General features: G+C 41.3%; 13 protein-coding genes across 24 annotated transcripts; 8 read left to right on the top strand and 5 right to left on the bottom strand.

Annotated features, from left to right (window-relative positions):
• Window positions 1-1,153: 1,153 nt before the first annotated feature.
• ddr1 (discoidin domain receptor tyrosine kinase 1) lies at window positions 1,154-40,697 on the top strand. 5 transcript variants are annotated; one of them, XM_056380191.1, is made up of 20 exons: window positions 1,154-1,553; window positions 14,455-14,612; window positions 17,773-17,875; window positions 20,739-20,814; window positions 21,027-21,179; window positions 21,921-22,068; window positions 23,264-23,366; window positions 24,297-24,483; window positions 27,282-27,531; window positions 28,996-29,148; window positions 29,791-29,847; window positions 31,002-31,168; window positions 31,811-32,018; window positions 32,990-33,109; window positions 35,016-35,317; window positions 35,410-35,537; window positions 36,604-36,801; window positions 36,908-37,175; window positions 37,679-37,828; window positions 38,416-40,697. In XM_056380191.1, exons 2-20 carry the CDS (start codon window positions 14,513-14,515, stop codon window positions 38,554-38,556), a joined length of 3,012 nt encoding a protein of 1,003 aa, XP_056236166.1. In that variant the 5' UTR covers window positions 1,154-1,553; window positions 14,455-14,512; the 3' UTR covers window positions 38,557-40,697. The 5 variants fall into 5 exon arrangements, with proteins under 5 accessions (XP_056236166.1, XP_056236164.1, XP_056236163.1 ...); XM_056380189.1 differs by lacking the exon at window positions 1,154-1,553 and adding an exon at window positions 3,100-3,232 and having other exon boundaries at window positions 33,032-33,109; XM_056380188.1 differs by lacking the exon at window positions 1,154-1,553 and adding an exon at window positions 3,101-3,232.
• Window positions 40,698-43,673: 2,976 nt separating this feature from the next.
• On the bottom strand, window positions 43,674-52,333 carry flot1b (flotillin 1b). Its single transcript, XM_056380302.1, has 13 exons — window positions 52,185-52,333; window positions 51,406-51,456; window positions 50,872-50,947; window positions 50,595-50,685; window positions 49,709-49,852; window positions 48,189-48,308; window positions 47,234-47,329; window positions 46,933-47,085; window positions 46,522-46,703; window positions 46,358-46,403; window positions 45,985-46,122; window positions 45,285-45,449; window positions 43,674-45,182 (listed from the first exon to the last, which is right to left on the bottom strand). Exons 2-13 carry the CDS (start codon window positions 51,446-51,448, stop codon window positions 45,153-45,155), a joined length of 1,284 nt encoding a protein of 427 aa, XP_056236277.1. The 5' UTR covers window positions 51,449-51,456; window positions 52,185-52,333; the 3' UTR covers window positions 43,674-45,152.
• Window positions 52,334-55,762: 3,429 nt separating this feature from the next.
• tubb5 (tubulin, beta 5) lies at window positions 55,763-60,422 on the top strand. The gene is made up of 5 exons (XM_056380297.1): window positions 55,763-55,923; window positions 58,498-58,606; window positions 58,854-58,964; window positions 59,066-59,310; window positions 59,434-60,422. The coding sequence occupies exons 1-5, from the start codon at window positions 55,867-55,869 to the stop codon at window positions 60,244-60,246; spliced, it is 1,335 nt and encodes a 444-aa protein (XP_056236272.1). The 5' UTR covers window positions 55,763-55,866; the 3' UTR covers window positions 60,247-60,422.
• A 1,559-nt stretch (window positions 60,423-61,981) lies between these two features.
• Window positions 61,982-72,897, top strand: mdc1 (mediator of DNA damage checkpoint 1). Its single transcript, XM_056380507.1, has 12 exons — window positions 61,982-62,044; window positions 62,720-62,876; window positions 62,963-63,544; window positions 63,633-63,711; window positions 63,829-65,084; window positions 65,168-65,218; window positions 65,321-68,829; window positions 69,345-69,482; window positions 70,206-70,388; window positions 70,489-70,614; window positions 71,220-71,330; window positions 71,468-72,897. The coding sequence occupies exons 2-12, from the start codon at window positions 62,744-62,746 to the stop codon at window positions 71,669-71,671; spliced, it is 6,372 nt and encodes a 2,123-aa protein (XP_056236482.1). The 5' UTR covers window positions 61,982-62,044; window positions 62,720-62,743; the 3' UTR covers window positions 71,672-72,897.
• A 916-nt stretch (window positions 72,898-73,813) lies between these two features.
• si:dkeyp-77h1.4 (uncharacterized) lies at window positions 73,814-88,955 on the top strand. Of its 2 annotated transcripts, none has more exons than XM_056380233.1 (11): window positions 73,814-74,076; window positions 78,900-78,956; window positions 79,322-79,342; window positions 79,472-79,747; window positions 81,457-81,577; window positions 81,723-81,898; window positions 82,166-82,314; window positions 82,833-82,980; window positions 83,238-83,419; window positions 83,522-83,614; window positions 84,413-88,955. In XM_056380233.1, exons 2-11 carry the CDS (start codon window positions 78,911-78,913, stop codon window positions 85,100-85,102), a joined length of 1,902 nt encoding a protein of 633 aa, XP_056236208.1. In that variant the 5' UTR covers window positions 73,814-74,076; window positions 78,900-78,910; the 3' UTR covers window positions 85,103-88,955. The 2 variants fall into 2 exon arrangements, with proteins under 2 accessions (XP_056236208.1, XP_056236209.1); XM_056380234.1 differs by having other exon boundaries at window positions 73,814-74,080.
• Window positions 88,956-90,194: 1,239 nt separating this feature from the next.
• si:ch73-54f23.4 (zinc-binding protein A33) lies at window positions 90,195-92,367 on the bottom strand. The gene is made up of 6 exons (XM_056380362.1): window positions 92,170-92,367; window positions 91,827-91,922; window positions 91,393-91,626; window positions 90,814-90,836; window positions 90,478-90,593; window positions 90,195-90,333 (listed from the first exon to the last, which is right to left on the bottom strand). Exons 1-6 carry the CDS (start codon window positions 92,233-92,235, stop codon window positions 90,311-90,313), a joined length of 558 nt encoding a protein of 185 aa, XP_056236337.1. The 5' UTR covers window positions 92,236-92,367; the 3' UTR covers window positions 90,195-90,310.
• A 1,346-nt stretch (window positions 92,368-93,713) lies between these two features.
• ino80e (INO80 complex subunit E) lies at window positions 93,714-97,286 on the top strand. 3 transcript variants are annotated; one of them, XM_056380343.1, is made up of 8 exons: window positions 93,714-93,766; window positions 94,090-94,172; window positions 94,265-94,335; window positions 94,426-94,478; window positions 94,590-94,671; window positions 95,281-95,398; window positions 95,721-95,819; window positions 96,285-97,286. In XM_056380343.1, the coding sequence occupies exons 1-8, from the start codon at window positions 93,739-93,741 to the stop codon at window positions 96,489-96,491; spliced, it is 741 nt and encodes a 246-aa protein (XP_056236318.1). In that variant the 5' UTR covers window positions 93,714-93,738; the 3' UTR covers window positions 96,492-97,286. The 3 variants fall into 3 exon arrangements, with proteins under 3 accessions (XP_056236318.1, XP_056236320.1, XP_056236319.1); XM_056380344.1 differs by having other exon boundaries at window positions 93,718-93,759; XM_056380345.1 differs by lacking the exon at window positions 95,721-95,819.
• Window positions 97,287-97,617: 331 nt separating this feature from the next.
• LOC130171922 (uncharacterized) lies at window positions 97,618-102,274 on the top strand. Its single transcript, XM_056380242.1, has 3 exons — window positions 97,618-98,649; window positions 99,705-100,655; window positions 101,385-102,274. Exons 1-3 carry the CDS (start codon window positions 98,347-98,349, stop codon window positions 101,898-101,900), a joined length of 1,770 nt encoding a protein of 589 aa, XP_056236217.1. The 5' UTR covers window positions 97,618-98,346; the 3' UTR covers window positions 101,901-102,274.
• Window positions 102,275-128,673: 26,399 nt separating this feature from the next.
• Window positions 128,674-138,478, bottom strand: LOC130171924 (nectin-2-like). Of its 3 annotated transcripts, none has more exons than XM_056380250.1 (10): window positions 138,271-138,478; window positions 134,326-134,432; window positions 133,668-133,917; window positions 132,722-133,015; window positions 132,426-132,543; window positions 131,632-131,780; window positions 130,812-130,918; window positions 129,920-130,169; window positions 129,534-129,640; window positions 128,674-129,117 (listed from the first exon to the last, which is right to left on the bottom strand). In XM_056380250.1, the coding sequence occupies exons 1-10, from the start codon at window positions 138,356-138,358 to the stop codon at window positions 128,851-128,853; spliced, it is 1,737 nt and encodes a 578-aa protein (XP_056236225.1). In that variant the 5' UTR covers window positions 138,359-138,478; the 3' UTR covers window positions 128,674-128,850. The 3 variants fall into 3 exon arrangements, with proteins under 3 accessions (XP_056236225.1, XP_056236224.1, XP_056236227.1); XM_056380249.1 differs by having other exon boundaries at window positions 130,812-130,921; window positions 138,271-138,472; XM_056380252.1 differs by lacking the exon at window positions 138,271-138,478 and having other exon boundaries at window positions 130,812-130,921; window positions 134,300-134,434.
• A 1,045-nt stretch (window positions 138,479-139,523) lies between these two features.
• Window positions 139,524-150,203, top strand: vars1 (valyl-tRNA synthetase 1). Its single transcript, XM_056380182.1, has 29 exons — window positions 139,524-139,618; window positions 140,147-140,502; window positions 140,598-140,741; window positions 140,836-141,043; window positions 141,129-141,244; window positions 141,408-141,483; window positions 142,067-142,167; window positions 142,259-142,386; window positions 142,495-142,659; window positions 142,746-142,827; window positions 142,915-143,034; window positions 143,811-143,919; window positions 144,016-144,195; window positions 144,360-144,484; window positions 144,627-144,730; window positions 144,841-144,999; window positions 145,554-145,644; window positions 145,779-145,884; window positions 146,040-146,110; window positions 146,342-146,467; window positions 146,570-146,674; window positions 147,092-147,239; window positions 147,450-147,577; window positions 147,856-148,011; window positions 148,134-148,358; window positions 148,529-148,640; window positions 149,237-149,412; window positions 149,780-149,929; window positions 150,008-150,203. The coding sequence occupies exons 2-29, from the start codon at window positions 140,149-140,151 to the stop codon at window positions 150,074-150,076; spliced, it is 3,834 nt and encodes a 1,277-aa protein (XP_056236157.1). The 5' UTR covers window positions 139,524-139,618; window positions 140,147-140,148; the 3' UTR covers window positions 150,077-150,203.
• A 96-nt stretch (window positions 150,204-150,299) lies between these two features.
• abhd16a (abhydrolase domain containing 16A, phospholipase) lies at window positions 150,300-158,332 on the bottom strand. The gene is made up of 20 exons (XM_056380266.1): window positions 158,219-158,332; window positions 157,064-157,120; window positions 156,915-156,981; window positions 155,668-155,754; window positions 155,338-155,423; window positions 155,086-155,159; window positions 154,813-154,920; window positions 154,492-154,606; window positions 154,268-154,369; window positions 154,088-154,151; window positions 153,905-153,954; window positions 153,506-153,629; window positions 153,274-153,378; window positions 153,109-153,172; window positions 152,915-152,971; window positions 152,191-152,253; window positions 152,012-152,088; window positions 151,750-151,848; window positions 151,583-151,629; window positions 150,300-150,953 (listed from the first exon to the last, which is right to left on the bottom strand). Exons 1-20 carry the CDS (start codon window positions 158,318-158,320, stop codon window positions 150,870-150,872), a joined length of 1,632 nt encoding a protein of 543 aa, XP_056236241.1. The 5' UTR covers window positions 158,321-158,332; the 3' UTR covers window positions 150,300-150,869.
• A 145-nt stretch (window positions 158,333-158,477) lies between these two features.
• g6fl (g6f-like) lies at window positions 158,478-169,311 on the bottom strand. Its single transcript, XM_056380279.1, has 11 exons — window positions 169,204-169,311; window positions 168,105-168,434; window positions 167,675-167,944; window positions 167,322-167,357; window positions 166,640-166,969; window positions 164,251-164,505; window positions 161,112-161,234; window positions 160,836-160,909; window positions 160,525-160,551; window positions 160,106-160,152; window positions 158,478-159,773 (listed from the first exon to the last, which is right to left on the bottom strand). Exons 1-11 carry the CDS (start codon window positions 169,274-169,276, stop codon window positions 159,752-159,754), a joined length of 1,587 nt encoding a protein of 528 aa, XP_056236254.1. The 5' UTR covers window positions 169,277-169,311; the 3' UTR covers window positions 158,478-159,751.
• A 2,596-nt stretch (window positions 169,312-171,907) lies between these two features.
• LOC130171930 (nectin-2-like) lies at window positions 171,908-249,313 on the top strand. Of its 3 annotated transcripts, none has more exons than XM_056380269.1 (10): window positions 171,941-172,433; window positions 202,250-202,359; window positions 203,215-203,464; window positions 204,374-204,667; window positions 204,847-204,964; window positions 205,610-205,758; window positions 246,054-246,189; window positions 246,378-246,435; window positions 246,583-246,672; window positions 247,523-249,313. In XM_056380269.1, exons 1-10 carry the CDS (start codon window positions 172,346-172,348, stop codon window positions 247,712-247,714), a joined length of 1,485 nt encoding a protein of 494 aa, XP_056236244.1. In that variant the 5' UTR covers window positions 171,941-172,345; the 3' UTR covers window positions 247,715-249,313. The 3 variants fall into 3 exon arrangements, with proteins under 3 accessions (XP_056236242.1, XP_056236244.1, XP_056236243.1); XM_056380268.1 differs by having other exon boundaries at window positions 246,580-246,672; XM_056380267.1 differs by lacking the exons at window positions 246,054-246,189; window positions 246,378-246,435; window positions 246,583-246,672; window positions 247,523-249,313 and adding an exon at window positions 213,685-218,914 and having other exon boundaries at window positions 171,908-172,433.
• The last annotated feature ends 6,780 nt before the right edge of the window (window positions 249,314-256,093 follow it).

Here is a 256,093-nt window from a genome sequence, read left to right as displayed (position 1 = left end):
AGCTCTGAATTGAAAAGTGGTGAGAGAGTGATAATGATATGCAGAGCAAATGAGTCCAGCTAAAGTCTTTATAAACACAAAGAATCTTGGAGGGAGGGAGGCAGAAGGGGTGAGGATGGCGGAGTGGGGCAGGGGTATGTTGGGGTGAAGTTGGCCTGAATAAAGCAGAAACAGAGAGAAAGCTTCCTAGAATCTCTCACATTATTTCAGTCAAAAAGTTTTGACCTTCCGGATTCATGAGACGTATGTGCAAACGCTCACACGAGCACTCAAGCGCAAACAGACAAAGTAAAAGTAAAACCTTGGGCAACCGTCGTGTCCTCTTCCCTGTTTATCCAAGGTGGAGCTCAGAGTGTGTTAAATGACCTTTATTGTCCCTCGCTGCTGAATGAGCACCAGCTAAAGTTTCCCTCCTCTCTGTCAATCACGCGGGCAGGAACCAACACATACAGTAACCGTTGCTCCGCCTGTTTGTTTCAGTCACTCTCTGTCTGACTTGTTCAACTCTTGATGTAATTCAGCATAAACACAGGACATGTGGCTGTTTTAAAACATGAATTCCCATCTCACTGCTGCCTTTCCTCACGGTCCCATATCAACAGCCTCCTGTTTTACTGCAAAACCTTTCAACCTGAGTCATTATAGCCCAGGGCCAGTAATGGTATACAGTTACACCCCCACTGCTCTGTAATAAAGTTTTCTTCAGGGATAAATACCAAGGCAGAGTAATGTGGGTCTACATGAAATGGCCCAATCCAGGCGCTGAGAAGCAGCACAGATAATTCAAGAAGTTTACAAGTTTATATTATAAAAGAATGTGTTTTACATTAAACAACTTTAAAACAATCTCTTACATGCAAAGGGTTAAGAAGGTGAAACCACCTCTCTGTGTGCTGCTGTATCAAATGTCATATTCCCCAAATCTCACTGTTGCTGTAACAAAGAAACTCTCCACTCCCCCCCTCCACCTTCACATTGAATTTCATTCTACAGTGTTGTTAAGGTCACAGGTCCCGCCCACCGGATGCTCTGATTGGATGTTGTCCCTCTTGGGATATTCAATCAGACACCTTGCTCGGAGCTGTGATTGGACACAGCCGGTGCAGTTATGCAAATGAGCACCTGGTGGCGCCTGCTGGACGGGCTGCAGAGCTTTGGACTGAGGTTGGAGCAACACAGCCAAGGCTTAGATTCAGTATAGGGGCCGAGGCGCAGGGACCTTGGACGATCTCTAGCTCGTATTTTATATTTTCCCTCTTTGTCGACAAGTTTTGAAAAACTATTCCTCCCAAGAGCGTCAAGTGAGTCTGGCTGCGGGTGTGCTATCGACCGGGGCGTTCAGCAAGTGCGGAGTATTTTGTTGTTCTCTGAGTTTTTGACAGAAGTCGTTCACTGAGCGCAACAGCAGTGCTCCGGGGCTCAGTTTGGATTATTCAGTGAGCGCGTGTTGTTCAGGGCAAAAAAAAAAAAAAATCACAGCTTCACCTTGTTTCACACAGACTTCATCTGAAAGTCTGGATCGCTGTCAAAGAGCTCTTCTGCGTGTCTTTTAGGTAAGTACTGACAAACTCTTTTAAATCCTCCGCGCGTTTCTTTCTCGCGCACTCTATACTCCATAATAAGCCGCTGTAATAATATTGCAGTGGATATTTCCAGCTGTCTGTCTGTGTGTCTGTCTGCCTCTCACTCTGTGGTTTGGCGTCTGTGAGTCTCGGTGTGAGGCTGGCACGGCAGCCCTGGACTCTGGCCACGGGCTGTTGGGAAGCGCATATGAGGTGTAACGTTGCGCCCCGGGGCTCTGCACGTTTGTGTGTGGCAGATACATTGCGGCGTTTACGTAGCTGAAATATTCCGACAGTGTATATCATAGTCGAGTCTTATTCCAAACTGTGCAGCTCGACATCTTGATAAATGTGTGTCCTTGGCAGCAGAGAAAGCATTATGCACAGCCCTCATTTGTGCTATGACTATTGCTTTCACATTGTTTATATTCACTTTGTGTTTTCTAAATGGACTTTTATTTCTTCCACCCTGGAAGTTGTCACCAGTCACAGCCTCCTCCACAACCTGTTTAACTCATTCTTCGGCAGCTTTACCTCGCACCTCATTCGCAAAAACCTCACAAGTTAAACAAAAGTAATTCTACTTGGCATGTCCCCAGCTTTAAAACTGCGGCAGCCCTGATGGATGGCTCAGTAAAATGTGTAATGTTTCAAATGACCCCCACACATCCAGGTGGTGGTCATCACACCGATCATTAACCCTGAGACCTCACAGCAGCACAGGTGACCTCCAGTGAGACCATCAGCTCCGGTTTCGTTCACCTCTGGCCCTCAACATGAGGTGATGGTTGTTCTGGGAGTGAGCGAGTCACCAGAACCAAACCTAATCAGTAAAGGCCTGGCACCAGAAGGGGAGAATGTTTCACTCTCCGGGGGATGAGCTTGCCAGAGGGTTTGGACTTTGAACAGGATATAGATGTTTTGTTTTCGTGAGCCAGAAGGAAGAGGTGGTGAGAATGACTCAAATCATGTGGTATAAAAAAAAAAATGGCTTCTCATCTTTTCCAAGAGCAGGAAAGTTATGCTCAAAAACTGCACATTTCAGCCTCCTGCCTGTTTATTTGTGTGTGGCAGAGAGAGAGACAGCAGGAGAAAGGTGACAATGTGGGTGTGATTGCAGGTGTTTCTGTCGCCTGCTTGTTCCTGTGTGTTTGTGCATGCATTCTGTGCTTGCAGGGAGGTGGAGGTGGCCTGATGTAGGAGTGAACAATGGGCTTCAGTGGGTGTGCAGTGCAGCGGGCAGTCACCTTTCCCACCACATGAAAACGGTACGTGTGGGTGGTTTGAGCGCTGGGGGACTGAGCAGGCGGACTGGAGGAGGCGTAGCTCTGGTCGACCGTTGGGAGGAGGAGGTTGAAGGTTGGTGTGGCTCAGTGTGCTATTTGCCAGAAAATAGAGAGGCAATAAAATGCAAATTTCTTTTTTTTTTTTCTCGCTGTACCTCCCTCTTAGTAGCAAAGGCATAAAGAGAGGAGGAGCAGTCAGTGTTGGTATACAGTCCCTCACTCACGGCAAGCACTGCTCTGCTGGATCCCTGTCTAATGGGCATCTGGCTAATTCTCCCAGAGCGTCCCTCGAGAGCCATTGGCCTTGCATAGTTGCTTTTTATCAGCTGTACAGTCCAGCAGAGGAGACGCAGAATATATTAAATGGTTGGATAGACCAGTTATGTGAGTATAACTGTGAATGCACACACTTGGGGAAACAGGTTTTTTTTTTTTTTTGTGATTTGTCTTTATCATGACAGGTTAAGGAGAAAATGGCGCTAATTGCATAATATGATTTGTGGAGAAATATGCACAGAGCAAAGTCATTTGTCTGATAGTGTCAGTGAAATGGCTGCTGTACTTTGTTTTGTTTCCGTCTTTAGAGATTTTAAGAATCAGCAACGAGACTGTTGGAAAGCTGCTTTTAATGCACCAAACAAGATAAAACATGAACTGAGGTTTTGTTGTTTATAACTGTTGTGTTATGATTGAAAACACAGAGATGCCTGCCTGCGTGCAAGCTCACACACACACACACACACACACACACACACACACACACACACACACACACACACACACACACAAACACACACAGAAGTAGGGTTTGGTGTCCAACAGTGGGAGCACTGGTTTGTGCAGGCTGGTTGATCATTGACCTCAGTCTGTTGTCCTTTATCTGCCTCATTGTTTTGGTGGGAGCCAGTGCTTTTTGACTTTGTCCTTGTGTTTCTGGTTGTTGACCATTCTGAAAAGACTTTTAGCAGGTGGATACGAATTCAAACTCCAAAGGCAAATCCTGCACAATGGCCGGACTGCATGTTTTGCACAGTTGCCTGGTTTTAATAGCAGTGTGGCTAATGTGGCTAGTTAACCACATGAGAAAACACAATGATGATACTGGGGGTTTTCAATCCAAAGAAACGGTCTTTCATGTGACTTCTCTCACAGCAATCGTGTTAGGCAGCAACTCCTCTAAATTCTGTGTTTGGTCGTAATTGGCTCCCGACAGACTGAGCGGGAACCTCAAGGCCACAGGAAGAATTCATTTAAGTCCAAAGACATGGCACGGTTACTTGCCTCCCTTCTACACCGTTCCCTTCTAATCGGAAATGAAACCAATTGAAGGCAGGACTCCACTGTCCACCCTGTTTTCCTAAACCAATTTCCCCTAAAGTCTAGACAGCTGGACTTTTCAATTGCATTTGCCGTATGTGTGGTCACGTGCAGAGCGAGTCTGACGTGACCGTCGGAGAAACAAATTCATCCTGTAATGGGCGGTGACACTTCAAAGCGGAATCCAGTGCTTTCTTGGGCTCTAGTTGTCAGTGGGCTCTCGAATCTCTTATTTGATTTCCTCTCCATGAATCTCCAAAGTCCCACCTTCTTTCAGATCAGCCATCCCCACCCCTCCAGCCGGCCTTCATCCCCCTTCTCAGCATCCCACCCTGACATCCACCCTACCTTTTGATCCCCTAATTGATCATTCTGGCAATCTGTCTCTCTCTCTCTACATCTAACATGGAGCACAGATTCTCCTTCTTCATCTTCTATCTTCCCATTCCCTTTGAAGCAGCACGAGATGTTCCATTTATTCTGCTCCCTCCTTCCTCTGCTCGTCCATCTCATCCTCAGCCTCCCTTCTCCTACCGTCCCTGTGAGCGACCTCATTCATCTGTTTGCTCTTGCCAGTCATGGTTGCCCTGCTTAGATAGCAATGTTGCTGTGTAGATGTAAGCAAACTTGGCTGCTTCAAAGACTTTGCCACAGTCTCTTATCAAGGTATCTCAGACCATGGCTTCATGCTTCATTTTACCCAGGGAACCAAAATAAATGTTTCTGCATACGTCAAAATTAAAGGCGGCTTTTTTTTGAGGTGATAATACGTATATGATATAATTTATCAACTACCAGCATGTGGCAAAGTGTTTTTTTGTTGTTGTTTTTTTTTACAGGAAAAAAGTACAAAAATATGGAGGTTTGCAAGTAATCCTCTCTAATCTATAATTTCTCAACTGCAATAAATATTTTTTGACTCAGAAATACTAAAATACTTTAATTAAAAGACGACTGATGGACTTGATGGAGCATTTATAGAAAGTGATCAACATTCAAGCGTCAGAACCAGAGATATCGTTTTTCTTTATTCCATGCATTCTTACTTTTTGTCTAAACCTGCTGCCCACATTACCCACAATGCAACTTGTCCGCCAACATTTTAGTTGGAGATTCTGCATGTTATGCTAGTAGTTGCTAATGCAGCCTGGAGCCGGTTGCCTCAAGCAAAGATGAGGAGCGGGCTACGGAGGTTGGTGAGCTCACTTCTTTGTAACTCCACACCCCCACAGGTTTTTTTTTTTTTCTTTTTTCATTTTCAAATTTGTGGTCTTCAACCAGCATTGCCTCCAGTGACATCACTTGAGGCATTTATCAGAGTTTGTGCAGCTCCCTCTGGAGCCGCAAAAGACTTCACACAACTGTTTCCACATGTGCAGCAGTGCTCCTCCGGACCAGTAAACAGACTTTACTATAAAATCGGTGAAACTCCCCTTTTTAAAATCTTATGATGTTAATGGTAATGATCAAATTAGAAAAAAGACAATGCTTCAGTGCTAAATGCTGAAGCCTGTGAGCCGAAACCAACCGTGAATCATGTCATGTTCCTTCACATGTCTCTCCAGCAACTGGCAGTCGGAGTTATCGCTTCTGGAAAAAGAAGACAACCCCTATGAAAGATGGAAACTCACAAACCTAAAAGCCAGTGTGCGCTCTGTTCTCTCCCTCTTTTTCTTTATCTTCAGTTTTTTTTTTCATCTCCGTTCAATTCCTCACACTGTGGTGGTGTTTTCGGCGAAGTTGCCAGCACACGCCGTGACTCTTGTGGCTCAGTATACCCACTAATAATTACTAATAGCTCCTGGCAAAGTAAGTGCTTTTGAAACCTCGGAACATGGAAGAAAACTGTGTTCAACATCAAATGTTACTTTCTTCTTCATTATGTCTTCTCTTCTCGTATGATGAATTTGAGTTGTAACGACATCCACAGTGAGTGGGGCGGACCTGTCTGTCTTTCTCTCAAAGGGGTTTAGAGGGGCACATTAGCATCAGGAAACAGTTGCGTGATGTGTAATTTAGCTGTTTTCAGGAGGCTTTTTTTCTGCTGAGAGGGAGGGGGAGGACTGCAAATGTGATAAAGGTATCAGCCTGTGCCCGAGGCTTTTAGCAGGGACGAATTGTGTGTGTATGTGTGTGTGTGTGTGTTTATATGTGTGACTGGGGTTTTAGCAAATCCCAGACTTTATATTAGTCAGGTTGCCACAAATTTTGGATCCTAATTAGCTTTTTCTTGTGAGTGTATTCTTTTGTTTGCCTGCTGCAGTAGCTCAACCTCAAACAGCTCAAAGACGTCTGAAAAGATTTTCTCTGTGCTCAGCTGTCATTCATTAGGAATGAGAAAAAGACATCTGTTGGAGGGTTGTGTTAGGCCAGACTTTTTTCTCACTTTGACTCAAAATGCTGAGTCTCGCTGAACTCATTCCCGTTTGACCTGATCTCTCTGGTTTTTCTTTCTGCTGTGTTCTGTTTCTCTTCAGGCCATCCCTCCTTCCCTCCATCCCTCTTTCCCCCTCTCTGTTTCAATAGCTGCTCACTGGATGAATAATTCTCACCCTCCTGCGGGCAAAGAGTTGCCTTTGTCCCACGCTTGCTCTGTCATTCTGAGTCTCTCCGTTCAAATACCAGAGGGAATTTTCCTCCACCATGGCATTCTTCTGTCTGTCTGCGGCCGTTTTCTCTCTGCCCATTGTGAGAGTAGCACCGTGCCGTCACATGCCTCTCCTTTCTCCTTTCACCTCATCCTCCCCTCTGCCTCTCACTTGTTCTCTGACAGGTGGCAGTGAGACTGTGCAAATTGAATTCGGGGAATTGGCTGCCATCACACTGCAGCCCTAAAACAGCCTCGGTGTCAAACTAGAACCAGAGATCCACATAGTGCACTCTGCTGCCATGCTGTCATATTAACATGCTAATGCTACCACATACCCACTAGATTCTCATTATGATTTTTACACCCACGCTCCAACTAAGGTCAAACTCAGAATTAATCTTCACTCACTGCAGCGCTGAAGCAGATAACTTGAGTATAGGAGAGAAAGGTCTCTCAAAACTTGTTTTCACTAGAAAGTGAAATGACACTCCTCTCATTCCAGTTGAATTATATACAGAGAGAGGAGGGAAAAAAAAGCCGAGGACAGTCTCACGACGTGTCCTGACATGTATGAAGTTTCAAGCCCCGAGAACCAAAAAGTGTTCCAGTTTCAGTCAGTCAAAACCAGTTCCCCAAAAGAAATTATAACACACACTGTTCTGGTGTTTTTCCCTTTGCGTGTGTTGCACAGAGAGAGGACTCAGTTGATTCGCATGGCAGCCGACTCTGTTTAGATCATGTTGACTGGCAGAGGTGCCAACAAGGCCTTCACTTTTTGGTGTTTTTGTCATGCTCTCCGTTCTTTGTCATATTTCAGCTTTCACAGAACGTCTCTTCTTTTGTTTTATTTTAGTACACTCTTAGTTGTTCTGCATATGCGAAAGGCAATGCACCTCCTTCTGGGTCATGTGTTGTTGCTGTTATGTGCCTCTTCAGGCTTATTTCCTTTTGATTGCTTTTACAGATGCCATAATATTGTAGCAGAATGATGCAGGCGTAATTAAAAAACAGTCCAGACTAAATATTGTTTGTACTGCAGGCTTGTAGCTACATGAACAAAATCTGGGCAAACCTGGTTGCTTTGTGTTTTTAATTTGCAGCTCACTAATTCTTGTGATGATTGATAGAACCTTTTTTTTTTGCGAAAAATCAACAAACTTTTAATTGGAAGAAAGGTTGGACATATGAGCTGTCAAACATTCAATTTATCAGGAAAAATAACAGTGACATTGCTCTCAGAGGACGGAGACATTGTGGCGCAGGCTGCAGAAAAGGCTCGGGGTAAACGTGTTCCCCAGAAAACCAATTAGACAACTAGACCTATATAGTTTGTGAAGGCAAAACCCTGATGTATGCATTTATTATTGTGGATCATTTGTTAGATTCAGTCTGTTGAAACCTGTTAATGAGGATGGACCAGGAAATGGAGCCTGACCATTACTAGATGTTTTGAGGCTGATACAAATATCACATATGTGAGAGATGAAAGAACCTTATAAAGATACGTGGGCTGATATTCGTTTCTCATGAGAATTTCTTAAATAGGTTTATTAAAGTTATGTGACCAGAATACGTACTAAGCAGGTCATTTTACAGCTGAAAAATAAACTTTCCGTACTTGCTGATGAGCTACACAACGGAGACATTCATTCTAAGTTGCCAAAAACCTTTTTTGCATTGATGCGCTGCAATTTCTTGTCATAATTGGCCATAAGTATACAGTATATACTGATGCTGATATGTCTGTGATGCTGATCCTAAACTCTACCAGGAACCACTGAACAAATGTGCACAATATGATCAATATGGCCTCCTCCCACTCTGGCACACAAAACTGCCCACCTCCATCGGACTCTTAAATAAATGGCTTTTGAAGTAGTTTTTGGTTTGGTGCTACCTTGTGCTTTTGAAGGCACTGTGGTCTTGGATACATTGATATTCTGTGTATTATACACATTTAATGTGTGATTTAATCTAGTTTAGATGTGTGTCTTTTTTGGCTGTAATGTAATGTAATGTAAAACCACCTCAACAAATCAAGCTCCTACCACAAGAGTAAAAATCTTTGAATTTTGGCAATGTTTCCTGATCAGCCCACCACTCCAACACCCAACAAAACAACAAACAAGAAACCAAAAGAAATTGTGTGTCTGGCTACAAGCATAATCCTTTGTCCCTACACTTACAAATAGGCTTGTGTGGCTGCTGTTGATGAGGGCATTCTTCACTTGCCAGACCAACCTGTGGTAATCAGTCACCATTTGTCTCTGTCCGCCATGCAGATATGCTGAGCAATGCTGCAACTGGTACGGACTGAGGGGACGAGTGGACCTGCTCCCAAGTATAAAGTAGGCAGCGAAAGGGGAAAAGATGGAAGTTTCAATCCTTAGTTATGATTGATTTCAATTTTTATAGCTGCATGCTAATGAACCCAACTTCGTTACATTCGTTTTTTTTTTTACCAGTTTTTCTTTCATTCTTTCTTTCTTTTTTTGGTCTATCATCGAGCCACGGCTATGGTCCCTCTGCTATCACCACTGTTATAGCTTGTGAATTAGATTTGTTATGAGCTATATTGTTGCACAGCACTGCTTTATTACACTGCTCTGATGTGTCTGCCACCAGGAAATTGTGTTTTGAATTGGGTATTTTTGTGGAAGCTGAGCTGTCATAATGAGTCATTCGATGTTAAGCGCAAGCAAAGTATTCCAGGAAACATGTTCTTATTTTACAATCCCCTTACCATGCTTTCTTTATCATGATTCACCACCTCCTGGAGTCATACGTCAGTCAGATGCTGCACTTTCTCCTTTTCTCGTTGCTGCTGTTTAATTTGTTTTTCTGACTCGGCCGCTGTCGCTGTCTCCTCCGTCAACTCTCATTACCTTGTTTAAGTGACTCATCCATCCTTCCCTCCTGCTTCCTCAACCTGCGGTACAAATTCAACAAAATCAGATTCCACAGTCGTGACTAGCACTTCCTCGTATGGATGAATACTGTGACACACGGATGTATAATTTGATGACCAGTCTATGACCAACACTTGCAGCTAACAGAGGGGCACAACGTCTTCACTTCACCCTCCGTTACTGTAGGTATTTTTAGAATTGGTCTGTATTTTCAGTTTCAAGTGCAAATGTCTTCAGCCTGTCTCAAACCTCTTAGTTTACATCCTCCCTAGCTGAGGGGCAGTTGCTGCTGCTGTTGTTTCCCTGCTTAGAGTAAAGAGAATATTACACTGAGTGATATTTTAATATTTAACCAAAGTAAGCTGTAGGCAGTAATTTCAAGATGAGAATAGAAGAAACCCCCTCAACAGATTTGCGCAGGCAGGAAACTTATGCCTTCCCCTGGAGTGGGTCTTCAGTAGAAACAAGGAAACAGTGGCCCCGCAGGGATCAGCATTTCACTCACACCATCTCTGAGTCACACAGAACCAAGCTTGTTTGTTCAAAAGCCATCCCAGGACCTTGTTTCTCACACTTCAAAGTGCTGTGAAGATTGAAGATTAATTCGCACTTCCTTCTTTCTAGGACACATAGGGTAGCGGTGTGTACGACCTGGCCAACTTCCTCACACACTAATGGAAATCCAAAACAAAGAGCTCACTACTCCCCGTCTCCCCAGTGGCCATTAGTCACGTCTAACTGAGGCAGTGTGTTACTCTATCCGGCCATGATTGGAGACTTCACACGTGGTCTGTGTATGGAACAAGAACAACGTAAAAGAATCAAGGCTGAGAGGTGTTGTGTATGTTGTAAATCACGTTTATTACATTATTGCTGACGTTTTCCAAAAGCAAACTACACATTTTTATATAAGTTATCAACACATGGTAATGCAAATGAGAGCAAGGGATGTTTTTAGCTATGGAAGCAGTGTGGCTCAAGGTCCAGACTGAAATACCTCGACTACTACTGGATGGATTGCCATGAAATTTCAAACAGATGTTCCTGCTCCCCAGAGGATGAACTGTAGTGAATCTGGTGATCCCCTGACTTTTCCTGTAGTGCCACCATGAACTTCACGTGTGGTTTTGAGAGAAATATCTCAAAAGCTGTTGAATGGATCACCATGAAGTGTGGTACAGACATTCTTGTTGCCTTCACGGTAACATTGACAAAATCTTAATTAATCCAGTATTTTAGTTTTTTGACCAAATACTTGCAACACTAATGACATTCCCAACATCCTCAGCTATGTTAGCATGCTAACACTCTAATCTACGTTGGTGAACATGCCAAACATCAGCATGTAATCACTGGGAGCAAGTTAGCATGATGACGTTAGCATTTAGCTCATAGTACTGCTACACCTAAATACAGCCTCCATATAGATGCTAACATGGCTGTAAACTCAATTATTTTACTTTTAACCAACAGTTGTTCTCCATACATTGTCTAGCAATGCAGTTAATATGAAATTGCAGATATAAAACATACTCATGACAGCTGTCCATCACAGTAAACATGATTAGAAGATATCAATGTACAAGAAGATGAGAGAAGGGGCTGGTTTCTCACACAGCAACTCTCATTCAACAGCACTTCATTTGTAAATTGGCTGCTGAGAATTTCTGGATTCAGATGGTTTGTTTTGCAAAGGTAAAACTGGGATAATAAGCAAACACAGCCACTGTAAAATGCAGAAATGTGAATTTTTCATCATTCCTTAGAATGCTGCTCAGGAGCTCTGTTAAGTCTCAGATTTTGATAATGTGACTGTGACAGGGGAAAAAAGTGGACTTCATATCGACTGTGATTGATTACCTCTCTTAGGTCCCGAGCCTCTGTGAGCTGATTTTCATATTGCACTGACACATTGAAACTAATGTCTTTCGGGAAGGGAGGAAATCCCAAAAAAGCCTCTAAGTTAAGATATGCTTTGGAAATTGCTCAGCAGTGATGTAAAGCATGCACACTTTCAGTAAACGAGACAGAAACTGCAAAACTACCTGAGCAATCCTTTAGGTCACTGTACTGACATTTGGACTGGCTCTATTATACAACTGGAAAGAACAACGAATGCTAACATATGGTTCCAACACGAGGGCCTCTCTAGAAAAGACGCTAACCAGTGCCAAGGCAGTCTTACCATTTTTTTTTTTTTTTTACTGAAGCAATCTAATTATAGAGACTCTGGCAAGCTATCTCTAATGATGCAATGGCTGCTAACTAAAAAAGTTATCCTGTGTGTCTCTCTGCTCTCGACTCTGTCTCTCTTGTCAGTTGTGTTTCGTTCTGTGGGACAGAAACAGCAGCTGCTCATAAGTATTCATTAGTCCTGCTCATGGATTAGCTGAGACAAAATGTGAGAGAGTAGTTTGAGCTCCACACTGCGCTGCCTCCTCCAGAACACAGCGGGCCCTTCTCCCTCTCTATGAGCACTAACCACAGCTGTTCAACAACACTTGACTTTTCCAACAACAATGTTCTCGGATGGCGGCGGGTTAGGGTTAGAGTTTGTTCCTGCTCGCCGAAAACATTTGTCTGCTTTTCTTCCGGGTTTGTCATGTCTTTCTGTGGTGAGTTAGATTAAAGTTTGTTTCCCTTTCCCCCCCCCTCACTGACAAACAGCGATGAAACGCTGTCGAGGATAGTGTTTGTTGACATCGTGGTGGTTGTTATGGTGATTGTCTTGGAATTGTGGCCCCAGTCATCCGCTTCTCAGCTCTGATTTTGCACACGCAGCTTAGTCCCGTAAGCTCCATATTTCACCATTTTGTCATCTGGCATATGTACACACGTACTTACTCATTTGGAGGACTTGGGTGTTTTTCTGCAAAGAAAAAAAAAAAAAAAGGTGTCAGCCTCTCTTTCTCTCTCTGTTTCTCTGCCCTCTTGGAACACATGCACCATGGATCGGTTGTGTTGCGTCTCCCATTCAGGACAGCTGCACAGGCTGGCTATTCCTAAGATCTCCTCTATGCCCACATTCGCACCCCATGTGCCCATGCATACACACACTGTGAGGCCATAAGTCACCCTCTCTGCACCGCCTCCCTCCTCCCAAAGACACACACACACACATGTACCCGTGTCATCGCTGCTCTTGTTCCACCGTCTCCGCCATGTTGTGCTGCCTGAACTAACTATTATATTCACTCTGTTTCCATACATTCTCCCTCCCCGGTTGACCTCCCCCCCATCCTCCGATCTTCTGTCACTACAGCTGTGTGTCAGCTGTCGGCCTGTCGCAGTCTAGTCAGAGATGAATCTGAAACACAGAGGGTCTACAGGGAAGACAGCCTGGCCCCTCTGTCTCCCCCAGCTGTCACTCCCACTTCAGACTTCCACTTATCATGAAGTTTCTTTCCATCGTCTTGCTCACCACTGGAAGTCTTCCCCAGATACGTTCAAAAGTAAAATATGCACAAGGGACAGAGCTATGAAATGTGCAGATTTTTTTTCCTTTATAATTCACATATTCATTTGGTGAAATTAAGCTGGTGTTGTCAGACAAAAAGCACAGAAGATTTTTTGGAAGAAAGCTTCGAGTATTATGTCATTTTGAAACTCTGTTGCCAGTTTATTATGTACCAGCTATGAGATAATGAGATCTTCAGCAGACTTGCAGTAAATTCAAGCTTCATTAAGGTCGTAATGTTCAGGTTTTAGAGTTAATGATTCACTTGTATGATCAATTTGGAGGCTGTAATTCCACATATTTTGTCTACCCCTTTTGTATTGATGAGGGTTAACTAAATATTACACCTCTCAACACCTCTCTGTACAGCACAACACAATTCAACCGCATCACAAACCACAGCCCTCCAAAATGATCGTAAAGTTGAATAAACAACAAAAACTGAAGCCTTGTAGGATTTACTGCTTTTACTGTTATATTAGACTGCATTAGTTTTAGCAGATGTACAGAATAAACTCACAACTGACTGTAGGTGTTTTGGCAAAGCTCGAATCTTTCAAGGATCTTAAGTCACTTAACAACACATACAAAACGTCTGCGATGCGGTGTTAAAAGCAAGTCATTTACTTTGTGCTACACTAGCACAAACCGTGTTTGCATCCCCTTTAACTCAAAAATACTTTGACATCTGTCCTTCTCTTCTCTGGCACTCATTGGTTTTCATCTCTCCAATCTTACTGCTTCATCTGTTTGTTATTTATTCCAAAGAAGTATCTCTAACTGGGTGCTCCAAATATGCTTCGCCCTATTAGGGAAAAGTAGGTTTGAAATCAGTAATTTGGAGAAATGATTGGTATTTCAAATACAGAAGGAATAAAATTATCTGGGAGTAAATGGGGCCGGCTAATTATACCATCTTCAATTACCAAGCTGTTTGTACCCTTTCTAAAGGCAGCAAAGTATTATTGTATCACGGCATTCGCCTGCCAGAGACGAAAACAAATTAGCTTGTGAACGTGGCCTTTGTTTTGTGGCTTTGTGCTCGCTCCTCTGGGGTCCGGCCTGAGCTGGGCATGCATAACGTTGAGAAACAAATGACTGAGACATGCTACGTGCCTTGGACTAAGAGGATTTGATACAGAGAGTTGAGTTATTGATAGAGATGTTGAGTTTGTGAGCTCAGCGGGCTCAGGCTACAGCTGCATGAGTAAATGTTTCATGTGTGAAAATGAAATTAATTGTGTTTTTATGGTGGTCGGTTCAGTTTCAACAGCCACAGACAAGAATCCTAAAGTGGATCCAGACCTAAAATATCTCTCTCTTTCTGTGACAGGTATGCCTGTGGTCGTCAGCGTGTCTCCGGACAGGTAACCAGGTGTGTTGCTGCTGTCATGGCCTCGCCTTCCCTGCGGCTGTTTCCTGTCACTGTGCTCACAGTCCTGGTGGCACTGGTGTCGTCTTCAGAGGAACATGAGTGGCACTTTAACCCAGGTAGGATGTCAAGTCAAGAGAACATCTAAATTGTGATAGATAAATTGTGCGTTTTTTCTTCTTTTTTTTTTTTCTGTTTTTGTTGTTTTTTTCGCCCACCCCCCAAAAAAAACTGCCTTGTCTGAAACAGCTTGTCACATTTCAAAGTTGTTTTTTTACTGCCACAAACTCAGACATGATTGCATTTTCAAACCCCTCACTCCCTTCCTCCTGTCCACGGGCGCAGCGATCGTCTGTCCTGTGGCTCTGACATTCCCCTCACATTCTCAGATCCGTAAGGCTCATTCTCCGTCCGCTATCAACAGGCTATCCTGTGTCCTCTCCCTGTCTGCCAGCCGGTCGTGTGTAATAGGAGAACGAGATAGCTGGGCAGCCCCCCCCCCCCCCCCCCCCCCCCCTCTCCTCCTACCCTGGCTCGTCAAGATTGCTAATGCACAGGCAGCTCGTGAAAGTGTCAGTCAAAATGTCGGGGAAAGGGAACGCATGAGGGGTCAGTTAATGTGAGCCAACCAGGTATAACCAGAAGAGACTGTGTGCAGCGTGGTCAACCCTCTGCTGCAGCAGCCAGACTGTGAAAGAGAGCAAGGATGTTTTTGTGACTATTGTTTTAATTATATGCTGATTCTGTAGTCTATGAATGATTCCTGAGAGCCCAAAGTTACATCTTGAAATGGCTTCTTTTTTTTTTTTTTTTTAATCCATTAAACTGTTCAAAACCCAAATATATTCAGTTTTTGATGTTATGATACTCAGCAGAAAAAAAGCAGATCCTCACATTTGGGAAACTGGAATTAGTGAATGTTCAGCGTTTTTGCTTGACGAATGACTTAAATGACTGAATTAAAGCGGAAACCGCTGATCAACTAATTGACCAGTTGACTGACAAAAAAAGTGTATTGGCAATGCTGTCATGCTATCTGTCGGTTTGTTGATCTGAAAGATCTCAATAAGTATTGGATGGATAGATGGGAGATGTGGTGAGTTTGATGATGGTAATAACACAGCTGATCCTTTAACATTTTGTCTAGTGCCGACATCAGGTCAAAATTTCAGTTTGTCCAAATATCTGTGAAAGTGACAGCATGCTCATCAAGCCCAGTTGTACTTTGTGTTTAGTGCTAATTACCAAATTCCAGCTTGCTAATACACTTAATTACAATGATGAACATGGCAAATGCTCTACCAACTGAACTTCAGCATGTTAGCATTGTCATTGTGAGCTTGTTAGCATTCTGAGATTAGCATTTAGATAGATAGATACTTTATTTATCCCCTATGGGAAAGCTCATTGTTGATAATAATAATAACAGTTAATAATAAATAAATGAACTCAGCTCAAAGTGCTGCTGTGCACAGCCTCACAGAGCCAATAGCATGGCTGGTTTTTGCTGCTTCTCCTTATCTAATGTGATTGTAAACTGAATATTTTAGGTTTTTGGGCTGTTGAACAAGTGATTTGAAGACGTCACCTTGGGCTCAAGGAGTTTGAGATTGTGACTAATTATGAGCAAGTGCTTATTCAAAAAATAACTGCCAGATTAACAACAAATAATAGACATAGTTGTTAGTTATAGCCCTAACAGAAATTCTTGTGGAGTAATTGTCTGCTGAGTGATCTGCAGATTTATGGACCGTGCGTGTCTGCACTAAATGAAACTGGGATTTGTAGCTGGATCGATTGAAAAACAAACAGTTGGAGATAGATGGACGGACTTTTCCACACACACACATACAAACACAGACACCCACACATTTTATCTTGTAGAAAGAACTGAATCAAGTTTGATAGTTTGAGTAGAAATGTTTTGATACGTGGGCTAAAGTTTCATGAAAAATGAAAAACAAAAAACAGGAGGTGAAAGCAGAGGACACACCGAGAGAGAGAGAGAGAGAGAGAGAGAGAGAGAGAGAGAGAGAGAGAGAGAGAGAGAGAGAGAGAGAGAGAGAGAGAGAGAGAGAGAGAGAGAGAGAGAGAGAGAGAGAGAGAGAGAGAGAGAGAGAGAGAGAGAGAGAGAGAGAGAGAGAGAGAGAGAGAGAGAGAGAGAGAGAGAGAGAGAGAGAGAGAGAGAGAGAGGCAAAGATTGCGGGGTGTTGACTGGCAATGTGTGTTGATGATGATGGTGTAATGAAATGGGCACCTGTCCGCAGGGTACGGATGAACTGTGTATATATGTGTGTCTGCTGCACCCGTCGGGGTTTTTAGGGTTTGTCATCCAGCCCAACATTCCTGTCCGCTGACTCAATGACAGAAACTGAGTTAGACGCTCACCCCCACCCCTGCCTCTTTCTGTCACCCTCAGCTTCCCGTCCATATCACTGTCAGTACCCCTTTCCACTTTATCACTACCCAACCCCTCCCTCAGCCTCTCACCTCCCCCTCCACCACCTCCTCCTCATGACTGGCTTCAGAGTGGATGGCTGGGTCGTTGGGTAATCCCTTCCTGGGACCATGCTATCTGGATCATTTGATAATGCTGCCGCTGGAGCCCAGTCAGCACAGATATTCGAGACCTGTCTGTGTTCTTGAGTTCGCCCTTCGTTTCTTTCTCTCTTTTGTTCTCTTCCTGTAAATCCCCAAGCAGTGGTAACTGGAACAGGGTCTGTGCAGGTTCGCTGGAGTCCCGAGGAGGTGGCTTTGTGTGGGATGGAAAGCTAGATGGAAGGACAAATGGACAAAAAAAAACAGGACTGGTATAACCTCAGAGGAGGAAGGTCATCGGGTCTCACAGGGCCACTTTATGGAATATGAGCATGCCAATTAAGATGCATATAATTATTAATGACTGTCTTTGATGTTGTCAGTTTTGAGAGGACAAAGGGGAATTAGTGGAATAAGTGATGCAAAACACTGCTATTTAGTTTCACATGACAGATGGACCCTGAGAGATTCTGTCCCAAATTTCAGCAAAGTGGAACAAATGATTGTAGAGTTTGGTATTTTTCTCCCTCTACTGTGTCTGTGTGGGTTATGAAGCATGAAGTCCGGAAGTTTTCACAGAGATGACATAACAACATTATGCTCCGTGACCAATGATGGCTGCTGACACTCTAATGGAAATATTAAATTTCTCCTGGACATGTGCTCCATACAAATGAGAGTGTTACTCATGTCTTTATCCGGCCTCTGTCCCTCTCTCTTTCCCTCAATCCTCCCCTACAGCTCAGTGTCGTTACGCCCTGGGGATGGAGGATGGCACCATCCCAGACTCTGACATCACTGCCTCCAGCGCCTGGTCAGACTCCACTGAGGCCAAACATGGAAGGTAGGAAAGTGTGTTTGTGTGTGTGTGTGTGTGTGTGTGTGTGTGTGCGCGCCCAGGCTGGAAAGTATCCAATTATGTAACTTTCATTACTGTAATCAAACAGCTTTCCTGTACACACACATACCTACATTAAAGACTAACTTAACACAAAGCTGTAGAACAGTGTTTCACTGTTCACACCCAGCAATACTGATCACTCAGTTGCACCTGTAACCACACCCACTAGTGATGTCATAGTGTACTGACACACCCTGGAGTACACTTCTACATCACTGCAGCGAGGTGAAAAAGTGAAACCACTGTAGTTAAACCAAAACTGAAGATTATCAGCTGGTGATAAGTTGCCGTATTAAAGATTTGCAGAGCCTACAGCTTTGTGATGATATTGATGATATTTCATGCACTAGACAGAAGCAGCATTTTGTAGATGGATAGATTTCACAAATTATTTCTTGTATAACATATTTTATCCTGGCAGTCATTGGTTTGTTGTCGTGAGATAAACCAGTGCAGGCTGCACACACGACCATGTAAAGACATTTTTTTTTAAAACAACAAATTTCTAAAACAGCAAAATGATCAGCTTCAATGGAAAATGTATATTATTGGATGTTAATGGGTTAAAACCTGCACCACAACAGGTGTAGCCTTTTCAATCTGGTTTGTCCTACTTTTTTTTTTTAAGTCATTGTTACAAAGAAAACATAATCACCAGTTTGAGTGGCTGCACTGAATGGGATGATTGGTTGCTGCTTGATAGGGCAAATTTAATTACCTGGCCCCAGACATCTGAATCACCGCCTGCATCTCAGATTTGTTCAGCAGTTTCATATAATGAATAAGGCGTCATTTGGTCTGATTAATCGGGCTGTATTATCAGTCTTTGCATTAAAACCGTGAGGGTCACAATGTCACATTGGCCATTGCACTTGACTAGTAATTATGTAACTGTTTAGTTAGAGTGACCTTTTTAAAAGAGCTACTGTTGTGTCAGCTGACTGTAACAGTAAGTAACAGCACTGTTACAGGAATAAGATATTCTCGTGCTCATCCACATGTCACTGTGGACTGATGTGTTTGTCTGCATGCCTTTTTTTTCCCAGCGTGTTGGCACCATGCTAAAGTAATTCGTCAGAGGTCTATTAGATTATGACAGAAGATGATAGTGTGTGTCTTTCTAAAACCCACTGGGTAATTATATTACCACCTTGTCTGTCTGGCAGCAAGGTCAGAGTCATGAGAGGCAAAACATGCTACAGCCATGTGTACGGGCCTTCGCAGGATCACGTGTGTGTGTGTGTGTGTGTGTGTGTTCATTTGTCTCCATTGGTCTGTTTGGCTGGCTCTCTTGGCTGAGTGTCTATCCATGTGGAAATGATTATTAGCCCTAGCTCTTTTTAAGATACACCGGGGAGACACTGAGACAGAAAGAGAGAAAACAGAGAAAGCAGCTGACAGTGAGAAAAAAGAAAACAAGTGAGAGGTGGATCGCAGCTATGGTGTGGTGACAGTCGGAGAGGAATTAATTTGAAAACAGGGATTGAAGGAGGGTGTTGTGTTAAGGGAGGGAGTGAGGGATACAGATCTAGTAGGTATTATTTTTTTTCATGGCTGTTCTTACTCGGTGGGCAGTGATATATCAGCACGTTGGTGTGAGGGAGTGGCGCAAAGATGGAGGGAACTGAAAACAAGGAGAGAGGAATGAATCATTGGCTGGTATTTTAGTTAGGAAGCAAAAGAGGGACAGAGAGAAATAGGAGAAAGAGTGAGGCACTTGGCAGAGCAGTTTGCCGTAATGTTAATCCCGCTGGCTGGTGCACGTCGGACTGAACTCTGCCCAGCCACATTCCTCCTTTCTCCCTCCTCATCCCTCCGTCTCCCGCCGCCTCCCTCCATCACAGGACACTCTGAGGAGCTCTGATGTGTTGATATCATCTCGCGGTTTCCGGCTGCATGATCTCACCCATCAAGTGGAGAACAGGATGGATTGAAATATTAGCTCCACTGTCAGCGTGACCGAGTTGATATAGTGATTTGTTTTGGCGGTCTGAGCAGCAGCTTTCATTTTGGGAGAAGCCCCGCAGCGGTCAGAGCATGGTTGTGGCCTGGCGTCTGTTGCAAAGCTCCTCGAAACGAGTCACACACACACACACACACACACACACACACACACATAGACACACAGCCAACTTTGTGGTCTTCATGTGGCCAATATGTGGTGGTAGTATGTACTTTTCTTCTCAGACTGGATTGAAGAAGGTCACATCGAGTGAAAATCTTTTAGTGGTGCATGTGTGTGGTCGTAGCGGGCCTGAGGAGCTGCGAGTAAAGATCCTGACGTTACACACCAGACCTTGTTGTGAGGTTTGAAGAATGTGAAAGAGCTAGTCATTTCCACTCCTGCTCCTTTCTTCTCTCTTTCTCTTCTTGTTCACGAGCCTAATGCGTTCCCTGCATTTTCCATGTGCCTGCAGTCTCTCTCTCTCTCGCTCTCCCTCTCTCTATTACCTACGGCGTGTCTTTAGCCAGGTTTCTGTATCGCTGCATTTCTCGGTTTCAGACAACATTGCCTCATTTATGTGAATTTTTGGCTGCCATGGAATCCAATATGTATGTTGGTGGAGGAGAGTCGGACTGTTTGTATTGAATTCTCACTTGTACCTCTGCATGCTGCCAGCACTGTGGGTTTTGATGTAGTCAGTGTTGTTGCGGGTGTGTTTGTGAATGTTTGGGTATGGACCTGGGATTTAGTGAGCTTTCTCTGTTGGGTTTTTATTTTAAAAATGTCGTTGTTAGTTTTTCTCAATTTGTTATTTCACAGTATCAACCACCTTCTCTCTCTCTGCTTGTTTGTTTCTCTCAGGTTGAGTACTGGAGAGGGGGATGGAGCGTGGTGTCCTGCAGGAGCCGTTTTCCCCAGTGGATCAGAATACCTTCAGGTCGGATACTCAGTTTACTCCGCTCTGATTTGTTGTCATAATAATTATCATAATCAAAATTATGTACCTACGACCACAACTGACGCTTACTAACTAACATGATACATCTTGTTTGTTTAATCTGTGCGGAAAGTGTTTTGTGCGCCACCTTTTGACAGAGCAAGGCGAGCTGTTTCCCTGTGTTTTGATAATGTATTATCTGTCTCTCGTAGATTGACCTGCACAAACTCCACTTCCTGGCTCTGGTTGGTACCCAGGGTCGTCACGCCGACGGGCACGGCCAGGAGTTTGCTCGCAGCTATCGGCTCCGCTACTCTCGAGACGGAGTGAAATGGATCACCTGGAGGGACCGCTGGAGCCAGGAAGTAAGAAAGAGTTATTTACAACAGAGCTGGAGCCCGCTGTCTCGTCTCGTGTGCACACAAATGAAGGGAAGTGATAGTTTGAATGTTATTCAATGAGCTTGGAACCTTGGAACTTAACCTAAGGAAAATGAGGTATCCGTTACTGATAGGAAACAGCTCATTATCCTGTGGCTGCTGAGTATAAACGTTGTGTTATTATTCATCTGCATTTGATCCATTATTTATTTAGAAGTGGAGCAGTGTCTGTTCAGGCTACAGAAGCAGCCTTCACTGCTGGATTTTTTCAACACCATCTGATGAAAACCTTAACCCTGTTCAGATAGAAGCACCTCCTGTTGTGCTTCAGTTCTGCACTGTATTTTGTACCACTACTACATGAAATGATGGAAATACAGACCGCAGACGACCAGTGTTTTTAGAGAAGTAGATATGATTTCAGGAGACTGCTACACAACAAACATTCAGATATTGCAAGCCCATGTAAATCTTTTAGATAAAAGCTGCTCCTACAAAAAACTGTTCCTGAAGCTCTCACTCGAAAAGTCTGTCAATCTTGACACCTTTGTGTATTAAAGAAGAAGTTCAGTCAGTTCATTTGTGCTCTTCTTAGATTAACAGATTTTGAAGACACACTCTGAATAAAAAGTCAGAGCCTTCAGGCGAGATTATTCAACCTTGCAGATAAGGTGGGAGACGGGCGATGTAAATGTGTGATTGAATATTTGTATCTCTCTCCCCTAGGTGGTGTCCGGTAATGAGAACACCTATGATATCGTGCTGAAAGACCTGGGCCCCCCCATCGTCGCCCGCATGGTGCGCTTCTACCCCCTGGCTGACCGGGTAATGAGTGTTTGCCTTCGGGTGGAACTCTACGGTTGCGTATGGGACGGTAAGCGTGTGTTGCCGTTGCTGCTTTTTTTTGCCTACTTAGGTATTCATTTTGTCTGTGTATTCTGAGGCATGCCCTCCAGAGCTTGATAAATCAGATCACATTTCATATGGTAAAGGTAAATGAGTTCGCTATCATCCTAGATTTACTTCTGTATCAGATAGGAAACGGGGGGGATTTGTTCGATGATAATTATTATGAGTGTGCGTGCGTGTTTTCGCCATACATCCCTTGCATCGATTTGAGGTATTGCATCAAATTTACATCCTCAGTGGGATTTGCCTGGATAAAATAAGTCACACAGTAATAAATGGTGTTGGTCTCCATGTTTCCTGAAGCACAACACTGACTAACTGAGTATTTATGACTGGCTCAACTTCTCTCCTGCCCCATCCACCTCCCTCAGACAGGCTGCACTGGGCTGCCTGTAAATCAGAGCTGTCGCCAAGTCAAGCCCCCCTTCCACGGTCTGTGTCTTCAGTGAAGACCACCTCTAAAAAATATGCTCTCATTTTGATTCTGAGGCAGTGCAGCTCCACAAGCCAGACATTATCGAGTATCTACAGAATGTCAAGTTTTACATAGTCAGTCTCTGATCTCACCTCGTATCAGATCATGTGGCGGCACGGCGTCTTCCCTGTGTTTATTGTTCTACATTTGAGATGGACCTTCATGACCCTCACACACCCCCACGCAGGTGCATGAGATGCACATCTGAGTGGATAACCACATCCTGAGACACTCATTGGTGTGAAAAACAGAGCATACTGCACAAATACTGTAAATCCTATGTGAAGTATTGTTTATTATGGGTAGCAGAGCGGCGGGGCTGTAGTCTGTGTTGCTGACGTCACCTCAGTTCTCTGGGACTGGGCTGATTAGCTGTGTATTGGCGGGTAGAGGCTTAAGTTTCGCTGCTAATGGTGGCTTGGACAGCACAGGTTTGAGCAGTGGACCTCTACGTTTGTTTTACTACTTAGAAAGCAGCTGTAGCCATTTCCCCCGCGGCAGTGATTACTGTTGAATCTTGGCTCAGTCAACATGTAGTTGCGCATGATTAAAATTAAAAGCTTTACAAATTAAAGATGCCTCACATGCAGCTGGTGCACGTGTGTATCTTTTAACAGAAAACTACAAAAAGCATGTTTTAGTCCAACACTCAGATGGTTAATGTTGAATATTTTCTGTCACTCAGACGGGTTGAAGGCTTACACAGCTCCAGTGGGTCACGTCATGCAGCTGCCTGGCATGTCTGTCTACCTAAACGACTCCACCTATGATGGGAGCACTGAGCAAGGGTAAGATTTTCAGCCGCACTAAGGCTTCTTTACTATTTTTCATTTTTATGTATGAGTAAGCATCTAATTTCCATAGATTCCCATAAACTGCCCTTTTTGGATTTCGTTTTCATGGAAATGTACAGACACCACAGCCTCGGCAAAACGATTACGATAAAGATTCACAAGTGTTACAACACTGTGGAGTGAAATGTGCCTCGATCAATGGAATTCCAAAAGCTTCTCCCCAGCTCTCATCACATGTTACCACTGAGGAGGGGTCTCAGCCAAATCCTTTCTTGACTTAGTTTATTCTGGGGTCCGCCTAATCGAAAGGGAATGACATTCATTTTTTTTTTTCTTTTAGTTGCTCAGGGATTTGAGGCGTGTTTCCTGGCTGTAATGTTTTGGCAGCGAGCAAAGTGGGGTGAACTAGGAATTTGTGGGGAGGGTGGGTGGGGGGGTTTATGGGGGCTGTGGTTAATGGGGCTGAAATGTTTTGCTAGCAGGTGAGCTAACAATTTTGATGTAATCCAGATGTATTTGTAGCAGATGTGTGTGTGTGTGTGTGTGTGTGTGTGTGTGTGTGTGTGTGTGTGTAAGGGAGAAACTCAAAGGGCTGGGAGCAAGGGGATCTATTAGGGGATCCTGTTGTGTTGCTTTACTTGTACTGAGGTCTGTGTGTGTGTGTGTGTGTGTGTGTGTGTGTGTGTGTGTCTGTGGTGCGTGCGCCAGCTTGCTTGAATGTGCATCTATGTATATATGCTTATTTATGCATCTTTGCATGCTGGCTCATGAATGTCTTTAGAAATAGAAAGTGACAAGCAGTCTGCAGCAGTGTCCAGCATTATTTCTGCACAGAGCTAAATGTTAACCTGTACAGTGCTGTGTGTGTGTGTGTGTGTGTGTGTGTGTGTGTGTGTGTGTGTGTGTGTGTGTGTGTGTGTGCAGGATGCAGTTTGGAGGTCTGGGTCAGCTGTGTGACGGTGTCCTTGGTGGAGATGACTTCATACAAACTAAGGAGCTGAGGGTGTGGCCTGGGTACGACTACCTGGGCTGGAGCCGGGAAGCCCTTGGGCAAGGCAGCGTGGACATTGAGTTCCACTTTGAGAAACCACGTGTCTTCCACAACATGCAGGTAGGCGGTGAACGTTGGTGTTTGAGTCTGATGGTGCATGTGTTGCTGAACGTGAGAGGGTTATGCAGGACGTTGTTATTCCTCTGGCATTGCGCTGCCTGTAAATCAGAGATGTCATCGTGGCTAAAAGCCCCGGTTCATGGTCTGGGTCTTGGTCTTCAGGGAGACCATCTTTCTAAAATCTGGATTTTTAGGCAGGAGATGATACTGAATCTACAGAGCGCACAAGTTTTATGCACATTCTCTTTTATCCCATCCTACATCAGATCTTTTTTGTGTCTTTCCTGTGTTGCTGTGTGTAAATGAATGTGAGAGAGAACATCCTTCTCCCATTGGACTCTCTCTTTTCAGCACAGTAACTCAGGAACCGTACAAAGGGCCTCCTCATAGCCTTTGTATGTAAGACACATACTCCACATTATAACTGCAAGGTTCCACATTCAATTTCAGCTGGGGGCTTTAGCTGCATGTCATACATTGTATCCTAAATCACCATGTTTCCTGTCTGTATCTTAACAGTTAAAAAAGTCACAAAAACGCCAAAAACTAATTTAAAAAAAACAGAGCAGTAATGGAAACTTTCCTCGCTTGTTCCCGCTTTAGTGTAACTGATCTGATTAGATTTTGGAGCACCTTGATGCATAAATCTGCATAGTAATACTGATTTTATGCAACTTTACTCCTTATGAAAAGACAATGAAGATGACAAAGAACACTTTGTTCATTAATACATTGATTTGGTTAATTAATTATCTCATTAGCACAAGACAAGCATGTCATTGTGTTTATGGCAGGACATTAAGCTGATTGTTTCTTTTTGCATGAAATTCCTGTGGCTCCAACCAGTGTGTAAACTTTTAAAATGAACCTCCAATTGCACGGTTACGTTTGTTTATCCCTTTTCTTTCCTGTTATCTGGAATAACTTTTTTAATCTGCCATCTCACCAGAATGTAGCTTTGCAGCCATTTAATTAGTTTTAATGTGCCATTGTTTATCATGGGATAGTGCATCTGTGCCCAGATCTCTGGGTGCCACCGAGTTGCATCACAGTCTGTTTGTGCATCTGCGTAGCTTTTGGGGTTAGTATGTGGAGCAGCGGAGGGGATGATAATATGAAGCAACCCAGTTTGAGTTATAACTGTGTTGTCTCGTTGGACGTGGTTTGGTATGTCGGTTTGGGTGTGACTCACTCTAAACATGTGTATACGGAACAGCACGAATCCCCAGTGTTATAAAATGACATGTTTTAGAAGCCTGGTTTTGACTGAGATCCAAAATTTCTGTTTGTTCTCTCTCTCTCTCTCTCTCTCTCTCTCTCTCTCTCTCTGTTTTTTTTCTTCACATATTCGTTATTATTATTCCAGCGTTTCTCAGTTACCTTTTTAAAATCTTTCCCAGCGGTATTCCAAGTGTTTTTCCTAGGCTTATCCTGTTTTTCTTGCCTTTTCCCCAGTGGTTTTCCCACACTAACCTCAGCTGACATGCATTGTTATTCTGGCTTGGCACGGCGGATATGTCAGACACACAGGTCAAATAAATAAAGAATGGGAACCTGAACCTCATTCTAGCCCGACTTGTCTCTGCAGGTCAGAGTTCCTTAACCTGTGTCTAATCACTTCCAAGGGGAAATCTGCTCTTTGACCCTTTGTCGGTCATAGCCGCCACTTCCTACAAGACTTGTAACAGACAGACTGGGGACTCACTCTGATCGTTTTTTGTAAAGATCCAGTTCTGTCCTTTGGGAATTTATGCAGAACTTTACTTTGTAAGCGCATGTGAAAGATGAGGCAACTAAACAAAAAGATCAGAGGGAATTCATAATGTAGGTTAGATTTATGATGAAACAAGCGAAACATAATGAATGCAATGTTACGCTCCCAAATTAAGCTTAGTGCAGGTCACTGGAGCTGTATTCCCTGAAGGAGTAGTGAATTACCTGGGTTCTGTTGACTTATTAGACCCCCACCACCAACAAAAACACACCCCATTTTGTCCCTTTCCAGATAGAATCAGTTACATGTCGACTCAGCATCTGGTGCAGCTTTTCTTCCTGCATCTAGTGTGTGTGTGTGTGTGTGTGTGTGTGTGTGTGTGTTCACGCGCATGCATTAACATGTGGATGAGGTTAGAGTGGCTGTCCCTGCAATAAGTGCTAAGTTAATAGCTAGCCTGTCAGAGCACCCTTTGCACCACCTCAGGGGGAAAAAAAAAAGATCTCCCACCATCTCCTCCTTTAATTTTCTATCTTTCAGATCTATAGATTTGACCTCTCACTCGCTCTTTTAAACACTCTCCATCTTCCTCCATCTCCTCTCCTCAAGCTCCTCTTCCTTCTTCCAGCCACAATGACGCCTCATATATTAGTTCAGCTTTTATGGATTCGTCTTCCTTTCCCGGCCTGTAAAAACAGCAGAGATATATCCCCTGCTCTCCTCCGTTGCTCTTCTCTTCCGTCATACACTTTCAGTTTTTTCCATCCCTTCTCTTCCCTGCTGTATTCTTATTTTCTTAATTTGCAGTCCCGCTCAGCTAAGCTCAAGTTGTGCCAAAGCAATTACGGCAGAACAGGATGAGAATGTGTCATTAATTCTGCGTGTTAATTGAATCTCTTCCATTTTCACAAATACGGAATGAATAAGGGGCCAATGTTTCCCAGAGTTTTCAAGATGTTTGTACGGAGGTCGAGCTAATTCAGATGTGTAGATAGTTTTCTAATTGATTACACCCTCTCCCCTCCTTCATCTGCCCTCTTTCTTTTCTCTTATCTGCACTCGCACACTCATCTCCTTCCTCTAGGTGCACAGTAACAACCGCCACACCCAGGGCGTCCGAGTCTTCAGCAAGGTAGAGTGCCTTTTTAAGCCTGGCATCCTCCAGCCCTGGTCCTCTCCCGCCCTCACCCTGCCCGTCCCCCTTGACGATCTGAAGGACCCCTCCTCACGACCCATCTCCCTCCCACTGGGTGGCCGACCGGCACAGATCCTCCGCTGCAAATTCTACTTTGCTGACCGTTGGCTGCTCATCAGCGAGATATCCTTCCTCTCTGGTAGGAAGCTGAATTGAAGTAATTGAAGTTGAAGTTGATTGAAGTTTTTCTTTTGTCGAAGCTTTGCACTTATATATCCTTGCAACTATGTCTGGCACCGCCTCGGAGGTCCAGTGGAAATGAGACTTTTCCCAAACAATAACTAAATATCGACGGCAGCAACAGAAAAAGAGAGATACCTGAGAGATTGTTGTACTAAAGGTGTAAGACCAATCAGCATTCTTTAAATACTTGAAGTAAAAGTTAAGTCAGGTGAAGTGAACCCTCATCTGATGAGCTACATTTTATTTCCAGACGGTATCAGTATTTTTGGCACTCAAGCATCTCGTGTAGTCGCTGGCGGCGATTCAACAGAATCGTAATGCTGTGTTTTATTGAACTTTTTTTGGGAAAAGATCAAAGCAAATTTTTACCCAAATAAGTTGAAAGGTGTAAATAAATAGGCCAACCAGAAACATAGACATTGTGTCAGTATTTCTTTCTATTCTCCTAATTTATTTTAAAGTTTATCAAAGTCAGAATCAGAAAGGGTTTACTGGAAAAAAGCCCGTTACTCCTCTGTCTGCTGTCTTGTCTTCACTATCTTCCTGTTTACAGGCTGAAACACACCACTGCAGGCAAACAGAGATGGGGATTCGATATCTCCTGTGAAGATAGGATTTATGCCTATCTGATTGGAAGTCAGAGAGAGGACTCCTCTGTTGCTCTCCAGCGGAGATTGCTGTGACTAATTAAACTGTCCTCTGTACTCAAAAACACTGTCAGTGGTTGCGTGATAAGAATCAGCAAAGTGCTCAGTAATCCCACTGTTCTCAGGTAGCTGAAATGACTTGACCCAACCGTGGTCTGGTGGCTGGACACGGTCCAGACTAGTGATAAATGTTGCACCAGTTCACCGGTCCGGTTCATGGTCTGTACTCCACCAACAATGACTAAATCATGCGAGTGTGCGGCCTCATATTGGCCAGAGCTGACTCACATTTAGTCATTAATCAAACATAAATTTTGGATGTTTTTAATATGGGTGCAGGTTCATTAAATGTTGTGTATCACAGGCTCTGCTCAGGGACACCACAGCATCACATGAGCAGAGCCACACCGCCAAACTGAAATACTTGTTGCTGCAATAAATGGCTACGGCTTTATATAAGTATAGAAGTTTAAAACAATACAGCAATGGTTAGCTGGCCACTTAACTTTGGTTAGCCAGCTAACTCAATCATTCACATTAGTTAACAAGGAACGGATCTGTTCCCAGTCAAAAACAACATGATCAAGTCTCTAGAAATGAAATGAATGAAATCCCTTTGTCTGGAGACACAACCAGCTGTGACTACAACCACTGTTTCCCAACAGCTGAGGACCACTAGACAGTGTGTTGTGCCATATGAAAGCCCCCTAAACATATACAACATGATTCATTTTCACTGTCTCTGTGATTCTTTCTCTTTCCTCCTTATCCAGAGCCGTTTGAGGAGGATGTCAAAGAGCCTGATTCATTTCCTCCTAATCCTCCCGAGATTCCTTCCATCAGTTCGTCTGCTCCTCCTGTAAATCACACCTCCTCCTCTCCCACATCGAGCCACAGCTCCTCCAACGCCACTGCCGACCCTTCAGGTGAGCTCCTGCTCCTCCCCTCTTCCTCTCCACCCCCACATCTTCTAGCTTTACCATCCATCCGACCATTCTCTCCACTGTCCGACTTTCATCACCCACCTCGCTGCTTCATCAACCCCTCCGTACTGCTCTCTCCTGCCTCTCTAATTCCCCAGATTTCTTTCTCATCTCCTCTTGTCTCTGTGCCCGTCTCCTTCTCTGCAGTTGTGATGAGTGTGAGCATGTCGGCAGTGTTTCCGAGCCATGCATCTAATGCAGAGCCAAAGGCCGGCTGTGCCAAAGGAGGCCCATGTCTGACTAGCTTCTCTCTTTATCATGAGCGCTGAAATCCTTTGGCTGCGAGCCAACATTCGCTGAAACTAAGTCAATGCCGGATGCTTATCTTTCAGATTTCATTATACTTAAAGGGCAGGAGAGATGTGGCTTAAAATTAAAGGTCAAATAATTGAACTTATATTTCTTAAGTTTTTTTTCATTATCTTGGTCTGACTTTTAAAAAGTCGGTTTAGAATTTTCATAGTAATGGATGAGAAGTCAAATAAGCCCGAATCCTGCTCTCCACCATTTCCTCTCCTCATCACTTCCGTCTTCACCGCCTCTCTTCTCACACATTCCTCCTTTGTCCATCCCTCGCTCCTCCAGAACCCCCCACCACCACCAACTTCATGACGGACACCACTGGTAACTGGACGCTGTCAGGTGAGAGTGAGCAAAACAAATGGACAGATAGGATGAGCTGAGGGAGGGGAGCTCGCTCCATCCAGTCTGACCCTCCTTCAGCTTCTAAAACTGTCCAACTGCTCAGTAGAGAGTATGAAGTATAATGGAGGAGGGATTACAGGGGCAGGCTTCGGCACTGGGTTCTGTCCCCTGGGCTTGGAGATATACAGCTGTAGGAACAACACTAACACAGCTATAGTACATTATATTTATGTACAATAACAACTTGGCTTCCTGTGGTCTCACAAACAGCATGTTTTCTTTTCAGGGAACTGGCTCTGTTCTACACAGCTAAACATTAACAGGCTTTTTTTTTATCAAAGCTGGAAATGTTTTTTTGTGGCGTGTATGCTGCTTTGTCCTTGTTATTGGCTGTGGTTGAATGGCTTTGTTTGGGTTTATTTATTACCTACACGCATGGTGTTGAACTGACAGAGAGAGAGAGAAAGGGGATGGGTTGTCTTCTGTTGGAACAATGTGGTATGGAAATCTTTCTCTGGCAAAGGAATGTTTGAGTGTGTGCTTGCAGGTGTGTATTCATGTATGTGTTGTGTGCATACATGGACATAAAAGCCCCATGTGTAGCATGTGTGCCTGATTTTTGGTCTTTTTAACCGAACCATTTTTTTCCCACCACTTACCACTAAAAGTGGTTTGAAGAGTTGAGGAAAGTATTTCATCCCGCATTTAAATAACATTTCACGTGTCACTTGACCTTCAGGGGAGAAAAAATAACCGGATGATTCTGACGAATAGTTGACTACAAAGCTGTTGAGAAGAAAAGCAATGTTCATATTCTGTTCTCATGCAGCAGGCTCTGAGAATCCCTTTGGTATGAGCGCACAGACTGGATGCATACTCGCACAGACAATCCCCATCAGATCTTTAGTAAGCCTGATGAAACTATGCTGATGTGTTTGACCCCAGTGACTGCACTGAAAGAGCTAATGCTCAGACTGAACAGTGCATTAGCCCAATCCAAGGTCTTGTCATACCCACAGATAGAGACAGCATTGCACATTGCTCTACACACATTACACAGGACTGATAATTACCTGCAGGTTTAAGGTAATCAAGCACATTGACGTGTAAACGCCTGACTTTTCCTGTATTCCTGTATTTTTCTCCTCTAGGGCCTGAATTTGACGCTGTGACTCCCAGAGCGGGCCTTCCTGTAGCCAAGGATGACAGCAGTAATACGGCTATTCTGATTGGCTGCCTGGTGGGCATCATCCTTCTGCTGCTGGCTGTGATAGCTGTCATTCTGTGGAGACAGTACTGGAAAAAGATACTGGGCAAGGTGAGATGACATGCGGTTGGTAATTCGGCTGTAACTGTTCTTTAACTGCAGGTTTCTCATGTCCATGTTTAGGGGTCTTGACTTCACCCACATATTTTCTTATTTACCCCAAGTGGTATCTAGCCATGCTGTCATGGTTTTACTAGCCAAACGTTTGGAGCCTCTGCAGGTATCTCGGAGAGTTCTGTTACCACCCTAGTACAATGGAGATTATTCAAATATTGTTTGTGTTGATCAAAGCTTTGAAAATATACAATTGAAAAAGACAACATCACCCTACTTTTCCAGACTCCATGATCCCAGTTACTCCATAGATCCTGCTGCTAAAAGCCTCAGTTTCATTAACTACCTTCTAAAGAATAAAGAGTCCTTAGTGAGAAATTAGTTTTTTTGTGTGATTAGGCTGAGCTGCCACTTTTATCTGAGTTTAAATGACTGATAGCAAGCTGAGATCACAACTGCCAGTCTTTTGGCAGAGTGCCACTGTAACTCCATCTGGATGTGTTGCGGGAATCTTTTCACATTTACTTCCAATTGTTCAAAGATTAGAGGCAGTTTCCACAGTTTGATCGCCACCCGCTTTAGGGATTTAAATGGTGCATTTATATTACCTGTGTTCAAGCGAATCCTCTGCCATTCCAGGCCCAGGGAAGCCTGTCGAGTGATGAGCTGCGGGTCCACCTGTCAGTCCCTTCCGACAATGTGGTCATCAACAACACACACAGCTACTCGAGCCGCTACCAGCGCATCCACACCTTCCCCGACGACCGTGACCATGACAGAGAGGGAGAAGGAGAGTACCAGGAACCCAGCGCTCTGCTCCGGCCGAGGGATCACAGAGACAGCACGGGTAAGTTATAAACACACTCATATGACAGCACAGTTATGGTTTGCATTTATAGATTTGTTTGACAACTATAGGGTCTGATGTTCTTGTTGTAGCTTAGTAGTGTGACAGAGAACATGCTGAGATACAGTAAAACATACCACATGCTAAATACATGGTAACAGATATTGATCAACAGTCAACCGCACACAATCGGTATGGAGTCAGTGGAAACCATGAGACAATGCAAACTGCTCATGTGTTCAGAATTTTAATTTCTACAAACATGTATGTGGTTTGTACAGATTGCCTCATTTGCGTGCCTGTGTTCATGCTTTTGCAACCTCTGCTGATCATATCAGTACGCAAACTCATTTGAGAAGGGGAAACAGAACAAAAAAATGCTGCATGCATATGAGGAAAACACTGGTATTACAGTGTATTTCACCACACCAAACAAAAGTAAATCAAACCAAACACCCCGCGAGGAAGAGTGCTTCCAAGATGCACAGAGCAGAGGGGGCACAGAAGAGCTATTGTTCTGAGTAAAGGGAAGAAAAATAAAAGAGGGAAGAGAAAAAGAAGAGTAAAGAAAGAAAAGACATTCCTTCACTTGCATTGCACCACAGGAGGTCTGCATGCCGTCTTTACTTGCGCGCCTGTGTGAGTTTGAAATAACATGAGTAACAGAAACATTATTTCATCCACTGGTTCTTGTTATGTTTGGTTGTGGCCTGTGTTACGTTACCTCTGCCTGCTCTTGCACTGCTCTCCTTTTCTGTTCTCCATGTGTCAATGCAACCCCACCTCCTCCTTATATAATAATGGATATGCTAACAATGTCACGCTAATGGTTGTTATTGTGTTTTGTGTTGTGTGTGTGTGTTTTGTGTCACGTGCCACTTTGTATTGTGTATGATCCATATCATGGTACCCGCGTGTACCCCACCTCGTGCTGTGTGTTTGTGTGTGTGTGTGTGTGTGTGCCCTCCCAGCCTTGCTGTTAAACAACCCAGCATATCACCTGTTCCTGTCAGATCACAGAAAAGGCTCAAGACCCCTAGTCGTCCCCAGCACCACTCAGGCTCAGGAAAAGAGCCTCAATGTGCCCCAGGGTAAGACACCTTGGACTAGGCCAACACAGTCCGGAGGGGCCCCTACCTCACTACCTATGTACTTTTAACTCTCCGGGGCTGGGGCATTAGAAGTGCTCTTACAGTCAACTCTAGAGAGAAATGCGTCCCATTTTGCATGTGTCTGACATTCATCATTCATCCTGTTACTCACATAATTATTCACCCTCATTCACTCACCACTCAGAATGACTCATGCTTTGTTTTCAAGGGATAGTTTGGTATTTGGGGAATTGTACAAATTTTCAAACATACGCAGAGTCTGAAAAACTCATAGATGACTTTGTTTAACCGTGTTTGTGTCGAGGCTCTGCTGATGACAGTGCGTGTCTGTCGGCCCACCGATGTGTGGTCGACTGAAATATCTCAACACCTGTTGGATGGCTGGATTGTACAGACATTTGTGAGCACTGCCAGCAGGTCAAATCTTTCATTTATTCAGTGAAATAGTTCAGCATCTACTTAATTGATTGCGGCGAAATTTGGTACAGACATTCATGTTTCTCAGAGCATGAATCCTAATGATTTTGGTGATCTCCTGACTTTTGCACTAGCACGGCCATCAGGTCAAAATTCAAATGTGTTGAATACTTTGCTTGATGACCAAATACCTGCAGAGCCAACGACATTCTCATCTTCCCCAGATGTTAGCATGTTGGCATGTTAACACACTAAACCAAGGTGGTGAACGTGGGGAAATGTTGCACTCGCTAAACAAAAGCATGTAAACATTGTCGTGAGGATGTTAGCATGCTGATGTTAGTGTTTAGCTCAGTGCAGGCTAACAGGCGCCGCTTGCATGACTGTAGACTCAAAGTTTTGTTATCACTAACAAGGTGAACTTAGCTTAGCTCAAGATGCAATATTTTAATGAAAACAGCATAAATCATAGGTTACATTAAAATACAGAATTCCAATTCATGGGCTGTGGTCGTGTGCGCATTGAAGTGGACTGAAAAGATTCCTATCACCTCCATTCTCATTTTAACAAAGGTGGCCTATAACTAGCTTAGTATTCAAACACCATACTCCCACCACTCCAGCTCTTTGACTTATGTGTGTTGTCAGAACCTCATGGGAGGTGTTCGTGTTGAATATTAAGTTGTAATACCTTTTTGTTAAATTAAAACTGGTGTTTAAATTTCATCAAAAATTACAGCGGCAGTATCTGATTTAGTTTTAAAATAAATAGAATAGACGGAGACGTTGTCCCAGAAGATTTAATTCTAGAGGCTGTAGCCATCACCACAAAAAGTGTATTATTATTTATCACTGATTTTGAGAGGAGCTGCTGCTTGATGTCACAGACATGAAATTAATCTAAACTAAGCTAAGACCACTGTTGAATAACTGTACCGTCAGACCGTGCATTAAAAGCGTTCAGGAATGAGTCTGACTCTTGTATCAGCGAACTGGTAAAAAGGCAGATCATTTTACTGTACCACAGACAAATTCAGTGTATGAATAGTCATCAAGCCAAGGTCTTTTAACATCTCCCACCATTACACTGAAAACTAAATGATTCAATGTACGAGGTCAGAGTGACTCAATCTGCAGATAAATCTCTTTCAGTTTTAAAAGTTGAATTTTTCAGACTATTGCTCTGTTGTCAGTCTCTGTAGCTCAGACACTTTTTATCATCCTGGTTTTTTTTTGCAGTTGGTTTATTTTGTTAAAGCTTTTTTTTTTAAATTTAAGTTAGTTATGTAAAATAAAATTGCCCCAGTCCAAACTATCCCTTTTAACTTGTCTGAATTTGTAATATCATCAGATTCTCACAGACCATCTTAAAGCAAAACAAAGCTGTTTTTTAATCTCACAGTTTCTCTTCTCTTAAAGTAATCTCTTCATTTCATCCACCCTGTCTGTCTCTTACTCCTCCCTCCAGCCTGTGGTTTGGATATGGACATGGAGAAGGGTTTCCCACCAACACAGGAGGAGCCTCCTCCCTACCCCGGCTCCCCTCCTTACCCATCCCTTTCTCCCCCTGTATCTCCCCCGCTACCTCCCAGCGTCCCCCACTATGCTGAAGCAGACATTGTGAGCCTGCAGGGTGTCAGCGGTAACAACACCTACGCTGTGCCCGCCTTGGCCTCTTCAAGCCCCGGGGCCGATGCCGCCCCCCTGCCAGAGCTGCCGCGCCAGTGTCTCATTTTCAAGGAGAAACTGGGAGAGGGACAGTTTGGGGAGGTGAGACTTGATCTGAAAAAATGAGTAGGTGGGTGGAAGGGTGATTGGGCTTTAACAATGTCTTTTTTTTTTGTTGTCGTTGCTGTTGAAAGGTGCACCTGTGTGAAATCGAGAACCCTCAGGATCTTCCCAACTTGGAGTTCCCCTTCAATGTGAGAAAAGGTCGCCCTCTTCTGGTAGCAGTGAAGATACTACGACCAGACGCTTCCAAGAATGCCAGGTCTGTAACATCACACACAGCTGAGCCTGCTCTCTTTTCTTTCTGCTCCTACTGCTTATCTCCTCTCTTTCTCATGTGTTCACTGAACTGCGGCTTTCCCACTGATCATAGTATTTTTGAGGGACAGTTTTAGGTGATGGACAGAAAAATCAACTAATCACTTTGGGCTCTGTGAAGTTGGGACTGGCATTTTTTTCACTATTTTCATAGACCAGACAATAAATCCAAAACATAATCAGCAGCTTCCTCGATAATGAAATGATGTCATCACGTAATATCGGGGAATTCTTACTAATACTGTAGGTGATTCTGTAGGAAAGTACCAGAATATAAATTGCAGCATTCTTCTGCTGAATACTTCAAGCTGTGATTTTGAGGTTGTATGTGACCTTTAGAGGGCAGCAAGTAGACTCCAAAAAAAACACAGCAATGAGCCTTCACATACTATACGGCTACTGTGTTATTAATCAGTTACCTGATACAGCTTATCCATAACATATCCAGCCGAAGCAGAGCAGAATTGTTTTTTCACCTTTTAAATACAATCCAATATTTTCTCATACTTAACTCCTGGTTTGATCCCTCAGAACTTTAGAAAAATATTTGGGTCTTTGAGGTTTTCTAGATGTTTGACTCCCTGCACCGGCTGCTTGTTTACTTTGGCCGTCCACATATTATGCACTTGGCAGGTAAAAATCTACGCGTGTTAGTTTATGTGCTAGGAGTGGCTCCTCCGCAGGTTTTATATGGAAGGGTAGTTAAAACTGCAGCAGCCAGCAAGACGAATCAGTGAGGTGGAAGGCCGTGGAGAGCTGCAGACTGGGGTGTTGATTCTTAGCTGAACCGGGTATCCTCTCACTTCACTCAGTGGTAACAGCGAGAAAGTGTTGCTTCATTATGCTTTTGTATTCAAGTGATTTATTTCTACCTTAGGCTGAAGAAGGAACCCAGATTCTGTGTCGTTCGCACTTTATTCCTGATTTGCTTTATCGCCTCCAAATTCAGAGCTTCTTTTATATCCCTCCATTTACCCAATGTATCTCACTTTTCCCTTGCGCCTTGGTAGGAATGACTTCCTGAAAGAGGTGAAGATCCTGTCTCGCTTGAAGGACCCGAACATCATCCGGCTGCTGGGAGTGTGTGTGAGCAGCGACCCCCTCTGTATGGTCACTGAGTACATGGAATGTGGAGACTTGAACCAGTATCTGTCCCACCGAGTGCTTCTGGATAAGACGGGGCCTTCGCACAACACCCCGACCATCAGGTAACACATAAGCGTGCACACACACACACTCGCTCGTATACACAGATATAAATGCACACACAGTCATAGTTTTGATTTATTTATTGTCCCCTCTATCTGTCATCAGTTACCCGGCCCTCATCTCCATGGCCAGCCAGATTGCGTCAGGAATGAAGTTCCTCTCCTCCCTCAACTTTGTGCACCGGGATCTGGCCACACGTAACTGTCTGGTCGGAGGCGAGAAGGGTGAGAGCGGGGAGGAGCGGGGCGGCGAGCGTCACATCAAGATAGCCGACTTTGGCATGAGCAGGAATCTGTACGCAGGAGACTACTACAGGATACAGGGCAGAGCTGTGCTGCCAATACGCTGGATGGCCTGGGAGTGTATACTCATGGTGAGAGGACAGGAATGTGTGTGTTTGTGCATCTGATGGTGTGTGACCTTTGATGTTTGGTTTGATAAATTATTGATCAGCACTCAACTTATATTGATAATGACTATTTTTTCATTTTTGTTTTTTATTTAAAACAAAAAATCTAGGAATTTATGCTTAAGCACTAAAGAAACAAGGGAAATTTTGATTTAAAAAAAAAAAAATCAAATTTCATTATAAAAAATACCAACTAGTCTGTAGTTCTGAGTGAAGTTATAAAAGCTTAGCTTCTTGTGTTTTTGTATAGTAAAGAGTCTCTGCAGAATCAGCAGCTCACCTCAGTTTCTTCCTAATGTTTGACTCCTTTTAAATTACTGAAAGATTTTATGAGTTAAACATGCAACAACAGGAACTCTAAACTGTCTTAATAGTAACTGTTAATATGAGGAAGTGATATGTTGATGATAGTTTTGATACTGATGGAGAGCATGACGTTGAAGTTGAGTGTGGTTGTGTGTTCTCAGGGTAAGTTCACTACGGCCAGCGACGTGTGGGCATTCGGCGTCACCCTGTGGGAGATGCTGAGCGTTTGTCAGGAGCAGCCGTACTCCAACCTCACGGATGAACAAGTCATCGACAACGCTGGGGAGTTCTTCAGAGACCAGGGCAGACAGGTACGTCACACAGAAACACGCACACACACCACAGGTTCAGGGATACACCAGTATTTACTCATATTTTAGCTCTAAGGAAGTTGAGTTTTGTCATTCATACATAGTGTGCTCTAGATGAATATTCATCCGATATTCTGTGTGTCAAAATTCACTGAAGCTCAACTTGTGAATGGACAGTAAGCAGTGCCTTACATGATGTGGATGCTCTGCTCTCTACATCACTGATTTGTTGAGGATGTGAACTGGTCTTCCTCAGTATCAGTTCCTTACTTTCTAGAAAGGTTCTCACACTGGGCTTTTGTTGTTTCACTATATGATAGATGCAACTGAAAGCTGCATCCAAAGTTCAGAGTGGCTGCTCTATTCAGCTGTTGGAGTGATTACGAGTTAGAAGTGACATATTTATCCTCACAAATAGATATTTACTTTTGTTTGTTATTCGTAATAATTAAATATGATAAAATAAGTTTTTGTTCAGCTTTCTTATATTTACATCCAGTATTTGGTCTTGGTGGCTATCAGGGCATAAAAAGATGCAAGAATATGATGTATTTCCATACATCTCTCTCCCTCTCTCTCCCCTCCAGGTGTATCTGAGCAGGCCAGCTGTGTGTCCTCAGGGTCTCTATGAGCTCATGCTGAGCTGCTGGAACAGAGACTGCAAGCTCCGCCCATCCTTCGCCTACATCCACTCCTTCCTCACTGAGGACGCCATGAACATGGTTTAAAGAGTGAATCAGAGAAACTTAAGAAGAATGGCAACGCTGAAGAGGGGAAATGGCTCGTGCTTTTATGCATCCTTGCTACAGTGGGAAGGTGTCTGAATCAGTGTGGTGGAGGTGTCGCACAGCAGAGGCAGATAAGAGGTTAAAGTGGGTTGCTCGCTTTTATATTTTGTACTTGGGTGGGTGGATGGGGCTGAGACACCGCTGGTTCGGTTTATTTCCACTTCAGACCCCAACCCCAAAGGCAAAACTAACCCCAGCTTTAGATAGGTAACAGTCCGGGCTACATTTCAGTGGTTGGTGGTGGGTGCAGTCTGCATAGGAACTTTCTCTCGGGTTTAGGTGACTGGTGATTAAGTGCTGTAGAGTTCAAAATACAGGAAGCTGCAGAGGCTAAACAGCAGAAAATACTCCATGCTATGGCCATAGCAAGCTAGGAAATGATCAGTTATTAAGTTTCATGACTTTTCTTTACTCAACATCTCAAACGCTTAATGCAGGGTAACTGGTGAAGGCGCACATGCACTGTGAACACAAAGTTCTCTGAACACAGCACCTGTTGTTCAGAGATGAAACTGCACACACAGGGACTGTCATAGTATTTATAGTATGTATAGCCAACTCTACACATTTAAATCAGTTTAATTCAGTAAGACAAACATGTCTAAGAAAAGATCTTAATACTTAGACACGGCTGATGGCTAACTTGGCTGTGTAGAACCTGGATGATAGGAGAACTTACCGTGTACCATGTACTTACCTTGACCCTTAATCAATCCTCTATCTCAGCCCCAAAACCTTATATAATGACCCACATCCACAGCTGTAACTCTTAAGTTACTGTGGACTAATGTGAAATGATGTGGACCAGACAACAGCAACCCCCTTTCTGCAGTGTGATCATGTCAAGTTTGCCCTCAACCACCGACACCCCATTGTAGTCAAAAAGTGAAAGTATTTGAACCCCATCTTTAAGCCACAGAAAAAGAAAAAATGTATCCCTGGTGCCAAATAGACTACTCAAACCTGAGGGAAAAGGCACAGAAGAAGTGAGTCTGCTGCTGCCAATGAGATGTGACCCAGAAACTGGAACGGTTTTCCAAGCAGAGAGACAATGCTGCCAGCAGGGGCAGTGGACGGGACATCTTCAGATGTGCCTGCTCAGATGTTTTGGAGATTTTTTTGTATCTGGCTTTGACCCAGACACAAAGGATAGATGTAAAATTCCACAACCAGCTGCACTTTAAATCCTACGTGCATATCCCCCCCAACCACGATGAAACTTTTCTCTGTGAGGGGCCTGATATGATATGATTCCTGTTGACGTGGATTCTGACGCATTTTACCTGCAGTGATTTTAAGATATTTGCCAGGGGAGATCAAAATGCATCACAGATGCATTTTAAAAGGACATCCTCTCCAACAAGGTATTGCCAAACCATTCGATGTAAAATATTATTTAAAAAATGGAATGGCACCATCAGTTCATCTCATTTTAAATGTACGAAAACCTTTTGTTCTGAAACTTTCAGTGTGTTGAGATGTGTTAACTCATCACATAATCTGTCTACGCTCATCCAAATGCATTACTGTATTTTAAAAACACAGTTATAGCATTGTTCAAACAGGGAACGCTGGGAGTACTGATTTTAGTGTGAAAGTCAACATCAACCTCTGCATTGTCCCATGTTTAGTACATTAAGCTGACCACAGTAGAATCAATGCATCTACCTTACTGATTGTATAGCACTGTAAATCAGTCCAGAGATGATCAAGATTATCAAGTACTACATGTTTACTGATTGTGAATGGTCGTGCCATTTGAGTCATTTTTGATACACTGTAGTTCAACTAAACCCATATTTTTATATATACTGTATGTACTTAGACACTCCTTGATGTCTGATTTCACCCTTTTGTGTCTTTGAAGTTGAACATTATAGTATGTACATATTTTAAGGACAGAATTGTAATTTCCTTTACTAATATATATAGAGAATTCTTACATTTGGGTCTTCTGTATCTCTGTAGAACGCTTGCTACCTTGATGCCATTGTAATTCATTGTGTTGTCTATTTTTGTAGATGTTTTCATAAAGTTAACCTTTTCAAATAAATCAAGATGTGCTCTAGGGCTGCAACTAACCATTATTTTCATTTTTGATTAATCTGCCAACTGTTTTATAGATTCATTGTTTAGTCAATAAAACATTAGGTGGTCTTAATGACATCAGTCACCTCAATAAAGTAATTGGATGGTGAAACTCGAATTACCGCCTTGCGGTTGTATGCCTCCACCAACCGTTCAAGTTGCAGTTTACATCCATGTCTGACCAGACTCTCTATATGTCTTTATTAAACTCGAAGATCATTAAGGGTAAAGCCTCATTTACAATGATGTCAACTAGATAAAAAAGGAACATCAAGTCAATTAAAACAGGTACAAACAGAAGTTAAAAGGTCAGAGATTAAAAATCTAAAATGACCAAGAGGCAACGAACAAATTCATTTTTAAAGTGCTTTGTTGTGAGTTCCAGGTGGATGGTGCAAAAAAGCCAAAAGCTCAGTGTGAACTCGAGGGACATGGAGTGTGAGCCAGTCATTAGTCCTGACATCATGTGGTCCAGTCGACAAAAGCAACATGGAAGTAAGATATGACAGCAGTTTTTCAAGAAGGGTTTTGTAAGTAAATAAATAAATAAATATGCAATTCACACCTCAGGGAAAGAGCTGACCATCCAACCTTTTCATACAAGATACAATGATGAGTATTATAGGCATCACCAACAATGAACCTAAGAGCAGAGTGGTAGACAGCATCAAAGGGTTTTAGAGTTCCAGCTGAACCATGTCTGTAAAAGATGTCCCCATAATATAAAACTGATTTTTTTTTTTAAAAAGTTGCCTATGTAAGAGTTTTTCTACAGTATAATGGAAAGCAGGATTTATTCCTGTGGAAAAAGCCAACCTCAATTTTCTCACACGATATGATTTTTGAAGGATAACTTTTCATCAATCCAGATCCCAAGGTATTTGTAAAGTATAACTCTTTCAGTACTGGTGCCACTTTTAGTGGCGATGATGAAATTATCAAGATCAATATTTCTGGCTCTGGACAAAAGGATAAATTGAAGTTTGTCTGCATTTAAAACTAATTTATGGTTATTGAGAGCAACCTCTAAATCAGTAAAAGAGCTGGAGAGTTTCCATAGCAGACTTCAGTATTCACAATGCAATACAAAATAGTATCATCAGCATAAAGATGGATATTACAACCAGTTGCAGAAGAAACAATATAATTTATGTAAAGAAAACAATGCGTAAACCGTCATGAGTAAGTTCAATGTTCAAAGACAAACGAAGAGGTCTGATCTCTTGTAGGTGGTGAAATTGTCCACAATGGGGATCCCTCTGTTACAGCAGTAGTCCTTCAGATGTGCAGTTGCCATAAGAGAACTTCACAACACCTAAACGGGGAGAGGGAAGTGAATCTGAGATAATGCACCGTCTATTAGAGTTCAGAATACTGTCGATCGGGCAGAAGAAATCTTTTCTGACTGCTGTAGCTTAAAATCATTTTAGCCTACATGCACCGCAACTACGGAGACAGTCGAGTGGTGACGTAGCAGTTGTGGGACGGCGTTGTTAATGTCCTCAACAAGACCACCTGGGTAGGAAGAAGTGAGGCACCTGTTGATATGCACGTGTGGGACCATGGATGATCCAACAAGGAGGACTGGAGAGCAGCCGGCATGTTCATCCTCGACAGCTGCCTCGGTAGACCACTTGGAGTGCGCACCAGCACATCGACCATGGACTCCAGAGCTTGAAATTTATTCTCAAAATGGATGTTCTGGGGCATAACACGGGGCGTAGAGTTTTTGTTTTGCCGACCTCCGCTCTTCACCTGTGACCAGGCCTCGGGAAGCATCTTCCTTCACAGCTGGTGGGGCAACGGATGGACCAGACTCACTGACTGCAAGGATTGATCCGGACCAAGGCAGGGTGGTGTCGGAATCTGCGGGGACCAAGGCTTGAGGGTACAGAGCATGAGATCATCCTTCTTCCTCATCTCCTCAAGTAACCGGTGAGTATCATCGGATAACGGTGAGTAGGCGGACAGACAACAAATAGCCATAATCTGTCAAGTGCACGCTCAAGTTACCGCACTAAGGATAGTCTGTAGCCAAGATGGCTTTCACATTGTCAGGTGTGCGTCAAACAAACGCTTAAAATCCACAGTAAAGTAAAGTTGAATATTGTTTAAAGTCCCACAGAAGAGGATTCGTCCTTTTTAAAATCCGCAGTGAAGGAATCGGTGTAGACGGCCAGTTACAGGCTAAAAACAAATTAAGTTAAATAAATTGGCTGGCATACAATACAAAACGCCACTCCAATGTTGTGAAGAATTTAAGGTAAAATATTGAGGTATTGTGTTAAATCTTTAGATTAAATTCACTGAATGAAGTTAGATTAATTAAATTCAATTTACTGATTTAAATCCAATTTAAATGCATTTAACTTTATTCAAATTATTAAAGTTAAATTAATTAAATTGAGTTTGATTAAATAAAATGAATAAAATTGAGTTAAATATATACATTAAATTCACTCAGAAATTACTCAAAGTTTTACCACTGGGTAATCATTTATCATTAAATTAACTCAAATATTAATTATAAATTAAAATATATTAAATCAAATATTAAAATTTATGTTAAATGTAATTTACTCAGTCAAATTAAATTGAGTAAAAATAGTTCAAATTTACTCGAATAGACTAAATACATTTTTACTCAATTAAGCAATTAAATATTCTAAATTAAATTAGATTTACTTAAATGAATTAAATAAAAATAAAATTGAATTAATTACATTGAATTAAATATATATTAAATTGATAATTACTGAAATCAAACTGAGTTATTTTTGATTATTTTACTAGTTTACATACATATCTGTCCAGGCTCATTTGTAGTGAAGACTTTTAAGTCTTTAAAAAATTAATAAAAATTATGAAGTGTATTTTATCATGGGACAGGCAGAGGAACGAACCAAGACCATAATTCCTACAGCCACAGCTGTCTCCAGAATGGAGGCACATAAATAGACAGCAACAGGTTTCAGTGATTAAGCTATATTTTATTGTCTATAATATCTTAGAACATTTCACTACATATAAATCTTTAATATTGGCCACCAGTATACAACTTTCACACTATGTAACAGCTACTTCCTATGTCAGTTTAAAAGACAGACATGCAACAACAGCGAGAAATTGGTCGCAAGAACATACAAAAGGAGCAGAGACTGATTTGGCTTTCATCTACAGCTGTCAATAATGACGGCTAATGGCTTATGATTAGATATAAGAAATTATTCCCTGACAGAAGTCAATTTGACTTGGCTGTTGAGGAGTCTTGACCAGGCACTTGGCGGTCACAAAATGCATAAGGCTTAGTAGATGGAAAACGTTTGGAAATTTTGTGAAGAAATCAGCCCCCAAACTCCAAGTCAGAGGTACTGGGTTGTCATTCAGAACCTCCTAAAAGTACAAGACCTACAATCAGCCAAAATCTGTAATACCCAACATCACATTGTGATGGAAAATCAGTTCAACAAATAAAAAAGGAAAATCATCTATCTCCCGTATATCAGTTTAAATTCCAGGCAGCAAGCACATCAAAGCAACAGGCTGGTTAGTTGGTTAGTCAGTGATGGTCCTTTACTCTTGCCATACAAAATAAGACACCAGAAGACACTGCAGCAAAGACAAAAAATATTTTTTTTCCCCTACCATAACATACTTTCTGGTTGCTTTTCACAGGAAACCCCAAAACCTTGTTTCCATTAACCACTTCCTTTACCCTCATTCTGAAGCACAGAGAAAATTCTTCCACTTGCAGCACAACCGATATGATTTTGGGCCCAGTAATGTAGTCAGTTACAAGAACGAGATATGTGGCGTTAACTAGAACCACCCTAGCTTTGTGTGTCTTTTATAATAAACATAAAAACCTAGGTTATGTGAAGTAAATAGTATAAAAGTACGATGAGAGAAGCAACACGCCCACTAACTAAAGTATGAGGTAATGCTGTGATAAAGAGTTCAGCAGCATTTAGTGAATTGAAAGGCACCAAACAAGAATTTTTTTCCACAATAAAATGTTAATAAAAACTTGCATACTGAGGGTCAAGTGTAAAAAGACAAAGACTGGATTTTCTACTTGGACTACCACTGGCAGAAGTGGGTTGAGTCTTTTGTCTCCTCCAGGCAGACAAAGTAACTTCATCAATGATAGAATCCCTTGCAGTTGCTTTTGCTGTCAACCACAGCAGAAAACCCAACAGCTCAGATCAGAGGTATGACAAGAAACAACATAAAGCCCCTCCTCCATGCAAAAGGCACGGGGTGTTGGATGGAGGAAGAACCAGCAAAAGAGATGCACAAGTGAAACACATGCATGCACACAGATAATCAGACAGGACTACGGTATTGGTGGAGTCGATACAGTGATTAATCGGCACAATGAGAAGATGTGGATCTCCTAGTAGGGATATTGGTGACACCTCTCCTGATTATTTCTACTGTCTGTGTTCTTAATGGGCACGTGCGCTCTGTCCTCCAACCTGTGAAGTCAATGAGAGAAACATTGAGATAATTAGCACATACGCCAGCCTTCCAGCCTCATACATTATCCATCAGTCTCTGACACACATACTCCAACGTACCAGGGAAATATCAACTCCAGTTAGTTTCTCCACTGCCAGTGGCAGCCTGGTCATGATATCCAACACCTCTCCGGCCAGTTTGGCTGCTCCCACCTCTGAGCCACCACTGGACACCATAGTGACCTTCTGGGCCTCCGACAGAGGCTTGCTGATCTCCTCTGCCATCTGCAGGACAAACAGAAACACTGAAGTCAGTACACTGAAGAAGATATTCATCGCTCAGTGTAAAAAAGGAAAGGTTAATTTAGCAAGTGCTTTGAATTTTGTATTAATAATAATTGAGAGGAAATTGCTAAAAATGGGACTTTCAAAATAAACTCCACTTTTGCTGAACTAAAGAAAATGTATCAAGATACAGGGAGTCAAATTACTTCATTACAGTAGGAGAATATTTGCTGTTGTCTAAATATCAAATTAAGCCGTACACGAAGTTTAAAAACACACAAAGAATTAAAATACTAAAGCCGAATGAGCGTACTTCTGATTAAAGACCATAAACTAATTCAAAATAAAATCAATATAATACAGAGGGTGCCATATTATAGGCCATGCTATGATAACAAGTCTACTAAGTAATAAAAAACCCACAAGCAACATTCGACTAAGCAAAACGGTCCCAATAATAACATAATATTTCATCATACGCTTCTAACATCATCTATTCTTCATCCCTTCATACAGCCATGATAGTCAGACTGACCAGTGGCAGTTTCTCCAGCAGCATATCCACCATGGCTCCATCTTTGTACTGCTTGAAGGCCTCGGCCTTCTTGGCCATCTGCTCGGCCTCGGCACGACCCTTAGCCTCCACGGCAAAAGCCTCTGCCTCGCCCTTCATCTAAACACACACACACACACACACACACACACACACACACACACACACACACACACACACACACACACACACACACACATAAATTAAGGTTAAGTTTACAATAGAAGGGCACAAGGCTGCCAGTCCTGACTGTGGTGATGTTTGATGTTTTGTTTTGAGGGAGTAAATAGTTGCAATATGATGAGTTGTCTATCAGACAAGAAAAGAAGAAAAAGAGAAACATGGCAGTACTCACTCTGATGGACTCAGCCTCAGCCTCAGCCTCCATGATGAGCTGCAGGCTGCAGAAGAGAAGAGAGACTGAGCTGAGTTGTACATATGCACACTTTTTAGTGACTGCAAATTGTTGAGCTCTCTTCAGAATCATACAAGTCAACAGTATTACGCTCTAGTACTCACCGTTGTGCCTCAGCCAGCCTCTCCAGCCGGTATTTCTCTGCCTCTGCAGGCTTCTTGACTTTGGCCTCCAGCTCCTTCTCCTTGCGCATGATTTCCTGGTCCTGCAGAGTAATCTGCTGTGTCCTCTCCACCACCTGCACTTGCATCTTCTCCTCCTCAATGCGCTGCTTTGTCTTGGCCACCTGATGAGGGAAGCAGAAGAAAAGTTCAGATGTTATCTACGATATAGATTTGTCTTACTAATACAAACTCGACAAGACAGCATAATAAAATTTTTTTTAAAACCTGTGGACAAGATGTATACAAGCTGAAAGAAACTGAACAGACCAAAAATTAAACAAAAACAACATAACTTGAAACGTTTCAAAGGAAATGGCCATAGAAGATCAGATTATGAACAGATGACTGTACCTGAAGCTGATAGGCCATTTCTGACTCTGCCTTCTTGGTGTTGACCTCAATATCGTAGGCTGCCTTCTTCAGCTCGTAGTCTCTCTGGGCTTTTGCCATCTCAATTTCATTCTTGTACTGAGCAGACACCTTCTCTTGCATCGCGTGGGCCTCCTGTAAATCAACAGTAGCAGGACAGTAATAGAGAAAATTTTAGTATTTTTCTTTTCAAATGATGGTTCATTCTCATTTTCAGTGTATCCATATGAGCAAAGAGACAGAATGACAGGACTGAAAAAAAGAACAAAAGGGGGTAATTTACCCTCATGACGGAATCCCTTTTGTACTGAGCCTCTCCAATCCTGGCATCCTTCTGCACCTGGGCTGTTCTGGCTTTACCAAGAGAATGAAGGTAGTCCTGCAAGAGACAGACAGATGGGGAAATAGTGACAGTTAATTATGGAACAACAAAGTTTGAGCAATAACTAGAATTACCACCATGCATTTGCCAAGCTGCAAGAAATATGGTCACATTTTTCCTGTTCCCGTTACTGAGTCACAGCATTGAATAATGGCCAGGAGGTGTTTTTTGCTGAACATTTTGCAGATGTCACAGTGAAGTCTGACCGTTGACCATTGGGACATAAAATGTCAGCACTTCATTTTGTCCTATTAGACATTTGTGTTAAATTGTGTCATAATTAGCATTGGAATTTGATAGTTATGTCCAAAAATGTGTTTGGTGAGGTCACCGTGACCTTGACCTTTGACCACCAAAATCTAATCAGTTGATCTTTGAGTACAGGTGACTGTTTGTGCCACATCTGAAGAAAGTCCCTCAAGGCCTTACTGAGATATTGTGTTCATGAGCATGGGACGTACAGACAGATGGCTGTATGGACAAGTCAAACACATTGCCTGCAGGCCTTGGCTGTCGCCAGCGCAGAGGCATAAAAAGGAAGGTAGTGCATTAGACGGATATATAAAAAAAAAAAAAGATGGTGTGGTAAAGTACTTAGGCCTAATTTATCACTAATGCACAGAAGAGCTGGGGGTCAGTTGAGTCAGAAACAGTGAGTCAATATCAATTACCTAAGTGCTTTACTGTAACAGAGGAATCATCCCAGACTAAAAGCTTTCATATGAATAAGATGTGGGATAACAGTGACACTACAGATTCCTGCTGCTCCAGTAATTAATGTTTGGTGTGGTGTTTTGATCATCAGATCTTTGTCAATAATGTCAAGAGAAAACAAACCCAAACAGACAAAAAATACCTGATCATCGTGAACATCTTTGAGCGTGTAGCTGACAACACCAATTCCCATATTGACCAAGTCAGATGAGGCCACCTTAAAGACCTGCTCAGAGAACTTCTTACGGTCCTGGTAGATCTCCTGCAAACAGAGATGGGTCATTACAGGCATTACATAAAGTATATACAGCGTATTTGGAAAGTATTAAGAACCCTTTAGTTTTTTCATATTTTGTTGTGTTGAAGCCTTATGCTAAAATGGATGGATGGAGGAACACCACCTTCAACTAAACCTCTCTAACACTGAACTCACAGTCATCCTGGCCATTCACTCTCCATCATGATATCAATTTCAGTCTCTTCATCACTTACCTCAAACAGGGTCAGGAGAAACCTGGGCGTCCTGTTTGTGTGACCTGTTAGCGGTGGGCCATCTGAAGATCTTATATCGTGGACGATCTCAATTTGACATATGATCTACTTTTCTGATGAATCGTACAGATTATGTCATTAAAAGACACTATATTTAGATATTTAATTTCAAGTTCAAGTGCTGCCGACCAGCCCATTGTCAACTGTTAAACACTAGCCCACTAACTGCATTTGGCGATAGTCCTTCTCTTCTGCAGCCTTGGGAAGCTGGGCGTAGCACCACATGCAAAGGTTGTTCACCTGAGCAGAACAAGAACTAGTATCACCAGCTGCAGTCCAAGACAATAGAATTGCAGTTCCTCTGCGAAACGAGTGATCTGCCAGCAGGCAGGGAAACTGAAGGCGGGAAGAGGCGGGAAGAGGCGGGAAGAGGCGCCTGAACTTTCAACTAAAATACTTATATAGCACCTCATAGATCAATAACAGCACAGTCTAAATGAATACTCCATATAAAACTAAGCAAATAGTGTGACTGGTTGTGACACAGTTTGTAAACAGAAGACGGCAATGTGGGTGGAGAATAGTGGCGAACAGACAAAGCAATTTAAGCAGAGTAAAGATATTAATTACAACTTCCAGTCAGGACTTTCACAATAAAACCTGAGCAGAAACAGGATGCAGATCGTGATTCAGATCGTGGATTGCAATTCTACCCAAAAAAAACCTCTTAACCCTAAAATGTCTAACTAGCACTTACTATGCACTTGCGGTGCACTGCTATACCTGATCTCCTTGCACTTATTGAATAGATGTAGTACTTGGTACCTACACCAAGGTTTCCTACTGCACTTAAGCTTTAGTGTTGTCCCTCACTTGTAAGTCACTTTGAATAAAAGTTTCTGATGAGTTCCTGTTGTCAATCTGCACTCAATACTTCATAATGACAAAGATAAAAAACGGAATATCAAATATATTGAAATATCAATATCTTAGCATAAGGCTGCACCATAACAAAATGTTAAAAAAGCAAAGGGGTCTGAATACTTTCTGAATGAACTGTAAGTTTCACTGAGTGGCTAAGTTGGTGATTAATCATAAACATAATGTCTCTGAATCTTTTATGGGTGGAACATGCCAAGCCAGTCTATTTGATAATGTCATTACACCAACCTCCACAGTCAAATGGGCAATAATGGCTCTCTGATGTCCCTCCAGTGTTTCTAGTGCAATCTGGGCGATCTCAGGCTCAGACTTGCCCATAAACATTTGGCAGGCAGTAGCCAACATCTCCTTGTTCTGGCCCTGGATCTTCACCTGTATAAGGACAGAACATGTGAAACACCAGCAGCTTTTAACAAGTGGTAGTGGCAAGGTTGGAATCTGATTGAACATAAAATACATGGATCTCAACAGGAACACAAATCTGGTTTCCTATCTATCTGACTTTCAGTTTATAATTTAATAAGCTAAGTCGGCAGAGCAACCTTTTAAAGATGCCACGGCCAGATGTTTTTTCTCTCTATTCTCTTCTGTCAAAAATATGCAACTACCATTAACAAATAAACAATGTCTCATTTTAATACTTTCCCAGTGGTGGTGTCCCATTGACCCTATCCAATCCAGCCTGGGACCCTTTTTAAGTGTCATCTTCCTTTCCCTTCTTTACTAACAGACAAGCTTCAGACTGAACTGAATATGAATGCTGTTGTACATTGTATTGATGAGACTTTTGCAACAAACAAATTTACTTTACTTTACTTTAATTTGCTGCTGTTTCTGTATTTTGTATTTCTACCTTAATCACACAGTAGTTACTTGTTCCTATTCATTAATGTCAGTCAGCCCCAGTGAGCCCCAGGCCTGTATGAGCAAAAGCCTATTTCCGTAGATGTGTGTTGATTTTAAATAGCTGCTGACCTCCTTCTCTGCCTTTTGGAGTCCATGCAAAATACTTTCAATATATTGTAATAACTTTTGTGGAAATTCACACATCTTTTTGACTCAGTTTAGTTAAAAGCCTTGTAGTTATTTCAGTCATCCACTTGTCAAAGCGTACCTGTGCAATGCCAGTGACAGAGATAGGGACACCATGGCGGGTGTAGACTTTGTCACTCTTCACATTCAGAGTCAGGGTGTTGAGCGTGATTCTGAGGGGAAATGGCATAAAATACAAGGAAGGGCAGAATGCATGAGATACAATACAGAGAGCAAGAATGAAAAGGCAGACAGAGGAAATTGGTAACTGTCTGTTACATCAACATTTATTTTCCCGATTCTACTTAAAATAGAATAAAATAAAATAGAAAAGGGAAAGAGACTGAAAAGACAATCACCTCTGGATCTGCTGAATACATGGGAATACAAACACTCTTCCTCCAGCAATCATTAGAGGAGGAGAACGGCCAAAGCCTGGATCAGGGGAGAACGCATATAAACATTACACTACCATTCAGTAAAACACAGTTAGTTATACAGAGTACAGAGTTCAGCTTACAACCCCTATATTACTACATATTGAGTAATGCTTTACATTCACCTACACTTTACAGCAAGCTGGAAAATTCCTAGCTTACTTCAAACTGACTAGGTGTTACTCAATCACATCTCACAAGACATGTGATGAATAAATTGTTCACATGACAAAGGTATACAAGTTCCCTGTCCACAAAACGTCTCTTTTTATTGCATGGTTATAATGACATTTTAGCCGTAGTCTGTAACAACGATACAGAATTGTGAAGGCTGGAGTGTTTTACTACCCAACAAGGACTATTCTTTTTGTTTGTTTTTTAAATATCCTGTGTTGTTGTGAGAAATAACTGTGCAACCATGAGATAAAGGGAAGAGAAATCAAGCAAATATCTCACCAGACACCACCATAGCTTCATTGGGTCCACATGTGTAGAACATCTTGATTCCTAATTTGAAGGGAGGGGAAATTATTGCATGACCTTGTCAAAGTATGATCATTACAGTTAGTAGAGAAAAAAACATCATGCGTATTCGTAGATTTCATTAGGATGTATTTAAAAATACATTGGAAAAGCAATGTAATGGATATATTAAACTAGGACACCAAAGAAAATGTTTTTTTCTTCTTTGCAGTGAACATGCATCTTAAACCGATGGCGCCACCATAACTGCCATTAACATGCACACAATTGTTCATATTTAAGCATCATAAGCTCAAGTTTGTTATTGTATCGAAGGATTGTTGATGGGTGTTAATGTAGTCAAGTGTATGTTAATAACTCACATCCTGCAATTAACATGTGTCGTTGTCAATCATTTACCGAAAGCCTCACATATATTTACATCGTAAACCTAAACGCCCTCCCCCGCAAACAATCACAACACAGAGAAATCTGTCGTTACGCAAAGGCAGAAACCTAACAGGCAATATGTTGTCGAATAGTAAGAGTTGCAAAACACTTCGAGGCTCCAAAAATAACATAAAACCGAATAACGGTCTGCAAAGAAAGCTAGCTCGCATAGTAGCGTTAGCTAACTAGTCGTTAAAAGGCAGAACAATCGGGTCTGGGTCGATAATACGCCTGTGGGAACAGCCAGTCCCGTGTTGACACAACAGCCGTTAAGCACAACTAAACCATGGGACAAATGCAACAGATCGTTCCGTTTAACTTACCGATAATAATCCAGGCAATATGTAAAAGGCCTTATTAGAATAAATCCAGATAATTTCCCTGTCGCAACGGTCATACAGGGTGCTGTTACGAGGAATGGCAAAAATGTCGGTTTGGAGAGGGAAGTGCCCGCAGACCACACCCATCTTTCATTACAACTAAGACTTCGGTCTAACGCTCTCTAGTGGTCAGTAGTGACAACTGCACCTCCTGCTGCAGTCATGTAATCAAGTATCTACTGTACCTATCCATCTATCCATCCATCCATCTATCTCCTTGTAATTTTAAGCCAAATAGGAATAAATGGCAAACATATTTTTTAAAGTAGTTCTTCACTGTGGTTAATGAAAGTCATGATGTTAGACTTTTAATATTAAATGTGATGTTTTCCTCTGTTGTGTGCTGTAGGGAGTTTTCCCCTGACAGCTGGACGTCTCATGATTCCAGTGGTCCCGACCATCGTGAGTGGCAGTGTTCTCCAATTTTGGCAATGCCCTTGTACTGATGTTTGCAACATACTACTACCTCAATCACTGAGTAGAGTGTGATTCAGCTGAATAATGGTACATTCTATGTTAATTTCACTTTAAAATTCCAATATATAAAGTTGTTTGTACAAAAAAAAAGGATTATTATTCTTATTATATAAAAACTTGAGTAAATGTACTTGCCACTGACCATAGATATATGGTAACTATTGAATTAATATTGAGGACTGAAGCATCATGTTTGAGCTATTGGAAGTGGTATGATGATTTCCATTGACCTTGGTCTCTTTGAATTGCCCAGGGCATCAGTTGGCAGCTGCCTCAGCAAAGTCTGTACCCTGTCTGACCCTATGTTCTTACATAATAAGTTCTACTGCTTATTTGTGCATTGGATGTATGATTTAAAATGGAGGATAAACAGCATGTAGCAGACAGAAAACACAACATACAACATTTATGTGATAACAAGTCTGTTATAGTCATTTTTAAGTTTGGTTTTCTAACCAAATTTTATAGTGATATCTCTTCTTCATGATTATTGAATGCATGAATGAATAAATGAAAAAGTAATAATGTGCACAATAGAAATTGAGTCTTGCATTACTGTTAGACTAAATGGTACAACTTTAGTAATAAAGGTGCAGCACATAAATGAAAAATATCTTCACTATAACGGTAGTAAGAAGAACACAGATTTAAACATGCTGTCTTTTTATGTCAGGCTTTTCCTAATGACCAACTCTATTAGTAAAGAAAACTCAGTAAAATATATATTGAATTGAAGTCATTCTAGCAAAAGGTAATGTCAAGAATTTAAAGATATGACGACTATTTCATAAAACTAAAAATCCTCCAGCGGAAGAGGTTAGTTCATAATCTATAATCTGCTTGCTGTACTCTAATCTGATCGTTTTACAGACATGGTTGGCTCTGCATGTGCTCCTGTTTTTCCTCACAGTCTGCTGGGAGCTGGGAACAGGGGCCTGGCCCACCCATGCTGTCCACTCTGAACAAGCATCAACCATCGACCCCAGGCTCTTAACAACACGTGTGGGGGGTTCCTGGAGACGAGAACATTTTTCCTTCTCCTTTTGTCCAGGTCATTGAGTCAAGGATGGGTGAGGTTGTTTCTTCAGCCTGTTCCATCCTTTTAGATGGCCTCGATAGCTGATGTCTGACAGATATCAGCTGATTGTATCCTGATCTTATTACCTTCTTGACACACTGCACATAACACTGCTGTTCAGAGTTATAGCTAATTGTCATTTCTAGGTAATATCCAACTCTTACAGTATGCCATTTTTCTAGGAGGCCTGGAACATTAAAGCCTTATGCTGCATAATAAATACATACACACATGTAACAACCTTAGTATAAGGCTGTTCCAGCTCACTTTATCTGAGAATATTATGTACTGCTGTCTCCAAGGTCAAGAGCTTGTCAGCTTTTTAAGAAACATGGACAAGAAGTCCTTGGAATTCCCATTAAAAATAAAACTAATTTTGTACATCAATATTTCCATGTCAATATTTCCATGACAACTATTCAAATGTCATGAGCAGATGAAGATTTGATTTGATTTCACTTAATCTTGTCACATGATGCACACTGTTTCACATGACAAAACACAACAATTAGCCAGAGAACAAAACAAACACTATCAACAAAGCTGGATCACCAACTACTACTTTGTATTATTCTCATTTTCTCACAGAAAACCAAGAGTAAAATGTTATTTTTCTAGCATAGGAGTTTTATTTTTATTATCTATTTATTAGTCTGAAAGTGCATTTACAATTGATCAATTATCTATGTACAAAATTGTAAAAAAAAAAAAAAAAAAAAAATGCCTATCACTATTCTGCAAAGTGCAAATGTCTTGTTTTGTCAGACCAACAGTCCCAAACCCAAAGAGATAGATAGATAGATAGATAGATAGATAGATAGATGCGTTATTTATCCCCTGGGGGAAATTCATGTGTCCATTAGCTCATTGTTGATAATAATAATAATAATAATAATAACAGTTGATAATAAATGAACAATAATAATTAGATTAGTCCACTTCCTTTGGCTGAGTTGTTGTATAGTCTGATGGCAGTGGGAACAAAGGATCAGTTTACTATCATAAATATGCACAAATATTCACATTGGAGAAGCGAGAAATTGTGAATAAAACTTTTGCTTAAAAAAAGACTTAAATGATCAATCAATAATCAAAACTGCCAGTCAGTTATTTCAGCTTTAGAGCACTGAGTGGATTCTGTGTGCTTAAGGAAATAATGAAACTGCCATATACTGTATAATGGGGGGCAATTGGAGCCCAACAACAATTGTTTGCCCCAGGGCCAGTCAAGTTGTCAATACGGCCCTGACAACAAACATATACAGTAATCATGTCCGGCATTATGACTAAGCAGCTGCAGTGCAAACAGTTTCATCCCTTTCTTTCACATGCAGTGCTTAGGTAACACAGCTACACAAGTTGTTCTAGAAAAAAGGCTCATCAGCTGGATGCAATGCACCAGAACCCAGAGTAATGTGAGTCCTGGCCCACTGATTTAACAGCTTGACAGACTGAGGAACATCAAGGAATCACAAAGTTAATCTAAATATGATTGATATATGATTTTTTTTTTTAAAAGCTCCAGAATGGAAATGACCTTGTGATTAGACTGCTTGCTCAACAAAACCCCCAGGTATTTCCAAACAATACCCAAGGACCCTGAGGAATGAGGCTTGAGTTGAATGACCCCATCTCGTGTCAGACTTGAAACTGAAATTTCTGCCATCTGTCCTCTCTGCAGGGGTGGTTACAGTAAGGGGAGTGGGGTATTAGTGCAGATTTATCACTGTCCTCTCATTTCTGAAACAAAAAAAACTAATATATCTTTCTGGGTGTTTCTGGGCACCAGCTGGTAAAATTCTGGTCAGTCTTCCTATCTCATTTCCACTCCCTGATCTGCAGCATTGCCCCTCCTCCTCCCGGCTCTGGGTCAGTCCTCTTAGCCAATCCCCGTTTGCAGCAGCTGGGTCTTGGTCTGGCCACGCCCGCTCCCCGGCCCCAGCCTCGTTCTGGAAACGCTCCAACATTATAAATCCATTGTCCGGCACGTTCACACTAGTCTGCGGTGGGCTCCTCGCGTCCAAGAAGTGAAACGTCTCTCCTCGTCGTTGTAAAACTTTAGCAATCAGAATGAGGGAAATCGTGCACATCCAAGCCGGCCAATGCGGTAACCAGATTGGTGCCAAGGTAAGAAAATAAAATTATTGAGAAATTATTTATTCCTTTACAAAATAAGGTTTTCATGTCACTGTCACGCCCCAGACTCATTATGCAGGACATAGACTACTCATTAGACTTATTGAAATAAATCTTAATGTAGCTGATTTTTGATATGTATGAAGACAAAGGAGTCCTTTTGTCTCTTTGTGCATGAATAACGAATATTCCTTTCATACATTATGCCTATTGTCATTTAAATACATTATAAATATGGAAATTTCAATTTAAAATAGTAAAAAAAACTACTGTTGGAGTCTCTTTTTTTGTTCCTTTCTGTCTGAATCTTGTGCACTGCGGTAAGTGGGTGTGGAGCAGCGGACCGTGCAGGCTCGCATCGGAATAACGGTATAACGGGGCTCTTGTGTCTCGACGGGTTTTGTTCACACAACACCGGGCGTGTCTGCGTCTCAACACTGTGGATTCAGCTGACCTCAAGACATTGTCTGTGGGAAAAGAAAGGAGAGAAAAAAAAATCATTCTATTCTCCCCTTGTCAGAGCCCCCTTCAGTCAGTGTAGACCGCACTCCTCTGGTTTCTTTGTCTTGCACAGGCAGATATGACTGGTATTCCAGACAATGAGTGGGAGCTGGGATGGGAGGCCTAGTTAATTTTTTTCCTAAATGGCTGATGGATCAATAGCCCATATTGATTATATTTTATTTCTGCGGGCTGTAGTTGCAGACTGCTGTTTCAGCTGGTGAGAAAGCAGGGGAGCTGTGGAAAGGGTGTGGCATGTATAATTTGTAAAGACAGAATTTCTCCCTATAAAAAGAACATTTATTGAGACATCATCAATGCTATGGAGATTTAAATGCATCACTGGCATTTTTGTTCAATTTATATCTAATTTTAATGCGTAAGAAACTATATTTTACCCAATAAGACCCCACTGTCTTGCCTCCCATCAATTCATCACCCACCCAGTCTTACAGTAACAATTGCAGTCTGCTACAATATGTGTCTTCGTGGTCCATTATTATCCCTGTCTTATTATCTCCTTCTGTTTTACAACTGATCATTTGCTACAGACAGCATATGTTTAAACAGAATTACTCAAATGCATGCAGGAATCTTGTTATTCTTATATAGTTTGGAGACCACATGAACAATGGCCCATATTTTACAGGATACATCATTATTGTGGTGATGCTCTGCTGACAGAGATTTTAATGTCCTGTAAAGCGGGGCCTGTCTTTGTAATCGATGTCTTTCTTTTCCTAACCAAATTAGGGGTAGGGTGGGGGAGGAATGGAGGAAACAGCTGATGCACAGTGGGTGAAGTCACTGGGTTCTCAATTGACTTAATGTGCAACTGCTGTCAATGTCTTGGCAGAAAAGCTAAAGGAAATAAACACAACATATAGCCTAACAATTATACATATATTTTTTTAATGGAATTTCTTAAGCAGCTGCACCACAGAAAGCCAACTGCAGTAAATGATGTATATGTACATCATTTTGTGGAATTGGAATTAATGCAGTACATTTCTATCCACCACCTTTTATAGATTATGGAATATCATTTGTGTTTGTCCCAATGGCAGCCTTGCACTGAGGATCCACATTTGTTTCCATTCCCCCAGGACTCATTGATTCAGATGTCCAGTGGATATGATTGACAGAGTTGCTGAAGGGCTACATTGTGGTGAATTAGGTCAGGGTGTGGCATTACTTTCCTGCTTATTGTCCTCATTCTTTCACTATGATTCTTTTCAGTCTTTACTGATAGCTATCTGTCGCGTCACTGTCAAATGTTCATAATTTTCTCAGCCTCTTATAGCTGTTCCTTTTCGACTCTTTGTTCCTCTTTGTCCTGCTGCGCTGTGATCTCCATCATATTAAGGTCACTTGGTCATTTTTGTTTTACATGGTCTTATTTAAATGTCATGATACTTAGTCCACAGCTGACTCCCAATCTCTTAAGCACTGAGCTGCAATACAGTCTGCTTATCCAGATTACTCTAAATCCTCCTATTGCTGCTGTTAGCAGAAAATCACAGGGTGTATGACCAAAAAAAAATCTGAGTTGGAAGATAGAAAAATATCTGCATGCAAATGGCTTCCTGCATATGCAACAGTCACACCCACTTATGGGATTTAATGCATACACGCTCTTAAAGGGCCGACTGTGGTCTTTAAAGAGTGAACAAGACATGAATACAGATCTGGAAACAATCAGCGTCTTCAGTGTTCTGTGACTGCCTGCAAATAGAGTTTATTTTCAGTTTTGCCTGTGGAGTGATCTGTAGCCCCTTTGTGCTCTCTCCTTTGCATTTTACATCTGAAAGAACTGCATTCTGCTAAGTCATCAGTTGGCGACTATGGAAACATTAACAGCTGCATTGTATAAAATGGGTTCAGATATGGCTTGGTGAAAGGGGAAAAAATCCTGTCATTTTCATCAGACTCCAAAAATGCAAACCCACTGCTGTTTTTCTCGTTTAAAGTCCCCTACCGCATTGCTAATGGATAGATGTGTACTTTTTTTTTTTTTTTTTTGCAAGTAACTGCCATGTGATACCTTCCATTTTCTGTCTGCAGTTCTGGGAAGTGATCAGCGATGAGCACGGCATTGATCCCACAGGGACTTACCATGGAGACAGTGACCTGCAGCTTGACAGGATCAGTGTTTACTATAATGAGGCCACAGGTTAGCTGTCTTCCTATCAAGTGATTCATACATAAAGAGTACATTGAATGTACATATTTTCAGGTTTAGCATTTAATTCTGAAGTATAACATTAGACATGCTATTACTTCCTCGTGTCTTCTGTCATGCTTGGATTTTCTCACATTAAATCTGCAATGTAACATCAAGGACTGTGGTTTCCTGCTTTATTGAGCTGGTATGTTTTCTCTCTTATCCCTTTTTCTCTTTCTCCCTCTTTCTTGCGGAGGAGGTAAATATGTTCCTCGAGCCATTCTGGTGGACTTGGAGCCTGGCACCATGGACTCCGTGAGGTCTGGACCCTTTGGGCAGATCTTCAGACCTGACAATTTTGTTTTTGGTGGGTGGAATAAAGACATTTCTTATGTTACTGAATGACTAAAGCCTTTTATGAACTGGGGAAAAGAATCGCTCACCTGCATGTCACTGCTTCCCCTCCAGGTCAGAGTGGTGCTGGAAACAACTGGGCCAAGGGTCACTACACAGAGGGAGCTGAGTTGGTGGACTCAGTCCTTGATGTGGTCCGCAAAGAGTCAGAAAGCTGTGACTGCCTGCAGGGCTTCCAGCTCACCCACTCTCTCGGTGGTGGAACGGGATCCGGTATGGGAACCCTGCTCATCAGCAAAATCCGTGAGGAGTACCCAGACCGTATCATGAATACCTTCAGTGTGGTGCCTTCCCCCAAGGTAACGTACCCTTGTGATATAGCATGACATTTTTTTTATTTTTTTATTTCAGTTTCTTGTGCCTTAGGTTTCCTCTAAAATCATGAGACTGAAGAAAGGTTCTGTGTGTTTTTCTGTCCTCAGGTGTCCGACACAGTGGTTGAGCCTTACAATGCCACTCTGTCAGTCCACCAGCTTGTAGAGAACACAGATGAAACCTACTGCATTGACAATGAAGCACTGTACGACATCTGCTTCCGCACTCTCAAACTGACCACACCCACCTATGGAGACCTTAACCACCTGGTGTCCGCTACCATGAGTGGGGTCACCACTTGCCTGCGCTTCCCTGGTCAGCTCAATGCCGATCTCCGCAAACTGGCTGTCAACATGGTGCCTTTCCCTCGTTTACACTTCTTCATGCCTGGCTTTGCTCCATTGACCAGCAGGGGCAGCCAGCAGTACCGTGCCCTCACAGTTCCCGAGCTCACCCAGCAGGTGTTTGATGCCAAGAATATGATGGCCGCATGCGACCCACGTCATGGTCGCTATCTGACCGTCGCCGCCGTGTTCCGTGGCCGCATGTCCATGAAGGAGGTTGACGAGCAGATGCTCAACGTGCAGAACAAGAACAGCAGTTACTTCGTCGAATGGATCCCCAACAATGTCAAGACCGCTGTCTGTGACATTCCACCCCGTGGCCTCAAGATGGCTGTCACTTTCATTGGCAACAGCACAGCCATCCAGGAGCTGTTCAAGCGCATCTCTGAGCAGTTCACAGCCATGTTCCGTCGTAAGGCCTTCTTGCACTGGTACACAGGTGAAGGTATGGATGAAATGGAGTTCACCGAAGCAGAGAGCAACATGAATGATCTGGTATCTGAGTACCAGCAGTACCAGGACGCCACTGCTGAGGAAGAGGGCGAATTTGATGAAGAGGCTGAAGAGGATGCTTGAAGATGTGAAGGTCAAGACATCGATGCCAAAAAAAAAAAAAAAAAAAAATTCAAAAAGGATTGACCACAACAGTAACAGAGGAACCAACATAGTGTTAAGAGCATTGCTAGAATCAAACTTTAGCGTACATTAGATATACCTTTTCATTCACCACAAATAAAGTTGTAAAATGAAAACCTGTTTTCCTTTCATTAATGCTTGCTTATAAATTATTCTCAGTTGTCTGATAAAACATTAACCACAATTCAGCCATTACATTTCACTCACATTTCAGAACAGTGTAAATATAAAGGATTTGATATCAAAGGGGATTTCCACAGATGAATGAGTGTTAATTCAGCAGTTTCTGTAATAGAGAGTTCTGATACATTAATTTGCTCTTTCCTGCAGCTATGAAAAATACCTGCATACTTCATTTTTGTTATGCATAGATAAATAAATTTCTGTTCCATGAGAATAAATCTACCAGTTAAATAAACTCAACAAATTCTTAGTGCAGATAGGTACGCATGAACATTCAAGAGGTCAGATGTGGGTACCAGATACTGTTGGAATAACTACTAAGGTGTAATATCTAGAGGAGCGCATTCTCCACTGCTATGAAGGCATTATGATGGTTAAGGGCATATGACCAGTTGCAACATGGTAGTCAGTTTTCTTCTTCTATCCCAGTGCTGGGCATGAATCAGTCTAAGAACATACGCTCACTGCACCTTGGCAGCATTCAGATAATCTAAATATAGGCCTAGCAGGGCATTTGTTGGTTGAGCAAAATACCATTCCACATATTTCGACCAACAGTATTTTCTCTACTTAATTTTGAATGCTTAAAAAGTTTGGAGACTCGACAAGTGAAATTATGTTACTTGTATAGTTACTTGTAAATGGTTTTGTGTTAAAATTCCTGTGGAGAATTCTAGCTCAGATTTAAAAAAAAAAAAAAAAAAAAAAAAAAAACTTCCCATGTTATTTTCCCTAAAGGATATCATGACAAACAATCTTATATAATTTTCCATAACAGTATGCAATGAGAGTCCTTTGTGATGGGAGTTATGACCCAATGTCAACTACTGATAAATGAGTAACTTTGCAATTGGGCCTGAAGGCAAAAAAGCAGCTGCTGTGCCCCCTACCCCTCCTCCTCCTCCACACAGGTCCCAATAAGGTTGTTGTGTGGTAAACTGATTACACACATAGTGATGCCACATATAAACACAAAACTGAAACAATGACGACTTTGAACTACCGTTTGACATTAGACTCAAGGTAGTATAATAATAAAGGCTAAGACCTACCTTAAAGCCCTCATTGTGTTAGTGATGTACCTGACAGTAAACTTATAAGGGGCCTTGGCAAGAAAAACAGATACTTGCAATGCCACTTTATGACATGATATGTTAATATTGGCCTTTATTGTTATTCTTTTATTGAACTATCTACAATTATAACACAAACCTGTACAAGTTATAGAGACAGCTGGATCAGTTTAGTCAATGGCTTAGACAAATGTGAACTGGTTCCACTCAATCCACCATCGTCTCTTTGAGGTAAGAGGGTTGGGTACGGCGCGAAAATAAATGGATGAACAATGACGCGTCTCACATTTTTGGTCCAATCAGAGACGTCTTAAATAACACTGTGGTCTAAACATCCAATGGCAACAGATGTCAGTCTGAGTGACAGTTATACTATCCAATCGCTCGCGGTTGAAACGCCTCTTGTGGGCGTTGTAAAGGTTTTCCAGGATATGCATGTACAATTTTGTTTATCTCCAGTGCGTATTTCCAGGCGTGTGAAGGTGGGTATCAGAGTACAACCTTTTCCTTAATAGACGATTTCATAAGTGGACAAAATGTAATGCACCCACGCTGCAAATGAGAACACGAGCTCATTTGAACCATTTTGCCATGTTGCTTGGTGAATTACGGTCAAGCTGCTCGTTCAATCGCGTTAACTTCCTCCATAGTTTTCATGTTAGTTTATTAGGGCTGTTATTTTTTGAAACTAACCAAATATTGTTTAAATTTGGTGAATTTTTCTCAATCACAATAAAGCCCTAATTATACAAAGAGTAGTTAGGTTTGTCATGACATTTTAATGACGTTTAAAGTATCCAAACTAACTTTTCCGTTGTTTTGTTTTTATACTGGCCGGAAGTCAGATTGTCGTGAATTGATGTGAATTACAGAGAAATGTTCAAGCATGTTGATAAAAGTTATATCATTTTAACACTGTTTGCATCACTGCTACAAACTGGATGTTAGCAAGAAAAGAACAGAGAAGTATCACTGAACAGTTCAGGATGTTAAGACCATAGCTATGTTAGAGATCATCATTAGTTAGCTTCTCGGCTAACGTTAGCTTCGTGGAGTTGCCTAGTGATAGCTATTGGTAAACCTGCTAACGTTTCTAACGTTCACGTTTGCATTGGTGGAATTACATGTTAACGTTACAGACATTTATCTGTGCACAGCAGTCATCCTGTCCTGCGTGAGGGATGGATGCTACTCAGTTAATCAGTGACTCAATCTTGGAGACAGATGAAGAAAATGAAGAGGAGGAGGAAAATAAGAGGGAGCGACCATTAGCTAAACTGTGCATCTTAAAAAATGCACACATCCCTGAGGCAGGTGAGTGGCTTACTGCTGTTCTTATAACAACTTCGGTTTGGTAATTTATCAACTGTTGCTTACAATGGATGTTCTCTGTTACCCAGATTTGCCCCTGTTTTTGGGAGCCAATGTGCTGGGCCGTGACCCCAACACCTGCACCCTGCCCTTGTTAGCACCTTCAGTATCCAAGCAGCATGCCACCATCTGCATCTCTGTCTACCATAGAAGAGGTTGTCACAGTGAAGTGGATATAGAGGCTTTGGTTTGGGACCTTGGAAGCATGAATGGAACCCGCAAAGGCCGCTTAAAGCTGACTCCTAACGTGCGCTACGCCCTCAGTGATGGTGACAGTTTGGTGGTGGCGGACATCCCATGTCAGTATGTCAGCTGTGCTGTAGACTCTTCGCAACTGGGCCCGAGGACTCCTGTGAGCAGAAATTCAGGAGTAAAATCCAGGTTGCCAGATGCCTTGGGTGGGAAGGGAGGTGACAAAAGTACAGACAGCAGGAAATGTGTCAACAGCGGCACAAAAGCTGGGGTGTCATCACTGAAGACTCCTGTCAGAGCCAGTTGCCTGTCCTTTGAAAAAACTCCAACCCAGCCACAGGGCACCCTAGTCCCAGAATCTGATTCAGACTCAGATGGAGAAAGAGGGGGAGGAGGAGACAGAAGGCGCAATGCTCTAGGTATACAAATTAAGTAAATATGTATCGAAATGAATCTCTGTTTTTTGTATCTGATATTTTACACGCCCATCTTTATTGTCTTTTACAGTGTCTGATTCTGAGTCTCATAAATCTAGTCCCACTTTCTCCACATTCTTGAGTCCCACAAACAAAATCGTCCCTGAAAGGTAAATTAGCAACAGCTTTTTTTTATGTATACTCATAAATATATGCTTCTATACAATTTATCCCTTTGTCATTTCTGAATTATAATGCTTGTCATCTTGTTTTCCTCTGTTTTACAGTGAGGATGAAAGTCCCATCACACCATCCTCCTCCACTAAAAATAGACCTCACAGACATGTCAGCTTTAGCAAGGAGGAGACAGAAGTAGATGTGGGGGGACAGCTGCTGGAAGAAAAAAAGGCACTTGCAATTGTGCATGACAGTGAAGAGGAGGGAGGAAGGGAGGAAGAAAGAGCAGCACCAGAAGGAAAGTCTGAGAAAAGTGGACCACACCTGCCAGTGAAACAGGAAAGCAGTGCAAGTCTCATGGGGGAAGATGAATTGCCTGTGTCTACAGCAGCAGTCTCCACAGATTCCATCCCTGCATTTAACATGGACAGTGACACTGATATGGAGGGAGAGGAGGAAGGGGTGGCATCTGTGGGTTCTGTAACCTTGAACACAAATCAAGTCAATCAGCCACCAAACACAGTCCAGTTTCACATGGACAGTGATACAGATGTTGACGAGGATGAAGATATCATAGACAAAGCTCCTAAAACTGTGCCCTCCTCTGATGACAAAACCAAACCTCCTCATGTTAATTCATTTATTCAGCCTGAGGGAGTCACTGTGGACAGTGACACTGATGTGGATGACGATGCTGCTGTGTCAGATGCTGCCACAGAAGCAAAACCCATGTCATTTCAGAGAGCACACACAGCTGACACTGCTTCTTTAATGCAGCCGAAAGATATTAACTTAGACAGTGACACAGATGTTGATGAGGAAGAAGACAGGGAAAATGGAACGAATAAACCAACCTCTAAGATGGAAGAAACTCCCACTAGATTAGATATAAAGCCAACAGGGCCTGAATCTTCCCCCGCTGCTCCTCATAGCCTACATCTAGACAGTGACACAGATGAAGAGGCAATCCCTGTCCTTGCCCTCAGTGAACCCGTGGTGGTGTCTGCTGCAACAGAATCATGCACCACTGCAGATGGAGGCGCTGATATTCTGTCTGACAGTGACACAGATGTGGATGACAATTCACCTCTAGTTATACCTGTTGTAATCACAACCTTGTCAGTCACTCCCGGGACCACATCAGAAGCCTTTGAGTCAGATTCTAATGCAAACACAGATGTGGTTGGATCCAGCACGCCCCCTGCTGGGGATACGGCCAATCCACAGGACCTTAGAGTGGACAGTGATACAGATGTGGAGGACCAGGAGGCAGACGGGGGCCAGATCCCCAGCCTATGCAGAGAGAAAACACCTGGGTTGCTGGTTCCTCTTCTGCAGAATTGCTCTACCCCTGTACGCTTATCAGGTAATTAATCTATCAATTTTCAAATGAGTACTGAGTGGAATGAATTTATGCTGCAACTAATGATTATTTTCATCACTGATTAATCTGTGATGAAACTCAGGCTTTCCTGAGTCCCTCTTCAGTTCCATTTAGAGGTCAGTAAATTACTTTTAATATATTTGAATAGCACATGACTTTGACAAACATTGAGTATATTACTGGCTTGTATATTTATATTTTGTCATCTGGTCTCCCAGGTGCAGTAGCCCCTGTTGTAGGACCTGTAGGATTGTCCTCCTGCTCGGACAGCCAGGAAGATGAAGACTTTCTTGTGGCCGAGACGCAGTCCTTCATTCTTCAGACCCGAGATTGCCAGAGCAACCCTCCAGAAGACCATACCATGGACCCCACCCAAGCTTTTGGCCTTGAACCTTCTTATGAAAATGATGAACAATCCAGCAGAGAAGGGTCTTTTCAGCTGGGGTTGTCTGACAGCAGCCACCTGCAGTGTCAGGCCCAAGCTTTGGCCATGGAGAGCACCCAGGCTTTTGTCTCTGTGGATCGGAATGTGAATATGGAAGACACCCAAGCATATGCAGCCATCTCCACTGCAGACAGAACCTCTGCAGAGAATGATCTAAATCTGGAGGCCACACAGCCCTATGGAAAGAATGAGGAGCCTGCCAGATGTTCAGTAATGTCTGACAAAGAAGGTCAGGTTGATTTGGCTCTAGAAGCAACACAGGTATATACCTCAGAATGCCACAGTGATTCAGAGAGTGAAACAGATGACGATGAGAGAAAAAACATAACTGCTACCGCTGAGACTCAGCCTTTCGGATTTCCCACCTCCTGTACACCTCCTGTACCTCATGAGGAGGCGGCTCAACCTCAGCAGAGACCCCGTGGTGAACTTTTATGTACAGCAGAAACTCAGCCGATGAGTGCATGTGACGATGAGGGTAGTGATGATGAAGACTCAATTCAAAGTCCAGGAACAAGAACAGCAAAGCCACTGCAGCTGGAAGAGCAGACACAGCCCCTCATTAGTTCTGATTTATCAATTGTTGAAACCCAGCCCATGCACATTGGTTTTGCTGAAACTCAGCCCATGGCTACAAGTGAAAATGAGGACACTGATGATGGGGACTCAATTCCAATTTTTCGAGGAAGAAGAGCAAAGCCACTGCAGCTTGAAGAGGAGGCACAGCCCCTCTCTAGTTCTGAAGTCTCTGTTACCGAAACCCAGCCCATGCACATTGGTGTTGCTGAGACTCAGCCCATGGGTGCATGTGAAGGTGAGCAAAGTGACGAAGAGGACTCAATTCTAGTGCCACGAAAAAGAAAAGCAAAGGCGCTGCAACTTGAAGAAGAGCAGACACAACCGCTCACAATTTCTGAGGTCTCTACTGTTGAAACCCAGCCCTTGGAAACACAAACTAGTGTACAACCTGAGAGACGAAGGGGGAGACAATCTGAAGTTGGAACCAGTGGAGTCAATGTTAGAAATAAAAGGGGGACAATGGCAGGATTAAGAGAGGAGGAGGAGCAGGCAGTGTGTTCTGAACCTCCAAAGAGACGGACAAGAGGGAAGAATAAAGCTTTGACAACTACTAGAGGAAGGAGAGGAAAATCCAACCCTGATGAGGACGAGAGTGAGGAAGAGGAGGAGGGAGAGCAGGCTAGGAGGGCTCGAGGGAAAAAATCCATGAGGCAGCAGAAACATTATGAGGAAGAGGGAGAACAGTGTGAAACGGAAGGAAGTGAACGTGCTAAAAATAGCAGCCCAATAAAGGAGAAACAAGAAGAGGGATCGGGAGAAGAGGGAGATGTTGCAAACCTCACACATCACAAGAGTGAAAAAATGGAAAGAAAGGAAAAGGAAGAACAAGATAGATTGCTGGCTGAAAATACAGCAAGGATAAGACTTGAACAGGAGAGAGCAGAGAAAGAGAGAAAGGAACAAGAAGAAAAGGAAAGCTATGATCGGTTACAGAAAGAAAAAGACAAAAAACTGGAGAAGGAAAGAAAGGAGCGTGAAGAAATGGAGAGATTGGAACATGAAAAGGCAGAAAGAGAAGAGAAGGAGAAATTGGACAGAGAGGAGAAAGAGAGAATAGAAAAGGAAAGAAAGGAACAGGAAGAAAAGGAAAGACTGGAGAAAGTAAAGAAGGAACTAGAAGAGAGACTTGAGAGGGAGAGGAAGGAACAAGAACGCCAAGCAACACTGGAGAGGGAAGCAAAAGAAAAGGAAGAAAGAGAGAGACTGGAGAGGGAAGCAAAAGAAAGGAAAGAAAGAGAAAGGCTAGAGAAAGTAAAGAAGGAACTAGAAGAGAGACTTGAGAGGGAGAGGAAGGAACAAGAACACCAAGCAAGACTGGAGAGGGAAGCAAAAGAAAAGGAAGAAAGAGAAAGAATGGAGAGGGAAGCAAAAGAAAAGGAAGAAAGAGAAAGAATGGAGAGGGAAGCAAAAGAAAAGGAAGAAAGAGAAAGGCTGGAGAAAGAAAAAGAGACTAAAGAAAAACAATTAAAAGAGCAACAAGGAAACATGGACGAAGTAAACAGGAGAGTGCCCACAAGAGGCCGGAGAGCAGCTACAAGAACAATGGCTGCCCCTACAACAGAGCCAGAACAAGACTCAACCATATTAACCAATGATGATGTCCCAGCAAGGAGAACCAGATCTCGCTCCAACTCTTCCAACTCGGTCAGCTCCGAGAGATCTGCTGCGAGTGTAAACACCCAGGAGGGCAGGGGGAGAGGTCGAGGCAGAGGGAAAAAAAGGACCAGTGAACCACCCCAGGTAACCATCGCCAGAGGTAGCAGTAGGAGGAGGACAGTGGCTGCAGGGACAACAGAGCAGGGCAATAATGATGCTTTTCCTCAGGGAGTCCTTTCAAGGTCTAACTCCACCAATTCTCTCAACTCTGATATTTCTAGCTACTGTGTGACCTCTCAAAACAGAGGGAGAGGAAGCAGGCAGCGAGAAAGACAGAGGAAAACAGAGCCTGAGCCCGAGCCCGACTCCATCCCTCCTGTCAATAGTCAGAGTGATCAGAATTCAGCTCCCAAACCTGCAGCCAGAGGCAGGAAGAGCAGGAAAACTGAGGGATCCTCTAATGTGGCTCCTCAGGAAGATGATCAAGAGAAGGCAGACTCTCAGCAGGCCAGTACCACAAGGGGGCAGCGCCGAGCCAATGCAAATGTCTCTGATTCCACTGCTGCAGATGAGGAAGATCAGCCAAATCAGAGGGAAGGTGTTGGCAGTGAGGAATCACCTCTGCCTAAAAGGAATGCCAGGGGCAGAGGCCAAAAAGCAGTAAAGAGTGAAACTGCAGAGGCACCAGTTGCTCCTGCAGTCAGTAATGTGGGAGAGACTAAAGACAAAAGAAAAGGAAGGAAAAGAGAGTTGCAGGAAAATACAGAGGGGGATTCTGGCAGTAGCTCCAAAATCTCAAAAGGGAAGGAGAAATACCAGACAACAGAGGCAACAGAAGAAGAAGGGAAAGATGAATCAAAAGAAGAAAACCCTGTCCAAGCCAAGAGGAGAGGAAGAGCATCCACTGCTCAAGCCAAGAAGAATGCAAAAGAATCTCCTCTTGGAGTGGAGGTGAAAGAAGAGAGTGAGGAAATGGAGAAGGATATTGTTGAGAAGAGAGGCAGAGGTCGACCATCTGCAGCCCAGAAAAAAAAGAAAGAGGAGCATGAAGAAAGTGGAACATCTGTCAGTTCCATGACACGGGATGCAAAAGTGGAGGCGCCAGAGGTGACTTAATTTCTTCACTTTTAAACATGCTTGTGAAATTTTAAGGTCTTAGAAGTTGTTGTTTTGACTGAAATACTTCAAGGCTGAAACATAAATCACACAAAATGGAAAGCTGAGTAGTGTATAATTAGTGTCCAGGAACATCTGTCCTTGAAAAGGAAAGCTTTTACCTTGACCAGAGGCCCTGGTGCATTTCTCTCTCTGAGTCAGCCTTTCCAGCCAACATAATGTACTGCAGTCAACATCAGGGACTGTCTAGGTCTCTCCCACTCTATTAGCAACAGGAGTAGTTTGAACTGCTTCGCCATTAATACACTAATGAATTAAGTGGCTTAGTGGTCACAGTCATTTCCTACGCTTATGTTTTATCATGTTTGCTTTCTTTACTCCTCCTCTCCTCATCTTTCTCCTTGTGTATTTCATGCTTTACCCTGTCTGTCTTCCTTCTTGCACTATTTTGGTACTCCCCCAAAACACACAACCTCCCCCACCCCTCTTCCTCTCTCATTTAACAGCCCCAGACTCCAACCACCAGTGCATCCCGGAAGCGACAGGCTCCTGCGAACTCCTCTCCTGTGGCAAAGACTCCTCGCTCCTCCACTGCTTCCCCTGCAGCTAGTGGTCGACAGCAAGCTGCGAGCCAGGCCTACAAGGTCTTGTTTGTTTATCTGTGTGTGTGTTTTTGTAAACCTGTGGGCATTTTTGTCATACAAATTATGCACAAGAGGAATATTTGACCATAATGATAAATAGTGTGAAAGAATAAAATTAAATAAGAAGATTGATACCACTCTCATATCTGTATGTATCTAGCTAGAGCCAGGCTACAATCAGCCTAGCTTAGCATAGATATTGGAGGCAGGAGGAAGCAGCGAACCTGGCTCTCTTGTGACAAAAATTCTAAGGATTGTTTCCCCTCCTGGGGTTTATGCTAGGTGAGGCTAATCGCCTCCTGGCTCTAGCTTCATATGTAATGGACCAACATGGGATTGGTATTAATCTGCTCAACTAGTAGTGTTTTTCCCAAAGTATCACATTCACACAGAGGATGTATAGAGCAGTTTATCTCTTTTTAGTTTGTTTGTGCAAGCAAGAATGGTTGTTTTGAACCAAGTAACTGCTCAGTTTTCCTCCAAGCAATCTGTCTTGTTATTTGTGAGGAGTGATAATATAATTTGAATCAGGTACAGCGAATGACACAGTGATACATGGTGAAATGCACGGCAAAGATGTGCTTTGCTAAAGTTACAGGGACTAGAATCAGATTTGTTTCAGTGGCCCCATCTCCAAAATCTCTTATTTTGTTCTGTCAATCTGACAAATAAGGTGAGATGATTTACAACAACCCGAGGTGTCTGGGTCTGTCATTCTCTCAGGTGCTGTTCACAGGCGTGGTGGATGAAACCGGGGAGAGAGTGCTTGCTCGTTTACGAGGCAGCATTGCTAAAGGTGTAGCAGACATGAACTGCCTGGTGACTGATAAAGTGCGCAGGACTGTCAAGTTCCTGTGTGCGGTGGCCAAAGGAATCCCCATTGTCACCACACACTGGCTGGAAAAGGTTAAAAGCACTTTGATGTTGAAGTAAACTGTATACACAAATAGTACACACACTTATGGAGACATACTCAAGCAGACGCTCTCCTCTCCTGGTGTTTCAGAGTGGCAAAGCTGGGAGCTTCCTGTCTCCTAATGCTTATGTTGTGAAGGATCCAGAGCAAGAGAAGAAGTTCGGTTTCCGCCTGCAGGAGTCTCTTAGGATTGCCAGCAGTCAGCCTCTCTTGCAGGTACTCTAACTCACTCATCCTATTCATTTCTTTGCTTATATATTGAGAGTGAGAGGTTGACAGTGTGTCAGCGTGGTATTTCGCATGGCGGAAGGCACAAGGGTGGTGGGTAATATTGGAATACTTAGCAATATTGAGTCATGGTGGGAATGCAGAAATGTTATTGTGAGAATCCTCCTCCGCCTGTAACAGATCAGAAGACCTTCATCCTTTATCTACAAGATTAGCTTTTAGCTCAGTGTCTTTTGTTGTTGAAAGCTCTCACGTCTTCACAAGAGCACAGTGTGGATTGTTTACCATTATGCTGTGGCTTTGTGGGAAGTAATTTGACATTTACTGTTAATGTACTGGTTATATTTTATGGGCACTTGACATAAGTAAGCAGACAGTAATGTTACCATTTCTGTTACAAAGTCTTGCTACCCTGCACTATTTCATCAAAGCTGCCAAATTGATATCATAAATTATGCTGATACCGGCTACAATTAGGGAACAGTATACATATGTTATATCAAAATCTATTCTCAAGAGTCTTGTATTGATTTCCTGAGGTGTTCTTGCAGAGATTAAATAAAAATGGAGAGAAATCATATCTCCTCTCTTAGGGATATGAGATCCATGTTACGAAGTCAGTGAAACCAGAGCCAGTTCAAATGAAAGACATAATCTCCTGCAGTGGAGCTACCTTTCTACCTAAGATGCCCTCTTCTCCCAAGGTACCAGTTTCTCCATTCTCAGTGTTTCACGTGAAGTAAATTAACATTTAATCATTATTCGTCTCATTATTCCACCTTAAATCTAAATCTGAAACGTAATCACCTCTTATTTTCCGTCACCTCGCTGTCTCTTTCAGCCTCAGACTGTAGTGATTTCCTGCGAGGAGGACTGGTCGCTGTGTGGCCCCGCTGTCGCTGCATCTCTCCCAGTCGTCACTGCTGAGTTCATTCTCACAGGAATCCTTCAGCAGAAAGTTGACTTTCAAAGCCACACTCTCCCTGCCCCTGTAACTAATCTACAGCTCACAGGAGGCAAAGGGAGGGGCAGGAAGAGGACATAGCATCAACAGGGTATACTTTAAATATACACGCAGTGATGAAGTTACAGGAAATATGCACTAGTGTGTACACATTTATAATTTGTAGGATCAAATCAGAGACTGATAGACTTACTAGTGAGTCAGCTGTTTGTTTGTATAAAAGACTTGAAGAATGTATTTGCCAAATGCAGCAAAAGTTGCATATTCAATTAAATGTAGAGACATTTTGTACATGTATTGTCAGCATTGAAGCATGCGTTAGCGTCAAATGTTCAAAGAAACTTATTTTGTACGTACAACTTCCTGATTTGCAAGAGACTAATGTAAGAAACAAAATTTAGGAAGCTTACCAAAGGGAGACATGTCTCTAATTTTTATGTTTCAAAAATCGACTCTTTTCTTACAGTCTTACCTTTTGCCTTGTACATGTGGGAAAGATGTAGTTTTTAGAATTACGAAAGCTAAAGACGATGTGGCTGCTACGCAGGGTGTTTAAATAATTACCCATTAACTGTCCTTGTCACTCTCCCCTCTCCTCCTCCTGTGTGCTCCACCCCTCCCTTTACACAACAACAACCAGAGAAGGAATTAACACTGCTAAACTGCTGCCTCTCTGTTTGTTAAGTGCTTAAACTCAATCAGCCTTTTTGGCAGCTAACCAACCATGAAGAGGGAGTTTTGTAAATCATGTTTGGTCGGTGGAACCTTGGAACCCACAGGGTCTGTTTAGAAATCCATCATGTACGCTGGCCAGTAGATGGAGAAAAAAGCTTGTTTCCTTTCCTGATAAGAAGTGCTTAGTGCCTTTTTATACCACGGTAATCATGAACCTACCAGTGTATCTGTTGTTTCTCTGTCTCCATTAACCACCACCACCTACTCCATTAAGGCTTCATCCAATCCTATTACGTTCAGGGATGAGACACAATACAGGCACCTGAATGCTGATGCTGCTACTACATCAATATCTTATGATGTTTCTCCTTGCCTCCTTCTTAGCATACAGCCTTGAAGGTATGTTGTTATTGTATGGTTTAAAAAAAAAAAAAAAAAAAACAAGATACAGAACTGACATTTGAGTTTTCTTCATGCTGCATCAGTGGTGTTTTAAAGACAGACTCATTAGCTTGTAATTTGTAGAACTGTTAACTAGTTAATATCTTAACATCAAGTTTGTATTTGCACCAAATCATGAAATCTGTCAATGTCTGTCAATGAAAACATTAAATATTTTCTATTACCTTTAACCACGTGTATTTCCTTTTGTGGATATTTTTGTATATTTTATTATATTTATATATGCATCATTATTAAAGGAAAAAAATCACAACACAAGATCCACTTATATCAGTTTTCCCTTATCTTTCAGCCAAATCTTGCCCTTTTTTTCGCTGATGAAGTTGCTCAGTTGAGGAAGGCCACAAGATTTGACTGAGAACACTGGAAAACATCAAGTAAGGAGACCTTGTGTTGAGTTTTATTTAAATCGCAAACCACTGTTTCCGAGGTAAAGAATGAAGCTTTAAGCTCAAAACAGAAAACATTACTTCACTGAGTGGAAACTCAGGACTTTGGTGTCACAGTCTGTGTCTCTTGAGACCTGACAGGTCAAAAATAAAACTGCTGAAAACCCACCTGTTCACCGAGGCCTATGGCCTCCAGCTGCCTCATCTCCTATTTTGTTTTTCTTTCCCTGTAAAGCGGCCTTGGGTACCTTGAAAGGCTCCATAAAAATCCAAGTTATTATTATTATTATTATTATTATTATTATTATAAGCTACCATCCACTTGAATGGGAAAATGGTAATCAGAGACTTTTCAACACATCTCAACTAATTGTATTTTTAGATTGAAGAGTGAAAAAGCAGGATGTTGGGTTTGTTCCCCCTGATAATGGAAGAGAAAACTGGATTTTCTATTTCTGGCATCTAGTTGGCTAAATCATTTTTTCCGCAAGCGAAACGACCAATAAAACGCTTTTATTTTATGGAAAATAATGGAGAAAATGTATCAAGGCATCCATGTCGTTTGAAAAAAATAGTTCTGAACACAATTTCATCCACTTTAAATAACGTCTGAACTTAATTCGTTTATGGATGAACGCCTTTGTGCTGCATCAGCATCATCTGTTTAATAAACTCCCTCCTCGCTGTCAGATGACCATAGGTGTCTTTCGTGGGGCGAAGGGCGGCCGGTGTTTCCCGACATGAGTCGAGTGGCTCCGAGTGTGAGCAGAGCCCGACATATTCTGAAGATCTTCTAAATGTTGAGCCCGAGTCGTGAAGTGCTGCTCTTGAGGGGGGCGAGGTTGAACGGGAGGGAGACGACGAGGGAGCAAACAGGCGACGTTCGCACAGATTTTCACCTCTGAAAGAATCCCCACATCTCCGCAGACTGCACCGCAGCTCCGACCGGCGAACGAAAAGGTAGGTGAGATGCTCAACGGTGCATTTTCTTTTCCTAACATGCATGTGCGGATGAGCGTCCTAATTTTGACTGGTGCGTGACGGGTTAAATTCTGCAGTTTTTTGGTTGATGCGCTTACCGGCTATCCCGGCCCGGAGGTGACTGATAAGACTTAAGAGCTGTGAGATTCATCACCAGCTGGACATCATACTGCCCGCGAAGAAAGGTGTGAAAATATGTCCATCCCGTTTACTGTCTGGGATGCAGCCAGCCGCGCCTTTATTGAATATTTTAGCTTAGTTTCACTTATTCCCCAGCCTCTTGGTGGGATTCAAGTGGTCAGAAATATCATGCAGATTTATTTTGCAGGATGCAAGATGATGCCATTTGTTCATTAGAGCCTAATGTGTATGTAGACAGCTTTAATAAAGACAGGTAAGCTGGTCATTAAATCAAAATGTGAAAAAATGAAGTATTATAATTACTAATCACCATAGAAAAATTACATATATAACTACCATATCTCATTTTATCATCACCAAAGGCTGCGTAAAGGAAGTTGATGTTGTCCAATAGTTTGTATGTTCTTAACACTTAACACTTAAAAGCTTAATAGCTTCCATTATCTAGGAGGATGCTCCAGCCTAAAGCCTTTCTGGCTGTGTCGCCTCTGCCTGCAGTGTGCTGCTCATAGACTGTGACCGGAGCTGCGGGAAGGCCCTACACACATGAGAGCAATGGTGCTCTCATCAGCACATCCAGTCTTGTCTGCATAATTATCTTTACCATAAACCAAATCCGTTTCCTCTGTGCTCTCATCACCTCTTCTTGTGTGTTTGTCAATACTGCACGTAGCTCCTCTACCCCCTCCCCACTCCTCCCTCATGTACACTGATTTTCACGAATCTGACAGGTGCAAGCAATATGGTGGAAGCCTGTCTTATCCATTAGTTCAGTGCAGGCCAGCCTGCTGGAGGCTTCTTCTCTAGGACAAACTTTACAAATTATACATTTGGATTTTGTCTAGACAAGATTTTCCGCTTGTTTGAGCCTTTTCCCTGCATCATCTCTCTCTGCTGTGCTGATCTGAGACATGAGATGAGTTGTAGTGATGCAGAGGCCAGTATCGTTGGGATCATCAGGGTCGAAAATGTGAAGTTTTTGAATTTTGAATGCCCCCCTTTTTAGCTAAGGGAGACCCCCATACTTGCTTGAAGATAGTGGTGCACCTTAAGTAAACATCCAGCCACTTTCATGTGTGTGTCTCTTGGTGCAGCAGCAGTTTTTTCCTTTTTGATGCCTCATAATTTATAAATGTCGAGAAGAGAGTACAGTATGTGCATGTGTGTGTGTGTGTGAATAAGCGTCTTAGCTCACGTCTGGCAAGCCTCAACATCATGAGGGCGACTTTCCCTCATGTAGACTCATTTCTCCTCATCACTTGTCCAAAGAAAAGAGAAGGAGAAATGATGAGGCCACAGTGGTAGCTTTGTAGGGTCCCCACATCTGCAGTCATTGAAGGCATTTCCGCCTCTTTAAAGCCCGCGGACAAAGACCAGTCTGTCCTTCCAGTAAGCAGGAGTTTGAAGGAACACAGACACAGGCTTTGATTTCAGAGTGGGATGCACAGGCTTGGATTATATAAGATAAGGAGGAGGAGAGGATGAAAGAGACGTGATGAAGAGAGAGAGAGAGAGCTTGATTCAGAGAGAAATGCAAAGAAAAAGGGGAAGAGATATGAGAGATGCCCAGAGATACAGAGCGATGTGGGGGGTTCGGGTTGAGAGGAGTCATACTGAGAAGACAAAATGTAGGGGGAAAGAAAATGAGAGATGATGCGGAGCTGTCAAACAGAAGCATAGAAAGTTGAGGAAGGCAGCAGAAGTGGACAAGGATGTGACGATGGTAGAAAGTAACACTGGAAGATGTGAGAATGTTGACAGGAGAAGTGAGAGAATGGGAGAAAAAGCAAAGAGGGAAGAGAGGTCGAAATTAAGACTGAAAGAAGCTAAGTGAAGGGAGAGCAAGTCAGGGGAAGGTAGCAGATGGCATATTTTCCTGTGACCATGGTTTACAGCCCAAAGGACAAGTGCATGAATAAGCTAATGATTCAGCTTATTGCATGTGTTTTCATGTGCCTGCATGTTTGTGCTCACTGGGGCAGACCTTGTAGTGTTCATTTTGGCCTCAAATACTCAAAATCAAACAGAAACAAAGGAGAAGACTTTGGATTTTTAGAAGTCCAAAGTCACCATAGAAACACCAGATTGGCCTTGGTGACTCCTGTGAGGGCTACTGCTGGCACAAACAGATGGACGTGGTTCACTTCTCTCTTTCACTAGAGCCAACCAATGTCACGTGTGCAATTGCTGTATTAATTAAATGCTGACAGCTGCTGGGGGTCAAGTCTTTTTCTTTTTTTTTTGCTGGAAGTTATGATGCTGCAGCCTCAAAGAAAGGTTCAAACCCTGACAAGAATTCCCGAAACAAAGATGGGGGCTACAGAAATAAAATTACAGTGTAATTTGAGTCATACAGATGACTGTAGCAAAGGACACTAAGGATTTGTTTGCCAAGAGACACTGTTCTGTGTGACGCAGTTTTGTTCCATATTTTGTTTCAGATACAATAAAATCAGTGGGCTTTTAGGCTTTTTGCCCAGAGTGTGGTGTGAGGATGTGGCAGACACAGTGCAGAGGGCTGTATGAGGCCTTCTGTGAAAGAGCAGCTCTGATTGTCAGATAACGCCACAGTGAAATGTTAATTACCCTAATTCAACAATAAAGAACAACACAAACACAAAGACAGACAAGTGGCAGACATGTAGAACGCCAGCACATAATTTATACACAGCGTGAAGATGTCTTAATGCTGCATCATTTGCGGCAGCAATTTGGATGTGTTATGATGTCTGCTGTGTTACCATGAGACACTTTAATCTTTACTGCGTGTTTATTAGGTCCTGCAAAGTGTGACTGTGTGCACTGCAGGTGTTCCCTCCCAGTCCCTTCCTGGGCTTTGTAAATGAAAACCGCAGCAAAACCTCTTTTGCACAAACTCTTGATGTGTTACCTCAGATGCCTCAGTGTAGCAGAGAGAAGTTCAGATCATCGTAATCCCCTCTGTGTTGCTTTTAATCGTGATCCCTCTCTGAAACCGTCACAAGGTCTGGAGGAAAAGATGTTCTCGTACAGGACATTTCCTGTTGGAAACTCAGCAGCCAGGTCATTACTCAGTAATCACCACGATTTGAATGATCCTGTCAGTCAAGAATTATTCTGTGTTTAAATTCAGGCACATAATCAATAGACAATCCTTGACAGTGATCCAAAGCCAGGTGGCCCCCGGTGAACATGCACATACACTTAAAAAGAGAAGGGCCTCTTTAAGACATAAATAGCTGTTGGTATGGCCTTTAAACAACGCTAACTTTGACCCATAAATCTACTCGTGGCCCTCATTTTAAATTGAGCTCAGGTATGCTATTAAGTTATAATGGCACTGTCACTGGCTTTCTCAACAAAGGTTGTGCCACAGGCTGTTTTTTTATGTCCGAAGTCCAATAATAACCTCTAGGTAATGGCTGATAGATTGAATTTACAGGGACAGCAAGATTGTCTGCAGATAGTCTCTGTAGGGAGATTTTTTTCTTTAAATTTTTAGTGTGATTAAATAGCCTGACTGCATTCTCAGTACACCTTAAAGGATAAAAATGAAAGAAAGACAGAGAGAAAAGCCAACGCTGACCTCAAAGACGCTGTTAAAAGACACTGCTTAAATAATGAAACATTCATACAATTATTATGAGGTGGATGTGCATACTCTCACTTTGTAAGGATCCCTTTCTGGCGTATAGGTAACCTTGGCTGCATGCCACATAGATGTCGTTCTGTCTGCTCTGAGCACTGCAGGTGTTTCCTTCTGATCCCCTCCTGGGCTTTTAAAATGAAAACCACGGGAAGGTGTCTTTTGCTCCAAGCCCTTGATGTGTTGCCTCTGATGTCTCAGCACAGAGGAAAGCCGTTCACATCATCAATATCTCCTCAGAGCTGCAATTAGTCAGGATCCTTCACGGGAACCTTCACGGGTTTTTGTGGAAATAACGTTTGCCCTGTTTCTTTTCCCACTCTGGAAGTTTCCTGTTTGAAGCTCACCGGAGCAATGACTTTTTTCTTTTCAAGCAACAGCGTATTTTTTACGGCTGAGAAGATCCATAATAGACATGGATCATATCAGCATACTCGCTGTTCTCTTCATAGGATTCTATAGTGATTTTAGCGACAGAGAAAGGATGTTAAAGAGATTCATGTACTTCTTGAATCTTTGCAGCAGGAGGTTTATACTGTGAGGGACATTTTACACCTTAGATCATTGACTGTGACATTACTGAAGGAGAATATTGAGAATAATGTGTCAATTTATTGTCTATCTAATGGCGTGTGTGTGTGTGTGTGTGCGTGTGTGTGTGTGTTTGTGTGTGTGCGTGCGTGTTTGTGTGTGTCAGCTGGACATCTCCCAAATAATGAGCAGGGTTTCATTAGATTTGGTGCATGAATCAGTCTTGTCTCAAGGGACAATTTATTTGGTTTTGGAGGGGTGATATGAATCTAGAATTGGGCCCAAAACATTGTTATTGCATTTCAGCTAGTGTTCCAGCTAATAGCAGTAGTCACTTCATTTCAGATCTTAATGGGTTTGCATGGTGTCCAAGCCATTTCTAGAGCTAAACTGTCTAAATATGAATACAGGCCTACAACTACCATAGCAAAATATTAATTTTGCCTGCTATGTTGATTGTCTACGAACACATACAGCTTTATTTTTTTCTCTCCAAAAACAATAGAATCAGGCAGGATGGGGACCATCAGTGTGATCACACTCAGCTTCCTGGTCACCGTAGGTATGTCAAAAAAAAAAGTTCCCTCTTATAGAGATTGGGAAATATGGAAATTGTGTCTTATTCCACCAGCGTCAGTGCTTACTGTTTTTACCTTGTTATGCTAAACCTGTATTATTTATTAGGTAGCATTATTTTCTTTAATAGTTTAAGATCATTTTGATGGCGCTGGGACACTCCATTTGTCTAATAAACAGTATATTTAGTATCCAGAAGAAAGTGTGAGAAAAATCACTGTAGATTGAAAAACAGCAACAAAGATTTATTTTAATGGAGAAGAAAAGGACTCAGACACTGTACTTCAGTTTAGCTGCTAAATCTTACTGATATCACTTTTCATTTGTATTTTCTTTCATCTTCGTCCACAGCTCTTTCTGCCCCTGTGAAAGGTAAGACTTTTGTGCAGTTCTTCACATATAACTCTGAGTTAATCACTCATCAGCGGTACTATAAGCTTTTCTCTTCCTCTTATGTGTTTGTCAATGCTTCCTCCTTCCTTTGTCCATCGTATAATCCAGTCGATGACGACTCCATGACCTTGTTCCATGGGGAGGACTTTCACATCCTGCTGCCCTCGCTCATGTTGGAGGTCACGTTTCGCAACAGGTCTGCTCCGAGGGCGCCTGATGTGGTCCTGATGCAGGGCGGTCTCGTGGTCAACAATCGGACCAAACTCAACCGCCACCTCAGCCACCTCATTGTAGACGCTGTGGGTGAGGGAGACGAGGGCGTGTACATGGTGAAGAATCCAGAGAAGCCAGAGGACGTCAGACGCATCACCCTTATAGTCCGAGGTACTGGAAGACACCTTAGGAATGATAATGAAGTGCCTCAACTGACTTATTACACTCTCACAGGTAGAAGCGGAACTACAATAGACTCAAAGTCATAAGATTCAGATTCATATAAGTGCCAGTTCCTTTTGGATTACCTCATCTGTGATACTAAATGGATAATTTACAACCCTGAATTTACAACCCCATAATAAACTATGAATCTAATAGTGACATAATCCAATGATACAACTATAAATTGCACTTTCAATACGATACAGACCAGAAAAAACATTTTAGATCCAAAATATTTGTAAAGGCCTTTTTTTATTTTATATATTCTAAATTATTACATCAAAGTAATCTAAAACTTCCGCCAAGACAATCAGTGATAGGGCTACTTTCATCATTGAATAATATACCTACTATTTTCATGATTAATTGACTAATTGTTTAGTTTATAGAACATGAATAATTTTGAAAATCCCCATCACAATTTTGAGAGCTGACATCTTCACATTTCTTGCTTTGTATCCGAGCAGAAGTCCAAAACCCAAAGGTCTGTAAAAAACTGTACCCATAATCTGTGAATTTTGGGCATTTTTGTTTGAAAAATGAATGAATAAACAATTATTTAATCATCACAATTGTTATTGTCCATCACCTAATTGTTTAATTGCCTAAAGGTCATTAATCCAGTGATAAATTGAATTCTGTAAGACTGGAGAGGCCAATTTTCTGTGCTGAATACTACAAACATTACATTACATGAATACATTTTTGTACTTGCACTAATAAAGAAATACTTTACATGCTTGTAATGGAATATTTACTTTTTCCTAAGTAAAGGATCTGAATAGTTCCTCCACCACTGGATGACATTGTAGCTACAACTCCAGGATGAAGAATAGGCCTCTTATATCTGATCTGGAATCAGAGTCAGTGCAGTGTCATTTCTTCTGCTTAAATCATGGAGTCAGCAGCCAAATAAACATCACAGTTACACATCCTGCTCGTCCTGAGAGTGTTACAAGTTGTAGCAGTGTTGACTCTGTACTCTGACTAGCGATAAGATTAGACACACACATGCACACACAAACACAAACACAAATGTGAAAGGAGGAGGGAATGACTCAAACCCTGCCCAGTTTGTGGGCTCAAACCCAGCGTGGATAAAGGTGACTGTAGTGTAGCAATATGTGGAAGATGTGCCATATGGAAGGAGTAATGTGTTATGGGGTGATGGAGATCTGTGTGTGTGTGTGTGTGTGTGTGTGTGTGTGTGTGTGTGTGTGTGTGTCTGTTCTCAGGGTGTGAGAGCATGCCAGAACTGCCAGGCAGTAATTAAGCAGCTCTTTAACCACCAACCCACTCCCCTCTCCACGCCCCCCCACGCCCCCCCACCCCCCCTGCTGCTTTCCTGCCTTTATCTAGTCTTTACTGTCTTTCCCTCTGTTTGGTTTGTACCCCTACCCTTTCATTGCAGCTAGCCTGATATTTTTGGATCAGTGCTCCTTTGTTTCCCTGCAATCTGTCCCCATTTCGCCACATCTTTGAAGCCATTCCCTGTTCCCTCGTCCTTCTGCTATCTTTTCTTCCTTCACCTGAAGCGAATAAACTCTCTCTTTTCACCCCTTACATGTCAGGCTATTTCCTGTCTACTGTAATTAATATTGTGGCTTCTTTTTACTCAAGAGCAAAATGTTTACCACCCCCCTTTCACCTTCTAGATTGTTCCAATGAACAGATCATTAAATATGGAGACAACTACCATATTCCGCTGTTGGGGGTGACTCCTCCCATCACCCTGGAGTACAGGCCCAGTGCTGTGGAGGCCAACCAGACATCTAGGTAACAAAATTACTCTGATATTTTAATCCAGGAGAATCTGTAATGACATTTTCCCACCATGATGTACATGCACTGAGACAGCCTGTCTCAGAATTACCAGGAAAGGTTGAAAAAAGTTCATCCTCTTTGACTTTCTCTCCTGCAGACCAGCTCTGGTGCTGCTGACCAGTACAGGGTTGTCCAGGGAGGGCTACCTGGGTCGTATCAGCGTCAACGAGCGCCACGTCACCCTCAGTGCTGTCATGGGTGCAGATGAGGGTAGCTACACTGTCAGGGATGCCGAAGGTGTTATCCAAAGGAAAGAGTGTCTCAACGTCAAGGGTGAGAGGACAAATGAAGACGGATGATATACTTTCTTCTCTCATGCTTGACCTGTTTTAAATGACCAGCAACTCCCATCAGGGTCTTGTTGTTGTTGTAGTTCTGGTTATCATGCTCTTCTTGTTTGCAATAATGGCTTTTTAAAGACCCAAATGTTAATGGGCTCTAGCAGGCTAATGCATTTTAGATGATCTAATGGTGCTGTAAACAGAGCTGTGATATATTTATTCTCCATCCTCCCTTCCCCTCCGTCTTTCTGTGTCTCAGAGCACCAAAACTTTGTGACCCTGCCGTACGGTAAAAGACTCAAGATCAACCTGATACTCAACAGCTCCTTGGTCCAACTCTACTACACCCCTGATTATGCCCCTGACACCCCACCCCGTCTGCTGCTGGACAAGGGAGAATTTACAAGTGTAACTGCAGCCTCTCGTTTATCTTTAGTCCCACCCCTGTTGTGATTAGTTGTTTCCTGTATTTTAGAGATAGTAAAAATGATTTATTTTTTTTAAACAATAAATCACCAATACAACAAAGGTGGGTGATATTACTGTAGGTTGCATGTCATTTATATCGGTAGTCCTCTTTGCTCTGTTTGCCTGTCATTTCTATTGTTGGTTATTTATAACCCCTGATTCCAAGAAAATATATGTATATAAAAAATTCATACTGCATATATATTATAAAATATACAATTATGTGCTTTTGTATAAGAACATATAGTTAATATTAACACACAAGCTGCCATTTATTAAATGAGAATGTTTAAGACGATTAAGTACATTTGCTGTTTTATAGCTGACAAAAGCAGCTAATGGAAATTGAACTCAGTATCACTTCAAGTCATATTAGTACCAGTCAAAGCCTTTTAACAATTGTTACGGGTGGTGTTTATGCTCTTTTCTCTTTGCACACGTCTGTCTTTACATTCTAGGCTCAAGAGGATCTGCGTCTCGAGGGCCGTCTGTCTCTGGAGGGTTCATTTGTTTTTCTAGATCAGGTCAAGGGTGCAGATGCAGGCCAGTTCAAAATTACTGACATGCTGGGATTCACTGTGTCCAGCGTCCACCTGGGAGTACAACGTAAGGAGGGGAGGAATGGTTGAAAAATGGGATAAAAGGCGGTTTTATATTTCTGTGATAGCTGATAAAAGCTGCTGTCAAGAAATAGTAGAGCCAAAATGATTGATTAAAATGCTAAATTTAAAGATGATTCCCTTTCTTTTGTCATCTGTATTCTTGTATCGGAATTTCAACACGTCAATGAAAGGTCAGCTGAATTATTTCCTCTCCCACTCTTCTTCTTCTTTTCTCCCCTTTCCCGCTATGCATCCATGCAGCCTACAAGCTGGAGTCACTGTATGTGGCCATCATTGCCCTGTTGGGCCTGCTGGTTTTCCTTCTGCTGGTTTGCCTGCTGTCCTGTCTGATCAAAGTGAAGAAGAGGGCCAAGAGGGCTGCTGCCCTGGAGAAGATTGCCCAGAACGCTGGTAAAGAGGACGAGGGAGAGGCCTTCAGACAGGTTGGAGAGACAAATATACAACTGACAATGTGCTGCTGCTTCTGCTGCTGCTGATGTGTATCCTGATATAGTGAATGACTGTTTCTTTGTGCGTCTTCACAGGTGGTGAAGAACATCACCAAACTGAGTGAGGAATCCAAGCATTCCCAGGCTGACAATACAGAGAAATCTCAGAGCACTGAGGTGGACATTAAAGTAAGGATATGTGATATATCTCTCTTAAAACTGCATCTTTGAGAGGTTTTAATAATGTCTCCCTGTGTATGCTGTGTTCTGCGTTCAGACAGCTGCAGCTTATTCAGAATGCTGCTGCTAGAGTCCTCTCTAAGAACAAGAAAGAGGATCACATCAGTCCAGGTCTCAGATCTTTGCAGTGGCTTCCTGTATGACAAACAGTTGATTTTATAGTATTACTATTGGCTTATAAAGCATTAAATGCTTTAGGGCCAAAATACATCCCTGATCTGTTGCTATGTTACGAACCGTGCAGACATCTCAGATCTTCTGGGACAGCTCCGCTTACTGTCCGCAAAGTCAAAACTAAACACAGAGAAGCAGCATTCAGTCATTATGCACCTGGGGCTAGAGTGCTGTGGAGATGGGTCTGACTATGTGAGACTAATCTGGAGCAAACTCCCAGAAAACCTGAGGTCTGCTCCAACTCTCAGTTCTTTTAATTTAGGGCTGAAAACTTTTCTGTTTGCCGCTGCCTTTTATTAAATTATATTTGGGTCAATTCCTTCATATCTTGCACTGTTCTGTAGCTGTGCTGTGACCTTTATTCCCCCGTTTTATCCAATTTTAGCTTATTATGATCTTATATTTTTTCATCTTTTTAAAATCCTGTTGATATGTTCCTTTTATATTGCCTTGTATATCTCTTATATCTTGTCTATCTGTTGTATGTCTTCTGTAAAGCACTTTGGATTGCCTTGTTCTACATAGCTGCTATACAAATGACTGGAATTTGCCTTGTTCTCTGTCTGAACTCAGGGTCTGGAGGTTTCCTCTAAAGAGGTTGGAATTGGTAACCTAGAGACCAGTGACTCTGGTGTTGGCTTTAACACCGCCCTCCCACTGGACACTGACACAGATGCCCCTGATCAAATCCCCGACTCCGAGGCTGTAAGCATCTCTGTTGCTCCTGAAATCAAACCAAGTCCACCATCTGCTGCTGAGGCCAAGCCAAGCACTCCACCAGCTATGGAAATTAAGCCCAGTCCAGTCACTGAAACGAAAGCCAGCCCAACACCTGAGACCAAGAAAACCCCTGATCAGCCCGTGGAAGTAAAGTTGGATGTGCCCAAACCAGAAGAAATTAAGCTTAGCCTGGCCCCAAGCCCTGAGCCCAAGGCTCGTCTGAGTCCAGCTGATCCAAAGCCTGCACCCAGCCCAAGCCCAGAGCCGAAACGAGCTTCTCCTAAAGCCCCCACACCTGAAAGTAAGAGCGCCCTAACTCCTACACCTGAGCCCCCGAAAGCGACCACACCAGAGCCTATCACCAACGGTACACCTGATCCAGGCCCGGATTCCAAACCAAGCCCAGATCACGCTGATGTTATCGGAGGCACGGGTCCCAAAGCAGCCCCACCTAAAACCCCTGAGGTGGAGCTGAAATCTGGTGATGCCGTATTAGAGGCCAGCAAAGATGGCACTGTGGCTGAGGATTCAACCACCACCTGAGAACTGCCCCTGCAAAAACACAAGGGAAGCCCCACAGATCTTCTCCATCTCCCACCACTGTAGACAATCGAACACCCCCTACCAAATGTTGAAGAAACCACTGAAACTGGGGCGAGGGCTTTGGTTTAACATGTCTAATGCCTGAACACAGTATTACTTTGATAATGGTATCTCACTTGTCTATCACTAACATAACCTTTCAGACTTTCTGATTCAGAAAAACTTCACATAACAAATGCGGCTCGTTGATTGTTAAACATTTTAGCTGTACACACCGTGCTGGTGTTTTTTTATTTCATTGGGTAACTCCACAGTAAAACTGCCAGACTTCGAATGAAATCCTCTGCAGAGTTTACAACATAACTGTTAACCCCATATATAAGGTCTTTTCTAACATAATGAGGTACCCAGAAAGGTTTACAAGATTTTATTAATACAAATACAAACTAGAATTCCTTTTTACTTTCCTTTTTCCTTTCCTTTTATTTTACTTCAACTAACCACCCTTTCCCATAATGATGCTTGTTCTTCTATCAGCATGTGAATAAAACAAAATGCATGCACTTTTCAGCCACTGTCGTCTCAAACCTACTAAAATATGTGATGACATTCTTTTGATTGGACATAATCAAAACAGAAATCAAAGCCCTTTTGATTACACAAACCACAACCTGTTGTTTGGCATTTTGTACATAGCTGAAATGTGGATGTTATATGCTTGTGCCAGTCGTGTGGCCTCAGAAACATCTGCAATACGCCATCACATATAGCAAAAAGATGAATTTTGCATAGTTTTATCCACACATGAAAATATACTAATAATACTAACCCAACTATTTATAGTCTGTAAGATTGAGATTCAGACCCCTAGTGGATATCTCAGATGATTAAAATGCATTTTGCAGATGGATCCCTCAAGTCCGGATCAACCATTTTACTGTCTTTGATCTGGATTTTTTCCAGTGGCTCTACAAAATTCCATTACTCTTCAATTATAATAGGAAGCTCATGCCGGCAGAAACTCCAGGCACTTAACGGGACCACCATGTTCCCACTGTACGTTGGGCTTTCCAAAGGTGAAATACTGAATGAAAGTGTTTGGTAAGTTCAAATAGTTAGAAAGTGTTTACTCGTTTCTCTGTTTTCTTTTTCTTTCATTATCCTTTCTTGCTCCCTTCCTTGTCTTTGTCAAGTTTTTTTTTGTCTATCATTCCTTCCATGAACCTTTTCCATTCTTTCCTTACCTTGCTCTCTGGGCATCATTTTAAACTACTTGCTTGTTCACTTAGTTCAAAATAGATATTAAGTCCAGAATATGTGGTTTTGCTAACAATGACAGAGAGTAGTTCCTGTGTTTTTTGGCCTGTTAATATTTGGAAAAAGTAGAAACATTTATGCCAAGCATCTTTAATGTCTCCAAAATAGTCCTACGAGGCCTTTATCATTACCACAACATTGTCTGTCCAGAGCTGGTCTATGTGAGTTTGCAGGTTTGCGGATGTTCAGTGAACACAAATGAAACTTAGTTTAAACTTGTGTGGTAAAGAGGAGGTGTGCAGATACAGTTTTCATGTGACAAAATGCATGTCTCTACCTCATGTTTTAACTGACCACTGAAAAAAAAACAGTGACAGTCCAGGTTTGATGCACTGAAATCAACAAGAAGCATTTTGGACTTTTGAGAAAAGCACAATAAGACAGCCATGATAGTTCAATCAATCAGTGAGATGTTGAAAAATTGTAAGTAGATTGATCAACAACCAACTGGCCTTTTCTTGGTAGCTTTCCTGACTAATACATTTTTCTTATAAGTAAATTGATATCGGAGATATGTCAAGCCATAAGATTTGATACTGAAACCAATATAATAAATAAAGTAAAACTACAAAAAAATTAGTAATAATAATAAAAATCAAGGTGCCTCGATGATAGATGGACAAACAGCATCAGACTTTCAGGTCACATGTATTGAAATTGAACAAAGGTAATCTAAGGCTTAGATAATGAAACACAGTGGATATGCCTAATTTCCAGCCTGGACCTGCGAAGGAACCACACACCTATTTTGGCAATACTGAAAATGGTCTTTATGCAGACATACAGAACATCACACACAGATAAACAAACCAGACACACACACTCCAGCCTTGTAAATATTGCATGTGTACGCCAGTTTAACCCCGTTAAGACTGAATGTTTTTAGTGTATAGTACGGTTGTTGTATTATACTTAATAATAAAAAAAGAAAACTAATTTAAATTTCTCACCAACCTTAAATCCAGAATATAGAATATATACACATACTATATACTATTTACACTAATTTTCACTAACGTGTTGAACTAATTTAAGAACAAAATATTGTAAAAATCCATCAAGACTATACTAGATCTTTTTAGATCAATTATCTGCTATTGTTGCCATTCCAACCTGATGATACTCACATCTTACAGTATCTCTCACAGTACTTACATGTTGTATTAAAATGTTTAACCTATGCCACTTAAAGCATTGACTGCAGCATGCCCACGACATGTTCTGAACAACAAGCTTTTATTGTCCTACAGTTGTTTCTGTGTGTGTGTGTGTGTGTGTGTGTGTGTGTGTGTGTGTGTGTGTGTGTGTGACCAGAGGAGTGATGTTTTAATGTTGCCATCATTGTGCGCTGGGGATCTATGTGTTTTAAGTGTGTGTGCCCATGATGCACGTGTGTATGAGTGTGATTGATTTAAGACTAAGTGTGTGTGTGTGTGCACCGTTTGTACAGAATGCAACCACTGTTCCTTCATGTGAGCTTTTCCATCCGTTGTGAGTAAGGTATCCATGTGCCTGCTTAAATCGTGTTGCAATGTGAACAAAACAAGTGCTGTGTTGAAGTCATGAGTGTGAATGTGTTTAAAACCACAAAAAATATTGTAAACAATATTGTAACTTTGAGATATTTGAATGATTCTCGTCTTTGTTTTAGTGCCTAAAATGTGTATTGGATAGTCGGTCTGTACTCTGTCATTAGCCGACACTTCTAATGGCACCTTTTTCTTAATAAGTAGGGTATTCACAGATGTAGAAGCTGTTAGCACACCTGACTGAACAAAGCGATGATATGATAATGTGTAGGAGATGTATGACGTATTGTATGAGAACGTTAAAAGTGACAGGGAAAGTCTGACTTTGAGGTTTCCCGGGTGATTATGTGTAGCATAAAGAATGCTGAGTGTGCTTCATTTGTGAGCGAGGGTGTTTTCCATTGCATCAATCAAGTCTGTAGCGCAGTTCAGAGTATGTGAGGGAATTCTTGATGGCAGCAGATGAATGACAAAGCTTTGTGTGAGTAGCCCTGAGGGTTGTGTTGTGATAAGCACCTGATGAGAGACTGCCAAAACAGCATTTCCTTGTACCACCACTACTGAATATTGTCAGTGATTGTAATACCAAGCCACTCACACAGTGAGTAGGGAAGTGAGAGAGGCGGAGAGTGCATTAGTGGGTAGGGCGAGCCTTTGGTTTACACATTATGAGTATCTCAGAGAAGGCTCATTCTAGTGGAATTGCAGTTATTATATCTAACAGGTACCAGAGGGATTCTGGTTTCATGTCCACCTCTGATAACCCACTAATAGAAACCACTACTGTTAATACCACTGGCACTACTTGCACTATGTGAGTTCTCTCTGCCCCGATCCTCTCTGTTTACTTCTGCTGTGCTGGCCTGGGTGTGGTGTGACGTTCCTCATGTTCTCTCTGTACTCCCTTTTTGCACAACACTTCACACAGATGTTTTGTAAAGAAAATGATTTTTTTTTCTTTATTTCATGTCTAAAGGAATACTAAGAATAAACAAAAGATTATGACATTTGTTGTGCTGTTGTGTTTGTTTTCCTACTCTGAGGAACAAACTCACAGAAGGACTGTGTAGTCTCAGCTGTCGCCATCTCAGTCACTTATCTCCCTCAGTGTCAGCCATCACTTGTTCACTTGAGTGTCACGCACCACTTTCTCACCCCAGGTCACACTAATTCCATAACCTCGCCAGGACATGTCATAGCAGAGCAGGCACAGCAAAGATATTTATAAACAGGCCAAAGGTAACGTCGTAACGCTAACACCTGCTATAGACCCTGAAGCTCCAGACTGGCTACAAGTTCCTCCATGCTTTGTTTTCTTCTCTCTTTTACAGGTGTTCAAGATTTATTTGAAGCATCCCTTTCAACCACATTTATTATGCTGAATCTAAATAAGTATTCAAGTAATATCGGAAAAAATTAGAAGATATAAATGAAAAATACACAGAAAATCATTTGTAGGTAAAGTGACAACCACATTTTATGTGTTTTCATGAGAGTATTTAATGTGGTGATTGTCTATTTACAATGCATACAACAAGTTGTAAGTACATAATGTAATTAGGACTGCAATTAGTGATTATTTTCATTAACAACAATTCTGTCAATTTTTTTCTCATTAATCAATTAAACATTTTGTCTATAAAATGTCAGAAAATCGTGAAAAACGTCCAACACAAATTTCCAAAATCTGTGGTGATGCCTTCAAATGGTTTGTTTTGTTGAAAAGTTACTCAAACGATTAACTGATCTAAAAATAGTTCCCAATTGATTTTCTTTTGATTGACGAGCTGATTAATTAACTCGTCATTCATCTCTAAATCTGCTCTAAATGTTTATGTTAATAATTAGTATTGGACCATCATTGCTCAAACTGGTGCTAATCGTTCCTTATTACAGTGAAGGGTTAAACATCTTAAGTGGCACTGTGTTCTTTCCATCATCTGTGTCACATGGGTTATAGAAGGGGAACAGAGGAGCCAAGACCGTTCCCATGGTGAAGGTGTAGATTGGCGCCATGGTAACAGCATTATAGAAAGACACCTCTTCCTTATCACAGTCTAAGAACACGCCGATGCGGACGAGGTGGACAGACACTTTGACTTTGGTGGGTTTTGGGTCGGTGCAAGCCAGGACGGTTCCGCCCTTCAGGGCCAGGGTCCAGAGGCCACTGGAAGTGCCTGTCGCAGCCATCTCCCCTCTCGGGACATCTTCTCGTGCCACACCCAACCTCCATGCTGTCTTATGACCCACCTCCACCTCCCAGTAGTGTCGCCCTGAGGTGAAGCGCTGATGACTCAACACACAGTAATAGTAGTGGAACCGTCGTGGGTTGGCCTCGATGTCCTGGGTGTCTTTGTCTTCCTCAAACCATACGGAGGTGCAAGACTGAGACAGAGACAGATTAGGGTGGGCTGTCTCAGGGTCAAAGGTCAATGATGTAATATCTGTAGGCAACAGAGATTAAGTAAGATAAATTCTGTTGCTGTTTTGCATGTGTTGTGTCAAATCAGATAACATATATACACATACTTGGGTAGAGGCAGCTTTTCATATGCTTCCATATCCTGTACTGGATGGGCCCCACAAACTGGCCAGAGCGCACCTCAGTGTCCACCTCCGGTGGAAGAACAAAGCTGACCTGAGACCTGCTTGGACAAAATGGAAAAAAGGGAGGACTGAATGATGGATGATGGAACATCAGTCCTGGTAGACACACCACGGAGAGGATTAAAGAGATGGATTGATCTGCACGAGTAAGTGGAAATGCCAAGCACACATACACATAAGATTAATGTGTTAGTGGGAAACAGTGGAAATGGTAAAAGAAAAAATTGTTTTGTAAAAACATGCTTTGAGGAAACCTGCCTTTTTATAAGATCTTGAATTTCCTGAAATGAGATAAACAGTTTAGGAAAAATGGGTTGTAAACATTTATGCAGCATTTTACCACCTTATGCTGTCCATTCCTATTTGCTGACTCATGCATTGACTGCCTTTTGTCCTTTCACTTAAATGAGAAATTGATTTTGACTTGCAAAACCAGGCAAGTCAACTGTTCAGCCAATCAATGTCTATAAGTGACCAAATAAGTACCAATGGACAGCTGCAGAACGGCTAACAGGGTTACTCCGCAGCCCTCGGATTGGTGTTTGTGACTTATTTTCACAAGTTTTGTCCCAGTTCCAGGGAAATGCCAAAAGTGACGGTATAAACCCACGTGTTCCTGCTCTACTGTTGTGCTAAGACTTTTCCAGAATGTTTTATTGAGTCCAAATCATTCTCCACCTCCTCCTCTCTCCCCCCCCACACCTACGTCCAAATTTGTATCAACACACCCCACCTTTGTATAATTACAGTATATTCAAGTCACAAATGAGACAAAATCTATTTATAATCAGATGTGATCTCTGGATTTCTTCTTTTTCAGTGAAAATGCTTCCTCACTTTGAGCAGCTTAGGACTGTCGTCCTCGGCCAGTTTGCTGTTGAGCACTGTGATTGCTCTCTCCAGGCCTCTCCCTTGTTCTGCTATTTTCTTCTCTCTCTCCTTCAGCTGCTTCAGTTGTCTCTGTCTCTCCCTCCTCAGTCGCTCCAGGTCCTTACACTCCTCCTCATCCAAGAAACGATGGAGGTTCTGAAACTCAGCTCTGATTTCTCGTTCCAGGCCATCAAAACTGGTCTGAAAGGTGAAAAAAATGGACAGTAATTAAATCAGCCAGGGTGTGACAAAAAAACTGGATATGACTATTTTTATATTTAGTTTTATGTTAAAGTAGAATTACATATAACATAATATATAAATGTATATATATGTGTTATATGTTTGTATGTGTGTGTATGTATATATATATATAATGATTTATAATGCAGCAACAATACCTCCACTTCCACTGACTCTATGAACGTCTCTCTTTCTGCTTCTCTGCTTTCATCTACCTCATGCTTGATTCTTTTAATAGCCTGGACAAGCTTTTGCTGTAACACACACACACACACACACACACACACACACACACACACACACACACACACACACAGGAGAAAGCGGATTGGAGAAAAAAATACACATGGAAAAGAAATGTTACTGATTTGATATTCTGCGTATTGAGTTTCTTTGTCTATCAAATATGACCTTTAATATAAATACAGCCACAGAAAATGTATCTCATGTCAGCTGTACTTCACACAGCAGCAGGTGAAAACGATAAAACACGAAGCTTACCTTGTTATCACAGAGAAGACTTTTATTGCAGTTGTTGTTGGTGTCTTTGGTGTGGTTTTGGTACATTCCAGTTGTCTGCAAAAAGGACAAAACAGAAATCGAGAAGACTCTTGAGAAAGTGCCATAAAGGTGATTGAGGGAGTTAAAAGGGAGGGACAAAGCGAAGGACAGGAAAGCGTAACAATACACAGAGGGAGAGGGAGAAAGAGAGAGTGGCTGAGAGGGAAAAAGCACATGCCAGCGCAAAGAAAACAACAGCAAGACTACGGTCAGATTAATAGAGCAACAAGGACATACATCCAAGCAGAAAATTAACGAGAGAAAATGTATTGACAAGCACAGATCAGTAGCCACGGCCTGACTTGTGAATATATGGATCCATTAAAAGTAGAGGAGAGATAGGGAGGGGGCTGGAAAGAAGGCAAATGACTGTAGCTGCCAGGGGGGGCTTGCTGGCTGGCTGGCAGCAGCGATTTATGGCAGCAGGCACATAGGAGTCTATTTCTGTCTGCCAGTGTCTTTGGAAAGAAGAATCTGGTGGTGGAGAGAGGCAGCCAGTCAGTCAGATATTGTGTTTCATATCAGCAGTTGTTTTGCCTGGAAGGGAGACAATGCATGTTTATTTTTGCAAGGTCACTCTAATGTCTGTGGGCATGAGAGGATCCAGTGCAGCAACTATAAGCTATTAAAATGCTCGCTGCAATAGTTGCATTGAAGGATGCTGTTTAGGTAACCGTACCCTGCTGGGGCCACTGTCTCTAAATGGACAGTCAGCATTTCTGCTCTCTTTTCTCCCAGGAGTAGATCTGCACCCCACTGCCCAGCCACAAGCCTCTTCCCATTTTATTTTAAAAAACAGCCTATCTAAACTTTTTATATCTTTACCTCTTTCTTTGTTTCCGCCTGTCTCTTCCTCTCAAACAGAGACACACACGGGGGTCTGGTTGTGGGTATGTGCACTGAAGCAGCATTACTCATCTCTGCAAATGTTCCTCATCTATAATTCATTGTGCTGGGTCCTGGCAAGTGACTGTGCTGAGCTAAGGTTGAGCTGTAAACTCAGTGCACTACAGTATGCGGCAGGTGGTGGGGACACTGACAGGATGATTCAATAAAACACAGAGGCCAGCTGCATGAAGTCATGGAAGTATGCACAGCAAATTCTGCAGCTGCGAACCAGCATTAACAATTAAATCTTAACTATATGAATTGTCTTTTTGTTTAATTTGGACTTGAAATTATGGGACTCGTTTTTTGCTATCTTACAATATTAACACCTAATAATGTTCACAGCATGGGAAATTGGCCATTTATATTGGCATGTAGAAATACAAGACAGTCACAATAGCAGCACAAAAAATATTAAAACAATTGATTTGATTGTCAGTCAGACTTTATGTTATTATCAAATTACACAAAGGAAATAAACAAAATACTTCTACACTTAAATAGTTTTGCTTTTGTAGCTCTGTCTGCAATTAAATATTTATATATAGAAATAAATAAATAAATCAATATGATCCGCCCATCGCGACGCATGAAACTGACGTCACGACAGTAAACAAGAGCATGTCGCACAGACAGACTCAAGTAAGAGGTATCAGTGGTTTTTCATGGATAAAAGTGTCTTTATAATTAATCGAAATCATGTTTTCACATTTGAGATGAATCTCGGTGTATATTTCCAGAGCTCCGTGAGACCGGCAGCTGTGTATCTTTAGCGAGTTAGCTGTGTAAACTAACGTTTACCTTTAGCTTAGCCTAGATTAGCATACAGCCCACCATCCTGTTCATTACACACTGCAGTAGTGTTGTGTTTTCACTAACAAACAGACCGTAGTATGTAAATTACCTTTAGTATGAATATATACAATGACTGTTAGCTAGCTCATGTTTGGTCGTTTGTGTGTCGTGTTGCAGAAATGAACGGTCAAGCGGATGTCGAAGTTGACTACAAGCGGAAATACAAAAATTTGAAGAGAAAGTTAAAGTTTCTTGTTTATGTGAGTATATTCATCAGTTACATTCAGTCGACACTTTACAAAAACATACAGCTTCTGTGTCTTTATCTGGACTGTTTGGTTTTCTTTTGCAGGAACAGGAATGTTTTCAGGAAGAGCTGAGGAGAGCACAGAGAAAGCTTCTCAAAGTTTCCAGGGACAAAAGGTGACTTTACATTGTGTGTACTTAAAAATGAATGGATATTGAGCGATGTTACGTGCGTGAAGTAAACAATGATCTCAATCTCATCTCTAGTTTCCTTCTGGACAGACTGCTACAGTATGAGAGGCTAGATGAAGACTCCTCAGGTAGGTGTATACCTCATTTCATTATGAGTAAACAGTTTTTCTGTTGCTTTCTTTTAATGCATGTTGTATCCGCTGTGCCGCTGGATCAAGTTATCTTGTCTTATGTTGTAGATTCAGATGCAACAGTGTCTTCAGAAAACAGTGAAGGAGAAGGTCCCAGGGAGAGGGAAAGAGAACGTGACGGAGCAAAGAAGTAAGTTGGGCATTTTACATAGGATTCAGGGTAACTCTTGAGTAGCACTATGTAGAACATTCATGAATCGCTATTACCATGAAACATTACATGAATATGATTGTGCAATATACGTATTGATATATTAGACTCTAGACTTAAACTTAAACACACTGTAATAAACATAGTCCTAGTACAATGAACGACAGATTATCCAAATGAAACCTTGAAAATATGGTTTCTTGAGGGGACTGGGTAAAAAGTTATAAGGCCTTCAACAGCAATCCATTATTTGTATTTAAGTCTTGAATGAGTATGTGAAAGGATGATACAATTATCTGGAATTATAACCAGCACTGATATTTGAGTCATTACACGTAATTTATAGATACTTGTAATTGTAAACAAAATAGTCTACTTGTTTGATGCCAGTTTAATTTTCCCAGGGTCCACTTTGTGTCTGTTTCTGACCATCACTAACACTTTCCAGGACCACACTGAAACAGGTTTAGAAAACTACTGGATTAGTGTGGACAGGAGGCCAAAACATAGAGAACGATACGCTCTGAATTCTCTTGCTGTTAGACCCCACTCATTAGTTTCTCTTAATTTCTCACGTACTCTTTTCAGGCGAAGAAGTAGTCCAGGGGCGTGTCTTCCTTCATCATCCTCTCCTCATCTCTCCTTGCTGTCCCGTCCTGGTGTTAATCCCCTGCAGTCATCAGGCTCTGGACCCTACCTCAACACTGTGAGTTTCCATCTCCCTCTCTGATATCTTAGTAACATTGCTGCCATTGTCATCTCCTCATCAGCAAACATAGTCCTTGTTTTAATTTGACATTATTTATATGATTTGATTTTTTTTGTCATTTTATTCATAAGTCTGTTTTATCTCTTCTTTGTTTTTTGTTTGACATCTATAATGGCTTCACTGTCCTTGCATTGTTCATTCTTCTGTGTATGTTTTTTTGTGTTTTTGTGTGTGTCTTTCTTGTAAATTGCCTATGCCTGTGTGCATGTGTGTTCGTGTGGTCATTTGGCAAATTGGGGGCTGCGTGCGTGTTGGGCAGATGCCCTTCCCACCAGAGTATTTGGCTCCCCCAGCTGAACGAATGAAGAAAGAGAGAAAAACAAAGACGCCAAAAAACAAGAAAGAGACTACGGGGAAGGTGAGAGAGGAAAACAGAAAATGGGATACTTAGAGATGATGATGATAATAATAATAATAATAATACATAATAATTATTATTATTATTATTAATAATAATAATAATAATAATAATATATATATATAAACAAGTACAAGGAAGTGAAAAGTGTTTGTGTGTTCTCCTAGAGTCCAAAAACTCAATATTGGTTCATTTTATTTTGTTGCACAGTTACTTGATGTAACTCGATGTAACCTGTAATAATGACATTTCAGAACACTGATGATGAAGGAAATTCAGTCCCCCAAGTATTTTTAAGTTTGGCACTTTGCTGAAATGACCCTCTGGACAGTTTTTTTCATACGTTCAAATACATACTACGTGCTGATGCTGATTTACAGCCATCCATCCAGACCCCTCCTTCCTACATCATAATCTTTGTCCCTCTCTGTCATTCCTAACACTTTTGTTTCATTCTGACCTCAGGTTGTTGCCCCAATGGCAGCTAATTACCCATCAGCCCCCGCAGCCCCTCCAACAGCCAGTGGCCCCTTCAGCTGGGTTCCCAGACAGATGCTAAGTGGAGATGCAGCTGAGGAGGAGGGGGAGAGCGATGGAGACAGTGACAGAGGAGATGAAGACAGAGGGGAGGGAGACGAGGCTGAACTAGTTATTGACATCCCTAACGAGTGAAACTGAGCATGTTTAGATGTATTTAAAAGCAGGGAATGGACGGGATGTACATGTGTGTGCAAGAGAATGTGACAGTCTGTGCAGTTTCTGTGCTCAGCAGACCATTCTATATTTTCAAAAGGGAGCCAAGCGCCCCCTGGTGGACTTCTACTTAACAGCAGTATTGCTGTCAAAAGTATCTCCCACAGAAATGTGGTTTTCATATATTATGTTAAGAATCTGATCTGTGACAGAAGTGCAGTTTGTAAGTTTTTAAGAAAAACCTACTGCCACTGTGATGACTGGATATATTACCTTGTACTTAGCTGCCCGCTGATCATTTTGTCTAAACAGTCTTGCAATGCGCAACTGTGTGCACAATTATTTGTCCTCCATTGTCCAACCACCATGAAAGCTGAGTTAGTATGATAGAAATGTTTAAAACCTTGTGTCTTGTTTGCTTGTTACAGGCAGTTTTGACACGTCATTTGAATTTATGCTATTAGATGATATGTTCCAATCAAAGAGGTTCTTGTTAATGGAAACATATTATTTTACACATATCAAAGTGTGTGTGTCAGAGAATAAAATGTTAAATATTTCTCATTTTGTCATTGTAGATATGTAAAAAAAACTGTGTAAGTGTTATTGACATTTTATAGAAAGGCTGGATGCCCCACCCAAGGCTTCACACCCTAAAACTGTCATTCCAGAGCTATAGTCACTCAGGTATGCTGCAATCTGTGTGAACTGTATGCTGGACATGCGCACTGAAAACATTCATTCATACGAATAAAGAAAGCCAATATAAATTTGTTTCATGTTAGTTATTGCACATTATTTTCTTTGCTTGCTTGAGGTCTCTGCAAAGAAATCTTTATACCAGTCTTGACACAAGCCCAGGGGTACATTTGGCTCATGTTCGCCACAACTCTTAAGCAACATGAACGCAGTGTGGCTGGATTCCACCTCTTGTGGATCTCAAAGGGAGTGCTGGATATTTTTCTTTTCACTCTTGCACATGCACAGGACTAGCTTATGGGATTGCATACCAATTGCTGTTTTGTGTTACATGATGATTTAGTGAAGAAGAGTCAGCCAACATCATGTCCCAACAGGCATGTTTTTGGTATTAAGGAAGGCGAGCTGCAATGAAAGACAGTGTGTTGTGTCTGGGAAGTGAGATTTCAAGAATAGCTGCACTCTGGGTGAGACAATGACCCGTGACTGTGACACTGTCAGGATTAAGCTTTAATGAGGACATTGTTCATTTTAAACCTCAGATGCTCACTTCTTACCTGGAGTTTCAAGCGAGACGTTCTGCTTGAGTCAGCACTTTCAGGTATGTGCTTTACCAATAGTAATAGACAACAGGAGTGTGTTAATCAAGTTACCTTGCAAAGAGATTATTGTTTGGGAATGCAGACCTACAGGTAATTGACAGCTTTTAGTAGGTGTGGGCTTGGTTTGTGTACCTAACAGCAAAGGGAGTTAAAGGTGTAACCATAGAGAGTATAAGAGGGAGGGGTGAAGTGGAGGTACAGCCGGAGGGATAGTCAAAGAGGGTGGAACTGACAGAGGGGGCGAGGTTTTCAGGGAAAGGGAAATGAAGTAGTAAGCAAGATTGTGCCTGCAACACAGACTCACTCTGTCAGAGTACAGCTGAAATTAAAAGAAGACAGTCATGGCTGGAGACAAACAAGAGGAAAGACCAAGGAGTGTGTGAGAAAAACAACAAGAGGTTAGCAGCCAGCCTTGGCCACCTTATCTTCTCCATCTATATACGGAAACCTCTGGATAATTTATAAGCCTCTCCCTCTCACTCTAAGTGAGTGCGTATGAGAGAGAGGGGGGATTTGCTGAGCTCACCACCACCATGCTGTGTCCTGCTACTGTCAGTGCAGCTGCTGCTGCGGCTGTCTGGCTGCTGGCAGTGCTGGGCCCAGGCCTGTCTCTTCCAGCTGAGGACAACTCCGAGTCAGACTTCACCCTCTGCAGTCACTGCTTCTACAGGCAGACACCTCCTCAGGGAGCCTCTGCAGGGCTGCGCCTACTCTGCCACAGATTGCCCAGGGGACAGGCGTTTGCCACTCTGACCAGACCAACCTGTGACACAGCTGTCTACTCCGCGTTCCATCTCAGCCATGGATGGACAGAGAAAGAGGGGGAAGAGCTTGTGGTAAGAACACATCTCTCATGTTATTTAAAGTGGTACAATCTGTTTTCGAATAAAGGAATTAGACATGTGAAGTACAGTATAAAATCACAGCTTGTTTTAAATCAGTGGTGTAAAGCAAAGCACATTTAATCAAGTACTGGACTTAAGTCTAAATTTGAGGTACTTGTACTTGACTATTTCCATTTTTAACTTCATACTTATACTCCACTACATTTCAGTGAAATATATTGTATTAAGGTTCTGCATTAAAAAACATATGATAAGCTAATAATTAAAATGTTTTGTTAAAGATTAAACTAGTGGTTCCCAGCCTGTTTGGATTGTGACCCCTTACAAAAATGCAGTGTCTGGTTAGGGCCTGTGATGACTAAGTGGTTATCAGGTCCATCAATGAGCCATTTCCCCTCTAAATCTCTCAGATTGATTTTGCTAACTGTTCAAGGCTCCTCTTTTCACAAAAAAAGCAAAAATGTTTGAAAAATCCCCAAATAAATAGAAAGTTGTGGAAGAGAACTGTTTTTTTCTTCTTCTTACACCATTAATTATCTCATGACACCCCAACTTTATCTTGTGACCCTTATGGCTCCCTGCCCAATTCCTAATTGGGAACCACAGAACTAAACTACCTAAATGTGTATAAAATTAGCTCCTCCTCAACCAACTGTAACGGATATCTCCATTTTTTTAAACAGTGAGCTTTGGTAATTTCCTGCAAGATAAGAGCAATTGTGGTCAACATACCACCGAAAAAGCTCTAGTTTTGTTCAGGAAATGACGTTTGTCAAACTTAAACCATTCAAATTGTTGCATAATTATCTATAATCAGTCAGCTGTTGGTATACATTGACAGTAAAACAGGAATAATACATTTTTTTCACATATCCTATTTTTCATGTTATAGACACTCAGTTAACAACCAAAAATCCCTGGTCAATTAAATAAAACGTTTGAAAATACTAGCTTATGTATCTGTAAGGTAATACAGGGGATTATAACAAGTGTACACTTAATGCACCCACACCTTAACAATTGGTTGTGATTATTTTTTCTCTCAGACAGAGGAAGAAGACAACATTGAAGTGGCAGTACCAGCTCTCCTCAGAAGAGGCGGGGATCCATCTCATCCTGTGTTGCCCACAGACTCCCCTCTTCAACACTGGGACTCAACAGTCACAACACTGGTTCAGTCAAGCATCAGTCCCCAGTGTAGCACTTTAGGGGGCGACCTCTACATCCTGACTGGGGCAGGAGGTCTCGGGGCTGCTGAGGATGGAGACGAAGAGTGTCAGATGAAGCCGCTGTGGTCTGCAGTGTGCTGCTCTGTCCCAGGGGCGAAGGATGGCTTCAGCATGGGGTTAATCAGCGAGACAGAAGGAGGGGAGAGGCAAGTTAGCATGACAGAGCTGGAGGAGATGCTTGGAGTGCGAGACATGTTCTCTGAAGGCTGTGGAGGAGCAGATGTGGAAACTGCTGGAGTTGGAGTAGGTCTTCACAGTGAGGGGAACCAAGGAAATATAGAAAAGATGGATTCAGACGCTTCTAGTGAAGAAACGGATGATAAAGATGTGGATTCAGATGCTCCTAACGAAGAGACGGATGATAAAGATGTGGATTCAGATGCTCCTAACGAAGAGACGGATGATAAAGATGTGGATTCAGATGCTCCTAGAGAAGAGGCGGATGATAAAGATGTGGATTCAGACACTGCTGGTCAAGACAGTGAAGGGAAAACTACTCTTGATGCCCAGCCAGAGGAAGCTGATGAAGTAACACAGGAAACTTCAGAAGATGCGGTGAAATCAGCGAGCAGCAGTGAAGAGCAGGCTGATGTGAGGCGTTCAGGAGCTGCCAGGTCAGAATCTCCTGAGTCTTCAGCTGAATATGAGTCTGTGGATGGAGAACAAAATTCCACCAGCACTCTGGTCTACATCCTCTCCACCACCATGTCCATTATTAAAGCTCCACTACGCCCTGTGGTCTCCAAGGTCACACAGTTACCTGGACAGGTGATACAATTTACTGAACCTTTTTGACATATGTTATATTTAAACTTGAGGGGGCACTCCAGTAATTTACTATTACATTTCTATAAGATTGGAATTCACAGGAAAAAGATTTAAAAAAAAAAAAAGAGAAGAGTAGTAAAAATTGGTCAAGATGTCTCTGCTATACCCCAGTCTGTAACAGAGTGTCAGTTATAAAATTGTAGTCTCCACATCCAAGCCAAGGTAACCCCTTTTTAATTTCACCTGCAACAGGCAAAATACTTGGTAATTACAAATACTTTATGAATAATAATATAATAATATGAGTAACAATAACAGTGGGGAAAAGTTAAATGAGTTTGCAAAAAGCAAGAGGAAACGCAGTTCAATCAGGAATGCAACAACAATAGGATTTAGCTGCAAAAATGTTACAGATCATTTCTTGTTTCTTCCTTTGAGTCTTTTTTAGGGAATATCTTCCCAAGAGTCCATGACAGAAAATATTGAGATGTTAGTTTAGTGTTGTCAGTTTGAAGAGAAACAATTACATTTCAACATTTTAAACCCATTTGTGTTTAAGAGTCTCCTCATTCCAGTCTATGGGAGTAGCAGACTGGATTGAGGTGTAGTCAGTAAGAGGTGTTAATGCAAAATTCATTACATTCACTTAGGTCTTTCTGTCATTTCATTATTCACAACTTTTTTATCTCGCTTAAAAAATGACACTTTTTTTTTTATATCTTGATTCAGGTGACCTATGTTCTTCAGGAAGACCTTGGAGTTCTCTCTGCCTTGCCTGGAGATACCTACTACCTGCTCCACCTCTTGACCTCTGACCTCTTGTCCTGGATGGGCTCAGCTGCAGAACTGGTGCTGGGTGTCGGGGAAGCCTGCTTTTTCAGTGTTTACTACTGCACGTCATCCATCCTGGGAGCCCTGATGAGCAGCTGCCACACTGGGGTCTCTGGCATGGGGACCCTGGCCGGTGACACAGTGGGGGTATTTGGTGGTGTGCTAAATAGTACTTGGTGGGTGACCAAGTTCTTTGGAGAGCGGCTGTGGGAGCAAAGCGAGGGTTATGCAGAAACGATGATGTCAGAGATGGGGGGTCAGGCCAAAGCTGTAGGTGGAGGGTTGGGTAAGCTGGCATGGAGAAGTGGAAATTGCGTGGGTAATTTGTTTAGGCTGGGATGGGGGTTAATTACTGGGATGGTGGATATGCTCACTGGTGCGATGAGAGAGGGATATGGGCGGGAGTCAGAGTGAAGAAGGAAAGGACCATACCCCAGATGAGGCCATCAGTAACAAACTTTTTCAAATGTTTTTCTCCAGTTTTGGTTTGTAAATTTGGAGGTGTGAAAAAAGGAAAAACTATTTGAAGCTGATCTCATTTGATATGCCTTAGTTGTTATAGAAGGATAGCCACAATCAAATTTCGTATTATGCAGGTCTTACACTTCACTGTGGAAAGCTGGCTGTCCAAATAATCTGCTGTACTTGAGAGCTTCCCCAACAGTGATTTAAAAAACACTGTCCACACTGTGCTTTTGGATGTAATTGTTCAAGACTACTCTTGTATGATACTTTGGTTTGTGTGTAAGTTTGAATAAAAGAGACTGCTGGCTTGCCATTGTAACATGCACCATTTCCTTCTTTGTCTATTCTTGTCATTGATCTCTTTCTCTGATCCAGTAGTAGAATGTAACTACTGTTTTACACAATTACTCTACGTTAGTGTAATTTTAAGGCACTTTTACTTTAAGTCAGTGCATCCACAGTATGTTACTTCATACTTCTACGCCGCAACATTTCAGAGGGATATACTGATTTTTTCCCTCTTCATATATTTCATGCCCATTGTTACTAGTTACCTTTACACCAGTAGTTTATAAAATATAACACAATGTTACACATTAGACCACCCAAAAGTCATTACAAATATATTTACTTTGATTGATATGTGTTCGCTGGTAGGAACTTTTACTTGTAGTAAAGTATTTCTACACAGTTGCAGTTTACAATCTATAATATACTACAATCATTTCAGGCTCCAGGTAATTTTTTTTTTCTTCAATTTGATATTCCATACTCCACACTTACTCAGTTTGTGCTCTTCACCATTACTTTTCTAGATGGAATGCACTTTTTACTTTTTAGGTGGTTGAATTAAATTGAACATGATGTTAGTCTCTTTTGGAAGACTTCTTTTGTATAATAAACTGTCTTCATTTGGAGTAACTACTGACTTTGAAGTCAACACTTCCTTCTCATGGATTTTGACTGACTAAGAGTAATTGTGAAGTGTTGTGATGTGTAGCATACACATTTCTATAGTGGAGCATCAATTACAAAATAAAGCTATTTACTATATATTACAGTAGATGGTGCTATTATAACATTTTGCAAACTCATTGCAAACACCCTCTATGCACCAAGATGTGCGCTGTGAGAGAATCAACAGTGTCTGCTGGAACAGGTAAGCTAAAGTTTTTATTAAAGCTTTTATCAAAACTTAAAGTCATGTTTTCTTTGCTGATGATCGATCAATAGACTGGAACATGGATGTATTATGGTCTAGAACAAAAGAAGTCTTCTTCCTGTATTTCCTTCCCTGCTCCCTCCCCAGGCACATCTGACCAATCAGCAGGGTGGACATTCTCACATGGTTTGTAGTGATGCATTTTGGTTACTTCTTTCTTTGTGTGTGTGTGTGTGTGTGCGTGTGCGTGTGCGTGTGCGTGTGCGTGTGTGTGTGTATTATTTGGCACCTTTTCGGTAACACTTGGATACACTGGAATGAAGAACAGATATATAGGACTATTGCTGACAGACACACAGCACAAGATGTAAAAGATATAAATAGAGAACAATCATATGCTACAAGATTCTTAACAAAGCTTAAGGCATATACTATGACGTTTTTATGACTTTTTATGCATTACTATACTATGATGTTTTACACCGTTTTTAGGCCTTACTTTACTTTTATGTTTCCTGACATTTGTATGCCTTACTATAATATGACGTTTTTTTGACATTTTATGCCTTACCACACTATGACGTCTTATGTAATTTTTATTTCTTACTATACTGTGACGTTTTTTTGAGGTTTTCATGCTTTGCTATACTATGAGATTTTATGAGGTTTTATGCCTTACTATTATATGATGTTTTTGTGACATTTTCATGCCTAACTATGCTATGACATTTCATGATATATTCATGCTTTACTAAACTATGACGTTTTATGCCATTTTTATGCTTTACTATACTATGATATTTTGCAATGTTTTTAGGCCTTATTATAGCATGACGTTTTATGCCATTTTTATTTCTGACTATACTGTGACCTTTTTTGAGGTTTTCAAACCTTACTATACTATGATGTTTTATGCCATTTTTATGCCTTACTATACTATGATGTTTTTTCGATGTTTTTAGGCCTTACTTTACTTTTATGTTTTGTGACATTTGTATACCTTACTATAATATGACGTTTTTTTGACATTTTATACCACACTATGACGTCTTATGTAATTTTTATTTCTTACTATACTGTGATGTTTTTTGAGGTTTTCATGCTTTGCTATACTATGAGATTTTATGAGGTTTTATGCCTTACTATTATATGATGTTTTTGTGACATTTTCATGCCTAGCTATGCTATGACATTTCATGATATATTCATGCCTTACTGTACTACAACGTTTTTATGCCATTTTTATGCTTTACTATACTATGATATTTTGCAATGTTTTTAGGCCTTATTATAGCATGACGTTTTATGCCATTTTTATTTCTGACTATACTGTGACCTTTTTTGAGGTTTTCAAACCTTACTATACTATGATGTTTTATGCCATTTTTATGCCTTACTATACTATGATGTTTTTTCGATGTTTTTAGGCCTTACTTTACTTTTATGTTTTGTGACATTTGTATACCTTACTATAATATGACGTTTTTTTGACATTTTATACCACACTATGACGTCTTATGTAATTTTTATTTCTTACTATACTGTGATGTTTTTTGAGGTTTTCATGCTTTGCTATACTATGAGATTTTATGAGGTTTTATGCCTTACTATTATATGATGTTTTTGTGACATTTTCATGCCTAACTATGCTATGACATTTCATGATATATTCATGCTTTACTAAACTATGACGTTTTATGCCATTTTTATGCTTTACTATACTATGATATTTTGCAATGTTTTTAGGCCTTATTATAGCATGACGTTTTATGCCATTTTTATTTCTGACTATACTGTGACCTTTTTTGAGGTTTTCAAACCTTACTATACTATGATGTTTTATGCCATTTTTATGCCTTACTATACTATGATGTTTTTTCGATGTTTTTAGGCCTTACTTTACTTTTATGTTTTGTGACATTTGTATACCTTACTATAATATGACGTTTTTTTGACATTTTATGCCACACTATGACGTCTTATGTAATTTTTATTTCTTACTATACTGTGATGTTTTTTGAGGTTTTCATGCTTTGCTATACTATGAGATTTTATGAGGTTTTATGCCTTTCTATTATATGATGTTTTTGTGACATTTTCATGCCTAGCTATGCTATGACATTTCATGATATATTCATGCCTTACTGTACTACAACGTTTTTATGCCTTATTATAAAATTATGTTTTTATGATATGTTATGTACTATGTTATGTTATATTATGTTATGTTATGTTATTTTGAATTATGTTATGTTATGTTATGTTATTGTCTCAATGAAAATATTTCTAAATTAAAGAATAGTCATTCCACAATCTACACTTTGATTGAAAGCTTTATTAATATTGAGTGATTTTGCATTATCTGACCTGTAACATGTATGAGAGCAAAAAAATATAATTGCAACACTTATCGATAAGCTACCTTACTATACTATGACGTTTTTATACCATAATATTTTATGACATTTGTATGCGTTATCATGCAATGAAGTTTTGTGACATTCTTATATCTTACTTTACTCTGATGTTTTTATGATATTTTTATGCCTTACTGTACTTTGACGTTTTTCAACGTTTTTATACCTTACTATACTATGATGTTTTAATGACATTTTATGCGTTACTATACTATGACGTTTTTATGAAATTTTGTGCCTTAGTATACTATGACATTTTTCAACATATTAAGGCAGCACTACATTATTATGTTTTGTGCCATTTTTAAGCCCTACCTTACTGTGACGTTTTTATGATATTTTATGCCTTTCTATGCTATGACGTTTTTTGACGTTATTGTACCTTACTATACTATGACGTTTTTGGACATTTCATACATTACTATACTATGACTTTTTTACACCATTTTAATGCCTTACTATACTATGTCGTTTTTTGACATTTTTATGCCTTACTATAATATGATGTTTTTGGACATTTCATGCCTTACTATACTATGATGTTTTTTGACATTTTATATCTTCCTATACTATGGCATGTTTATGACAGTTTATGCCTTACTATACTATGACCCTTTTTAGACATTATATGCCTTACTATACTATGACGTTTTTTGACGTTTTTATGCCTTATTATACTATGATGTTTTTTGACGTTTTTATGCCTTACTATACTATGACTTTTTTATGACATTTTATGCCTTACTATACTATGACGTTTTTTGACATTTTATGCCTTACTATACTATGACCTTTTTATAAAATTTTTATGGGTAACTATACTATGACATTTTTTTGCCTTACTATACTATGCTGTTTTTTGACATTTCATGCCTTATTATACTATGACCATTTTATAACATTTTATGCCTTACTATACTATGAAATTTTTATAAAATTTTTATGGGTAATTATACTATGACATTTTTTTTGCCTTACTATACTATGCCGTTTTTTGACATTTCATGCCTTACTATACGTAACCCTTTTATGATATTTTATGCCTTACTATACTATGAGGTTTTTTGACGTTTTTATGCCTTACTATACTATGACCTTTTTATGGCATTTTATGCCTTACTATACTATGACCTTTTTATAACATTTTAATGCCTTATTATATTATGACTTTTTTTGACGTTTTTATACCTTACTATACTATGATGTGTTTTGACATTTTATGCCTTACTATAATATGACCTTTTTATGACGTTTTTATGCCTTACTATACTATGACGTTTTTTTGACATTTTATGCCTTACTATACAATGACCTTTTTATGAGATTTTATGCCTTATTACACTATGAGTTTTTATGACACTTTATGCCTTGCTATACTATGAGGTTTTTTGACATTTTTATGCCTTACTATACTATGACCTTTTTATGGCATTTTATGCCTTACTATACTATGACCTTTTTATGACATTTTAGGCCTTACTATACTATGGCCTTTTTATGACATATTAGGCCTTATTGTACTATGACGTTTTTATGCCTTACTATACTATGATGTTTTATTGACGTTTTTATGCCTTACTATACTATGACGTTTTTTGACGTTTTTAAGCCTTACTATACTATGATGTTTTTTGATGTTTTTATGCCTTACTATACTATGACCTTTTTATGATAATTTATGCCTTACTCTACTATGCCGTTTTTTGACATTTCATGCCTTACTATACTATGACCCATTTATGACATTTTATGCCTCACTATACTATGACTTTTTAAAAATTTTATGCCTTACCATACTATGACCTTTTTATGACATTTTATGCCTTACTATACTATGATGTTTTTTGACATTTCATGCCTTATTATACTATGACCATTTTATAACATTTTATGCCTTACTCTACTATGCCGTTTTTTGACATTTCATGCCTTACTATACTATGACCCATTTATGACATTTTATGCCTCACTATACTATGACTTTTTAAAAATTTTATGCCTTACCATACTATGACCTTTTTATGACATTTTATGCCTTACTATACTATGATGTTTTTTGACATTTCATGCCTTATTATACTATGACCATTTTATAACATTTTATGCCTTACTATACCATGACGTTTTTTGACGTTTTTATGCCTTATTATACTATGATGTTTTTTGACGTTTTTATGCCTTACTATACTATGACCTTTTTATGATATTTTATGCCTTACTATACCATGACGTTTTTTGACATTTTATGCCTTATTATACTATGACCATTTTATAACATTTTATGCTTTACTATACCATGACGTTTTTTGACGTTTTTATGCCTTACTATACTATGACCTTTTTATGACATTTTATGCCTTCCTATACTATGGCATTTTTATGACATTTTATGCCTTACTATACTATGACCCTTTTTAGACATTATATGCCTTACTATACTATGACGTTTTTTGACGTTTTTATGCCTTACTATACTATGACCTTTTTATGATATTTTATGCCTTACTATACTATGACGTTTTTTGACATTTTATGCCTTATTATACTATGACCATTTTATAACATTTTATGCCTTACTATACTATGACCTTTTTATAACATTTTAATGCCTTATTATATTATGAGGTTTTTTGACTTTTTTATGCCTTAATATACTATGACGTTTTTTGACGTTTTTATGCCTTACTATACTATGACGTTTTTTGACGTTTTTATGCTTTACTATACTATGCCGTTTTTTGACATTTCATGCCATACTATACTATGACCCATTTATGACATTTTATGCCTCACTATACTATGACTTTTTAAAAATTTTATGCCTTACCATACTATTACCTTTTTATGACATTTTATGCCTTACCATACTATGATGTTTTTTGACGTTTTTATGCCTTACTATACTATGACGTTTTTTTATGTTTTTATGCCTTACTATACTATGACGTTTTTTGACATTTTATGCCTTACTATACTATGACTTTTTTATGACATTTTATGCCTTCCTTTACTATGACGTTTTTTGACATTTTATGCCTTACTATACTATGACTTTTTTATGACATTTTATGCCTTACTATACTATGACGTTTTTTGACATTTTATGCCTTACTATACTATGACCTTTTTATAAAATTTTTATGGGTAACTATACTATGACATTTTTTTGCCTTACTATACTATGCTGTTTTTTGACATTTCATGCCTTATTATACTATGACCATTTTATAACATTTTATGCCTTACTATACCATGGCGTTTTTTGACGTTTTTATGCCTTACTATACTATGACCTTTTTATGACATTTTATGCCTTCCTATACTATGGCATTTTTATGACATTTTATGCCTTACTATACTATGACCCTTTTTAGACATTATATGCCTTACTATACTATGACGTTTTTTGACGTTTTTATGCCTTACTATACTATGACCTTTTTATGATATTTTATGCCTTACTATACTATGACGTTTTTTGACATTTTATGCCTTATTATACTATGACTTTTTTATGACATTTTATGCCTTCCTTTACTATGACGTTTTTTGACATTTTATGCCTTACTATACTATGACTTTTTTATGACATTTTATGCCTTACTATACTATGACGCTTTTTGACATTTTATGCCTTACTATACTATGACCTTTTTATAAAATTTTTATGGATAACTATACTATGACATTTTTTTGCCTTACTATACTATGCTGTTTTTTGACATTTCATGCCTTATTATACTATGACCATTTTATAACATTTTATGCCTTACTATACCATGGCGTTTTTTGACGTTTTTATGCCTTACTATACTATGACCTTTTTATGACATTTTATGCCTTCCTATACTATGGCATTTTTATGACATTTTATGCCTTACTATACTATGACCCTTTTTTGACATTATATGCTTTACTATACCATGACGTTTTTTGACGTTTTTATGCCTTACTATACTATGACCTTTTTATGACATTTTATGCCTTCCTATACTATGGCATTTTTATGACATTTTATGCCTTACTATACTATGACCCTTTTTAGACATTATATGCCTTACTATACTATGACGTTTTTTGACGTTTTTATGCCTTATTATACTATGATGTTTTTTGACGTTTTTATGCCTTACTATACTATGACCTTTTTATGATATTTTATGCCTTACTATACTATGACGTTTTTTGACATTTTATGCCTTGTTATACTATGACCATTTTATAAAATTTTATGCCTTACTATACTATGACCTTTTTATAACATTTTAATGCCTTATCATATTATGAGGTTTTTTGACTTTTTTATGCCTTAATATACTATGACGTTTTTTGACGTTTTTATGCCTTACTATACTATGACGTTTTTTGACGTTTTTATGCTTTACTATACTATGCCGTTTTTTGACATTTCATGCCTTACTATACTATGACCCATTTATGACATTTTATGCCTCACTATACTATGACTTTTTAAAAATTTTATGCCTTACCATACTATGATCTTTTTATGACATTTTATGCCTTACTATACTATGATGTTTTTTGACATTTCATGCGTTATTATACTATGACCATTTTATAACATTTTATGCCTTACTATACCATGACGTTTTTTGACGTTTTTATGCCTTACTATACTATGACTTTTTTTTGACATTTCATGCCTTATTATACTATGACCATTTTATAACATTTTATGCCTTACTATACCATGGCGTTTTTTGAAGTTTTTATGCCTTACTATACTATGACCTTTTTATGACATTTTATGCCTTCCTATACTATGGCATTTTTATGACATTTTATGCCTTACTATACTATGACCCTTTTTTGACATTATATGCCTAACTATACTATGACGTTATTTGACGTTTTTATGCCTTATCATACTATGATGTTTTTTGACGTTTTTATGCCTTACTATACTATGACCTTTTTATGATATTTTATGCCTTACTATACTATGACGTTTTTTGACATTTTATGCCTTATTATACTATGACCATTTTATAACATTTTATGCCTTACTATACCATGACGTTTTTTGACGTTTTTATGCCTTACTATACTATGACCTTTTTATGACATTTTATGCCTTCCTATACTATGGCATTTTTATGACATTTTTATGCCTTACTATACTATGACGTTTTTTGACGTTTTTATGCCTTATTATACTATGATGTTTTTTGACGTTTTTATGCCTTACTATACTATGACCTTTTTATGATATTTTATGCCTTACTATACTATGACGTTTTTTGACATTTTATGCCTTATTATACTATGACCATTTTATAACATTTTATGCCTTACTATACCATGACGTTTTTTGACGTTTTTATGCCTTACTATACTATGACCTTTTTATGACATTTTATGCCTTCCTATACTATGGCATTTTTATGACATTTTATGCCTTACTATGCTATGACCCTTTTTAGACATTATATGCCTTACTATACTATGACGTTTTTTGACGTTTTTATGCCTTATTATACTATGATGTTTTTTGACGTTTTTATGCCTTACTATACTATGACCTTTTTATGATATTTTATGCCTTACTATACTATGACAATTTTATAACATTTTATGCCCTACTATGCTATGACCTTTTTATGAGATTTCATACCTTACTATACTATGACCCTTTTATGACATTTTATGCCTTACTATACTATGATGTTTTCTGACATTTTTATGCCTTACTATACTATGATGTTTTTTGACATCTTTATGCCTTACTATACTATGACGTTTTTTGACGTTTTTATGCCTTACTATACTATGACCTTTTTATAACATTTTTATGGGTAATTATACTATGACATTTTATGCCTTACTATACTATGCTGTTTTTTGACATTTCATGCCTTACTATATGTAACCCTATTATGACATTTTATGCCTTACTATACTATGCCGTTTTTATGACATTTTAGGCCTTACTATACTATGACCTTTTTTGACATTTTTATGCTTTACTATACTATGCCGTTTTTTGACATTTCATGCCTTACTATACTATGACCCATTTATGACATTTTATGCCTCACTATACTATGACTTTTTAAAAATTTTATGCCTTACTATACTATGACCTTTTTATGATATTTTATGCCTTACTATACTATGACAATTTTATAACATTTTATGCCCCACTATGCTATGACCTTTTTATGAGATTTCATACCTTACTATACTATGACCCTTTTATGACATTTTATGCCTTACTATACTATGATGTTTTTTGACGTCTTTATGCCTTACTATACTATGACGTTTTTTGACGTTTTTATGCCTTACTATACTATGACCTTTTTATAACATTTTCATGGGTAATTATACTATGACATTTTATGCCTTAGTATACTATGCTGTTTTTTGACATTTCATGCCTTACTATATGTAACCCTATTATGACATTTTATGCCTTACTATACTATGCCGTTTTTATGACATTTTAGGCCTTACTATACTATGACCTTTTTTGACATTTTTATGCTTTACTATACTATGCCGTTTTTTGACATTTCATGCCTTACTATACTATGACCCATTTATGACATTTTTATGCCTCACTATACTATGATGTTTTTTTACATTTCATGCCTTATTATACTATGACCATTTTATAACATTTTATGCCTTACTATACTATGACCTTTTTATGACATTTTATGCCTTACTATACTATGCCGTTTTTTGACATTTCATGCCTTACTATACGTAACCCTATTATGACATTTTATGCCTTACTATATTATGCAGTTTTTATGACATTTTGTGCCTTACTATACTATGACCTTTTTTGACGTTTTTATGCCTTACTATAATATGACCTTTTTATGACATTTTATGCCTTACTATACTATGACGTTTTTTTGACATTTTATGCCTTACTATACTATGACCTTTTTATGACATTTTATGCCTCACTATACTATGACTTTTTTTTTTAAATTTCATGCTTTACTATACTATGATGTTTTTTGACATCTTTATGCCTTACTATACTATGACGTTTTTTGACATTTCATGCCTTACTATACTATGATCTTTTTATGACATTTTATGCCTTCCTATACTATGGCATTTTTATGACATTTTATGCCTTACTATGCTATGACCCTTTTTAGACATTATATGCCTTACTATACTATGACGTTTTTTGACGTTTTTATGCCTTATTATACTATGATGTTTTTTGACGTTTTTATGCCTTACTATACTATGACCTTTTTATGATATTTTATGCCTTACTATACTATGACAATTTTATAACATTTTATGCCCTACTATTCTATGACCTTTTTATGAGATTTCATACCTTACTATACTATGACCTTTTTATGACATTTTATGCCTTACTATACTATGATGTTTTCTGACATTTTATGCCTTACTATACTATGATGTTTTTTGACATCTTTATGCCTTACTATACTATGACGTTTTTTGACGTTTTTATGCCTTACTATACTATGACCTTTTTATAACATTTTTATGGGTAATTATACTATGACATTTTATGCCTTACTATACTATGCTGTTTTTTGACATTTCATGCCTTACTATATGTAACCCTATTATGACATTTTATGCCTTACTATACTATGCCGTTTTTATGACATTTTAGGCCTTACTATACTATGACCTTTTTTGACATTTTTATGCTTTACTATACTATGCCGTTTTTTGACATTTCATGCCTTACTATACTATGACCCATTTATGACATTTTATGCCTCACTATACTATGACTTTTTAAAAATTTTATGCCTTACTATACTATGACCTTTTTATGATATTTTATGCCTTACTATACTATGACAATTTTATGACATTTTATGCCTTACTATTGAGGAAGAAAATACACATCCTGTAATGTAAACTGGCTGGCACCTAGAAATTGAGGAAGAAAATACACATCCTGTAATGTAAACTGGCTGGCACCTAGAAATAACCCTATACCTTCTGTCTACCTCTTCCCTCTTACATCACCAACGCTTCATTGTCTTAACAACATCTTACCTGTCCATATGTTGATTCAGTCTAGGGGCCCTGTCTGCCCTATCCATACATATGCTGATCTAGTCTAAGGGCCCTTCCTGGCTCAACTATGGATATGCTGATACAACCCCCTCCTACCCCCTGATAACTTGAACCTAGGTGCTACACTACAAGACCTCTGATAAACATTACCTTTTGTTATAACTTCCTTTCCTGTCTGACCAAATGTCTGTAACCCCAGGTATATGCAAATACAGTTGTCCATCCTTTGTCTTTCACTGTATAACTGTCCCCCTGCCCTACACTCGGGGTCAGTCTACTGCCTCAGACCCGCTCTGTATCAGCTGGCTCACCGTATCCTGGGGTACCATTAAACTTACTTCTCTACAGCAAACTTCAAACTAAGGACTTGAGTGAATTTTCTTCAACAAATGGTGCCGAGACCCGGATGGCAACAAACTTCCACGGACACTCCTTCTTCCAGACCAAGGACACATCAGCAATTAAATCCAAATTGCATTAAGAGGTAAGGGATCCTTTTGAAAACCCAATTAAAGTTGCTGTATGTTGTTCGAGGATCTGTGAAGTCAGAGTCCCAAAGAAGTTGACGCCATCCTCATTTTACGTAAGTCTGCTGTATGGTTGTGACTAGGGGTATTGCAATGTTTTATGATTATGAGTCCATGCTACGCTGTTGAATGTCTAGGGATGCTCGAATTTCATTACCCAAAACTCGGTTTTGAGGTTGCCTGCTTCTGCCTAGCCTTAGAATCTGACTCGCTCTTCTGAAGGTTAAAACATTCCAGGGAAAGGAATACTCGGGAATGCATGCTAAATTATGGCCAAGGAATTAGTCCCGCCATTGGAATAGGAAAGACCAGGTATATATGATGCTTGTGTTTCTGATCAGAAAAGATCAGGTATAAAGCCCTGTGACTTTGGTCAGAACCACCAGATAGTTGATTCTCTGTGATTCTGTTCGTAATAGAAAAGACCAGGTATATATGATGATCCTTGGTATTCTGCTCAGAAAAGATCAGGTATAAAGTCCTGTGATTCTGGTCAGAAGGGCAAGAGAAGTTGAGTCTCTGTGATTCTATTTTTTGAGATAGAAAAGACCAGGTATACATGATGATCCTAGATATTTGGCTCAGAAAAGATCAGGTATCAAGCCCTGTGATTCTGGTCTGAAGGACTAGAGAAGTTGATTCACTGTGATTCTATCCGAGGAAGGACCAGGAAAAAGTCCTGTGATCCTGTGAAATAGCTATTTAAGAAAAGACCAGGTAGTTGATTCTCTGTGATTCTAATCAGAAAAGATCAGGTATAAAGTCCTGTGATTCTTGACAGAAAAGACCAGGTATATATGAGTCCTGTGATTCTTAAAAGACCGGTCCAGTGGCTGGAACACTGAAAGAAAAGGCCTGAGTTTGTCCTGTGTTATATGGATATTTGTTGCGTCTGCCCTGTCTTGTCCCGCTATTTTGTTTGTCTTGCTGTTTTGCTATTGTCTGGATGTTTTGCTGTTGAAAAACAAGGCTTGCGTCTGCCCTGTTTTTCCTTGTTTTGTCTTGCTGTTTGGCCATTTTATTTTGTTTTATTTTATTTTGTTCTTTTGATTTTGTTTTATTCTCTTTAATTTTCTCTCCCTTTTATTTTATTTTTGCATCTATTAGTAGATCCCCTTGTACATATTTCCTTTGTCTAGTTAGACTTGTATTTTGATAAATGACAAGGTAGAAGGATTAGAAAGTGGTTTGAAGGAAAAGTAAGAGTAAATGGAAGTTACTCTAATTTTATGTTGGGAGTGATCTTGCATAAAGACAACAGTAAGTTGATTTAGTGGAAGGTAAGAGAGAAGGAGTTGAAGTTGACCTGCTTATTGAAAGGATTAAGAAAGTGATTGGTGGAAAAGTAAGTGAGAGGTTGGGAGTTGAATTTAATTTTGAATTCAACTTAATCAAGTTGAATTTAATTTTGAAATTTAACTTATTGGAGGGATCTTTGTAGAAAGAGAATGGGAAGGTATCTCAGCAGAGGGCGAGAGAAGGAGTCGAGCGGTCTTGTAAATAATCCTGTAAATTAATCCATGTACGATCGCTGGTACCAAGAAAAAAAAAAATAAATAAATAAATAAAAATCTACAGAAAATAAATGTTGAAGAGACAACATTTATAGCAAAATAAAGTGTTGAAACTATGAAGAAATTAGCTATGTGTAAAACCCTACTTTAAACCTTTAAGCCTAGTTAACTGCACAAACAAACAAACAAAAAAAAACACAACGCAGAGTTAAAGTAGTGCACCAAACTAGGACTGACTAAAACAACATAGAGTTAAAGTAGTACACCAAACTAGGATGACTAAAACAACGCAGAGTTAAAGTAGTGCAACAAATTACGACTAATTAAAAGGTTAAACTAGTGCAACAAAGCAGAGTTAAAATAGTGCACCAAACTAGGATTAACCAAAAGGTTAAACTAGTGCAACAAAGCAGAGTTAAAACAGTGCAACAAATTAGGACTAACTAAAAAGTTAAACTAGTGCGACAAAATATAACTCACTAAAACAATGTGAAGGTTTCAACAAAGAACGAAAAAAAAAAAAAAAAAAAAAAAAAAAAAAAAAAAAAAAAAAAAAAAAAAAAAAAAAGAATAATAAAAGAAATAAATTAGGACGAAGAATTGTATTGGGATAAGTCTTCCGGAAGCACCAAAAACAAACCTAAATCAAAGATCAAACTTTGACTTGTGTTGATGTTTGTTATTTGAGGTTTATTGTGATCGATCTTTTCATGTGTGTCTTTGTTATATTTGTGGAATCTGTCATTTGTGTTGTCTTTTGCTTTTAAGTTTAACATGAAGAAAGAGGCGTTCTGAGCAGAAAGACAAAGCCTCCAATGATCCATATGTTAATAGTTCTGTTTCAAGTGTCTCTCTAAACAGGCGGAGCAAAGACAATGGCAGAGGAGTCCTATGGAACTTCACACCTTGAAAAAAAACCACCCTCCTGGGATAAAGGTTTTGGAAATTCCTTCCATTGTGGTGAGAAATGGCTGATTTGCAGCTACCAAAATTGGAAAGGTAAATCGAACCCACCCTGTCTCTGGCACCTCCATGCAAGATTCAGTTTAAGATGGAAACATTAAACTAGGTATCAGTTAAAGGTATTTTAAACAACCCATAGACTATAAAACACAGTACAATACGAATTGAACAGAGACAATCACAGAAACTAAACATCAGCGAAGCACAAACAGTTATATAGACACTATAACAAGGACCTAAACAGAGTAGTGAGGTAGGGAGTGAGATCAGTAATCACAGGTACGTCCTTGGCCTTAGAGTTTGTACATCTGTCTGAGATTTGCAATAGAGCTTGTTTCTCTAATGTGATATTGGATCTTGTTTAACAGATTAGTACTGTAACTGGTGCAAATAAAATTGAATGATTGATTGATTCCCACATACTGCTACTTGAAAAAGAGCAAAAAGTGTTAAATTAAATTAAGAATTTAATGGTTAGATTAAGAATTATATCATGTAGTTATGTTTCACAGTATGGGTAGGGCTGTTTGATTTAAATATGATATACAAAATTATGGTAAAATTTCTTTACTAGATTATCCGTGTGATTTGCAAATACTCAATATCTGTGATGGTTAGAATTTAATTTGCTGAAAATTAACCTCATTCACTAATGGCTCCAACTTGATTAGGACTTATGAGCCAACACAGATATTACCAAAGTAATGCATCATTTCCAAAAGACTACACGGTATCCCTTTCAAGAAGGGAGAAGATTCAACTTGCCCTGTAAGTAACTCTACAGAGCACATTTTCAGTTTAGTTGTATATCTGCTACATTTACCTATAATAACTTCTCTTTAGCCTCTCCCTTTGACTCTGTGACACAGGCACAGTGATAGGTTACAGATGAAAACTTTTCAGGGATTATAAATTGTTTTAGGAAATGGTCAATGGAATTCACCTGCAACAGTTGTGTAAAAACCCTCAACGTGCTCTCACCCCAATCCTGACTATAACCAACCTTTCATGGAAAATCGACATACTATGTTCACACCCATGGATTCAACCAACTCATTTTACAAACCTGTCACTTATATTTAGTAGAAACCCAACTTCTGCCTTGTAAGATAATTGGAATCACACTTGCAACTTTCCAATCTGATGACCTAAGCTCCCCTACTCAGAGTCATGGTCCCACTTCGTGGTGGACAGTAACAGAGTGCATGTATTTCAACACTGTACTTGAGTATATTTTCCAGTATCTTTGCTTTGTTTTAACATTGTTGTTTAACAATACAACAGTATGTTGACGTAAAGTAGAATATACATTTGAACACTTAAGTGTGTCAAAGGCAAATACTCTGTAAGTTCACTCAAAGAAAACTTGGCAAAGAAATTTAATTAATTAAGTCTTCCTTTCGACCTCTAGTACCTACACTGATAACTTAGAGACAATGGAGTGCCATAGACAGGGTATGTAATTTGTGCTAATTGTGCTAATTATTGAAAGTGTCGCCCTGCCATCCTCAAGCTCCGCCCAAGTAGCTGAGTCATTCATACTGATGAAGGCTTGTCACCTAGCCTAAGGTATGTAATACAAATTACATAGATTAAAGACGATTTTGAATGTTTACATGTTACATGTTTACAGGATGGCACTGTGGGCAAAAGGTGTTTGGCCGACCATGCGGCCAAAGCTCCTGTCAAAGTTCTATTTCTCCCACACCCGCTAACAACCTGGCTTCCCTAATAATGTGGTTCTTTTTACAAGAAGACTGCTGATGTGAAGAATCATAGGTTTTGGCTTTCTCATGGATGTAAATATGTAAACCTGTGGATCCACAATGACGGCCGCATTGTGGCTCCCACACTTTTCCCTATGACTAACATGACTAACTTACATGTCTCATGACTTGTCCACGCATCAACAATTGTCGAAAAAAAAAAAAAAAAAACTACAATGCATCGAGACATACACCATCTGCAAGATAATTTTGCTGTTGCCTAACTGCTGTTGCTGAGTACGTCCACAGACAAGTGAAAGCTGTCCAGTCTCCTAGCGACGAACCTTGCAACAACATCCAACCAGGGGACTGGGTCTACATCAGAGAGTTCCAGAGGAAGACCGCCCTGAAACCCTACTGATCCAAGCCACAACACGTCGTGCTCACCACCAACACCGCTGTGAAGTGTGAGGGCCGTTCCACCTGGATTCACGCCTCCCATTGCAAGGAGAGACCTGCTTCACCATGCACCAGAAGCCAACAAGAACCCTACTCACCTTATAGACCTCCTCCCCATCACCATTAGGATTACAAAAGGACCCCGGACACCGGAGCCCACAAATGGATATACATCTCCAGCCACATAGAACACAACCAAGCGGATTGAACAGTGGAATCTACAGACTTCAGAGAACAGAAAACCAACTATCTCCCAGATGACACAATCCCTGACAAACATATCAGGGATTGTGTATCCTACGACACCCACCACATCTTGCACTATAATTCCACCAATGAACACCAACCTTCCCCAAACCAGACAGTTATCCTGCAACCAACTTAACCCCAACTGTTATTCCCGCAACACTCCTAACCCCCTCACCCTGGGAACCCTCATTCCAAACTACGGAGTTATGACATCACTCGACCAAATAAGAGACCTCTCTCATACTGTCGAAGATCTTGCAAACTCTACTGCAAGGGGCATGTCCCAACTCACAAAAAGAAGGGACTCCCATACAAAGGAAGACTTTTCAAAGTCGTGCCGCACCGTACACCTCCTTGCCTCACAAGGGGGAACCTGTGCCATCACCAGGACTGAATGTTATACGTTCATACCAAATAACAAAACTACCATACAAGAAATAACTAACCACATACACGATATCGCCAAACTATTACACGAGCCAGTCACCACTAGCTTGTTTGACTGGTTCAAACTAAACTTGGAACATTATACTATTTGTACTGCTTGGTTTTAAATTTTGTTTTCATTAGTCTCCTGATCAACGGTTTTAAGTCCATCATCAGATCACTCATAAAAATAACTTCTAAAATGATGTAGTCCATCACAACTCACCTTGCCCTTTCAAACAAAGAGGGCAGTTGAGATTTTATTCAAAATTGAATTGATTGTTGACTTAATTACGCTTAGATCCTTCGTTTTTTTTTTTTATCCCATACCTTCATTTGATTTAGCTTTGTTCGACAATTAATTTTTCAGATTGACCTTTGTTTTGCTTGCTTTACTTGCTCATTTGATTTGCTTTGTTTGACAATTGAATTTGTTGTATTTAGCAACTGACTTTTGTTTTACTTGATCATTTCCTTTTGTTTTATTTTTTGACTTTTTGGTCATTCCATTTCATTTTGCTTTGTTTAACAATTGATTTGCTTCAGTTTTCTATTTACTTTTTGATAATTTCATTGCACATTTTTTCGGGCACATGACTTATGTTGCTTATCGATTGATTTTATGTTTTCATTTCAATTTGTTTTGTTTCACATTTGATTTTGCTTTGCTTGACAATTGACTTTAATTTGTGTACTTGATTTTCTTTACTACATTTTCTCAAACTTAATCGTTTAATTTTACGTCACTCGATCGAATTTTGTTTTATTACATTCTATGTAATATTGATTACCATTTGTACTTCTTTGTTTTGTTTTGTTTTGTTTTGTTTTGTTTTGTTTTGTTTTGTTTCATTTTGTTTCATTTTGTTTTGTTTTGTTCCACTTGATTTACTTGTGTGTTACTTTATTTAATTTCATGCTCTCTCATTTTGCTTCTTAAATTGAATTTTCCGTTACTGACATGGTCTAGATAATGACAATTATCCTAAATCTTCACCCAGTTTGGTATTACTCAAAAAAAAAAAAAAAAAAAAAAAAAAAAAAAAAAAAAGGGTGGATTGAGGAAGAAAATACACATCCTGTAATGTAAACTGGCTGGCACCTAGAAATAACCCTATACCTTCTGTCTACCTCTTCCCTCTTACATCACCAACGCTTCATTGTCTTAACAACATCTTACCTGTCCATATGTTGATTCAGTCTAGGGGCCCTGTCTGCCCTATCCATACATATGCTGATCTAGTCTAAGGGCCCTTCCTGGCTCAACTATGGATATGCTGATACAACCCCCTCCTACCCCCTGATAACTTGAACCTAGGTGCTACACTACAAGACCTCTGATAAACATTACCTTTTGTTATAACTTCCTTTCCTGTCTGACCAAATGTCTGTAACCCCAGGTATATGCAAATACAGTTGTCCATCCTTTGTCTTTCACTGTATAACTGTCCCCCTGCCCTACACTCGGGGTCAGTCTACTGCCTCAGACCCGCTCTGTATCAGCTGGCTCACCGTATCCTGGGGTACCATTAAACTTACTTCTCTACAGCAAACTTCAAACTAAGGACTTGAGTGAATTTTCTTCAACACTATACTATGATGTTTTTTGACGTCTTTATGCCTTACTATACTATGACGTTTTTTGACGTTTTTATGCCTTACTATACTATGACCTTTTTATAACATTTTCATGGGTAATTATACTATGACATTTTATGCCTTAGTATACTATGCTGTTTTTTGACATTTCATTCCTTACTATATGTAACCCTATTATGACATTTTATGCCTTACTATACTATGCCGTTTTTATGACATTTTAGGCCTTACTATACTATGACCTTTTTTGACATTTTTATGCTTTACTATACTATGCCGTTTTTTGACATTTCATGCCTTACTATACTATGACCCATTTATGACATTTTATGCCTCACTATACTATGATGTTTTTTTACATTTCATGCCTTATTGTACTATGACCATTTTATAACATTTTATGCCTTACTATACTATGACCTTTTTATGACATTTTATGCCTTACTATACTATGCCGTTTTTTGACATTTCATGCCTTACTATACGTAACCCTATTATGACATTTTATGCCTTACTATATTATGCAGTTTTTATGACATTTTATGCCTTACTATACTATGCCGTTTTTTGACATTTCATGCCTTACTATACTATGACGTTTTTTGACGTTTTTATGCCTTGCTATACTATGACTTTTTTATGACATTTTATGCCTCACTATACTATGACTTTTTAAAAAAATTTCATGCTTTATTATACTATGACAATTTTATAACATTTTATGCCTTACTATACTATGACCTTTTTATGACATTTTATGCCTTACTATACTATGACGTTTTTTTGACATTTTATGCCTTACTATACTATGACCTTTTTTGACGTTTTTATGCCTCACTATACTATGACTTTTTTTTTTAAATTTCATGCTTTACTATACTATGATGTTTTTTGACATCTTTATGCCTTACTATACTATGACGTTTTTTGACATTTCATGCCTTACTATACTATGGCCTTTTTATGACATTTTATGCCTTACTATACTATGACGTTTTTTGACATTTTATGCCTTACTATACTATGACATTTTTAAGATATTGCATACCTTACTATACTATGACGTTTTATGCCATTTTTTTGCCATACTATACTATGCCATTTTTTGACATTTCATGCCTTACTATACTATGACCCATTTATGACATTTTATGCCTCACTATACTATGCCGTTTTTTGACATTTCATGCCTTACTATACGTAACCCTATTATGACATTTTATGCCTTACTATACAATGCAGTTTTTATGACATTTTATGCCTTACTATAATATCATAAAAATGCCATAGTACAGGAAGATATAAAATGTCAAAAAACATCATAGTATAGTAAGGTATAAAAACGTCAAACATGTCATAGTATAGTAAGGCATATAATGTCAAAAAACGTCGTAGTATAGTAAGGCATAAAAACATCAAAAAACGTCATAATATAATAAGGCATTAAAATGTTATGAAAAGGTCATAGTATAGTAAGGCATAAAATGTCAAAAAATGATATTTTATGCCTTAGTATACTATGACCCTTTTTTTGACATTATATGCCTTACTATATTATGACGTTTTTTGACGTTTTTATGCCTTACTATACTATGACCTTGTTATGACATTTTATGCCTCACTGTACTATGACTTTTTTTTTTAAATTTCATGCTTTATTATACTATGACAATTTTATAACATTTTATGCATTACTATACTATGACCTTTTTATAACATTTTTATGGGTAATTATACTATGACATTTTTTTGCCTTACTATACTATGCCGTTTTTTGACATTTCATGCCTTAATATACTATGACCCATTTATGACATTTTATGCCTCACTATACTATGACATTTTTATTACATTTTATGCCTTACTATACTATGATGTTTTTTGACATTTCATGCGTTATTATACTATGACCATTTTATAACATTTTATGCCTTACTATACTATGACGTTTTTTGACATTTTTATGCCTTACTATACTATGACGTTTTTTGACATTTTTATGCCTTACTATACTATGACCTTTTTATAAAATTTTTATGGGTAATTATACTATGACATTTTTTTTGCCTTACTATACTATGCCGTTTTTTGACATTTCATGCCTTACTATACGTAACCCTTTTATGACATTTTATGCCTTATTATATTATGACGTTTCTTGACGTTTTTATACCTTACTATACTATGATGTGTTTTGACATTTTATGCCTTACTATAATATGACCTTTTTATGACGTTTTTATGCCTTACTATACTATGACGTTTTTTTGACATTTTATGCCTTACTATACTATGACCTTTTTATGAGATTTTATGCCTTATTACACTATGAGTTTTTATGACACTTTATGCCTTGCTATACTATGAGGTTTTTTGACATTTTTATGCCTTACTATACTATGACCTTTTTATGGCATTTTATGCCTTACTATACTATGACCTTTTTATGACATTTTAGGCCTTACTATACTATGGCCTTTTTATGACATATTAGGCCTTATTGTACTATGACGTTTTTTTGACGTTTTTATGCCTTACTATACTATGACCTTTTTATAAAATTGTTATGGGTAATTATACTATGACATTTTTTTTGCCTTACTAAACTATACCTTTTTATGGCATTTTATGCCTTACTATACTATGACCTTTTTATAACATTTTAATGCCTTATTATATTATCACGTTTCTTGACGTTTTTATACCTTACTATACTATGATGTGTTTTGACATTTTATGCCTTACTATAATATGACCTTTTTATGACGTTTTTATGCCTTACTATACTATGACGTTTTTTTGACATTTTATGCCTTACTATACTATGACCTTTTTATGAGATTTTATGCCTTATTACACTATGAGTTTTTATGACACTTTATGCCTTGCTATACTATGAGGTTTTTTGACATTTTTATGCCTTACTATACTATGACCTTTTTATGGCATTTTATGCCTTACTATACTATGACCTTTTTATGACATTTTAGGCCTTACTATACTATGGCCTTTTTATGACATATTAGGCCTTATTGTACTATGACGTTTTTTGACGTTTTTATGCCTTACTATACTATGATGTTTTATTGACGTTTTTATGCCTTACTATACTATGACGTTTTTTGACATTTTATGCCTTACTATACTATGATGTTTTTTGACATTTCATGCCTTATTATACTATGACCATTTTATAACATTTTATGCCTTACTATACCATGACGTTTTTTGACGTTTTTATGCGTTACTATACTATGACCTTTTTATGACATTTTATGCCTTCCTATACTATGGCATTTTTATGACATTTTATGCCTTACTATACTATGACCCTTTTTTGACATTATATGCCTTACTATACTATGACGTTTTTTGACGTTTTTATGCCTTACTATACTATGATGTTTTATTGACGTTTTTATGCCTTACTATACTATGACCTTTTTATGATATTTTATGCCTTACTATACCATGACGTTTTTTGACATTTTATGCCTTATTATACTATGACCATTTTATAACATTTTATGCTTTACTATACCATGACGTTTTTTGACGTTTTTATGCCTTACTATACTATGACCTTTTTATGACATTTTATGCCTTCCTATACTATGGCATTTTTATGACATTTTATGCCTTACTATACTATGACCCTTTTTAGACATTATATGCCTTACTATACTATGACGTTTTTTGACGTTTTTATGCCTTATTATACTATGACCATTTTATAACATTTTATGCCTTACTATACTATGACCTTTTTATAACATTTTAATGCCTTATTATATTATGAGGTTTTTTGACTTTTTTATGCCTTAATATACTATGACGTTTTTTGACGTTTTTATGCCTTACTATACTATGACGTTTTTTGACGTTTTTATGCTTTACTATACTATGCCGTTTTTTGACATTTCATGCCTTACTATACTATGACCCATTTATGACATTTTATGCCTCACTATACTATGACTTTTTAAAAATTTTATGCCTTACCATACTATGACCTTTTTATGACATTTTATGCCTTACCATACTATGATGTTTTTTGACGTTTTTATGCCTTACTATACTATGACGTTTTTTTATGTTTTTATGCCTTACTATACTATGACAATTTTATAACATTTTATGCATTACTATACTATGACCTTTTTATAACATTTTTATGGGTAATTATACTATGACATTTTTTTGCCTTACTATACTATGCCGTTTTTTGACATTTCATGCCTTACTATACTATGACCCATTTATGACATTTTATGCCTCACTATACTATGACCTTTTTATTACATTTTATGCCTTACTATACTATGAGTTTTTATGACACTTTATGCCTTGCTATACTATGAGGTTTTTTGACATTTTTATGCCTTACTATACTATGACCTTTTTATGGCATTTTATGCCTTACTATACTATGACCTTTTTATGACATTTTAGGCCTTACTATACTATGGCCTTTTTATGACATATTAGGCCTTATTGTACTATGACGTTTTTTGACGTTTTTATGCCTTACTATACTATGACCTTTTTATAAAATTGTTATGGGTAATTATACTATGACATTTTTTTTGCCTTACTAAACTATACCTTTTTATGGCATTTTATGCCTTACTATACTATGACCTTTTTATAACATTTTAATGCCTTATTATATTATCACGTTTCTTGACGTTTTTATACCTTACTATACTATGATGTGTTTTGACATTTTATGCCTTACTATAATATGACCTTTTTATGACGTTTTTATGCCTTACTATACTATGACGTTTTTTTGACATTTTATGCCTTACTATACTATGACCTTTTTATGAGATTTTATGCCTTATTACACTATGAGTTTTTATGACACTTTATGCCTTGCTATACTATGAGGTTTTTTGACATTTTTATGCCTTACTATACTATGACCTTTTTATGGCATTTTATGCCTTACTATACTATGACCTTTTTATGACATTTTAGGCCTTACTATACTATGGCCTTTTTATGACATATTAGGCCTTATTGTACTATGACGTTTTTTGAAATTTTATACCTTACTATACTATGACATTTTTATGACATTGCATACCTTACTATACTATGACGTTTTATGCCATTTTTCTGCCTTACTATACTATGACGTTTTTTGAAATTTTTATGCGTTACCATACTATGACCTTTTTATGAAATTTTATGCCTTACTATACTATGATGTTTTTTGACATTTCATGCCTTATTATACTATGACCTTTTTATAAAATTTTTATGGGTAATTATACTATGACATTTTTTTTGCCTTACTATACTATGCCGTTTTTTGACATTTCATGCCTTACTATACGTAACCCTTTTATGACATTTTATGCCTTACTATACTATGAGGTTTTTTGACGTTTTTATGCCTTACTATACTATGATGTTTTTTGACATTTTATGCCTTACTATAATATGACCTTTTTATGACGTTTTTATGCCTTACTATACTATGACGTTTTTTTGACATTTTATGCCTTACTATACTATGACCTTTTTATGAGATTTTATGCCTTATTACACTATGAGTTTTTATGACACTTTATGCCTTGCTATACTATGAGGTTTTTTGACATTTTTATGCCTTACTATACTATGACCTTTTTATGACATTTTAGGCCTTACTATACTATGGCCTTTTTATGACATATTAGGCCTTACTGTACTATGACGTTTTTTGACGTTTTTATGCCTTACTATACTATGAGGTTTTTTGAAGTTTTTATGCCTTACTATACTATGACCTTTTTATGGCATTTTATGCCTTACTATACTATGACCTTTTTATGACATTTTAGGCCTTACTATACTATGGCCTTTTTATTACATTTTATGCCTTCCTATACTATGACCTTTTTATGCCTTACTATACTATGACCCTTTTTTGACGCTTTCATGCCTTACTTTACTATGACGTTCTTTGACATTTTTATGCCTTATTATACTATGACGTTTTTTTACGTTTTTATGCTTTTCTATAATATGGCATTTTTTGACGTTTTTATACCTTACTATAATATGACTTTTTTTGCCCTTTTTTTGCCTTATTATACTATGATGTTTTTCGACGTTTTATGCCTTACTATACTATGACCTTTTTTGACATTTTTATTCCTTATTATACTATGACGTTTTTAGACATTTTAGGCATTACTATACTATGACACTTTTATGACATTTTATGATTTACTATACTATGACGTTTTTTGACATTGTATGCCTTAATATAATATCACCTTTTTATGACATTTTATGCCTTATTATACCATGACGTTTTTTGACATTTCATGCCTTACTATGCTATGACCCTTTTTTGACGCTTTTATGCCTTATTATACTATGATGTTTTTTGACATTTTTATGCCTTATTATACTATGACGTTTTTTTACGTTTTTATGCCTTACTATACCATGATTCTTTATGACATTTTATGCCTTACTATACTATGACGTATTTTGACATTTTTAAGCCTTACTATACCATGAGTCTTTATGACATTTTATGCCTTACTATACTATGATGTTTTTTGACATTTTATGCCTTATTATACTGTGACGTTTTTTGACATTTCATGCTTTATTATACTATGACCATTTTATAACATTTTATTCCTTACTATACTATGACGTTTTTTGACATTTTATGCCTTACTATACTATGATGTTATTTGACATTTTTATGCCTTCATATACTATGATGTTTTTTGACGTTTTTATGCATTACTATACTATGACGCTTTTTGATGTTTTCATGCCTTAATATACTATGGCTTTTTTTTTGACATTTCATGCCTTATTATACTATCACCTTTTTATGACATTTTATGCCTTACTATAGTATGACCTTTTTATAACATTTTTATGCATTATTATACTATGACGTTTTTTTGCCTCACTATAATATTACTTTTTTTTGCCATTTTATGCCTTTCTATACTATGAAGTTTTTAAGACATTTTATGCCTTACTATACTATGAAATTGTTTGCATTTTCATGACTTAATATCCTACGTTTTTATTACATATTATGTGTTACCATACCATGACATTTCATGCCATTTTTATGCCATAATATATTATGATATATTTTCCTGACTGTCGTATCATGTTTTTTGTATTTGTATGCCTCATTATACTGTGATGTTTTTTGACGTTTCATGCCTATAGTATGACGTTTTTCACCGTTTTTAGACTTAACTATACTATATTTTCTGATGTTTTTATGCCTTAGTATATTATGACGTTTTTTGACATTTTTTGCCTAAGTATACTATTACGTCTTTATCTTCTTTTATCTTACTACACAATTACGTTTTTATGATATTGTATGACTTACTGTAATACTTTTTTTGTGTGTGAGCTTTAAACTGACCTGAGGCACACAAGTCACCTTGGTACCTTTCAGTGACTTGATACAAAACTTTGTGTGGGATAATGAGGCAATGTTCAATTTCATCACTTTTATCAACTCAAAGATAAGGTGGCTGAGCTCAAGGCTAGCATGTGTGCCTCCCTATGATATGATTTAATTATAAATACGAAACTGTAACTGTACTCCATTGTCAGACCTCACCAAAGATAATCTGGTAAAAATACAAAAGACAACTGTTTGTTGTATCATCATTTATTAGTTCATTTCTGCTTAAGGAAAAACATAATTTCCATGACACAAAAAACTGTTAATTACAGCTCAAGAAATATAATTGTTTTCGTCATGAATATATGCATATGAGCAGATACCAGGGGTAACCAACCCAATGATGATAGGGACACAGTATGTTCATTATTTCAATGCCCTTTCCAGCATGACCAGAGAGGTGACACCCTGCTCATTGCCAACTGGGTAGGTAGCAAATTCACAGATGTACTTCCCCTCATCAGTCATCTTAACATCACTAATCTGAATGGAAGGGCTAGCCAGGTTTGGTGGGCTCGGTGAGAAGTTGACCCTGCCCTTCACAGGTGAGTCGGGGTAGATGGGCTCAAACTTGGGGTGAAACATCGCGATGTTGATCCTTTTTCCTTCCTTTGGCTCATAGATCCACACGACCTGTGGTGGAGCAGACACAGGGTCAGTGGTTAGGATGTTTAGAGTGACTGAGAATAACAACAGGCAACATTCATTATGGCATTGATAAACAACACTGGAGAACATTTTGAGACATCCACATTTTGCTGTAAGCTCCACAGGGCAGCATACACAGCATTATAATCAAATAAGTGGAGCAGGTATGAATATGTATGTGAGGATTTTTTCAGATGCTCTTTGTGTATCCAAGCAGAGTTGAACACTCGTGTTCATTATCACATTCAATCCCCCTATTTCCGGACGGAACAGATATTTCCATTAGAATTTCACGTTACAAAATCAGTTCAGAGTTGGTATGAGAGTGGTGGTATAAAGAAGTAATCAAATACTAACTGAAAAAATCAACAACAACTGCATCATGTCTGTGTGTATCTGACCTGTGTGAGATGAATCCCAGTGGCATCAGTGAAGGCACAGCGTAGGTTGACTGTCTGGCCGGGATACGACTCCACCAGTGGCTCCACCTTAACTTGCTGACCAGTTGCTACGAGGGGAAACAAAGAATCTTGGTAGTTGGAATCAAAGATTGGGCAAAACATATTGTGAAACAAACAATTATGAGAAGCAGTGCAAACACACTCAAACCCTAAATTGTCCCCTAAAATTCACTCTCCTTCCATTTCTTTAACTACTCCCTCTCTATTCCTATCATCCACTATTTATAACCTATTTCTCCTGACTGAGAGAAGAAGGCGTAAGTAAGTATGGACAAGCTCACTATAGACAGAATACACACAGTATGTTGATTATGTTAGTGACCTACCCAGCATGACCAGAGAGGTGACACCCTGCTTGATGCCAGCTGGAAAGGTAGCATATTCACAGATGTACTTCCCCTCATCAGTCATCCTAACATCACTAATCTGGATGGAAGGGCTGTCCAGGTTTGGGGGACTGGGTGTGAAGTTGACCCTGCCCTTCACAGGTGAGTCAGGGTAGTTGGGATCAAAATTTGGGTGAAACATAGCGATGTAGATCCTTTCCCCTTCCTTCGACTCGTAGGTCCACATAACCTGTGGTGGAGGAGGCACAGGGTCAGTGTTTAGGATGATAAGTGACACTGGAGAGTGTTTTGAGACATCCAAATTTTTGCTGTAAACTCTACAGGGCAGCGTACACGCATTATAATCAAATAAGTGGCACAGGTATGAATATTGATGTGAGTTTTTCCAGGAGCAGTACACTCACTCTCTCGCTCTCTCGCTCTCTCATGATGTGATAAAAACTATTACTAGCCTCAGGATTATTTCTGTGAGCTATGATTTGTTAGATTAAGTTTCCAAATGAACAGGACACATGGACCTGTATTATCATTTTAGGTTCATTTTGATTGAAATGAATTGCTCTTATCTGGCTGTTCCACACACACTGCAGACCATCCAGAACAACACTGCAGAAACAGGTTGATGCATAATTAACAAATACTTTATTTGACAGGAAATTACCCATTTCTTTAGTCACATATTAAATTTCTATTCACTTAATAGCCAATGTCTGTTCACTTCAATCGTGAGAGCAAATTTTGCAATTTACATCGTGTCACATTTTCATTAGAATTTCATATCACAAACCCAGTTTAGAGTTGATATGAATGTGGTGGTATAAAGAAGTAATCAAATCCTAACTGAAAAAAACCACCTGCATCTGTATCTGACCTGTGTGAGATGAATCCCAGTGGCATCATTGAAGGAACAGCGTAGGTTCACTGTCTGGCCGGGATATGACAACACCACTGGCTCCACCTCCACTTGCTGACATTTTGCTTCTTGAAGAAACAAAGAAATAGGTAAGTTGGAATCAAAGATGGATGAAATTAATTTAAAAATGTCATATCTATGCCCTGTCTTATAATTGACCAAACAGCAACTTTGCAATAGCTATACAGCGCCAGGGAATTGAATGTTACACACAAGATGTACGAAGACTCGCACTCATATTCCATGATAGTTCCCAAACACAGATATGTGTGTGTGTTCATGTGACGTGAGGCAGATCCAGGTCTGTCTTTGACTAGCAACAAGGAACAAGGTACCTTCTTCCTGTATTTACTTTCTTGCTTCCACTTCAGACACATCTGACCAATAAGCGTAGTGAACATTCTCATGTGGTTTGTAGTGATGCATTATCATTGGCTTGGATTTGTGACCCAAGGGGAAAATGCGCCTAGTTTACAGAGTCAACAGTTGATTTGGAGCAAAACAAACAAACTATAAGTGTGAAAACGCCCTTAGTCTTGGTTTTAATTCATTTATGATGACAGCAACGATTTGAATACTATTGTTCCTAACAGAGAAGTAAAGAAAAAGGACACATCTTTTACAAACTGTTTTTGTGACAAAAACCACACATTGTACTTTTTTTAAATTTATTCATTATTTCTAAATGTTATCTGACCTACATCTTGAGTACCATTTGTTTATTTACCTTTTTGTATCCATGTTTTGTGGTGTGCTTTTTTTGTGCTCCTCAACTAACCTCTGACGAAGACTGTGACCTGATCCCTGCTGGTCCCGATGCGGTTCTTGACCTCGCAGACAAAAGTGGTGTTGACAGCCTCGTCCACCTTCAGCACCTTCAGCTCGTTGTTTCTGATCTGCACTGTGTCTGGCATCTCTCCTGACATACTGCAGGGACATGAGAATATTCACCGTGAGCAAGACGAAAAGGGAGAAGCAAAAAGGAAAATAAAATAAGAATAGGATTGTGGTTTGACTTTGAGCGCAGTAAGAGCATTTAGACAGATGTACGGAAATATGCTGTATTGCGCAATGTCATCAAAATCCACTAATCTTGTGCAATCAGTGCAAAACCAATCAGTTTCTCCTCTTCAAAAGGCAATCCATTATCACACAGTGGAGGAGAATACGGTGGGGACAGGAGGAAAATCAAAACTGCTGGATCCGAGCCCAAAATCTCATCTCTCCCATTTTAAAGTTCCAGACTTTCTTCAAATTTTGTCACAGATATGTTAATAGCTGATAATGCAGGAAAAAGGGAGAAAGGGACTCATATTGCGTCTATCATTATGCGAGGGTTAAATCTCAAGTCACAGAGTCCATTATGAGAAATTATACGGCTATCTCCATAATCAGAGCACAGGGCTGTAGTGGCAATAATAAAAGCGCTGATTACAGCTCTGAAGACTCTGGACCCAGAAATGAAGGGAAAAAACAGAAAATGAAACGAAAGAGAAACAAGAGAAGTATGGAAAAAGAGACAGAGCAAGAGAAGACATGACAACAGAGATTCCAGGATGTGCTGATACTCACGTCTTCCACTGGACTGAGAGCGGTACGGGGTTTCCGGTTGCTTGGCAGGTGAGCACCACATTTGTACGACCCACGTACCAATTATTGTCATAACCCACAATTGTCACCTGAGGGGCGTCTGAAGGAAGGACAGATGAACGGTGGAAGGGAGGAGAAAAAAAAAATAGCAAAGAGTTCAATTAGTCACTCCAAGGTTTGAAATCATGTTAGAGTATGAACAGCAAATGAATTAATTAGGTTGTGTGTGTGTGTGTGTGTGTGTGTGTGTGTGTGTGTGTGTGTGTGTCTCGTCTTACATTGAACTGCTAGCTTCAATGGGAAGCTCTCTGGTTTGGTCTGAGTCCTGTGTGCCACCACACAGCTGATGTCTTTCCCGTTATCTGCTGCTGTGGGAACCATGCGGTACTCGCTGGTCACTGTCACTGTGTTGTCGACGCCCGGCTTAGACATTGTTGTCCCATTGCCATTGGCTGTGGTCACCCAGGAGATCTGGGCAGCGGGACGGCCATCTACAGACTCACAGCGCGCCACAACGACTGGCTTAGTGCCTGCGTCCACTGTTACGATGGAGGCCGAGTTCTGAGGCTTAGCTGATGGATGGATGGACAGATTGATGCAAGGATGGAGGGTGGATGGAGAGAGGAAGGGACACAGAGTGGCAAAGAGAAGATTAAAGGATGTAGAGATTGATAAAATGGAAATAAGACAGCAGAGGGAAAAGATAATGTGCACCATTGTTGATAAACAACTCCTCATACCTCCTCAATTGCTCTCTGTGATACTAGTGTGGGATCAGAGGAGAGCGGGCAGGACAGAAGCTGACAGCAGGCATGACAAGCAGCCAGATCAATATAGAGCCTGAGGGGAGGCGGGGAGGCATGATGCGTTGGAGAGAGAAGAGAGTGGAGAAGAGGCACTGGTGCTGGGCCAAGGTTAGACCAATGGTTCCATTGCATTAACAAGAACACAATTGATCTGACAATACCACTTAAAAAAGCAATTAAACCTAGCTGGACAAGCTTTTAACCTGCATACTACCTTCAGGGGAGGGAGAGAGTTAGAGAGCCAGAGAGAGCCAGAGAGAGAGAAGGTGCGTATAATGCTTTGCATTTAAATACACACACACAAATATATGAGAGAGGGCGAGAGAGAGAGAAAAAGAGAAAGAAAGGCAAAAGTAAGTATGCACACCCTCACTATAGACAGTATGAACACAGTATGTAGATTATGTTAGTGACCTACCCAGCATGACCAAATAGGTGACACCCTGATCGTTGCCAATTGGGTAGGTTGCATATTCACAGATGTACTTCCCCTCATCAGTCATCCTAACATCACTAATCTGGATGGAAGGGCTGTCCAGGTTTGGGGGCCTGGGTGAGAAGCTGACCCTGCCCTTCACAGGTGAGTCGGGGTAGTTGGGATCAAATTTGGGATGAAACACAGCGATGTTGATCCTTTCCCCTTCCTTCGGCTCGTAGAGCCATGTGACCTACGGTGGAGGAGGCACAGAGTTAGGATGTGACTGAGAAAAACAACAGGCCTCACTCATCATTGCAAAAATTACTGACACTGGAGAGTGTTTGAGACATTCACATTTTGCTGTAATTGACAAATACTTTTAGAGGAGAATACCCATTTGTTTAGTCAAGTATTAAGTTGTATATTCACTTAATGGCCAATGTCTGTTCACTTCAATTGTGAAAGCAAATTGTCGTCCCAAGCAATTTCAACAATTTATATTTTGTCACGTCAGCAAGAAGAGCTGCAATTTCAGGATGTAACAGACATTTTCATTAGAATTTCATGTCACAAACCCAGTTCAGAGTTGGTGAGAGTGTGGTGGTATAAAGAAGTAAAAAGAAAAAAAACACCTGCATCATGTCTGTGTGTATCTGACCATTGTGAGTTGAATCCCAGTGGCATCAGTGATTGAACAGCGTAGGTTCACTGTCTGGCCAGGATACGACTCCACTACTGGCTCCACCTCAACTTGCCAACCAGTTGCTACGAGAAACAAAGAATTAGGGAAGTTGGAATCAAAGAAGGAGCAAAACATAGCAATGATGATGTTGTCTCCATCCTTTGGCTCATAGATCCACATGACCTGTGGTGGAGCAGGCACAGAATCAGTTGTTAGGATGTGTACAGTGACTGAGGCCCTGTTCAGACCTGTGTCTTCGGTGATCCGATCACAAGTGGAAAGCTCTAAGCACGTCAGTTCACACCTGGCATTAGAATGCATCTCCACATGCGTCTCGAGTGAACATTTATGATCGGATCTCACTTCCTGCGTGGGTGGCTAGCTGAGAAGTGGATTTACTTAACCCTTGGTGATTACAGCTAAAGATGGCCAAGTTATTAATGTAATTAAATTTGTACAAATCCCCCTTTGCTCCCCTTTTGCATTAGTTCTCAATGGCAAAGCACAGTAGGGGATATCCATGCTGCATTTAATACGACACAAATAAGAGCAATTCTTTGGTGCGTGACGGAGCACTGTCTAATTACACGGAGACTACGATATTGAAGGGCCCGTCTGTCCTTGAAGCTGGCCACTGGAGCATGGCAGGGCCATCTCTGTCTGTTCATACCCCCCTCTATCTATCCCTCACTTCCCAATCCTCTGTGTGTCACTCTGTGTGTGTGTGTGTGTGTGTGTGTGTGTGTGTGTGTGTGTGTGTTTGTTTTCATATCTTGGTGGGGAATTCAACCTGAATACACACTAACCCGCAGGGACTTGTGTCACAGTGGGGACAAACATTTAGTTCCCAATGGGTAGAGACTGCTTTTTGAGGATATTGAAAAAACTTTGTGTATTCATGTGTGTGTGTGTGTGTGTGTGTGTGTGTGTGTGTGTGTGTGTGTGTGTGTGTGTGTGTGTGTGTGTGTGTGTGTGTGTGTGTGTGTGTGTGCTGGTGTATGATACTGTGTCTCTGAGGCCACCTGCAGTGTCTCCAAAAGGAAGGGAAAAATCTGCCGGTGTGTACATCTTTGTGTGTCTGTTTTTGAGTCTTTGTGTGTCTGCCCGAGTGTGTTTGGTGCACCTCAGCCAAATCGCGGCACAGGCAGGCAGCCTTTTCAACAGAGAGGGAGAGGAGTGAAGCAGATCAAACACAAGCCAACTAATCACAGACGCCGACTAATTCGCGCGGTCCTCAAAGGGGAACCAGGAATGAGTGATGATTCCCCCTTATGAATTTCCCAGTGACGCTGTGCCGTATGTCTCCATGAATACTCACTGGTCACAGAGAGGAGAGAACAGAGAGGGTAAAGTGCAAAGAGCCACCGGTGATCTGGCCGTGTTGTGATCTTATCACCTGAGAGCACAGGGGCAAAGTGGCGCCCAATATCTCTTATTAGTGTTTCAGTCATGTGCACTGGACACACACAAACACCATCATTGTCACAACCTCACACACACTCACAACAAAGTTTTATCTCAACATCCTCAAATTAGACTGCACCTAACGTTTCCCATTAAGCGATTTCTGGAGCGATTAAATCCAGAGCGCGGTGATATTCCAGCCTTCAGAGCGAAGCACAGGTTGGCGTTCCTGTGCACGCGCCCTGAGTGCTGATTAGCAGGCGGATCTGCCACACTGATCCCAGATTTCCACAAGATCAGAGGCCGAGCTGTGAGCATTCAGCATACAAATGTGGCGTCCACGCTTGCGCACACACCCACGCCTGCAGTCTGCCACACAGATGCAGCCACACGCCTGTCCAGCAACCGATTTCTCCAGGCTGAAGTCATCAAAGTGACGTGAACCCACCCCCTCCTTCTCCAACTCCTCTCCCTTTTCTCTTCTAATCTCAGACGAGAGGGCACCTGTCAGAGGATGCTCAGTTTACCAACCAACCCTCGCAGAGATGCAAGCAGAGAGACAGAGAGCAGATGAACACAGAGACAGCCAATAAAGATTCTAATAAGTCTATCTGAAGAAGCTCAGGCCACTGATGGGAGTTAGCCTAAATAAAACTCACTTCTTCTAAAGAGTCACTTAAATGAGCAGGGAGTGACAAAAAAAAGGGTGTGCTCAGATCTGATTTCTGCGGAAGATAACAGGGTTGCCGATGAGGACGATACACACCACTACCTGAAGGAAACAGCAACAAATACATGCACTGTCATCCAACAAAGCGACGGCTCCTCCCTGTTATTGGAACGCCATCTGACTTCCGGTGCAGTCTCAGGTCACTTCGCTGATTCAACACCAGTTGTATGCGTATGTGTGTGTGGCTGTGTGTACTCAGTTGTGTTTGTTCATTGTGTAATAATATTTGCCAAGTCAATAAACCTGATGGATACTTTGTGTTTCTGGTCATTGGTAATAAAAAGCAAAATCATTTCACTGAAACTCATTTATCAAAATATCAGTAGAAAACTTGTAAGATGTTGCCGATGTTAAGGATCAATATTATTTTCATCAATATCAAAGCTTTTTAAAAAGGAAAAGTGTCTCCTCCTGAAATGTTTTCAATACATGTATTAAAAAGCTTTTTATCCAATGCTACTTAATTGCTGGATAAGTGGTACTTCATTTCTAGGTGGCCATTAAACACTGCCTCTGAGCTGAAATCACTTTTTTCTCTTGCCTACCTGGTGAAATAACAAGTATGGAAAGCTGTCCATAGGCCTACTTGTCTTAAATGATGGATCTGACCGCACTATGCTGCTCTCAGCTGCAGCTCAGCAGCTGGAAGTAACAAGCAACCCCGAAGACCTTTCTCTGAGAACAATCTGACAGGACATCCAAACGCTGCATGGTGCCTCCGTTTCTTTCCAAGCCTCCCCCATAATGCAACCACTAATCTCCGACCAGATGGTCACCGCCTTCTCTGCAAAGCGCCTTGGGCTACCTGCACATTCGTATCAAGTGCCCAGCCTTAAGAAAAAAATACAAGCACCTCAAAGACTTTTTTTTGTCAAGATTACTCTTTACTTTTATGGTTTTATTGATTTTTACAGCTCGCCCTCTTGCTGGTGACACTGCCTTTGGTTTATCTTCACTATAATACTAAGACACTTTAATTGCATTTCTGATTTGCTTGTTTCTGTTGCCTTACATGACTTGCATGTTTTATTTTATTCTGCTCCTTGGTGTAAAGCACTTTGTAACCTGGGTTTCGAAAAGTGCTCTATAAATAAAGATTATTATCATTGTTATTATTGCTAAAGACTTGCCTCTATAGGCCTTCAGCCGAGTTTCACGAGTGCGCTCAGGATTGCTAGGAGGGCCAGGTGCAGTCCAAACAAAGGAGCAGCTGGCCCTCCTGCATCTTTTAGGTGGTTGTATCTTTTCTTGAGGCCAGACACTGGATATGAATGTTCAACTAGCCCAAGATGCTGAGCAGTGAAGGCGTTGACCTTCTGGTAAGGTTTCTGTGGTTGCATTATGTGGAAGACTTGGAAAGAAACTGAGAAACTGTGCAGCTTTTTGATGTCCTGTAAGCCTGCAGGTCGTAGAACTGTTCTGTTGTCTTAACATACAAGTTGTAAAGAAGAGTTAATTGAATCTGAGTGTCCTGCGTGCCCTGACTGACAGTCCAAGGTGAACATCACTATTATCTACTATCACATATAATCCACAGTCCTAAGTAATCACAGATCCAACACTACTTTGATGTCTGAATCAGCTGAATCAATAATGGTTGCTTCAATCTTACATATAAACACACACACACACACACACACACACACACACACACACACACACACAGACACACACAGACACACACAGACACAGACACACACCATGGTTTAAATGATTAAAAAATGTATTTAGTCAAAAAGCCAAACAAACATGCCAATTAAAAAATAATAATAATAATAATTTCTTACCTTGTTCTGTAAGTATCGATGCGACCAAGCAGAGCAGTCCCATCATTTTTGTGCAGTCATGCCAATTTCTGGCATCATGTTTCGCCATGGTTGATCAGGAACCAGGCTCAGTCTCTCCGACATAAATGCTAAAGATGAGCAGTCCGACTGTGTGTGAATGACTGAGTGATGTCATCAGTATGAGAGGCGTCACAGCCCAACTTTCCAAAAGGTAACTGGGACCAGCTACAGTGGGAGGAGCCTCTGGGAACAAGTGGTTCAAAGAATTTAGCCTTGGTTAAAAAGGCTGGTATAATGCTGGACCATCGTGTAGGCCTATAACTCAATCAACAAGTAAAAACATGACGTAAAGTTTGACTTACAGCTGTTTTACAAAATTAGCTTACCTGCTCCAGCCGACATCATGATTTCTCCTCTGAACGCAGGTCTACTGCCACCACATTGCAAGAGTCACACGTGGGTTTGCTTGATTGACAGGGGGTGGGGAGAGGGTGGGGGTGACGAGGGGTGTCTGCGAGGAGTTTCCATAATGTTACAATAGCACCATCTATTGTGATAGGCCGGCACATCATAACTCCACAAATCCCTCTATGAAATCAGAGATAATAAAGATTTTAATTTAAAAGTCACTGCTAGTGACTCCAAATGAAATAGTTTATTATACCAAAGATATCTATAGATCGAAGAATATGTTCTGTTATGTTTAATTTAATTCGACCCACAAAAGGTATCTCAACACCATGAATATAGTTTGGTTAAACTGCTCTATTGTGACAATATTCAAATACAATTAACAAACAGCGACGTTTACATGTCACTGGACTTTAACTTTTCTGTTTTTTCTGTTTGCTTATAAGGACTTTTAGTTGTAATTAGAGTATTTCTCCACCGTTGCATTGCCTCTTTACTTACTCTTTTACTGTACTGTAGCCCACCTTTTACTGTAAGCTACTTACAAGTACTATACTTAAGTTCAATTTTCACATACTGCTTATATGTTAATGCAATATAAATAATAATCCAACAATATGATTAATATTATTATATGAAACATTGAAATATGTCACTCTACATAATTAATATTTTTACCTTTTTGAAATATTTGCTTATATTTTGATGATGACAGAAAATAAATGGCACGTTTACTTTTTCCATCACGTTGTTGTTGCTATTGTTTTTATTATAGTTCATAAAATAAATGGACTTCCGTTTGGTGGCGGAAGCAGCGGTTGAAACCCGGAACACGTTTCTAGCTTCATTGCATCAGACACAGAGAGGCGGAGAGGACTCATGTGGCTCTGCTGTGTATGCTAACTTAAGCTGACGTCTCTTTCTGTTTCATTCAAAGGTAGCGAGAACCTTTCATACGCGTTTGCAGTAAAAAGCGGTAGATTTTCTTGTAATACTAAATTTAGAACCAGTTTAAAACGGTTACTATGTGTGTGGATACGCGTAAAGCTCACTGTGTAGTTGCAAAACTCGAGTTTTAGTTTGTATAATTAGCTAAAGCTAACTAGCCTGCTTGGCATGAGTTTTCGTCAGCCTTTGACAGGTGGCACAGATCAGCTTTGCAGAAAGTGAAACAGATAGCCAGTTAGCTAACGTAGCAATCGTCTGACACTTTGAAACGATGATGTAGGCCAGTATAAGACACTTAATAGTTCTGTTAAATCAGTTTGTTTACAAATCTTGCAGCCTTCATTAATGTTACCTTAAATGCCATGAAGTTTGGAGTGTTTACCTAACAACCAGCAAACACACCCATTTAACCAGTCTTAAAGAGCAATCCAGAAAAACTTGTTTTGCCTCGCTGATAGCAAAGTGAAAATGAATTGTCAGAATCAGTTTACAATGTACATTTCTGTTTCTCCACCAGAGATGGCCACTCTCTACGTGTCCCCTCACCCAGATGACTTCAGGAGCCTTCTGGCTCTCATAGCTGCAGAGTTTTGTCCGTCCTCTCGCCCTCGGACCACCACAGAGGACCCTCCTGTGTCTCTTAATGCCCGGTCCAGACCAACCCTGGTGCTGGGCACTGGGGAAGATGACTCCGTCCTGAGTGGGGCCAATGCGGTGTCCTGGTACCTGGCCTTTAAGGGGAAGAGGGCTGGAGTAGATGCTAAACAACAGAGCCAGGTGTGGCAGTGGCTGAGCTTCGCAGACAATGAGCTCATTCCGGCGTCCTGTGCTGTGGTCTTCCCACTGATGGGCGTGATGGGTGTGGATAAGAAAGTGAGAGAAATACCCAAATGCTTGCTGAGACATTTGAGTGTTTTTTTTTTTCTTTTCCTTATGAGACGACTGTTTGACTTGTTCTGTGTTCTCAGCTCCAGCAGAGCTCTCGTGCAGAGATGTTGCGTGTACTAAAGGTTCTCAATCAGGCGCTGGAACCAAGAACCTTCCTGGTGGGAGAGAGTATCACCCTGGCTGATATGGCTGTAGCTACAGCTGTTCTTCTACCTTTTAAATATGTAAGTATATTGTTCAACACTTTGTTGTGTTACAGGTTTTTCCACATAGTTGTGGATTGTCTCTCAACCTGATTTCCTGATTCTTTCTTATTAGGCACTGGAGCCATCAGACAGGAAGGTCTTGACCAACGTTACTAGGTGGTTCACAACTTGCATTAATCAGCCACAGCTTCTGAAGGTGCTGGGAAAGATCACTCTGTGTGAGAAAATGGTGCCAGTTACACCGAAGACAACTGCTGCTACAGATGCTAAAGCTGCTAATGGCAGTCCTGTTGCTGACTCTGCTGGCGCTACAGCTAATGGTACGGAAGATCTGTTCTACAGTTCATGAATATTTCTTTTTTGTGTAAACAGTATTCTGATATTCTGAGATGTTTTTCATTTCAGGTCCTCCTAAGACAGAGGCCCAGCTGAAGAAGGAAGCTAAGAAGAGAGAAAAGCTGGAAAAGTTCCAACAGAAGAAGGAAATGGAGGCAAAGAAAAAGACGCAGCCACCGACAGAGGTATAGATAAAAACGATTTGCAAAAAAAAGTTCTCGTTAGACGTTAATGCAGGCTTGAAAAACATAAATATTGACAGATATCAACCAAACAGATTGTCACATAGGTTGCTTGGTAGCACTTCAACTATGATCTGTTCTGTTTGTTTTTTTCCTGTTCTCTCAGAAAAAGGTGAAACCTGAGAAGAAGGAGTTGGGAGTAATCTCATACAACGTACCTACTCCTGCCGGGGAGAAAAAAGGTGATTAATCACAATGGTAGGGTGGGAGTATATGCAATAGAGGGTAAGATTTTTACATCACTGTGCAGGGAAGCTGCTATGGTCACTTTATCCTGACTGGAAAACACAAACATTAAACCTCTGCCATCGGTGCATTCACAGCTAGAAAAGAAACCACTCAATGCTAACCACAGCAGCAGCTGTCAGCTTTCTATTTGTTAGATTTCTTACAGACTAAAAGCTAATGAAGTGTGACGCATTGTTCTCAGGGGCTGCGTAAAGTTAACTAAGCACACAGTTTTCTGAATTAAGTATACAGTAAATAGTTTCATGGATTGTTCAGTAATTCAGTCATTACTTCATACACATATATATGCCAGAAAACTTGTGTGGACTAATGTCACTTTTGGTGAAGTGTACTTTTTAACTATCTAGTGAGTTTAGTAGTTTACTAGTTGGTTTGTTTCGCCACTCGCTGTTGTCTTTATGTGAAAAAGTGACATCAGAGCACATCCTCTATAATACGAATATATTTATTATATTTTATCACGATCAGCTTCAAGTCCATATATCAAACCTTTCTGTCTTTCTCTGGTGGTGTCAGATGTCGTTAGTCCCCTTCCTGACTCCTACAGTCCTCAGTATGTGGAGGCTGCCTGGTATCCATGGTGGGAGAAGCAGGGATTCTTCAAGCCTGAGTATGGGGTAAGAAAGTCCCCCTCCTCACACTCTATCAACACAGTGTCACATTTTGAATAGATGATAACATGTTTCTCTCTCTCACTACATTCCACAGAGGAAGAGTATTAGTGAGCAGAACCCGCGTGGCGTCTTCATGATGTGCATCCCTCCACCTAATGTGACTGGATCACTTCACCTGGGTCACGCCCTCACCAACGCCATTCAGGACTGTCTGACCAGATGGTAACCACAGATAGACTTTTCACAATGTAACATGATATGAAGAAACCTGTGTTCATGCTTGCTGTGGCCGAGAAGCTATGTGTTTTAAATTGGTGTACTTTCCTCTAGGCACAGGATGCGAGGCGAGACGACCCTGTGGAACCCGGGCTGTGACCACGCTGGCATTGCCACCCAGGTGGTGGTGGAAAAGAAGCTGATGAGAGAGAGGGGTATGAGCCGCCATGACCTGGGCAGGGATAACTTTATCAAGGAAGTCTGGAAGTGGAAGAATGAGTGAGTTGAGGAAGATCAAATCCAAAAGTGTGGGGAAATACTGGACTAAAAACGCAATAAAAACTCGGCTATTTTGCCTTTTTTAGGAAGGGAGATCGTATCTACCACCAGCTGAAGAAACTCGGCTCCTCTCTGGACTGGGACAGAGCCTGCTTCACCATGGACGATGTGAGATTTCTGAAATCCCTGAGTTCATTTGAATAGAATTTTGAAGAACTATTCCTCATTATCATGTCGGTACTGTTTTCTCTCCAGAAACTTTCCTATGCTGTACAAGAGGCCTTTATCCGCATGCATGAAGAGGGAGTGATCTACAGGAGCAAGAGGCTGGTCAACTGGTCCTGCACATTAAACTCTGCCATCTCTGACATAGAGGTAAGTTAGTATTTATTTAAGCATTTTGGGTTAATATCAAGCGTGTGTCTTAATAGAGTAAAATGATTACCATAATCATCTCTGCGCTTTTTTCTCTACAATAAAAACACTCAAAGGTTTGACGGTGTTGGGGGTAATTTTGGTCTATGAGAGTCCATGCCTTGGCATTGGGTGTTTGCTGTTTTGGCAGGACACAGAAGACCAACAGCATATTAGGCAGAGTTGGTCAAAATGTTTTGGCTCATTTGTTTATGTATATAAATATGTAGCCCACTGATTACTAGTGTTGGGTTTCAAACACCAAAACCCTGAATGCCTGCAGAATTGGGTCTGTTCCAGTGAATATTGAAAACTGTCCTATACAGAAAATTTTCATATTTAATCCATCTAAATCCTAATTTTGTTAATTGAATACTATATTTTATCCAGGCAATTTTTTGTGGCTGTTTTAAGACAAAATTAAACACAGATGCTTTTTTAGAAAACTGTCCCATTTTTCTTACTTAACAAACTCGATGTCATCATCCCCCTGTATCTCCCAAATTTGACTTGATGGACTGAAGTCGTATATTTTTGTTGAATAAATCATAATAATCTGAAAATGAAGGTGCAAAAAAAAGTATAATTTTGGTATTCACAGCAAATGATATCAAATGTACAGAACAGTCTGCAGTCCTGCTTCGTTAACCCTGTCTTTAGGCTGTAACAGATTCAAACAGTCTTGCAAATCCTGTCTATGTTGTACTCTCTGATTAAATCCTCTGTTTGGTTTGCAGGTGGATAAGAAGGAGCTCACTGGCAGGACTCTGTTGCCTGTACCTGGTTACAGAGATAAAGTGGAGTTTGGGGTCTTGGTGTCTTTCGCCTACAAGATCGATGGATCAGGTGCGTGAGCTCGTAGTGGAAAAAAATGTTATGAACAAAGACACCTTGTACCGCTAAAGTAATACTGTTACATTTCTTTCTCCTCCTGTTCTTCAGATGAGGAGGTGATTGTGGCCACGACTCGTATTGAGACTATGCTGGGAGACACTGCTGTCGCTGTCCACCCTGCTGACCCCAGATATCAGCATCTGAAGGGAAAAATGGTGCTACATCCCTTCTGTGACCGCAAGATGCCGATCGTCTTTGACGACTTCGTGGACATGAGCTTTGGAACAGGTAGGCATTGGCACAGGAAAACACAAGCTGCCTTTTGGTCTGCAGTGTGCTGTGAATAAGTAATTGTAACAAGATGTTATGCCAAGCCGCTTTTCCTCATTATGGCTGTTGTCTTTTTTCCTCCTCTCTACCCCTCGTATCCCTTTGCACCATTTTCTGTTCAGGCGCTGTCAAAATCACCCCAGCCCACGACCATAATGACTACGAGGTTGGAGAGAGACACAATCTGGCCTTCATCAACATCTTGGATGAGAATGGCCTGCTCATTAACGTGCCTCCTCCCTTCCTGGTATAGTGTCTCATTATCGTCCTTCCCCCTGCAGTGTGTGCATTTCCAACGTGACACTAAAAGTCAGCCCTCCTCATAGTTTGCTTGGTGTAGCAATTTTATTTCTTAATTTTTCATTTTAACTCTTCTTTCTGTCCCCCAGGGCATGAAGCGCTTTGAGGCCAGGAAGGCAGTGCTGCAGGCTCTCAAGGACAGAGGCCAGTTTAAGGAGATCAAAGACAACCCTATGGTGGTTCCAATCTGCAGGTAGAGTTGTGTGAATGTGTGCATAACCGCAACACAAGTTATTTGTGTTGTAGGATATTCATCCTGTTCAGGATCATCTTTTAAGCAGGATTGTGTATCTACCCCATCAGTCGCTCCAAGGACATTGTGGAGCCGCTGCTGAAGCCGCAGTGGTATGTGAAGTGCGCAGAGATGGGGAAGCAGGCCGCCGACGCCGTCAGAGAGGGACGACTCAAAATCATCCCTGATCACCACCTTAAGACGTGGTTCAACTGGATGGACAACATCAGGTAATCATCGGTAGTTCATTTCAAATGCATTTCTTCTGTTTAATGCTTATTCCTAAAGTAAATGGCATATTGCACTGAAATGTTGACAGAAGTACAGCTGAACTTGAAATGAAAACTGAAAACTAAATTGAATGTTGAATTATAGATAATACTTTAATGTTCTGTTTTTAGAATCTCACAACAATAGGGCTGCAGCTAAAGTTTGTTGCCAGTATTGATTAACGGGCAGGTTGGTTTCTTGATTATTTGATTAATGTCTTACATTATAAAATGAGGAAATGGTGAAAAATATCCATCACAATTTCTTAGAATATAAGGACATGAGAAGACAACATGACAAAGAAAAGGGGCAAATACTCAAAGAATGTTTGACATTTTAGCTACAAAAATGACAAATTACTTAAATGATTATCAAAATTGTTGCTGATTAATTTTTCTGTTGATCGACTCATCAAATTAATCAATAGTTTTAGCACTGGACAACAGATTATTATGATTAATAAAGGGTTCAGTGAGTTCCTTACTAAGATCTTATCCATCCATCTCCCCCTCAGGGACTGGTGTATCTCTCGGCAGCTGTGGTGGGGTCATCGTATCCCTGCTTACTTCATCACTGTCAATGATCCCTCTGTGAAACGGGGAGAGGTAAGATGACGCCTGTAGCTATTGTCAAGGTCTGACGGTTTTCAGATGACAGATAAAAGCTATTTGTGTTATGCTGCATTTTTTTGTTTGTTTCCTTCATTTATTTCCTCTCTTTCTGTTTTTTTTCCATACAGGACATGGATGGTCATTACTGGGTGAGTGGGAGATCGGAGGAAGAGGCCAGAGAAAAGGCAGCAAAACGCTTCAGTGTGTCTGCTGACAAAATTACCCTCAGACAGGGTAAGATGGAACAGTTTTTAATATAGCAATCTCATTACAATCATTGTAAAGGTTATCTAATCGCTTCATGTTTTGCTAGTGCAAAGGTTCACGTAATTTAATGAATTCTACTCCATATTCACACAGATTAGATAACTTTTGTTCCTGTGTTTCAGACGAGGATGTTCTGGACACTTGGTTCTCATCTGGCATTTTCCCCTTCTCTATCTTCGGATGGCCAAATGAGGTAAAAATACTGAGGTCAACCAACTTTCTATTGACACAAATGGCACTTATCTGCAGTAGATATTATGGATATCTTGTGCAGTAGAGACACTGCCATAAAACTGCAAGTTATGTAATAAAGATGTCACTGAACCTCTCAAAGTGTTAATATAAGTTATGACTTTTAGACAGTGTTCCTCAAAGGGTTTCTGTATTACCGTCATAAATCCTGGTGTTCACGGTCTTCCTTTAGACACAGGACCTGAACGTGTTCTACCCTGGCACCTTGCTGGAGACGGGCCACGACATCCTGTTCTTCTGGGTCGCTCGTATGGTGATGATGGGCCTCAAACTGACCGGCAAGCTGCCATTCAAAGAGGTGAGACCAATCATAACTGGCAAAGCCGCAGTATAGCACAACAGGATATTATAATAGTGTTATTAACCAGACATGACTCAGTAATGATGTTTTTTTTTACAGGTCTATCTGCATGCGGTCGTGAGGGATGCCCATGGAAGGAAGATGAGCAAATCTCTGGGCAACGTCATTGATCCTCTGGACGTCATTACAGGGATCTCCCTAGAGGTAAAGCCTAATCACAATTTGATGCATGTTCAGATATATACTTTTACATGGTCACCACATGCTCATTGCTCCCCTGAGGCCAATATTCTTATGTAAGCTTTATTAAGCACCTTTTTCTGCTTTGAACAAGCTTTTATTGAAGCCATCAATCTCTTCACCAGCTGGGGGGGGGGGGGGGGGGGGGGCTGCTCAGCCAGGCTACGTAAAACTGCCCTCTAGAGGGCACTGAAGGATTTGTAGTGAACTGCACTTTACCCCTAATGTTTTCATATAAAAATCCTTTCCTGTCTGTCCGATTAAGACTTCAAGAAGCAGCTGAAAGGAGCTTCTTGTTTCTGAGATGAGAAAGAACAATTGTTGAACACATTGTTTTATTTTTCAGTGGTGACATTTGTCTTTATTCTCTCTATCCTCTAGGGTCTTCATGCCCAGTTGATGGACAGCAACTTGGATCCTTTGGAGGTGGAGAAGGCAAAGCAGGGCCAGAAGTCAGACTACCCAACTGGCATTCCAGAGTGTGGCACAGATGCTCTCCGGTTTGCCCTGTGTGCCTACACTAGCCAAGGTGAACTAATTTGTCTTTTCTGGGTTTCTTACTTTCTCCCTCGCTGTGCCTCCATTGGCCAACGGCCTGCATCGCAACCTTGAATTCATAAAATACACCAAAACACTGGAAAAACAGCATTAGAGTCCTATCAGTACAAGGTCGGTTTAGAAAATCAATCTATTTTAATACATACTGCAATAATTATTTATTCGTGTTTCTGTCCCCCAGGTAGGGATATCAACCTGGATGTCAACCGCATCCTCGGTTACCGTCACTTCTGCAACAAACTGTGGAACGCTGTGAAGTTTGCCATGAAGACTCTGGGAGACAACTTTGTACCATCAGAGAAAGCCCAGGTGAGATCAGGAGAAAAGATGTACATAAAGAACATAAACAAAGACTGCTCCATACTTATTTATATTCATCTAGTGACACAAACCTTATTTTGACCAAGTAAATGCTGAGTAGAAAAAGTTTTCTGTTGGCATTGTTTATCTGGAGGTACAGTTTGTTCATATGCTGCCCTCCTTTATATTTATAGACGTGTGCTCATTGACATTTGGGAGGAACCCAGTACAGGAGTCGTGCTAACCAAATCTGAACATTTCCTCTTTGTCACGGTTTTGATCCTCAGCTGTGTGGAGAGGAGAGTGTGTCAGACAGGTGGATTCTGTCTAGACTGAGTGCTGCTGTTGCTCTCTGCGATGCTGCCTTTAAGGCCTACGACTTCCCAGCCATCACCACCGCCATCTACAACTTCTGGCTATACGAGCTCTGTGATGTCTACCTGGTAAGAAACTTCGAGACCATCTTAAAAAAGTTTCGCAGACGACTGTGGTGTCTTTATATGGACCATAACAAATTCCACCTCTTTCCTCTTATCTCCTCACTCACTCTCCTCTCGTTCTCCAGGAAAGTGTGAAACCTGTGTTCAGTAAAGCAGAGGAAGACAGTGCCAGCCAGAGACAGGCCCTGGTGTGCAGACAGACCCTTTACACCTGTCTAGAGGTCGGTCTCCGCCTCCTGTCTCCCTTGATGCCCTTCGTCACTGAAGAGCTTTACCAGAGGTTACCACGAAGACGACCTCAGAGTGACCCCCCCAGCATCAGTGTCACATCCTATCCCAACACAGAGGAGGTGAGTTAGGGAAAGGGAAAAAGATGGTTATGTTAAAACTCACATATGTACCGTGACTGATAGTGGCAGGTCAAAACATCATTTATTTTAAATAATAGTCACTGAAGTAAATTCAATGGTGGTTTTCCTTCTGTTTTGGTGAGCTATACATTTTATGTGATTCATTGCAGTTCTGCTGGCACAGTGAGGAGGTCGACCGTGACATGGAGTTCGTAATGACTGTGGTCAAGACAATCCGGTCACTCAGGGCCGACTACAACCTGACCAAGACCCGAGCTGACTGTAAGTGGGCACACACAAACAAAATGCTAAAAGTTACTCTAAAATAAATTTCATTTCAAGGCCAACCATTCGTCATCCTCAGTGAATATAATCAGTGTAGCCAAGTACAGGTTTAAGGTACTGGTACTATACAATGTTTTAACTGTATGCAACTATATACTTATACTACTCTCCATTTTCATTTTTTACTGATAATGAAAGATTTGATATACCACACATGCTGTATGTTGAACTTGTAAAATATACAGCATTAAAACAGATTCATCTGTAGAAAAGAATAAAGAGTAGTTAAAACTGGCTCCATCTGGACCAGCTACAACAGTGAAATAAGGTTCAAAGTAAGGAATGACTGCAGGACTTTTACTTGTAAGAGAGTGTTTTTACATTGTGGTGCTCCTACTTCTACTTATGTGCCTTATGTTTAATGGCCAAAAGAAGGAGAATGACACCCAGGTTGACAAATATAGATAAAAAACAATCTATTTCTGTTCTGTTCACACCAATGGTTTCAATAAAACAACCGGAGTGTATGGATTCCTTACTGAAGAAAGTACTTTTCTGTTGCCTAATCTTCAGTTTGCACCTGTCTCTCCCAGGCTACCTCGAGTGCATAGACTCTGCAACTGTGTCCCTGGTGCAGAAGTACAGTCTGCAGATCCAGACCTTGTCGTATTCTCAGGCTATCATCCCTCTGACAGCCAACCAGCCTGTCCCAGAAGGCTGCGCTGTGGCTATCGCCTCTGACAGATGCACTGTCAACCTTATGCTCAAGGTGAGGGCCGGTAATCTGCTCAATTGTTTGGTCCCTCCCATCCCTGATGTGCAAATACATAAATCTTGGTTTTGTTTTAGCTTCCTTAGACACGGAGTGGGGTGACTTTTGCCATGTATCACTTGTTTTTAGGATTCCAGATTTAAATTTACATAGTGATCTGAATAGGCAATCACCCGAATAGTCTAAGTGCATGAATGTACGTCACCTTACTTGGTAATCAAAGCACATAAATATGCTAGGGATACCATTAAACTATGTTTGCTCTGAACTTGAGGTTAGTGTTTCCTCTGTCACTGACCTGATATAGCAAGATCATAATTTTAAACTGTCGTCTTCGACTTCACTTCACCTTTTGTTCCCCCAGGGTCTCATTGATGTGGAGAAGGAGGTAGCCAAGCTGATGACAAAGAAAGGTGACTTGGAGAAACAGATGGAGAAATTGAGAGAGAAAATGGCAAAGAATGACTACAAAGAGAAGGTGCCAGTGAAGGTGCAGGAGCAGGATGCCGAGAAGGTGGGAAAAATAAATTGAAAGTTTCTCTGCGTGTAAGATGTGAATCCCTGGTAAATAATGACTTCCTTTTCTCCACAGCTACGGCAGAGCCAAACTGAACTTGAGAAAGTGAAAGAAGCCGTGGACAACTTCAGGAAAATGATGTAACTTTCCCTTTTAAAATTATGTAAATCAAGATTTATTTCCACTTTTTTCATGTTAGTGTTAATTTTCATATTCATTTATCAAATTGATCATATTATGGAGGGAATTCAATAAAGCTCTGACAATTGTCTTCAGTGGTGTATTGTTTTGAAGCAATTCATTAATCTTAGTCTTGTGCAATTTGTTGAACGCTTGTATCAAGTAGTGAACAAATGAATTCAGTCCCTTATGTCAAACCTTTTTATTCAGCATATTTAATAGAACATTTAAGCGTAAATTTAGAATACAGCTTTGTTCAGAAAGATAGTGGCTGCAGAAAAAAAAATGGAAAAGCCTCAACACTTTGGCTGCATTTTTAAAGATTAAACGATCAATATTATTTATATTAATTAAATTGTAGCAGTGTATTTTTACTTACAGGTGCTTCCTTAAAAATGCAGCCAAAGAAGGAACAATGGAAGGAGTGAGTGATGGCTTGTGCATTTACTTAAAATGCATCCTTTTCCTTTTTTTAAAAAAGAGGGACAAACACTGAAAAGTGACTAAACACTATCCTTAAAAGAAAAGACCAAATTTTACGTTTTTGGCTGTGGGGGAGGGTGATAGTAGACCAGATCTCTCCAGATGCCACCACAGCAGCACTTTACATGACAACAAATCTGTCTTGGGGAGAAAAAATAAAAATAATCTGGAACAAAATAACAAATACATTCACACCATGCCAGGAACACGCTCTGACCACAGGCCATCCAAATCCTCTGCTGCTCATTTCCTCTCATCCATCCGTCCTCTTTCCTTACAGTCTCCAGGGTGAGTGGAACTCAGAGGCGGGGAGAGGAGTGCAGTGTGTGGTTTCAAAGTTCCGCATGTACTTCCGTGCCTTGGAGAGAGAAAAGACAGCGGGGATGGAGGAGGAATGGAGAATGAGAGGTGTGGGAGGGCAGTGAACAAAAAGTGCAGAACTTGATTATATTAGGCTCAGTCTGTCTGGCTCAGTGCCTTACAAATCTCTCCCATCTCTTAAGGGTTTACACGGCAGGTGAATAAAGCCTAATTCAGAACGCATTACCAAGGGAGGAAAAGCATAGCATTAGCTGTAATTGATGGCACTCCTCTTGTTTGATGTTAAATGACTTCAATAAGCTGAGCGTGGTGAAATATATTACACCAGTCAACCTGAGAGCACAGGTGAGCTGGTTACTATGGCGACGAGAAACGTGTTCCTCAGTGGTAATGATGTCTGCGAGTAGCTGTGATGGGTTTTTTTTTTTGAGTGGGAGAGAAGGGGGAAGCTAAGCCAAAATCCTAAGCAAAAAAAAAAAAATATAGGTTTATTGGAAAAAAGGAAATTAGACTGCGTATGGGTGAAGGGAAGAGCCAGAATATGTAAAAACCTAATTTGGAAAATATTAAATAAAGACAACAGGTGGCTGCCCTTTAAACCAGACAGGAAAAACAACTGTACACCCTGAGACTGAGTGCATGGTTAACAATAGATGATTTCCTTACCAAGAAAAGAGCCAGCTGCCGCCTTCCTTCTAGAGTCATATCCTCACCTGGTAACATTGATAGTGTGTTAGAGCATGTGCAAGCACTGTGAGGTGATCCATGTAGCTACGAGGGTAGTGTCGTGCAGTTTTATTTGCCTAGTAAATGTGAAAGGAGTCTGGGCTTACCAACACTCCATGGAAACGAAACATCTCTATCGGCCTGATACGACTGCAGCACAGACACACACCAGTCATCGTCCACTTCATAACCACTGTACACAGACGCTGCAGGGCAAGAGTGAGCTGGCATTACACACAGCTGTTATGACAACTACACAGGGGTTGAAGCTCAAAATATGTGCTTTTTTCCCCCCTTTCATTCATCAGATTTTAAAATTAACTTGCAGAGTCCAACACAGGTGTGGTATGAACACACTGGCACACTAACCTTCTTCTATGTGATTGGAGGCTCCCAGCCACTGTCTGACGACTCTGATCCCTTCATCTGTCATTATTTTGGGGTACCTGGGCAGGAAAATGACATCACCATTTATCACTCAACAAGTCCAAGTAAACTGAGCATACGTAAAAGTGGAAATATTGAGTTTAGATATTGAGGAGACTGACCTGAATTGCAGCAGTTTGAGCAGGAGGTCGTTGCCTCTGTTGGACATCACGTCCTCTGGACCCCTGTACAACAAAATGCAACTTAGTGTTAATGTATTGGAATACATTTGACATCTCTTCCTTCTCCTCAACACAGTAGGGTTGAATGGATTTCATTTATGGTGCACAGAGAAGTGAAAAAAATGACATTTATAAAATCCAGCAGTGTCTTACTGTAAACAATGTCCATAGACCCTGCCGTGAACTGCTTTTTTTGGAAGTACTTTCAACTTAGTTGCTATGAAAATTTTTTAAATGTGAAATATTCCAGACAATATGACGAAGTCACTGTTTGAACAATCTGTCGTTTGGAATTTACATTTTCATTGTTTTCTTTCCCCTGTGGTTTATCATTTTATCACAGTTTTAGTTCTCAGTTGATTACTTGCTTTTGTTCCTTAGGGGGTTGAATAAATTTGTAACTCGCTTTGGACAAAAGTGCATGCCATATGAAGGTAATTTAAAATCATTTAGTCTGTCAGGTGCAAATTTTCAAGCTTTTGGTCACACTTTAAATTAATCTAAGTGACTCTTTGCAATGCCCTCATATAACATTTCAATCAAAGACACTCAATGAAAATCATGTTTCCTGCACACATTACACGGTTCAGTCCAAAGGGAATAAAACGTATTATGCTTCTGTTTAACCTGAGAGATGATTTTAGAATGAACTCTGGTGACATACGTTGTGGTGATGATCTCATCTCTGGTTCTCCTGATCAGCAGGACTGGTCCCTGGTATCTGGAGGAGAGGGAGTTGTGTTAATCATCAGCCACATCACTGTGAAAAAATTCTAGTTTCACTTTTACATACCAACATATTGTGTAATGTTCGGTGATGCAGACTTTTAGGATTGGTTTCACCACTAACAGACTCACTTGAGAAGCTGCTCTGCATTGTTGAGGTTCATGTACTGCCTAACTGTGTGCTGCACTAATGGTCCTGAGGGAAAACAAAGATATTTCAGTTGGTGAAATAAAACTACCTGCTGCAAAAAAACAAAAACAATGAATAGAGTATGAACTTTAACCTCTAGGACTCACTCCAGCTGTCGGGCATGACCTTGAGGGCCAGAGGCAGGAGGTCATCGAAGGAGGCGTCCAACACTACTGCTTGGATCTCTGGGTATGACATCACTGCCCAACTGGCTGAGAAAGGAAATGGGGAGAAAGAGGGACAGAAAATGAAGAGTAAGGATATGCAGAATCAAAACTAAATAACATCATTCACATTAATAGCATTAAAATGTGCCGATCATGCATTGTTCTTGTGTACCTGTGAATCCTCCTATGGACCAGGCATATATGACAATGTCCGTGAGCTGGAAGCCCAGTTCATGTATTGCAAACTGGATCACTACGTCCATGGCGTTAGCCTCATTCTGGGGGAATGGTACTCCCTGGCAAAAAGATTCAAGTAAAAAAAAAAAACAAAAACGATATTCAATATTAAAATAATAGCAACACTCAAGCCACCTATGAAACCATGCATTTCCAAATAGTTGACAGATTTACAATCTTTTATTCCACCCCACTGATATAATCAACCATGGGAGTGTACTTGCCCTCTTGTGCAACACTGCCCAACTGAAACCAGATTTTCAACATACTTTTGTTTTCTATTGCACTGTTTGTTCAGACTAAGTGAAACACAGTTTTCCACAGTACTGCTTACCGTACTGCCTCCAAATCCAGGGTGGTTCCAGCCCAGTACAGAGTAGCCACCTACAATACAGATAAACAAAAGCTTTAGCTATAATTCAAACACAACAATTTCAGACTAATTAAAATTCTGTGCCATTTCACATAAATTAAATGGAGTTATAAAATATCTTGACTGACGTAGAGAATTCCTCACCCTCCAGTGGCGTGTTCATGCAGCCCACCTCATAGAAGCCTGCGTTCCCCTCACAGCAAATGACCTGTGGCAGAATTCATTCATTTCACGAACTGTAATGTGACTGATGTGACAGGAGTTTTAGTTGGACCTGGGAGCAAGCCCGAGTCACAAAAACAACAAATCATTGCAGACATTTACCAGGGTCTGGCCGTTCTGTCCCCCGTCTCTCCTTCGATCCACAAACATTGTGTCAATCTCATTACCATCACAGGCAATAAGCTTGTTCCTTTGGCCGTCAAACTGACAGGAAATTGACAGAGAATGATGATCAGTATTTATTGAAATGAGTATAGACATTTAAAGAGTGAGTGTGTGTGTGTGTGTGTGTGTGTGTGTGTGTGTGTGTGTGTGTGTGTTTTTACCTCTTCTATTAACCTAGCCTGGCCTTGCTGGAGCATAGGCCTCATGGCTTTCTGCAGTAAACCTACAGAGCCAGGGTACAGCATTCTCCTCCCAAACGAGTGAGCAATAAGAAAACTAGAGAGGAAGAAAACAGACATGATGACACTGCAGCGACAACGAAAAATGAGGGTGGGATAGGGGTGAAATGAGATGCAAACGTAACACAGAGCTTAATACCTATATCTTTTCCCTTTTTGTGATACTAATAACAAATCTGCAGTGTTGTCATGCAGTCACTCAGAGCCTGCATTTTTGTCTCACACTGCATAAATAGCCTTTACCTGATGATGTGGCATGGCAGAGTGCGCACAGAGTTGAGGACACTGTCTGCTGCTCCTCTTAATCTGGGCTCTGGCTTCAGCAGAGAAACACCAGCCTTGGACAGTTTTCTGTCATAAACAGAGTCAAAGGCTTACAATGAAACAGATGAGCCACAAAGCATTTGACATTCAGTTGAATTATTCATCGTACTTCACACTACATTGAATGCATGTATCTATAATGAACCGACCCTGTTGAGAATATAACTGCAATGAAAACGACCAAAAACTTACGGATTGCTGACTTCTGCCCAGCTGAAATCTGAAGGCCAGTGCGAGAAGTCAAAGTCATAGCACCTCAGTTTTTTCTTGATGGAAAGCACACAAAGAAAGTAGTTGCGTCAAGTTCCGACTGTTTCAGTATATAAACTTGCAAATTTGTAATTATTCATTCATCTCCTTGATTTTCAAAATAAAGCAGTACTAATACAAATAGAAAATACAGTCTTAAGGCTTAGTACCTGCTTTATGTTGCAATGATCTCACCTTGTTTGCTGGTGTGTTATTCTTCTTAGTATCTTCAAGTATGGAGATAAAGTGAACATACTCAGAGTTCTTCCATCGTCCCCACCCTGGGGAAAAATAGAAAGAGGAAACGGGGTGGGGGGAAAGCAAAGATAGAGAGAGAGATATTTTTTGCTGCAAAGCCTCAAGGGTGTGTTTAATATGCTTTGCGGTTATAGACCTTGTGCAACTGTCACTGTGTTTATAAAATCTTATTGGCATGCACAGCTTTATGCAGCATATGGTGTGATATGTAAAGATGAATGAACTGAATTAGTCATAACCTCAGTCAGTTGAAATCTGTAGCCTCACCTCTTAGACAGGCCATTCCTAGAAGACACACCAGCACGGTTCCCACATAATGACTCACTGGAACCAGCTTACTACTGGAGATGTAACCTAAAAATACACAAAGCAACAGTGACACAGACATCTACATAGACATCTACATAGCCACCCCCACCCCACCCCACCCCCCACCCCCCATCTCTCTGCCAGGCTTGAGCCTCATTACCCAACACCAATACAAAGATTTACAGTCTGATAACTATCCTCCAACCATGTGCATTGATCAATATCAGAAGCGCAATTATACACTAAGGAGTAGCACACAACTTCAAGCAATTAATTTCTATTGATGTGCAGTCTTACTGAATAATACACTTGATTAACTTTATATTAATCTCACTTGTCGGACATCAGCAATTCCCAAGAACAACCCCCAGTCGTCATTTGTCTTCCATAATAGAAGGAGAAATGTCATCCCCATTATTATTATCCGATACATATTTTGACATATATCACTGCCAGACCTAAGAAAAATTACTACTGAAACATACAAAGTTCATGTCTTATACACCATGAGAAAAAATGGCTTCAGTGTTTTTTTTTTGGTGATTTGCTATTGTCACAAAAGAGTAACACTAGGAAATGAGATTGATGTTATTATCATGAAATTATTCTCAATATTTTCCAATATGCAAAAATCACACATAATATAATCAACTGATGTTCAAAGCCAGTTCCACTATTGAGCATTATATGAAATCAAATTCTTTATACGGATAAAAAAAAAAAATATTTTCATTACAGCTTGCCTGGAAACTTTGACTATAGAATTTTGTAGAAAGATAACATATCATTATATCATCACAATATTACTGTGTGTGCAGTCAGTCTTGTGTGAAAGTCAATAAATGATAATATCACCCAGTCCTTAATCAGACAGTATTACGTACAACCAAGTCTGTCCCTCTTTGGAACATCTCTTGTGATTAAATGTCACAACTAAGGCTTAATAATTACTTTCATTTTCAAAAATCTGACAATTATTTTCTCAATTAACTGATCAGAAAATACTGGTACATATTGGTCTTTCACCCAATGTGATGTCTTCCAATGTCTTGTTTTGTCTGACCGACAGTCCAAAATCGAATTCAATTTACAGAGCTATAGCTATACAGCTGGAACAAGTGAATGTTTCCTGGTTTTGCTTGATTGTTTCAACTCTAGTTATAACATCAGTCAATAATATAGAAATGACATATCTTGCAACCTACCTTTCCTGTACAGATAGCAGAGGAGAAGGGGAGAGCTGTAGTAGGACAGAGACCACAGTGCTGAAGCCTGGAGGATGGGGAACACATCTACATTACTTAACAAAACTTCTTATTTCCGTCCAAATTAACAACCATACAGAGATACTGACCCAGCCGAGGATGCTGTCAGTGTGTTTCTCCAGACTTCTAAGTTGGTAGCTCCATCCCTGGAAACACAGAAAGAAATTGTTGCCATCATGAATCAGTCAGAATCAGATTGATTGGCCAAGTATGTTAGCACACACAAGGAATTTGGTTCTGGCAGTTGGAGATTTTCAAGCAATCAGACTGACAATGTACATACTATTTACAGACAACACACAATCTACAAGCAATATACAGATTATATCAGAATATTCTAAGGTGCAAATGTGTGTGGTAGTGCAAACAACACAAGTGTGCATAAAGTATGGTAATGAAATTTTGATATCTGAGTATTTGTACAAAACAGTATTTGTAGATGTGAAGCTGGGTGTGATAATTATCTGAACAAACGAGAATTGCAGTGTCATACCAGGTGATACTAGTCAGCTAATTATGAAGGTGATGGCTTGGGGACTGCACCTGTGTGTGGTAGTTTTTAGTATACAGGGTTCTTTGGCACCTGCCAGAGTGGAGGAGTTGGAAAAAGTTGTGTCCAGGTTGTGAGGAATCAGTAATGATTATCCTTGCCGATTTCTTGGTTCTTTAAGGGTACACAGGCAGGGGAGCACCAATTATTTTTTTCTCATGTCCTCTTTGCTGCAGTCTGTTCTTATCCAGTTTTGAGCACTGCTGCTAAAGTTAGCTTAGCTTGTAGCACAGGCTGTAGTAGTTTACAGAGACACGGGGTAGATACTCAAACCAAACCTTCTGATAGAGTTTACACACATGTTCCTTATTATGATTATTCGCTGTCTGTTTAGCGTTTGTCTTTTCTTTTCCCGGATTGGCAAAGTTTCTTCTCACCTGCACTCTAGCTAGCATTAGCACAACCGGGTTAATGTAACGAAGAACACAGTTTACGAAGCTAGAGTTAGACTGGCTGTTACAGTGACAGTAAAATAGAAAGGAACTGCACACAAAATGACAAAAATATTAATCTACGGCTGCCATTTCATTCATTTACTGACTGTCACAGCGGCTGTGAAAGCAGGGTTTTATATACAAACACCTGACACTTCCGGGCCGCAGCCGCGACCACTTCGTTGCTATGGCATTAAATACCACTCCGTTTTCGCACTCGGTGTCATTTAACACATGTAAAGCATTATAGATATTCCTACCCTTCTTCCCGCTCGGCCCTCAGCTCGAGACTGGTCCGGTGAACGGTGAATTCGTTGCAGATGAGGCCCTAAAACACAGCGGAGCCACATCCAGCCTGCCATTCTTCCACTACGACGACTACCGAAGCCTGTGCTAACCAAAAGTGTTAAACGCGAAAGCGTTCAGGTATTTGTTGTTAAAAGTAATTTTTGGACACACGGGCACTTTACAGACAAGTGTTTATTTAAAAATATCTATACTTAAATACAGTGTTCGAAATTAAGTATATTTACACACGTAAATATACTTTTTACTCTAATTGTACATTGATGCTTTTTGTGAACCCTTAAGCACTTGTTATTTTACCTAGGCTATTGAGATTTTTACATTCAAATTATATGAACGGTTTGTCAAATATGATACATTGTTCAGTGCACAAAATTCACTTGATGAGCAATTTTAGACCTTAACTGTGTCCTTGATTTTGGGGGAAAAAAAAATCTAGTGCTGTAAGAATATCCCAGACTGTTTTCATTGCCAATTACCTTGTTTGAAGTATTTTTCTAAAATTCATTTTTCATTCATTTTAGTGTTGCAATCTAACTTAGCTCTTTCAAACTTCAGAAATTCCTTTCTAAACCATTTTTCAAAACAAATTGACGAGGCTTGCAAGACTCAGTCAGATATATATGAAATAAAACACCATCAAATAAGTCATTACTTTAGCATATTGCAGTGGTTCTCAAGCTTTTTCACATCAAGGACCCCTTGACTGACACAAATTTAGATCATGGACCCCCATTTATTAAGATTTTGTCCCAGGGTCTCCCATCTGATAAGATTTTTGGATTTTAGATGTTTTATTACAGAAAGTGTTTGAAACCCCTGACCAAAAAATATATTTTGTCATTGTGTTACTTATGAATGGAATTATAGTGAAAACAAATTATTTTGCTTAGGGGTTGATTAGGGGTCCCTAGACCCCACTTTGAGAACCACTGGCATAATGAATACTTTTACTTTTGATTATCAGATACATTGTGTTTACGTGTACTTTTACTTAAGTAGAACTTTGAAAAAACTTTTTTTCTGTGGTATTACCACTTGTGCTTAAATAAAGGCTCTGCATATTTCTTCCACCACTGCTTAAACACAAATATCAGACAATAAGACACTTGTTACAGTACCAAATGTTTAACAAGTAAGTAAAACAGTGTCCATGAAACCAGTGAATGAGACAGTATTAACTTTCACACATTTGGAACTAGTTTTAGAGCCTTGTGAGAAAATCTTTCCCCTTCTTCTCCGTGCGCAGCCTCAAAACACAATATTAAAGCAAATCAGTATCCGAGAACTTATAAAGAGCAGTAGCTTAGAATACAAAAAAAACCAAACATTGAAACAATTGAATAGCATTTCCCTGAAGCACTGAAGTTTTTCTTTAAGTCCCAACTCTGACATTCAGTTGTTACTTTTGTTTATAAAGCCCCTCTGCTGCAGATGGGAACTGAGCGGATGTGACAGCTGTATGAGGATGAGATGTGGGTAGGTGATCAGCTCTGACACAGCTCGTATCTGAAAACAGAGCACAAAGACAAACTCTCACAAAAATCTCCCGTCCTCCAGTCTCTTTTATTCTTCCTTAAACACAAACACAAACACAGACAACCCACGCAACAACAACACACGGGCGAAGGAGCCCTGCCTGTTGGCGCATGGCGTGATATTATGCCACAGTGTCAGAGTGATGTTCAGGCCAGCGTGATTGGTGAGTGTGAGAAGAATGTGTGGGGCAGATGAGTGACAGTGCAAACACACACACATATAAACACACACACATATAAACACACACACATATGCTTCGACAAACAAAGGCACACACAGGTGATGCAAGGCTTTTTGCTTACCGCTCCAGTTCCGTATAGACATCATCCTCTCCTCTTGGCTTCAAATCCTGGTACAAATATGAAAAGGGGGGAAGAGAAGCAGGCAGGGAAAGAGTGGGACAGTGAAGGGGAGGATAAAGAGAGAGATGCATGGTACTGAGGCCAGATTTATGTCCCTTTATTGTGTATTGAGATTGATTTGGTAATACCACTAATGTAAAGGTGACAGTTGATAGGCAATGGGTTTATCTGAGGGAGGGCTAACAGAATGCAAGTGTGAAGACTGCACGTGTGAAGGGAAGACGTATCTGCTGACAGCTTAGGGAGGGTGCAATAGAATAGAGTCTGTATGCATTGGTGGATGCTTGTACACATGCACCACGCCTCTGTGTGTGTATGTGTCAGTGTGTTTATGAGCAGGGGACTGCACAATAACTCACCATGTAGACTGAGCCCTGGGGAGGAGCCTGTTGGGAAGGGAGGAGAGCATAGAAAACAGGTTTAATGAACTAGTGACAGAAGGAGAGATATTGGAATTCAGAGGAAGAACAGAAACAGAGGAAGAAATGCAAAAATTAAGAAGTGTAAAATACAGACAAGACAGAACTGGGGAGGGGAAGAGAAACAAAAAGAGAAGACAAAGAGTGCTAAATACCAGAGTGGAGGTGTAAGAGAGGAGAGAATGAGGGCTACATGGGAAAGGAAATTCAACAGAGGATATTGAGACATAGAAAATGTCTGAATTCATCACCTGTCTGAAATCTTCTGGATTCTCGTAGATGTTCTCTGTTTCACCCGAGTGGACAGACAGAGACTGCTCAATACCTACAGAGTACAGAGAGATAGTTACTAATACAGTCTCACACACACTCAACTGCACAGGGAGGGAGGAGGTGGGGGGCAGATTCATTACAACAACCCCAGAGGATGTCACGGCCCACATCACTCAGTGGCAGCCGACAGGGGTCGAAGATGGACGGAGCACGGAAAGCTGTCAAAAAAAAAAAGAAAACGCCGGAAGACTCACCGCGATCAGAAATGTGTTTCTGTCTCCATAGCAACACACCAACAGCCGCAGCAACCAGGGGCACCAGGAGTAATAAAGCAGAGAGAGAAGGGAGCATGGGGGGGGTGGGGACACTGACAATCTCTACAAAAGGAAAAAAAAAAAGAAGCATGAATGTTTCTACGAACAGTGCTAATGTAAAACTCACAGGGCTATGGGTGTGTGTGCTTGAATGACATGGAGGCTGTCCACAGAAGTTATTGCTGTTTGTTCTTCAGTTTGCTCTTTTGTTCATGTCAAGAGGGGGCAAGCTTTTCTTTACATGAACTATTTCAAGCTATATCTTAAGACATGTTGCGGTTAAGATTTTCTCAACATGTTACACGCATTTGCATCATGCTGCTGTCAGTCACAGGTTGGAAGAAGGCGATGAAATCCAGGCTTTGTCAGACATAGTGAATAGTCTGTATGACAGCTCAGTAGACATCGATCTGACAGACCCTCGGTCTGGACAGTAAACGCTGTCAATTTGAAGCGTGGATGAGAGGAAGGAAAGCAGTGGTATCAAAGAGACCAGACTCTGTCAGGCCATTACATAAAGACACAGCAAATGCCACTGCTATATGGAGTAGTTTGATCCAAGTTTTTGCATATTGTAATTATTCTCTGTTCCATTACATGAATATGTTAGTATTGTACGTAAAGTCAGGAGAGACTTTTCCTTGCAAACCCACTTGACATCTAATCTAAGCAACTAACTGCCTCTAGGGAAACTGAAAAAAATGTAAATAGCAGTCTTTCAGCCAAACCTCGGTCAATGCAGCTCTGAACAACAAATGGAGAGGAGAGAGACTGCAGGCATGACCATCACAAACATTACATAAGCAAACCATTAGCTCACTGTAGTACTAGTCAAATTTTGTGGAAAGAGCACACGCTTGTGATCAGACTCATCAGGTTTGTTTGCATAATGAGGATGACATCAGTCTCGCAAAACACAGCCACGGGGCGACATGGGAAACAGAAGGGAGGTGCTTGTTTCCACAGAGACCGCTGTAATTTAGTGTACCTGAACAAGCGTTCTGTTGCTGCCTGCTCACTGCTCATGGAGCACAAAGATATTGCATCTGTCAGACAGCTTTGGATTACAAAATAGGAGCCCAACAAACAAAAAAAGTACAGAACTATCGAAACAGACTTTTTATTGCAGTTATCATCATTTCTAAAGAATTCATGCAATGTGTTTTTGTGGCATTTGAGGTTATCTGATGGACAGAAACCTGGCAGAAGTAACGTCCACTCACACATCTCATCAACTTTCCTTAAAATTTTTGTTTGTAAAAGCACTGGCCCTTGGACTTCACCTTAGCCCTGGTGTCACAGCTTTTAGCAGGTTTCAAAATAATCAATCATTATGCACTGTGTGAGGTATAATTGATTGGGGAGTATGTGTAGAGGTTGCTAATGGAATATTGCGGTGAGTGTTGACCCCAAGATTGACCTGCACTGTTCTCCATGCCAGCTTTAACGCATGAATTATGGTAATTGAGTGCAGTGAAGGGAGGCATAAATGCCCCCAGTTTCTCACCACCACATCTCATCTGTTTCTCTCTCTCTCTCCACCTTTCTCTCATCTTCGTCTGCCTCACCTTTTCTGTCTGTCTTTTGGCACTTCCTCCCCACCTCATCTATTTCATCTTAAATGAGGTAGGGGGTGATTTGTATCACTGTTACTGTGGAGGAGGGTGGATGATAAGAGGCAGACCAAAGAACTGCTAAAATGCTTTGCAAATGATGGGCCGACTCAGGATAGCGAATGATTGCAGAAAATCCCTGACATTTGAAGTATTTGTGTGCTGCAGAACACAACGCTTGCTTCAATTTTGCATTCTCTGAACTGTGCCACCAATGAAAGGAATTCTATTATGCAGTGTTGTTTTTAACTTCTACTGCTCTACTATTTTTTTTTATATTTAGCTTACGGCACATTATATATCCCAAAATGATATATGTGGCTTATTGTCTCACTTATTTGGTTATTTCCAGTGAACTAAAAAAGTTGTTTCAATCCTCTCTTTAAGCTACCCTGTGCCATAAGCCCACTGTCTCTGTGTCTCTGGATGCCTCCTTGCCTAACAAATACACTATTTATAAACCCATAACTGTCACTCCTTATTGTCAAACTCTTCATTATTAACCCAAAGATTTTTTGGACTATGCTGCACTATCGTCGTGTTTGCGCAACCTGTCACTTTTCAACAGTGTAAATGTGGGCCACCTAACACTCACATTACTTTAACCTATCACCCTGCTCACTCTAAAATCCCAATGACACACTGGACAAATGCAACACTAGTCGCACATTATAGATTTTTTTTTTTTTCCTAATCCAAACCTTTCCTATCAGACGAAATCTTGCTGCCTCTTTGCCCCTCTCTCTCTTTATCGCCCTCTTTCTCTCTCCTCTGAGCCCATCACTCTTATAGCCATACCATCAGCGTGCATCATGATGAGCTCTGAGCCCTGCAGTGATGCATTGGGGTACGGGGAACAAACTAATCTCTGCTAAGGGATCCATTCAACTGTCACATCCTCCTGTGCTCCCCCACAGCCACCAATACAATAAGCCTGAATAATTTAGTTTTCATGTGGAGAGATGTCCTAAGGTCCTGTCTACTTATATTCACATATCAGCTGGGTGAGTGTGATGAGAAAAACAATAACGTTTATGTTTTATATTTTATAGAGGAAGAAGCTAAGCAGAGTATTAGATCTGTGGTGGACTTTCATGAAAAAATGGGCATATAAATAGACTGAGTTATTCCACTTGATATGATCTGCAAATCACAACTTGGAAGTCTTGACCTGTGACCTCTCTAATTACAATAAGGAAGCATAACATTTGGTATCTGTCAGGAGCTTTTTTCCTCTTTAAACCATGGGCTCTCTAGCAGATAAATTGACCTGCAGTTGGCTCGAACGCACTGAAGAATGCTTCACAGAGCACATATCATCGAGAATCAACCGCATTCAGGGTTCATTATCTCCACTGAGTTGACAGGAAGTCTGCCAGGACTCCTATGCTAGTAATATAATATACTGTTGATGAAGAAAATCAGAAAGCAGACAACTCTGTGTGATACCATGCCATCCCTCCCACCTTTAGGGGGCAGTGTGACAGCTTGCGTCGCCCAGATGGTCTGCCCAGTTTTCAGCTTCAGGGTGCAGGTGTAGTTCCCAGCTGTGTCAGGGGTGATGGGTAAGGGTACACTGGTGGTGATGGTGCCAGGGCCGTTGCTTGTCATGCGCAGCTGGCGACTCTTATTCTGCAGTTTCCACTTGGCACTTTGGATGTGGGACTGCTCCGAGTATTGGCAACCCAACTCCAGCTTAGAGGGTGAACGCTTGGTTTTAACTGTGGATGCGATGCAGAGTAGACAGGGGGAGGGGAGAGGGAAAATGTTAAAGGTGAAGAAATGAAGGAAGGGTGAGTGTGAAAAAGACAAGAGGAAAGAGGAATGGGTGAGACAGGATGAGAAAGTGAGTTAAAGGGTAGTGTGTGAATACAGAAAAGGCCAAGGACAGATGGAGAGTAATGGGGTAAAGGGAAAGTGCTATGAAAAACAAAGAACAATTCAGAGAGGGGTCAAAATAATATATATTCATTAAAGTGATTTGCTGCTAATGCATTGGTTGACTGTGACTGATGCTTAGTGTCTCATCAAACTGAAATGAGAATCCATCTGGGTGTAATCAAGCTCCGCAGACTCACACACGCACGCACATAAAAACGCACACATTTCAGCCTTGATTAGTGTGATCAGTGTGGGCCACCTACAGCCTTGGTGGGAGGGCAGCAGGTATAATCATACATAATGATACTTATAATGAGGTGGGGTAAAAATATATGCATCACATGACTGGTGTGTGGGTGGATGTGTATGCGTGTGTACGTGTGTGTGTGTGTGTGTGTGTGTGTGTGAGGGATGCAGATGTGTGAAGCAGGGTGACAGTGACAGTGACAGTGACAGATCGTCTGGTTACATCTGGGCAGCTGTGATGGATGCCAGTGGGACTGTGATTAGTAAAGCCTTCCAAGGCCGCCATGACAGGGCATTGTATGTGTATACGTGTGTTGGGTTTTGTGTGTGTGTGTGTGTGTGTGTGTGTGTGTGTGTGTGTGGGTGCAAATGTATTCTGCATGTTTTCTGCAAAGGGTGAAACCTCCCTAAGGCTCACTCATAAAAATCAACAGGTGCTTTACTCATTTATTTTTTTATATATCGAGCAAATGTTCCTTTTCATGAGCAATATTGTAAATGTATTCATTTAATAATGTGACATTTTACCAATAGCTGTAGGAAATTCTCATTCATCCTGCATAAGTCATAGTGGATGATCTGTGAGAACATTGCACTGGCAGCTGGTAAGAATTCCGCGTCTTGCTCGAGGACACATCAGCAGGACAAATATTTGCCAAAATGCCTCTAGAAACCTGGGTCCTCTGGTTACAGAGAAGTCTCGCTATTCATTTTGCCAAACAGTTTTTGAAGGAACAGTACGACACTTTGGAAATTTGCTCTTTTTTCCCGTTTTCTTGCAAAGAGCAAGATGAAAAATCAATACCACTCTGATGTCTGAGCACTAGAGCCAGTTTGCAATTAGCTTAGCTTAGCATTACAACATAAGCATGAGAGTGAAACAGTCTGTCTGGCTTTCTCTAAAATATAAAATATAAAAGCTTACTAATTATTACCTACTAATTTCATTTGTTTTATTACAATCATTAGTAATAAACATAAATGTAATGTAATATTAAGTTGTGGTTTTAAGGGAAGTTATGTGCTGTAACTATTTCTTGGCAAACAAGCATTAAAGTTGCTGCAGAGAAGAGCAGTGTTCAAACACAACTCCCCCTATCACCACAAGGCGTCTGTGCACGGATTAAAGAGATTTACAGGTGCTGCTGTGTGTATGTTTTTGAACATTTTAGAACGCAAGGTTAGCTTTTTCCCCTGCTTCCAATCTTTTAGCTACGCTAATCACTTCCTGGCTCTGGCAGTGAATAAGCATATGTTCCTAAATATCAAAGTATTACTTCAAATATACCACAGACAAATGACAAATTATAGGGAAAAGCAGCATAAATGGGTTTAAAAACAGAACATATGTAGCTGCTTCTAACAAAGTCATGAGGGGTAATTGAATGATTTGATGATGATTTGAGTATGAAATGATGTGTATATGTGTGTGTCTGCCCGAGGGTGTGTGTGTGTGTGTGTGTGTGTGTGTGTGTGTGTGTGTGTGTGTGTGTGTGTGTGTGTGTGTGTATGACAACTTTTTCCTTTAATTTTTCATCCATCTGTGTATTCACCCTTCTCACAGGTACTTGTATAACAGCATCCACATCCACATGTTATATGATACCAACACACAAGGTTATGATACAACTGACACCACTTGTCTCATAAATCCATCATTCCCCCTTGTTTTATTCCTATTCACCTCCTACTCCCTTTCTGTCTCCTCCTCCTAACCCTGATCTCTACCTTTCATCACGCTGAGCAGGGTCCTCTGGCTGAAGGCGTTGTCATTGAGGAACACTTCACACACGTAGAGGCCGCCATCTTTGATTCCAGGGATGAGTAGAAAGGAGAAGTTCCCAGCCTCTGCGTTGTAGGGTGGGCCAGCAAGTGTGAGTCTCTTGCTTTGATCAGTCAATATGGTGGAACTCCTCCAGCGATCATACTCATACACAATCTTCATGTTCTTTTTCTTGGCGTCTGGGGGTTGCCAGTGCAGCCGGACATAGTCCCCACGGACCCCAGGACAGGTCAGGGTGAAGGACGTCTGAGCCTGTGTGGCGGTATGGATCATAGCTGAGGAGGGAAGAGGGAAGATAAACCAGAATGATGGAACAGATAAAACAGAGCATAAGTGAGGAAGACAGCACGCAGAGACTGATATAAAGACACAACAGCGCAAGAAGACATAATGACAGGGAATTCAGAATAAAAAGATGGTGAATGAAAAGTGAGGTGAAAACAGAGCGTAAACAGAATAATAATCGAGTAGGGGAAATGGAGATAGGGGAAAAATTCCTACAACAATGGGGATTACGTCCTTATATGCTGAGAGTCACTTCTTCACTTGGTCTTGCATTCTGCTCTGGCTGATTAGCAAGCTGCTGACGAAGGACTTTGAGACTCCTTGTGTTACAAAGTCACTCACCGCGTGTTATATTGGTGAATGAGGCCTCTTTGTCAGCTGCAGAGAGAAGGGAAGCAAAAAAATGTGAAAAAAGCAAAGAGCAAATAATGAATAATACATAAATGTATCAACTATAATATTCACAGGAGGACTGGCTGAATTTTAGTGCAGATCTACAGTAGACTTTTGAATCTTGAAACTGGTCTATGAAAAGTAAATACTTTGAAGAACTGTGGCTATAGGACGCTTCAATAAATAATGCTGTTGCTGGAGTTTCTTGCACCGATGCCCATTCACACCATCAACAAAAACTAACAACCAATGTGTTCTATTCTTCAACGTTTCTACGTCTGTCTTCTTCATGTCAGTCTCACCATCAACATTCACGTTGACATTGAAGGGGGAAAAACTGCTGCTGCTGCTGCTGCTGTTACCCAAAGGGTGAACCATACAGATATAGGCCGCGCTGTTAGTGACCCGTGGCAGTTTAGCCACTGTGCCGGTCTTTGGCACTGTCTCGCTCTTCATGAAAATGCCATTGGGCGACACCCAGGTGATTTTGGTGACGGCAAAGTCAGGGTTAACTCTAGCAATCAGCCGCAGGGTGCTGTGCTTAGGAATGGTTGGCGCAGGGATGACCATGACTGGAGATGAGGGAGGACACGGGAAATCAGTGGTCAAAGAAGTACTTCAATCTTTTAATACCAAGATATGAAATGGAGAAAAGCAGCAAATTCTCACATTGGAGAAAAAATGACTCAAAAGATTAATTGATTACCAAGATGGAAGACCTGCTTTTCCTACCTGTAAGGGTGGCTAAGAGGATAATCCTCTGCTTCTGTATCTCTTGTTGCTTTATCATGCATATGTACAGGCCACTGTCCTCCATTTTGGGAGAAAGAACCAGAGAGAAAACCCCGGTGTCTTGAAAGTTAGAGTCTTTCAGTCGCATGGACTCTTTCGAGGCATTACCGGATAGATTCATCATTGCGTTAGCTGAGAGAACCAGTTTCCATTCATGTGCACCATGTGACTTTACCTTCCAGTTTATGGTCACAGCATTCCTTACTGTACTATCAGTACACACCAAAGTGGTGGGCATGCCCTCTCTAGCCACCACAACATCATCCCATTCTGAGGGAGAGAGAACAAAAAGTTAAGAATTATAAATAGTAATTCAATCAGGTTAGTCTTTAAGAATTCCTTAAAAATAAATGATAGTGGTGATGTGTTCTTTCTATCCTGTCCAACAGTTATGGGTTAAGTATAGTTTCATGCTTTCAAATCTTAAAACAATAATCGCATCTATATTGAAAGACTTCCCGTCATTGTAACTGTGCTTCCTGGTTGCACTGGCCACAAACAGATCCCTTTCTTTAAAGAATTTCAGTGTAAATGATGTGAGACAAAATCCACAGCCCTATTTATATGCAAAAAATGTCTTCCAGAGTTCAGCTGAAGCTAATATGTGGCTTTAGCATTCTGAGTCAATTTATAGTCAAGTCTTTTTTGTGCCAAATTCCTTCTTTCTTTCTCTGGACAGCATTTCCTTGGTGAGTTTCACTTAATGGAGACAAAAAGAGGGAAAAAGGCTGTAACTTTATTTGGGAACATATTAGCTTTAAATGCATTTTTACACAGAAGTACTGTGAATTTTATCTTTGAAATTTCTTCAGGAAAGGGGAGGAATAGTTAAAACCGAGAGAAAAACAAACCTTCCCCTTAACTTGATGCAACGTAACTGAACTTTTTGATAAAGAGGAACTCTGTTCATGGATGACTCATCATTGGGTTTTTTTTGCAGTCTAAAAGCAACATTCACATCTGGGAAATGTTGGCCCCCACCTTACCAGGAAGTTGGAGTAAAAATATGTTTCTTAAAATCACAGAAAGCATTTCATACCTGTGAAGCCAATGTGAGAGGAATATACCGCAAATAAAGACAGAAGAATAAAGGTGAGAAACGCAGACTCCATCACACGTTTAAATCAAAGAGGCAAAACACTGTCACTGCACCAGCTGTCTCTCCAACACTGTGACCTTTCTAAGTAAGCTCCAGAACACCAAGTATTTCTCGCTTTCCTGCAATATTATTGGTGTCCCTGACTGACATGTTAACAAGTTCACTGCACATCTTCCAGCCCAACAGGATGTGGCACGAACAACACCAGGATAATCAGCAGGAAGAGACTGCCTGTTTTGTTGTCATGTGTGTGTGTATGAGACTGATAAACTACATATACTGGCATTAAGCCTCAAACCATAAATTTAACCTACGATGTTTTACAGCTTAACTTCTGCGCAATTAGTTACAGAACTTCTGACCCTAACATTCATTCTGACAATAGGATTGAGCATGTACTCGTGTGTGTATCACAATGTGTGTGTGTGAAATAGAGAAAACGATAAGAACAGCAGAAAGCCAGGGATTGAGGGAGATGAAAAAGCGAGAAATAAAGAGTTTGGGTTAGTGTGGGTGCACAGTAACCCCTAGGCTACTTGTCTTTACATCCCATAAATGTCTTTAATTAAGCTAAAGGTATTATCAGCTCCTCTGAGCACTATTACAGATTTTTCCATAATTACCATTGGGTGAATGGGGGCGGTGAAGAGAGACAGCGAAAGAGAGAGAGAGAGAGAGAGAGAGAGAGAGGGAGAGAGAGAGAGCGAGGGAGAGAAAGCAGATATGTATTGTGGGTGTCTAATGACAAGGAAGGAGAGAAGAAAACGGAGAGCAGCAAGATGGAGAAATGTGGAGGGAGAGGTGCTCAGACAGAATGCGAAAACACGGGGAAGAGAGGAGAAGTGTGAGAGAGTGTTGCAGGGGAAAACAGTGTGACTTCAAAGAAGCCTGTGGCTGGTGACACAGAGCGTGGTGCTGATCCTGTGGCCCCTCCTCTATGGGTAAATAATCACCATAAGCCTTGGCTCTGTCTAATGAATCCACTGCCAATGAGCTAATATCTGTTAACTATGTGCTTCATTATCGCTGCCACAGACCCCCGGAGAGCACGAGGATGGAGGACGGGATGAATAGCAGTAAGGAGTGAAGGACGAGTGGACAAAGAAAATCGAATGACACGGGAAGAGGCAGAGAGGGAGGGAGGGATAGAGAAATGAGGAAAGGGAGGAAAGTGAAGTGTAAATGAAGGGAAGGTGTAAGGGGTGTGAGATGGTGAGAAAGAAAAGAGGTGAGGTACTGTATAAGTAAAATGGGTGGTAGCTGGAAAGTGGAAGATGTGAAGGTCGATTTAGTATGGTCATGAAAAATGGATGTGAGTATGCGAAGGAAAAGGAATGAAATCCTCTATTTGGGGGCCACTTCCTTTAAAGCTCCACATTTCTACCTGAATGCGTACACTTTAGCAGTTTGGCTGGGTTTATATGGGTGGTCCCTGCACACTTTCTCAGACTCATACATTCAGCTACAGGGCCTCAAGATGGCTTCAAATTAAAATACTGCAATGCAAAGTACTCATGGCATTTGAAAACCCACAGCTGCTTTGTTTGCACGGCAGATGCTTTCATATTCTCTGGATTCACAGTGGGCAGAAAGTGGAAAGACAATGAAATTCCTGCTGTCTCACTGAAGACATATTTCAATTGTTAATTTATTTTTTTCTGGTGTGCAGAACATTGTTTGACCTCTGATCATTATTGGTGACTTCAGAATTGGCACCTCAGAAATACAATCTAAAAATAAGGGGGTGACACTGTAAGAGAATTTGGAAATGGAACAGAACGGAAGGAATCGAGCAGCACAGTTTAAACTGTGGGACTTATGGAGATGTAATTACATTGGCTGTAAAACACTTGGGTATAGGGATTAGACCTAAACCAGATAATGCCTTTGCCATGCTAGTATGCACCCAGCTTCAGAGGAAAATAGGGCAAAATGAATTGGAAGTTATTCTGTGCAAAGAAAAAAAAATTCTCATCAACAGAGAGTCTGCTGGAATCTGCAAATAGATACATGAGGAGCTGTTTCCTCTTGATTTGATTTTGCTGACTGCCACTGGATTTGTTTTGCCGTTCATTAATGAATGTTTATTGATTTGGGCATCTGCTGTGGTGGAGTTTATATGAGCTAATCTCAATTCTGTGTGCAGATACAAACAGCAGAGGGCGTAAGAATCATCTGGTTCCACGTACCTCCTCACTACATCAAAACTGTCTGGAGTTGGATACATTTTGTCGTAACTTTATGTTGTTTGGGTTTTTTGGGGGGGGGGTTGAATTCCGATTTTCTCTAGATGATATTGAGCTACAAGATTACTGTTTGTTTAATTTTAGCCATGGCAACGAATTCATCAAGATAATTTGCAGGTAATATTGGCTGCTGATTACACGGAGATCATACTTCTCAGCTGATGAAAATATAATCAGGTTATTCAGGTATTTTCCTGGACATGAATCATGCTTTTCAATCATTGGTGTTTTCTATTTATGACAGAAATCTTCCGTCACAGTGAAACCTGCTGCGCTCTTTAGATGATAGGTGCAAGCTTGTCTTACTTAAAGCGAAACGCTTTCAACAAGTTGTTCTCAGAGGCTCCTCCCGCTGTAGCTGGTACTAATTGTTTTTTTGGGAAAAGCGGGGCTATGACGCCTCTCAGCCTGATGACATCACCCAGTCAGTCACACACAGTCGGACCGCCGCGCGCTCAGACTCACAGGAACTAGTTGTCGGAGCAGAGAGAGAGAGAGAGAGAGAGAGAGCAAGAGAGGAAGCGCAGCAGCACTTCATCACACACAGAGAGCACCAGCTGGGGGGGAATATTCACCTGTGCGCTGCCAGGACGAATTCACAAGGATTTTCATTCATTTTAGCAAGACTCCGTCTTAAAGGCGCAGTGAGGGACACTTGAAACAAGAGCCCCTGCCGGACCCCTGCTTTGTCCTGTAGCCAAACAAGTTTTTTTCTTCCTTGTATGAGTGAGATTTTTACACAGAAACTGACCCGCATCTGAAGCTGCTGTTTCGATCTTATCATTGTTATCGGAGAGACTGAACGCCAGGTTCCATAAAGAGGACCGTAATCAACCATGGCGAGACATGACGCCCGAAATTGGCATGACTGCACAAAAATGATCGGACTGCTCTGCTTGGTCGCGTCGATACTTACAGAACAAGGTAAGAATTTATGACTTATTCAAAAACTAATTTCAGCTCATTGCCAGAAGCACATTTGCCTTTAATTTCTTCTCAGGGCTTTATTAATTAATGCTGACACAAATTTAAATTCGCCTGCCACCTGTCTGGGCGGTGACGGGAGCAGAAAATCCGGCAGGTGGTTCCCTCGGTCGCTGTACTGGCGAGTTTTTTTGAAATTATAACCCTTAAAATTTCTGAAGAGATTTATTCACACTCACGTGAAATGAGTTGGTTTCATCTACTACCTCTTTCTGTGTTCCGCATTCTCTCGCACCAGCTGTATCGCTCTTTGACCTGAGTTTCGGTGTGTGACTCACACGCCATGTTTAGTTTTGCTAAGGTGTGGCTCTGTGGAGCAAGGTGTTTTCCGCAGGTGCCTGTCAGCGGCCTTTATAGTGGTTTTCTCGTCTTTTTAAACTGAGTCACTATTCCAGTCAGTCCTTGCTACTCTGTCCCCTAAAGCTACCCTTCTCCTCCTCAACGTCCCCCCCTGCTCCCTTTCTTCCCTCTGTCCGCACATCATCTTGTATTAGTTACAGTTCAGCAGAGAAAAATGGGCCTGGACACAGCTCTTAATGTACACACAGAGAACTGAGCTGAAACAACTGAAACTGGGAAGAAACGCGAAAGAAAAATCGTTTTAACCTGTGCTGGCTGATATATTTTGTAAGTTTTCCCTCAGTGAACCACTCCCATGTAGGCCTGTACTGTAAAATCTGTAGCTTGTTACATTAAACAAGCTAACAGGCCACTCCTGCCTCCCTGGCAACCGGTTCAAACAGGTTAATTATTCAAGTGTTTTCCAGTCCAGTTGCGATCAGGTTGCCTACAGGTACTCCAGCCACAGTGAGCAGGCCCAGAAATGACTGAAAAACATCCCTGGCATGCAGTTGACCTATTAACATATGAATGTGTGTGGTGTGAAACCAGTTCAACGTTCTCTCTGCTGCTCCCGTGCAAGACCAGCTATTTGTTTTGTGCTGTAATTGGGGCAAGAATGTAGGACTTCATGTAATGCCCCGGCACAGCTACAGTATATATATTCTCAGTAGGGTACGGTAATGTAGTCAATTTGTGGTGTTGTTTTAATCACCACTCATAAGCACAGTCACTCTTTTGACTTATTCATACAGTGGACCTTTTTTGTCCAATTTCATTTTACAGAACATGAAGTGCTCTTAGGGGAGGGAGAAAAGTGGGGGGAAAACAAAACAAAAGGTTTTACATATTTATGAGTGAGGAAAACGCAAGGCTTAACCAGTACAAGCAAAAACACTGCTTTTAGTTTTCTTTCATTTAAGTCTTTTTTTTTTTTTTCAAACTGAACCTCTGGCCTCCTTTTGGGTAATAGTTAAGCTATGCAACTTAAGCTGTAACTGCTGCAGGAATGAAACTTTTCTCTTGTCTACTTTGCATTTTTAGTTTCACATTTCCATTCAAGCTTTGACACCACCTTCCACCCCAAGTCTGAGTGAGAGAAGTGATTTAATTCTCTGCAAAGTTTTAAGTTTAATATACCCTTGCTTTAATGTAAAAAAAAAAAGTCAATATCAAGTTTGATGGGTTTTTAATCAAGGTTGGTTTCCGTGTATATCTTAATAGAAGATGGCAGGTGGGGGTGCAGTTTAAGCGCTGAAATTACACTATAATACCAACCCCCCACTCCTAAGTCAAGGTTGTGAGGGACCATGGATGTGGGTTAGGAAGGCTTGGCCCATTACCATGGAGATATTTTTATTGGAAGAGGGGTGGGCTTATGTGAGGGGGAGTTTGGGAGGGGGGGGGGGGTATGAGGCTATGGGGCTATGGCAGCATTGTTTTTATGGCTGAGTAAGCCGTGTGCGTGTGGGGGGTGACTGGCTGGCTGGCTGCCTGAGAAACTGGTGGGCATGCAGGGTCAGGGCCGGGGGAGGAGGGCTGCTTCCTTTGCTGCTCACAAATAAACCAATGTTTTTCTTTGTATACCTGAAAACATCCAGCGAAGCTACTTCAGATGCAAAGCTACTCTCTATGGCCCTTGTCAGGCTGGAGGAAACAGGTGGCTTTCCGGCAGCCTGCTGCATTACGTGGGGTTGTGGCTGAGTTTGGGGATTGGCTGGAAAACTACATGGGCAGCAACTGATTAAGACAGGCGACGCCCCACCTCCCCTCATTCCCAGCCGCCACTTGAAACCTCCCTCTCTCCGGCCAACCCTCGCTCCCTCCCCCACCTCTGCCGTCGAGTACATACAGGGGCCTTGTTCTCTTTTTATTTTCAGCTATCTTTCATTCAGTGTCTGTCCAGTGCTTTTATTTGGGTGATGGTAGTCACTGGCTTATTCAAATGGCCCTCCCTCCCTCCCTCCCTCCCTCCCAGTCTCCCTGCCTCTGTTTGGACTCAAGGCCATGCTGCTTATGACAGGAACAACACGCAGACAGACAGGAAAATAAACCACATGTGAACTCACCGTGGTCTGTACCCATGGCTGGAGGATTTCTTGTCAGTCACAGCTGTATGTGTCCTGCTGAAATGGTGTGTTTCGCATCCGGATCATGTTGTAATAACCTGTGAAATACTGGAAAATGTCCAGCACTTCTGTCATCTCATACGCACACGCACACACATCCAAAGTATTAGCTCTCACTATTTCCCTCCACTGGAGATATCCTGTGAGAACAGGGTAGTTCTGCCAAGCCCAGGACCATTCATCATTACAACAGAGAAAGAGTATTACACTTTGTCTATTAAGAAGAATATAACTGATGGATCATGAGAGGAATTTTTTTTCCTACCCTAATGAAAGAAGGAAAAAGTAAGTCCTTAGTATCTCATTAGTCCCTGTGGAGCGAGGGGCTTCGGTCTGGGTTTGGTTTTGTGTTAATGGCTGTCGCGGTTAGGTCCTATCATTATGTAAATGAGCTGTCCTCGCCCCTTTGCACCGGCCCTGTAAATGTCAGTAGGATTTTGAAAAGGTCAGGTATGTGTGTCTGTGTGTGTAAGAAAGTCTCGTTCTGTGTTTGATATGCACCAGTACTTACTTACACACACTTACTAAGGGGCCTTCGTGTTTAATTGACACATCAATAACCTCCTCCTTCTCGTTATAATCACCATTAAGAATTTGTTGATTCAGACATAAAAGTGTGCTTGAAATTATGGCTTAACAGAGATGTGAGAGTGATACTAACCAAGTGTGTGTGTGTGTGTGTGTGTACATGGAAACTGCGTGGCAGCGTCCATTAATTCTGAATAACTAAGTTATAGAATGACTGAAGCAAATATTTGGCATTTCACCAAATGAGCCTAATAATTTAGACAGCTTTCTATTATTGCTTGTTATTTCACCAGGTTGGCAATTGAAAAAAGTGATTTCAGCTCAGTGGCAGTGTTTAATGGCCGCCTAGAAATGAAGTACCTCTTATCCAACAATAAAGTAGCAATGGATGGAAAGCTTTTTAATAAATGTATTGAAAACATTTCAGTAGGAGACGCTTTTCATTTTTAAAAACCTTTTTATTTGGAAGCTATATTGATTAAAATAACGTTGATTCTCAACATCATACAAGGTTTTGGATACACAGATATTTTGATAAATGAGTTTCAGTGAAGTGACTTTGCTCTGTAGGCTTTTCATTACCAGTGACCAGAAACACAAAGGATCCATCAAGTTTATTGTTGACTTGGCAAACATTATTAGACGGGGCGGAGGAAACTGAAGAGAGGAGGTCGATGAGCACGAGTCACTGCATCTTGCGTTGCATTTTAGGCTGCGGTATTGTACCACAAACACATCTGAGTATACACACCCACACACACATAAAACTGGTGATGAATCAGGGAAGTGACCTGAGGCTGCGCCGGAAGTCAGATGACATTCCAATAATAGGGAGGAGCCGTCACGTCGCTGGATGACAGTGCATGTGTGCATTGCTGTTTCCTTCACGAAGTGGTGTGTATCATCCTCATCAGCAACCCTGTTATCTTCCACAGACATCAGATCTGAGCACACCCTTTTTTTTTTTTTTAATCACTCCCTGCTCATTTAACTGACTCTCTTTCAGGGTGCCTCTCCTGCAACTTGTAAGTAATGATAGTGGCTTTCCTGTTTATAAGAGAACCAAAGCCAGTGGCTCTGTGATGGATCCATCTCCATGTCGGAAGTCTCCCCTACTGCCCTCCGCCTACATGTGCATGCTGGGTAGATGGCGGCCCGTGTTGAGGCCACACTGAGAGCCCCCCACAGGGATGTTTGTGTTTAGCTCCCAGGGTTACCAGACTGTTGGAGCCGATCCCATCTGATCCAAAGGAAAATGAGCTGAAATCCTCCTCTTAGAAGGAATGCCAAATGTAATTAATATGAATTGGGGAGCCGAGGGGTTTCCAAAAACACAACAGCGCTGGGGTCGATGATATTCTTGGCAGAGGTGTTGGGTTAAACTGTTATCTACATCAAATCTGTGTGCATTAGCTCTCACACTGTTATGAGTTCACTGCAAGAGACCATGCCATAACGTTGTCTAACCACCCACATGTTTTGAGATAATGGAGTGTTTTAAGACTGTACTATTTGCTGGAGCTGCATGCCAGCAGCTTATCTCGTATAAAAATGCTAAAAGGCATGTGGCTTACTTTATTTTTCAGTCACACACACATTTCCACACCATTAGTCAAGATACCTTTTGCCAAATCTGCATTTCCCTATGTCTAACAAACCCCAGATGGAATTTAGGGAGATGCAGGTCAGACCCATTCCAGCTCAACCGATGTGGAGAATGAGCTGTAATTCCAATTGAAGATCCAATTGAAAGGCAGCCAAAGTCTTTAAAATAAAAATCCCCTTAATTAACTAGACTTGGGAGATGGGTGTCTCTGCGACCCCCGCTGCAGTAAAATCACTGAGGAGGAGCAGCGAAAGAAGAGCAGAGGGGGTGAGTGGGGGGGGTCGAGGATGTCGAGTTTTTCAAATTCCACACCGCAGCATGTTGGCAGAGGGGATGAAGGAGGATGTTTCGAAAGACTGAGGGAGTCAACCAGGGAGGCCAAGAATTATCAGCTCATTTGTAATTTAGTCGCACCTCCCTCTACTCTTCTTCTCCCTCTCTTGAAGCAGGAGACACATATTTAACAGCCAAAGAGCCTTCCATTGTGGACAGTAAAAGACTGCTTGTACTAACCTTTCTCTTTTTATTATGGTTACCTGACCTCTGTCATCTTTCTACTCTTTCTTCTGTCTTTGTCACATTCTTTTATTTCTGAAATCCTCCCCATCGTGCACTCAGCAGATCTTTGTGCAACTAAGCACTGAGGCCCTTGACTGTCCTCCTCTGCGTGTCCCTACATATATACACATGCACACACACACACACACACACACACACACACACACACACACACACACACACGCACCCAGCTACTCATTAGCAGTCACCTTAATGTGTCTAAATGTAGTTTGCGAGGTGGAAGGTGGTTTGCGTTATTGATCTGGTATTGAATGGTGAATGATGCAGTGCCCTTATGTGATATTGAAAACATTTAGGGCTCGCTCTGCCGGCATGACAGCACCATGAAACATCGCTCTGTCCCCTCCTCCTCTGCTAATCCCTCCCTGTGTCCTCTCAGCCGCCTGTTTTGTGAAACATCGAGCCGGTTTCGCCGTTACTAGACGCTCTTTTTCCTCTTCGCACGTTTTTGTTTCTTTTTATCAACATCTGTTCCTTGCAACATTGCAGCCTTTTTGTTACGTAGACGCGCTGCATCTTCGTCACATCTGACTTTGACAAGGTCATGTCAAATTCACACTTATCAGAGGCAGTGGACAGGCAGGCTACAGGAGGAAATTGAATTTGCTGTGACAGGGTCCTGACAGGACTCTGGAGTCATGCTCCTCAAAAACCTTCCTCACACCAACTGCTTTCATTTCAGCTAAGCTTTCCTCTTGGTCCCAGGAGATTTATGTGACGAGCATGGTAAAGTTACATACTGTTATACAGAGAAAATGTAGTATTTTTACACAGATATCATCTCAGAAATATGAGATAAGAAAACAGAATATGCCATCGCTGAGATAGTGCACAACAGGGCTGTTTTTCATGTAGGCATGCAGAGAGTGCTCTTGTGTTTCACAAGCGACGTTGTTCTGATCCTACAACTCTATCTTGCCGCTGATATCGGCGCTATCTATTGTTTCACTTGTTGGTTTTTAAAATGTGCTGCCATGTTACGCTGATAAACAAGCAGCACTGTCGTCATTAGTCCCCAGAGCCTTGAAATGGCAGGAGCATATAAATCCTCTCCTGAAGCAAACAGCACATTAAGGTCAAATAGAGGCAGCAGGTTTATTCAGTTATCAGCCCAGTGTTTTGTCAACAGGGTGTGCCACAGTTTGTTTGGTGTGGCTCCTCAGGGAGAGCCGGTCTTCCTTCATTGGAGCAATTTGTCTCATTCGTCTGCTGAACTGATTGCCTTCTCTCTAATCGGCCACTCGCTCCCCTCTGCCCTGTCACATTTGTGCTTTTACTTCCACTTCCACTTGATTCATTCTTCCTCCGCCCCCCCCGTCGTTCTCTGTTTACATCCTTTTCCTAATGCTCCGACTTCCTCTTCTCTGTAATTTGGTCCGCATAATTGATCCATCTGTTCAGTAAACTGCTGTCCCTTACTGTATCTCTTTTCCTCCTCTCATCCTGTTCTTTGTTTCCCATCTCTCTGTTCTTAGTCATCAATTCCTCGTTTCTGCTTCTGTAATTGGAATGTCTGTTGCTTTCCTCTATCCTCTTACTCTCTCTTTCCCCTTAATCTCCCACCCTCTCTTCTATCCCCTCAGCTTTCTTCTTCTCCCTGTCCCACCGTCCAATTCCCCAGATGTCTCTTCCACCTATGTCAGACCTGGAGTTCCTCTTTAAGCCCGTCCAAACTGCCTTAGCTGCTTCTCCTCTCCTACTCTCATTTGCTGTCTCTGTCTTTCGCCCTCCTTAACAGCCCCTTCTCTCCCCACAGACATTTGTATTACAGGCATCTGTATCTTCCTACCTCCCCTAACGAGTTCTTCTGTTTTTTCTTCTACACATCAATCATTCTCTCTCTCTTTCTCTCTCTCTTTCTCTTTCTCTCTCTCTCTCTCTCTCTCTCTCTCTCTCTCTCTCTCTCTATCTCTCTCTCTCTCTCATACACTTGTCCTCCTCTCCCTCTTTCTTTTCTAATGGCCAAGAACACCTCCCACTCCACCCTGGTGGGCATTGTTTTTGAAGGTTAAGTTGCTATGACACTTTTACAGTGTTTCACCCTACCCCAACCCCTCCCCCGATTATTTCACCCGCCTCTCCCTCACCCAGGCTGCAGAACGACACACATCACCGCCACCTCCCACACACGCAAACACAAAACGCACGTGCAGAGCTCAAATATATGCCTCAGACACATGCACACAGTTCTCAGGGATGCTGGGCTGATTTGATGGTTGAATCACTTGATTACTGTACAGAGGACAGGAAAGGGGAAGTGACAGAACAAAGTCAAGCGAGCGAGTGAGCTGAGGTAAGGGAGGGAGGTAAGACGGTGGGGAAATGGAAACAGATGCAGGATTTTATTTCATTTCAGCAGAGCTAACCTGTCGTGCAGTGCTGGGATCAGGCTGACAATGTCCACTCCCCTGCTGTTAGATGCTGTCACACGCTCATCTCCCCCGCAGGCAGTGACTAGGCCGGTAATACAGCTTGACTCATCTAACAAGAATCTCGCACTGAAGTTGAAATGGGATTACATTTGAAGAGTTAATTCCCAGTGTAGAGTTTAATACAATCCAATACTGTAGCCATAACTGAAAACTAGCTTCCAGAAGCTTACTCTTCACTTTTTGGTGAGACTGTGTCTGAGAAAATACTATATTATGTTTATGGTATATAGATAAATATATGCATGACTATAAATCTACATTTGTTTCTGATCCATCTTTCTTCTTAATCACATAATTGAGATGAGTGTTGTTGTTAAAAATGATACCACATATTTAATAGTAGTCCCCTACAATGCAGACTGAAAGAGCCTGTAAATGTCATCAACATTTTACAGCAGTATCTTTATACTTGAACCTTCATATATGATAATTATTGGTTTAATCAGTGAGTCAATTGGCAGAAATTGAAGCAGCAGCTTTTTTGATAATGGAGTAATGGTTTGAGTTACTTTTCAAACACAAATGCCAAACAGCTACTTAAATGTGATCATGTTTTGATTTTGTCTGTTTTACATAATGATGAATAGAATATCTTCGGGTTAGGTTAGTCTTTGGCCTTTTTTTTTTTTTTTTTTTTTTTTTTTCAACATTTTCTCACTTTTTCTAAACAAAGACAAAAGAGTTAATTGAGAAAAATAACTGGCAAATCAATTGATAATGAAAATAACTAACATGTACCCCATGTTTTTGTATTTAGCTTTGTGTTATGATTACATTTACTGAAGTACAGTGTCTGTTCCACGTTTTCAGAGAAAGCACATGAGTCATTTTGGGTTTTAAAGTCTGGGGTGAACTTTGTCGTAATGCATTTTCATATTTAATGAACATTAGCACAAGAAGAATCTGGCATTCAACAACAGCAACCTTGAGATGTTGTTTTGAGTCCAGGCAGTCAGCTGGCTGCTGCTAGACAGAATGATAAACTTGGTGTTACTGAAAACAGAGACACTATTCTTCTCAGCCCAAGCTTAGAGACCCACCTCCTTCCTTCCTTCCCTCAGAATCATCCCCCTCCCTTCCCCCTAATCCAGGTGAGCTGAGGGAGACCATTGAAAAGGCCATCTATTGTCCTCCCCCCACCCCCACCCCCACCCCCTTTTCCTTTGCTCCCTCTGCACTACACCTGTATCAATGGACAGACCTGTCTTTGAGTAGAGGCCCGAGAGGGGAAAATGGCTCTATAACAAGAGATGATTGGGTAGTTTCTCTTGAAATGGTAGCTGATGGAGAGGCTTTTTTTTCCGTTGTGTGGATGGACCACTGTGGTGCCTTTCTAACAGGTTTTCTTGGTACACAAGGCCGTGATACACCTCTCAAAGAGCGTTTATGTGCAGAAACTGATATTTGCCAGTTCCTGTGCGATACACATGTTTATGCTGTGCATGTATCATCCTCTTGCTTGTTACTTGGCTGCTCGCTGTTTTGGCTTTCTATCTTGGCCTCTTTAGGAAGAAGCGGGAGGGGAGGGGGGAGGGGCGGGGATGAGAGAGGAGAGGGAAAGAGACAGAAAGAGCAAGACAGTATCTTCTCTGCTGACTAGTGCTTGTCACTGAGGCCCTCTGGGTGTGTGTGCACGCTCCCTCAGGTTGCTGGGAGCCTGAATCCTCCTTCTTTTTTAAAAGCTTTTAAAAGAAACACTTTAACCACTTACTTCTGTCCTTTTTCCTTTTCCCTCCCACTTTCCTCTTTTCTCGCAACAAGCTGGCGGCCGATTCGTGCACCAGTGATTCATGAATTTATCTCTGCCACGGCACAGTCATGCAGGGTGCACGCATGAGTGTGAGTGTGTGTGTGTGTGCGTGCGTGTGCTGGGTCTGAGCGACAGAAGACGGCAGCATGCTGGGGGGGAAAGGTAGAGAAGGAGAGAGGGAATGTGCTGTGATGCCAGCCTTGATTAGAGCAGTAGCACTCGCTGTTTAAACACACATTTAAATAGACACAGCCTCAGGAAGATTTTGTGGGGGGGGGCGTGGAGGGTGGGGGGGTGAGGAAGAAGATGTGGTTCCTCTGCTTGTGTAAACTAACACAAGTGCTCTCAATTGTTCTGGTTTTAAATAGAAGTCCCTCAGGCCCCACCTTCTAACTTTCTCTTGTTCATTTGTTTACCCCTTCTTTTCTCTCCTTTTCCTCCACTGTCTCCCTCTCCATTTCCTTCTTTACTTTTGACACAGAATTGCTTTATCTGGCATAGATTATTGATGTACTCCGTAGATGTTTTTTCCTCTCTCTCCTTCTCCTCTGTAGTCTCTTAGATGACTCCCTCTCATGTGTCCGCTCATTTGGCTGACGTTCCTGTGCCAGTCAGTTCCCTGCCTCTCTTCCAATTTATCTCTCCTCCTCATTCCTTCCAGATGACTCTCTTTCTCCCATCTGACCCCCCCCCCCCCCCCCATATCACCTCAGCCCATTGCGAGTTGGCTCTCAGGCTGTCTTCCCCTTTCTCCCCCACCCCTCACCCTGTGCTTTTTCCTCTCTGAACTTGACTTGGGCTGCTTGTCTCAAGTTTGAGTGGCCTACTTTGATTTCCTCTCCCTCCTCCCCCCTTGCTCTTTGCTCCTCCTCTTCTTTCTGTTGTTTATTTACACAGAGAGAGATGGCGGTAGGCCTGTCGGGATAGAGTGATGGATGGCGAGAGGCCATGGTTGAGGGGGATCTGGGCGTTTGATGGACGCTGCTGTCAGTCAGGATACTACTTAAAGAATTGGCTGGTTCATTATTGTAAAAAGGTCCTTCTGTCAAAGACCTGCTGGCAATATTAAGATGCTCACCCTGGAGCGCTCGTTTTTCTCACCACTGCTCTTCTTTTGGTATTCATAGATCTAACATTATTTTCATAATTAAGTCTTAGAGGTTCCTAACAAGCTAAAAACCTCTCAGTCAATAGAGACACTCTGCCACACCGCATGTCTGCCCTTTTTAAAAAAAGCACCTCCCTTGTAGATGACATAATTAAGCAGTGTCAACATGTGACAAGCTGAGCTTAGATGCATTAGAGGAATTAATATGCACAGTGTAGGAGGGAGTCTGTCCATGATCTTCTAATGCTTATAGCCACTCAATCCCCTCTGCTCATCTTGGGAAGCCATCACACTCTGAGTAAGTTATCTCAGAAGCCATCAAGGCTAATGCTGGACTGTCTTTTTCTTTCCCCAGTAGTTGGTTTTAAATCGTATAATCTCCATTGGTATTGGATTCATTTGTCAAGTATAATGAATGCACTTGAGTTTTTACTTGGTCATTTAATGCTGACACTGGGGTTAATTGGCCTTGAAAGAATCAGATACTGGCCATGGTTTGATAGTTAGGCCAGTCCGAATACATATTTAATGCATAATTCAATATTGGGCGGGATTTTGATGGAAGTCTGAAACCTAAAATGATTTCACTGTGACACATTGATAGGATTTTAGCTAAATATACATGATATACATCACTTATTATTACTGTCTGATGTATGTTAATCTGTTGTATCGTATGTAATCCGTTGATTTAAATGTAATTTTGGAGACTTTTTCATCGTGTTAAGAACTGCTGATGGCAAATGAATGAAATTATGAAAATGGAGATATTGGACTTTCTGTGACAGACGCTGCACGAAATGTAAAATATCTGAAACAGAAAACATTTGAGTTTAAAATGCGTTTTCCTGGTTGTATTATGATCGTGTATGAGTTACAGGGAAGAGAGTGGAGTTGGAGTCCAGCAGGGCAGCTGCCTATGATGATATATATCAAAACAAGTGCAGCTCAGCACAGCGAGTCTGTAGCCTGAGATGTTGCAGAACATACAGATTAAAATATTACAGCAGTACTCTGGTTCAGGTGATATATTGTTAAAAGAGGTGAACTTTAACTTTAGTCCTGTTTGACTTTGCTTCTGCATTTTTCACTTCTCAGTTAGAGCTGTTAAACACTATATGCTTCTGTCAAACATAGTCGCATCATACATGTTATTTCTCTGTGTATTTTTGCCGTAGCCACATAAGGGAGGTAACGACACCAGCCACGCACTAAGCTGTGCCATATCAGTATATATGGCATGTGTAAGAACTATGTGAAGCTGAAATGATCAGTTGATTTCAAGCAAAAGAGCCGAACATTTCTCAGCTCCAGCTTCTCATTTGTGATGATTTGTTGCTTTTCCGTGTCTTATGTGATAGTAAATTGAATGTCTTTGAGTTTCGGACTGTTGGTACTACACAACAAGAAATCTGAGGACAGCTGTTTCCGCTTTAGTAAATTATGATGGGCATTTTCCACATTTTTTGACAGTTTTGTAGACTGAACAATGAATGAATTGATCGAGAGCGTAATTGTCAAATTGAGTGATTCTGAAAATAATCGTTAATTGCAGCCTTAAAATTTGTATTGTTTTCATAATGAAAATACGGGAGTTGTATTATTGCAGATACTAAGGTTACCCAACCTAATATTGATGAGGAACATATGTGCTAAATAGTGCAGCTGTACTGTTCAAGTGAAAGGCTGCTCTGAAGACTTCCTGATAAATTGGAGGCCTTGGTAAGTCTAGCACAAAATCATTAGGTCACCTAACAGTTGACAAACCCAATTTACACTGAGTCTGTAATGGCAGGAGAGACACTAGAAAAGGGGGCTGCAGACATCATGTGAATGGCATGTGGTGTGATGAGCAAGAGGAAGAGGCGAGTGCAGGCCACGCTGTTAGAGGTAAATGTATGTTGGCAGTAGCTAAGGGGAGGAAAAGAGTGAGAGAGCAATGGCAAGAGGAGAGAGAAGCCTGTTACTGAACCATCAGTGGCGGTAATGAGACACAGGTGCAGCCCATGGAAGCACATCCCTTATCAGAGAGGAGGATGGGAAGGCTGGAAAGTAGTCAAAGCTACTGTAGAGCTACAAGACAGAAGACTCAATGTAACATTTCACTTTGAAAGAACATTATTACTTATTAGCATGCCCACCCCCATAGGAGTTCTTGAACAATCACCCGAAAACAGTAGGCACCCTGGGGAGGTGTCATTACTCTTGGCGCCTGGGCTTTTTCCGACTCTCCATTCATTTGCATCTATTTTGAGCGCTTAGTTAAAAAAAAAGAAAATCACGAGTGCAACACATTAAACACAAGCATGACATGCAGCCACATCATAGGAGTAATACTGGGTCTTTGTTTGTAGTTCATCATCTGTGATCATTTCATTTAGACTTGATTTTCAAACATATGCTAATTAATGAGGAGCCAGGAAAAAGCCAGAGCTTTGCAAGTGATTTCAGAACTTGATTGTTAATGAACTTATATTTGGGTCTGCTCGCTAAAAACAGAAAGTGTTGGATTAGTTAGAAAAGCTGCTTCGAAAATTGGTTAGTATAAAAGATGCAATGAGGAAGAAGATTAAGGAAGGCCAAGGGGAGAATGTAAGGTGACAGATTGAGATAGGAGCGAGAGAGAGGAACAGAGAGGCAAAGGAGGAGAGAAGGGCACGAGCTGCAAAGGGAAAGGTGTTAAGACAGTGTCAGGGGTATTGAATCAGAGGGGTGTGCACGAGGATGTGAGAAGCACATACACAATCCCTGCCCCGGGCAAGGAGGGGGGACTACTGTTGCTGCTATACTTTGTTTTTCTTCAGCAACTTCGAGACCAATGAAAGGCACCAAGCAGATGGAAGATTCAGGAAGGGAGGAATCCCCACAGTAAACAAATGTGTGCGGGCGTGCAAGGAGCCGAGAGAGGAAAGTGTGATCCAGAGCAGGTGCAGCCAGCATGTGTGTGTGGGTGCAAGGTTTGTTTGAATGTTAGACATCAAGAGAGAGTAAGAGAATGGCCTTTGTATTCAGCCAATACTGAGTGAGTAAATATTTTGGAAGGGCATGCTGCGTCGGTAGATTGTTCTTTTAGGCAGCGGGGGTGACAGTGGAGGAGGGAGAGATAAGAGGAGAAGAGATGGCGAGCTAAAGGAAACTGTGAAGCAGCAGCTATGTTTATTCCACCATGCCGAGATGTGAACACAAACTGAGCTTTGTCCTGCGCCCAGGCTAACTAATGTTAGAGCTAGCTGTGAGACCTCGGATAGACGCTAGCATAAACTGCTTTGCTCTTTCCCCTTCATTTGCTGCCAAATGACATCGCTTACTCTGCTACGGGGTTGCCCTCGCTGCCAGTGGCTGCTATCATGAATGAACAATGTGTACTTCTCAGGGTCCCTACCTCTCCTCAGGGTGCCTCTCCACAGGCCGAAGGTGTACACTACAGGACTTGAAGCTGGGCATAAGATGATATTCAAGCTGAGGCAGGCTTGTTAGAGATATGTTTGACGCGTCTCATTTTCTACCGTGGGAACAGGCTGTGAGTAAGAGTATACACGTGATGCACACTTACACGCTTGCCACAGTGTGACCTTCGCGCTGCCCCTGTGGTGTTGTATGTGTGTTTTTTTTAAAGCTATTGTGTTAGAGAGGCACGACGGGTCCTGTGGGGGATGAGGGATAAGAGGGGTCATTCATTCATCTCGCACACACCCTCAACACACGCACACACCTCCCTCACAGGCCTTTCATCTTTACTCTCACAGGCTTCTCTTGTTCTGTCAGTCTTGCTGAAGGGAAAGAAGGGGAGAGAGATGGAGGAAGGATGTCAGGGAAGGGCTGAAAAAGGGGATGGGTGAAGGGAAGAGGGCAACAAGTGATTTTGAGTTTCTGGTTCCCTGCCAAACCATCTCCCCGCCTTGCCCCACCCAAATCCATCACCTCAATCTGGGGAAACAGTAACAGGTTGCAGAAGCAGAATCTTTTTCCACCCTCCATCTCCTTAATTGCATCCCTCTCATCTCATCCTCTCGTTGCCTCACCGTAACCCCACCACCACCCCACCTCCCTCCACTCTTCCTCTACTCTTCCTCTGTCCATCCCTTGCTCTCCCCGGGGCTTGCCTCAGTGGGTCGGTTCTAGTCTGTCTGTTTGCTGATGACTCCACTTGGAGCAGATGTGATGCTCAGCAGCTGTTGCTCGGCTCTGCAGCACCCCACCCCACACCACCCCCCCCTTTATATCTGTCCCTGCTCTCTCTCTCTCTCTCTCTCTCTCTCTCTCTCTCCCTCCAATGTCTCTTATGTTCTTATTTATCTACATGTCTTTTTTTGTTCGCTGCTACGCAGTTGCTCAACTGTAAATTGGTGAATTTAATTGTATTCTCAGATCTCTTTTGTCTTCACTGACCAGTCTCGCCAATTTGTTTCACTTTGCAGCCTCCCTGATGCAGCTGTTAATGTTTAAAGCATATTAAAGATTTTTGTCATAACAATAAGTTTGGGATCTGTGTCTGTGTTTGTCTGCCACATGAATGCCAACTGTCACACTATAATCATGTGTAACAAATTCTGGCCATTGATGGCAGTTTTTCAGAGGGCAGGGGGAGGGTATTGTTCCTCCATAACTCTGGCGAAATGACAGAAATGTGAATGATTGTGTGTTTGTCGATGCGAGCGTGTGTTTGTGTTGTTGTTTATCCGCTCAGTCACACAATACTGTTCAAAGACAGGCCCAGAGCTTGAATTAGAATATCTATGTTTAGCTTGATGTGAAGATGTATAGAGACGAAATGGGACTTGGACACCAGAAGAATGATGAAGTGAGTTTTATTTAGGCTAACTCCCATCAGTGGCCTGAGCTTCTTCAGATAGACTTATTAGAATCTTTATTGGCTGTCTCTGTGTTCATCTGCTCTCTCTCTCTCTCTCTCTCTCTCTCTCTCTCTCTCTCTCTCTCTCTCTCTCTCTCTCTCTCTCTCTCTCTCTCTCTCTCTCTCTCTCTCTCTCTCTCTCTCTCTCTCTCTCACTCTCTCACTCTCTCACTCTCTCTCTCTCTCTCTCTCTCTCTCTCTCTGCTTGCATCTCTGCGAGGGTTGGTTGGTAAACTGAGCATCCTCTGACAGGTGCCCTCTCGTCTGAGATTAGAAGAGAAGAGGGAGAGGAGTTGGAGAAGGAGGGGGTGGGTTCACGTCACTTTGATGACTTCAGCCTGGAGAAATCTGTTTCTGGACAGGCATGTGGTTGCATCTGTGTGGCAGGGCGCAAGTGTGAGCGTGTGCATAAGCGTGCGTGTGTGTGCCATATCTGTAATTGGTTGCCGCAGCCGTTGCCGCCGCAATGCTCACAGCTCGGCCTCTGATCTTGTGGAAATCTGGGATCAGTGTGGCAGATCCGCCTGCTAATCAGCACTCAGGGCGCGTGCACAGGAACGTCAACCTGTGCTTCGCTCTGAAGGCTGGAATATCACCGCGCTCTGGATTTAATCGCTCCAGAAATCGCTTAATGGGAAACGTTAGGTGCAGTCTAATTTGAGGATGTTGAGATAAAACTTTGTTGTGAGTGTGTGTGAGGTTGTGACAATGATGGTGTTTGTGTGTGTCCTGTGCACATGACTGAAACACTGATAAGAGATATCGAGCGCCACTTTGCCCCTGTGCTCTCAGGTGATAAGATCACAACACGGCCAGATCACCGGTGGCTCTTTGCACTTTACCCTCTCTGTTCTCTCCTCTGTGACCAGTGAGTATTCATGGAGACATACGGCACAGCGTCACTGGGAAATTCATAAGGGGGAATCATCACTCATTCCTGGTTCCCCTTTGAGGACCGCGCTAATTAGCCGGCGTCTGTGATTAGTTGGCTTGTGTTTGATCTGCTTCACTCCTCTCCCTCTCTGTTGAAAAGGCTGCCTGCCTGTGCCGCGATTTGGCTGAGGTGCACCAAACACACTCGGGCAGACACACAAAGACTCAAAAACAGACACACAAAGATGTACACACCGGCAGATTTTTCCCTTCCTTTTGGAGACACTGCAGGTGGCCTCAGAGACACAGTATCATACACCAGCACACACACACACACACACACACAAACACACACACACAGACACACACACGTGAGCTGCCATGCACCAAACCAAGGCATGCAGCACTTCAGTAGAAAGAGTACAGCTGTTAATATTTCACCACTGCATCCCAAGAACTATGTTTACTTTCACTTAGAGAGGTTCAGTCTGTCAGTGAAATTCCCCTGAATAACCAGACCTTACATTGCTTACTAAAGCAACACAGGGCGTGGGTGGCTAGCTGAGAAGTGGATTTACTTAACTTAACCCCGAGTGATTACAGCTAAAGATGGGCGAATTATGAATGTAATTAAATTTGTACAAATCCCCCTTTGCTCCCCTTTTGCATTAGGTCTCAATGGCAAAGCACAGTAGGGGATATCCATGCTGCATTTAGTACGACACAAATAAGAGCAATTCTTTGGTGCGTGACGGAGCACTGTCTAATTACACGGAGACTACGATATTGAAGGGCCCGTCTGTCCTTGAAGCTGGCCACTGGAGCATGGCAGGGCCATCTCTGTCTGTTCATACCCCCCTCTATCTATCCCTCACTTCCCAATCCTCTGTGTGTCACTCTGCCTTAAGAGGGTAGATGGTAAACAAAGACGGCTCCAACCCAATGTAATGACGACCTGCCAGGGGACAGCTCCAGCTGCCTGTGTGTGTGTGTGTGTGTGTGTGTGTGTGTTGTGCTCCTCCTTATGATCTCTTGGAAGTGGCTTCAATCTTCTGAGAGTCAGATCAATTGTAGCATCATTGTGATTGCTGAGCCATTACAGGCTAAAACCAGGGCTCAGGCTGCTATTGAGGAGAAACCTGATCCACTGTTGGTCTTTTTTCAGACAGGTAAAGGTGTTTAGGAACAACAAGTAGTTTATCCACAAAACAAACATCTAGAGAAGCCCCATGCTATGCTACTGATGGCAGATGTTTTTTCCTGCTCTTAATATGCAACCATATCTTTAAATAGAAAGATTGGTTTCTGATTGGTTTTTGATTTTCATTAACCCCATTAATTAACCTCATTGTTTCATAGATGTATCCTATTTATTTTTCTTGACTGACACACAGTAGAGCTTCCTTTTGAATGGTTGACCTCCTTTACTTTTCATCATGTAAACTGACACCTGAGGATGCTGTGAGGTTGTAATTTTATTTTAAATCAATACTACATTGTTGTCTCACCTTCAGGGTACAGAACAGAGCCAAGATTGTTCTTTTTTGTCTATTGTTGTTATTACAATCTATGGGTCTGGACTAACCATTATTTTCATTATTGATTAAACTGTTTTAAATGTATTATTTATTTTCAATAGTGAAAATAGCCCAAAGCCAAAGGTGATGCCTTGAAATTGATTTTTTTCCCCATAATAACAATCCAAAAAACAAAGGTATCCAGTTTATAATAATGTAAATCAGAGAAATTCAGCAAATCCTCACATTTTAGAAGCTAGAATAAGAAAATGTTTGGCAATAACCTCAATAATTAATAGATTATTAAAATAATTTGCGATTACTTTCTGCCGATTGACTGTTTCAGCTTGACTAATCCATCCAAAGCTCAAGAACTGATTTTAGATGCAACAAACCTAACGTTATACAGGGTGAGAGAATTTAATTTGTCAACGTATTAGTCCAGTGAAGTGTTTGACAATTAATTAAGGTGGGCTGTGTTCATAATAATGGTTAAATATTGACAGCAAAGAGTGAAATGCTTCAGCACAGCTATTCTTAGTCACTTAAAAAAAGATTTTCTGGAGTCTTTTGACCTTCTCTGTTATCTGCAGGTTTCATAGCTTATCAGTAAAGGAGAGAACCAACCTGTAGAGTGTTGTTTACACCTCATTTTTGTATTTTATTGGAATTAAACACGGGGACTTGGGTTCCTGTGTGATCAGTAAATTGTAAGAAAAATATTCTGCATACTGAGTCTCTGAAAGTGAGAGAATTTTTGCTGCCGTCACAAGGGTGTTTACTTTAGTCTTTACCTGCTTTTTTAGAATATTTTTCTCTACGTCTTTTATTGCCTCTGGCTATTTAATGATATATACCTTTTGTTCTACATTCTACTCTTGTAAAGCTTTTAACTGTGTCATGTCTGATTTAGTCTCGAATGAGTAGTTTGTGTGTGTTGTTTGAGCTGTGATGCACAGTTGCCTTTAAAGATATAATTAAATTTTGTGTTGTACTGTGTAGGTCCTGATGTCCTCGGGAGATGTCTTCCCTTATTGCTTTACTTTATCTGTGGTCATGCAGCCAACCATTCACATCTTTTCAGTGTATTTTGTTAAATATTACTTCACAGATTGGTTGTGCATCCTTCCCCTTTTTGATCTGTCTGCTCGAGGTGTACGTCCGTCTTTCTATTTGCTGCTCATTCATCCGTCGATCAGCATCAAAACAATACACCATGTTCCCAAGGCAAGTTGTCATAGTGACTGTCCTTCAGAGAATAATCAGAGTTGATCTTAACATTCACTAAAGGAAGAAACGGAGGGAGAGCCAGAGAACAACCCTGAGCACTAACGCCTTACACGTTCCTGTTGTTGGTTACTCTTCTTTTCCATTGTACCCTATATGAACTACAGTCTTTCTCTTCTCCTCTCTTTCATTCCCTCCCTCCCTCAGTATCACCTTTCCCCTCATCCTTTATGGCAGAGCTGATCGGAGGCATGTGTTGAAGTGCAGAGTTTCATCTTACCTGCCTCCTATTGAGGCTTGAAGACAATGGGCCGTTCACCTCCGCCCTCACAGCTCACTGCAGCCCTGCGGGAAAGAAACTCCTGCGCATACAATGCAGCTGTCCTGATATACAAAGCACGATTTCTTTCTGCTTTTAATTACTTCCCTTATCTATTGTCTTCCACTCCTATATTTTTGTTCTGTTTTGTTACATCCTACCTGTGTGATGTTTACTAATTGCTGCCTTGTTGTAGTGCTCATTTGTCTTTATGTAGTTGAATTCAAAAGCTGATGCATGTCATCATTATTATTTCAGTATACAGGTACATCAGTTATGCATACCTCTGATATTTGAGCCCTAAACTACATAATGTTATAGTACTATGAGTCATAATAATAATAAATCATAACTTTTGCTCCTGTGTTAGCAATACTTTTGTAAGAGTAGACACACTCAACTTTTTTTTTTTTTTCCCAAACGTGGGTGTCGCAATTTGAAACATAACTCGCCTGTCCTCTCAAATCGCTCCCTGCAGACTTCTTTTCAGAGCTCCTACACAGACTTGCCATCAGTAATTCAATCCAGCTGGTTGTTGGTGTGTGTTGTGACGGACACAGTCATCAGTTTATCATAATATTCGTCCGCTCCTCCTTGTTTGTTTGCTTGTGGTGCCTGACCTTCTGTCTTCCATATGGCCGGCATTGATTTGGTAACATGCTGTGTGATCCTCCTGACAGACTGACTGTGTTAATAGCCGTCTCCCTCATATCACAGCACTGCATTTTAATCCTTTAATGTGCGGTATAAATTGGATTGGTCTGTCACCTCCTCAGCTATGAATGAGGTGCGTGTTGGCAGCGTTGTTGACCAATGGGCTTGTCAGTAGCAGAGCTGAGTGACACTGTGAGACAAGCAGCTGGGGAATGAAGCCCCCCCCCCCCTTCAAGGTGAAGTTAAGGTGAACATTGACGAGAAAAACCTGGAAACACAGCTGTGTTTGGGTCCGGAGGCGGGGTTGTCATGGAATTCCTCTCACTTTAACAGGCAGCTTCCGTTTTTAATTCGGGGGAAAGGATCACACCCAGCCTGAAATATCCTCTCTGACACCTCGGAAGACTCTCACATCCAAGTGTTGTTAGGGAGGCGAAAATAGGACGCGTAATCACATTATGTTAACAACTGACATACCGAAAGACGACTGTATACACATAAAATGATGGATGAAGAGATGGGCGCACGCATACGCTGCCTTTCTTGGACATTTGCAGAAGTATCTGGCACTTTTCTCCAGCTGTGCACTTCTGACTTTGCTTGAGCCTTTAATTCATGGCTATTTCCGAAGCGAAATGCTGCCAGACTGTGGATGTGCATACACACACACACACAGACACACACACACACACACACACACACACACACACACACACACACACACTGACACACTACCAAAGTCATTCAGAGTGATGTCTGAAGGATTTTTTGGGGAAAGCTTGCTGCTAGACCTGATAAAGAGGTGCAAGGCCTCAGCATGCATAATGGGGAATATATCAAGATATTTCATAGACACTGACCCCAGACCTGTCTGAAAAATGTTTTCCCAAAGCCTCCGATTTACATTTTATGCTTGCACACCGACTGCAGATCTGTCACTATGGTCACCCGACAGTAAAACCCAATATTACATGCAGGGCTGAAATAACATGCCCATTACAATTACCATGAGGAGCGATGGCACACAGGGCTCGAATGAAGAAGTCAGACAGAAAAAGAACTAGCAGAGGAAAAGAAAAAAAAAAATAGTCAAGGAACAGCAGAATGAGCTAGGGGGATGAAAAGGATTTATTCCGAAATGAAAAGACAGGACAGGGCTATGTCACAGAGGGGGGAGTGGGAAAAAAAAAAAAAAAAAGAAAGTGAGCGATGCCTAGAGAAGGCGAGAGCAGTGTGGAGGTAGAATGATGTGCAGGGCCCGAGCAGACAAAGCAGAGCCAGGAAGCCGCAGGGGAGCTGGGTGTCTGTCAGCCATCCAGCCAGTAAGTTATTCAGTCACTTATTCAGTGGGTTGAAGCGATAGCAGTAGCAAGGCAGTATAGAAGCTGCAGTTATTTGTTTGGCTTAGGAAAGCTGTGTCCTTCCTGTCCACAGTAAACTGCCTGTTACGAGCGAGACTTTACTGACCCGAACGGGCCCAGCGCCAGATTAAAACATGCAATACAATAAAACCTGACGGCCTTGGTCATTTTCTTTTTGTGTTTTATGCTTTATACACTTCTACTTCACACACTTGCGGTATTTCTTTATGTCCTGGAGTCGTTCTTTATTGCTCTCTTTTCTCTTTGACCATCTCTCTCTTCCTCATTCGCTCTCTTTCCTCCCTCTCTCCTGGGTCAGGTACAGTGTAGATGTTGGTGTCTATCAATAATGAAGAGATGAGAGGGGGAGGAGGAGAGCACACTTCTTTCGTTCTTACCCAGGGATGAATTATTCACCCAGTGGAAAAGAGTGCCTCTCCACCCAGTGTGTGTACGATCTTGTGTGCTTCTGTGACTGCCTGTCTAAATGTGGTTATGCTTTACCTAGCAGTTGTAACGTGTGGAAATGTGTTTTGTCTCACCACGACCACACGCACACAAACACACACACACACACACACACACACACACACACACACACTCGAGCACCATTTTGACTAGTTTGCAAGTCATACGAGTTTTGATCTCGTATGCATGGTTTTCCCTTAGCCTGGCAGATGCTAAATGATTAAGCATGTGGTGTATGTTGTTTGGTTGTAAGGTTCATCCTGTCATGAGGTGTGATACGCTGCAGTAGAACAAAAGAAACCACCATGTGTGTCTGATGGATCACTCCCATCTTTCCAATTCCATTCAGACAAACACGAAGAAGACCTTTTTCAGACCTGTTATCCCGACAGAGCTTGCTGGGCTTGAAATACTCAGTTTATGGAATGTACATAACCGTGAATGGAAGATAGAGGATGAGCGAGTGAGAGAGGGTCCACAGAGAGCTGTGTGCGTATCTATTGTGTATGTAATTTCATGTCAGCGCCCCTGCAGTTAAATGGCTCGGAGATCCCATTGTGAATTTTTCTTTGCCACTTTCCTCTTACTCTAAAACTCATGCATAGTGTATAGACTCATGACAAGACTAAGGTCAGGCCCAGGTTTGGATACGTGGAGGTTGTGGCATTGCGAGCAGTAAAGTGTCCACATATGAAACATTATATTTGAAGTTTTTTTTTGTTTTGTTTTGTTTTTTAACATCCCTGCCGGGTCTTTTTTCATTAGGATGATGCACTTAATTGAATTGGCAAATGCTTATTTTTGCAAATGATATTCACTGGAGTCCTAGGGCATGTTTGTTCTAAACGGGCAACTAAATAGGAATATGCATCAGTATACAGATGCATGTGTATACACACCCACACACGCACATTCACTAAACACACACACCACCCCGTGCAGATTTCTCCTCCAGCTGTTCATTTCTCCTTGCCACTTTGAAGCCTGTTCTTGTCTCCCTGTGTCCCTCCCTCCAAACCCTCTTTTTCTCCTTCGCTCCCCTTCTGCTACATTTCATGCGTTTCTGCCTTCCTTCCTCATTTCTGCCTGTGTGTCTGATTCCCCTTCTCTTTCCACACTGTGTTCAGAGTCGGTTATCATGTATTTCATCATGTCACTGTGAACAAAGTGAAATGTAGCACTCCCTTCTTCTCACACCTTTTTTTTTTCCCCCTGCTCCTCTTGCATCACAGGACTTGGTTTTTACCTCCTGTCTCCTGCATGCAACCTCACTGTAACACCAACCAGTGTTTTTCTTTGTTATATTTCCCAGTTGAACATCTGTGGTGATTTTTTTGAGAGTAGATCTCATGTGATAGCCTTGAAGTTCTTTGAGGTGCGCTTCTTTATCAAACCGAGGTGCTTTTGACTAAATTGCTCCCACTAGTAAAGCTTACAGAATGAACGGATTATGATAGGATGTCATCGGAGAGGTCCGTTATGCACAGTGACTACGTATAAATGTAGCTTTCTCATGTGCTATCGATTGGCCACTTATAGAGAGCCCAGTGGAAAGGTCAATGAGAAGAGGAGACACATCTCAAGTCTTCATTTCCTAGTTTTATTCTTGGCTTGTCAAACTGCCTCGCCTGTCAAAGCTAAGCTGCCTTCCCAGTCCGCTCCCTGCATACCAAAGTATCCACATCTGAATGTGTGTGTACATGCACAGTGTATGCACATTCATTGTGGGAGTGTGTGGCTGTATGTGTGTCTCCGTTCATGTGTGCGCGTATGTGTGTGTGTGAAGGTCAGAGTAACCAGTACTGCAACAGTGTCGGGTAGCAGCAGCAGACAGCAGGTTCAGGTTGGTGCCGTTCCAGACTCCAGCTGATAACGGCTATTAGTACAGACCAGCAGCAGTTTGGACATGACACACAGCCACAGCAGTGTCACTGTTTTGGTTCAGATGTAATAATGGAAACATCACACAGAAATCACACTTATAAGGGCAGCTGCACAGGCAGGTCATTTTGAGTAGAATGTCAGATGGCACATGTCAGCTTTAATACACATTTGACCGTCACTGCTTATGAGTTTTCAAAGCTGCACAAAGGAGCTAACAGATTACCAAAGAAAATGAACAGTCGGTGCCCAAATTACAGGTACACCATGCACGAAAACTGCCATATTAGGGTATTTAAAATGATAAAGGGAAAATAATGGAAGATTTGGTGAGAAAGAACTAGCTGTTTCTCTCCAAGAGGGATAAACAGGTCAGCTATGAAAGATTTGGATGTTCACATTTTTTGTTATGTTGCCTCTGTAACTAGCACAATGAATTTAAAATAATTATTATGGTGAAACTTTAATCATAGAGTGTTAATATCCATATTAGTTGAACAGTACAGGAAATGTTGCCTTGCCATTGTCCGGTGTCACTGTTTGAAAAATGGAGGAAAGGTGTTTTATTCCCACACCTGAGATGAACATTATGGAAGTAAACACCCTCAAACACCCTTAAAGCTGAGAGTCAGCACTTTAACCTCAGTTATTGTTTCATTTCAACTCCGTTTCGTTGAGTACAGAGCCACAACAACACAAAATGTGTCACTGCCCAAATACTTACAAGGTGCATTGTACAAAACTACAACTCCAGTAATAATTGCAGAATTGAATCAGTGCCTCTGTGTCGGTGTCTCAACAAAAAAAAAAAGAAAAAAGAAGAAAAAAAAAAAAATTACACATCAGGGAGCCTCACAAAGCTGGTATTTGTTAGGGCTTTCATTTAGAAAACCACTTGTATCCAAGGCCAGTGCACAAACATGCAGACACTGCTGTGCTACTGAGAATAAAACCCCAGACCATTGAACAATGAAAAAGAAACGTGACTTGATGGGATCATCCATTGCCATTTTGCCACACACTTTTTTTGGCGGAAGCTTAAAGGATGCCAATAATAGTGTGTAATAACATGACACTCATCGCATCTTGCTGTGGCCATGGGCACTCCCTTGCAGACTGCAGGATGACGAGCTTTGCATATGAACAACTGAACAGATTGGAGGGACTTCCTACATAAGTGATGTTAGAGCAGCCCTTTGATCTAAACATCTCTTTGATGGACATTTACTTGTGCTGAATCAAGCTCAAAGATAATTTCTACCAGTGCATAAACCCAAAGAGGATTTGAGCCATTTCTAAATGTAGGCGGTGGACAATCATTAAGCCACCAAAACTGCACTGCTGTGTTATGTACAGACTTCCACTTCTTTGAATTGTGAAATCTGACCAAGGTTCTCCTTCCAGTATTATGAAAATCTTATCTCATTACATCACAGGCCGCACCCTCGGGTCCGAAACTCAGCACGTCAAGTGATCAAGTTTGAAAGTTGGGCTGAGAATCGTTCTAATTCCCCCTTTTAAGAAAAAGATTAAATTTCAGTAAGAAAAGTGGGAGAGGGAGCAGGCAGAGACAGATTCCATCAGGACAGAATCGTGATGCTCCGTCCCGCACTCCATACTGCTTATATCAAAGCTATTATTCTTGAGGAGTAGAGGGTGGGCACAATAACAACAACAACAAGACAATAATGGAAATCGAGAAATTCACACAGACCTGGAAGAATAATGAAGGTGCTTATTGAGACAGCAGTGTGCTAGAAAGGCCAAAGGAAAACACACCCACATATATTCTCTCTCTCACCCACTCTCTCGCACACACAAACACACACACACACACACACATACATACACAATGAACTGCTAGGAAGCAATCTTCAAGAACGTGGGGAATGGGGAAGCTTCATTCTAGCCCACCTGACAGTGCATAGCCTCTAGCTTGATGAAATGGCAGAGTCAGTGAGCTCTGAAGGCCATTAGATATTTTAGGTGATGGCCTGTACTCCCTGTCCCCCTGACGTTGTGCTTTTCTCCACTATAGTGGGGATCAGGCAGAGGACATGAATGCCATTAGGCGTCAGAGTCAGCCAGCCAGGCAGCGAGGCAGGCGGACACAGGCTGATAAGCGTATGCTCGTTTTTATAAGCCACGGCTGGTTCAAATGGGCTCGTGGTAGAAAATTAGGATTTTGAGTATTTTTTTTGACTCGCTCTCTTGCTTCCTCTGGCTCATTCGCACTGTTTCACTGTGTTTTTTTTTTTTTTCTCTCTCTCTCTCTCTATTCACAGCCACAGTGTTCCTCACAAGGTCAGGTGTGGAGTCTACCCTGCCTCCTGCTGCTCCACACCTCCCGCTCGTCTCCCTCTCATCTGCTTCTCCTCGCTCTGTTTCTCTCTACCTGTACCCCCCCCCCCCCCCCCCCCCCCCACCTCTCCATTTTTAGTTTCTCCCATTGCATCGCTCTTGGTCTCTTTTTTTTTCCCACCTACTTTCTCTCTCACTCACTATTTTCCTCTTCTAAATGTCTCTCTTTTTTGTCCCTCAGCTGTCTTCTATTAACCTTGTTTATAGCTCACACCGTCTCCCCTTCGAGATCCTTCTCCTCCTCCTCCTCCTCTCCTCTTCTCTCACCACTTCCTCCTTTTCGCTTCCTCTTTCATTCTCTATTCCTGGCGTCGTGTTCTCTTCACACCCTTTCATCCCCACTTTCCTTACACTTCACCCTCCTCCGCGCTCATCCTTCATCACTTTGGCATTCCCAGGCTGTCTCTCATCTCCTCCTTTCATCCTTCCATCCTCCTAGCACACTTCCTCCTCCTTCCTTCCTGATTCATTTTCCCTCTTCACAGACGAATGGTGGGAAATATGGAAATGTCAGCATGACCAGGCAGGGGATCAGAGAGGACTGTGTTCATATGACAGGGCTGTCGCAGTGCCATCAACATAATGTGTGTGTGTGTGTGTGCACGCACATCATGTGGGTGTTAAAGACATAATGATAGGTGACAGTACTCAGGATGGTGGCATCTGACTATTTGAGGATGTTGAAGAGGGCAGCTTGTGTGTGCACGCATTGGTTGTTTCACGTGTGTTTGGCTTGGTGGGTGTTTCTTGTATGTCACCTGCAGGCAGCTGAGTTACTGTAAAGTAGAACAGCGGTGACACAAGGCTTCTGTTCTCACTCTCCTCCCCTCCAACCCTCTCTTTCTCTCCCTGTGTCGCTCATCCTTTCTTCTCACTCTTACCCTTGAACCGTCTTCTATCTCTAATTCCCTTTAGTTTCTGTCTGTCTCCACCTCCCGTCTCGCTCTCTTCTGTTTAATGTGAACAATCCTCTCTAAATATTTATACTGACAATTACTATTTCAAATGCCGCCTTGCCTCCAGACGTCTGTCGTGTCCAAGCACATGCACACACACAGACACACACAGATGAACACGCTGACTTTTTCTCCTGCTTGCCATTGTATTGACACCGAGTCGCTGAGTCTACAGCGCTGGGGTTTGGGGACTATCGAGGAGGATGATGGCGTGCACGTCTTTGTATATCTTGTGTGTAACATTCATTTCCCTGGGGCTGTGTAGAGTCTCATAAGACCAGCCTGTCTCTCATCTAAGCTCTGGCAGGAGTTGACCTGTGTTGGCTCTCCTCTTATTGCCTCAAAATGACAGACAACAGGCCCGGCCTGGATTGGCTCGGGGTCAGATCTACCCCCACATTATTATGTGCGAACACAACAGCTCTGCATGTGTGCATGTGTTTGTGTGTGAATTTGCGCATGTGCAAACAAGTGAAATTTGAAGCAGGGTTTGGAGTAACTTTTTCAAATTAAGGAACACAATTATAATGACTGAATTTTAAATGGGCTTGTTACTTTAGTCTTCTGTGAAAGGGACTGGACAACTGCAGGCTACAGCAGACAAATGCAGCCACCGCCCGACTTTACAGTGTTGCAAATGAGCGCATCAATCAATCAGCATCAGCCCACACAATGGGCGACAGTCCTAGTAATGCAAGCTTTTCCTCCTGGAATTATGGACATTATTTTTTTTCCCTCCTCAAGGTCAAGGACAAAAATATACTGAGTTGTAGTCAGTGTGCTCTTGTGAGCACGCTCTCCATATTAACTGAATAGTAATTCTATTCCCCTGAAGCACCTGGTAAAAACAACACACTTCTACAAAACTAATCTCAAAAGACCCTTGTGCAATTGCCGCTGACCGAGACTTGCAAACTATGTCAACAGTACAATAAATAGAACTCTCAAAACAAGTTAATAGTATTTTATTATTCCACTACTTTTTTCACCATAGTGATAATGGGTTCTGTGACAGGTGTCATGTTGCACACTGTTTCACTGAAATATTATAGCTATATACTGAAGTCACTTCCCCTAGTAACCAGTTGCTTTTTTATGCAGTAGTCATCAAAGTAACTCACTTTTGAAATAAGAAACTTATTACTTATTTAACCTGCTAATGTAACCTGACCAACACTGAAGCAGAGTAACTCATCTTCAATGCCACATTGTGTAATGACCTCTGACATGTCAAGCTGACTCTGCCCACACACTCCCAATCAAGACAAGTAATCAAAGGGTCCAGTAACCTTTTATTCCCTTTTTTCTTCCTCTGCTGTTCCCTGAATCCAGCTCCCATTCCCAGAGCTAATTTGTAGTCAGTCAGACTAGTTCAGGTGGACAGACAGGGAGTTGTAGCTTGATCCTCACTAAATACTCTTTTGAAAGATATATTTTTAAAAGATAACAAGCCAGGAGCTTGCCAATAAAGCTGTCATGAGACACGTATGTGTCAGAATGTGTGAGTGCACGTGCTTTTGTGTGTCTACTTGCGCAGATTATGCTCGTGTATGTGTGTCCCAGTGAGAGGGGAAAAAGAGCAAGCTGCTCCTCTCTCCAGCCCTACAAGGCTCTCTCTTGCTCCCACGGGCAGCTTAGTGGTTGTCCAGAGGTTCCTCTGTGGCTACAAGGGGGTTGTTTTGTGGTTGTAAATTGGGCTGGTCCTGGGAGAACTGGTGTTATTCTAGGAAAGGCTTGTTTTCTTCCAGTTTCCCACTCAGTCTTACGCTCATTCCTCCCTCTTCTGTTCCTTTGTATTGATATCTCAGATCTCCCTAGAGAAGAGACGTTGTGGTGTTTATTGCTCGTCAAAAGAGAAAGACAGTGCTGCCCTTTCCTCTTATCTCGCAGCCTATGGGTTTCATGTGGGTGTGTGTGTGTGTGTGTTCCATCAGCCCTCCAGATCATATTAGTTTCAACACAACAGCTTTGGCTCAGCACAAACTGGTGGAACTAGTTCCGCAAGTAATTGTTTGTCTTTAGGGGAAATTGTGTTTTGTCGGTACTATTCTGTGTGTGTGTGTGTGTGTGTGTGTGTGTGTGTGTGAGGGTGTGTATCCTGCTGGTAAACACATTGTAAGCACACACACATTCGCACATGTAGCCCCGGCTGCAGACATTTGAAGTTATGTATCCGCAGGTAATCCATTCTTACTTAAAACAGGTACCATCTTGCTGACATACACTAATGCGCGCTTACTCATACAAGTAATTACATTTTCACAGAGACCTGGATTACACACACACACACACACACACACACACACACACATATACACACACACACACACACACACACGGACAGATTGTCGTTCTAAAGCTCCCTCGCTCTTTCTGTTTTGCGCACACCCACTGACACAACACACCAAGAAAAGCATATTTATTTTGACTCTTAGCTGTTGCACAGGAATGTGTCGGCACAGCAAATGGCAGGCTATAGAAAAGCATAACCCATCCTGATGATTTACGACCTATGTGCAAAAGAGAACTGGCTTTCCTCTTTTTTTTCCCCAGCACAAATCCCTTTCTTCTTTTTCGGCCACTTCATCCACACACGCACAGTCATGGAGAGACACCAGACTCTTGGCCTACTTGCCTGGGTTCACTAATGTTGTCCTCTGTTGTACCAGACTCTTCCACGCTGTCCTCATTTATCATCAGCAGGCTTTGTACCGATACTGTTTATCTACTCCCTTTCTTTATCTCCTCTCCCTGTTTGGAAAAGAAGGAAACAAGAGACATTAATGTTTCTATTTCTCTCTCTTTGTTTCCTCTAGGAGCGACAGGTCAGCGAGTGAAGGTGGAGCCAGAGGTGTTGTCGTATCCTGGCCAGACAGTCAACCTACGCTGTGCCTTCACTGATGCCACAGGGATTCAGCTCACAATGGTCAGATCCACAGAGACATGATAGAGTTTTTTCTTTTTCTCAGTTAGGATTTGATTACTTCTTTATACCAGCACACTCATACCTCTATGATATTCTAATGAAAATGTCTGCTACATCCTGAAATTTAGCTCATTGTGCTGAAGTGACACAATATAAATTGTTCAGATTTCTTGGGACTACAATTTACTTTCACGTCTGAAGTGAACAGACATTGGCCATGAAATGAATATACAATTTAATATTTGGCCAAACAAATGGATATTTTCTTGTAAAATAAAGTATTTGTAAATGATGCATCAATCTGATTCTGCAGGTGTGTGAAACAGGTGGATAAGAGCAATTAATTTCAATCAAAATGAACATAAAATGTTAGTACAGGTCCATGTTTCCTGTTTATTTGGCACATTAAACCTTAATCTAACAAATCATAGCTCACAGAAATATTCCTGAGGCTTGTAATAGTTTTTTATCACATTTAGACTTAACGTTTTATTACTCCAAACAAACAATACTAAGCTTCATTTTGCTTTAGGGGATTGAATATGGTAATGGGAACAGTTCTTAGTTGCATCTCAATGAAGAAGAAGTGCACAATTCTGTTTGGTTCCATGAAGAGCAGCTGAGAGAGAGAGAGAGAGAGTACTGCTCCTGAAAAACTCACATCCATATTCATACCTGTGCCACTTATTTGATTGTAATGCTGTGTACGCTGCCCTGTAGAGTTTACAGCAAAAATGTGGATGTCTCAAAACACCCTCCAGTGTCACTTATCAACACCATTAAGAATGAGGCCTGTTGTTTTTCTCAGTCATTGTACAAATCCTAACCACTGACCCTGTGCCTCCTCCACCACAGGTCACATGGCTCTACGAGCCGAAGGAAGGGGAAAGGATCAACATCGCTGTGTTTCACCCCAAATTTGATCCCAACTATCCCGACTCACCTGTGAAGGGCAGGGTCAGCTTCTCACCCAGTCCCCCAAACCTGGACAGCCCTTCCATCCAGATTAGTGATGTTAGGATGACTGATGAGGGGAAGTACATCTGTGAATATGCTACCTACCCAATTGGCAACGAGCAGGGTGTCACCTATTTGGTCATGCTGGGTAGGTCACTAACATAATCTACATACGGTGCATATTTACCATGCTTAGTACATATATATGTGTAAATGCAAAGCACTATACGCTTCTCTCTCTCTCTCTCTCTCTCTGGCTCTCTAACTCTCTCCCTCCCCTGAAGGTAGTATGCAGGTTAAAAGCTTGTCCAGCTAGGTTTAATTGCTGTTTTAAGTGGTATTGTCAGATCAATTGTGTTCTTGTTAATGCAATGGAACCATTGGTCTAACCTTGGCCCAGCACCAGTGCCTCTTCTCCACTCTCTTCTCTCTCCAACGCATCATGCCTCCCCGCCTCCCCTCAGGCTCTATATTGATCTGGCTGCTTGTCATGCCTGCTGTCAGCTTCTGTCCTGCCCGCTCTCCTCTGATCCCACACTAGTATCACAGAGGGCAATTGAGGAGGTATGAGGAGAGAGATAGAGCAGAGGGGGGTGGGGGTGCCGACAGAGATCATGCGGAGATTTAGAATTTGTGTATGGAAATGCACTGGACCAGTCAGGGAAATGGGTTATCAATGGTGGGTGATAGAGGGATAGAGAGGGAGTAGATTAAAGCAATGGAAGGAGAGTGAAAGAAGATTTAGGGTTTGGGTGTGTTTGCATGGCTGCTCATAATTGTTTATCAATGTAGGCTGTGTAGAGAGAAAAGACAGAGCAGGGAGAGGTGATGAGTGGGGGTACAGTGGATGTGTGGAGATTGAGGTTTTGGATTTGCTTTAGCCAGACTGGTGACTCAAATTGTTTATCAATAATGGTGCACATTATCTTTTCCCTCTGCTGTCTTATTTCCATTTTATCAATCTCTACATCCTTTAATCTTCTCTCTGCCACTCTGTGTCCCTTCCTCTCTCCATCCACCCTCCATCCTTGCATCAATCTGTCCATCCATCCATCAGCTAAGCCTCAGAACTCGGCCTCCATCGTAACAGTGGACGCAGGCACTAAGCCAGTCGTTGTGGCGCGCTGTGAGTCTGTAGATGGCCGTCCCGCTGCCCAGATCTCCTGGGTGACCACAGCCAATGGCAATGGGACAACAGTGTCTAAGCCGGGCGTCGACAACACAGTGACAGTGACCAGCGAGTACCGCATGGTTCCCACAGCAGCAGATAACGGGAAAGACATCAGCTGTGTGGTGGCACACAGGACTCAGACCAAACCAGAGAGCTTCCCAATGAAGCTAGCAGTTCAATGTAAGACGAGACACACACACACACACACACACACACACACACACACACACACACACACACACACACACAACCTAATTAATTCATTTGCTGTTCATACTCTAACATGATTTCAAACCTTGGAGTGACTAATTGAACTCCTTTTTCTCCTCCCTTCCACCGTTCATCTGTCCTTCCTTCAGACGCCCCTCAGGTGACAATTGTGGGTTATGACAATAATTGGTACGTGGGTCGTACAAATGTGGTGCTCACCTGCCAAGCAACCGGAAACCCCGTACCGCTCTCAGTCCAGTGGAAGACGTGAGTATCAGCACATCCTGGAATCTCTGTTGTCATGTCTTCTCTTGCTCTGTCTCTTTTTCCATACGTCTCTTGTTTCTCTTTCGTTTCATTTTCTGTTTTTTTCCTTCATTTCTGGGTCCAGAGTCTTCAGAGCTGTAATCAGCGCTTTTATTATTGCCACTACAGCCCTGTGCTCTGATTATGGAGATAGCCGTATAATTTCTCATAATGGACTCTGTGACTTGAGATTTAACCCTCGCATAATGAGAGACGCAATATGAGTCCCTTTCTCCCTTTTTCCTGCATTATCAGCTATTAACATAACTGTGACAAAATTTGAAGAAAGTCTAGAACTTTAAAATGGGAGAGATGAGATTTTGGGCTCGGATCCAGCAGTTTTGATTTTCCTCCTGTCCCCACCGTACTCTCCTCCACTGTGTGATAATGGATTGCCTTTTGAAGAGGAGAAACTGATTTGTTTTGCACTGATTGCACAAGATTAGTGGATTTTGATGACATTGCACAATACAGCATATTTCCGTACATCTGTCTAAATGCTCTCACTGCGCTCAAAGTCAAACCACAATCCTATTCTCAATTTATTTTCCTTTTTGCTTCTCCATTTTCGTCTTGCTCACGGTGAATATTCTCATGTCCCTGCAGTATGTCAGGAGAGATGCCAGACACAGTGCAGATCAAAGAGAACGAGCTGAAGGTGCTGAAGGTGGACGAGGCTGTCAACACCACTTTTGTCTGCGAGGTCAAGAACCGCATCGGGACCAGCAGGGATCAGGTCACAGTCTTCGTCAGAGGTTAGTTGAGGAGCACAAAAAAAGCACACACCACAAAACATGCACACAAAAAGGTAAATAAACAAATGGTACTCAAGATGTAGGTCAGATAACATTTAGAAATAATGAATAAACGAACACACTTGAAGTACATCATGTGTGCTGTTTGTCACGAAAAATAAACCCCCAATTGGGAACAGATGTGTCCATTTCCTGCACTTCTCCGATATGGAAAAATAGCATTCAAACTGTTGCTGTCGTCACAGATGCATTAAACCAAGACTAAGTTTAATTTGCACAAGTTGCAAATCTCCTAACACACAAATAAATCGTGTACAGTAAATACTTCAGTAAAGCAGCGAACATTTCAGAAGTGAAACAAAAAACACACTTGGGTCTTGTTCATCATCTAAACTGTCCTCTGCTCGTATGTGAAAACATTTATAACCTCTGAACTGATGAACTGGAACCAAGTGCACTTTCATCACACATGCTACACATTTCCTGGTGTGCTATGCTCTTATGTCTTTCCCCAGGGATGTACCTGGTTCTGCCTCACATGTCACATGAACACACACACACACACACACACACACACACACACACACACACACACACACACACACACACACACACAAACATATTCTCTGTGCTGAGGACTGTCTTGGGTCTTGGGACTTGTTGTGTGTAGCGTAGGGCTAAAGGGTCCAGCTGCTCTGTCCATGGTGTGTGTGTGTGTGTGTGTGTGTGTGTATGTGTGTGTATCAGTATGTCTGTGAATGCCTGAGCGAGTATGTGTGAGTGTCTGTGTGCATGCACTTGCGCTCTTTTGGGTTTTCCCCTTCAACTTTTCGTCATCTATTTTTCCCTGTGTCATATTAAGAATGCATGTCACTTCTTCTGCGTGTCTTTGCATGCACTCAATAACACAGTATTATCAACGTTTCTTTGCCTTGGCGGCACCCAAGGTCTGTCTATCCCCTTTTGAACATCAGATGGCATTTACAAAGCGGAGGTTTTCACAAGGTTTTTAGTCGTAGTTCACACAGAGAGCGTTGCACATAGAATTAGATGGCCCTTCTCATTCCAGTTTTCGCTTTTCTTCTCCTTTTCTTAAATGAGAGAGAGCAGTTCGTCCTCCTAAAGTAATGATCAAAAAAGTGACTGAGTAGCTCCTCAGCAGTACCCTTGGCCATCAGTAATGACAGGAGAGGCTAAAGCGAAGCAAATGAGCAGTTTTCATTTGAATCACTGTCTTGAACACAAGTCTGCAATCAGTAAAAGTGATAGATATCACTGACAATGACACTGTTGACTTTGACTTTGAAGTGGATTTCAGTGATGCCTTGGGTTTAGCCGAGACTAGCTCTGAGACACTGTGTATTTTTTGTGCGTCTGCAGGTTCGTATTCGTTATATATATGTATGTGTTCGGGTGTATACATCTGTCTCTGTGCTGTTCAGCTTGTTGTTTCACCTCAAGTTTTGGGAGTCAAACCATCCAGAATGGAGCCAGTCAAGATGGAAAACAGCCCGTACTTCCATTTCCGTCTCCTCCTCAATAGTTTTAGCTGCACAGGGTTCACTCCTGCATTTCACCTCATACAAAATACATCCCCTTCTACTATTCTGACTCATGCCTGCACTTAACCGGAAGTTATTTTCTGCTGACATACGGGTAAACCTTGCACCTAATGGGGGAAAAAAGTGCATTTCTCTGGTGGCTACATCTTAAGAGCCACCCAGCTCCTTCATGCCCTCATTTCCTTTCTTTTTTTTTTTTTTTTTTTTTCTTGTCCTCTTGCTCAGTCTCTTCTTATTTTACTACTTTTTTCTGTCTTTCCCTCTCACCGCCCATCTTTCTTCAGGTCCCTTGTGGTGCTACAGCATGCGTCACCACTCCTCTGGGGGCCACTCTTTGCCGCTGCATAGTAGTGTTGCTGGCTTGTGTAGCACAAAGTATGCCACCATCTCCTGCTGTGTATTACAAGCAACAACCAGGGAAGATACAAAGATCCAGGCAGAAGAGGGGAGGGGGGATGGAGGCAGACTAAAAAAGCAAGGGAACGTGCACCAGGATAAATCGGTGCCAGCATTCAGTCCTCACACTCAGAAAAAGGAGAGAGCGGAGGCATGAGGGGTGGAGGGAGAGAGAGTGGATGCTGACGGCATTTAAAACTCCCATGGGAATCTTGTGCCACTGCATCCTATCTCCACTGCTACTGGCCTCCACTATCTCTCAGCATAGCGTGTGTGTCTGTCTGTCTCCAAGCCTCTCAGAGCGGATCAGTCACCCTTTGCTGCTTCAGCTCCTGGCTGCTTCGCTTCTCACTCCACCATCCGTTCTTTTTTCACTCTGTCTTTTTTTATCCTGCATTTCCACTCCTCTCTCTCATTCGTCATCCCACTTTCTCCTTCCCTTTTCTCCTCTTTCTGTTTTCTTTCTGGTCTCTGTGGTCTCTTCCCGTGTTGAACTTCCCACAGTATCCTTGTCCCGTCATCTCCCTCCTCCATCTGGTCTTGTTCTCTCGCAGCCGACCACCTCCTCCCTCCTTCCCACTCCTCTCTTACTCACTGGAAGAGGAGGAGGAGGATAAGATGTGAGCTAAATTCGCTGGCAGTTAAGGGGTGACTGTGGCAACCAGCGAGTGTCAGAGTGAAGGTTTGAAGAAGGCGGAGAGATGGAGAGTGTTGAGAAAGAAAGAGACTGAGCGAGTGCTGGTTTAAGTGAAATGAAAGAGTGCATAATTGTCGAAACAGAGCGAGAGAAAGATGTGGACTGACTCCAGATGGAGGTGCGATGGAGGCTAATGTGAATGCGTGTAGACAAACAGGGCTAAGAGGGGCCGACAGGCGTGAAATGGCCAGCACCTGCTGCATAGCAGGTCCCCCTCTCCCTTATACCCCACAGCTGCATGACACACATGCACACACAGATATACACACTAGTGCGTGTCCGTGTGGGTGTTTGCCAGTGTCCTCTGCCCTCAGTCTTGTCCTTTGCACCTGGAGGCAGAGAGAGGGATGGATGTCCTCTCTTCTCCTTGCCTCTCCTCCTCTCATCTTCGATCCTGCTGCTTAGTCACACACAAATGTATCCTACCCGGCTCTCCCCTCCTCTTTCTTTCGATTTATCTCTCCCTCACTATCTGTTTCGCTGCAGTTTGCGCTTTTCATCGCATCTCTCATCCTCTCAGTTAGCATATGCTCTCTCCTCATCCCCCCTTATCTCTCTCAGGTTGTCTTTCAGCCTCCACAAGTCTGGCGCTGATCTCCCTGCTCAGAGAAGAGACTCCTGCCCCCAGCATCCTCTCTCTCTTTCCCTCTCATGTCCATGCTATCGCTCTCTCTCTCCAAGCTTAACTCTTAAATACCAGTAGCTCTTCCTTAATCACAGCTTAGTACTCTCCATCCCTCCATCCATCCCTCCATTCCAGGCTCCTCTCGAGGGGTGAGGGGGGGTGGGGGTTTCTTGTGTGGCTAACCCAGATTCCTTCCATCTTCTGTCTTGTTTTCTTCCCCATCGTTCCTTACAGGGGTGGCTCATCTGAACCTCAAAATATTAGATCGCCCCGATTGAATCCCCTGCATGGTCTGAGGGGCTCTTCAGTTCAACAGAAAAGAGTTTGTCTCTCAATTTGGTGCATTTTCTCCTATTTTAAGACTCATCTGAGGAGACAGTTCAAGGGCAAGGGGCTTTGCCCCATTCCTCCACTGGGGTTTGGTATAAGTGTGTGTGTGTGTGTGTGTCTGCCTGCATCTGTGTCTGTCAGTGTGTGTCTCCGGCCATGCGAAAACAGCCAGAGAACAGGTCTGATGGAGCCAAGTCTCCCTCCAGCCTGCAACTGGCCCCCTGCCCACCCCTCATTAACACACACACACACACACACACACACACACACACACACACACACACACACACACACACACACACGCTCTAGTCAATAACTTAACATGCTGACACAGAATACTACTAAGCTATGCTCTAGGTGCAGCCCAACCCAGAATCAGACCACTGATGACCATAAGTGTGTGTTACTTTGAGAACGCATGTGTGTGTGTGTATGTGACCATGTGTGTTTTTGGGAGGCTGCAGTAGATGTTACTTCCGCCCCATCTCGCTCATTACTTGCGGTCACTTGGAGCTTACGGTCATGCAGGATGTGACTTCATAAGAAACAAGCTGTTTTTTTGGCATCCTCAGTATTGTGCGTGTGCGCGCGTGTGTGTGTGTGTAGGGGAGGGGGGCGTTATCCACACATCATACATATTGCAGTTTTTGTGCTGGCTCATCCAACAGCATGTGTTTATGAGATGTCCTTTTCTCACCCACTTAAATAAATTCCACTGGTGCTTTGTTAGGATGTGTCTGGGTCTGAAGTGGCTCTGTACTGGGAGCCAGGGGTGGCTCCTTTACATCTCTCTCTTGAATCTTTTAAGATTACTCCAGAAGGGCAGAATAAAACATGAATTATCATTCACAAACGGATTTACCAGCATAGACTTTGAGAGAGACTCTTAAGAAGTGACTTGAGCGACGCATTAAAAATAATTGGATGGAATTTAGGGAGAATTTGCATTTAAATTTTAGCGTAATACCCTTTGATGAGACAGCAATGCGTAGCACCATCCGGCCTTAAGTTTGCACAGACATCGTTGCCACGTCGCATGTGCTGGAGCTCCATGGAGCCCGAGGTGATAATGCATTTCTTGTGTTCCTGTTACAAGTGGACACAGAGGGCTAGCTCTCACTCTCATGTGTGTGAACAGGGATGTTTAGCACTGCTTGGTGGAGAACAGGAGGAGAGAGTGACTGTGTGCTTGGGGAGGCTGGTGGGAGAAATTGAAAGAAAGGAAAAGAAAATATACCCACATGAAATTATTAATTTTTTCCCCAGGCATATGTTGAAAGTGAAGCAGAGAGAAGGAGAGGAGAGAGAAGTAACTTTTGACAGAAATACAAACGCAAATTGGAGAGATGGCAAGGAAAATGGATTTAGAGGACAGGGAAAGTGTATGCGGCAGACAGCTGGTAAAGTGGCATCAGAGATGGAGAAAAGGGTAGTGGATGAGAAGAAAGGCAGAAATAAAGAGGAGAGCAGCACAGGTGTAGAAAGCAGTAGGCTGCCATTTCGTCTCTTGACAAGAATCGGTGTTACGAGAGTAATTCTGTCGGCTCTCTGTACACTTAACAAGAGGGGCCGGCCTCTGCTGGATTTCAAATGGGAATGACAATAAAACCGGGCTGATTCGGTACTTTCAATTTTAGGCAGGGATTTCAACAACAGCGTCTACTGGCTAATCCTCTGCAGCGGCTCGTAAAAGCGCCGAGAGAGGAGAGGAAAGCCAGAGCAACAGCAGAGAGCATGTTCGGCGCAGCTAGGCACTCTTGATCACTTTCAACCAGGGACTAAAATTAAAAATTCATTTAGCTAGCCACAGCTTATTTAGTTTTATTGTGTAGCTCATGTGCTCAAACCTGAAGTGTGAGCATTGAATTAATTTGAATGTTGCTCTGAGAGGGACGATGCAGTTTAACATGGTTCCAATACCGAGAATGAAGCTGATGTGCTGCACAGTGAGTTTATAGCTATTGCTAATTTTCAACTCCTGTCCCTAGTTGGGTTTTTACACCATATAAATTTACAGCTTTCATTCTCATAAAACCACAATACACTATAAATATGGAAATAACAATAACATACAAAAAGAAGAATTACACATAATAAAGAGACTGTATTCCAGAAGATGATGTTTATACGACAATGTTCCTTCTTCAGGGATTGAGAGCATTTTATTTGTCGCTACTGGAGAATCCAAGATGTATAAGAATTATCCAAAGAAAATAAACAAGTACTTAAAATAAAAATCAAAAATACCCCAAACTTGAACGCTCCGAATCCTGTAAAAGTGGGAATGATAAAGCCTTACTCTTTAAATCTCTCAGGAAGACGCGTTACAGCAACAGCTTAAGGAATATAGTCATCCTACAGTGCTGCCTCCCTCCTATTTAAGTTACTATACTTAAACGTCCTTGAATTTCCATGAGGAAATGTTTATTCAAAGTGCATCCGAGTACAGTGAACGCAAACAACGTGGGTGGAGTCGACCCTTAACTCCGGCGGTGTTTAGTGCCATACTCCCTGCCCACTGAGTTATAGATGATGACCACATGGGGGACATGTTCACAGGGTCTTTCTGTGGGGAGTTGTCAGAGTCCTGGACAGCACTTAGAGCCCTGAACTCCTGACTCAGAAAAGTCTGTGCAAAGCAGTAACGCTGTGCTTGTGCTTCAGTGGTTTTATTCGCTAGTCGTGTCTTAACTGGGCCGACTGAGATGCGTCCATGGTACTGACGACTGACAGCTTGCATTGAATGCTCGGTCAGATTCTCATTTTGGTTGCCCTGACTTTTTATCAGAAATGTCCTCATTTCAACCATAATTTTGCTGATACCAGATTGAATTCAGCTGCAAATTTAGCTTATGCATGTGTGAAGGCTCATTTTGACAAATAGAAGAAAAAAGGCTCTGTAGAAAAGCATGATTATGTTCCTCACAGCTGGAAGTGAGAAAAGGTATCATTTTGGTGTAGAGATTTGGTTCTGAAACTCGGGCATACAATTGCCACCATGAATTCAAAAATTTCAAACAATACCAAGCCTTAATCTTAACTGTTTTTCCCCCTGCAAAAGCAGTTGTATCTTTTGCTGTTCAAATAACTGCTTTTAAAACACTGCTCTAATATCAGTGCAGAAGGATGTCAAGGGAGTGGGTAGTGTGAGTTCAGAGGAAGAGCACTATATGGCTGACGAGTCATATGGGATATCTTCACAACCCTGATTTAGACACCACTACCTCTCCCTGGAGTTTTTTATTTTTTTTATTTTTACAAACAGACGCACAAACTGAACGGCAGTGTATTGGATGATGGAGCCCTAGTTGTACTCCTCAGCCAATTTTGCGCTGTAGCAAATCCTCTGTCTAATTTCAAATGAACTTAAAATGGCTGCTTTTAATGTGCGTTCAGACATGCTGGCGTAAAAGTGGTCACACATGTAGGACTGACATGCGCTCAAGCAGAGCCTGTGGTTTACAGAAGCGAAGAGGAGTGCCAATCTGTCCCCCTGCTCTTTGTGCATGGCTTCCAGGAGGAGTTGTCATTCCGATGTGTCACTTTGTCACTCACTCAACCCGCCACCTCCTACTCCTCCTCCTCCTCCTCATCCTGTTATTCATAGAATTTCCACCGTCCCCTTGCTCCATCCATCATTATCTTCCTCCTCTGCATGGCCTCCACCTGTTCTGCCCTGCACACGCCATATTCCGCTCCTTCAGAAAGTGTTTTTGTCCGAGTGTGTGTGTGTGTATGTGTTTGTGTTTGTGTGTGGCCGGCACTCTCACCCCCCCACCCCTCACTGCCGTACTTTGTGATTTGCGGTGAGCCTTGGACAGACCCTCGCTGTTCAAAGCCAGCACACTGGGAAACGTGGCTGAGACGTTGTTGTGGCGTGGCTGTGGGAACGGGGACAGGAGCAGCTCTGAGGGAAGAGGAGGAAATGTCAGAGTAGCAGGAAAAGCTCAGCACACATACACACACACACACCACACACACACACACACACACACACACACACACACACACACACACACACACACACACACACACGCACTTGACTGTACTGACACCTCAGCACTCTTACACACTTGACTGAATGCAGTTCAGACCATTACCACTGACATCATCCAACCCCTACCTTCTCTCTGTGTTCTTCCCCTTTCTGTCGTTTTTCCTTGACATTTCCCTTTCCTGCGTCTCCTTTTTTATGCTGTCTCTATTTTCCTCCTTGCCCTCTCTCTATGTTTCACACTGATCTCTTTTTTTCCCGTTTCTCAACCATATTCCTTTTCTTCCTTTTTCTCCCTCCCTGCCTCTCCTCCCACCTACAGAGCCCTCAGTGAACCCATCCAATGCCGGCGTGGTGGCAGGAGCTGTGATTGGCTCCCTGCTGGCCCTCCTTTTGGTCGTCGCTCTCATCTCCGTGCTTGTCACCCGTAGCCGCAGGCAACAGCAGGGTTACCGCGCCAATGGCGGCAGCGATATGAAGACGCGCATATTTGGCGGCGGGAAGAAGGCCAGCAAGAATGGCACAGGTGGAGGCGCAGGCAGCGGCGGAGTCGGAGGCAGCAACAACAATGGCCCCATCTACGTTTACAACGAGAGCTCGTCCCACCAGGGCCTCGGAGAGAAAAACAACCACCACCAGCCACTCACCATTGGGGGTCGGCCTGAAGTTGTCGCCACTACACCCACCGCCCAAGACATCCTGCTAAGCAATGAATTAGACGACGGGGAGAGGAGGAAGTTTGATGAGCTGGAGGAGGAGGAAAGGTATGACCACTTCACTGGAGGCGCCCCCATCCTTCAGCTTCGCCCACACAATGACCAGGAGGATATGATTGGAGATTACCTGGATGACGACATGGAGTCCCAGCGGGATGGCTCTGTCATCTCACGGACTGCAGTTTACGTATAGAAGAGAAGGAGGATGAGAGGAAAGGAGGAGGAGAAAAAGGGAGGGATGGAGGTTCCCTCCCGAGGATTTTGTGGCTTCAGGGTCTCGTCCCTGTCTGATGGAGAAGAGAAGATGATTCCGCTTTTATTTTTTGAAAATTGATTCTAAATATAGCTTAATATTAATCACAGTGCAGCCCCAAAATGAACTGAATGAACAGGAGGAGGTGTGGTGGGATATTCTGAAAGGAGTGTTGCTGTTATCTGGTCCCTGAGAGCTGAAAATCAAACAGAAAAGAAACAACTTGTCTCCCACCACTTCTGCTCATGCTATCACTATCACTGGGACCTTGACAAGGACTCTTGACAGACAGACTAAAAGAGAGAAACTATGTAGTGTGGGAGTAGGATAATGGAATCATGATACAGGCTTGGCTATAGAGGAGGCATTGCACTTGCATATTCACTCTTATCTTCACCAAAACAAGTAGAAGTGGAAGGGGTTGTCAAGCAGTTATGTTTTGCAGCTATTCTCTATCCTCCCGTGGGAAACCTTTTTGTTTCGGTAACGCGTCGTGCCGTGACAGCCGGTGGGAAGTTAGTACATAGTGATGGGTTGTGAGGAAAAACATTTGGGGGGTATAGGTAGTAACCAGCAGGTGATTTAGAAAAGAGAACAATGTATTTGCTCATATCTGCTCGCGCGTTCTCCTTTCCACTCTCTCTGCCTTCTTCTCAAACTTAAATAAAAAAAAATAAAAAAAATACCATCTCTGCAAACTATCAGCCACAGAAGACACTCTTGAATTTACAAAATTTAAAAAGAACATTAGGTCCTTATGTGCTGCACAAACACAAGAGTGGCTGAATTTAACAAAGCAAGTTTGCAGAGTTTGAAACCAAGTTCTTAACAAGGTTTTCACATGCAAACTTTTGTACTGTGCCTGGAGGTAAGAGACGGTAAACAAGAGATGAGGGAATGAGGTGTAGCCAATCTGACAGGGATGGAGAGAGGGATGCAGGAGACAGGAGGACGAGAGAGGAGCACGTCTCTTCTTTTCTCTTCCTCCTCATCCCCCGTCTCTTCAGAGCGCTCCTGACAGGAGGAGCTTGATTGGTAATGAGCCGTGAAGTCGCTCGCTTAGCCGGGACCAACAGATTGCCACCACTTATCGTTTATGACGTGGCGATCCCTCCACCCCACCCCCCACTCCCCCCTCCCTCCTTCCACCTCTATCTCTATCATCCCTCCATCTCTCGCTCTCTCTCCCTCTCCCTCTCTCTCTCTCTCTCTCTATCTCTCTCTCTCCCGGTGTTTATGGGGAGTTTATGATTTATCCAGGGCAGTGTCGAGGTCAGGGCCAAAGAGAGCAGGGGAGTATTTTACTGCTCCCGATGTGTCAAACGCCCCACTTACTCTATTCCAGGCCGGCCTGCCCTGACATGCCAGGACTGTCTAATCCACCTGGAGAGGCCATGTTCACTCCGCTGCACAGACACCACCACCTCCTCCCGTACTTTAGTAAATGGCCAGATGTAACGGAACCCTACCTCCAAAGGGCGACTGCGTTAGGTTAGATAGATTTTCAATGAGATCATGTAATTTTTCTGTCCATTAGCAGATGTTGTTAAATGTAGTGAATTGATCGAGAGACATAAACGTCGCATCCGCCGCGACGCTATGGGAGTCGTATTGACTAACAGGCAACAAGCAGTGAAATGGCCCTTTATGATGCAGCTTCAGGGCTGATTGTCTCCTGACTGTTAATTTATCCCTCTAACAAGCCACCGGAGGCCCACTCAAACAAACACTGCTCCACGTCTACTGTACACTACTGTCTTTGAGGCTTAGTGTGCACGTGTGCATGCGTCACTGTATCTGGATGACTGTGACGGACAATCTTGCAGAGAAGCCACTACTGTAGCTCCTCTAATCATGCTCTCCCTGGCCTTCTAATCAACTCCCCTTTGACCCACTGGGAATCTGGTGAGTGTGGTCCAGATGACTGTACTGACCTCTTGTAAGGCCCAGCAAAGATCTGGGTTGCAGTTGGCTGCAGGTCATGAGGTCAAATGCAGGGTGACCCATTGCCAAGAGCTCAAATGACTGCACTTACTCGCGTTTCTTACCGTGGCTGTTTTTAACCTTGAACTATGGATACGAGACACACACTCACGTACAATGCAAGTACCTATATAGAGTTAGACAGTCCTTGTTTGCCATAGTGATGGCTGTTAACCTTCAGAGAGGCGGGGAGAGAATAGGAGAGAGACAGGAGGCAGATGACAAAAATAGAGTGTTTAGCGTTTGAGTGCTGTCTGGCAAACTGTAAGCCAGCGTGTTCAATTATTGTCTAATGGCCTTAGCGTATACATAAATGCAACTCCTGTCAAACTGGGGTTAAGTACATTTACAGATCACAGCTGATTTTACCACAGACACTCAAAATAAAAATGCATTACTTATTTTTGCACTTGTGTGTGTCACCACTACAAAGAGAAATATGAGTATAATACTTTCTTTTCGGGGTAAAAAAAAAAAAAAAATGGCGACAAGGGACAAAACTGTTGTATGTACATTTTGGTGTGAGGTATCTGTGTACTATATATGTAAGCATTTTTATTTTTCTCGTGAAAATGTGGATATTTATGAAATTGTAAATATCAGATCAATGGAGCCAGTGTTGCCAGTGTTGTGGAAGTAATAATGAAGGAGTCCTGGGTTTGCTAACCCTACAGTTCAAATGTCTCAGAGGGCATTGAGAATGTAATTTTTAATCAAATGAATACCTCAGTAGTTTGGATGTTTCAACATACCGAACTGACTGAGCTTAGTTTACCTAAAGCCTAAAGTCGATTTTACTTCGGGGGAAAAAATTCTACATGCTCGTATCCTTTTTATTTTTTTATTTTTTTTATTTTTGCATTTCCACATAATAAGCACACAATTTTTTTTTTTTTTTTCCCTGCACAATTGGTTTCTCCTCCCTGACAGACACCATGCACAATGCCAAAATACACACAATAACAATAATTTATCAGGTAGGCCATAACCACACAAGCAATGGTCTGTGTTGTGTCTGAGTCAGTGCTGTGTGTGTGTGTGTGTGTGTGTGTGTGTGTGTGTGTGTGTGTGTGTGTGTGTGTGTGTATGCTCAGAGGCTTTGGGACATCTCTCGCCACCATGGGGGCTCTAACCTGAGAAGCCACTCTTTGTCACCATGGCGAACCGGCAAACTGAAGATATTATTGTGCATTTCGAGGACACACACACACGCATACTGTACATATACATAGGCAGAATGCAGAGAAACATTCGCCCACACACAAACACCCCTCAGTCACTCTCATTATGCTCACTCCCACAGCCAAACTGTGCAGAAGACACCACATACCTGACAACTCTGCCATCTCCTGACATAAGCCCACACAAATGTGCTCGCATAGCTGCAAACGAAGACACACACACAAACACACACACACACACAAAAACACTAATACTTACTTACTTTTTCCTCCTCTTTCTCAGTGGCTCTGTCAGGACATATACCATGTCCTGTTTGAGTGGAAAGAACCACAGCATGATGTGTCCCCTGCTCCATTGCTCTCTATCCCCAAAATAGTCCAACCACAAATCAATGACCATACAGAGCAGAGACAGACTACACGTTCAGGGACACATGCACGCACACACGCACACACACCTTTTCACCTAGTGTCAAAGAAACAGGCAATTTAGGAAAGGGTTTGACTGTCGCGCTTTTGTCCTACATGGGAAATATAGCTTTCATAAAAATGCCACTGCGCTGACCTCCTCCCCCTCCCAGATTCCCTTTGAATGCTTTTAGAGAGTCACAACTTCTTACTCGTCTCCAAAATGTTGCTTTTCGACTTTAGCCACCTCCGCCACCGCGACCGCCTCCACAGACACACACACTCCACGCATACACATACACATACACACACTGTTGCCACCCACCTCGGTACCCAAGTAAGGCTTTCAGAGAAATCCACGATTCCTCGCCTGGGTCTAGCACAAGGTTAGATAGTCAAAATACCCGACATTTTTCTTTTTCCAGAAAGCCACATACTGTTGCTATTTCTTTAGCTACAAACATCTGATGACTAATCAAAGCCTTAACATCTCCCATCTCACTCACATAAAAGGAAAAAAAAAAAAAGAAAACCTTCCTGTGTACATAGTATAAATATATAAATATGTAGCAGAGAAAAAGAATTACTAATTTATGGTGTCACGTTTGTGTATTTCTCAGTGACAGCAAGCATGAAGGATTTATTTTCTCCTATTACAGTTTCTCCTCTTTTCTGTTATTTTGCAGTGCTTTATAATTTATGTTTTCTGAGTGCTTTATTCTTGACTGCTGCGCTGTGATTGCTGCCAAAACTGGCAAATGTGCTTCTTCTATACAAATGAACTGTACACACAACAAAACAGTCTTACCCCAAAATGTGCTTTTTATTATTGACTGCTCTGTGTAAAAGATGTTTTTTTGTTTTTTATTTCTTTTTTGTATTTTTTAATTTTAAATTTATTTTGGGAAAAAGACCGAATTACAATTGTTGTCACCATTTTGTCGAGTCTTTCTATATATTTTTTTTTTTCGTATTTGGTTGTATTAAAGATCTCTCGGTTTTTGAAATGTTCCAGTGTTGCAGCGTGTGGTATCTGTTTCTCATTTTCTTCCCTCTGTCTCTTTAACACTTGAGGTGAGCTTGGATGACTGAGGAGCCAGATTGAACTAAAGCGCCACTCATTGATTCTCACTGATTAGATTTATAGATTAATTGATCGGGATATGAAGTGGCCTCCCTGTCCTGTCTCTTGTCACCCATCATTCTCACTCCAGACATCAACCCCCTGTGTTATTTTTTTTTTCACTCATTTCCTGGTCTGGCTGTTTGTCTCATTTCAGGTTTGATAAATCTGTGTGTGTGTGTGTGTGTGTCAGTCAACAGAGGTGTGATAACAGGCTTATAGGAAATTGAGCACAGGAATAGCAGAAGCCATTTTGTGGATTACAGTTGTCCTGTACTGTAGCTCCACCTCCTCCAAGTCTCTCTGATTTGTATATGTGTCCTGGTTGGCTGAAGTAAACTTGCTGCCTTGGTAACAGGTATGTAGGAGACTGCTGTAGTTGTTTAAAGGGCATATTTTCCAGGCTTTTCACCTGAGTATAATGATGATGAAGAGCACATGCACACTCTTATTTCAAGATGCATGAATATAATCATTGACTGGGGCCCAAACACCTCTCAGGCAAATGCTGTACACACACTGAGAATAGGATAGAGTTGAGGAATGTGATGCTGTAGCTTCAGTGGTTTTTCCTGCAGGGAGGCAGTTTGTGTTTTCAGTTGGGGAATGTGCAGGCCAAGCTGAAACTGAGTGAATGGAGCGCCTCTCAAAGGCTGCATTGTTTGAACTCTGATGAAACCAAACTGGTTCAGTCAAATTTTAACAGAAGGGCATGTAGAGGGTTGTCTGCCTCTGTGTGTGTGTGTGTATATATATATATATATATATATATATATATGTGTGTGTGTGTGTTAGTGCGTGTGTGTGTGTACAGGTTTATGTATGAATGTGCTGGCATATGAGCACATGAGTGTGGTCATGCGTGCATGTGCACCTGCCTCATTTGGTTTACATACAAAAACCTCCTCTGTGTCCCCCAACAAACGATACAATCAAGTTCTGCTATTAACGTCGCCACAATGGAGACAGTCAGTTTATGGCGATGTGTCCTCGGTGATGCCATCATGTTATCTGTGTGCCATCCTGGCTACTTGTCACAGTTCATTTTTGTTGCAAGCTTCTTCTGTCAATGCACAGCTATTTACTGTGAGTCCAGCCCACCATCTGGCCTCTCTAATTGCTTTGGATTTGAGGCTGGCGAGATGGAGAGCACTTACACACATAGGCGTGCGCACACAGACACACAGTGACTCCTTTGGTTTTCTAGCTGAATGTAAAAGACTCGAGCACAGCAGAAAGGCTTTTAAGCCGCAGATAGGAACAAAAGCTTGTGCAACACTTGCATTTTTATCTGCATTTGTCACAGAAAAAGGTATGCACCTCATGTGAAAGCGGTGACCCCGTAATGCAGAACCTGGCCTATTTGAGCTCCAAGCAAATAACCTGGATCTGAAGCCAAAGTGACAGCAGCTACGCCAAGCACTACCACCGTGTTCAACATTAGCTTACAGTGATGAGACATGGTGCAGTACCCCTGGGCAATCCGGCTAGCTGGTTGTGGCCCTGTTTATTCCAAGGTGTGTGTGTGTGTGTGTGTATGTGTTTGTGTGTGAGAATGTATTTGACAGAGGGAGAGCGTGTGAGTGTGTTCTTTGGTCATACAGTGTGCTAAAAAACATTCATGTGTTTAGGCACCTGCTGGGAGCTTCGCTGGGCTGCAGACAGATCAGATTTCCACAGAATGTTTGCAAAGTGTAAAAGTGTTTACGGATTTGAGTCTTATCAGATTGTTTGGTGTGTGTGCGCACGCAACCATGTGATGTACGTGTGTGTGTGTGTGTGTGTTTGTACTGTTTCACACATGCAGCTTCGTGCAGGGTTGTATGTTGGACTTGCAGCTCTGGCAGCTACGGCCTCAGTGTTGATTCAACATCTGATGGGCTGGCTGTGTGTTTGTGTGTGGAGATTAGCACACAGACCCACTTTGGGCTCTCTATGCTGATAACCGCTAACACAATGCTCCTCATTTAACCTCTCGCCCTCTGGTTCCAGACCTGACTAATAAATCCCAGAGTGAGTGATGAATGGCCAGGCCTGTTGCATGGATGTCTGAGTGATGGATGTAGTGACCTGGGTGTTCACAGGGATTAAAGCAAGTGTCTGCCTCTGCCCTCAATTATGAAAGTAGGCTCCTGCATATTTTTATTGGTTTGAAAGCAACCGGCTTTTCTCTCTTGCCTGTGGTGAATCATTAAATCTCCAGCTGTGTGCGTCTTACTATCTTTTAACTGGCTCATTCTTTAACTGACAGTGATATGTGTCTCATTGTTTTGGTTCTTTACTCCAGCAGATTGGATTTGACTAATAGCTCTAACTGTAGCACATAGTCCTCCAGTTTTAGGACAATTACACTAAGAATGGAGACAAGTTAATTAAGGAGTTTTTTATGGTGAAACAGTGGAATGTGCTTCACTGGCCAAGTTGGCCCATCTGACCTCAATTCAAGCACGCATTTCATTTGCTGGAGACTGAACTGAAGGAGGAAAGTAAGATGATGAAGATAGCTGCAGCACATATAATAATAATAATAATAATAATAATAATAATAATAATAATAATAATAATGATAATAAGCGTCTGCAGCCATGCTAGCAACTCTGTATGGCTGTTCTTTGGCAAAGTGGTGCTTTGAGGTAGATGCTAATGTCTGCATGCTAACATGCTCACAGGGACAATGCTGACATGCTGATGTTCAGCAGGTAGGCGGGTAAACTTCACTATCTTACTTTACATTTGCCGATTACTACTAGCTGAGGCTGATGGCAATTTAAAACCTGTTGTAAACCAACATGTTGGACAAATGAAAACTTTGACCTGATATTGGCACTAGATTAAAAAGTGTAGGGGTCACCACAATTGTTACAATTCAGCCCGCGGGGGGCATTAATGTTTGTTGAGACATTGCACCCAAAACCAAATGTCACACACACTGTGGCCCTAATCATTTCTTACTGTGCTGTATTTCCCACACCCAGTTATTACTTTCACCGTTGATATTGCTCACTTTCACACTCCCTTGTTTTATTGAAATGAAATTTGAATCAATATTTTTTTTAAATCTCTCATGTGGAGTCCTTAATTTCACACTGTCTGAGCCAGTTTGTGACAAATTGGAGAGTCAGTATGTAAGAGACCAATTTGTTTTCTGACCATGGTGCTTTGTGGATGTTAAATTGGGTTAAGGTACTTCTCAGTGGAACAGGTTACAGTGCAGCTGGTATCTTTGTTTGTTTTGTGGAAAGGGCTGGGAGTTTGCTATCTGTTCTGATCCGCTATCTTGTCTAGCTTAGTTACTTTAGTGGAGTTTGTTTTGGGTGAATGCTGGGATTGCAGTAGCTTCAGGCAGAAACCGCTCATCCACTATTTACTCTGGAAACATGCACTGACTTACTACCTAAGATGATAATAAAATGCAACTTAATTCCTTTACTCACCGAGAGCTGTCTCCAGCGACGGAAAGCAAGACCAATGTTAACTCTTAGTCTCTATCACGTCTTTTCTTTTGATGTTAGCACACTAGCCAGCTAGCCCCAGCTCATCTCATCACTTTCCAACATCGACTCACTGCAGACTTCAATCTGCCCTGAAGATGTAGCGCTGCTCAGAGGGTGTATTATAAATTAATACAACAATGGAGGAAGCTCTTGTCAAACCACAATCACCTACACCCACTCCTGGCAAGAAACCATGTTCAGTGACAGAGAAAACTTACAGATAGCCTCTTTGATATATACAAAACATTAAATGTTAAAGAGCGATGAGCTGTCGAACTAATATACTCATTTTTCTCAAGAGGTTACTTTAAAAGTACCTGAATGGTACTTCCTCTAACAAAGTGTTATCATGTCGAGCGAGGTGAAATCAGAGTGCAGAGGAAATGGCATATGTAAATAATCACAGGAAATTGGAAATCATATCATTCCTCTTCTTCTTGCGGTAAACGATAACATCCGATCTTCTGGCTTCTGGTCATTCAGTTTGTTGAGATGTGTGTCTACTGCACACGTACAAAAATGTGCACACACACACACACACTCATTTATAAATACACAACCAGGCAGACAGACAGGGGGAAGTGTATGCTCCTGTTTCCCCTGGAGGCTCCAGGGCGTTTACTCTTCCTGTCCCGTGCTGACAGGACTGGAGGTAACAGGGTGGTTGCGGTGCATTGTTGGGCGGATGAGCCTCATCTCCCCCGGGGTAGCACATGCTCGGCCAACTGCTGGGAGGGCAAAGAAGGGCAGGGAGAGAGGGATAGAGTGAGGGCAGTAATATGGAGGGAGGTCAAAGAGGGCATGATGGTGTGTGGAGAGTGAAGAGGAGGTGCAGGGGTGAGATCTGAGGCCTTGTGCATTGGCAGAAGCTACAGAGAGCTAGCTAGTATATAAATTTAACAGTGACTAATGCAAGATTGAACATACAGGGGAAGAGAGGAGAAAGGAGGAGCAGTGGAGTTGGGGTGGACGGAGAGAGCAAAAGGGTAAAAAGCAGAACAGAGAGAGGAAGGAGAAGCCTGATTAAAGATGGAGCGGAGATGGCTGAGTGAAGGGAGGAGGATGATGAGGACTGAGTTTTTGCAGCTGTGTTGATTTAGCTTCTCATAGATCAGATTGTGTGTGCTTGTGTGCGTGCGTGCGTGCGTGTGTGTGTGTGTGTGTGTGTGTGTGCATGTGTGACGGAGAGAGAGGGAAAGAAGCTTTGACATCCTCAGAGTGCTGCTGACCTCGACACACCTGCACAAACACCAACCACCACCAGATGAAAGATGCAGCGAGTGTGCTTGCGTGTTTGTGAGTTACCTGGAACAAATCCTGTTGTAGAAAATAAAAAACAAAGAACATTATGTGAATGCAGTATGACCACCAGGGAGTGTAGCTTTGAGCTAAGAGTGCACATGTCTGTCTGTGTGTGTGTGTGTGTGTGTGTGTGTGCGTGCGTGACTGTGTGGGTATGAATAAAAGAGATTTATATCAGGGAAAGAATGGTTTGTTGCTGCTCCTAAGAATAGATTCTGTGACGGAAATGATTTTGATGCTGTATGCAAGCCTCTGTGTGTGTGTGTGTGTGTGTGTGTGTGTGTGTGTGTGTGTGTCTCATTTTGTGTGTATTTGCCCTGGAGTGCTTTGCAGATCAAATGCACTTGCTGTTTAATTCACCGTCTCAACAGGCAGCTCTTACAAAGTACATGCACGCACTGGCACATGCACGTCTGCATACACTCAGATATAAACATACAGAATGAGAGATGAATATGAAGATAAAAACAAAATAAGTCTGCAAATATTTGGTCTTAGGGACTCAAGATAGACTTCTGGGGCCTGCCAAGTCCGCAGCAAATGGTGTATGATTGTGTTCGTGTTCATTAGCGTATGTAACTGCTGTGCAGATGTTTGCCTGTCTGACAGTACGGAACGTGCATGCAAATGTATGCTTTTTTTCTGCGTGGGAGTTCAGCGGGAATGTTTCCTGTTTGCAGTTGAACAACTAATATTTGTGCTGTTGTTTCCAAAGTGCATTAGAATTGAATTACACCACAACCCAATTATCATTAAATAAGCATGTGTGGCCGTTACCATTGTGTATGTATCATGATACCAATGAGAATATTTTCTGATGATGATGTTTATACGGTATGTATCACCATGGGAGTCATATAGGCAAAATTGCATATATATATATAAATAAAAAGACTGATGTGTGACTGTTATGCATTCCATCAGACAAAACAAGTCGATAACTAATTTTGGTAGTAAGATGTTAATAAAACAAGATAACATCCTGATGGAAATTTCTGTGTCGACAATGCAGATAAAATACATCTGCCAATAGATAATATATACTAGTACGACAGGACTAGCTGTTTAAATAGTAATTTTGTGTTAGAAGTAACATATCTAACACTATATTATTTTACATTACTTAGATCACTATCATTCCTATATGACTACTATATTATTATTGTATTTAATACAATATATTAATAGCTATATGATGATGTATTCCATTTAAAGATTTCATATGTATTTCACATATTATGCACACATGTATAACACTGAATACTTAAGTATATCATGTCTATTGTATTTATTATTAATGTTCATACCTACATAACCACATAAAGTGCTGGTTAGAATAAATCAACTCTACAGAACGAGTGTAAAAAACAACATCATCATTTCCCTCTTTGACAGTACAATAATTTGCTTGTTATTGTTAATTATATTTTTTAAAAATCACAACAACCACCAAATGTTGATCAACAGTGACACTCAACATCACCCTGCTCTATATTTATCCACTGCATGGGTTTCCTGTGTTAAGTCTGCCAGTTTATACAGTGTGGTGAAGTGATGGAGCGGACTGGACTGTGAGCCTTCATCAGCAGTCCAAAGTGATGTTATCTGCACTGGCCAAATAACAGCCATAGTGCAGAGAGGACTGTAAGAACTTCATAAAATTGTGTGTGTGTGTTGCTTCATAAAATTGTGTGTGTGTGTGTGTGTTGCTTTGTCTGTTCATATGCATGTGTCAGCTTCTTCTTTATATCCAGAGACTGCCTCCCCATTCATCTGTCTGTCATCTTATCTAGACATCTCTTTCCCTGTAATCACTTCTCCTGCCCCGTCCTCCTCTCTGTCGCTCCTATCTTCTTATCGTCTGCTGCCGACTGAATGTTAGAGCATTGTAAATCTGTTAAAGAACGGTGTGTGCGGGCGTGTAGCTCTGTATGTGTGTCTTTGGATTGCCACATCCAACACTGTCCAACCAATCCTGGGGTGTAAAATCCTCTCTAATCATTCTGCTTCCTCTTTTCTCATTTCCAACACATCTCCAATCTCGTGCTATTGAACCCAGAGGCATCATTTTAAAAGGGATATACACCCATTGATTGATTTTAACCCATTAATTATTGCTCCTAGAGACAGAAATCTTTATGCACGACATGAAACTGCTCCAAGCTGTTAATCTGTAGAAGCAATGGTTGCCAGACACTGTCCTTTACACTGGTGTCTGTGTGTGTGTTTACATGTGTTTGCGTGTGTGTGTGTTTGTGTGTGTGAGTCTCTGTGGAGGTCCCTGACCACACAACATCACCTGCTGAGGGTCTCCTGTATTCCTGTGGCCCCTTGTTAACTCGTCCTCCTCTCAGTGATTTCAACTATGTCGCCTGTCACTCAACCCCCGCAGCCAAGGCATCATGGGTAACAGTCCCGATTCACTGCACTGTTGAAGTGCACTTCAGTGTATAATGGGAGAAAGAGGGGGAGAGCTGAGTTTAGAAAATGGCTCAGCATTGCCATGCGAAGCACAGCAACGCTGCACCATCTCCTGTCCGTTTAACTGTCAGCTTAGGGCAGTGATAGAGTGAAATCGTCCTGAATGGACAAAAGGTCTTATCTTAGAGGAGGAAATTAAGTGTTATTCAAATTTTGCTTTTTGGCATCACAGGGGATCTACGTGAAATGTTTGTAAACAGGAGTTGATTATCGCTCTCACAGACGTGGATGTGATCTTTGCCACCTTGACAGCAATGACTGGTTCATCCCACCCCCACTACTCAGATCTGACCAGCCTGCCCTCAACAGGAGCAGTGAGCGGAAACATCGACGGAGAATTATGCTCTGTTCACTGCGTGTAATAGCTGGAACTGTCTTTGTTGCGCACTTACAATAGGGTATAATCTGCAAAAATAGACAGTACAGAGCACTCATGGGGTGCATGAATGCAGTGCTCATATTTTGATTAATTTATGTTCCAGTACATTTCAGTTTTCCTAAGTCATTACCCTCCCAAACAACCGTCATTCCCGGGGGATTCAGACAAACAAAACTCTTACTAACAAGTGCCTGCTTTGGTCCAATCCTTCTATTTCTGGTCTGTTTATCATCGTGTGCTATAGTGCCGTGCTTTACATGCTTTCTCCGGGAGTCTGTGTGTCACCATATGGCTCCTACTTCCCAGTTATTTATCTATGTATTACACACACTGTCCAGGTACTGCTCGCAGGTCGTTCATCCTCCATAGGGCCTCACCATCATGATATATGGAGCTGTTACATTTCTATATCAAAACACTTCTGCCTGCAGAGAAAACATGCTTGCATACTGTAGCGTCTAGTACCTGGTTTGCCATGGTGTGTGTCTGGGTGTGTTAAAGGCCAAGTGTGTGCGCTGACTTTAGTTTTTCCTACTCATTTATCCTATTTTAAGGCCCTTTACCCTGCTGTCCTCCTCTTAATACCACTTTTACTCTAGTGCTTCAGGGTTTTCTGTCGCCCAATTGCTATTCATTAGTGTGGAGAGGTGGGAGAGGTAGAAAGACACTGCGGCAGTGTGTTTAAATGTGGCTTGTTCCCAGTTTTTACACCGTACTATTTATAGCAGTATCTATATGTAAACGTGCAACCAATGATTTTTTTTTTTTTTTTTTTTTTTTTTTTTAAGATTAATTTGCAGATTATTTTTCTGTGAAGACAGTAAAAATTGATCATCACAATTTCCAGGAGCTGAGGACGATGTCTTCAAATGTATTGTTTTCTTTTTTTAATTATCTGAGTAGTAGTTAGAAACTGAAAAATATTAGAAAAGAATAGAAAAGGTAGTTGCAAGTTATTTTTCTGTCAATCAATTAATCATTTTAGCTTGATCAACTGTGATGATTTTCTTTGTGAGTAAAAACTAATTGGAAACAAAGATGATGAATATGGCTATAGCTAGATGAATTTGATCTTTATTGGTGAGTTGGTTTACGAGTTGATCTTCATTGTTTGTTGGTGTTCGCCCTCCGCGTGTGTTCCAGTCCCGCTCTCAGTGAGGAGGCAGCGTATTACTTGTCTTGGTGCAATGAGCCAGGCCTTGTATTAGGCAGGTTGAGCTGCAGGGGGAATTTTGTAACACTTGACCTGTTTCACTGAGTCATTTGTGTGGATGGAGAAAGAGAGGGAGAGAGCGAGCGAGGGAAGGAAGGCAGGGCAGTGGAGGGGGGGAGGGCAGCACAAGTGGTTAGGGGTGATTGGAAGGATGAGTGACAATGAAAAGTGATCGAGAGAGGGAGAGAGAACAACAGCTGGGGGAGCCGGAGGGAGGAGAAATGAGATGACAGTGCCTTCATATTTCTTCTTTCTTACTTTCTCTCTCTCTCTCTCTCTCTCTCTCCATCTCCTTCTCCTTCTCTCACCCATCCCTCCATCTCTGTCCTTCATTCAGCAGCCTCTCAGGCAGGCCTGGCTGAGTCGCCCCGCTTCTCATTACTCACCCCTTCAACCTTAAAGGTCATAAGCACAAACTTAGCACTTTGAAATGCAAGAATATCAAACTTATTTATGTGACTGTTGCTGGCCGCTATCGGTGGAGTGTTTGTATGTATGTGTGTGTGTGTGTGTGTGTGTGTGTGTGTGTGTGTGTGTGTGTGTGTGTGTGTGTGTGTGTGTGCGCATGCACAATCCCCGTATTTTTTGTGTGTATTGTGCATGAGTTGTTGAAAATACTTGATGCCAGTTCTCCACATACATATTAATAGTGTAGTTTTTCATTTGGGGAGCTCAGCTGGTGGGCTCCTGCCTTGGAGGAGGAATTTAAGCCGTATATCTGCATCACTGGCTACTTATTCGCTCTCTCTATCTTCTCTTCATTCTGTCCTCACATTCCCTGTGTGTGAGTTTGTGTTTGTGTGTATGTGTGTTTGTATTTTTCTCCCTGGGTGTAATGAGTATAAAGGAGAGGTAAGGACAATAAAAGACACAATACAAAATGTTAAAAGGTTGCTTCACCCCAAAGACACATGAGCATCCTGTCAGTGAGATTTTTAGTGTGTAACTGGCCTACTTTCCATTCAGTAACTGTCCTTATCCCTATAAGGCAGTTAGCTCGATCAGACAACATCTGGAGATGGTGAGCCGATCTCAGCCAGATCCAACCAGAAAAGCAGTCTGTACGCAATCCACAGAGCAAGTTGAAAGGTCGCCCAGCTCCACCTCTAGCTCGAGCAAACCTGGCAAAAGCTACAAACAGCAGCTGTAGCTATAAAGTCTTCCCTTAAAAATAAAAAAAAAAATAAAATGATCCAGTCCCTGCCTTAACCCACTGTGGGAAGGATAGAGATAATTAGAATGTTTATTGAATAACAGGGGTAAATCCAAGTGAATGATACACATCACATGTTGCTACTAGGTTTATATAGTGTGGCAGTAGAAATCTGAGTCTGATATCACAGAATATGGCCAAATAAAACTACCACACCAGATACCACTACAAGAAAGAGACAGAAAATGTGGTTTGTCATCGTTTGTGTGAACTAAGGTTTTAATACTTAATGCGGTTAGTACAGTCAAACATTGTATAAAACCCTCAGAACTTTATGTGAAATTGTAGCTGAGATCCAAAAATTTCCAAAGATACCTAATATATCTATAGCGTATAAAGACTGAATTTCTCATTCTACAAAATTGCATCATATAGTTTCAGTTAAGAAATGGAAGAAGATGATATATATAGTGTCTGATAACTGTCAGACGGAGTGGAGTAAGAGATTTCTTTTCCGCCTTTAAGCTACTTAAGGGGAAATAAAAGAGTAAAGTTGTTTGCATTAATCATGCTTTAGGTTGTGATATGGTTTCTCTTGTTTCACCTCTTTCACAAATGCGTCTGTGCAGGGTGCACAGAAATGCAAAAAGCAATCCTCTTGTCTCACTCCCTTCTCCTTCAACTCTGCTTTCATTACCCTCCTTGTCCCCCAAACTCTCTTGTCGCCTACTCTGCCGCTCCTGCCACAACTGTGTACTGTACAGTTGTGGCCTTTCAGTTCTGGTGTGACGGCTGGCGTGGCAACTGCTGGCTGCCAGCACGTCCTCTGGTGATACATGCGTCGCCGTCAGTCGAAACGGAGCCTGGTGTTTGGTGACATTTAGCGTTTTACCGCAAAAATTATGCATCAGTGTTGACATTCAGCCTTATGCATAAAATTCATGATGTATGTGGCACTTCCTGTAGGCGCTGCAGCGGAGAGAGAGAGGCCAGCAGTACGTCACAGCTGAGGCACGGACACACACGCACACAGACACACACGCACATAGAGCTTATATACAATAGCTGCATTGGGCATACACACTCACCAATAAAAACCACACACATCCTTATGAACCTAGATCATCAAGCTTTATGAACGCATTTGAAAGTTGTTTCCTGTTTTCTTTCCATTCTTGTGTCTTCATTATGGATTCGAGAACAACCCACTACTCATTTATATACACACATACACACGCCTCCTTGTGGTACTTCACTTTATTCATTCTTCGCATATTAATTCTGCGACGACACCTTTTATGATCCCCAATTTATGTCAGCAGTCAGGCAGGCCTCCCCTCTTCGCTGCCTCTCTTATCTCCTCTGCCTCATGTGTCTGTCTTCCTCTACATGTGCGCTCAATGAAACAATGGTACCTTCTGGTAACGAGCAATGAGTTTGTCAGGTTTAAAAAAGGAGAGGAAGACAAATGGAGGGAGGGAACGAGAGGATGTGGAGATAATGGGCTTCTGCGGTGATTAACATTCCAGAGTGGCGCGTCAAAGAAAGTGTGACTGTCCTATTGTGTCTTCACTGACAGCCAAATGAACGGAGGTCTCGGAACCGGTTTCGTCTGTGGCACAGAGGGTAATAAACACACCGTGTCTAATCTGCATCTCGGGTGCCAGGGCGTCTCTCTGTGTGTTTGAGCATCTCTACATGTGTCTCTGTGTAAAATGAGAGTGACACATTCACCCTTTTCTTCTTTTGAAAATAGACCCACATTTACACAATGCAGCCGGCGTGACGGTGAGTGAGCTTCTACCCTCTCAGTCAGTGAATCAGCCGGCTAGCTGACTAACCGGTCATTCAGGCTGTCAGGTGGGATCACCAGCTTCCTGCCATGCTGCCATGACACACCTGTCACCTGGAGCAAGGGGGACCGGGCCTACATAGGTGTGTGTGTGTATGTAGCAGGAAATGGTGTTTCGCAAGCTGCTGCTCCATTATATCGAGGATGACATCATTCCTGCTGAGCGAACACTGTTGACATATAGGCTTTACTGAAGTGGTGTTAAGTTGCTTGGCACACAGGTGCAGCTTGCAACCGTGGTTTCCGTCATTAATGCAGTAGACTGTGAGCAAACATCAAGCTTATGAGCATGGATGAAAGACACATATAAGTATAGTTCTATCTATGACTTCAACTAGAGCTGAAACAATATGTTGATTGAGCAATTAGTTGATCAACAGAAAATGTGAATTAATCATGAACTATTTTGTTAATCAGTTAATTAAGTCAATCGAGCGAGAATGCCAATCTATCTAGCTCCAGTCTCTCAATTGTGGGGATTTGCTTTAGCTTTTCTTAATTTTTTTGTGATGATAAACAGTCTTTGTTTTAGGGCTTAAAACCAGCTATTTCATGTCTTCAGCAAAATGCGATTGCCATTTTTAATCATTTTCTGACATTTTATATACCAAAGATCAATTGATTGATTAATTGAGAAAAATAATGGTCAGACTAATCAGAAATGAAAATAATAGTTTGATGTAGCCTTAATTTCAACTGTGTATTATTAAAAAAAACCAAAAAAAACAATATGAAACCATTTAACTCAGTCAAAGTCTGTCTACGTGGAGATTTAGATGACTTGTTTTACATATTAACAAGCAGTAGTTCGCAGTGAGGATTCATTCATCCATATTCTGCAATGGAAATATAGACCTTCTTCTTATCAACAGAATGAATAATACCAAATATCAGTTACTTGCATCAGAAAGTCTAGGAAACATTTTAATAGGAGCCTCTATTAATCTCAGTGCAGTAGCGCAGGTGACCCCAATGGGACTCAAAACCTTAAACTTGACATCAGTCGGTGCCATTTTGATCTACAAGAGGACCTAGATACAATTCTGCCTCAGGCTTTATCATCAATATTCCTTTCATTTTTCATGCTGGATATAGGCCACAAATGCCTAGCTAATCAGGTAGTCTGTCTGGAGGATGCTCATGGATTCAGAGCTAAGATCAGTTGATTCTCCCCAGTCCCCGACTTTGATCCTAATGTCTCATCCGCCCTAAGATCAAAATGTACATCCGACTTTTCGCCGCTGTTCCGCTGGGCTGTGCGTGCACCCGCACACAGTCAGGTGTTCTTTGAAAGCTGAGCAGAGCAGACAGGTTTTTGAGCTAAGTTAAGCCAGGGATTAAGGAGAAATTTACTGCCCATCTAGGTGTGTGTAATGGTGTCTATTTTTGGCTCTGCCTTCAGAGAGGAATGCTTGGTTTTTCTCAGAAAGGCATCAAAACCCCTTGCATCATCCCCAGCTTCCACTTGCTCCCCTCACACAGGTACTTTTGTAATCAACACACACACACGCCGACAGTTTGAGTGCACGCTGTGTCTTCTCTCTATTTATGAGCATTTGTGTGTGTGGGGGTGTGTGTGTGTTTGTGTGTATACATGTTGTCCACACATGTGCTATGTGTGTGTACATGCATGTGACTGTGTTGGGTGTGTATGCGTGCCCCCTCTCTTCTTGCGTGCCTAACTGACTCTGACACATCTGTGGCTTTTCCAGGCGAATCAGGGCCGGTGCCAAACTGCCAAGAAATCAATGCAACAGACTCTGCTCTCCTCCTTTCCCCTCATATTCCTCCCTCTCCCTGCTCCTCTGTCTGCCCCCCTCTTTCTCTCCCTCTTTCTCTCTGTCTCTTCTCTGTCCTTTTTTCTCCCTCTGTCTTGCTCAGAGCCCTTATTAAAAATGGAGTGAGTGTGTGCTGCATATTTAAAATGGTCATGGATGGATTTAAACGGCTGATGGTATTTAGTGTCTCCTCAGGGAGCTGCTATGAGCCCTTAAGCTGACTCCTCTGACTGGAGTCTGACTGACTGGTGAGCACACACTAAACCTCTAATAATGACTTGTGTACACACAGTCATCCCCGGTGCATGCATGCACGTACACACACACACACACAGGCAGGCAATGCACACGTACACACACACTCTGCTTAGTTGTGACAATGACGCTGGTCACGTCTGTTATGTGTGGAATGGATGCATTGCAATGTGCAGTAGATGGGGTGTGTGTGTGTGTGTGTGTGTGTGTGTGTGTGTGTGTGTGTGTAGGCTCATCGGTCAATAACTCATTAGTTTGCCTGCTTTGATGTAGCAGTGTGTAAATGTTTTTAACTGTATTTGAAGACACTCTTCTGGGTTCACAGGCGTGTCTAAGAGTGTGTGTAAGGGACTGTGTGCGTGTGCGTGCATGTGTGTGCGTGCTCTTGACAGCAGTTTGGGTAGATGTCACACTGAGCCCCTTCAGGTCGAGCAGCAAGTGTTTCTGTCATGTTGTCTTTCATGCTGGCTTGGACTTAGGCTCCAATCTGCTCCTAAGTGTCCTTCACTGAAACACTATTGATTACCCCACACACTCTCAAACACTGGACACAAATACTGCTGTTGTGGAATACACACAAACACACGTGCTGATAAATAGCTCCTGCACAGAGGGGAGGGCAGGAGGGTCTGAACAGGCTAAACTGAATGTGAATGTAGTTTGAGTTTGGTAACATCTGAATATGCAGATGAATAGATCTTAAAGAGCATTCCCAATAACTTACCTGCGCCTGCAACCACTTTTGCTTTAGAACAATGAGATCAGTGGCATTGTCTTCGGCGCTTTCCGTACATAGCACATAGCGAAGGATGAGAGCATGGATTTATTCATTATTGATGCCGTGAGGCTTTTTAACAGCTACTTGGCGTAATGTGGTTTGATGTATGTGCGGCAGTTAGATATCTTTCATCCGTGACACGTGAGGGTTAAAGCGTGTCCATAAAATGTGAATATTTGCATCTGTGCACATGCATGAGCAAACGCATCAGTTTGGATGTTGACGTCTGCGTGCACTTGTGCTTTTCAGGCTTGCGCGAAGGCCTCGACACGTGTGTGTGTGTGTGTGTGCGTGTGTGTGCATGCTCACATTTATGTGTTTGTCTTTGCGCGTTAAAGATGCTTGGCAGTGAGTTAATGATGTGGTGTGTGATGTATCGTTGACAGAGCTGCACAACAGAAATACTGATGACCTTTGAGAATACTGACATGTAAACAGTTGCAGAAATCAAGCGAGGTACACATTTTCTGGCTTCAAACAACAGTTAGATTTTTTTTTCCCCCCACAGATTTATATACAGAAGCACAGATTTGGTGTGTAGTGTGCGTGTGTGTACATCTTGTGACAGAATATAGGTTGCATCCTTTTTACCGATGCATAAATCACCAGTACTCCATCTCAAGCAGCCAATCAACCGCATTTAAACACTAATGAAACCATTCTTTATTCCCATACAGATAAATTGTACTTTGTATGCCTTCTTCTCCACCTTTCCATCCCTTCTGTATTCTATTGTCCCTGTCCACCGGCTCCCGGTGGCAATGCATAACTGAATGGCAATGGAGGAAACGTCTTTCTTAATGAGCGTTTGAATTTGAGTTCAGCGAGAGCGTAGTTTTTGGGTGTCTCGACAGCTCGCATTGTTGTGGTTTCTCTCCAGGGGCATGGGATGAAGAGGGAAGTGAATGAATGTGGAGAACGTGCAGAGCCATTATGGCTCTGTGTGTCATCAATCAGTAGCTGATGAGAGGCAGTTTGAGGGAGAAATGGGGACTATTACAGCAATGGCACTCTCAGGACCCTGTGCAAGGCTCTTTTTAGGCTGCCTACTTTGCGGTCAACATTACAGCAGATACGACCACAGTAAACAACACATGAAAGGAAATCATTATCCCAACAAAAAACCCACAACAAATCCTGCACAGGGATCATTAGTTTTATGTTATCTCGCTGATAGAGTGGGACATTTTCAACTTTTCGCGTGCCACTCATACTTTTTCTGTTTTTCTTGGATTCCTATCCTTCCTGCACATCTTCAACGTCTACTTCTCCACCCTCCAGCCTGAATGTTCTGTTCACTCAGTTCTCTATGTTCTCTCCTATATGTTCTACACTGCCTTCCCTCCCTCTCCATCTCTGTCTCTTTCTCTGTGCGTTGTTTCCTGTCTGACAGTCTGTGTGAGGAACTTGGTAGGAGGGCGACATGAAGAGCACTCTCATGTGAGTCGGCAAGAGTTGAGAGGAACGAGCGAACTGACTCTCCTCACTTTAGAGAGGGAGGGAGGGAGGGAGGAAAAGGAGCGGTAGCCAAGTCCTAGATGTTATTTTTCCCCCCTTCCTTCTCATTATATCTAACATTTTTGCACAGCAGGCAGCTGAAAAGATTGCAGTACACGGAGGCTATTACAGTGCAACATCCTGGCTGTGGGGGAGAAATCTAAGAGGATAGCAGAGTTTGAGGTTGTATGTGTGGCTGAGTGGTGGGTAATGAGGTGAGAGTCCCTTCTAGCCAGAGGTTAGCAGTGGTTAGGAGGTCAGGTAAACATACCAGCTGCTCCTGACTGCCTGGCCTGAAGGCCGCAGTGACACTAGTGGAGGGGAAGAGAGAGCTGTGGGTGGGGTGAGGAGAGCGGAAAAATCAGGGCGAGAAGACGGATGGGAAGCTTGAAGGCATCGTGAGGTAAAAGAAACAGATTGCAACATTTATTGTAAGTTACAGTATTAACACAGGGTTGTTAGATTACCTTCTCAAAGTCACTTTCCATTGCAGCTGCTAGCGTTACTTCTGTAACCATAACAACCCGATGACTTTCAGGTGTATACAAACACATTTTCTTAGTAAAAATGTAGGACACCTGCTGCTATTTAAAAGACCTTTTGAATTTCTCACTTTCACTCTTCCAGGTGTAAAGCTTATTCACTTTCTTGCAGAGCCAAGATGAAACAGTAGTCTGCAGCTATAGAGCCAAGATGTGATTAGCATAGAGAAGCAGGGGGAAACAGCTAGACTGGCTTCAAAAATTCATCTGAAGCTTAATAATTAACACTTTATATCTTGTTTGACTTTGTCTTTAAACTTAAAATGACTGTTTGGGTTTTAACGGTGAGTTACATGTTATAGCTATTTCCTGTCATGTCTGGTTTTGCACAGATTAAACAAATGGGACGCAACGTGTTAATAAGTGAGTTTTAGAGCTGAAGTCAGATTTTGTTTTATTTTTAAGACGGAGCCAGACTTTCCCGCTGCTCTAAGTCTTTATGCTAAACTATGCTAATACAAACATGACACTGGTATTGATCTTTTCTTCTAACTCTCAGCATGAAAGCAAATAAGCGTATTTTTGAATACGTCTAAGTATTTTTGTAAATGTTGAATCCTTAAACGTTTCAAGACGAGGGAAAAATTAATTTTATGATTTATTATATATATATATATATATATATATCATTGCAGTAGTATTGGGATTATATGATGATTTTTTTGTGATTGTTGCAAAATTGAATATACAACATGCAGCATTTTAATATCACCACTCTGGCAGTGGTGTAATGTATCATAATTAGTTTAATGTGTTTGATATTTGAAAGTGCTAAAATTGGTGGAGAACTTTCATGTGCTCTTATAGATGTGATGACGAGCTGACCTGTGCTTTTTGAGTACTTGTACCTCTTCTGTTAAGTATCTGCTTGCTTTTTCCAGCTCTACCTGTTACCTCCTACCCTTCTGTGTGTGTGTGTGTGTGTGTGTGTGTGAGTGTGAGAGAGAGAGAGAAAGAAGGAGAAACAGAGTGCTTGTAGAACAACAGATTATTCATGTCCTGAGTGGACAGCTACATTTGGCTAATGCCACCCCGCTTTCTCTGCTGGCTGCAGCCAACCACCTCAGTGCCAGTGTAAAGTGGACTGTAAATATTGACAGGGAGACGGCAAGAGGCGAACAGCGACCTTGTCAGAGAGAGAAAGAAGGAGAGGGAGATGGAGGAGAGGGGATGATGGTGGCATGGAGAGAGAGAGGAGGGAAGAGATGGAGTGAGAGAGGGAGAGAGAGTCCCTGCCTTCTCCCAAGGCAACTGAGTGTGCTTTGATGCACTGTGGCAGGGAACACACTGTCTCCCCGGAGAGGGAGAGCAGCGTCACACACACACACACACACACACACACACACACACAGAGTTTTCATATTACCACCACACAGCTTTTTAAAATGTCAAAATGCGCGCGCACACACATGCATACACTCTCGCATGCACACTCACTGTACACACTAAGAAATCAAGGTACAGGAATGGACCTATAAGGGTGCAAATGCTTTGTTGCTGCAGCCTTTGAACAAAGGTACATTTTTGTACCTTCTTGTACCTTCTTGTCTGTACTTCAAAAAGAACATTTCTGCACCCCGAGAGACAAAAATGAACCTTTATGTCCTGGTTCAAAAATGTACCCACTGGAAACCTAATTGGTACCAAATGAGTCCAGCTGGACCGACATTTTACACCTTTATGCAGCAAAAATATGCTCTTAAATTCAGAGACAAAAACATTTACAGTTATTCACCACAATCTATTTAAATGACAAACAATTACTTTCTATGTATCAACTTTTTACATCCAAACCAATCCCTTTTCAGAGCATTTCAAACAATATATTGTTTTATTTTTTATCCAATGCATGCGAAACATGAATTGAAATAAATAAAATAAAAATTAAATAGTAGACAGGATAATGATAATAGGCTAATAAAAGGGGAAACCAACTTGGATTTTCCTGGCAGAGTTCCTCCTGCTTTATGATATTTTGATAATCAATGTATTGTTCTGCTAGAACTGATTTGCCCTTAACAAGTTCCATGTTGCACATGATAAAAAGCAGTTTTCAACATTAAGCTGAAACATAAGGGCAAAGGAGTCACTCGCTAATAACTTAGACGCAACAAAACTTCATTTTCCAACTTGGTTTCACACATAGAACATAACAAGTTTAGTAAGTAACACTTATAAAATGTAAATGACTCACATGCAGGGTTAGATTCAATTCCTGCAGCGTTTCAACATGAGGCTTTGTGAGCTGTTCATTAATCAGTTTTAAATGCAAAACACACAGTTTAACACATCCATTTATCCTGACACTTTGTGCAGACTTATTTTCATGTTTACTTTTGTGCCTCTGCACAGCCACCATTAACACTCATTTACTGATGATTAGTGTGTCAACATGTATTTCTCACTTTCAGTGTAAGCCACATATCTGACTAGAGCATTGACAGGTGACTTGAGTTCAAGGGGGCAAAAAAATCCTTTCTGGTGATACTTGCACAACACTAAGCGTTCCATTCATCTTCCCTTGGGTTGCACTATCCAAGTCCGCAGGGGCTCCAAGAGGGAGCACCAATGCAAACAGTAAATACAAATAAATAAAATGAAATGGGGAGTAGTGATGATGGCAAGTGGAAGTGTTTTACTCTGCTTCACTGAAAGTTACTTGATTAAAAGACTAAAATCACTCTGAAGCTAATAAGAGTGTAGGTTATCTAAGGAGCCATAACATGTTTGATGTAGTTAGCTAGCTACCATTACGTTATAGTAGCCTGAGTTAGGCTTGTAAGAGTTAGCTAGCTAGCTAACAGTAGCATGAAGGCCCAGTTACTTAGCCCTGGATTTTCCTTTCCGTTTCTTCATTCATTTGTATCCCAGCTTCAATTATTTTCTTAATGAGTTCATCTGTGGACAAGCTCGACAAAGCAGGAAAAACAACTGACATTTTCACTCTCTCAGGTGCCATTTCATGTGCGAGAAGGCAATGGGAGATGAACCCTGCTGGTTTTCCGAGTAAAGACCTGAGGGTGATATCCTCCTGGCATTTCAATAGAACAACCATATCATGATCCTACAATATTATTTGAACTATTCAGTTATCATTTGCATAATAACATAACAACGTAAAGACTAGCTGAAATCACTTAACTGCACACCCAGCTAAATTATTAATGAAGCTCATAAAATTACCCTCAGGCTTCACAGACCAAGAACTGAATGGAAATTTACCTTGTAGCCTATTTTATTTCAATAAACCCAACTTTCTATTTAAATAAAGATTTTGTGATTCACTGATTCACAACATCATTTGCTTGTAGCTAAAGCTTGTTAAAAGTAGAATTATGTACCTTTTCCTGTCAGCAATGATTTTGTAAAAGTAAACAGAGGTCCACAGTTGTTACCTGACAGCTTGCTTTTCTCAAAAATGGGTGAAGAAATGATACCTCTATTTCTGTCTCTCTGTGTGTGTGTGTGTGTGTGTGTGTGTGTGTGTGTGTGTGTGTGTGCGCGCACGTACACATGAAGTTGCAGTGTCAGTGACATAAATTTAATCCTCAGACAGTTGAAATGAACGAGGCTGAGCTCTGGAATCACAGTAGATTAGAAATGACCAGCATCACTGATCTGCCCAGACCAAAAACCCTGGCAACAGCATCGAGTACACAAACCCACACAAACATTTCAGTCAGCGTTTCCCTCAGTCAGATTGGTCGCCGTTGAGCTGGTCATGTTGTCCGAATGAGCACAATCAATTTGGATCCGATTTGTTTTCTGCTGAAATGAATTGTAATGGCATCATAAGTGCAGTGAATAGTAAATGACAATGATGGCGACAGTGATTGTGGTAGTGGGTGTAGCAGGTCTTCAACTGCCATAAAATTAATGTCAGAGGTAGGTGCAGCACTCAGCACTGTGGCACTTGCATTGATTGTGAATAATTTAAGTGAGTGTGCGTAGGTGTAGATGTGTGTGTGTGTTCATGTATGTTTCCTGTCAGTTTAGCCACAGGCTTTACTTAGCTCTATTTATTTCTAGCTTTGCTTTTTCTCTTTCTTTCTTCTGGCCACTTTCAGCCACTCTCTCTTCTTGTCATCCCCTCACTAAATTCTGTCCAGTTATCTATGCTGTTGATAACTGGGTTACTGTATTACCAGGTGTACACGCAGCTCAACCTGAGTGAATACGTCAATAGATAGATAGGGTGTGTGTGTGTTATACCAAGTTAACCTCAGAATCTAAAGGCTAGGATTTCTCTTTTCTCTTAGAGAGCAATGAGATTACATGTACTGTTCTTTATCTTAATCTCTCTCAGAGGCCATCAATTCATTCGGTCCTAATCTCATCTCCAGGCACTCTGCTGTGTCTGTGGTAGCCTTGTGTTTTTCTATGCTGGGCGGTACCGTAGCCTGTATCTCAGCTGAGTTCAAAAGACTCGGATTTCAGCTGAAACCAGTTTTTCTCGTTACATTCAAAGTTTGCATTAAAGGGCAAACCTTTGCTGAAACTTAACTTTCCACTGACATCTTAAAAACAACAAAGAAAATCTTGCTGATATTAAAAGAGAATTCTAAATCAAAAAAATGTTTGCTCCTTCAAAGACATTAATGTTGGTGGTGTGATCAAACGCAGTGGATTTATATAATTAAATAGACATTTCTCACTTTACTGAAAAGCATACTGGAGAATGACTTGGAAGATGTGAGGCAGAAAATGGGGGGAAGACTACACACAGTGAAAATTCACAAGCAGGACAATCCCACAACGTCACCGCCACATGGCCAAGGCTACAGCCCGCTGAGCCAACAGCACTCCTCAGGCTTGGGATATTTTGGTCAACTGTCCCTTTTAAAAAGTCAAGCTAACCCATTAGGAATGAATTTGATCATCAGCTACAGTAGGATTGTTTTTTTCTGGTGACCAGTGGCTTGCTAATCTTTTAAGCCAAGGCCAACCACATGTATATCTGAACCTTTTCTCCAGTGGATCTGTGGGACTCTGGAAAAGATGAGAATTTCCGATTTCAACATTGATTAGTAGGCTTTCAGTGCAATAAAATCTTGTGTAGGTGTGTGCAAATGCTGTGTGTGCCTGTGTGTGCAAGGTTTTTCCGAAGAGGTCAGGGAGGGTAATAAAAACAGGCTTATCTCTACTCATTAGGCACAGGAGATAAGAGATGCAGGGGGAGACGCTGCAGATTTGTGCTGTTGTATTACCGGGCCAAACAAGTGAATCCCAAATTACACCAGAGATGGAGCAGGATGACAGGAAAGAGGGATGATGGGAGTGAAGGAGGGATGGATGGAAGTGGACGAGAGGGGAGGAGGCAGAGATAAATGCAGCAAAAGCCCGGCCTGTGCGGGGAAGCTGAGGATAGGCCAGCATGTTAACCTTAATCCCTTCAGGGATAGGAGTAAACACATAGGAATAGAGAACAAGGGACTGAGTGGAAAAAGAAAGGGATGTGAGATCTTTGTCTTCCCACTCTCTCCTTCATCCTCTCAGTGTGTGATCAGCCAGTTGCAGGCAGCAGCCGGGAAATCCCTCTGTACTTATCTGAAGCCAGCCTCTTAATCATAGCCTTCATCTAACTTGTCTCTTCCTGCTGCCTCTCCCTGGTTTCCTGTTTTTATCTTTCTTTTTTTTTTTATTCTTCTCCTCTCACCTCCTCGCTTCTCAATGTCGCCCCCAACCCCCCAACCCCCAACTCCACTGTTAGGACCCCATCGTCTATCCTTGACTCATTTCCTTTTTCGTGGAGTACTCTCCCCTCGTTTCAGCTTCCCCGTCAGTGACTCATATGCGGCGAGGTTTTAAAGGAGTGCTGCTGATCTGTCTCCTGAACACCCCCCCCCCCCAAAAGTATTTTGAGAGAGAAATGAAGAGAGTAGAGGTGAAACTGAAAAAACTCTAGCCACCGGCTGCAGATCTGTGGCCAGGATTCAGCCATGCATCCTAAAGCTCAAGAGATTCCGGTGGTATTTTCAACTTGCTGAAGTGGTTCTGCGGTAATTTCAGACACTTTCAGCCAATCATCCAGCCTCATCTCCTCTTCCCTCACTCCTACTCCCATCCTCCCCTTCCTCTCCTGTTCCCCCGTGGGAGAACGTTGGTCTATGGATGACTGGCTGGCCATGCAGGCAAGGGCGAGTGATGGAGGGCTCACGTATAGGAAGGCGTACATGTGTATCTGACTGGATGGTCCCTGCATTGATCTGCTCACAGGAATGGAGCTGACCTTTAGTTGAGTTTGAACTGTGGACCATCTTATTCACAGTAAAGGAAAAACACGACACGGTTGAGTTGGAATATAGAGAACTGCTCTCTGCCTCGGGGCTCCTCTCCACTGAAATAAATTTGGTGTTATTCTGTATGTGCGCTTGTCTCTTTTTATATTTAAATATGTGTATCTTTGTGCACGCATGTGATGTATGTCTGGAGAGGAAAGGCAGCGGGGCAAAGGGCACACTGCAGACCAGCGTGTTTGTGTAAATATGTCAGACTGAGTGACGAGGATACAGCACAGGAAGCCAGCTGCTCCTTTGATACAATGCCTTTTGCTTGTGTTTGCATACACTGGTGTGTATTCTGGGTTTGCATGGGTGTATGTACCATATTAATGTACTCTGTATATGTGGATAAATGTGTGCCTGGTTGTGTGTCCTTGCCAAAGAGCTGCAGAGATTTAAACAGGCCCAGCAGATGTACAGTACACGCACACGCACACACACACTCTTCTCTCTCTCTCACTCCGTCTGGGATATTTCATTAGTGCAAGACATGGCTGGTGTCCAGGGCCAACACAGAGGGCATGCTCTCGAGTCAAGTCATTCACACACAAGAACTGCACCTCAATCCTCAAAATTGGCCTTTTTTCCCGCAGCTCTCTCTTCTCTATCAGAGGTTATCTGAGAGGAAAGAACAGCTTTCTACCTGAAACCTGCTGAGTGAAAATGGCATTGGTTGGATAATGACGCCAGTGAGATAAGGGGAGGGGGTGGTGGTGGGGGCCCTATAGCACTTCAAAAAAAAATCCCAGGAGCCAAAATGGAGGAAGGAGGTGTGATGATAAACAGACACGGCACTGGAATGAGGAAGCAAGAACACAAAACACTCGAAAGACAAGGCAGGTATCAGGATGAGGATTTAAGTGCCCTGTGGCTGTTCGGTGCTGTGCTATTGAAGTGACACAGCACCACCATGTGGCAATTGGCTCGTGTTACAGGAAGTCGATTTCACTGTATGTGAATAGATGTGATGCATCTGATGCCAAGTTTCAGTTTCACCAGTTGGATGAAGCCTGAATGTCAGCTCATAAGGCACGTCCAGTCTGTATATAGTTTGATATTTTATGAAGTTACCCTGGCCTTTTGTTCGTGTGTTTTTCTCTGCAAATCATCTCTCCATTCCCACTAAATTATTTAATGGAAAATGAAAAACACCCCCACTGTAGGACCATTGTGACTTTGTAAATGCCACAGTAAAACATTCTGCACTCTCCTTCATGACAGTCCTTGTAAAGAATCTGACTAATTATTTAGCGTAGCTCATTTTAAAGTTCATCTTTTTTGTACTTTTAGACCCCAAAGATTATGTTTTATGGCTGAGTTTTACAAGCTCGGTTAGACACTTTTAAGATTCAGGTTGTTGCATGAATAATTATTTTTAATTTCCTGCAGCTCAGCCTGAATTTCCTCTGCCACATAATAGCTGCTTGCTCTCATCTATTTTAATACAGATATTCTACAAACTATTCATTGCATTTTTGCAATAAATTTTATGTTGGTTGATACTGACAAAATAAAACAGATTTTGACTAAATAAATGATTTGAATTTTATATTTTGGATATTGTTGATTACAATTAAAATGTAGAGAATCGTATCAGTTTACTGTAGTGCAGCCTTTAAGAAGAGAACTTAGTAATGTAATATACTAACCAGTATCCCAGAGAATATATATTCTCATATCACAGCACTAATATAAAATTAAATCAAGTATTCCTTAAAAAATAATTAAAATGCATTTCACTATATATTTATACTGCTACTACTAAAACATAAAATACAGCCTGTTCTACATGAATCAAATTCAAAATTATTTTTGTTCCTTTATCAGTTTATGCAGCTTGTGTCTTACTAACAAAGTGAAAGTAGTTCTTAAGGTACTAGAAAGGCGTTGAAAATTCCTGTTTGATTTGAATCTTGAGAATGAAACGCATAATAAATAAATGAAACACATATTGTGAATGAGTGCCATGGCGGTTTGCGTCCTTACAGAGGCATAAAACTACTTTAGATGCAATGAGGGCACCACATGTTGGTTTTGTTCCCAAGATAAGAGGAATGTAACTTTTCCGCAAAGGGAAAAAACAATGGAAAACTTATTTGTACCCCACAGACTAAATCCAAGAACATAATTAACTCGGTTCACCCTATCAAACGAAGATTTTCTCTTCATTATATCCAGGGAACCATTTTGTTTCATCTTTAACGAGTCGCAAAGCTTTGTGATTATTGTTGTGACTCAGCAGATTAAGGTGCATATTGTGCTTCTTTTTTTTTTTTATCTTTCGTTTTCTCATTCCCATGTTTTATTTTACTCTCCCATGTATCAAAAAAAAAACCAAATTCTAACAATAACATGATAATAAAAAAAACTAAAAAAACAACTAATGTTCATATGTCCATTGTGCAGGCGGCACACAGACACCTACAAGTACAGGCTTTATAAATGAATTAGCACAGTGAAAAACGTAAAAGCGAGAGGACAACCAACGCGAGTGTAAAGGGGAGATCATGTGCGATCAGCAGTAAGAGATAATGTACTGGGTGGTGATGTGTGGAAGGGAACAGAGATGATCATTAGGACACTTTTGTGTGTGTGAAAGAATGAAAATTATTTTAAGAGATATTCAAAGCAGTCTATTGTTAGAGGAGAATTGTAATTAGGGGACTAACAACATTCAATCATGACCCTTCCAATTACTAGGACCAGGGTTTGTTCTCATCAAATGAGCTTCAGATCCTCTCTGCCCTTTACCACCCCTCATTAGCATAATCCCCTGGGAATACGGGGGGGATAATGAGCCTGGTTGCACCTTCAGTAAACACACGTGTGTGTGCTTGCGTGCGTGCGTTGTGTGTGTGTGTCTGCGTTCGGTTCACATTCAGTGTGGTCATGGTTCATTAGTGGAACCTCTGCATGATTCCTCTGGTTCATCTTAATCACCCATGTGACTCGACACTCTAATCAAGACCCTTTCTGCACACACACACACACACACACACACACACACACACACACACACACACACACACACACACACACACACACTTACTTACTTCTTTGCTGAGCGTCTTTATTTTTTTCATTATGAAGCCACTCTTAGTCACGGGTCTTACAGAGTGCAGCAACTTCAATTATCTGACCTACACTCTTGTACTGATTGTGACTTCTGTTAACGTTTGTTAAATTAGTGGTTCCCAACTTAGAGGGCAGGACTTCTTAATGTGGCCTCAAAATAAATCTAAGCAGTTGACAGGGAAGATGTTAAAACATAATTTTGTTTCACAAAAAGGTTTTTTTTTTTCCCCCAAACTTTTATTTAGTTTGATTGTCCAGTTTCATTCTAAAGCTTGGCAATATGCTAGCATGATAAACAATCTGAACTCAAGGCTCACTTACTTTGCTGTTCTCAAAGCTCTCAGCTGCATCCCACAGCCTTCTTCTTATTTTAAAGAAATAGAAAGAAATCTGTGAAGATCAATACTGCTCTTAAATCGGTTTTATTGGATCCGAGCTGGAAGTTATTGGTCTCAGCCAACAAGTAGTCTGGCATAGACAAAAAGCTAATTGTTGCTTTTTCATTTAGATTTTTGTATGAATCAAACAAATGAGATGTAACATTTTAAGTACTGAGCTTTAGGGGGCTGGTAGGATGATTTTGTTACCTTTAGACAGACAGACAGGGAATAAGCATATTTCCCAAAATGTCAAACTATTCCTTTAACTATTGCTTTTTCATGTAAAATACTAGATAGTTTTTTCTTCTGTGGTTTCTAAAAGTCATTTAAATGTAACAATTTCTATCACTGCTCGCAGCTCACTGACACACACAGCCAGTGACAAAGAGCTTGAGTAGACACGGCTTTATCTTGGGGGCTCACAAGGCAAAAAGGTCACGAAGCGTTGTGTTAAATAAAATTTCTTATGGAATAGATTTTAGCAGTCCCTCTCAGCCAAACGAGGAAATCATGTCCACTTCATTGATGTTGTGTTTTCTCTCTTTCTTTCCCCTCTTCTTTTACCAGGTACTCGTCTTCCAGAGAAAGGTCCTACTACAGGCAGCATCATAGGAGCCATCATTGGAGTCATTATACTGCTGGCCATCATTGGAACAGCCATCGCCATGTACCGCAAACACCGCAACAACCAACTCAATGGAGAGTGAGTATCTGTTTGACTGAGTGAGTGTGGATGACTCTACAGTTCAGTTCACTGTTGTTTTTTTTTCATGCTCAGATGTTTGTTCTGTGTGTTATTTGCAAATCGCTCCATTAGATGAAATGCCACGCAGCGTGTCTCCTCTTTTTGTGACTCACTAAACATGACAGCTGTGTGTTTTTGTGTTTCAGTGGTCCACCCAAGTACAAGCCCCCTCCCCCTAAGAAGACCGACAGCTCCGCTAACGGGGTGAGTCAGCATCGACAAATGCCTGTAATAAGGATAACAGTATCATTGACTAAATTGTGATGTCAGATTGTGAAAAACTGTGAGCAGAGCCATCAGATTTGATTCTGTCCCCTGAAATATACTGAGTCATGTGTGTGTCCTCAGCAGGGGAACGCAAGCTATGCCCCAGTGGTTGAGGACAGATCGAGGACTCTGCAGGAGGATTACCACAGTACCCAGAGTGCTGAGCCAGTCACGGTAAAGATACACAGTGATTGAAACTGCAAAGCTGATATAAATTTGGATCACTGCAACTTTTTTTTTTCCATTATTGTTTTTTTTTTTTTCTCTCTGACTTTGAGACACAAACAGAACACGGCGTAGACAAGTATGAACTTCTAGAAAAAGTTCTAGAAAAAGGAAATACATCACATCACTATTTTCCAGTGCACCTTGCTTCATTCATGTCACCTTCATTAGGGCGTCGTCTGAGGTTGTTTCTGGTTTTTATTCATTCATTACAATCTCTTTAACACTGCTGGGTCCATTAGTGGGTCTGTTGGTACACGGTATGTGCGGCAGAAAGTTTGTTCTACTGACAGAGAGAACGTCTTAGAATATAATGTAACACAGAATGTATAAACAATTTCAATATAATGCAGTGTTTAATTAACACTTTGCTTGTTGCAAATTGTGGAAAATTATTTTGACTGTAGTCGATATGTGAATTCACAGATGAATTATTTATTTGTGTTATTATATCATTTTATCTTCCCACCCCCGAGAATGAAATCAGGTGGATGAGCTGCACTCTCATTCACGGAGGAGTATCTAAGATGAGCCTGATATGCGGCCATTTTTTCACCACTCTATTTTTGGGCAGTGATTCAGAGGTCTGGAACCAGGCTGATCTCATGATTGGATTTTAATAAAAATTTTGGTTGATGGTGTGTGTCACTGTGCCCATTTGAGTACTGCTAATAATACACTGAGCACACAGTAACAGTTTATTCTCTGGTACTGCTGAAAACAAGGTGCCGTGTTCTTTTGTGGCCCGATTACGATACATGAGTGATGAGATCTTTACTGTTGCCTTATGTCTTGGCAGGACCTGGATGCCTACCATGACGACGAGGAGAGGGACCATTATTACTCTGCTGCCCCCTCTGGCTGGGATGATCCCGGAAACAACGAGGTCCCGCCTCCCTACGTGCGCACAGACAGTGACCCCCAGGATGAATACCGGGGCCCCTATGTCAACCGTGGGGACAGCTTTGTGTCTCCAGCCATGTTTGTGTGATGAGAGGGGCGTGAGAAACCACAGAGGATGTGTGTAAATATGTGTGCATGTGAGACTGAGTGAGTGCTCATTTCTGCTCATAGAGTGAGATCTGTCATAGGAGAGTGAAAACTTGTGAATGTGAACATTTGAGGCTTAGCTGTAAATTTTCAAGTTCATCCACTGCAGAGCTGCTGAGTTCTGTTTTGCCTTTTTCTTGTTTAAAAATATTTATAGATAGATAGTCTGTCCTATGAAATAATCTGGTTGAATTGCGTGTTGCTCTTTTGAGAAATCAACAATTTTTAAGCCCTGATCAAGCTTAAGCCAGCAAGATACAAAATATTGCTAATGTAGCTACTATATGCTCAACTGCACCCTACAGCTATAGGAATATAATGACATTATTTTTCTTAAACTGCAGATAAATCATAGACAAGGTTGTTTTAAATACCATATTATGTTGAATGTAACATCATAGTCAGGACATGAATATGTTTTGTGTGCACTGTTGCATGACAAGAGCGTGAAACGGTTCCTTGTTTGGTGAACAGTAAACTGCTTTGCATTATTCAATGTGGAGCTGTCACACACGTTATGGGTTGGTTAGCAGAAGCACAATAAGTGGGTGTTACATGTTACCTCTTTCTAGTTGTATCTGTCTGCTGCTGTTGGTTTCCAAACCCAGGTGGCGTGATGTCGGTGTAAAACAGGCGCCCTCTGTGAAGAAGCTTTTAGCTGCAGTTAATCAGGCAGCACCAAGACGAGACCCACAGACCGTGACGACATCGGGATGTAAACTGGGGGGGGTTGTGTTAATGTTTGTGTTTGATTTTTTATTGTTTGTTTGTTTTTTTACGCTTTATTTTTTTGTTATGATTTCTGCGTCCAGCCTTTGCCTTCTTTGTGAAATTTCAGTGACTCAGCTCAGCTCAGCTCAGGAGGTAGCAAATAAAAAAAGGAGCTGGTGAGTGATTGAACTTGATGGCACTGGCCTATAACCTAGCTGTGACATTAGATTTTTTTTTTTTTTACTTGCATTCATCCATCCTGAAAGCCATAGTAAAACAACATTCAGTTGCTCAAAAAGTGAGTTGGCACAGTGCTGTATTTTTCGTGTCATCTTTTACTTCAAAATAACTGTAAACTTTTGTGACTATTTCTTTTTTTTTTTTTTATATTCACTTTGTCTAACAGCATGCTCAAATGGATTAGGATAAATCTGGATTATGTCCATGAAATCTGGTGCAATTCATCTCTCTATTGGAGGATTAAATAGTTCTTTATGGAGCTCAAACTGGGGTTGACACAGAGCTTGCTAGTATACTGACATGTCTGTCCATTATCAGGGTGAGGGGTTAAACGGGTCAGTAATACTTAGTCAGAATTTGTATTCTAGTCCATCATGAACTCAAAGGTGTCTTAATGTGTGTTAGTGCCAAGCAGGTGTTTATTTTATCAAATTGCCTTGTGAGAAAAGCTATTTTCTCTCTTGCTGAATGATGTTGGTTTTAATCTGTTTTGATCTTAATTAATTGTGTTTTCATAGTTATAATGACAATTGCTCATTCAATTCAATAAACATTTACATTGTGATCCTCATTAAATCAGTGAACCTTACCTTGTCATTTCTTTGTTCATTGCAACATCTGTTATTTTTCACCTCGGTTGTAATTCCAACATTTCACCATGTGGTAGCAGTATGGACTGAAAGTACAGGAGGGATTAGCAGTACAAAGAGCCCTGACTAGCATCTTCTACTGTCTAATGCAGAAAATACTGAATATTGGGGGAAATTAATGCTTTAGTTATGAGTGAATATTGTCACTTTGTAACATTTATCAGTAAATGAAAGGGAGTGTGGAGGTGCAAAATTTCGGACGGACTGCAGTTGCAGTGCCCACACATGTCCACATGAGGGCTCTAGATTTTAAAGGCTGAAATTAACAAGAGGCTCTGGCACACCTGATACAGTGGCGGGCACTTGTTCTCTGCCTCCTCTCCTCGTGCCTGACTCATCTCTTTCTATCTTAAGCTGCATTTCCACCAATCCTGTACACACAGTCCATGAAAAGTCTACTGGCACATGCGGAGGAGCTTTTTTAGATCACTGTGATTCATTTCCTGCGCTGGCGAGACTGCACCAGAGGAGGCAAAATGTGCAGCCGCGCAGATGCAGAATATAAGGATTACATACATCACCTTCCTGCACCACTGACTCACATGTATAAACCACTTGTGTCTTGCAGCTTATCCATATTAATTGGTGTGTGCGGTGCAGCGGTGTCCTGATTGAGCCGAGCCTGGTGCAGACCAGACTGTGGTATACTGCAGATGAAGGTGAGGCTCGACTAGCAGCCCACCATGACTCTGCAGTCTGTACCCTGCCTGTATTCTGATCACACAGGTACATGGGGAGTTCTAAGAAGCAATGAATGTGTAAGGACTTTATTGCTGACAATGTATTTTGAAGCTGTAAGGCCATTCAAGACTTAACACAAAGGTCAGCTCACTCTTCAGAAGCACTGAAAACTCTCACTGCTCTAACCTATGTGGTACCTCTGACTTTCATGCTGTGTTTTAAGAACAGTTAAAGATGGCTTCTGCGAACATGATTCCCCTTTAATGTGTTCTTTCTATTTTTAGTTGAGCTGTAATACCCCTTGCTGACTTTGCAATGTACATTAAGGTGCCTACTATATAAACATCTGGATCAATACATATGATCTGGGAATTGAGCTGGAGTTGTAACTCTCTCAAATGGCTTTGTGTGTATTGATTGAAGAAGTGTTACATTGGTATGGTGGGAATGCACAGTCTGTCTGGTGCACTCACTGTAGAGAAAGGAGACATCAAGATTCAATACGTTAATCCAAAGTATTTTTTGAATGTTCAAATAGAGTTGAATATAACACAAACGCACTAATACTTGAAGGGAGACTGTCCTCGTGATTTTCTGTGTTACTTTTCTGTAAACTAGCAGTGATCTGTGCGGTTGAAGCATTATGGGATTAACAGACTTTGTGAATCGGCAGCCAGGTAATGAGTGAGGGAGAAGGCAGAGAATAAACCTCTCATGCCTTCAATGCTGCTAAGCTGGTTAAAAATAGAGGCAGAAGAGAGGGATTGAGAGAATCGGGCTGGACAGAAAAGATGGCGGATGGAGGAAACGAGTGATTTGACTCCTAGCAAAGTAGGCGAGGAGAGATTTACCAGGTGTCCTTGACTGCCAGTAGAACAAATGTGTAGCAATATGCTAAAGGTGCACAAAGAAACACTCATCATGCATCCACAGTGATTCTGCATGTTTTCTGAACAGCCTGACCTGATGGACAATCTCTGCCAAAGCTCATCATGTGCATGACGATGATGAGCATGTTTGGCTGTATGCTGTTGGCCTGGTTGGTGAGTAGATGCACACACACATTTATAATTGCAGGCCTGTGTAAGCCTGACAAGGCTGAGGAAACCTTGAATGACCTTGAATATCTATTTTAAGAGCTGGGGATAAATACAGATTAAAGCAAACTGTTCAATTTAAGATGCAATTTGACAAAGTTGGATCATATTCTCTCAAAAGAGACCAAAGACATTTATTTCAGTACTGCACCAGTCTTTAGTTTACATGTAGACCTGACACTTCAACAGCCTATAAGAGGATGAAGTGAACACATGACTGGATGGAGACAGCATTTGTGTGTCTATAGGTTTTCAGGTACTGATAGCAAAAAATAAAGACTGCGTATATAAATTGTTTAAGTAGATAATTCAGAAATACACCATTGTCTTTCTGCTGGTTATCCAGAAAGTAACTTGAGGTCTACAACTTCCAAAAGCGCCTCACTTTTCTCCCTATTCCTCTCATTTATTTTATTTTTTTCATCCCCTCTGTCATCTCTCAACTGGGCTGATTCTGTAAAACCCAGGCCAGAAGGACACACTGTTTGAGAGGAGAGCAAGAGGACGAGGGAGGCACTAACACTGGCACCATGGTGAGTGACACTGTCGAGACGCCCTTGCAACAGGGAAAGCATGCGAGTCTGGAGAGGAATGGAAAGAGGGAGAAAGTGATAGAGCGGGTGGAGTAGATAAGGGGAACAGGCTGTGAAAGAGGAAGAGCGATAGAGAGAGAGAGAAGCTTTGGGGATTAAAGAGGAGCTGAAGGTGGAGGGCAGACAAGGCCAGTGGACAGCTGGGAGAGGCCTGGTTCACTGCAGATTGGTTCATATTTGAACTGTTTGTTTCTCAATGTTCTTATTTTGAAAAACTTACACATGGGGCCATTGGAAGTGGTTAGTAACATACATGTGTATTATGAGACCAGAAATAAATTAAACTTGAGGAAAAAATGAAGAATCTCTGACAAGTTTATGTCTTTAAGAAATGTATTAACCCAAGCATAAACATTGCATAGTGACACATTTAAATGTAGAGTCAAGTCAGGCTAAAAATATCTATCAAAGGACTGTTGCAATGTTGAGAGACCAAACTATCTGATTGGCCAGTGTTGCTGTTCCACACACGCTTTGTATCTGCAAAAACAGCAGCATTTAATGTGACACCTTAAAGATGTTATTTCACATTAAATCTTGACACAGTTGTAATCATTTTACAGTACATGTTAATTATTGTCTTTGCAACTGTATGCATCAGCAAAAAACAAACAACCAGAATTAACAATGTCATCCAGCAGACACACTGATGTGATAATGGTCCTACAGAGGTGTTCAATATTACAGCACTTTGCTCTCTGTATGCCTTAGGCAGGACCACACTGACAGATGTGAATGCAGCTACACTTTGGTTTGCATTGCTTAATGTGGTGATGTAACTCACAGTTTTATATGTAAAACAACCAAATGTGTAAATGAAGTGAAGGATTTTTTACTTTAGTTCTGAAGAGAATCCATTCAAAATATCATTTAGTGTCTATGAAAAGGGGATGGCTGTCACAAAAGCATAATGCTCATAGTTGCATTGATGAACTACAGTAACAATGTCAACACTCATGATAGAGTTTAGAAGATATAATCATTTTACTATCTTAAAATGAACAGTTTCTGATTTAAAATAATGTGAGAGCAGGCCATTGTAACATAAGCTGAACAGCACTACTGTGGCCTCAAGTGGTAATTACAGGATAATGGTGAGTGCCAAAATGTAACGCAACAGTAGCACAAGTAGAGAAAAGTCATAATGTCATGAACTGACATACTAACAGAAGAAAGTGGTCACTTGAATCTTGAGTGTGTTTTTGTTTTGTTTTTTATTGAGGAAGGGTGTGTTTCATTTTTCATTGAGTTTATTTGACATGGAAAATGCTCACTGATCAACAGAAAAAAAACCTGTAAATGACCCATACTTTATTTTAAAGCTTTCCAGTTTTAGAGGTGCTGGTGGGCTTCAGACAGAGGCACGCTAAGCTAAGCTAAGCTAAGCTAAGCTAAGCTAAGCTAAGCTAATCGGCTTCTTGCTGTAGTCGCATATTTATTGGACAAATCTCATCATTAACTCGACACTTTAAATAAGTGTATTTCCCTAAATGTTGAATTAATACCCACTGCCAAGCAGTTGGATGGAGGGAAATGGCAGAAATATGGAGAGAAGCGGTGTGAATTAACTTGTCCTACAGTCTGCAGTGGACTTCACATGACAATCAATCAATGGAAAGACAACTGGACTACCGCTTTCAAGTATGGAGTCATCTCCACTTAGCCATCTTGCTGGTTTACAATGCTGGAGAAGCTGAATTAATTATACTTTTGTGCTCATAGTTACTGAAAAGGGAACAGAATGGTTGAATTATGAATCATTTATCCTAGCTAGGTAGCTATGTAGCATATCAATATTGCCAAATATTTACTTAGCATTAACACAATCAGGTCACCAGCGACCCGGTTAAACATCACAAATCCACAAATAATGCATACTTACAGGTTGTAAGCCTGGCTACATAAACTGGGAACTTCCTCTTCCTTCAGAAAAAGCCGTTGTGGAAATTGAGCGTCGAACATTTGCGGTTTTTGAAGCAGTCCTTCAAGCGCCAGGCAACAGTAAAATGTTTGTAACCATGGAGAGAACAGTGCTAAAAATGAATTCCAGCCATTGAGTTATTTGGTTTTACCATCGGCAGAACAAACAAAGTTGGTTTCTCCTGGCAATTGAGATCCCTGGCCTTCATTTTAAGTTGTTGTGTGCTGTGCTGTGCTGCCTGCTAAGCTTGCAGGGGGTGTCCAGCTGACAGGTATACTAATATCAATAGGTCTAGGAAGTAAGGCCTGGATCCCCAACAAGGCCTTTTTTATGCATTAGGTGAAGCGGTTGTTGCCCTGACAGATGTACTCCTTTTGGCGTGTACTTTAGGCCTTGCAACATTTTAGATGTTTTGCATGTACAAAAAGGGAAAGGGAAAGGGAAAACTCAGAAAAACATAATAGGTCCTACTTTAAATAAATAAAACCCCTAATTAATCAAAGATTGTTAACAGATCTACGTTTCAGTGCTGAGAGATAAACGTGTCATAGTAAGTAAAAAGTATATTGGCTATGGCACTGACCCTAATTATAAGTGAATGGTGAGTGTGTTTACATGTGTGCAACCGTGTGTGTGTGTGTGTGTGTGACATTTGCAGCTTGTTTCCCAGGGGCAGTCGGGATGCCAGCTGGTTTAAAATTATGGTTAATATTTAATGCTATCAGCTCAGGTTGCATCATTCCTCTGTACCTGCAGAGTGACTCCCTTTAACTGTCTCCACATTTTCTCATTTAAAGGAATGAGATGTCCAACATGCCCTTTAAATGCCTCCCTGGCTGAGCTCAATCCTCTTTGTGCTCACACCCACAAATGATGTTATCCACAATCTAACTATACTCACTCGTTTAGTATCAGATTTGATGTTGCAGGACAACATCCTTCCTGTGTTGAAATTTAAGTGTGTGAAAGGATAGTGTGACAGAGATAAAGAGAGGACGCTGTTACATTAGACAGTCTTTGATTTGCTTCACTGCTGATCTGCAATGTCATGTACCGTGTGTCTCATAATACGTCCTATTTTCCCCCCACATTACTCTCTTTTCATTTTATCTTAATTTTATTTTTTATGCTTGTGTTAACAGAGAAAATGGTCATTTTCATCAAGCCCGGTAACATGAGAGTCCCGTCACGTTTTGCTGAGTCTCAGCTCTTGTCTGGTAAAAACAGGGCTGTGTCTCCTCTCTCCTCCAATCACAGACATTAGGGCTGCACTGCAGATGCAGGTGGTGGGATGGTGTGCACAGATGTGAATGTTCTTGTTACATTGTGAAGCAGGTGATCCACCTGGACAAGATAAGTTAGGAAGACAGAGAAGAGAGAGAGGAGAGAAGGTTTTATGAGCTGTAGTTGTCACAAAGAAAAGCCACTTAAAACATATGAATATGTTACAGCAAAGGAGAAATAGGCTTCAATCAGCAGGATGAGATGGCAAATGGTGTCATAAACTAACCAAATGGTTATTCATGGTTAATAATTATTTTAGTATGGTTCACGCATTACCCTTTGCCTAATAGTTAACAAGTATAATTGCAGTGTCTATGTCTATTCTAGCTCAAGGACCTTCTTGCATGTCATACCTCTATCTCACCCCATGTTTACTTTCTCTCTCTCTACACTATCAATTGTAAAGTAAAGCCAAAAAAAAGAAAAAAATATATAGATAATCTAAAAAAGAAATATGTAAATGTTGGTAATACATTAGTTTCTCACTTTCTCACAAGCCTGATTTGATCAGTTATTTTAAATGTGATCTGCCTTAGTGCATCATGCATATTCTTAGCACATAGCCTTCAGCTGCCTCAACTTTTATCCTTGTGCTAGTTGGAAATTTTGCATATTAACAACAGTAGCCTATTAGAGTGAGGGCGTTATAGATGATAAATTAATGGTGCTGGGCTCCCATGAGCCGCTAAAACAGCTCAGTCTCTGTAAGTCTCTTGATCTGTACTGTTGGTATGAGCACCATTCTTCCAAATGATATTCCCTCTGTTGGTTTTTTGATAATGGTGGTGGAACATGCTGTCTAACGAGCGCTATGTCCCATTGGTGTTCATTTGAGTTGAGATGGTGAATATGAAAGATGTAGGATTTACATTGTTTTCATACTCGTGAAACTATTCATGACCCTCACTCTCTGTATGGAAGCATCTGTATTCACTACGTTTCTGCACTCATGTATTCATCCTTTATTTTGTCACTTGTCAGCAGATAAACAAATAATCAAGTGAAAAGCTACTTGTAGCTACACCACTTGCTTACATGGATAAATAAGAGCTATTCATTTAAATCAAAATAGTTGAGCATTTAATTAATCAGGACTACTGTATGTACAATAGAGCTACCCCTGCACTGAGAGCGGCAGACTTC

Source organism: Seriola aureovittata, chromosome 7 (assembly GCF_021018895.1).
Source record: "Seriola aureovittata isolate HTS-2021-v1 ecotype China chromosome 7, ASM2101889v1, whole genome shotgun sequence".
Lineage (NCBI taxonomy): Eukaryota > Metazoa > Chordata > Actinopteri > Carangiformes > Carangidae > Seriola > Seriola aureovittata.
This window is presented reverse-complemented; position numbering and strand designations above follow the sequence as displayed.

Coding starts and splice junctions, on each gene's coding strand:
- ddr1 (XM_056380188.1), top strand. Junction 29,848..31,001: donor TGGTAACTGGACGCTGTCAG/GTGAGAGTGAGC, acceptor TTTCTCCTCTAG/GGCCTGAATTTGACGCTGTG. Junction 35,538..36,603: donor GACGCTTCCAAGAATGCCAG/GTCTGTAACATC, acceptor GCGCCTTGGTAG/GAATGACTTCCTGAAAGAGG.
- flot1b (XM_056380302.1), bottom strand. CDS start 51,448: ATGTTCTACACATGTGGACCCAATGAAGCTATGGTGGTGTCTG. Junction 50,948..51,405: donor TGAAGCTATGGTGGTGTCTG/GTGAGATATTTG, acceptor CCCCTGATCCAG/GCTTTGGCCGTTCTCCTCCT. Junction 50,686..50,871: donor TGTATTCAGCAGATCCAGAG/GTGATTGTCTTT, acceptor ATTTCCCCTCAG/AATCACGCTCAACACCCTGA.
- tubb5 (XM_056380297.1), top strand. CDS start 55,867: ATGAGGGAAATCGTGCACATCCAAGCCGGCCAATGCGGTAACCAGATT. Junction 58,607..58,853: donor TTACTATAATGAGGCCACAG/GTTAGCTGTCTT, acceptor TTTCTTGCGGAG/GAGGTAAATATGTTCCTCGA. Junction 59,311..59,433: donor GTGTGGTGCCTTCCCCCAAG/GTAACGTACCCT, acceptor TTCTGTCCTCAG/GTGTCCGACACAGTGGTTGA.
- mdc1 (XM_056380507.1), top strand. CDS start 62,744: ATGGATGCTACTCAGTTAATCAGTGACTCAATCTTGGAGACAGATGAA. Junction 63,712..63,828: donor AACAAAATCGTCCCTGAAAG/GTAAATTAGCAA, acceptor TCTGTTTTACAG/TGAGGATGAAAGTCCCATCA. Junction 65,085..65,167: donor TACCCCTGTACGCTTATCAG/GTAATTAATCTA, acceptor ATCACTGATTAA/TCTGTGATGAAACTCAGGCT.
- si:dkeyp-77h1.4 (XM_056380233.1), top strand. CDS start 78,911: ATGGGGACCATCAGTGTGATCACACTCAGCTTCCTGGTCACCGTAG. Junction 78,957..79,321: donor CAGCTTCCTGGTCACCGTAG/GTATGTCAAAAA, acceptor CTTCGTCCACAG/CTCTTTCTGCCCCTGTGAAA. Junction 83,420..83,521: donor AGGGAGAGGCCTTCAGACAG/GTTGGAGAGACA, acceptor GCGTCTTCACAG/GTGGTGAAGAACATCACCAA.
- si:ch73-54f23.4 (XM_056380362.1), bottom strand. CDS start 92,235: ATGTACCAAAACCACACCAAAGACACCAACAACAACTGCAATAAAAGT. Junction 91,627..91,826: donor TAGAGTCAGTGGAAGTGGAG/GTATTGTTGCTG, acceptor TTCACCTTTCAG/ACCAGTTTTGATGGCCTGGA. Junction 90,334..90,477: donor GAAAAGCTGCCTCTACCCAA/GTATGTGTATAT, acceptor TCTCTGTCTCAG/TCTTGCACCTCCGTATGGTT.
- ino80e (XM_056380343.1), top strand. CDS start 93,739: ATGTCGCACAGACAGACTCAAGTAAGAG. Junction 93,767..94,089: donor CAGACAGACTCAAGTAAGAG/GTATCAGTGGTT, acceptor GTCGTGTTGCAG/AAATGAACGGTCAAGCGGAT. Junction 94,672..95,280: donor GAACGTGACGGAGCAAAGAA/GTAAGTTGGGCA, acceptor TACTCTTTTCAG/GCGAAGAAGTAGTCCAGGGG.
- LOC130171922 (XM_056380242.1), top strand. CDS start 98,347: ATGCTGTGTCCTGCTACTGTCAGTGCAGCTGCTGCTGCGGCTGTCTGG. Junction 98,650..99,704: donor AAGAGGGGGAAGAGCTTGTG/GTAAGAACACAT, acceptor TTTTTCTCTCAG/ACAGAGGAAGAAGACAACAT. Junction 100,656..101,384: donor TCACACAGTTACCTGGACAG/GTGATACAATTT, acceptor ATCTTGATTCAG/GTGACCTATGTTCTTCAGGA.
- LOC130171924 (XM_056380249.1), bottom strand. CDS start 138,358: ATGGCGAAACATGATGCCAGAAATTGGCATGACTGCACAAAAATGATG. Junction 132,544..132,721: donor ATTGAAGCTAGCAGTTCAAT/GTAAGACGAGAC, acceptor TCCTTCCTTCAG/ACGCCCCTCAGGTGACAATT. Junction 131,781..132,425: donor CTCTCAGTCCAGTGGAAGAC/GTGAGTATCAGC, acceptor ATGTCCCTGCAG/TATGTCAGGAGAGATGCCAG.
- vars1 (XM_056380182.1), top strand. CDS start 140,149: ATGGCCACTCTCTACGTGTCCCCTCACCCAGATGACTTCAGGAGCCTT. Junction 141,245..141,407: donor AGACGCAGCCACCGACAGAG/GTATAGATAAAA, acceptor CTGTTCTCTCAG/AAAAAGGTGAAACCTGAGAA. Junction 142,168..142,258: donor TCTTCAAGCCTGAGTATGGG/GTAAGAAAGTCC, acceptor TACATTCCACAG/AGGAAGAGTATTAGTGAGCA.
- abhd16a (XM_056380266.1), bottom strand. CDS start 158,320: ATGGCAGGCTGGATGTGGCTCCGCTGTGTTTTAGGGCCTCATCTGCAA. Junction 155,755..156,914: donor CTGCTATCTGTACAGGAAAG/GTAGGTTGCAAG, acceptor GTGTATTTTTAG/GTTACATCTCCAGTAGTAAG. Junction 154,921..155,085: donor TGGGCAGAAGTCAGCAATCC/GTAAGTTTTTGG, acceptor TGTTTATGACAG/AAAACTGTCCAAGGCTGGTG.
- g6fl (XM_056380279.1), bottom strand. CDS start 169,276: ATGGAGTCTGCGTTTCTCACCTTTATTCTTCTGTCTTTATTTGCGGTA. Junction 160,552..160,835: donor ATCCAGAAGATTTCAGACAG/GTGATGAATTCA, acceptor CCTTCCCAACAG/GCTCCTCCCCAGGGCTCAGT. Junction 159,774..160,105: donor GTCTATACGGAACTGGAGCG/GTAAGCAAAAAG, acceptor CTCTGTTTTCAG/ATACGAGCTGTGTCAGAGCT.
- LOC130171930 (XM_056380267.1), top strand. CDS start 172,346: ATGGCGAGACATGACGCCCGAAATTGGCATGACTGCACAAAAATGATC. Junction 203,465..204,373: donor CACCTATTTGGTCATGCTGG/GTAGGTCACTAA, acceptor TCCATCCATCAG/CTAAGCCTCAGAACTCGGCC. Junction 205,759..213,684: donor GGTCACAGTCTTCGTCAGAG/GTTAGTTGAGGA, acceptor TCCCACCTACAG/AGCCCTCAGTGAACCCATCC.